The sequence below is a fragment of the Phascolarctos cinereus genome, unplaced genomic scaffold (genome assembly GCF_003287225.1).
Source record: "Phascolarctos cinereus isolate Bilbo 61053 unplaced genomic scaffold, phaCin_HiC Scaffold_4;HRSCAF=312, whole genome shotgun sequence".
NCBI classification, from domain to species: Eukaryota; Metazoa; Chordata; class Mammalia; order Diprotodontia; family Phascolarctidae; genus Phascolarctos; species Phascolarctos cinereus.
Window position 1 is genome coordinate 464988314 of NW_027555847.1, and position 260604 is coordinate 465248917.

A 260604-nucleotide genomic window follows, 5' to 3' on the forward strand; every position below is an offset into this window, starting at 1 on the left:
ACATGGACCCACTCTGGTAAACATGTGGGAAGACACGAATAAGAATCTCATAGGATAGACAGGCTTGGGTGTGATATGCACTTTGGAGGATACATTTATGTTGATGAGATCACATCCATCTGAATATTCAATGTACCTAGTAATACTTTGATACTTCAGTAAACATTTTTGCTATAAATGCAATAAACACATTTGCTTCTTGCAAATAATGTGTTGCTATGTTTTCTCACACAGTAGCATATTCTTTTTATTATGCTTATATTTTCTACATCTCATAGTATATTTACTGTGCTGATTAATAAAATGGAATATTTAACTGCTATGTTGAACAAGTTTTTTATTGGTAGGAATAGTTTTTATCTACCCCAACACTTCATTTTTTTTATCTAACGAATATATATATGTATTACTAATTGATTATAAAAGTATAAGCAAAAAAACCCAATGCAACTAAAATGTGTTAGAATGAAATGCTAATGCACTGCTACAAAGTTGGTTTTCAAATATTATATTACTAGTTATTAGGACTGGGACACAGAAAAATCCAAACATAGAGTGCTTCACTTGGGCTTTATCTCCTACATACAAAAAACCGTAAAGTCTAACAGTCTGAAACGGCACATAGGGGACCATTTGATTGGGCTAATTTTTTTCCTGTAGATAAATTTTAATAAGGCATTAGTGGATAGAGGGTCAGCCTTAAAAATTACTTAATGTCTTGTTTTGCTCCAAGATTCCCTTAATTCTTTTTTATTCAAGGGGCATTTCATACCTTCTAGACCAATGTTATGTACTTAAAGTAGTTTTACTACTGAACTGATCTGTATATCTTACCAAGGAGGAATAAAGAATTATAAGGTTTGTTTACCAACTCTCTCACCTTCCAAAAGAGTGAGAATTCTGCTTTACAGCACGGTGCAAGAATTTTGGATTCTAAGAATATTGCTCTACATGTCATAGCTACTCCTAAATGGCATGTATGAAGAACTGAATGAGCAGATTTAAGAGTTGTATGACTTAACACCTTTGATCTAAGTAAGGTATTCATAGTAATAAATATAAACCAATCCTTACTTTGCTCTAATCTGAATTATCCTATTTTATATTACCTACAAAAGAATAATCTTAAAAATATTTTCATGTATGTAATTATGAAAAAATTTTCCAATTCAAAAAGTGTAAACCTTTCAAGAAACCATAAAAAACATATCAGGGTCCTAGGGCAAAAATGACTATCGCATATTTAAGAGATGTTTTTTCCTTAAAAACTTATGAAATTAATTGACTGTTAACAATCTAATAATTTATTTTCCTAAGAAAGCACATTTTGAAATTATGTAGGCATAATATTAGGCAGTTAGGTGGTGCAGTGAGTGGACAGAATTGCTGGGCCTCGAGTCAGGAAGACTCATCTTCAGGAGTTCAAATCTGGCCTCCCTTATTAGTTGTGTAAGCCTGGGCATGTCATTTAACTTTGTTTGTCTCAGCTCCTCATCAGTTAAATGAGTCTGAAAAGGAAATGACAAACCACTCATATCTCTTTGTCAAGAAAACTCCAAATGGGGTCATGAAGAGTCAGACACTACTGAACAACAACAAAAGGCGTAATATTTATATTTAATTTTAGTTTGAGTTAACAACAGGCCACAAGGTTAACAATAACTTTATTTTTTTTATATTGCATACTAATTGCATTACTTGTATTCTGAAAAACATTAGAATTCTACCTTCTATTACCTTCTCTTAAAAATACATAATATTGCACTTTCATTTTGGGCAGTTTAGTTTTCAAAGAGTGGCCAATCAAAACAAATTCTGCGAGATGTTGCAGTTTTCATTTTGATCTACAATAAACAAAAAGTTTCTGTGTAAAAGCAGAATTTACAGTAGTGCCAGACAAAACAAATATTTACAGACAGTGTAGTTACTAAATTATTACTTCTACAGGAAGATACAGTGTTTGAAAGCAATTAGTTTTAAGATACCATTACTTTGAATGAAACTTTTTTCTCCTTTTTATTCTGCAAAGCATCTTTTTAACAAATGTTAAGTATTTTTGATTACAGTTTCAAAAAAAAAATTCTGAAAAAAATGTTTACTCAAAAAATCTGAACTGGCATGCTAAGTCAGCCCTTTTATAAATTATGTTTCTCACATACTTTGAAGAACTGTTTGCAAGATTTTTAAAAAAGATTTCTCCCCAACTGATAATTAGGATTCTAAGCTTCTAAGCAGTATTTTCTAGTTCTTCTGGATTTGTAATCAGTTTGTGCTGGAATTATAAGGGATCAAAAGTCAACATGCCAGGGGATGGAGATTAAATTCCCTGTACTTTTCTAAAATAAATGAAGGCCAAATTAGCATGTGTTTTTCATAATTGTTAAATTACATACAATTATTTTACTCAAAATGCTTTTGTAATCAATCCAGCAATCTACAGAGAAAGTTTACATATTTGAGACAATTTTTGAAATTTCTAATTATATGAGTATTCTAACAAACTTAATACTTGTATGTAACTCCTAATTAATATAATGGCTTTGAAAAAAGTTATTTACATATTTTCAAAGCAAATGCTAACATTCAGAATGAATGCATACCATACTAAAGATGATGAAGACAAAAAACAATCTGAAAACAGAGAACATACAAATTTTAAATGCATGATACAGTGCATAGAAAAATGAATGTTTCAGTAACACATGCACAAAATCCACAATACTTGACTGTCCTTTAAATCTCTGGAACGCTAAAGAAATGCAAGCAGTTTATTTTCTGTTTCTTGCATGGAAAAAAAAATCATATGCTAACTTGAACTCCAATGTGTTAACGACAAGGTATTTTCTGTGTTTTTTAACCTTTAAAGATCTGTAGAATGAAAGAACATCAAAACTATAAACCAGTATGTTTTGTTAACTCTGCACTTTCATTTTAATACTGTCAAGTACTTCAGATTTCAAACAGTGATTTAACATGGCAATATGTTATTTCTTTTCCAACCACAACAAATACAAAGGATAATTGCATAGTTATGACATAACACTAAATATCACTAGAGATGATGGAATGAATTCAAAAGCAATATACTGAGCTGTTGTAGGTGTTGAAAACAGCTAATCCTGGACAGATACTAGTGTAAACCAATAAGGAAAAACAACAGTAAACAGCAAACATTTTTTTGCTTAAAAACAGTTCAATGTAAAGAATAGCCTGTAAAGTATTTCTTTAAAAATAATCTCAATAAGCAGGAGTAACAAAGTTTAAATTCAACTTTCTGAAATGCCCTATTTTTTTTTTCATGTACAGCAGAAAAAAGTTTTCAAAGATTCTAACTTTACATATAAAAATGAGGCACTAGTTAAGACACATTTTGGAATACTTTCCCATATAGAAAAACTTCACTTTGATTCTTAGGGTTTGTACTTCCTTGGTGTTTTCTGAATGTTGTATCTTACAAAAACAAATCTTCAGAAGGAGGTGCATAAGAGAAACCAACAAATGCATCATCTGCCTCCAAAACACTGGCATTCACTATGGAATAGTCAGAAGATATACAAACAGAATATGGAACCATTTCTTCTGTAAAGGCTGCATCAAAGTTCCTGATGTCATCTGGTCCAACCTAAAATATTAAAAAGATATTATTATTTGTCTAATCTTCATTTACTTTAATCATTTCATTAGACATCTAACATGTATTTGTAAATTTCTTCTTTATAAAGAAATCCTTCTGAAAGTTGCCATGCCTTTCTCTTCTTTCAGTTGCCATACTTTCTTCTTTTCCTGTATTATCTTTTCCCTAGTCTACTTTTTTGCATTTTATTTTGAAAACCTTATCTGCTTTGAATAACAACACTTATAGTAGAATTCAGGATCCTGATAGGAGCAACAAGCATAGTAGGATAGTTTTCTGTACTAATTTAACTAGGTGTTGGCCATAATATTTAATGTATGAGATACGACAAAGTGCACTGATGAAACGGAAACCCCTATTTTTATTAATGAAATTGGATATTTCCATCCTTAGGTAGCTGAAAAAGTAGCTGGGGAGGAAGAAATCCTATTGATGCTATGCAAAGAAATAATAATGAAAGCAATGGGGGATAAAAAATATACCATCAATGCATTCTTTGGAGCTACAATGAGGGGCTAAACTAGAGTAGAAAAAAAGAAAGATTCTTCATTAAGATTGTGATAAGAAGGTATAGGAGGTCATGATTATCAAGTTTAATCCTACAGGTACAAACACACAGATTAAAACAGTTACACTGACAATTTTCACAACTGACAATAGATGGCAATGTGTTACTTCTTTCTCATAAAATAATAGTGCTCGCCTATCTAGATGATGATAAAAACATTTATATACTGTCTACTATGTGCCAGGCAATTGGCTAAGTGAATATGATCTTATTTGATCTTCACAACAATTCTGGGATAGATCCTGAATTCTTACCTAAATTATCTCCAAGCCAACCTAGACTTGCAGTGACAGTAAGAATCTAACATCTACCCCCCGTTTTTCTTGAAGGCAGCTAGGTAGCAAAATGAGTAGAGCACTGGAAATGGAATCAGGAAGACCTGATTCCAAATCTGGACTGAGACACTTACTAGCTGTGTGATTATGGGCATATCACTTAATCTGTTTGCTTTGTTTTTCTCAACTGTTAAATGAAGCCAATAATAGTACCTACCTTGCAGGATTGTTGTGAGGATCAAGTAAGATAATATTTGTAAAGTACTTAGCACAGTGCGTGGCGTATAGTAGGCATTACACAAACACTTATTCCCTTTGGTCCCCTTACCCCTCCTTTTTCTACCTCTCTCCACATTGCATTCCCCCTCCATCATCACACTCAATTCTCCATCACTCAATCTCAGGCAAATAAAAGCTAGCTCTAAGATTTAAATATGGCTTTCTAATAGAAGTGAAACATGAATTTCAAGATTTTCCAAACCTGGCAATAAGAGTTTTTACGGATCAAAAAATATGAAAAGAGATTTCTAAAACTAGTTGGTTTTTTATTCTCTAGATCTCTTCATGAACAATAAAACCATGTTTTTATTACACAAACTTTTACTCACTTTAAGGGTTGTTTTTTAGGGGGTGGTATAAATTAATGATTTGCTTTTCATTTCCTCTCTGCTGAACTAGCTGATTCTTTATTCTGGTTTTTGCTTATTCTGATTTTTATATTAGAATGTTCCCATTTCCAGACTCCCAATTCCATGGTGACCACTACCTTCCAGACCTGTCTCCATCCTAAGCCTATATCCATGCCTCTATATCTACATCTTTCCCGGATGATATAAAATTCTATCCAATGCCACTCCCATTCCTGAGTGACCATGCAATATTTTTGTTTTACCCGTTACAAGAAAAGAATCTAGCTCTTCTAATATAGGTTCCAAAAGGTCAATGATATTTTTGTTTGGGGATTTATCAGACTTTTTTTTTGGGGGGGAGAGGCTCAACTTATAATTTCAACAAGTCTCCTAAGATCAGGTTATTTTGTCATTTTGTCAATCTTCCTTCTTCCTTGTCTATTAAATTTCACCTAGTTTGTTTTGGTTCATTGGTCTAAGCCAGTCAAGACTTTCTTGAATCTTTTCCAGCATACAGTGCCTTCCCAGAACTGGGTCATCTACAAATCTGCTACGTTTGCTAGCTATATACAAGATACTCCAATTCCTGACTCCAGGCATTTTTACTGGCTGTCTCATGCCCAGAATTTTCTTTCTCATCTCTTATTTCCTTCCCTGCCTGGTTTCCTTCAAATCCCAGCTAAAATCCCTTCTTTTACAAAGAAACCTTTCCTGATCCCCCTTAACACTAAGGTGCCTTCCCTTTCTTGATTATTTCCAATTCAGCATACATATATACATATATGTATATGTATACATACATATATACATCCATATTGTTGCATGTTGTTTCTCCTACTAGACTATGAACACTTCGAGAGCTGGCCTTTCTTTTGTACTTTCTTTGTATCCCCACTATTTAGCACAATGCCTGGCACACAGCAGGTGCTTGATAAATACTTGGCTGACATAGTTATGCCCTTAATCAAAATAACCGATAAAAATGCTAAACAGCATACGGCAAGGCACAGACCTCTAGGGAACTCTTTTCAAGTTGACATAAAAACAATTAATGACTGCCTTTTGGATCTGGCCATTAAACTTCCACTTATTCTGTGTACTAACATAACCCACATCTATTTTGTTCATAAGATTGCCATAAAAGACTTAAATGCTTTGCTAAAATCTAAGTAAACCCTCTATCTACGGAATTCCTTTGATTGATCAGTCTACCAAATTTGTTAAAAAAAAAATGAGGTTAATTTGGTATGAGCTGTTCTTGTTGAAGCCATGTTGGGGTCTTTGTAATCCTTGCTTCCTTTTCTGGTGTTAACCAAGAAGTTCTTTAATGATACATGAGAGAATTTTTGCCAGGAATCCAAATCAAGCTCACTGGCCTATAATTTGCACACTCCATTCTTTTCTGTTTTGAAAATCAGGACATTTTTTCATCCCTAAAGTAATTTTACTTTTCCTCTATAATTTTTTGATCATAGCTCATGGATTTGGAACTGGCTAGGATCTTTAGAGATTCTGTAGTCTAAATTCCCCATTTTACCAATGTGGAAAATGACTTCCGTAAAGATGAAGTAACTTGTCCAATGTCACATACGTAACAAATCTGACTCCAGATCTAATAGCCTTTCTACTTTGAAATACTACAGAAAAGGCATCTAAAGGCATTCTTATTATATATTTATGCTTTTCTTGGTTATCATCTTCCTATATGCCATTTTTTCCTGTTCTTTCCAGTCTAAAAACATTTTCCTTAAAGACGAGAAGCAAAAGTAAGAAAATCAATTATGCCTCCTTCTATAGTCTGGTATAGTTATTCCATTAAGATATCCCATATCTTAGCTACATAAATGTAGTTTACTTGAAGGGACTTAGTTTTCTTTCTTGTTCTAGAGTAACACTAATAATACTTAAAATATACAGAACACAATATACAGAAACATGTTTTAGTGTAAAAGGGTTAAAAGGGGGAAAGGCAATGATAGAACTAGCTTCAGAATCCAAAGCCTCAGGTTCAGGTCCTGCCTCTGATACACCCTAGCTTTATAACTCTAAACCAAATCCCTCTTAGTGCAGCAGGAAACTGCCTAAGACCATCAGTTACATAGAAGGTACTGATCTGCATCAGTGGAGGAAGTTCCTCACTGGGAGTGCTAACATAACAAGGAAATCAAAGGTCTAGTTTAAGAACAAAATAAACCAGGAGGGGTTCAGGGTTAATTAAAACAGTGACTCACTGACTCACTGATAAGTTAAACATGGAAAGCAAATTTTGGAAAATGTATTTAAAGCAGAGAGGTCCAACAGGATTTTCATGTGTGCTAGTCTTTTATGGTTTGGTTACCATATTAACTATAATCACATGCTTGGAGCTAGGAACACAGGCATTCTTTTAAACAGAATAATGAATAAAGGAGAGGGGAAGAGAGAAGCCAGGGGCTTAAATTCCAGACAGACATATTTATTTAGGAAATACTTATGTTTGTCCAGCAAACTCCCTCTTTGTTAAAGAGCTAATTTCTGTCAATAGCTAAACACTAACTTCCTGAACAACAATTATTCCTTTTGCTGAATGTTAAGGAAAGTAACTAGGGCAGCTAGGTGGTGCAGTGGAGAGAGAGCGATGGGCCTGGAGTCAGGAAGATCTGAGTTCTAATCTGATCTCAGATGCTTACTAGGTGACTCTAGGCAAGTCATTCAACCCTGTTTGCCTCAGTTGCCTCATCTATAAAATGAGCTGGAGAAGGAAATGACAAACCATTCCAATATCTGTGCCAAGAAAACCCCAATGGGGTCACAGAGAGTAGGACATGCCTGAAACAACTGAAGAACAAAAAGAAAATAAGCAAATATAAGAGAGTCAGGGAGACCTGAGCTCAAGTTCCAACTTGGGCACTTAACAGACTGACTGAGGAACTCTGGGCAAGTCATTTAACTCTTAATACCCACAACAACTTTTTAAGACTCTACATAGTAGAAAGGGTGTTGATCTGTGCTGGTAGAGGAAGTTCCTCACCAGGCATTGATGAAATCTGGTCAAAATAAAAGAGAAAGAGAAATAGTCCCTTGTTAGCTGCTTCCTTTCTGATCCATGAGATATAAAATTAATTATATACTGCCTTGCCAATTCTACAGGATCATTTTATATTGTTATTTACACTTATATCTGTAAACATCTTGCCTGTAGAAGATAATGAAATACTTGCTAAATTACAGCTTCTTCGCACAGCCCCTACAATGCAGCAGGATCTAGATGTAGCGATGGAGAGGTACTTAAACTTAGCAAAGTTACTTTGGTCTCTTTTTTCTCTATAATGTTACAAAAGAAGGTATAGGTTCCCAGCTACATTCTGACAGCTGATTAATGGGCATTATGAATGGGCCCATAAGCTTACCTATCAGACATTTTTAGCTGTGCCAATCTAAAAGAACAGTTTTATAAATAGCAAGATTCACAGAGGTACTCAGGAATGAAACTTGAAAAGCATGAGTAAAATGACTTGTGCTAGAGGAACACTTGACACAATTGTTCAGTCATTTTTCAGCTGTGTCTGACTTCATGACTCCATTTGGCGTTTTCTTGGCAAAGATACATGAGTGGTTTGCCATTTCCTTCTCTCGCTCATTTCACAAATGAGGAAACTGAGGCAAACATGCTTAAATGACTTGCCCAGGGTCACACTGCTAGTAAGTGTCTGAAGTCAGACTTGAACTTAGGGAGATGAGTCTTCCTGACTCCAGGCCCAGTACACTATCCACTTTGCCACCTAGCTGCTGAAAGAGACTCTCTTTAACTGAAAAAATTGCTGTGGTCTGACTGACTATGGTAAGTAGCTGAATTATATATATATATATTTCCCCCCCTCACAAATTTAGTTACTAACTCCATCTCACTACACACAGACTTAGAGATCTGATGGGATGAAAGTAGCAATACAATAAAGCTCTGCTCCTATATTGATATAAGAAGGTATGTGAATATATTAAACTTACCACATTAGGATTAAAAGGTGGTGGAATCTTTTTTTGTGCAAGGTCAGTCCAGTTGAGTGATTCAAAGAAAGGATGATTTTGAATTTCAAGCTGGAATAAAAAGAAAATTTTGTTAATGTTTGTATATAATATAAGCAATCACTGAACTAATTCTGGGCAACCCAACTATTTACTCCCAAATTTACCAGATTATCCATTTCCTTTTTCCAAACTTCTTCTAGACAAGAGCTAAGGGAAAAATATACAGAGGGGTGGAAGTATAAACACGCTATCATCAAACTCTGATTATAAAGAAACATTTCAGGATTACTTACACCAGTATATCAAAAGTTGAGGCAGTGAGGATGCCTAGAGACTTTGGTCTTCAGCTGATTGTTACAGAGTTAGAATTATTTTGTGGTACTGGGAAGAAAAACTAAACTAAAACTGAAGTGAGAAAAAAAAATCTTTGCCTCAAATATCACTGATAAAAGTTAGATATGCAAGATACAGAGGAAGCTGACGCATATATTTGGCAATAAATACAGAAAGATAGGAAGAGAGTTCAAAAGAAGAATTGCAAACTGTCAATGATCACTAGAAAACAAACTCCAAATAATAGGAAAAAAATGTAAGTTTAAATAGCAATGGTGATTTCACTTTATATCAAGAAACTGGCAAAGATAATATTAAAAATTTAAATAGCCAATGTTGGAAAGGCTTTGGAAAGAAAAGAACATTAATTGTATCAGTGGCAGAGCTATAAACTGGTCCAAATGTTCTGAAATGACTAAACTGTTTAAATATTCCAACCCTGTAATTCTACTCCTGGGCATACACCTTCCGAGGAGGGCAAAGAAAGAAAAGGTCTATTATATACAAACATATTTATAGGAAAAATGAAAAAAATATTCACCCTAAAGACCATGGGTCTTTCCCATCTCTACCTTCCATATGTGTTTTCTTCCCCATTAGAATGTGAACTCCTGGAGAGCAGGGGCAATTTTTCTTCTTTATTTGTGTTCCTACCACTCAGCACTGTGCTTTCACATGGTAAGCACTTAATGCTTCATTAGTTCATTAATTCACGGGATCATTTATTTAGAACTTGAAGAGACCCTGAAGATCAAAGAATACAAACCTTCATTTTACAGATAAGGAAACCAGGGTTGACAAGTTAGGTGACTTTCTTAGAGTCAAACAGCTAGTAAGTGTCAGAGGCCACATTTGCCTCCAAGCTCTGTCCACTATGCCTCTAGTTGTATTTTTATTGTAGTAAAGACCTGGAAACAAAGTGTGTAGCCATCAACTGGAAGAAGGGTTGAACAAATTGTAGTCATTTGATATAAAGGAATATTATTGCAGAGTAAGAAATGATGAATATTTAGGAAAATGGAAAATTTCTACCAATTGATGCATACTGAAATAAGAAGAACCAGAAAAATAATATACACAGTGACTATCACAATGTCAATGAAAAGAATTAAAAGCAAGCTGAACTTGGATAAATATTTATAAACCAATCTTGGCTGCAGAGAACAGATCATGAAAAATATCTTCCTCCACCCTCTCCACAGAGGGGGAGGGACCTATGAAGGAAGAATTTTGAATAAACTGTCAGTTTATTCATTATCAGTTATTTTTTATTCAACTGTTCTTCCTTATAAGGGAGGTTTTAATGTGGGGTGAGGAGAAGATGGTGTATCTAGAAATGACTGTGGTATGAAAACAAATGGCATCAATAAAACAAACAAAAGCACAAAACTACTACTTTTCTGCACTTAAGCAAAGGCACTGTTTGCAGGGCAGTATGTACAAGGAATGGAGTCGGAAATTCTAATGTCTCTAGTTTCCAAATGGCATGAAATAGCCTAGAGGCTGTATCTCTATCTTTTTGTCTAAGCATCAGACCAAGCATTAAAAAAAAATTTATGTACCCATGGCCTAATTCCAGACTGGTTAATGATTTCCTACAAGTTACTGTAAAAGTAACTAACAAGAGCACATTTCTAATTAGTTTGTGAATTTATTAACAGCACTGTAATATAACATGTTTGCTATATTAGTTATTCCCGACCCTGGTTTTTAAAATAGAATTTATTTTATTTAAAGCCCGAATTATTAAAACAGTTCTAGGCACTTAACAAAACATTGGGTGAATAATTTTAATAAAAATGTAAAGTGTTGAAATAGAAAAGAGAGGGAGGGTGAATTAGTGGGTAGTGATGAGCACTAGTGATATATTTTTAGAAAAGAGAAAAAGAAGAAAAGAGAAAAAAGTTCAGAAGGTGAAAAAAGGGCAATTTTACTGCTATTATGCAAAATTTAATACATACTTTGAAAACCCAAACTATGTAAGAGAAAACTATGTTTTCAACTTTCTTTTCTGTTCTTTGTATACTGAAATATTGATGTTTGTTGCTGAATGTTAAGTCATAATAAAAAAAATTTAAAGAGGGGCACTAAAAAAAAAAAAGAAATAAGGGGCCAATTTCAATGATCTTTTCCTCCATCTGGGTTTAAGTCAAAGTCCAAAGGACATAGAATGGTAAAATGAATGGAAAACATGTTAGTCAGTGAACTACTTCCTAACAAACTTTCCAAAACAGAGAACAACCTATCCTGGATAAATGATAGAAGCTTTACACAATGTTTCTGTCCCAACTACATAACAAGTGAAGCTTGCTGTTATAAGCATTTTCCCAAGTGGAATGGCTATAAGAAAGTATGGGTTAAGAAGTTTCAAAAGTTGCCTCCTCATTACAGAAGCTATACAACTATTACTTTTTTTTTTTAGTAGTCACTAACCTTTGATGTGAGGCATGACTAAATCAAAACACTGGGAAACAGACTTTAAATTCTTTAATACAACCATTATCCTGTGGTTAGTATAATTACCTGTAATGTGTTTACTGATAGAATTTTAATCCGTTGCTAGTAATTTAACAGTTGCTAAATGTTTCAAGTATCTACTGGCCCTCTCATATATTTAAAAAAATTACATTTAAGTGGGCTTTTCTTAGTGTATATTGTGGCTTTATCATATTATACTTTCCTTCAATGAAACAAAATTAGTTCATTTAATAATAATGGTAATAACTGACAATTACATAGAGCTTTTAAGGTTTGTAAAGTGCAATAGATAGTTTTTATTTGATTTTCACAAGAATCCTAGGAGGTAATACACTACAGATACTAACATTCCTCTTTTACATATGAGAAAACTGAGGCTCAGTGACTTCAGCAAGATCACACAATTAGTAGGATTTGTCCACTAGAGAAGGAAATGGTAAACCATTCCACTATCTTTACCAAGAAAACCCCATGGAAAGTATTAAAATTATAAAAGATATGACATTGAAAGATGAGCCCCTCAGGTCAGAAGGTGTCAACATGTTACTAGGGAAGAGCGGAGGACAAGTAAGAACAAGTAGTTCCAGAAAGAATGAGGCAGCTGGGCCAAAGCCAAAAGGAAGCTTAACTGTAGATGTGTTTGGTGACAAAAGGAAAGTCTGATGCTACAAAGATCAATATTGCATGGGAACCTGGAACGTTCCAATGGATCTATGAACCAAGGTAAGCTAGATGTGGTCAAACAGGAGATGGAAAATTCAAACATCAACATTTTGGGTGTTAGTGAACTTAAATGGATGGGAATGGGATAAATTTAATTTAGGTGATTATTATATATACTACTATGGGCAAAAATCTCTCAGAACAGACCTGCACAACTCTGCAGTAAGTAGGGGCTAAAATTAAAATAGGTTAAACTTCAGGCCACAGACAGATTATAATAGAGACAGACTGATGGTTGCTGTGGGTCGCCTAACAAATAGGACAGTGTGCAGTGGCAACTCTACATTTTTCGTGGGCCTCCTGAAATCTTTTGGCAGGCTGCAAGTGGCCTGTGGGCTGTATGTTGTGCAGGCCTGCCTTAGAAAAAAGGGAACAGCCCTCATGATCAACAAAAGGGTGAAAAAAGCAGTACTGGGGTACAATCTCAAAAATGACAGAATGATATCTGTTCAAATCCAAAGTTCAAATCCAAACTATTTAACATCACAGTAATACAAGTCTATTCTCTAACCACTGGTGCTAAAGAGGCCAAAGTCGCTCAGTTCTATGAAGAACTACAACACCTGTTTTAGAAATAACACCAAAAAAAGATGTCACATTCATTATAGGATACTGGAATGCTAAAGTAGGAAATCAAAAGATAATTAGAACAACAGGCAAGTTTGGCTTTGGAGTACAAAATAAAACAGGGCAGAGACTAACAGAGTTTTGTCAAGATAACTCACTGGTCATAGCAAACACTCTTTTTCAACAACCCAAAAAGTGACTTTACACATGGACATCACCTGATGGTCAATACAGAAATCAGATTGCTTATATACTTTGCAACTAAATGTGGAGAACTTCTACACAGTTGGTTAAAATAGAACCTGGAGCTGACTGTGGCTCAGATGATGTGCTTCTTATTGCAAAATTAATACTTAAATTGAAGAAAGTAGGGAAAACTATTGGGCCTATCACATAGGTATGACCTAACTAACATCCCTTATGAATATGAAGTAGAAGTGATGAATAGATTTAAGGGATTAGATCTGGTAGAGTGTCTGAAGAACAATGGACAGAGGTTTGAAATATTGTACAGGAGGCAGCAACAAAAAACATCCCAAAGCAAGAGAGCAAAAAGGTTATCTGACAAGGCTTTACTAAATAGTTAAGGAAAGAAGGAAAACATGTAAAAGAGAAAGGGAAAGATATGCTCAACTGAATGCAGAATTCTAGAGAATAGCAAGGAGAGATGAGAAAATTTTCTTAAATGAGCAATGCAAAGAAATAGAAAATAACAGAATGGGAAAGACAACAGATTTCAAGAAACTTAGAGGTAACAAGGGAATGTTTTGTCCAAAAATGGGCATGATAAAAGACAAAAATGTATAGATTTAAGCAGAAGAGATTAAGAAGAGGTGGCAACAATATACTGAAGAACTATATAAGAAATATCTTAACATCACCAATAATCATGATGGTGTGGTTACTGATCTAGAGTCACACATCTTGGAGAATGAAGTCAAGTGGGCCTTAGGAAGCATTGCTAACAATAAGGCTAGTGGAGGTGACAGAATTCCAGTTGAGTTATTTAAAATCCTAAAAGATGATGCCGTTAAAATGTTGCACTCAACCAGCAAATTTGGAAAACTCAACAGTGGCCACTAGATTGGAAACGGTCAACTTATGTTCCAGTCCTAAAGAAGCAATGCCAAAGAATGTTCAAATTTCCAACAACTGCACTCCTTTCATATGCCAAGCAAGGACAAACCTAAGATTCTGGAAGCTAGGCTTCAGCAATATGTGAATTGAAAATTACCACAAGTGCAGGCTGGTTTTTGAAAACACAGAGGAACTAGAGACCAAATTGCCAACATTTGCTGGATTTTGGAAAAAGCAACAGAGTTCCAGAAAAACATCTACTACTGTTTCATCAGTTACACTGAAGCCCTTGACTGTGTGGATCACAACAAAATGTAGCAAGTTCTCAAAGAAATGGCAGTTCAAGATCCTCTTACTTGTCTCCTGAGGAACCTGTATGTGGGTTAATGGCAAACCACTCCAGGAGAACAGAATATGGAACAGCTGACTGGTTTAAGAGTAGAAAAGGAGGATGACAAAATCATCACATAAAAACACTGGAGAGATTTCCTGAGACTTTCTTTTTTATATGACCAATGTGAGAATTTGTTTTTCTTAAGTTTGTAGTGTGGGATTTTTCTTTCTCAATGGTTAGGAGAAGGTGGGGTGAGGGGGACATAGAGGTGAGAGGGAAACAGTGTTTTTTTTTGTCTGGAAAAACAAAAAACAAAATTTAATTTAAAAAAAGTTGGGAGAGGACATATGACTTGTAAGAAACTTCTGCTTTCTGGCTATGATTCTTTAATAGATTATTTCAAGATACCAATTTTTTTTTTTGCAATTTCAAGGGTATGTTTCCATATAGTCATTATCTGCATACATATAAATATATTATGTCTATATACATATTGTGTGTGTATATTTTAAATATATATGTATATATACAAAAATGTGAATCCTGGATATCACAAATAATAAAATAGAAAAACTAGAAGACATCTTCCTTAGCCATTAATAAATATGCATCTAAGTTCTTTTAATAATCTTCTTAAAAAAAACAAAATTATTATTGAAAATATTACATACAAAGTCTTCTTTGGCACCGAGTCGATTTTGCCTGTCTTTTTCAAGAAGTTCTTCTAGGATGGACCAGGCTGTGAGGCTCACTCCTGGCCTCAAATTTAGGGGTTTATGGAGTATATTTTCATACATCTCAGCAACATCTCGACAATAAAATGGAGGCTACACAAAGGCAAAAGGAAAAACATTTAAGTAATAGCTGAGGTTACCAAAAGTAGGCTAAAATTCTGCAGCTAAAAATACCTGGGCCCCAACTATCTCATTTCTAGTTAAGCCTAAAACCTCTATCTGAGTTCTCACCCGTCCCTCCAGAGTGGTCACTATAAGAAATTTGGGGAGTGGCCTGGTCATTCACAAAACACAGAGCTTTCTGGGTATCTGTAAATTCAACCACAAAATTGAAGTAAAGACTCTCATAACACAGCTAATCACTTATTTATTCCTGTCTGGCTGACTGGTGTTAAATTCTAGAATAAAAATAACAAGAACAGATTTCACAACAAATTTCAGCTTCATTGCTCTTTAAATACAATAGTCTCTCTGATAATACTCATTCAAAAGGACTGTAAGGTGATTTTCAAGATTTTAGTGTTGTAGTAGTTCAGTTTTCAATGTACAGCTGCCAGCATTAAACATCTTGATATATGAAATGTAACATTATAAAAAGGAAGAAATGTAAAGAGTTACAAATTGCACTCATTTCATATGTGTAAAAACATTGTTTTTACATAGGTAACTTTAACACTACTATCTCATAAATTACATGAAACAATGTCAAAAGATTTGATTACTAACATTTTGAGGAGATCAACAGGAAGAAGAATAAATACTACCTCATTTTGGCTCTGGCTAAGTGTTTCCTGATATTGAACCATGTCTTCTTCTGGTTAGTTGTATGGATAAGACTATTGAGATTGAAAATTAAACCAAGTGCTGACCATTTCTACCAAACATGGGACTTAGTTAAAGAAAAGTTTAAAGAGTTAGAAAAGTCAAGAAATTTCCAGTGGAAGTGAAGTGAAGATAGAATTTCTGACCAGTTCTGATAGCAATGATAAAGATGCCTTAAAAAATGTGAATACAATTCAGATACAGGAATTAATTTAAGTTTATCAGTAAAAAAAAACAATGTTGAATGCTAAAATTTCCTTTAACATTTAGCATTTAGGGAATTAATCAGTGGAAAAAGGAAAAGAGTTAAAGTTATGAGAATTTCTTTGAGTTTTACCTTTTAACTAAAATGAATTTCCAAGTGTGATTTCTTGGTATTTTATGTAAATTATTTTAACAAGCTTGCCTATATATTTTCATTTGGGCAATTATATTATGTGTTCAAAAGACATATAATGGCTTCTACTGTATATTTCTTACTTCACAGTCAACATTATTATTTTACATTTCTCATCTTTTTCCTTCAAAGGGCTTAAAATATTTCATATTGTGAACTACTAGTAATGGGGAAACTAAAGTGGAGAATTAAGTTGTTTATCAATGTATGTAAATTATTGGTACAACTAAAGAACTGTAACTGGTGGGCAGGGTCACCCCTTCAAGCAGAAGAAAGTCAGAGCAAGACTGTCTTCCTTATTATTATATCTTCTTATATTAAAAACTTGTTATTTTTAAGTGTGTACTTGGAGCCACTGGGAAGTAACAATGTAATGTATTATAAAAGACAAATATGTATCAACAAAACATTAAAAGAAAAAAATCTGTGTGTAGCAGAAACCAGTATTATCAATTGACAACAGATATGGTAGCATTGCTCCTGGAAGAGGAAGTTCTTCCTCCCGGTGGCATCCAATGAGTGCCTTTACTCATCACAAAAGCATTTATTAAGTGTCTACTGTATATTCAACATTGTAGTTAAGAGAAACAGCAGCAGTATCAGAAGCAGTCGTTCCAAAAGACTCTAGTTGACATCTTTTTTGTCCCCTTTGGGGACCACTACTGCAAGCTGCCTATAGGGGATATCTGGGAAAGAGAAGATTAAGGAGAAACTCCTTCACAACCAACTTCCAAGTATCCTTTTTGAGGATAAGCTAACTTTTTTTTTTAAAGGGAGAAAATCCTGGGGAAATCTAGGAAAGATAAAAATGTAAAGCCTACTGCCATCTTTTGGCAATATAGGTAAAATTCTATTGAACTTTTAATTTCAGGATATATATTCAGGGACAGAAGTTAAAAAAAAAGATGCTGAAGCTATTTATAAGAAGTCTAAAGAGTATCCTTAGTTATTGGAGATCTCTTAGAATCTAAGTCTTTGTGTTATCCCACCCCTTCTGGTATCTCCCAATTTCCTTCTTATGGAAAAGACTTCCATATTCTTGCAATAAGTAGGGCTATCTAGGCTGAGTACACAAGATTACAGCCCTTCTGCTATTCTGCTGGTACTAGGTCCCAAGCACATCTGATAATCCTGTGACATACATACTGAATACTTAGATTACTTATGTTTTTATTTTCAAGATCTTAAATCTGACAAATCCTCAGGTGCTAGGGAGGCTGGGAAACCATGGAGTTAAATGTGTTTTAAAATAACAAAAATTAGAATTTACATATGAAATTAGAAGGTATTCTCTAATAGAAGAATCTGATAAGGGATGATCTAGGTAAAGGGTATGACTCTTCCAAATTTCATAATAAGTTAATCAAATGAGTATGCTGTATTTTAATATCCATTTCCATTAAAAACAGTAATGGGAATAACCAAGATGACTGTGAAATAAACATAATCAAAAAAGTAGAATTAGACTTGATGACTAAAACAAAAAACTAAACTTCCGTTTTCGTTTGTTGTTAATTTGTCATTCAGTCTGGCTGCCTTTCTCTATCTGCCAACCCCCATTCCAACCCCCTAAAAACCCACTTGCCAAAAATACTGGCAGTTCACAACAAAAAATCAGCCACAATTATTTAAAATTGATATAGGAGAATAAATAATACATACCAACCCATACAGCATTTCATACAGAACGGCACCAAGGCACCACCAATCTACAGTATTGTCATAGGGCTGTTTTCTGATCACTTCTGGTGCAAGGTACTACATAGAAGATTAAACATTAAAGATTAATTACTCAAGCAAGTATCATTAATGCAAAGTCAGTAAAACTACTTTAGAAATGAAAATGAGTATGGCTCAATTATTCTATCATTAAAAAAATAGGCTTTTCTACTCTACCATAACCAATCTACTACTTTCATTTTTTGGATATGTATACTATTATAGAAGAATATGCAAACTTTTGCTGGAATATAAGCACTTTTCAATTTTTAGAAGCCCAGCAATTATCAGAGTGTATATATATTGGGAAACAAATAGTGGTAATGATTGTTTAAAAGCAGCTGATATTTAGCAGTAAGAAGGAATCTGGTGTGGAGGTTGAGTTGAGAAAATATGATACCACAAGTCTCTGGAGGAGAAGCATGAGAATGATGAAGAAGGTTGGTCCTGGTACCCTTCTTCCCCATGGAAATGTCCTTGAGCTTCAGGGAGGAAGGCTGTTGTCCTGAAGGTCTACCGGTCTTCAAAACCCACTAGCCCACATAATTCAACAGTTGGGAAAGCCTTATATTAGATCTTTAGGCTCATCACCTAATGAATTTTAAGCTTAAGGCCATCTGATCATTTTAGTAAACTTAATAGGACCATAATCAATTATTAGATAATAGACCCAGAAGAAGACAGCACACCATTAAATAAATTTGCTTATCCATGTTTATTTGTTACAGTATGTGCATTTTTAAAAATTTTGTGTGTGTAGTGTGTGTGTGTGTGTGTATGTGTGTAGGGAAGACATACATAAACAGGAAAACTGTGAAACAAACACACGTTGAATTTATTACATAAGTTTTAAAATTAAGGGACCTGAGACCTGTGGTATCATATGTAATCTTCTTTTTCTGTTCTTTGTATGAAGAAATGCTCCTGCTTTTAAAGTTCAGAACAAATACAAAAATTACATTAAAAAAGACTAAGTAAGCAGTGAAAAAACATTTTGGGCAAAAGTCTTAGAGGACATTTTTTCCTGTTTTACTTAGATCTAGAAACTCAGAATTAATCATATTCTTCTTACTTGCTGAAAGCCTGGATTTCATTCAGCAACTACACATCAAGGATCTATGATTTATTCAGCATGAATACTCTCTTCATCACTAAAGCAGACCGCATCCTTTTTAAGCCTCAGTAGTTGATGCATTGATTGTTTTTGTTTAAAAAAAATGCATCACCAAATTTTTGGTAAAGATTCCCTAAATGTATGATGACTAGTCCTCTGGACAACATAGCATTAGGCTAAGTTTATATATGTGCATCAGTCAGGGCTTGTGGTCAGCTAGCATAGTTATTTTCCCACAGGGCATTAAAAGACTTTAGTTGGAAACTACAATACTTTTCAAAGAAGAGGAAAAGTCAACCAAATTTACAGTGTTTAATTCTTACTTAGTAATTAATAGTAGCTATTTTCCAAAAATATTTAGAGATCAATTACTCATTATAGTAACCATTATTTACATTTAAAGTATCAAAATAATGAAACAAAGTTTAGTTTCTTAGGGATCATATGGTAGAACTGGCTTTTTTAGTACAAAGCACAGTCTCCTTCCATGTTAAATATACATTTTTTTGGGGGGGGGTAAAACTCAAAACACTTCCACTTGCGAGTGCTGTGTGATACAGAAAATAGTATTTAGTAATTTCAGATCACAAAATTACTATCAGTTTCCAAGGAAAAAATGTTTTACCCTTTCAAAAAAAAAAAGGTTTTAAGAAAAACATTGTTATTCTGGGAAACTACAAATAAATTATTCTCTCATGGATAAACCCAGCAAGGATGGCTGAAAACAGACTTAAGAATTAGGTGAAAGATTAGAAGTTTAATTGAACTCAAATATTTATTAAGTACTGACTATGAGTAAAATGGGATAGTATATAGAGAGCCAGCCTTTAAAGCAAGTAAGACCTGAGTTCAAGTCCTGGGAGTTTTCATTTTGGGATTTATTTCAAGAGGTGATTGGTGGTGAATTCTTTCAATTTCTACTTTACTCTCTTGTTCTAAGATATCTGGGCAGTTTTCCTTTATAATTTCTTGAAATATGATGTCTAAGATCTTTTTTTATCACAGCTTTTAGATAGTCCAATAATTCTTAAATTATCTAGCTCTTTTTTTCTAGGAGATAGTGCACATTTTCTTCTATTTTTTCAGTTGTTTGACTTTGTTTTATTGTTTCTTTTTTTTTTCTCATGGAGTCATTTGTTTCCACTTTTAAGTATTTAAGTATATGTTAAAATAGTGAAAAAGACTCTACTCTGGACTATGGACTTGCAGATTCTATTTCATTCACCACATGTTTTCAACATTTTATCTACAGTAATTCTGGAAGGCACTATTAATTGGGATTATAATTATCTATATAAAGAGTCACCATTAGCTTTTCTCTTTATTCCTCAAATTCAACTGGTTGCCAAATCCTGTTGACGCTATCACCTCAAATCTTTTTTTTTTACTTCCATCAACCTCCTTTTCAATGTTACTGCAATCAATAGATCTCTCTCATGTATCTTCTGTCTCTCTTTTCTACAGCCTCCTTTATTTCAGCCTAAAATACCCACAACCACATGCCCACTCCCTTAACCAACCCAGTTACTGAAGCTACTGGCCTACATAATGGACCCTGCCTATGGCCCTAACTATTTTCTATTCCTCTAACCCTTGGATTTTGGTTTATAATTCTATATTTCTAACCACTTTACTGACAACCTTTTCTCCAAGGTAAGAATAGTAAGAATGAATAAATTAATAGGCACTATTAAGCTGACTACGTGCCAGGACTGTGTTACTATAATAGTTTCAATTGAGGAATACCTGAATAAGTTGTGGTACATGAATGTGATGGAATATTTATGAGGAAATAGATGATTTCAAAGAAACATACAAAACAAAGACATGGAAAGATCTGTATGAACTGAAGCAGAGTGAAACAAGTAATTATAAAAACAATTTTTAAGACTTAAAAACTTACGAAAAATGAAATGGCAAAGATACTGAAGTCTCCAACTCTTTTTACAAATGAACAAATTGAGGCAAATAGGGTTAAGTGACTTGCCCAGGGTCACACAGCTAGTAAGTGCCTGAGGCCAGATTTGAACTCAGAAGATGAGTCTGGCTGCCTAAATTTATTGTTGTTCAATTGTTTTAGTTGTGCCCGATTCTTCATGACCCCATTTGGAGTTTTCTTGGCAAAAACACTGGAATGGTTTGCCATTTCCTTTTCCAGCTCATTTTCCAGATGAAGAAACTGAAAATAAGTGACCAGGGCCACATAGCCATTAAAAGCCTGAAGCTGGATTTGAACTCAAGTCTTCTAACTCCAGGCCTGGTACTCTATCCACTGTGCCACCTAGCTGCCCTACTAAGCACACACATATGTATAAACATGTGGTCTCTTCTGATAGAATATAAGCTTGTATTCATATTACAGCTCTCACCTTAGTTCAGGCCCTCATCACCTCTCACCTTTATTATCGCAGTAGCTTCCTAACTGGGATTCCTGCCTGCAGCTTGCCCCCTCTCTGATTCATCCCTCATAAAGCTGCCAAACTGATATTCCTGAAGCAGTTTTGGCCAGGTCACTATCCTGCTCATAGCATTCCAGAGGCTTCTTCTGGACAATACGTTGTTTGCTAATTATAGCTCCAGGCTATGTTTTCAGGATATTACACCTTACTTTTCTTTATGTAATTCCCGTGCTTTCCCTCTTTTAATTATTTCCTATTTATCCAGCACATAGACTGCTTTTTGCATGCAGTCAATCTTCAACATTCATGTGTTTAACTTTCTCAACTTCAAATATTCATGTGATTTTATTAGTAACCTCATCTTTACTTTCATGTCAGCAACCTCACACATTCATGGCTATGTGCAGTAGAAAAAAAAAGAGGCACGATGCATGCGAGTTTGTGGCCAATATCCCATTAGGCACTTCAATGGTCTTCATTCTATATAGGAAAGAGCTCCCCATGCATTCACTATATATTTACATTGTTTGCTTTTAAAACTCAAGTTCTGTGTTACAATTATGCCATCAAAGAATAGTGCAAGTCCTTTGGGCTCTAAGGTGATGTTGAGACCTTGCCATCCCTTAGCAAAGACTAAAATCCCAGCAATTTCTTCCTTGGGTTTCAAGAGGGTAGACAAGGTAGAGAGGTGTACAGCAGCATAGCATACAGTACAACATCCTCACATTACCATCTAATATAGCAGTAGGTAAGATTCAGGTTAAAAATGTTTTAGTTCTAAATTTGCTGTACAGTATTTATGGTACCATAGATTTCATGTTATAAAAAGTGAATATTATCTGAAATCAGTGTTTTCTTTTTCAATTGAGATGTTGGCACAAAAAGTCATAGAATTCTAGGGAATTACTAGCAAGAAAAATAGTATTGTCACCAATTTTATTCTGTGTGTTGCATGTCATAGGTTATTTCATGGTTAATGAATTAGGAAGAGTTCATATTATCAGGATTAATTTTTTGTCATAAAGAACTGTACGCAGAAAAGTGTATTTTCAGCAATCTTTGCAAAAGATTAAAATTTTTGGTGATCGTGGGAACCTAACCTCCCATTTCCTATAGGTTCAACACATCAACATTCCTGTTTTTTTACTTTTGTATTTTCTAGGAACGTTTGCTCCACCACCCCAATCCCCCTGGGAAAGTTGAGCACTGATTGTATTTGTATGTTGTCTCCCCCATTACATTGTAAGCTTCTTGAAGGCAGGGACTGTCTTTTGCCTCTTTTTTTGTATCCCCAGTGCTTAGCATAGTGCCTGACACATAGTAGGCACTTAGTAAATGTTTATTGAATGAATGAATATATCCTATGTTCCAAGAAAATCTATCAACTTGCTATGCTGTGTACATGATAAATATAAAGGAGAGATCCACGCAAAGCATCCCTATTTCCAATTCCTGTGCCTTTGAAAAACATCTGGAATGCACTTCCTCCTCACTTCTGCCTTGCAGAATCTCTCAGCTTTCTATAAACTCACTTGACACTAGAATCTTAGATCTCTGAGCTGCTACTGTTCTTCTTCCATCACTCCGCATTTACTTTGTGTATATTTTGCAATTACTTATCTGTGATTATGCTATTTCCCCCAATTAGGCAGCCAGATGGCACAGCACACAGATCACTGGGCCTGGAGGCTGGAAGATCTGAGTTCAAATCTAGTCTTACTAGCTCTGTGACCCAGGGCAAGTCACTTAAGCTCTGTTTGTCTCAGTTTCCTCAACTGTAAAATGTGGATAATAATAGCACCTGTTTCCCATGGTTGTTGTGAGGATAAAAAAAAAATGATATATTTGTAAAATGATTATTAGCACAGTGCTAGACAGGCACTACATTCATTCACATTTCCTTCCTCCATGCCCACCCCAGCCCCCAACTCCCACCCCAATAGAATGTAGCTCAGCACCTAGCATAGTGCTTATCATTTAATAGGAGCTTACTCTGTAATGCAGAGAGCACAACTCTGATGGGCTGGCCATGTTGTTCCAATGTAAAACGTATGCTGGTGAGAAGGACTATTTTATGGAAAACTCAGACAAGGCAAGTGCTCACATGGTGGTCAGAAGAAGAGCTACAAGGACACTCTCAAGGTCTCTCTTAAGAATTCTGAATCGATTGTGTGACATGGGAAACACTGGCGCAGGACCACTCAGCATGGAGTGCCTTCATCAGAGAAGGTACTGTGCTCTATGAGCAAAGCAGAACTGAAGTAGCTCAAAAGAAACACGAGATGCACAAATTTAGAGAATCCACCCCAAATGTTCACGTAGACTAATTTACGTCTGACCTGTGATAGAACATTCTGAGCTCATACTGGTCTGTTTGGCCACGGTCAGACACACTGCAACTTGACTCTAGCACAGTGATGTCATTTTGGTCTTCTAGAACCAAGGACAACCAACCAACAGGAGCTTAATAGTTGTGTTTCTGTTCTACCTACCTTTTGCCCCTAATGAAAGCAATCAATCCATTCCATCAAATTTTTCACATTGCTTTGCATGGATCTCTTTTTTATGTTTATCAAATTCTGTCTTGAATTTATAGTAAATTGTATATAGGTAATTACCCCCTGAACCAGCCTATAAACTCCATGAAGTCAAAGATTATCTTTATATTCCCAGAACAGCACACCGCACAAAACAAGATCTAGATAAGTGTTTGTTGAATTGAATCCTAGACAGTGTATTTTAACTGCATTTTATTTTTATCTCAAAGGAGGAAAAACTATAAAGATTTTGTTTAAAAAAAAAAAGATCCATCCTTCTAGGGCAGCTAGGTGGCTCAGTGGATAGAGCGCTGGCCCTGGAGTCAGGAGGACCTGAATTCAAATCTGGTCTCAGACATATAACACTCACTAGCTGTGTGACTCTTGGCAAGTCACTTAACCCCAATTGCCTCACCATAAAAAAAAGAAAGCCATCCCTTTAAACAGTATAATCAATTGTTAAGTATTCCTCTGACTAGTAATCTAGTTAATTATATGTTCTAGTTAATGGAAAAATGAATTAGTTTTCAAAGAAAAACAATACAATCAAATATGCTTACAAAAATGTAAAACATACCTTAATACTGTTCATACTGAACACAATTAAACATTTTTGATATTCCAAAGACACCCTAGGATCACTTCATGGCCACCATTTCCAAACCATGGTATCTGAACTTTGGTACTCTGCACCATCCTCATCCTCTTTATCCTCTTCCCACATTGGACTTTGTCCCTAGAACCACCCTGGGCTCTGATAGGTAAATACGGTAAAGCTTTCCTTGCTTGAAACCAGGCATTGATTTCCAGCTCCCATTTCCAAACCATGGCTCCTTGAATTACCCCTCCCATTTCCAAGGTCCCTTTAGGTATTGTTTTCATTAGAACATGGGCTCCTGGATGGCAGGGACTGTTTTGCTTGTTTGTATTTGTATCCCCTGTATTTAAGGTTTTGCAAATGTTGATCATATGCACCTCACAACAGCCTTAGCACATAATTAACAGCTGACTACAACAATGTAAATATAAAGTGTAGCAATAACAAAACAATTGACTATGGGGACTATGACTATGGAACACCATAGATTTTTCTGATATATTGGTCAGTTTTGCTAAGTTTTTTCCCCCTCTATTTTATTCTTTGTTACAAGGGATGGTTCAATGGGAGGGAGAAAGGGTATAATAGGAAATACAGTTGATACTACAACAAAGGAATCAATTAAAATTAAAAAAAGGTTTCTAGTCAGATCAACAGCTTTTATAATTTTTATATTTTATATATATTTTATACATATTATATATAAATATATATGATAAATATATATTTATATATAATATATATAAATATTTAATTTTTATATTTTTTATACATATATATTTTTTATATTTTATTTCCTTGACTTGGGGATTTTCATATGCAATTTGTGATTTCATATTATTAGAGAGCACTGAAAAAGGCCAAGTGAAACATCCTTCTTACCTCTGGTGTCCCACAAAACGTTGTAGTTGTGTCAGATATAGCAATCCCTTCTTTACATAACCCAAAATCTGTTAAAACGACATGTCCCTGTCAAGTACAGAATATCAGTAGAATGATGCATACACAAAAACCACAAATACATTTTAATAGAATTTTGGAATTTACCTATGAGAAAAAAAAACATACTTACTATTGAATCCAAAAGAATGTTTTCTGGTTTCAAGTCCCTGTCCCCAAGAAAAAAAACAGACCTCTACATTAATTAAGATATTAGAGGAAAAAGGAATACTAATTATGAGAGAACATTTATGTAATTTACCTGTATACTATTTTTATAGAATGCAAGTAGCCCAAAGCACTGGCAATTTCTGCAGCATAAAATCTGGCTCTGTGTTCTGGAAAGGACCGTTCTCTTTGTAAGTGAAAGAAAAGCTGTCAACAAAAAGAATTCATGCTAAGATCAAAGTGGAAAGTAATACACATATATTTTATAACTCCAAGGACTGAATTTATTGGTATTATTTTTACAATAAAGTTATCCTGGCCAAGTTTGGCCCCAGAAAGAAGACATGAGAAAATGTTCCTGCTCCTCCCCTCTCTTTTTAGATATGATATGTTGTTTGGTTTTTCTGAACTATTTTTCTCATTTTTTTTTAAAGTTCAATAATAATTGATAAAGATAACCTAGAAACAAGATTGTAAATGAGATTCAGAAAAACAGACTTTTTATTTATAGCATAGTATTTAGAAATGCTAACAAACACAATAAGATTACATGCAAAACTTACTTCCCCTCCATTAACAAAATCCAAAACAAAATAAAGCTTTTCAGTTGTCTGGAATGAATAATGTAATCCAACCAAAAATGGATGCTTCACATTTTTCAAGAGCACATTACGTTCAGCCATAATATGTTTTTGCTGGAAAAAACGGAAAAGAATCAACTTGTAACATACACTAAGAACAACATTTTGGTTAGTTGCGAATGACAATACACAAGTCTTTTAATTTACCTCTTTCCTTTTCAGAACAATTTTTTTCTGCAACACTTTGACAGCATAAAATTTTCCATCTAGTTTCCTTTTTGCAAGAAGAACCTGTCACATTTCAAGATAAAGGAATAATTATAATTAACATTCTGTTAATAACAACTTAATTTGTTGGTAGAAACAACATTAAAATACAAGGCATTAACATCTGTTTTGCCACTGTACCCTAGGGTTCATGGGACTTTTTCATTTGACATGCAGCTGAAGTCTTCCATGCGTTGTTTCCCCCATTAGAATGTGAGCTCCCTGAGAGCAGGGGCTATATGACTTTTCTATTTCTAAATCCAGCACTTAATACAGTCCTTTGTACACAGTAAGTGCTTAATATATGCTTTGTTCATTAATCCATTCATTCACCAATAAATGAAAATTTTTAACTGGAAAAAAAGATACAAAATGACTGAGATAACTGCTTACTTGTGTTCTGAAAAGTGAAACTTCTGATTTTACTTGCCTGATTTCCTTCCTTTTCCCTTTAGACTAGATGGGAAGATTATGAGAAGAATGAGGTTCTGATCCACTTCTACTTAGTAAACTTTTATTAGTTTTTAATAATCTTGTCTTCACTTACTAAAGATAAATGAGAAAGTTAAATGGAACTTGAGATAACTAAAATTTCTCTTTCTTTTAGCAAATTCCTAAAAAGCACCTTTTAGGTTTTATGTTGGGATTTGTATTTGAGAAAGACAAAGAAAGGGAAATGATAAACACGTAATAGAAATAAACATATCTTTCATAATTAGGTTTTTCTTTCCACCTTCGGTTTGAGGTTTAAGCATCTTATTCCAGAAGCAGCCCCCTGCTGCAGGTAGTGGCACTGCAGTACTTATGCATATTGCACACCCTTAGCTTAGTGGAAGGTTTAGAGGGACAAGTATAACAAAGAGAAAAGGCAGGGGGAGTAGAGGTGGGTGAGCTCCAGAGAAGGCTCTGGTTGTAAATTAGGAGAGGCAGCACTCAAGGGGAGAGTGCTGGGCTTGGAGCATGAGAGAATGGAGCTCTAGCCTCGATTTTGTCTTGATGCCTAGCTACATGAAGTTGGCTGGGTAAGTCACTTCCAATCTTTCCAGGTTATAGTTTCCTCTTCTGTAAAGTAAGAATGTTCAGACTAGATCAGAGGCCACCACACCTAACATAAAGACTTAAACCTAACATACTGACTTAAAAAGTCACACATTAACACTATCACTGTTCTGCAGTACTTAAAAAAAATTATTAGATATTTTCCAATTACAATAGTGTTATGGCTGCATATAGTCTGGACTGGATGTTTCTAAGGCCTCCCCTAAGAAGGAAGCACCCTATGCTTGCTTTACAAAGACCGTCTGAAGTACAGCCAGAACTAGAACCTACATTTCCAAATTCCCAGTCCACTGGTGCTATTTCACAATGAGGAATGTGACTTGTAAATATTAAAATGCTACTGAAATGTGATCTTTTTATTCCAGGTAAGCAACTATACCATGCTGACTTCCTCCATGGCAAGGATTAATCAGAAAAGCCTCTTCTGGTAAGTACAGTTTAGAATCACTCACACAGAAAAAATCCACAGAACATTAACTAAAATGAACGTTGGAGTTGATTTAATTGAAACTTCAAATTTCAGATGAACAAACTGAGATTATTCTTAAAAAAAAAAGCCAAGAGGGAAGGTAATTATGTGAGAAAATTTTTAACATAATTTAGTTTGAATTATCAACAATCACTTCCATAAGCTTTTAAGTTTTAAATTTTTCTCCCCTTCCCTCCCCACCTTCCTCCCTAAGATGCACACAATCTGATATAGGCTACACATATACATTCCTATTAAACATATTTTCACATTAGTGTTGTTGTAAGTAAGAATTAGAATCAATAGGAGGAACCACCAGAAAGAGGAAACAAAACACAACAGAAGAAAAAAAAATAGCAAATAGCATGCTTCAATCTGCACTCAAACTCCATAGTTCTTTCTTCTTTATGGATAGCATTTTCCATCATGAGGCCTTTGGAGATGTTTTAGATCCTTGTATTGCTGAGAAGGGTAAAACAGTTTTATTGGCATCTAATTTTTTTTTTGTCTAGATAATGGGGTTAAGTGACTTGCCCAGGGTCAGACAGCTAGTTAAGTGTTGTGCCTGAGGCCGCCTTTGAACTCAGGTCTTCCTGAATCCAGGGTGGGTGCTCTATCCACTGCACCACCTAGCTGCCCCCAAGAAATTCTTTTCCTCCTATGAATGTACAAAAATATATTAAATGCCCTCTTTTATAATTCATTATTCTCAACATCATAACTAGGCTCCTTTTCATTAGTCTTCTATCATTTCACCTCTTCCTTCCTTCTTTTCACCCATTCAACCCTACTGTCTTTTACTAGAAAATGTTCTTATCAATTGCTTGAAATAAGTTTCCACTTTATTTGTACTTTATAGAGTTCCTTACCTCTAACAGCCTCCAATCTGCTGGGATCACATCATTAACTCTTCTAAATATACCTGAACCTCAGTTTTCTCCAGTTATATGAAGATATGTGACCCCCCTCCAAAAAAAGGGTTAAACATATTCTTGGATGACTTTCCTTCTCTTACTTTCTGAGACTGAAGCTATTCTGCTCTGTACTCCCTCTACTCAAAACCAATTTGTTTTTCTTCAATGTGACAAGAGCAATGGCTACTCCACAAAGGTTAGGCTAGTCAGGCAACATCTACTAAGGTCCCTGCCACATAAGTGAGGCTATTTTTTTCCCCTAAAAAGGCAACGAAATTATTCTTGGTATTTAACTGGTCCAGGGGACTGTGGCTCAAACTACTGATATAAGTTTATCAATTAAAGTATAAAAAGGTTGGCACAGGAGTATAACTGGGCTGACTTGGAGCTGGGCTGCTTTCAACTGAAACAATGCTATCTTTGCAGAACATCCTTCACAAGCTATTGCTAAATAAACTTCCATTTATAAAATATGGTCTACAAGCCAGTCAGTCAACAAGCATTTATTAAAAATTTACTATGTATTTAGTGCCAGCCACTGTGCTAAGCAGAGTATGGTAATAAAGATGCTGGACTTGGGGTTGAGTGACCTGGGTTTCAATCTAACCTCCAACATATCTGCAGCTGTGGGACCTTGATAAGTAACTAATCTTTGGGTATCAGTTCCTCCTTTGTAGTAACAGGACAATAATATCCATAGTATTTACCTGCTATACAAATCAAATGAAATAATGTACATACAAATATTTAAATGCTATCTAAAACTCAACTGTTATTATTTTTCAGATTTTTATTCACCTTTATGTGAGCTCCTTGAGGACAAAGGCTGTTTTCAGTTTTGTCTTTCTATCTCTTGGAGACTAAGTTATAAGGCTAATAAGTGGCAAAGAGACCAGTGATCCTTCTTCTACAAGCATTACTAGAATATTTCAAAATCTCATTTATAAGGACCAAGATCAGAGCAATGACCAAACATGACCAGAAGAGATTGATGATGAAAGTACACTTCTCACTTCTTGGCAGAGAGGTGATAGACTAAAGGTGCAGAATGAAATAAACATTTTCAGATGCAGCCGATGTGTGAATTGGTTTTGCTTGATTATACCTGTTTATTTTAGATAAAGGAGGGCTTTTATTTTGGAGGAAGGAGAGTTGTCATAGTGGGGGATACAGTGAAATATAGTAAAAGGAAAAAAAGGAATCAACGAAACTGCAAAAATCTTGAAGGGGTCAGAAGAAGTTCAGAGAGAGTTATTATAAGCAAGCAGGGCAGTATTGGTAACACATGCTGGAAAAAACAAAAACAAGCCCAAGCCCAAGCCCAAAATAATAAAGAATCAGTTTTATAGGCAATTTTATTTTCTGTTCTTGTATATGAAAAAGTTTGTTAAGTTCAAAATAAAAAGGGAAGTATTTTAAAAGCTAATGTGCATGTTGGCTATTTGGAACTTGGAACTCATTTCCCCATAAAAACAAAGCTGGAAATAATGGCTATGTTCCCAGGCTGTGTCATAAAAAACTTGTAGTTCATTATTACCTTTCATCTTATTCAATTTGGTCCAATATTCTAGCCTGTCAAGATAATTTTGAGTTCTGACTCTGTCTTCTAGGGCATTCAGTTTTGTGTCATCTGAAAATTTAATCCTTTATCAAAGTCTTTGATCAGAATATTAAAAAAGCAAAGTGCCAACCTCATTTTTTTGATGCACTCTAATGGAGACCTCCTTCCAAGTTAACATTAAATCATTAATAACTACTCAGAACCTGGCCTTTCAACCACTTCTAAATCCATCTAACTTACTAACAGTTAGCCTGAATCTCTCCTTCTTTTCCATAAGAATAGCATGAGTTTATCAATGCTTGACTAAAATTTAGGCAAATCTTATTACCAACCTTGTGAATAGAGTAAGTGTTGATATAGCGTACTTTGTTGTTCAGTCACGTCTGACTATTTGTTACACCATTTTAGGGTTCTCTTGGCAAAGACACTGGAGTGGTTTGCAATTTCCTTCTCCAGTTCATTTTACAGATGAGGAACTGAGGCAAACAGGTTAAGTGACTTGCCCAGGGTCACACAGCTAGTAAGTGTCTGGGGTCACATTTGAACTCAAGAGGATGAGTCTTTTGACTCTAGGCCCAGTGCTTTATCTACTGGACCACCTAGCTGCTCATAGCATACCTGGTCGTGATGAAACCAAGTCAACTTTTTGTGATTACAACCTAACCATTCTGTTTAGAATGTGGTCAGGAATTTAAGTCAGACTCATTGATCTAGAATTTGCAGATTATATTCTCTTAATTTATTTTTTTAATCAGCAGGAGCCCATGAAGGAAACACTGGAAAAGTATAGAGGAACCAAGACAGTATTTGTGATGAAAGTCAAAAAAGAAGAAAGGGTAATAAATGGCAATATCAGATGTGTCAAAAAGAACATAAATGAAGACAGAGAAAATTTCACTGGATTTGGCAATGAGACTGCTAAAACTTCGGAGAACAGATTCAATAGGATTGAAGGCAGAAAGCAGGATGTATCTCATTACAAAAGCAATATGCGGTTAGGAAGCTGAGGCAGGTTGACAAATTGAGCTATGGAAGAAAATTCAGAATCAATACTATATTACTTATTCATATTCAGTTGATAATGACTGACATTTTTATTTTATGTTTTTTAACCAAATTATCTTATTTTTGTGCGCTTTTAAAATAGTTTTCCTTTTAACCACTTTTGATGGTTCTCCCCGCCCATGATCATTAGTTTCTAGTCACTCCTCAATTTAAATTTCATCCAAATCCCCAAGATAAATATAGTTAACTGTGTCTAACTATATATGCAGAGCTGTTGGTAGTGTGATTTAGTATGTAAGCTCCTTAAATGCCAGGAACCCAGAACCATTTATCTAATTTCAAATACAACTAAGTAGAATACTACATATATGTATAATATTTTATTTTGATACTGACAAGTGGAATGAAAATTCAAGCATTCCAATGCCTTTCATTTTCTTTTTGTTTGAATTTAACTAAATTCAATTCTATTTTATTTTATTTTCAGGTCCACATTCTCTTCTTTCCACCTTTCCCTATCCCCTCCCTACTTGAGAAAGCAAGAAAAATAAAACCTTTTTTACAACCACATAGATCTAAGCAAAACAAACTCCTGTACTAGCCATACTTCTGGCTCTCCCATCTACCCTGCCCCAAAGCCTCTATCTGTACTCTGAGTCCATCACTTCTCTGAGGTGCGTAGCATATTTCATTACGAGTCCTCTGGAATTGTGAGTGAGCATTATGTTGATCAGCATTCCCAAGTCTTTCAAGGCTATTTGTCCTTACAATATTGTTGTTATTGTATAAATTGTCCTCTTGGTTCCTTTCCCTTCACTCTGCATCAGTTAATACATGTCTTCCCAAATTTCTCTGAGATATCTCCTTCACCACTTCCTACAGCACAAGACTATGCCATCATATTACTATACTATAGCTTGCTCAGTCATTACCTGGCAGGCACCATTTCAGTTTCCAATTCTTTGCCACTATAAAAAGAACTGCTATAATATTTTTGTTCACATGGTTCCTTTCTGTCTTTCTTTGATCTCTTTGGGAGGACAGAACTAGTAGTAATATTGCTGGATCAAAGGGTATGCACAGTTTGATAGTCTTTTGGACATATTTCCAAACTGCTTTTCAGAATAACTGGACCAGTTAATGCACTAACAATGCATTAATGTACCTATTTTCTCACAGTCCCTCTAGCATTTGTCATTTTCCTTTTCTATCAACTCTGCAATGATGGGTGTGAAGTGGTACCAAAGAGCTGTCTTAATTTGCATTTTTCTAATAACTGGTCATTTAGGGCATTTTATATGGTTTTTAATAACTTGGGTTTCATCTTCTGTAAACGCCCCACTGGCATTCTTTGACCATTTGTCCACCAGGGAATGGCTCTTATTTGTATAAATTTGACTTCAGTTCCCTATGTCTTAAAAATGAGAACTTTATCAGAGAAACTTACTGCAAAGATTCTCCCCCTCCACAATTTCCTGTTTCTCTTCCAATATTTGCTGAATTTGTTTTGCTTGTATGTACAGACTTTTAAAATTTTATGTAATCAAAACAGTACATTTTACTTCCTGTCAACCTCTCTATTTCCTGTTTGGTTATGTATTCTTCCCCTAATCCACAAATCCGACAGGTAATTTCTTCCGTGCTTTCCTGATTTGTTTATATGTTCGTGTTTAAATCATGTACTCATCTAAAGCCTGTCTTAATCACTTTTCTTTTTTAAGGAGTATCTCTTCAACCCTAGAAGTATTTCCTTCCTTCTTTCCTTCCTATCTCTATACTACTCTACGGCCCTTGTGAAATAGTGCCTTATACTAGTGATATCTGCATGTATCTTATCTTTCCTATTAAACTGTAAGTGTCTTGCAGGAAAAAACCGTCTTATAAAACTTTGAATCCCACACGGTTCTAAACACAAGAAGATGCTCACTGAAGTTCTTGTTCAATAAATTTACTGAATAAGAAAATAGAGATACTTTACCTTGCCAAAGCTGCCTTTTCCAATAACTTTTAGGAAATCAAAATCTGTTGGTTTGGCACTGAAACAAATTAAGAAAGACACAAAAATAAACCAGGTTATTAATCTAAGTGAGAAAAAAGCTGACTGTCCTAGTTGTAAGTAGCATATTAGCACTGAACTTTATGGCATAATGGCTTGAGCTATTTATAAAATACCTAAGAATGTCTTTAACCAATAAAACCAAGTAAGTTTTAGGATTGTTAATCTAAAAAAATTTAAATTTCTGTTTATTACATAATGATTATAATAATGTAAATGGAAAGGACAACCACAAAACAATAAAAAACAAATATAAAGTTATAAAGAATAAGCTTGGCCCCAAAGAAGAAATATGAGGAAATACTCCCACCCCTTGTTTTTACAGAGATATGAGATTCCACAAGTGTGAAACACTGCACATAATATCAGATTTTTAAAATACACTTATTGGTTGTCCAGAATTTTTCTCTCTCTCCTAAAAAAAATTTCCTTATTATACGGAATGGCTCTTTGGGTTGGGGGGAAAGGGATCCAGAGGGAAATTCAGGCAATATAAAAACAAAATCAATAAAAATATATTTTAAAACTTATGTTTTACATATATTTTAAAATATATTATGATGAGCAAAAAGATATCAATCAATCCATTAATCAAGTATTTATTACCACATGTAAGACCCTGCAGTAAGTGGTGGGGATGGATGCACATACAAAGAATGAAACAATCTTTATGTGTAAGGAGCTTATATTCTCATAGAGAAGACAAGAGGCACATTAAAAATACATACATGTATATATGTAAATATAGCACGAATATAAAATTAATAAAGTCATACATGAAGTAATTAAATACAAAGTAGTTAGGAGGGAAGAGAGATAGGGCATCATGTAGAAGATGGTGCCTGAGCTGCATAATAAAGGGAGAGAGGGATGCTATTAAGAAAGAAGTGCATCAGGACACACAGAATGGCCAGGAGACAGGCACTTACTCACACAGAGCTGGAGTGTGGTTTGTGAGTGTAGGATGAAGAATAATGTCCAGTGAGGCTGGAAAGACAAGCTATGAGCAGGCTATGTAGGGCTCTAAAAACTAAACAGCAGTTTGTATTTTATCCAGGAAACACTAAGGAGACACCATAGTTGGATGAGTAGGGGAGTCTGCCAGCAGTGTGTAGGAGGGTCAGAGCAACTAGAGGTCAGAAGACCAATTAGGAAGCTGTTGCGGTAACCTAGGAGAGGTGAGGAGAGCCTGAACTACGGTAGTATTTGGGTAACTGGAAAGAAGAGTGCAGATTCCACAAATGTTGTGAAGGTAGGAATAGCAAGATCTGGCAACTGATTGAACATGTAGGATGAAGAAGAGAGAGGAGTCCAGAATAACCCCGAGATTACGAACCTAAGCGACTGGAAAGATGATGGTAGTTCTGATAGAAACTGGGAAACTTGGACAAGGGAAGGATTAGGGAGAAAACATAATGAGTTCAGTGTGGAAAGCAATATACATCCTAACTAAATTCGTGAGTTGGCATTACAGGATATAATACTTACAGCTGGTAATATCTGTTGAAGGAGAAATCTTGGAATAGATAGTAAAGCTACGAATAAACCTTTTTTTCTAGTTGTAGGAAAAGACAATCACAATTTCACAAAGACTTATCGAATGGCTATGTAACTTATTTTGTTTCTGCCTTTGAATGGAGAGAGAAGGCAGTGAGGAACAAAGGAATCAGAGAGAAAGCTAAGGCCATCCCTTTATTTGGAACAACCTGGCAGATGAATATTCTGTTAGTGGGTGGAAAAGAGAAAAGCTGTGGGCAAAGTTGAGAAAAAACTGCTACAAAGTTTGATGTCACCTCTGGTCTGAAGCTGTACTAGGAAGATGCTCACTCCAAGATAAAAATGCAATCAGTCAACAAGAATTTACTCAGTGCGTATCATATACCAGGCTCTGTTAAGTGCTCAGGATACAAAGGAAGGCAAAAAAACAGTTCTTGCTCTCAAGGAACTCACAGTTTAATAGGGGAGACTGTGCAAAGAACTATGTACAAATAAGATCTATATCATAAAAATGGGAAAAGACCCACACGTACAAAAATATTTATAGCAGCTCTTTTGTGGGGGCCAAGAATTGGAAATTGAGGGGATGCCCATCAATTGGGGAATGGCTGAACAAGTTGTGGTGTATGAATGTAATGGAATACTACTGCACTATAAAAATGATGAGCAGGAAGACTTTAGAAAAGCCTGGAAAGTCTTACATAAACTGATGCTGACTGAAGTGAGTAGAACCAGGAGAACAACGTACACAGTAGCAGCCACACTGTATGATGATTAACTTCCATAGACTTGGCTCTTCTCAGCAATACAAGGATCCAAGACAACTCCAAAAGACTCATAATAGAAAATGCTGTCCATTTCCAGAGAAAGAACTATGGAGTCTGAATGCAGATCGAAGCATACTGTTTGCTTTCTTTTTTTGTTGTTATTGTTTTTTCTTTCTTGTGGTTCCTCCCATTGGTTCTAATTCTCCTTTACAACATGACTAATGTGAAAGCATTTAATATGAATGTATATGTACAGACTATATCAGATTGCACGCCATCTTGGGGAGGGATGGAGAAGGGGAGGGAGAGGAAGAAAATTTAAAACTCAAGAGCTTATGGAAGTGAATGTTGAAAACTAAAAATAAATTAATTAATTAAAAAAATAAGATCTATACAAGATAAATTGAAGATTGTCTCAAACAGAACGCACTAGGATTAAGGACGATTGGGAAACACTTCTTACAAAACACGGGATTTCACTGAAACCTGAGGAGGGCCAAGAAAGCTAGAAGGTGGAGCTCAGGAGGGAGGAAGTCCCAGACAGTGAAAATGCTCAGTCAGAAGACAGAGTGTCTTGTCTAAGGAACAGCAAGATGTCCAGTGTTCCTGGTAAGTAAGAAGACTAGAAAATGGGGTAGAGGCTAGGTTATGAAGGGCTTTAAAAGCCAAATAGAGAATTTTATTTTTGATCATGAAGGTACAGGGAGCTACTGAAGTCTACTAAATAGGGAGTGACACAGTGCTTATAGATCAATTTTACAGCTGAGTGGAAGATGGATTACAGTGAGATAAAATTTAACTACGTCTTCCAAGCAAGAGATGGGGAACACATTTTTAATGGCTTATTTAAAAAAATTAAACAATGTTTTTTAATTTGGCTCATAATCCTTTGGGAGGAGGCAGAATTGTGATTTTGTCTGTGCAGGAAACCCCCAGAGTGGAAATTTCCTCCATTTATATAACCATTAATTCTTCAAATACACAATTACGGACATGCAGTTAAAAAGGACTATTCAGAACCACATTTTTCTTTTAAATCTCTTGGGATAACCCACCCTCCAACCAATTTTCAGATCGATATGATGGAAAAAGTGATACAGATAGAATTATGGATAACATAGGAAAGATTCGAGAGGCCTACCACTATAATGCTGGAATTCACTGAACTCATTATCAAGCGTCTTTTCATATGCTGCTGGTGATGCTGTACATTAATCCATCCATTCAAGAAATAATTTGGAATCTATGCTAAAAAACCAGCTAAGTAGTCCATATTCTTTGACTCTGGGGACCCAATACTAGGCATATACTTCAAGGAGGTCAAAATCGTCATGGCAGCACATTTTGTGGTAGCAAAAAAATCAGACACCATGTAGGTGCTCACTGACAGTGGTACAGAACAGAACAGACCACTAATGAGCTGTACTATAAAAAATAAGAATGAGAATTAAAATGGAATACTTATATGAACTGAAGAAGAATGAAGTAAGCAGAACCATGAAAAGGCACACAATGACTACAACGCAATGTAAATCGAAAGAATAATAAAACAAAACTCATTACTATATAATTACAATGGATCAAGGTGAGAACTGAGAAAATGCATCTTTTCCCCTTCACTGCAGAGCTAGGGGATGGATACTGGATACATTGTGAGACATAGCTGATGTGCTGGTTGGTTTTGCTGGTTTGCTTTTTTCCCATCTTTCTTCTGAAATCTTTATTACAAAAGACATCTCACTAGGAAAGGGAGGAGGTATATAATCAGAAATAAATGCGTTGTCATGGTAGCTAGGTGGCGCCACAGTCCATAGAGCGCTGGGCCTGGAATAAGGAAGACAGGTCAAATATAACCTAAGACACTTAACAAGCTGTATGAACCTAGGCCAGTCACTTAAGCTGTTTGTCCCATTGTAAAATGGGAATAACAGCACCTCTCTCCCAAGGTTGTTCTGAGGATCAAATGAGATATATGTAAATTGCTTAGTATCGTGCCTGACACAGAGTAAAGGCTTATTCCCTTTCTCCCTAATGTAAAAAAAGTCATCAATAAAAATAAGTAAAAGAAATTAACACATCTTTTTTTCTTTAAAACAAATACTCCAAAATAACCAGCCAATTATTTTAGCATAAGCCTGTTACTTTTTCTGATAAAAAGGGAAGACTGTCTCCTAGGACAAAAAGCATTTTTTATTAAGCCTGCATGTATAATTATAGTCTAAGCTATTTTATCCCCATTCCAAATAGAGAAACAAGAACGTTGCCAATCACATTCTGTTTTAACTCCAATTTGTTAAGGCTATAAAACTGCTATGAGGATTAAAACTTGGCATGACATACTAAATAATTTATGGAGTACAAAAACAATATATTTCTAAATATTCACTCTTACTCAAGTATTATTTCTGAGGTTCCCAGCTAAACTACTAGTTATAAAAATGTGTAATACTATATTATTTTTAAATTAAAATGTTTCCCCCCCCAATTAACAATAAAAAGATAGTTTGAAAAAAATTAAACCTACTGAGGATTTCCAGATGGTCCCAGGTTGATGTTCTGTGAGGTAGAGTGTAGCTGTTTGGGGGAAGGAACGATAATATTTTCAATTAGAAAGGTTGAAGAAGTCAATAAATAGTTACTTAAAGAATATGTTTTAAGTGCCTTTTGAGGGGGGGTATAAATCTGGCATTACTAAGACTTAGCAAGTCAGAAAAATCCCAAGGCTTTATTACCAACTTAAAGGTCAGTGAGTGATACTCTCTGTGTGAAAGGCAGAGGTACAAGTCCATGGGGTAAACTAAATACCTGGTAATAACTTAGGATATTTTTTCAGATCATACATCTTTGAAAAGATTCACTAACATTGTACAGATTTGTTTATGAAACTGGCAATTCTGGTTCACCAAATATCATCTAGCAAACCACCACACGGCCAGAATGGGGCCTTGGGAAAAGGAACTCTTAAAGAAGCCAAAAAAGGTCAGTACTGCTTCAAATATACTCACTTCACAAATTCTTCACACATTAAATAGATAAAAACAGTAATTCAGTTGGTGTACCTAGATTTTTCAAACGTGTGTGTATTTTGCTACAGACGGGAAAAAAAAATTAAAGCCTAAGAAAGCATTTTGAACTTCAAAGACTCCCATCTCTTTTAATTGTTAGCTCCTAGAAATGTTTAGCCAAACAATCAGTAGGTATTTGAGTAATGTACAATGTGTTCAAGTTCTAATGAAAGCTACAGGATTGTAATTTTTTAAGAAAAAAGAGAAGTATCCTTTTTTACTCACAGTTAAATAAATTCCCTTTGAAGAAAGAACAAGTTCTAATATAGTTCAATTTCCATTCCAATAAATATCTTTAAATTCCAAATCCCCAGAATTTGTTGTGGTACAATACAGTTTTGTGATACATCACAATTTTTTTTGTGATGCCACAAAATTCCAGGTAAAAAAATAATTGGACAAATGTATTCATCTTCATCTTGGTATCTCATAGCCCAGTACCATTCACATAATAGATTAAAATAAATGTTGTTGAATGTGATTAACACTATAATACTACGATTCTATGGAATACCCAGAGAAATGGTATATAGCCTTTTATGCTTAAACATTCAAGTCCCACAGCGTGGAATACACATTGGCCTCATGAAAATCATGTTTGAGTCTCAGTTCTCTTAGACCTTTGGGCAAGTCACTTTACTCATTCATAAAATGGAGATAAGAAAACCTGTACAATACAGAAGGAAGCATTTTCTAAACCCAGAAGTTACAGATATTGAGCTATGAACATTAACTGTATATACTGTACATTTTATAAGCGTGTTATTTTGTTTTCATTCTAAATAGTATTTTATTTTTCCTAGTACATGTAAAGACAGCTTTTTTAAAAAAACTTTTTAGGCAATTGGGGTTAAGTGACTTGCCCAGGGTCACACAGCTAGTAAATGTTTGGTCAGAGGCCGAATTTGAACTCCGGTCCTCCTGACTTCAGGGCCGATGCTCTATCCACTGCCCCACCTAGCTGCCCCAAGACAGCTTTTAAGATTCACTTTTTTATATAAATTTTGAGTTCCAAATTTTCTTCCTTCTGCCCTTCCTGCCCCACCCAAGACAGTAAACAATTTGATCTAGGTTACATATGTGCAATCATGTAAAACATACATCCATATTAGTTACATTATGAAAGAAGAAACAGAATAAAAGGGGGAAAAAACCATGAAAAAAAAGGGAAAATAATATGTTCTGATCTGTATTCAGACTCCATCAGTTCTTTTTCTGGATGTAGATAGCATTTTCCATCCTGAGTCTTTTGGACTTGTCTTGTATCACTGTATTGCTGAGAACTGCTAAGTCAATCATTAGTTGATCATCACACAATGTTGTTGATACTATGTACAATGTTCTCCTGGTTCTACTCATTTCACTTTGTATTAGTACATGTAGGTCTTTCCAGGTTTTTCTGAAATCCACCTGCTCTTCATTTCTTATAATACAATACTATTCCATTATATTAACAGACCACAACTTACTTAGGCATTCCCCAACTGATGGGAATCCCCTCAATTTCCATAGAATTGTGTTTTTAATGATAAAGGAGAGATACAATAACTGAACTGTTCCTTTATCTAACTTTTCTCCAATGGGTTACATAGGAGAATTAAGTGTACCTAGACTATGAAGCAGTCAACAAAAGTTAAGTACCTGTTATTTGGCAGTCACAGTGTGCTGGATACTGAATATGCAAATACAATGAATTAAACAATGCCTATGCATAAAGAGCTCTAAAGAAGAAGAGTACACACATAAACATATACAAAATCTATATAGGGAGATAAATACAAAGTGTTTTGGAAAGCAGGACATTAACAGTCGGGGTGGTGGTGGTTGGAATCAAGAGAAAGCCTCCTCTGTAGGTGTTACAGCATGTAAGCTATGTATATGGAAGATAATTTATTCATTCAACATATTAAGTACCTACTATGTGCTAAGGATGCAGAAAAAAAAAATTAATACTCCCTGCCCTCAAGGAGTTTTACATTCTATTACAATAACAAAGGCAACATATCTTTATAATTTAGGATTAAGTGTAATTTATTATTATTGCTATTTGTGAATTTTGTTCCAAAGGAAGACATCTCTGTAATTGTTAAGAGTTACAATGGAAACCAATTAGAAAATAAAATCAGATATATCATCTTTTGCCTATACTCCTGGCATACCAGAAAGAACACTGAAGTTGGAAGTCAGAAAATTTCAGCGTGGCTATACTATCTGAACTTGGTTATGTCGACTAACCTTGAGCAAGTCACAATTTCTCTGAGTCTTAATGGCTTCACCTGTAAAATAGGGATGATAATACTTATACGACCCACCTCAAGGGACATTGTGAGGACCTAATAAATACCTGTGAAAGCCCTTTGCAGCCATAAAGAGCTATATAGAGTAAGCTATTGTAACTTTTCAGGAATGTGTCTAATTAATAAAGTTAGGTCAAGCTGTAACTTATTAAAAGAATGAATAACATGACATTGCATCATTTAACCTCTCTGGTTAAAGTTTTCTCACCTGTTTAAACAAAAAGGTAGATCTGGCCAGCTGACTGCTAAAGTTTCTTCAGTGTTACTGTAAGAATCAGTGGAGTTTGTAATTATAACAGCCACACTTGGCTTCACAGAAGAGCTGAGCTGTGGGGAACTATGGATGTGAATTGTTTTATTTACATATATATTTGTATGTTCAGACATATCAGACTTGGTTGATGTGTTAGATAGCTCTTCCTTTTACAATCCTTATTACAAGGAATAATTTGTTGGGTGGGAATAATATGTGTAGAAATAAATGTGTAAAAACAAGATATCAATAAAGTTCTTTACAGAAAAATTGCATAACTTCATTTAATAAGGTAATTCTTATTTAGAATATATGAAAACTTTAAAATGAGTATAGAATTACAGAATTTTAGGGAAAAATGATTGTAAAATTGAAGGAGCAGGCTTCTCTTGTTTGAGACTAGGCAACTTTCTCATGGTTGTAGAGTTAGTGGCAAAGCTGGGTTGGGAGCAGCCAGGATTCTAAAGACTCTGTGTTCTACTTCACCCTATGACCACATGGGACATCCAGGTGACCTATTACTACAAGCCATCTCTATGTGCTTTCCCTTTTCCCCATCCTGAGGAAGGGTTGGATTTTTTTTTTTTCTGGTGGAGAAGTCAGAAGAGACTAGACCTGTGACTGTGTGAACTCTTCTAGGTAAGTAAAATCCTCTATCACAGCCTGAGAGATCAAATGATTTGCCCACAGTCATAAAGCCCCATATGTGTCATAGGAAGAACTAGAGTCCAGTTCTTTCCAAATCTGGGTGTGATGGTCTTTCCACTATGCCACACAGACTCTCACATCAGAGCTTTATAAAAACTAAATGAATAAGTCGCCCCAGCACCAAACAATACCAAATCAATAAACTAGTAAAGCATATATCTAAATAGTATTCTTGATGTTTACTGATACTTGTAGAAATAATACTTTAAACAAGCTTATTCAGTTAACTTGCTAAAGTCTTATTCATGTAAAATAATATAATCTATATTTGCCTGGAAGATTAATATTACCAGAGTAGCAGGCATCTTTGTGACATTTTAGCACAACTTGTTCAACAGCAAAGATATAAGGCTGAATAAGAAAGTGATGTGTTACTTCTAAACCAGAGGTTCTCCACCACCTCTGTCATTTGCATCTTCCTTGATAAGGAAGAGGAAGAAATAATGAAGTATTTTTATTTAAAGGGCTTTTCCTGGTAGCAGGGCTGTGGTCGTAGTTCAAAATAACATTTCAAAGTTTAGCATGGGTTGGTGATTGAGATGAGCAAGAGCTATCAACAAAAACTTTAACGTTTTCCCTATATAATCCATAAAGCAGGAAATTTATTCATGGACTAAGGTTTAACTTATTTCATTTTAAGTTACTATTCCCTTAAAGCTGGCATTTAATTTAAATTTTTGCCATAATATCCTCCCACTAATTCAATTCAGCAAGTGTGTGGGAAGGATGGTGGAGGGAGGGATGGAGTGGAATAACACATACACTTATAGAAATATTTACAATATATACATTACATCTAATATAAAAGCAAGGTACACATACATACATACATACATATATATATATGAATGATATGTTGTTGTTCAGTCATGTTCGAATCTTCATGACCTCATTTGGCAAAGATACTGGAATAGTTTGCCATTTCCTACTCCAGCTCATCTTACAGATACAGAAACAGAGCTATTACAAACTGGTAAGTGACTTGCCTAGGATCACATAGCTAGTAAGTGTTTGAGGCCAGACTTGAACTCAGGTCTTCCTGACTCCAGCCCAGCACTCTATTCACAGCACCACCTAGCTGCCCCCAATACATGACATACACATAACAATAACATAGACATAATAACACATATATGTAAATACCAGGTAATTTGAGGAGGGAGGGATCATTTACAACCTGGGAATAAGAGAAGGCTTCAATGAAGAAGTCTTATCTAAATTCAGTTCTTGAGAAGTAGAAATCAGGGAAGGGTCACATTCAAGGCATAAGGAATGTATATGTCAATGCATTAAGGCAGAAGATAGAAAGTGGAGCCTGGAAAATATCTAGTAGTCCATTTTGGTTCATGCATAAGATGAATGAAGGAGAGTGACAGAAGTTAAGACTGGAAAAATAGAACCGTATCATGGAGGGTTTTAAAAGCTAAGCTGAGAGTTTTGTATTTTAACCCTGAGGTAGGTCATAGTGAGCCACTGGAAACTCTTGAGTAGGGAAGTACATGATCAGATTTGTGCCTTAGGAAGATTATTTTAGCAGCTATATTGGAGAGGGGTGAAAAACAGGAAAAAGAGGGAGACTAATTGGGAAGAGCTTTTACTAGTCAATAAGAGGTGATAAGGGTCTGGATTGGGGAGGGGGTGGTCATGAAAACAGAGGAATGGAGAATGATGGGAAAGATGCTGTAGAGGTAGAATCAGTAAGACCTGGCAAATGATTAAATATGAAGGGGGTGAAGGAGAGGGGAGAAGCAATGGATGACTTCTAAGAGGTCTCAACCTGAATGACTGAGAGTCCCCTCAACAGAAATAGGGAACTTTGGAGCAGCAGTTTTAGGAGGGAAGTTAGCCATTTTTTTAAAAAAATTGCTGACTTTAAGTTGCTAACATGTGGGACTGAAGTTCAGAAGAAAGATTAGGGCCAGACTATAAAGTTACGGTAGTCATTGGTGTGTAAATGACAATTAAATCCATAGGAGCTAATAAATCTCCAAGGGAAAGGGTATACAGAAGAAAAGAGGGGCCATCACAGATCCCTGAGGAATACTCACATCAAAGGAGAAGAAAGCGTATAATACTGATATGAAAGAGCAGTTAGGTTAAGAAAAAGTCAAGAGAGAATGGCACCAGAGAAATCTGAGAAACAAGTGTTCCTAAGAGGAAGGTACATGACCAATGGTGTCAAGAACATTAGAGAGATCAAGGTGAGTTAAGGTCTGGATTCATTGGATTTAACACGTAAGAGATGACTATTAATTGGTCAGAGAGCAGTTTCAATAGAGCAGCAGGGCTTTTAAGACATTGCATATGGCTGAGCAAAAAGGAGATGGGAAAAGGAAGTACTCATTCTAGCAGGCTGGTAGTAAGAGAAATGAAGCTGGAATAATTAAGGCAACAAGCACTGATTAAGCACCTATTACATACCAGAACTAAGCTAAGTGCTAGGGATACAAAGAAAGGGAAAAAAACCAATTCCAGCCTCAAGGAACTTATTGTAATCTAAGGGGAGAGGACACCAGTAATAAGATTAATACAACAAAGTAGAGCTAATCAAAGTCCTAGAGGGGAAGGAGCTAAGCGCTAAGATTAAGGAACCTGGGAAAGGCTTCTCGCAGAAGATGGTGCTTGACTCATATTTTAAAGGAAGAAAGGGACTCTGAAGCAAGGGTTAAGGAAGGAGTGCCTACCAGACATGTGAAAAAGCCAGCACAAAGCTACAAAAAGGGAGCAGGGTGTCATGTGTGAGGAAGACAGAGAAGGCTAGTTTGGATAAGGAGTTCAGTTTTGGGTAGGTTGAGCTGAAGATGTCTCTAGGAAATATAATTTGAAATGTCCAAATGGGAGAACAGTGAAGCAGGATGAAGCTCAGGGGAGAGGCTGGGAGTCATCTGCATAAGATCATAGTTAAATTGAGGGGAACAGATAAGGTTGCCAATGGAAAGAGTACTGGGAAAAGAGAAGAGAAATGGGAAAGAACCTTGGGGAATACCCATATGGAAAAGAACATTTTGTTCTGAACACGTTGAGTTTGCTGGCGGAGTAAAGATCCAGACTGAAATGTCCAACTGTCAGTCAGTGAAACTGAAGTGACACCTCAGGAAAGAAATGAGGACTTGCTATGTAAGATCTGGAAGTTATCTCCATAAAGATGCTAACTAAACTCATGGGATTTTATGAGGTCACCAAGAGAGACTGGAGAGAAAGAAAGGTCCAACATAAAGAAATACGATATGCCCTTCATATCCAGTAAAAGAGACTAAGGAACAGTAAAAAGTGTGGGAGAACTGAAAGATAAACCTCAAGAGAGAGTATCCAGGAGTCAACAGTGTCAGATACTATAGAGATTAAAACTGATGAGAAATAAGAGGAGGCCGTTAGATATCTCAATGAAGGTCATGCCCAGTAACAGGTTTGTCTGAAAGAACTATGGTGACCTGGGCATGTTTGTAGGTGGTAGAGAAGAAGCCGGTAAATAAAGAGTCATCAAAGATAGGGATTGGGGACAAAGAAGAATGTTCAATGGGGCAAGATAACAGAGGAAATAGAATACAGAAACAAAGGAAAAGATGGGTGGAGATGATGAGAGTTTCTAAGACAAAGGGGAGAGCAGGCTGCTCAAGGCAGATCTTGACTTTTACAGTTAACTAAGAAGCACAGGCATATGCTGGGTGTATTTCAGGGATGAATATATGGCAGCTTTAACAAATATTAACCCATTTTATTACCTTCTGAATACTTCTTTCATCCTCATCTTCAGAAGGATCTGACTGATGTCGTGGACTATCCATTTGAAGAAATGCTCTGACATCTGGACTAGAAACAAAATTAGCTTTGTTATGATGCTTTGTTCTTTTTAAATATTTTTTTCTAACACATATAAAAATAATTTTTAACATTAAAAAAGATTTTTGAGTTTTAATTTCTCTTGCTCCCTCTCCTCTCTCCTCATTGAGAGGGCAAGCAATTTTATATAGGGTTATACATGTGCAGTCATGCAAAATATATTTGCATGCTGTGAAAGAAAACACAGAACCCTCCCTTCCCCTAAAAAAAAACACCACAAGAAAAATACAGTTTAAAAAAGCACGCTATGATCTCCATCAATTCTTCCTCTGGAGATGGACAGCATTTTTCATTGTAAGTCCATCGGAATTGTCTTGGATCATTGTTTTCCTGAGAATAGCTAAGTCACTCGGAGTTGATTATTATACAGTACTGGTATTACAGTGTACAATGTTTTCCTGGTTCTGCTTACTTCACTTTGTATCAATTCATATAAGTCTTCCTAGGTTTTTCTGAAAGATGCTTTATTCTAATACCACCAACTTCCAACATTCCTATATTTCTTTTTCTACCATTAGTACACTAGTCAGATTATCTAAAATAAAATTTATGATATTATAAAGCTGAATAAGACAATTTTGTTTTCATTTTTGTGAGGCAATTGGGGTTAAGTGACTTGCCCAGGGTCACAGAGCTAATGAGTATCATATGTCTGAAGTCGGATTTGAACTCAGGTCCTCCTGACTCCAGGGTCCGTACTCTATCCACTGCACCACCGGGTTGCCCCTTGAATAAGACAATTTTTAAAAGTAAATTTTTCCAAAAACTATTTCCCCTGTTTCTAGGATACTTCTTAGCACATGTATGTACTGTATAAATATTTGTTGATTTTTTGTTGTTCCTCTAATCTTAACTAATTACTAGTTTGCTTTAACATGGTAACTCTTGGCACTAAATAATCTAAATGATCAGATAAAACTTGTGGTTCAAATGTGTGAGAATCATCTTATTTTCTAATTGAAAAATTATTTGAAATAATTTTATGGAAAAAAATGTGGTGATTTAGTACCATAATTAAGCTACACTTGCATTTAAATTTTTAAAAATACATTATTAGTAAGAATAAGAACTCAGTCTCCTCATCTGTAAAATGGGGACAATAACAGCACCTAACTTAGGTTTATCCAGAGGACCCAATAAGATAATTGTAAAGAGTTTAACATAGCACCTGGCACATGGTAAGCATCATGTAAATGTTAACTATTGCAACTTTTTAAATTTGGGCAATAGGGAACACTCAAATAAGGCAACTCCTGCTAGTACAGGTTGGTACTTTCTCTGTAACTTAACAGTCTCTGGGAGCTGCACAGAACACTGGGAAGTTAAGTGACTTGCTAGGGGTCACACCCTGCTGCTCTATGTCAGAGGAGGCACTTGAACCCAGGTCTTCCCAACTCCATGACTGGCTCTCTACCCACTATGTCATGCTGCCTTTCATGTTATTGGTAGAAAGCTTTAAAAGAGCACATCTTTTTAGAACGCAGTATCTTTATAAAATATAATACCTTGACTTAAAAGTTTCAAGGGTTATGAACTGCACATTGAAAATGTCATGTTTAAATAAAACGAAAAGCAGCAAAATTACAGGAGCTAAGTGACAGACAAACTGAGAAGGTTCAAGTTTAATAGAAGAGCTGGCAACATGCTAAAAATAGTTCTGTTTGTTTTTACCTAGACTGAGGTCAAAGTGTTTAAAGTCATGACACTATTCCCCTAAAATATCGACCATGTTATAGAAAAGATCAAAGATTCCTACTATCAGAGAGAACTTCGTATTTCAATAGTTCTACAGGGTTCTGACTTGTGAAAGATATATATACAGATCTCAACACTGAAAGAGTGCTTAGGGATCCCATAATCCCAACAATTCAACCTCGATGCAGGATCTACAAGCTTGATTTGAACATTTCCAGTGACAGAGGACAAGCAGCCTTCTCTGACATTTGTAGTCTTTGCCCAGAGAATCATAGCCACTATGTCAGAGATGAAACTTAATCCCTGGTCCTTTTGACTCTGAGAACCAGCTAACTATCTTCTCTGCCACTGAAGGACAACACTAATGGTTATTTCTAAACTTTTCTTCTTTGTAGTTTTCACCAATTGATATGAATTCTGCCCTCTGGAGCTACATATAACACAATTAATCCTTACTCTACATGAAACTTCTTTAAATATTTAAAAACAACTACACAATTCCCTAGAAATCTTTTTATTTTCTAGGCTAAATATTCCCTGTTCCTTCAACAATAATTCATATGACAGTTGCTATCTACTTCATTATCCTGATTATACTCCTATGAATTCACCAACAGCTCTCATAAAATGTGAGATCGAACATGACGTTCTAGATACTCTGTATGTATGGACACTGAAGAGTATAGGTGGGACTACTACTTTACTTACTTATGTATTTTATTTCTATTACTGTAGCCTGAGATTCCATTAGGTTTGCTTTTTTTTTTTTCCAGCTGCACTGTAGTGGCTTATGTTGTATGGGTGGGCAGTCAGTCAGTTGATACCTCCATCTCTCACTGCTGTCCCACTCTAGGTCTTTTTGTAGGTCAACTTTGCTTTTTGGGCAAAGTTGAGTTCCCCTGTGCCAGTATACCTGATTTTCTAAAATGTAAGTTTATCTATGTCTACGGAATTTCACTCTTTTAGTTTTGGCCCACTGTTTTTATCTTGTTAGCTAACACATTTACTGTCTCTTTGCCTTGTGTCTAACATGTACACAAATGGTAACAAGTCTCTTATGTTTTCATGAAAGTAGCTGATAAAAAGCCAAGGTGAAATAAATGCATTAATCAACAGACTTTGTGTATTTTCAGTCAGGTATCAATTTATCCAAGTCAACTACCATCCAGACTGTATTTTCCCATCTCATTCACATGGAAATCAGGAGACAAATTTTAAATTTAAAAAAAAAATTCTAAGTCTTACAAAAACCAAATAAAAACAGTATTTCTATATATGTAGAATAGAAAAAGAAGATAATACAAAAAACTATATGTATAACTTGCTTTTATTTAAAAACATATAATACATTTAAACACACATAACTTTCAAAGATGTCCTGCTTGTCAGTGATTCCTTCTGGTCTCTTTTGTGCATTTTAAAAATGCTTCAACAACTCTTTTTTCTTTTTTGGCCAAATATCCTTAGACCTATTCTCCCTTCTACCTCCCCCTTCTCCAACAGAAAAAAGAGAAAAATAAAACCCCTTTATTGACTATGTACAATTAAGAAAAAAATCTCCAAATGCCTTATTCTGCATCTTGAGTTCAGCAAGTGATGCTTCATCATTGGTCCTATGGAATCAAGGTTGGCCACTGCATTAATCAGAGTTTTTAAGGCTTTCAAAGTTGTTTGTCTTCACAATGTTATTGTTAATATATAAATTGTTCTCAGGAGACAACTTGTCAAATAATTACTAAGAATATGACAATATTTTTTAGCATTCCTTTGACTTTCTGATCTTTAAATGATAGATTGCTTGAGTAAATGGAAAGGAATGAGATATTGAACCTCTACAACGGATCCTAGTGATGATTCCCTGCCTTTCTTCCTCAGGGACTTGCAAACTTTCTGTTTAATAATAAAGTATTACTGTCATCTACATTGGGCTTAATAGTATCTCTTGCTTGGGCTTGCGGGACATACCATGTCATGCTTGTCTGTGTAATGGAATGCTTGCACTAGTTGCAGCATATCATTCACTGAGAATCTCACAGACAAGTCATTGACAATGATTTAACAAGGACAAGGTCCTTGGTATCAGTGATGAACAGGCCCTGTAGAAAATACTGTTGTCATCCTTTAGTAACTCATAATCTCATAATTGATTGCATGGCATGGGAGACACTGGCACAAGGCCACCCGGCCTGGTGTGCCCTCATCAAAGAAGGTGCTGTGCTCTAGGAATAAAACAGACCTGGAGCAGCTCAAAAGAAACGTGAAATGTACATGTTTAGAGAATCCACTCCAAATGTTCACACAGATTATTTGTGTCCTGCCTGTGGTAAAGCATTCTGAGTTTACATTTGTTTGATGAGCCACCGGTGGACACACTGTAACTTGACTCTAACTTACTGATATCATTTCGGTCCTCTTCAGGAATGAAGGACAACAACCGATTTCAAGGCAGGCTTCTAGTCAGGTCTGCCAACAAGAGATTTTCAAATGGCCCAGGACACTCCTTTAAAGGATGTCCTTGAAATTCAGGCCAAGTGAGTAACCAGGGAATCTACACACACTAAGGACTTTGTAGATCCACTGGCCAAAATTAAGAAACCTGGCCACTGAATGCAATGATCTCTGTAAGGCATACAAAGCTGAAATCAAGGACATAGATACTTCCCGACATTTCCCTTTATAGTCTATACCTAGATGGTACAGTGGACAGAGCACTGGACCTGGAGTAAGGAAGATGAGTTCAAATCCAGGCTCAGTCACTCACTAGCTATATGACCATGGGCAAGCCACTTCATTGTCTGCCTCAGTTTCCTCAACTGTAAAATGGGGATAATAATAGCACTTACCTCCCAGAACAGCTGTGAGTCTCAAATGAGAAAATATTTGCAAAGCACTAGCACCATGGCTCATATAGGCACTTAAATCCTTATTGTTTTCTTTCTAACCCTACCCCCATGAAAGCCCCATCAACCACAACAGTGGCATGGAAGTTAGGGATCAGTTTCCCAATGTGAACACCTCCAGAGGACATGGCTGCAAGGGGTGGTTTCAAGCCTAGAATGACAAATAGTCCCAGACTGCAGTTAGGGCAACTGGCTATAATGATATATGATAATATATAATAATGTATTACCATAATATATAATATGATAATAATAAGTAGCACTTATATGGCACTTCAAGGTTTGCAAAGTGCTTTTCCTATATTGTCATTTGATCCTCATATCAGATGAGAGAAGTAAGGCTCAGAGAGGTTAAATGATTTGCCCCAGATTACATAGCTAGTAGGTGTCAGAGGCAGAATTCAGACTCAGATCTTCCTGACTTCAAGTCTACTACTCCATCCACCAAGTCATCTGGAAGCCCCATTTAATAACCCACTGTAGAGATCTGTTGGGCATCATTAATACCAGTGCAAATGTCATAGTTTTATAGTTTTCAGATTCCACCTTTCTTCCCTTTTTGAAAAATGGAGCATCTGCCCACCTCCAGTCTTTTGGTTCCTTTCTCCTAGCCCATGGTTTTTCAGGACTAACCAAAGTGGTTCAGAAACCATACCTGTAAATTCTTACAACACTTTGGCATGAAACTAAAGTCTGAAGAACTTAACTCTCTTAAAGTAGCTAAGTGCTCTCTTATATCTTCAATTAATGTCAGATTGAAGTGGTGAACCATATTTATCCTACCCTTTCCAGTTTTAACATCATTCTCTTTGGAAAAGGAGGAATGGGTGGTTATTGTCTGTTGAACATTATACCATCTGTGAAAACCAATGGACATCAGATTCTTGTTTATCTTCTATTTCTGAACATACCTCAAAAATGTCCTTTAAAAATTATCCTAAGCATTTGTCACAAACAATAGCTCACTTTGGGCCTTAATCTTCCTGATGTTTTTCTTACAGGCTTGTGGTCATGATGCAATATTCATTTTTGTTATATTTCTTTTAGCATTCTGCATAATACACTTTAAAAATGAGACTGCCAGAAGGCTCACTAGGCAGAATGGTTTTTTTAAAAAGATTTCTTCCCACCCTTTTCTTCCTCACTGGGATTTATGGGATTGTAATATAAAAACTTCAAATTTTAAAACCTGAGATTTTTCTTGAATAACCTTCCCTTTTAGAATCTTTGGTGATGGTATCTTACCTATTTTTTCTCTGAATTTTTAAAATTCTTCCCTAAAGACTAGGGTACATGTCAAACTATGCCTGGAATTCCTTTCCTCGGCTATTATTACAAACTCTAAAATGACAAGGTCATTTTATCCCAAGGTGTCAGTCATTTCAACACCAATCAGTTCTCTGAAAAAAACAGAAACAATATCTACCCTACTTAACTTCTTTCTATCATAAAGATAATAAAAAAATAAAAGACGTGAAAGTGCTTTGACATCATCAAGTGCCATGCAAGTATAAGCCGCATCTATGTTTACACTTACATGTTCAGTATACAGTTGAAAAAACACTGGATTTTAAAGCATATGGATTGGTTTTGAGTTCTAGCTTTGCTACCTGGTAGCTATGTAACCTTGAACAAATCACTTGAGCTCTCTAAGCCTTAGATGTCTCCATCAGTACAAGAAGGTGGAGGCATGGCTAGACAAGCAATTCATCTGAAGGTAATTTGGTGGTTTTACTAGACTACAAACAATGTAACACAACACTGCAATATGGCAGCCAGAGGGGTTTATATATGATCTTAGGCTGCATTAAGAAAAGTAGAGTGTCCAGTAGTGTCCCAAATGAGGAATGTGAGAATGCCATTCTATTTTGCCCTGGTCGGTCCATACATGGCATAGAAGGTTCAGCTCTTGGAAGGGGGGACTGAGATTGTGTCTGGGGCAGGGTGAAGTGGACAGGGGTACAAGTAAAATGATGAAGAGCCTTGAGGTCAAACCATGAGGATATTTAGCTTGAGGCAGAGAAGACTGACAAAGATCATGATATTGGTCTTTTAAGTATGTGAAGGGCAGTCACATGGAAATGGGATTAGACTTATTCTGCTTAGACCAAGAAGGAAGAACTAGGAGATACAAATGGAAGCTGCAGAGAAGAATTGGGCTTTCCTGAGTATGAGTCCATGCTTATGTCTTTCTATGTTATGCTCAGTGCTTATCACAGTGCCTGGCACATAGTAAGCCCTTAGTAAATGCTTGTTGATTTACTATCAATTAGAGCTTTCCAAAAGTGGAACAGGCTCCCGAAGAAGGTAGTTGGACAGAGGTCTTCAAGCAACTTTGTTATCAGGAGTGGAGTTATGGGGTATTCTCATTGAGATTGGAGTTAGACTAGCTGATCTCTGTGGTCCCAACAATGCAAATGAAATAATAAACAAAGTATCCTGTACTGTAAGCGATCTCATTTTTGTGTCTATTCCCTTCTTTAAAAGAAGAGACGTCTGCCCTGTGTACTCCTTGTTCATATCCTTGTATAAATCCTTCATAGAGGAAGCAGCCAAGAACTTGCTTAGCTCCTTTAGCTCCTTGTTAGGGCACTTATGGCGTACCATTTTTCATAAAAAATTTCATCAGGAGAATACTGGTGGTAAAAGCATGGTTGTGGAGAAGGGAGTAGGTTATGGAGCTGTTTGGGACCACTGGGAGTGCTCTGCAACTTCCTAACTACAGTGCAGTCCGCTCTTTTCCTACTGATTTTTTTTAGGCCCAACTCACTGTACCTCAGTAGCTATCCAATATAAACTTACTGACAGACTAACTCAATGGTACCCATCCAACTATATAGTATAATCTGAAAAATATACATTCCTCATCCCGTAAGTTCATCCTTTCTGGATATCTTTTAATAGTCATGACTATTACTTAAGAAGCCTTGATGAAGATACACTACTCAGGAGTTTTGCACAATCAGTAAATTAGCCAGCATTTATATAATGTTTACTATGTGCTAGGTACTGTGTTAAGCATTTTACAAATATTATCTCATTTGATCCTCACAATAACCTTGGGAGGTAGGTGCTATTATTATTCCCAGTTTACAGTTAAAGTAACTAAGACAGAGATTAAGTGACTTGCCCAAGGTCACACAGTTAGTATATGTCTGATGCTGGATTTGAACTCTGGTCTTCCTGATTTCTAATTCCAGTGCTCTATCCACTGTACCACCTAGCAGCACAATATAATTTAAGAACAGGAGCATCTAGAGGCCCTCACCATCTACAGACAATCTGTGTAGGATACTTTCCATGACAGTGATGGATATTTTTACTAAAAACTCAGCTCCCTATTTTTATAGTTGCATGATCTTAATATATGCATAGATTCCTAAGTGTGATAATTGTCTTCTATCAGCTAAATGTCTGTAGGAAATAAGCAATATACTTATATATATGGTGATGATCATAACCAGTGCCTTTACCTTTATACACTTTCCACTGGTAAGTGTCAAAGTTTGTTTTCATAGGTTGAGCTGAGAGCTGTTAAGTACTCTGTTATTAGATAGTTGTTGCATAGGAGTCATTTTCTGAAGAAGAGAGCTGGGCTCTATTCTATGGAGTCAAATATATATATTGTTGATATACATGTATACATATGTGTACATGTATACATATGTATACAACCGTATACATAAACTATATATATATAAACAATCAAGCATAGTAATATTTTCCATTTTCTCTATTCCTTTTTTTCCTCAAGGGCACCTTCAACATGTCAATCATTCTCAATTATTTTATAGAGATATTAAAAGTTGAGACTCAGTAGTTAATGAGTCACTTCTTGTGTTTTGGGACTATGATTTTTTCAAATTGTTTTGGATCTTATCCTCTTTAAGATATTTTAAGACTCATTCTCATAAAGCTTTAAAATTTTTGTTGTATCCAGCACAGATTTCATCTGCGCATAGTTGATTGAATTCAGGTGTTCTTTTTAATGTCATTTTTTGGAGTCCTTTTTCTGTTTCATTCGATGTCTCCTTGTTGTGGCTCCAACATCAATTATGATGAATACTGAGAAATGCTAGCAAATCTGCTCCACTTTTTAACTGTTTTCCTTCTAGTGTCTTCTATAAATGTGTAATTGGGATAAGTGGGCTTTAGCTAGGTATCACACCAATCTGTAGATTTGTTTGCCCCTCAACCAATATTTGTTATTTTCTTAGGCAACAATGCTCCTGAGGTTCTGCTATCTTTCCTTTATAATATTTTAAAAACTTTTAAATATTTATTTTTTGTTACGTTTGAATTCCAAGCTGTTTCCCTTCTTCCCTACCACCCTTGTACTAGAGAAGGCCAACATTTGACACAGATGCATCTCTATGAAACTATACAGTACATAGTTCCATACATCAGTTCTTTCTCTGGAGGTGGACACCAACTTCCTTCATAAGTCCTTTGTAGTTGATCTGAACATTCATATAACTGAGCATAGTTTAGTCATTCACATCTACTCTTCAAACAATATTGCTGTTATTGTATAAATTGTTCTCTTGGTTCTTCTCCTTTCACTCTTATTTCATGCATATCTTTCCTCGTTTTCCGAAAATCAACCTGCTCATCAATTCATACAGTACAGTAGTATTCCATCACAATCATAAACCACAATTTATTCAGACATTCCCCAGCTGATGGCTAGGCCCTCAATTTCCAGCTTTTTGCTGCCATAAAGAGAGCTGGTACAAATATTTAGAACATATAGGTCCCTTTCCTTTTTTTCTGATCACCTTGAGTAGCAGATCTAATAGTATTGCTGGGTCAAAGGATATACACAGTTTTATAATTCTTTGAGCATAATTCCATATTGCTCTCCAAAATGGTTGGATCAGTTCAAGTTTCCACCAATAGTGTATTAATGTCCCAATTTTTCCACACCCTCTATAACATTTTGCAAATTCATTTTAATTCTAAAATGGTGTTACCCCTATGGGCAATGTCTTTCCATTCACCAAAGAGATCAAGTGCTTCCTGCTCAAGACATTTTCTAAGGCTTTTTGGAATTCCTTATTGGGACAATCGCCTTAGATCAGCTGAGTGTCTGTAGGAAATGGTGATGATCATAACCATTGTCTTTTCCTTTATCCATTTCCCATTTTTAAGTGGAACAGTTTGTTTTCATACATTGAGTTGGGGCTGTTAAGAACGCTGTTCCTAGATAGTTATTAACTATACTTTATCCTTTCTTTTCATTTGGTGTTTATTCTCAACTTTGTTTTTAACAAGTCAGAAGTGTGACTGCACACATACAGCAGATTCAGAAATGACTCTGATATAGCTAGCTATTTATTTCCTATTATGAAGATAAAATCAATTTCACTTTTATGTTATTTAGAGCTTTTATGTCCAGTGCTTTTTAATTTTCTTCTTGAACATCTTTTCTTGGATGTATTCATCATGTCACTGCTTTGTGGTTTACACATGAGTCTTTGAACTCATTTCTAACCATATTTTCCAATACTTTTTGTGTTGCCATCTTCCTCTTGTATCCAACTTTGCAATAAAGTAACTGAATATCAACACATATGTTGACTTGATTTTGAGCATTTTGTCAAGTTCTTGGTAAAAATTTCTCTACCTCTTCATTCTCTGTAACAGATGTTGTTGCATACTTCAAGGGAAATGCAGTTTCATCCGAGAGAATACATCCTCTAGTAACGTAGATCATGACCCATCTATACGTGTCCAACCTTTGTGATTCCTGTCTGTGTCCTACAGTACCCCAACATGCTGAGATGGGTTCACTCAACATGCTATGGACATTCCTCTACATCTCTTAATACTGTGGAGACAACAATGGAATACACAAGCAGTGTACACACTGGTTATCCCTAATTCTCATTATATTACAGATTCACAATTTTTTTAATGTGCTTTACACTGCTTTTCTTACGCAATTCTTCATTTGTAACTTTTTTCAGACTGCTCATACCCTACTATGCACCTCTCTACCACCTTTTAGGTGAACCTTAACTTTAAATATTTGGGGACTATGGTTATTTCATGACTTATAAGAAATCTGGGGTTATTAAAATAACTCTTTAATTTCCTAAATACAATCCATACTCTTTCCCTCTACTAGTTAAATTCCATGTCAAGCTCACTGGTCGTTTTCAGGGTCTGTTCAAGATATATGCATTTGTGGACAAGTTCTATGGCTTATCTATGCCAATGGTGTCAAACTCAAATAAAAATGGGTCACTAAACCGAATATAAGGATCCTTGCTGCCTATATGCTCACAGAGAAAACCATGTATGTGTGTGTGTGTATTTTTACATACAGGTATGCGTGTAGATACACACGTATACATACACATATATAATGTATGTGTACATATATATCATAGTAACATTTGTTAACAGGAATATATCTGGACAATCTCACTATTTGTAGGGAATTCCCTTTTTGATTTCAAAGCCTTGTAGGACATCTTGGCAAACACCTTTGGCATAAAATACCCTGTTTTACCTTGAGGTAGAAATTATCTTGTTTTACATCTAACATTTCCTCTTAACCACAAATCCTCAGTTATCTTTTATTAGAAGGAAAGTTGTATTGATTTTGATATATGCATGGGAGATATCTTCATGGAGGAGAGCCTTACACTTGAGCTAATATCTTCATTGTGCCCTGCACTGCAAAGTTGAGATGACGGAAGTGCTTCATGAATGGTTCCAGTTATCTTTGTTTGCAAAATAAAACCAACTCCTTTATTTGCTTCAAAAAGGAGAACTTGTGAACTATCTTTCCATTTAGCTATAATTCCCTTATGTGCTCTGGTTTTATTTCTACCTTTATGTCACTACTGATATGATTCAGTGACTCCACTAGTATGTTGACTCAATTTTCACTAAACAAAGAGTTCACATTTAGAGATACATATAGCTTAAAAGCTGGGATAATTAGCACCTTTTGCCCCCTCTTTCTGGCCACTCTTCTACTGTTACTGAAGAGAAAAAAAGGAGGCTGCACAGGACTGAGGATTCAAAAAACATTTATTAATATTTTTCATTTTCACATCAACTGAAACTGCCATGATTTACAGCACTCCACACTCATAGCATTACACCACTGCAAAGAATGATCTGAGATGCATTCTCATATCCCTTCTTGGGCCCAAATTTGGTTATTACAATTTCATAGATTCAGTTTCAAATGTTGTGCTACTGTTCTTTCTGTTTACATTGTTGTAAACATTGTATATAACAAATTCGTGGTTCTACTTACTTCACATATATTCATCTTCCTTACAAAACAGTAATATTCTACTACATCACAACATTAATGCACCACAGTTTGTTTAGCTATTTTCCAAGTTAGTGGTCACTTGCTCTGTTTCTAGTTCTTTGTTACTACAAAAAGTTCTAACATAAATATATTCGTATACATGGGACTAAAGGTGATTTAAAATTTTTCATCTAGGTGCTAACTCACTAGTGAGGAGTCTTTCTGTACTTAGCTAGACTGATCTTTAGAAGAGAGATAACAGTGTGAGGCCACATCCACATTCAAAACCCTGACTCCAGCAGAGTTTATGCTCCATTTGCATAGCTTTTGATAACCCAGGGTCACTTCAATGTCATAATGAAGTAGACAGCGTAAGAGGAAAGGGACGGAGACTAGACCTATTTGTCACTGATATAGGTAACTTTCAAATGAGGAAATTCTCCCTATCAATTCAGAACCCTCTCTGAAAACTACAGTCTTATAGAACTACTCAGAGAACAGAGAGGCTACTCCTGACTTGCGCCCAGGCCACTATGCTTAAGAGACAGGACATGAATCTAGGCCTTCCTAGCTTTGAGACTAAGCTTTCTGGGTGATTACATTATACTGCCTCTTGCAGCCTTTACATGTTTTATAAATACAAGCTATTATTATTCTTTCCTGAGAAGAATTAAGACTACAACAAGAGTTCCTCTCATTAACATACGATAATTAAGAAAATACACATTTGCAGTTAAGTATACCTATCTAAAGATGGACGATTTTTTTACTTATGGGTTTAAATATCACATTTCTTTTTGTAGTGTATTTTTTAAGATGTGTTATTTATATTGCTTCCTAAAAGGATAAGTGCAATTCATGTAAAAAAGAAGAAAAAAGATCATATTCTTCAGTTAATGGAAGAAAAAAGAAGTCAATTAGAATCAACAGAAGAACCTTTTTTAAAAAGTAACATCATACAAAACATGTCTTCCAGAGAGAAGTTCTGTTGCTATTGTTATTTGTTGTTGTTGTTCGGTTGTTTCAGTCGTATCTGACTTTTCAAGACCCTATCTGGGGTTTTCTTGGCAAAGATACTTTGCCATTTCCTTCTCCAGCTCATTTTATAGAGGAGGAAACTGAATCAAACAGATGACTTCCCCAGAATCACATAGCTCCCCAGATTCACGCAGCTAGTAAGTATCTGAGGCTGGATTTGAACTCATGAACGTGAGTCATCCTGATTCCAAGACTAGTGCTCTATCCACTGTGCTTTCCAACTGTCCCAGACACATTATTATTAAACATAAACATATTTAGGCAAAGTGTCATCAATTCCTCCAGTTATGCTATCCTAGTTACATTGTTAAGGGAAACAATAGTGCACTGCTTTTGAATAACTTTAATGCTTCATGCAGTTCTGAACAACAGTGTCTTAAAAAGACAGCTTATTAACTTTTACTTCAACTGGTAATTTAAGCACAATCTCTTTAGGAAGATGCTATAGCAATGAAGAAGGACAGGCTAAACTGTCATTAAGCATGGTAAAGGTAATAAAATAAGTCGGGTATAAGAAGCAGCAGCACACATGCAGAAGATCATAATTAAGAATCTTCCTAATTATGAGATCAGCTGTAATGGACTTGGAAGGATGCAGCCCTGTGAAGGAAAAGATTCCCTAATTTTAAAACAGAATTATTAAGACAAAGTAGCATAATGAAAATAGGCCCAGATCTTCCACAGCCCTATCAAGTGTGCTTACATGTATACGCAGAGGTATCAAACCCTATTTCTTTGCCTAAGCATGGAGGAAGCAGCTTAGCTAAGAGTGAAACACATTGCTGACTCATCGCTTCTCTGACCAAAGAACCTCCATTCACCACCATTTAGCAGCAGGGTAAACTTCAAGTCTGTCTCCATAATATTTTGTCAGTGGCTCTAAAGTGGGGTCAGCACTCTTCCTGTCCCTCCAGGACCTGGCAAGTTAAATGTGGCAGCACAAAAGAGGGTGAAGAACATGGTACCATTTTAGTGCCAGCCTTGCCACTTACCATCTGTATCACCTTTGGGCAAGTCAATCACCTTGATGAGCTTCAGTTTACACACCCATAAAATGGAAATTATATTAACTGCACTATCTACTTTGAACAGCTATTGTGAGGATCAAATGAAATATAGTGAAAGTATTCTAAAAATGTAACTTGTTCTTACTACTACTTCATTAGAAAAAAATTTTAGGAACATGAAATAAAAATTAAAAGCTTCAGACAAAAGTTTCTATGTATTTACTAGTAACGTTGAATGTACAACTTAAATAATGCCGATCTTCAGTTAAGTAAAACAAAATAACTAGAAAATAAATACTATGTATGGATAGGACATAGCCACAACTAAGTAGCAAATACAACTACTAACTCACACCTGAACAGGAGCTTATCCAGTTTAGGTAGCTTACTTGATCCTCAAGATGAAAGTAGAATTATTCCCATTTTACAGGTGCATAAACAGAGGCTAAGCATAGTTATCTTTACCAAAAGTCACAACCAAAGAGTGACTTGTATCATTAATAACCACTACGCCCAAAACTGAAGTAAAAAGTAGGACATATTTAATTTTTATAAACATTGGGACAGAGTAAATTTTCTTTCAAATAATTAGCATAGCCTCTGACCTAAGTTTGGGTTTGTTATATTTTTGCATAACAGCAATAAACAGACATCAGTATAGTGTTTTAAAGGCTACAAAGCACTTTTCATAGATTTTTTTCACTGAAGCCTCCTAACAACCCTAGGAGGTAGGTATTGTTAACTCCTTTCCATTGACAAAGAAAGCAAAGCTCACTGAGTCTGTGATTTGCCCCAGTCCACTCAACCAAGAAGTACCAGCAAAGGAATCTGAGCCCAGATCTCCCTGACTCTAAGCTCAGTCAGGCCCTGTGTCCATTTTGCTAGGCTGCCTATTTGTTCAACAAGCAAAAGCATATATTGATTTCATTTACTGATTTGCCTAAAAGTTAACTAACTGAAGAAGACCATATGCAAAGCATTTGTTGTTGGATAAAATTCTAGATGTGTGAAAATTCAACCTTCAAATATAATGGTTAAAGTGATAAAAATGAATTAAGTTGAAAATGCATGCTGTAAAGTCATTCTCTAATTTAATTTTAAAGGTTAAAACAGATCTACAATTTCTATATTTAAGGACAGTTACATTCCTTGAGCAAAGGAAAACGGCTAAAGAAGTGTTAATACTGTTTTTAAAGGCTTTGAGAGCTGCAGATGGAGCAATAAATTTTGGGGATGTTTTCCTCTAAATAAAATAAGATCTTTTTAAATGACTTTTCAAAAAGTGGCTGATATATTTTACTCTTCAGTCAATTCAAATTGTCTGAAAGATAACTCTAAGAACTTTTTTTTTTTACTGGAAGAATGACTAGCAAATTTTCCTCTTACTTAACTCTCACATTAGAAATTTTTTTTTCAAAATTAGTTAAGAAAAAATTATACCTAGAATTTGTAATGGTTACTGTTTGAAAAAATACTGGAAAAAAACCAAGATTATAATTCTACTGTGTTATTTAAGCAAAAATAAAATCCAGATACCATAAATACCATATGCAATATCTTTATTTTAATAGAGGAGAAAATATCTCCTTGAATAGACTACTCTGAGGTATATATACATATATGTATATACACACACACACACACACACATATATATATATATATATATATATATATCTCATGATAGAGTGATACTAAAGTGATATACTTAACTAAATTTGGTCCTACAAATGTATATAAAATGCAGTATGTCTTAATAAAGTCCCTTTTAGAACACAAGTGAAAATTACTTACTGGTTGCATAGCTCTGGATGTCTAACTAAATTCTGAATGAATTCATTCAGTCCTGTTCTTCTCTGTTTAATAAAATCTGTTAAAAAAGAGACATATGCTAGTAGGATTATTCGTGTCAGATCATAGATATATTACTTGGAGTTATTAAAACAAAGACATAGACAATAAATATTGTTTAGGAAGTTACGACAGATAACTCTTGTTGCTATGTATGTCAGGTTATTTTGCATTGAAGTAGAGCTCCAGTACACACACACACACACACACACACACACACACACACACACACAAATGAATGTATATATATATATATATATATATATATATTATATGCTTTTAAATAGTGAAATACAAATTTTAAAACTATTAACATGATACAAACATATTCCTCAAAACTCATTTCCACAAAATCACCATTTAAAGGTCTAAACTATTCTGCTACCAAAGCAGACTTTCTACATCCTGTTTCCCAACCTCTGACGCTGCTGATCACATCAACAACAACTGGCCTTATGCTAATGGTGTTCAAATATGAGAGTAAAACCTCAATGAATAAAAATACTCAAAGAATTGATTATTGTAGTTAACTGAAATTTTTAGTTAACTAAAGATTAACAAGAAAAAACTCGTTTCATTCCTTCTTGCTAATTATCTTTCTAAAAGGTACTGGTATACTTTCTTGCTTTAGGAAGTGTTGTTTGTTCCTGGCCTGGACTTACGATGTCACAAGGGGAATTAACTGCTTGGTCTTAAGAGCGTTACCTGGGACAATGAGAGGTTAAGTGAAGTGTCTGTGATCAAATAGCCAGTATGTGTCAGAAGGCCTGGAACCAAGTTCTTCTTGACGCCAAGGCTGCCCCCCTCTGTTATTGCCCCATCTCTCATAGCAAGAACTAGATAAACTTATTCTTTGATAGCAGGATAGTACAGATGCTGTGGTACATCATTCTGAACATCAAGTTTTGTTGTACAGAACTGCAAATACGGTTTGTGTACAAGGAGATGGAGCTGAATGTATACTGAGTGTAAGTTATATTTTGGTAGCATACATGTATGTATGTGTGTGTGTATGTGTATAAACATTCCTGATATTAGCCAGTTTCTCAATGATTTCCCTCCTTAGAAATACTATCCAAAACCAAAACCCAAAAGCCCAAACTTCAAACCCACAAAAAAGCATCCCAATGAACTACTAAACAATGTTTTTACAACAGACACTGGGCTTTCATACCTTACAAAATCTATGGATACAGTCTCTTGAGTCTTTTAACAAAGATCCTCTTCAGATTTGGAGCATACTTTTTCTCATTCAGCAATCACTTTCTCAGGGAATTGGAGGGAAAATTTTGTTGTTGTTTGCATCACAGGACATTAAAAAGTTTATGTGAAAATTGTACCCAGAGACAGTCTTGATTTTTATAACTTGATTTAAAGGATGTGTAGTTTTTCCTTTTCTTTTCATATCCCCAGTGCTTTACACAGTGCTTGGCACACAACAGACGCTTCATAAACAGATTAATTAACGAAATGCACTACTGCTCCCACATTTAGCCACTTTTATAGGGGACAGGCAGGATAGGGCAAATGAAAATTTGGGATATTGTGGAAAAAGTCCAGATTGTTAGTCAGGAGCAGCCAGAGTGAAACTGGGCTTTGTGGATACTTACTGGAAGTATATTTTGGTTTTTGAGGCCAGCTGTGAAAAGACAGGAATTTCCTTTCTTCAATAAGCATGTAGCCTATACTACATTAAATGCTACTAGACTTTCCATCTCATTACTAACTTTATTTCTACCATTTCAACCACTCAAGCTTATTAAATGACTAAACAGGAATAACCGATTATTCTAACAAAATTAATTATAGCAACAGAGAAAAACTGGGCTTCAGGAGAAACAGAATAAAAAAATCCAGAAATGAAAGGGACCTTAGATATCAACTAGATACCACCTATATTTATCAATTGCTTCATTGCACAGATGAGAAAATTGGGCCAGAGAGAGTTTAAGTGATTCACCCAACGTTCCAAACCAGTAACTGTCAGAGTTAGGATCCTACCGCCAGTCTTCTGTCTCTAATTCTCCTGTTCTTTCCACCATGTCATTGCTGCCTTATTTGTCTCAGCAGTATTTCTTTCAATAGAGAAGTTCTAATTTTACCTCCTCCAAAATCACTGCCTTTACTGTGCCAATTATTAACTGTGAAATTATATAATAAAGTACTCAGTAATAGTAGCTAGCATTTATATAGTGCTTTAAGATATGCAAAACACTTTACATAGATTATCTTGACATTCACAACAACTCTGGAAGGTAGGTGTTATTACTGTTCCTATTTTACAGATGGGAAAACTGAGGCTGAAAGAGGTTAACTATCTATCTTAACTAGTCACACAGTCGGTAAATATCCGAAGCAGCATTCAAACTCCAAATCATCACTCTCTACTACATCAACTGACTTATACCTGTTTAGAGATTACCTCTTCCAAATCCCTTAGTATTCACTGGTAAAGAAAGGAATGAAGGAAACAAGCATTTATTAAGTGCCTACTATGAGCCAGGTTCCCTGCTAAGCACTCTACAAATAATTATCTCATTTGTTCTACATGGCAATCTTGCAGAGATAGGTGCTGTTATTACCATCATCATCATCATCATCACCACAATTATCTCCACTTAACAGATGGGGGAACCCAGCCAAAAAGAGGTTAAGTGACCTGCCCAGAGTCATGAAGCTAGTAAATGTCTGAGGTCACATTTGAATTCAGGTCTTTCCATCTCCAAGCCTACAGCTCTATCTACTGTGTCTCCTACTTGCTTCTAATTGAGAAAAACTGCTGATTTTACGCAGCATCAAAGATTCAAAACTAAGAAAGTAAAACATAGGTGCCAGAGAGTTAGCTTGACAGAGTGGAAAGGACGATGGTGCTGGTCTCAGAAGACACCGAGCTCATACCTGGGCTCAATGGGGAGGATGCTGTGTCATCTCAAGCAAGTCATTTGAGCTGTGAGCCTCTGTTTCCACCTACCCACACCCTACCTGTCCGAGTTCTTGTGACAATCAAATAAGAACAGATATCATATGTCCTGTAACACTGGGTAAACATTAGCCATTATTACTCTGTTCCACTGAAACTGTTCTCCAACAGTTCGGGGCACCAGGTAACAACCCGTGCCAGCAGATCACATGCTCTTCTAAGTCCCATTAAATTGGACAGGTTTCTAGTGGAGGCCTGGTGATGGACTCTTCCATGTCTGCCATCCAAGAACTAAGGCTGGCCCTTAAATGATAAAAATAATCCGTAGCCTCAGAAATTCCCAGAAACAATTTATCATCATGGAATAGCTGCAATCTATCTGTGGAAGGAGGTAGTCATGATGAAGAAATAACACTAAGGTACTGTGTCACACACAGATGGAGGAACAGAATTGCTACAAAGTGTAAAAGGATTTTTTGGGTTTTATTTCTGAATGTGAACCCTTCCCCAGGTGTATTAATCTCTTGCCTTGTAGGAAAGGAGCAGCACCTGCAGCTGGCAGGACTAGGCTCAGCCACCAAAGAGTACCCTCTACTGGCACCCTGCTCCATGATCTGTCCCCTCTGCTAGTCACCTTCAGGAAGAGAGCAAGGGCACCTGTGCCTGGGAAGTCCCAAGTGGGCCCCAGACCCACCCCTGGCTGCTGACCAGTGAGTGTCCTCTGCCAAATGACCATATCTCCTTCCCCACCCCCAATATCCCACTCTCTTCCAGGCGAGGGGCCACCCAGAGGAAGGAGCAAACACGGGCCCAGCCAGGTCCTTCTGCAATCCTTCTGCAATCCAACTTGAAGTCTGAGCTGCCCTGCCCATTCCCCAACCTTCTATTCTTCCTATAGCTTTTTTTCTGTTGTTGTTTTTTTTCTCCTTACCCTTGCAATAATTAATCACTGACTATTTAGGAGAAAACCGTCCCCAACCTCCCTGTTCATGTTCTTTTATGTTCATACTCTTCACTCCATTTCACCCAAGTCCCAATCTCAACCCTTCTGCTAGGTCCTCTGGAATGCCCATTCCATTCTAAACAGACTCCCCTTCGTCCTGGACCTTTTTCCCTCATGTTCTTTCCTTCTATTAGCCCTCACTGAGGTCTGGCACCCCTTACAGATCTCTGCATACTGGATCATGCTCTCTAGCACTGACCACCTTCTCTCATACCCCTTCCACTTTTCTCCTGGAGAGGAAAACAGAATACTCCTTGCTCTTCACTGTCACTTCCAGATTCTCTCTTTACCGCTTTTACTAAGTATAGTAATCTTTCTTCCTTTTACGTATATTCAATCCTTATGGTAGATACAGGAAAATGACCGTGACTTTGGTCACACTCCCTCTTCTTCTCATCAATCTTAGCACCTGGCTCACCATCTTCCTCTCTTCTCCAACTTCTGCCTTTATATTAGCAGACTTTATATATATATATATATATATATTATATATATATATATATATATATATATATATATATATATATATATATATATATATATATATGTATATATATATATATATGTAGATGCTTCCACACGAGCTCCCCAAACTTCCTTTTTCTCCAGCTCCTTAAAGCTCATGATTTACTACTTTGCTGTACCTCAGCCACACAAAAAGATGGTCACACACTGTATCTCACCATTACCCACAAGCATTCTGCTCCCCTAAATAGAAACTTTCCCCTCTCGGACAATCACCTATCACTCTACCTCTCCCTATATTGCAGTCCTCCTGAACTGTAATTTTTCAACCTCAGTATGTTCTCAAGCCAACACACCTGCTCACTTTACTTTTCTCTCTTCCCCAAGTCAACCCAATAGCCGTTTCAACCCTACACTGACCTCTGCTCTTGAATCCCTTGTCTCGTTCTCCCATCACTGGCTCTTCTCTTGCCAAACCTCAGCCTTAGATTATTCCTACCATCTATCTTCATCCATTCCACTAGATGAAGTTGGAGAAGATCTCATAACCATGATGACTGGTTACAAATTCATTGCAAAGTGGTCCTTTTATTCCTCCCTTGTTAATGTCAATCTCACTCCTCAAAGAAGCTATTCCAAAGCTTCTATTTCCTCAGACCTACCACAAGTCCTACCCCAACCCCTCCCCAGCAAAGGATTTGTCTCTTACTTTACTGAAATTAAAGTTGTTCAACATCTTTTGACATCACTTCCCATTCCTGATTTCCCCCACTCTCTAACAAAGAGATGGCCTTTTTCCTTGCTAAGGCCAACCCTTTTACCTATGCACCTGATATCATCCCTTCCTGTCTTTTATAGAAGACTGCATACTCAACTACCCCTTACCCTTTCTCCAACCTGTTCAATCTTTAACCTCTCACTATCAATTGGTTCCTTACCCATAGCTTTCAAACGTACTCAGGTATACCTCATCCTTTACAAACCTTTGCTAGATTCCACCATTCCCTGAAGCTATCATCCTACATCTTTTCCCTCTTTCTCAGCCAAATCCCTGAAAAAGCTGACTATACTTTTTACTCCTCAATCCCTGGTAATCTTCGCTTTTGATCTAATCACTCATTTGAAACTGTTCTCTCCAAGGTTACCAATGATTCCATTAAAAAAAGTTTTATTGATATCTTTTGTTTTTATATTGCCTAAAATTTCCCCATTATCTCCCCTCCCCCCTTCCAAGACAGTAATTCCATATAACAAAGAATTTTTTTTAAAGATTAAAAAAATCAGCAAACTCATCAACATACTGAAAAACTCTGAAGAATATATGCAATGTTCCACACCTGTGGATCTTCTGCTAAGGAGTAGGTGGAAGTGTCTTCTTATCGCTCTTCTTTGGGGCCATGGTTCTTTTGTTTCTTTGTGATTCTACAACATTCACTTTCTTTTTCATATAATTTGTATTGGTATGTTTTGCTTTTTGCATCAGAATTTCTCCTAGTATTGCCTACCCTGTCCCTTCCCAGAAAGCCAATGATATTCTTACAGGAAAAAAAAGGGAGGGGGCAGCTGGGTGACTCAGTGGATAGAGCACCGGCCCTGGATTCAGGAGGACCTGAATTCAAATCCAGCCTCAAACACGTAACACTTACCAGCTGTGTGACCCTGGGCAAGTCACTTACCCCCACTGCCTAGCCAAAAACAACCAAAACCAAAACCAAAAAATAAAGAAAAAAGAAAAAGAAAAAAACGGAGAACAAAAAAATGAGCAAAACAGTGTTAATGAACGTAGGAAAAATACATTGATATATAGAAAAATGGTAATACATCAAAAAAGTTGGGAAACTTATACAATGTTCTACATCCATGGGCTTTTCACCACTGCAAAGGAGGATGGGATTATCTCTTTATATCTCTTCACTGGTGTCATGTTCATTCTTTGTAATTTTGCAACATTCACTTTTGATTGTTTTGTTGGTGGGCTTTCCATCTGCTTTTTTTTTTTTTAGCTATCTATGCTTACTTCACTTTGCATGAATTCATATTAAGTCTTTCCTTGCTTCTCTATGTTTATACTATTCATCAATTCTTCGAGCTCAGTAATATCCTATTACATACACGTACCACAGTATGTTTAGCCTTTCCCCAATCAATGGACCCTACTTTTTTTTTTCAGTTCTTTGCCACCACAGAAAACACTGCAATAAATATTTTGGTGTATGCGGGGACATACTCATTGGGAAACATGCCTAGTAGTGGAATCTCTATCATATTACAGTCACTTACATAATTCCAAATTGTTTTCCAAAATGGTTGTACTGATTGATAGCTCCAACAATGCCCTAATGTGCCTATCTTCCCACCATCCTTCCAATAATAACTGTTCATATCTTTTGTCATCTTTGCAATTTGCTGGGTGTGAGATGAGACCTCATGATTATTTTGATTTGCATTTCTCTTATTATTAGTGATCTGGAGCACTCTTTCATATGGTTGTTAAAACTTCACAATTCTTTTTTAAAAAATTATTTGTTCCTATCCTTTGATGCTTTATCTACTGGATAATGATTTTTGTTATTATATATCTGTTAGTTACCTAAATATTTTGGATACCAAACCCTTATTTGATAAATTTGATATAAAGATTTTCCCCATTTAATCATTTTCCTTCTTAACCTAGATGCATTAATTTAATTTGTGAAGAAGCCTTTCAATTTTAAGTAATCAAAATTATCTATTTTATCTGCTGTTTAAGAAAACATCTACTACCCATAACTGCAAAAGGTATATGATTTTTATCTCTTCTAATTTTTAAAAAATGTGATCATATAACAGTCAGGTAATATATCCATTTTGAACTTTTTGTGGAACACAGTATAAAATGTTAAACCTCCAGACTGCTTCCCAATTGTCCCAGTAGATTTTTTTAAAAATCAAATTGGGAGTTCTTCCTACATAGATTATGTTTTCAGGTTTAACAAACACTAGATTATTGAGGTTCACTATTTCTATTTTGTTAACTCTGTAAGCCTGTTCCATTAATCTACTTCTCTATTTTTAACTACTACTTTATAATATATTTCGAGGTCTGAAAGTGCTATTGTCCCTTCTACTTTTTTTCCCATTATTTTCTTTGATATTATAGATCTTTTTGTTTTTCTAATTTTTAACATCTCTTCTCTTGTGTTTATTTAGTTAAGCTAGTTTATTCCTTGACTTGTGATGTTATTTTATCCCAGTCTACTGGTATTTTATCCTTCCTTTCTTAAGACATAAGGACTATATTAGTCTCATAAAAGGAATTTTTTTTAGAATAATTTGTATAGTATGAGAACTAATTATTCATTAAAAGCAAGACAGAATTCTACTGTGAATCCATCAGGAGCAGGCCTTCATTTTCCCTTTGGTAGTTCCTTTACAAGTTGAGGAAATTGAGGCAAAAAGTTAAGTGATTTGCTCAAAGTCACATAGCTAGTGTCTGTGGCCAAATCTGCAGGTCTTCCCAACTCTAGGCCCAGAGCTTGAGCACAGTGCCACCTAGCTTCCTGGCTGGATTAGCCTTCTCTACTGTTAATTCATCAGAATATTCTCTCATTAGGGTTCTTGGTGTCTTTTCCTGAGGAGACAGCTGCAACTACGTTAGCCCTAGTGCATAATTCTTATTTTAGGGAGTTTTAAAAGCTCCTAAGGACTAGAAAAAAGGTCTAGTCCTCTTTCTTGTTCATCACATGACCCAGAAGTCATAATGATAGTTTACTTATCAAATCTGGTGGGGGTTTTTTTTTTTCCAGTTCCGTGGCATTTGACGTTGGTGTTCCCCAAGGTACTATCCCAGGCCTCTTCTCTCCTCTCCCCCTACACTCTCCCTAGTTGTCATCTTATCAACTCCCACATGTTTCACTATCATCTCTATGAACATACCTCAAATATACAGGTCCAGCCCCACCCATTCACTCCCTTGACCTTCTGTCCCATATTACCAACTGCCTATTAGACATTTCAAGCTATATTTTCCTGGAGACATCTTAAATTCAGCATGTCCCAAACTGAACATTATCTTTATTCGCAAACCTTCTCTTTTCTAAACTTATCTAGTTCTATAGAAAGCACCACCATTTTCTCCATTCTCTGATTTATAAACCTTGCTATTATCCTGACCTCCTGTCTTTCCCTCACCCCACATGTCTAGTAAGTTGCCTTCAGCTTTCACAACATCTATCAAATCTAACTTCCACTCTCTACTTACAATTACCCCTTTAGTTCAGGTCCTCATCACATTTTGCCAACATTACTGCACCAGCCTCCTAAGTGGTATCTCAGCTATAAGATTCTCATCACTCCAGCCCATGCAACACACTGCTTATCAAAGTCATTTTCCTTAAGCATAGAATTGACCATGTCAGTCACCTACTCATTCCACCCCAAAGGCTTCTTATCGCCTCTGTTTAACTTCAAAAAGCTCTGTACAACCTGTCTTTTTAACCTCATTCAACATGACTTCCCCCCCTCCTCCGCCCTACTATCAGACCCAACCAAACTGATCTCTTTTTTGTTTTTCACACACTCCAGCTCCCCCATCTCTAGAAATTTGTACTGGCCATCTCACGTGCCTGGAGTACTTATTTTTGCCTCAGAATTTCTCTCTTCAAGATACAGCTCAAGCACCATCTTCTACATGAAGCCTTCCCTGATCCTTCCTCACTCCCAAACTACCTTGTAATTAACTTCTTTATATATATTTTTATAAGTACTTGTCATTCTCCCTATTAAAATGTAAGCTTCTTTTAAGTAAGGATTGTTCAATCTTTTGAATGTATATCTTCAGTGCCTGGCACACAGTAGGTGTTATACTTTTTAGTTGACTGACCAAGAATTGAGTATTTATTTTACTGGGACTGTAAAAATGAAAGATGCTGTATTTGCCACGATTCATTCCTTAATACAAAATCAGTGAGCGTGCTCAAGGAAATTTAATGCTACAAATGAAAAATATGCTCCATTCTTGTTTTGATGTGTATGCTACTTTCTAGTAGCAGTTAACAATACTGAATTTAATTATTGACTCAATGTCTTAGGAAAGAGAGGGAACTTTAGTATACAAAATGGCTATTTTGACTGAATATAGGTTGATATCCTCAAATTTACCCCCAAAATGAGATCTTTTCAATAGGAAACATAAGTAGGTATATACAATAAAAATACAATTACACATAAGCTTTAATAACTTAGAACTGCACAAAGACTTTTGGGACTGTATTTTTAGATCTGCACTTTAAGAAAATCATTTTGGCAACTCTGTTGAGAATGGATTAGATGAGCCTTGAGGCAAGGAGATCAATTAGAAGGCTACTGCTATAATCCAGGCAAGAGGTGATGAGAGCTTGAAGCAAAGAGGTGTTTTGAATGAAAAGAAGAAATGCATTCAAGAGATGCCATGGAGACAGAAATGATAAGACTTGGTAATGTTTTAAAGACAGAGGAATTGAAGAAGACACCAAAATTTCAACCCGAAGTGAATGGAAGGCTAGTAGTACTACTCTCGACCATATGGAAATTCAGAAGAAAAATGGATTTTAAGGAAAAATAATAAGTTCTGCTTTAATATACTGAGTTTGAAATGTCAATGGGACATCCAGTTCAAAATGTTCAACAGGCATCTTTCCTTTATTCGATCTCACAGCACTTACTTCCCTTCTGCCCTTATAATATTCTAATTTTTATTTTCTGTGTACATCTATCATCCTTGCTAGACTGTGAGCTCCCTGAGGAGAAGCATTGTTTTATATCTTCTCCAGCACCCAATACAATGCTTTGCACACGGTAAATATGTGATATAATTAATTCATGAATGGAAGAGAACGGTTGGTTGCCAGTGATTTCTCTTCTGCACTGACTTTCTGGCATAGCTTGAACACCTTAGTACTATGGCCTATCAAATCTATCTTTAGCCCAGACCTTAGAATTTCTGTATTTCTAACTTCTTATAGGGCATTTATCTTGGATGTCCTACTTTCGAACTTGGTATTCTAAAATTATATTCATCAACCTTTCTCTACTCAAAATAACTTTCCTATTTCTGTCAACAGACAGTCTTGAAACCTCAAAATTATCTTTGACTCTTTTCTCTCCATCACCTATACTCAGTCACCAAGTTCTGTTGATTCTTCTTTGAAAACTTTCAAATTGCTCCCTTTTGCTTTATTCCCACTGGAACCACCCTAGTAAAGGCCTTTATCACACAATTGTTGCATTTTGTTCTTATCGAGACTCTGCTCCAATCCAACCTACACACCACCTCCAGACTAATCTTTCTCAAATCCAGATTTTGTCATGACACTCCCTGCTTAAACATTCTAATGCTTACAGAATAAAATCCAAACCCCTCAAACAAACATTCAAGGCTTTTTATGATATAGCATCACCCAGTCTATGGAATTTTATCCTTTCCTGCTCTTCATATAAACCTTGCCTTCTGGTCAGACTAATTCCCTTTTTGTTCCCTTCACATTGTTCATTCCCAACTCCAGGCCTTTGCTCAAACTATCACCCACCACTCTTCAAAACTTTTCCTTCCCTCTTCTCTCCATCTCAATCCTATTGACTCAACAACACCTAGCTCAAACCTAACTCCCTCTATTAAATCTTCACCACAGTGCCCACCCAGATCTCTCCTTTCCCTGAGTTCCTATGGTGCTGATTTCTGTTACTCTTTCTGACATACTTAATAATATTCTGCCTTGCATTGTCATCTAACAGCTTGGAAACGTGCATGTGTTTGTATACAGAAGCAGGCACACACACATATACAAGCAACTCTCTAAGGCCATAAGTTGAAGAAAAGTTGCTGGCAGAGGTAATTTCCTACACCAATAAAATCCTAGGTCTGGACAAAAAAATACACACATATATCTTTTCTTTATGTCTTATCTTTCTAGAAGATGTTAGGCTTCCAGAGAACAGTGACCATGGTTTATTTTTTAAATTTCCTTCAGGACCTAAGGGAGTTCTATGAGGTAAGGAAACACAAGGGACCCTACTGAGTCCTTGGCTCCTAGGAGGCACAGATTACAACCAGACCTACCCCACTATCCATCTTTAATTCTATTCATCTGACCAAATTACCAAGCAGCCGGATGCCTCCACCTCCGCTTAGAGCCTTAACATTTGTTGCTGTTGGTGAGTCGTTTCAGTCATGTCCGATTCTTCGTGACCCCATCTGGGGTTTTCTTGGCAAAGATACTGGAGTGGTTTGCCATTTCCTTCTCCAGTTCATTTTACAGATGAGGAACTGAGGCAAACAGGGTTAAGTGACTTGCCCAGGGTCATATAGCTAGTAAGTAGCTGAAGGCAAATTTCAGCTCAGGTCTTCCTGACTCCACTGTGCCACCTAGCTGCCCAAATCCTTAATATAACCACCCAGTTTTCAGGGCCACCCTGGAAGGCTTCAGTTCCTAGACACTTAACCTGTAGCTAGGGTGAACTTAACATTCCATACAAAATGTACAAGTAAACATAGGGTTCGAAGTAACTAAATAGGGCTAAATTTCCTAACCTAATCTAGTTTAATCTTGAATTCCAACTAAGGACAGAACTAGCCCCATAAAGCTACAGATCACCATCTTTGGCTGGGAGGAAAACACCACACATTTCTTCTCTTCTCCTTCCTATCTAATTACTGTCTCTCTTCTAGATGCTCCCTCCAACTCTTGGCTCCAAAGTTTTATGTAATTAATATTGCAATAATTACTTTACTGTATATTTTCCCCAACACTACAAACATCACCAGATAAATATGACCATAATACATAGGTTAATACTCAGAATGTCTATCCCTAAACTGCCCAACAGTTTACAAAGAAAACTTGATTATTTACAGAAATGTATATGTGTGTATATAAGTATGTGTGTACATATACGCATATGTATATATAAACAATAAACGTAAATAAAATAAGCATCTCAATAAATACTTTGTGTTTCTCAACATGTCTATCCAAAAAGGTAAAGAGTGCACATAAAAATATCTAGTATATTTCAGAAATATAGCTAAATCCGTCTATTTTCACAAGTCATGTGATTAGGTTAAAACATTATTATGCTGTACAATTATGTTAATTGTTACTTGAACATGATTGTTAGTTAACAGCCAAGCTAGTTTCTGGCAAAGTATTTTCCATTAAGTTATTGCTTACCTGGATCAAAATTATCACCAAATATTCTTTTGGCAGGAATCTTCATTGTCATAGTTGGAAACTGTTTCTTTAGCTAAAATTTTAAAAATAAAATTACATGCACTAACAATTTTACAAATCAAATATTAATTCATAGAAACTAAATACAGTCATCTGATTTTTTAAAAACTTCACCCTAAAATGTCCTTTCTTATAAACATGATCGCATATGATCAGTCAGCATACAACATTAACTTATACTAATACTGAAGTCTAACTCTGATGCCTCATCCTAGCATGGAGGTGACTCTGGGTTCTTGAGGGCTATGCCAGCAAAATGTAAGCTCTGGCAGATTCTACCTAAGTGGAAAGGCTTCTGGTAGACCCCTGGCAACAGACAAAGGCAGCTTTCTGAGGCTGACTAGGACAGCTGAACTCACAAGTGCAATTCCCAGCAGGCTTGCTACTTGTTGAGGAATTCTTTGGCCAAGCCAGCCCATAAAACAAACATAAAATGGTGCTAAAGTTTTATCTGGTGCCTTCCCTCTTTTGCAGTGACTGAATGGGAGATAAGAGGACCAGACTAGTGTTAAGAATCACATAGTTTTTAGATTGTCTATAAACTTTAATAAGTAATAAAAATTATTAACTTTAATCCACTGAGAAAAGATGTCACCTGTGTTTTCTTCACATAAATAACAATAGTTTTCCATTGATGATTTCCCAGTGTTTATAGTACAGTAGCCTGGCACACAGTAGGTATGTAATAAATGTTTACTGATTGAATGATCATAATGTCTTTTATCTTGGTTGCCTCCTTATCTAGCTTTCACCCATTAGACGTTAATATAAATTAGTGCATCAGATTATACACGTTTTACCTTACCAAGGCACGGAGAAGCTGGAGAGCAACACACATTTAGTCTCCATTTCCTCATCTATAAAGCAGGGATAATACTACTTGTACTAGCTATCTTGTACAATTGTTGAAAAGATAAAGTATCATGAATGTTAACTGTTTGGCAGACTCTAAAGCTCTGTGTTAATATGAGCTGTTATAAAGATACAAGTTTCAGGAATCCAAAGGAGACCAAACATATATTTCAACTGGTAAATAAAATGTGAATATGGCATTTTTACTTTTATTTTTTGTTTCATGTCTGAAGTGAACATTATTTTCTGATTTATGGTCAGATCTGGCCTGCTTTTTTCCACTAATTGCTACCACTTTGATATCATTTCTCATTTCTTCCTCATCTTAAAACAGGCCTGCACAACCTATGGCCCACAGGCACGCCAAAGGATTTTGGGCAGCCCAAGAAAAATGTAGAGGATTTTTTCCTCTACATTCTTCGAGGGCCACCTGAAATCCTGCAGGTTAAAGACTGAAAAAAATCCAAAGGGTAAAGAGGAAGGGAGAGAAATGCAGAAGAAGAAGGGGCAGAAAAAAATATAAAGGAGAGAGCAAAAACATACACAAATGAAGCAGAAAAGAGGGGTAGGGAGAAGAATGATGAAAATAGCAATGAACCTACCTCTTACAAATGAAAATATGGAAAATAAGATTTTTAATAGGATTTTTTTTATCTTCAAATGAAAAAAGAGGAGCCAAGGAAACTATCTACTTCACTATTTTGCCTAACACACTATGGTCAGACACCATATCCAAGAACTGTCACACAAAGGGATCAAAAAGCCACTATCAAAGACCTCAACGTTAGCATTTTTTAAACCTGATACCATATATGAAATCTGCACTGGTGGACTGCTTCCACACCAAGAATTACCTACACTAAAGAACTCGTAGATCCAACATATATGTGCATCTATGTATGTACACAGATAGATACTATGTGTGTATAAATACAGAATGCTTAATTGTTATAGATTTTTAAATGTTAATATCTTGGACTCCATCTCTTAGTATCTCTCCTACCTAAAAAAGCTAGAGACATTTATCCCTTCCTAATCTGTTTCATATCCAATAGAAAAGATAAAATTTTTTTAAAAAATCTTTAGAGGTTCTATGAATACCTGCAATCACATGATCTCTAGCAAACATATACACGTATACTCCAAATTTAACTAAAAATTACAGAAAACAAGCCCATTTGCTTCAGCCTTACATTATGTTTCAAGAGAGTGGCTTAAACCACACGTTAAACTTCTCTGAAGTGTATTAAATTTAGTCAAAATTAGGCAAGACCCAACTTTCAACATTTATTAGAACCTCTTTAAGCAATGACACATTGTTTAAACCCGTGGACTCTTGTACATAGTAATACATTTCTGAAGGAAGTGACACATGACAATCACAGAGCATATTTTGTAAATTTAAATCACTGCATAGTTACTTTTATTCCCCAATTTATATATTATTATTGATAGTCTAAGTAACAGGAAAAATATCTTTGTTTCTGTTATTTATTTTCATCAAATCAAACTGTTCCATATTACTTACAAATCTAACAATTAATTTCTCATCAGAATTTTTTTTTTTGGCAAGGCAATTGGGGTTAAGTGACTTGCCCAGGGTCACACAGCTAGTAAATGTCAATGTCAACTGTCTGGTCTGACACCGCATTTGAACTCAGGTCTTCCTGACTCCAGGGTCAGTGCTCTATCCACTGTACCACCTAGCTGCCCCTCATAAGAATTCTCTAACAGATAACTTAGGTAGACTGGAATTTTTTACCAGACAAACATGGCCCAGCTGGTATGAGAGGCTGTTGGTATTGACCCTTTGGGCAACCACCTGTCAAGGAGGAAGCTATCAGAGAGGGAGCCCTTAGGGGCTGTCCTGCTTGCTGTGCCCATGGGGTGCCTTAGACTTGATGTGGGCCACTCTCACCTGAGATTACCGAGTAGTAGGAAAATTATATTCATTAAAAACAAATGCCTTTCGTTTATATGTAATCCAGAGCTTTGCATCAGGAAGAACCACTCTTCCCACAATACCATTTAATACATTTTAGACATAACTACCCTAAAACTTCCATTACAAAAGATGGGCAAAAAAAGTAGAAAAGGATGAAATTGTATTTTCTCTATAAACCAAGCTTAGCTGCTCCATAAAAGAGTGTTATTTCCCATATAATTAAGTGCCAACTATTAGGTGATGTTTACTTTGATACTTTTGAGTTTTTCCATAAGTCCACAATAAAGGATCAACCCAAAGCAAAGAAGTCCCTGCTGGTCCTTTTTAATATTCTTGGGAATACCAGCGTGGTGCTCTGACTGTCCATCTCCTCTCTCTCATTCTAACTACATGTCTAGCTCCCTTCCTTTTGCAGTTATGTTGTCTTTATTATCTTTTATGCCACTAACACAAACCATCATTATTACCATGATGCAATGTTATGCATGCCATGCATCAGTCTTTGGGTTATTTGAATTTTGATTCTTCTAAGATTATCATGGTATTCCAAAACTGACAGTCACATAGCACCCTTAAAAGAATATTATTTTTAAAGCTGTGAGCTTTTAAAATACTGACCAGTTTGGGATCGCCGAAAACATGTTGCAATTTCCTAAATATAATCCTAACTTATTTCCTCCAATTACTACCTAATTCTGGGCCTAGCTCACTGCCTACCTATCCAAAATACACATAATGATGAGCTAATTCAATAAGTTAGCTACCAGTTATAGCCTAAGCATTAACATACTTTTTCATCCACACTGTTTTTCCAATGAGGACGGTTAGGATATTCCTTTCTCATTTCTGTTGGGTTTCACTTTCTAGTATTCTATGCAAAGAGTACAATGTAACACTCAAGTTAATAGGGAATCTTTCTTTTGATCTGACTCTGCACAAGATACCTTACTAACAAACCACTAAGACGAGCCTTTTTCTCCTTATTTTATACCTGATTTGTGTATCACTGAACAAAAGGACTCCTTATAGCCCTGTTAGATTCTTGTATAGTTTTGATGAATGTCTGAGATGTTTTGTTTGAAGAAAGCCTTTTCAAGTTCTACCAAGTCATGTTTGGAAACAAAACATCAACAAACTAGATGGCAAGATGATAGAAAAATTGGCAGCAAAAGCCTATTCTCTTCTCATGCTGTCATCAAGGACACCACTGATACACAGACAGACCATCCTTATAAAGCTTTTTTATAATTCCAGAGGCCTTCTTGGACACTATTTTTTTGGAGGGTGGCTAAATCACTGCAATAATTTCCATGATTTTGGCATCCTCCCTTGATGTATCTTTCAATGTGAATCCTGAGTACTTTGAACATTGTGTTGTGTCCATTAGCATGGATTATTTCTGTAAATTTCTGTATTGGTCAGGTTCAGCTGCTCTAACTTCTACCTTTTTAAAAGTTGCAGCAATTGGGGTTAATGACTTGCCCAGGGTCACACAGCTATAACTGTGAATGTCTGAGCAACTCAGGCTGCTCTATCTACTGCGCCACCTAGCTGCCTCTAACTTCCACCTTTTAAAGTACTGTCTTCACTTTTGTAGTAAGTTAGGTATTAAAAGTGTTGGAGTCCAAATACTATATAGTTCTATTTTCACTGCCATTAAAAGTAAACCACTGTTAAAAAATACCAAGAAATCTGTTTCATTTTGCATCTGCTTGTTGTCCTGCTTTCTAATTTCACCTACAAATTTTCTCAACGTTCTAGCTTAATTAGATCTTATAATTACTCTTCAACTGCTTTAAGTTCTGTAAGACAATTTTGCTTAGATCTTCAGTCATCTTCTATGACATTTGGCAAATGAGCTCATACTTGAAATAGCGGCAAGAGTAGCAACCTCAGAATCAGGTATCCATTGTTCAGTCAGATCACTGACTGGACAGCAAAGGACGAAATAAATTCTCAATTACAATAACTGAACATAGTGCTGTATTCTTTACATTTGGCAAAGAGATTAAGGGCTTGCTGGCTGAGCCAGCTTTTGGACTCTGAGCTTCTTCCTCTGTGACAACTATTCTAGATCAATCAACAAGAATATTTTACTATGTGCCAGGCACTGTGCTAAGTACTGATGACATAAATGCCTAAGTGTCCCTGTCCTAAAGGAGCTCTCATTATAATAAGGCAGAGAATGCACATAAATAGGTACATACAAGATGCATACAGAATAGACGGAAGGTAACCTGAAAAGAAAAGGAAAGTTCTGGAAGCTGAAGTTCCAGGAGAGGCTCCTATAGAACGTGGCACTGGAGCTACTGAAGGACGCCAGGAATTCTAAGAAGGGCTGAAAAGCATTTATTAAATGCTTATTATGTGCCAGGAATACAAACAGAAAAACAAGACTGCTCTTTCTCTAAAGGAGCTAACATTCTAAGAAAGACACCACGTATAGGAAGTTTCAGCTGCCAAGGTAGATGGTACTGTATCATCTTTAATGTTATTTCCAACATACTGATGCTGAACCATTTGAATGTGTGCAAAGCACTTTCATGATGCGTACTCTCTTATATTCAGTAACTGTGGGCTTAATCTATGGGATACTAAGGAGGCAGAGGCTGCAGCAGCTGAAGAAACAATTACCAGGTTACATCTACACAATGGTTGATTCCCTGGATGAAGCTGCACGGGCTGGGCTGGAAGCAGGACTGCTGGTATGGTAAGCACTGCTATTCTTGAAGCTCCTGGACCTCAGGTTCTGAAACGTCTCCATCTGGGTCAGATGGAAAGTGATCATCACGATGGTAACAATGGTTTTATCTGCTTGGCACATATTCCTCCCTGTCTCTTTCTCAAGATGCCTCTCTGCTTCATCTAGGCTGGCCTGCCTACCCTGTGGGTGGCAATTGGTGTGGATGGCTGACTCCTTCTCCACAGAAGCACTGCATGCAAAGTCAGCGACTAACCTAGTATGGCTGGATTGAACATGCTTAAGGAAGAAAACCAGAAAAATAGGAACGAACAAGGTTGTGAAGAATTTGAAATATCAAATAAAGGGTTCTAGGTTTGATTACCAAAGTAACAGAGAGCCTCTAGTTTACTGCAGGGGCTTGGAAGGATGTGGTATGGTTAAAATTATACTTTAGAAAGCTGTGTGGAAGACAGAATAGAATTCAGTGAAACTTGAGGCAAGGAGACCAATTAGAAGGCTATTAGAATAATCCAAGTAAAAAGTGAAAAAGGCTTGTATTCAGGTGGTGGCTATATGATTGGAAAGAAAGGAACTACAAGAGATATGAAAGACAAAGCAACAAGACTGGGCAACAGACTGAATGTGGGTTCAGTGATATGACAGTAAGGAATTGAAGAGGAGACCAAGGCTGCAAACCTAGGTGAACTGAGAGGATGGTGGTGTCCTTGACATATGGAAGTTCCTAAGACAGGCAGGTTTGAAAGGAGAGAGATATAAGTTCTGTTTTGGACGTGATGAGTTTGAGATGTCTATGGGATATCCAGCATGAACTGACTAGTAAGAAGTCAGGGATAAGTGACAGAAGCACAAGAGAGGGACTACAACTGGGGACTGCACAGACACATACACCAGTGAAATCATTTAGATATTGATAACTGAACCCATGGGAAAGCATAAGATCACCAAGTGAGATGGTATTGAGAGAAAAGAGAAGAGGGCCCAAGATCCAAGAAAAGTCCTTGTGGGACCACCACAGTTAGTGAGCATGGCATCAGATGAATTGTCCATTTCTAAGTTTTTGCAGTTGACAACTTTAAAGAAGTAGAAATGGATCTGCTCATAACTGGACTTACCATATTCACCTTTTATTCTAATTTGGTATTTATCATGACCTTTCCTGCACTGCGTTTCCTCATCTAATTCTGAAGTGATGACTAGGTCAGTAACCAGTTACTTCCTGTCTTTTTAAGGCATGCAGTACTCAAGTTTCTCCCCTCTCTTTCTTCTCCTGCCTCTCCTCCCTCTCTCTTTACCCTCACCCTTTATCTCTCACAACCTTCACTCCTCTCCCCCCCACTTCTCTGTTGTGTATCAGTACCTTCTAACTCTACTTGAAAAATTTATGATGTACAAGCATGAGTCACCCAAGCAGTCCTAAAGTCTTCTGGATCCTTTATTTTCTTGATAATGAACTGTATTGTTCAGCATTGTTGATGTTCCCCAGCACCTACCCATGCTGTGCTTGGATAACTGGGTACCAAGTAATTTACTGCCTTAGTCTAGAGTATCTTATTAAGTTCTGCAACAGATGATAACATATGAGCTGTAACTATCTTCAGGGTAGTCCATTTGTTCAGAACATTGCATGTATGGTGAAACGAGCAAATGATCTGTAAAACTGTTTTAGGGAGCACAGAACCAAAGCCAGCAAATTACTTATTCACCTCTCCAACGAGAATCTGGGAGCTATCTTACCATTTAGCTCCAAAATCTCTTCCAACTTTATTTATATCAAGATTATTAGTATAGATATGGCTTAGGGTCTCCATCAGGGTATCAATTCATTAGTCATCAAGCAAAGATTGCACACTCAGAGTATCACCTGTTAATGTTAAATTAATGTTTGCAGTCTAAAAACTGTGATTCTTGGTACCTTCTTTTTTCTTCTTAGCTATTCCACCACTATCATGGAAGAGTAAACAATCAATCAATAAACTACGTGCCAAGTACTGTGCTAAGCACCAGGGATTCAAGTGAGGAAAAAGACAGTCCCTGCCCTTGATAATTTTAAATTCTAATAAGAAAGGGGCTACATTAGACTAAGAGCATTTTGCATTTTATGTCAATTCCAGGACTTTACTATTTAGAAAAAGGAATTAAACTATTCAATGGCCAACTTTCTGATTTTAAGTCTGTCTACACTTAGCTTGGCTATAATTGCTATCATGTGTAGATAGCAGTCTTTCACCAGGCCAATACTCGAAGCCTTTCCATCCCAAGGTGTCAGAAAAAAATAATACTAGCTGGCACTGATGTTGCACTTCTGAAATGTACAAAGTGCTTTACAAACATTACTATCTTATTTGTTCCTTTCTCCTGGGAGACAGATACTAAAGGTATTATCATTCTCCCTATTTTACAGAGGAGCACAGAAGTTAAGTCACTTGCTGGTGGTCACACAGTTAGTAAATGCATTGCAGCTTTAAAGCCTAGATATCTCCTGAGGGCAAAGGCATTGGTCTTTCCACTATACCCCTCAGCATTTTAATTACAGTGAAATAAAATTTAGGATAGAGACATGACAACTATTGTCTTGCCCCAAAGTGAAATAGTTTTAAATGCCAAGAACACCTACTTGTAAGAGAAATCATAGTACTAATTTAATTACTTATTCCAGCTCTCAATTTAAAAGAAAAAATGGTTATAACATGTTTGGACTATTGTTTTACATATTAGTAAGGGACAGTTTATGCTGGCCCCCCATTTTTAGAAGATATTTGTTAACAATCCCTGGGCTATGAGTAACATTGAATAAAAATGAAAACACATTTCCTGAATTTAAATAGCAAAAGTCCTAGCCCTCAGAGAACTTCTGAGAATCAGTTACTTATTTCAGTTGTGTCAAGCCCTTTATGTCTAGGGAAAGTAAAAGATCTCTAAGTGTTAATCAAAGTGGTCTCACAGAAGAAAACCTGGGCTCACCAGGATGGTTGGGCTCATGAGATAGGCTTTAAAAACTAATCAATTTGTTGGATTTACCAAGCAATATTATTATTAACAATTACCAGGGAGATAGAATGGCGTCCCCCTTACAGTCTCTGATGTATATTTTAAGTACATTTTAAGCTTCTCAGATGTACTTCAAATGATCTTGTGACGAATTTAGGATAATTCATTTTTTTTTAAATTATCAAGAGGCTATTTTTTATGAAGCACCTGACTTTTTGTTAATCAGAATAATGAGCATTACAATGTAAATTGAACTCAAATATTTCGTTGTTGGATCTTTCTAGGATGATTTTTGTTTTAATTGAATTTTGTAGACAGAATCTTACTCACTGTGTTATAAAGCTTATCAAATTCAGCATATCTCCTGAAGACAAACCATTCATTCCTTCCAACTGAAACTAATACTTTATAAACCTGTAAAAATAAAGGGAAAATCAATTTAACTACAAACAAAAAGTGCCAAGTATATCTGATTTACCAGGATGCAAAATCATGCCCATTGAACCAGTTTAATTTTCTTTTATCATGCACAAGTTCAAATGAAATTATTACATAAGAAAACTTTCATTGTTTTATAATGCAAAGGTCATAGGTTTGTAGAAATACAAAGTTTTAAATACAATAACGTTATTCATTTAAAAAATTAAGATAGTTATGATTCAAGAGAAAAGTATTCTCAAGAAAACTACAATTGTGCACAGAACAAAATTAGCTTCTAAACAGAAGGTTTAAAAACTTTTTTAAAAGCATAAATACTTTTCCCTTCTCCAGAGTTTTGGTTGAGACTAGGTTTCAGGTTTGGGAGGGGAAGGACAAAAGTGGTTCTAATATTATGCTTTAATTCCTAAGCAAGTAGAGGTCAACACCACTCCTTTAGTGAGTAATCAGTAAAGTTTCAGAGTGGGCAGTTAGAGGTATCATGTCCTCTCTCACATTAGAATCCCAGAAAACCAAGAAAGGTAGAGAACCGACTTGGACATTTTCCAGGTAAGTCTTTATTTACCATCAATGAAAGTTCTATACGAGTTCAGAAAAAATACCTTGTCTGCTGAGTTTTCCAGTGAACTTATTTGAAATATCCTAGTCCTTTCCAGCTCAAAGACTTATTTTTCCTAAAAATTCCTATCACTCAATTCGCCATACTGGCACTCCTATACCCAAACATTCACAGAATAGGATAAAGACATTTGAGTATAGTATGATGATATAGATATGGAGCAATTATTTATATTATGGAAAACTTCTTTAGAGCTGAAGTTGAAATAAATACCCCACATCCTTTAGAATAACAGTGTCTTCTATCTGCATAATGCATTACAATCTACAAAGTATATCTGCAAGCATTAATTATCTCACTTCATCCTCACAACTACCCGGTGAGGTAAGCAGGAAAGGTATTTTGTATCTATTTTACAAATAAGAAATAATTCAACAATTCAACTCAACAAATATTAATTATGTGCACACTAAGTAAAAAGAACTGTAACTAAAGAAATATAAAACCATTCCCACCCACAAAGGGCTTACATTTTACTAGGTTATATCCCCAGTACATAAAACTAGGTTCAGAAAGGTTAAGTGCCCCAGATCAGATGTGAATTAATTAGAAGCCCTGGAATCCAGGTCTCTTGATTTTCTCCATGCACCAGTATCATCAACTTCGCTTTAAAAAAATCAGCAACAGGGAGGGGGAGAAAATGTAAAACTCAAAATCTTATGGAAGTGAATGTTGAAAACTAAAAATAAATAAATTAATTATTTAAAAGAAAAAATCAACACCACCACATCCTTCAGGGAACCATGCTGTCTCAACATATAGAAGACATGGCCTTCAAAGAATTTACATTCAGAAATACTTTTAAACATAAATTCATTGTAGGACATGTAATGTGTAGAAAAAATTACAACATACTCATTAAATATTTTGGGAGGTGATAAAATCTCCACAAAAGATAAAATCCAAAACTCTTCAGGTTTTTTTTTCCAGAAATGCTTTATACAACAAAGCAAGGTGACACAGGAAGAGTTCTACTAAAAATTACATATAATTACATTTTAATACTAATAATTATTATTATTATAATGATAATAACTATTATTTACATAGTGCCTTTTATGTGCCAGGCACTGTGCTAAGCACTTTACAAATATTATCTCAAGTAATTCTCACAACAACCCTGTGAAGTAGGTGGTATTATACCCATTTAATAGTTGAGGAAACTGAGGCAAACAGAGGTTAGCAACTTGCCCCGCCTCACACAGCTAGAAAGTGTCTAAGCCAAATTTGAACTCAGGTCTTCCTGAATCCAGAACCAGTGCTCTATCCACTGTGCCACCTAGCTGACTCTAATAATATACTGTAATACATAATATAACGTATGCTTACGTAACATAAAATAATATACCATAATATATACAATAACATACTACTAGCCTCGAGGCCACATGTGGCCCTCCAGGTCCTCAAGTGCAGCCCTATTCAGCCAAAGGGCCACACTTGAGGACCTAGAGGGCCACATGTGGCCTCAAGGCTGCAGGTTCCCCACCCCTATAATCCAGGCACTGTAGTAGGTTCTGGGGATAGAAAGACAAAAGTGAAACATTTCCTGCTTTCAAAGAGCAGACAATCTAGCAAGCAGAGACAGAGGCAAGAGCTGCGGTTGACACAGGATTAACAAGACTTGGCAACTAATTAACAAACTGATTAAGTGATGAAGAAGAGTTGAGAAGGACACAGAAGGTGTAAACCTAAGTGACTGGAAGGGCCAGAAAGAAACAGGAAGTTGGGGAAACAAGTAGCTCCGGAGGAAAAGATAGTTGAGTTCTCTTTCGGACATGCTGAGTTTGAGATTTGTACAGGACAGTTCAAAAAGTCCAGTGGGCAGCTGGTGACACACAAGTCGAGTTCAGGAAAGACAGGAGAGCTAGATATATACATCCAAGAGTCAAAGGCATAGAGATGATCATTAAAACCCTTGGGAGGGGTCACCAAGAAACTGTAGAGGGAGAAGAAAGCCAAGAACAGAGCCGGGGGGGGGGGGGGCGGGGATACCCACAATAAGAGAGAAAGGGTTGGTGAAATGTCAAATGTGCCATAAAACACAAAATACATGTCTGAGAACAGTGAGGGCTCTAGGGTCCTGAAATATAACAACTATTATTCCATGTATATAACATTTCAATGCTCACAGATTGTTTTCCTTAGAATCTTGTGAGGTAGGTATCTCAAATATTAGCATCCTTATTAACTGGATGAGTAAATAAAGGCTCAGAGACGTTAAAAAAATTTTGGCCAAAGTCGCACAACTGCTGTAAGAGCTGAAATTCAAGCCATGATCTCTCCTGAATCCAATTTCATCATTCTTTCCACAACACTGAACTACCTCAATGAGGAAAAAACGTACTCCAAAACATGGGCGGGAAGGCCTCTGGACTTGCACAAGCTACCCTAGGGAGAAAACTGCCCCACCTGTTCATGCCTGAAATTCCTTTAACTGTGAGCAAAGCATTTCATGAATTCAAGTGAAAATACCCTTACTCAGTACCTACTATACCAAGCTAATAAGCACTGGGGATACAACGATGAAGTATAACATTTCTGGCTCTCAAAAAATTTATAATCTAGTGAGGAAGGTGAAATATACACAAATAATTATTATGCAAGTTAAAACATGATTAAATGCCTGGACAAAGTAGCAAGAGAGATTCCAAGAGGTAAAAAGATCACTTCTACCTGGAGGATAAAGAGGAAAGATGTACAAAAGGCATCACAAAGTAGAGTGTGCCTCACGGTCTTGAAAGAGAAGGATTTCAATGGGTAAAGATGTGCAGGATGCTATGCACAAATGAGCTGTGACAGAAGAAAAGCAAGCCAATCACCTGGCTAGGGCAACATCCAAGCTCACCAGAGATGGCCCCTGGATGGCCTCCCAATTAGTCTCCTTCCTCCCATTCTCTCCTCTATCTGGTCCATCCTTCAGAGACAACAGAATCACAGAATTTGGCTGGTATGTGGAAATGGAGGAAGAGAATGAAAGTACAGATTCTAACTGTGGAGACCATGAAAACTGTCACGGCCACAAGAAAATACCAGTTTTTGGTTACTTCTGTTACCATACTGATGATTCCACCTTCCTCCCCTTCAGAGGCTTTTATGTACCAGTCTAATTCTGTCATTCTGCATCTGTGTCAAGAATGGGCTAGAGAAGGAAGGAATGGAAACCAATTAGAAGACCACAAAGACAAACTGACTTCTGATCTTTCTGAGCTGATAGACAACCTATACCTAGTAGGTATTTTCTTGGTTATCTCTTGCAGCAGGGAGGAGAAAATTAGTTAGCTACATATTAAGTCATACGGATGGAGTACCACAGCGAGCCATCCATGCCATCAGTATATTTCTTGATTGTCTGAGAGTGAGTTGAGGATAGGAAGAATGAATCAATGAACTCGATTCAAAGAAATAGAATAGGAAAAACGAAAAGTCAGAAGAGAAAATGACATTCCCCTCTGTGGGCAATAAGGCAGCAGATGCAAAGGTATCTGGTTCTCTATGTAAACAGAATCATAAACTATAAATCACAGCCCCAAGAGGCTAGGCCTGGGGTGCTTGAGTTGAGGATTAAGCTAACATAAGTTTAGGCGCCACTCAGTTTGAGAGAGGTAGGCAAGCACTTCTAAATAGCTCATCTTTTTGTCTTCTTCTGAATTCTTATATTCTCTTCTCCCTTGTAACCTTAGTTCTTCACAATTACCTCTGTAGTCTTCCTAGCTCCACTGGCCTATCTTTGGCTCCCTCACAAACAGCCCCTTCTCTCCCTACATCTCCCACTCCCTGCCTTTGCCCGGGCATCTCCCTCTGCCTGGGATGCACCCTCTCCCCACCTCTGACCATGCTTCTTTGCTTCTTCTTTCAAGACTCAGCTCAAAGGCCACCTCCCTTACGGCTTTCCTGGTCCCTTCAGCTGCTAGAGCCTTACCTTCTAAGGTTACTGCCCATGTATCTTTTCTCCCTACTTATTGACACATTGTCTCCCCATTGAAGTATAAGTTCTTTGAGGGTGGAACTACTTTTTGCATCTCTTTGTATCCCCAGAACTTAGCACAGTACCTGGTACACAGTAAGCACCTGTACAATGAAGTAGTTAAAGATAAGGCAGAATGGAAAGAGGAAATAAGAAAGCCAAAAAGAGGCAGGGGAAGAAAATAAAGAAAGATTTTAGGGATCTGGCATAACTTGTCTCGGAATCCACAAGCAAGATTCAGGAAGCTCCATTGGGACTTAGTAACCAGGTTATTTTAATAGGAAGTAATAAGGTAAAAGTACCAGACAGGTTCCAAAACAGAGCTATGAGCCCAGAAAGCTGACTGGGTCGGTGAGGTTTGGATCCCACATCCTTGGGAAAAATTATTATGACACTAGTATGAATGAAAGAAAGGATGACAGGTATAATGCTAAGAAAGAAACAAAAAAGATCTGACAGCTAAGGACAAGCTGCAGATGACACCACATTTTTAGGGGTTGGTGACTAAAAGAATGAAGGCGTCAACAGTAGAAACAGATGCCACAAACAAATATTAGTCACAAAATAAAATGTAAACTGTCCCACCACAAATAAGTAAATGACCGCCCACAGATCCTCTCTCATTTTTAACAGAGAAGATGAGAATGTCTATTTCAAGTAGGAGGAAAGATTACCAACAAAGTTTAAAAGATAGGCCAGAAGCCCCTGTTGACTCTACACTTTTGCTTAGCAAAGTCCTTGTTTAACTTCGAGTAAAGGAGAACAAAACAGGTTCCATTTGTATTATTATCAAGGGAGCCACAAATATATGCAATTGAGCTCTGAATGATTTCTAAAGCCTTCGTTCTTTAGCTTATGCTAGCAAAGTACTACTGCATATTCTAAGAACAATGTTGTATGTTCCATTAGACAAATTTTTAAAAGATCGTTTTCTTGTAATAAGACAATACTTGGACTATAAAATATAGTTTTCCAAACTTTTGTCTATTCAATTATTTTCCATACACTTCAAGTTAATATACATACTTACAGTGAACCTCTTTTTTTTCTCCCTGTGTTCATCAGAGCTTGGGATGCTAACACTTGGGCAGCTCTCTTTGTAGTCCATGGTACAGCCTCTTTGGGTTAAATGTCTCAAAAGGACACCACAAAAAAGAGTCTGAAGTAGTTTCCAATATTACACAAATTCAATAATACTGATCCAAAACATAAAGTTTCTTGGGAAAACATTCAAATTCCATCATGCAACCTTTAACAAAAAGAAAAAAAAATAGAATTTAGCAACATCAAAAAAAAAACCCTTTTATATTCTGTCTTCTAGAGATTAGACTGAGGTCATATTAAAAAAAACCTTGACTTCCAGATGGAGAAATGATAGAACATCTGTAGCAGTTACAGATTTCTGAAAAAGGAATTAACATGATGAAACTGGTATTGCTTTGTTTGCTCTGCAGAATGATCTTCAGGGGGAAGAGAATAAAAGTTGGAAAAGTAGTTTAAGAGACAACTGAAATAGTCCAGGCATGAAGGATGTGATGGAAAGTAAGGGACAGGTAAACAAGAAAGCTATTTTAAACAAATTTCCACAGGACTTGGCAACTGGTTAAACAGAGAGGTTTGAGGAAGGAGCCAAAGAATGTTTCTACTATTCCCAAATTTGAATGGACTAGAAGTGTATCAATGACAATAGCCAACTTGGGGAGAAGACGTTTTACAGCTTTTTGTTGGGCAAGGAAGGCACTGTGGATGAACTCAGGTTTGCTTACACTGAGTTGGATATGATATTAGATCATTCATTTATATGCGTGCTCTGTGCTGAAAAACACAGGAGCAAAGACTTGATAAAATATCTAGATTTTAATTATCAATATAGAACATTAATTGTTAAAACCTAGCTAGAGGAGATTTATTGAACCAAAGGGAACAAATACGAAGTGAGAAGAACAGAGGGCTAAGGACTGAGCTTTGGGGGAATACGTGGTTAGGAGACAGAGGAGAAAAAAGAGTCAAAGTATCAAGCTGATATGAAATGGTTACAGATGCAGATTAAGTACAAAGTACAGCATCAAGAAAATGAAATCTAGAGAGTTACAAAAAAGGATCAAGTGATCACAACCGTGCCAAATAACACAGACAACAAGGAAATTAAAATCAAGTAAGACACCACTCTTAGATTTGTCATAAGCATAGTATTAGATCTTTTAAACTGCAATTCAATAGAGGTACTGGAAACCAGATTGCCAGAGGTTAAAAATGGAATAGATAATAAGGATATGTAAGTAGCAGGTGCCATTCTGCAGCGAAGAGAAATAAGACAATATCTAGTGGTCAGCAGAATCAACACAAAGTTTTCCAAAATGGAGAAAAATCTGGACATGTATGAATACTAAAGGAATAAGTCAGTAGGGAGGGAGAGACAGAGGAAGAGGAGTAAGTAAGGGAACAAAATCCCTCAGGAGTCTGAAAGAAATGCAATCAGGATGGAGGTCGACTGGTAAATGAATGTATTTGGCTTGAAGAGTCAGTATGAAACTGAAGTTAATTGTGACAGCTGTCAATGTAATTGGGAAAGGTGCTGCACCTACATCCCCAATTGTAGGGCTCTGTAGCTGGGACACTCTCCAAGGTGGCAGGACAAAGTTGCGTTTTATGGGACCCAAACTAGAACCGGCTTAGGAACAAAGAGATTCATCTATCTTTGAGTCAAGAAATCTTCAGACTAATCAAATCCCTAAGGAGTGCTAGTTCTGACCTACAAAACAGAAGCAGGAAGAAAAAACTCTTGGCCAACACAACTAATTCTGCCTCTGCACCAACTCAAAACAATCAGGTTCTCAAAGCATGAATGCCTCACAAGTATATGCTGATGAATCAATTAATACCCGTGTTATTGATAACTGTTGGACATTTCATGTGGTTTTGACATTCCTACTTGGACTTTATGCAGCCCTCTGATTTGTTAAGGCATTCATCGTGTCATGAGGTATATTACAGTTATCTCTGTCTTATCATAGTAGCTCCATGAAAACAAGGATGATTTCTTATCTAAACTTTGTCCCCTATCTAACATGTTATTCTGTCCATAGCAGGAATTTCACAAATGTTTGATAAATTTGTTCTGATAAGATACAAAGCAAACAAACAAAAACAAAAACAAAAAAATAGACCAATATCTTTAATGAATACAGACACAAAAATGTTTAATAAAATATTAGCAAATTGCAAATGCAGAAACATATTAGAAAGATTATACATGATGACCAGGTTAGGTTTATTACTAGGCATGGAGGACTGATTCAATAGTATAAACATAATAAACTATATTAATGACACAAATAGTTAAAATAACATGAAGACAGAAATGCTAAAGAGGCTTTTCACAAAACCCAACTTCCATTTCTCTTAAAAACACAAAAGCATAGAAATAAATGGACTTTTCCTTAAGATAGTAAATAATGTTTATTTAAGACCAAGAGCCAATATCTATGTAACAGAAAAGTTTTCTAATGGATCAACCAAGGATGTCCGTTATCACCACAACTATTTAACACAGTGCTAGAAATGCTAGCTATACCAATAAGACAAGAAAGAGAAATCCAGGGAATAACAAAGCAAAGAAGTAAAAAAATTATGATTTTTTTTCTAATATGATGACTTACACAGAAAACTCTAGAGTCAAATAAAAAAATTAATTGAAACTATAAGTTGTGAGATATAAAATAAATACACACAAATCATTAGCATTCCAGCATATTACTAATGCAACCCAGGAGAAAGTGGGGTACAAAGATACAAAGAGAAACTCCATCCAAAATAACTACAGAAAGCATAAAATATTTGGGAGTCTGCCTTCTAAGACACACCTAGAAATATACAACTAAAAACAGTCTTTATAGAAATAGAGACCTAAATAATGAGGGGAAACATTAATTGTTCATGGCTAGGTCAAGTCAATAAAGTTAAAAATGTGAATTGTTAACTATAATAAGTAAAATAAGCTACCATACCAATATGCAATCAATCTACCAAAGGATTATTTTATAGAGCTAGAATAAACAACAAAGAAATTCATCTGGAAGGATTAAAGGTTTAAGAATTTCAAGGGAAGCAATGAAAAACAATGGGAAAGAAGGAGGGCTAGCAGTACCAGATCTCAAACTATACTACAAAGTGGTAATCATCAAAATGATTTGTTACTAGTTTTTTTAAAAATAGAGATTAAATCAGTAGAACTAGTTAAGGTATACAACATTCAGAATAGTATTTGATAAATACAAAGATGCCAGTTACTGGGGTTAAGAACTCATTTTTATGTGGCAAAGAATGCTAGGAAAACTTAAGAGTAATCCGGCAGAAATTACGTCTATGCCAAAATCTTATAGTGCATGCCAAAGTAAACTCCAAATGGATCTGTGATTTAGACATAAAAGATATCATCATAAGCAAATTATAGAGGAACCAGAAGAAAATACCTAGCTGATGTATGAATAGAGGAAGAGTTCATGACCAAACAAAGGATAGTGAGGATCACAGAAGATAAAATGGACAATTTTGTTTGCATAAAATTTAAGTCTTTGAAAAAAAAACAGTGTGTTTAAATCCAGAAGGGTAACCAGTAACTGGGAAAAAGTATTTGCAACAAATTTTTCTGATACAGAAAAACTTCCGAGATATGTAAGGAACCGATTCAAATTTATAAGAATTGATAGAGCTAAGGATATGAATAGGCCGTTTTCAAAGGAAGAAATCCAAGCTATCAACAACTACATGAAAAAACGCTCCAAATCACTAATAATTTAAGAAATGCAGATTACAGACATTCAAATTCTATCTCACACCCATCAGATGAAAATGATAAATGTTGGAGGGGATGCTGGAAAACAGGCACACTGATGTGTCTGAGACAGTCAATTTGGAAAGCAATTTGGAATTATGCCTTCAAAGGTCTAACTATGGCAAACAGCCCTTTGATTCAGCAATACTACTACTTGATATATACCCCAAAGAGATCAAAGAAAGAGAAAAGGTACCCATATATATGAAATATTCTTTTTACAGAAGAGAAAACCTGAAAACTAAAGAAGTGACCCAGTTATTGGAGAATAGCTGAACAAATGTAGTATATGAATATAATGGAATATTATTAAACCATAAGAATGAAAAAATGGGCAGTTTCTGAGTAAACTGGGAAGACCTCTATGAACTGATGCAAAGTGTAATAAGCAGAATTAGAAAAATATATAATTACATTATAAAGAAAAACAACTTTGAAAGTCTTTAGAACTCTAATCAATGCAATGACAAACTGCAATTTCAGAGAACTGATGATGAACCATGCCACCTACTAATCTAACAGAAATGTGATGGAATTAAAATGTAGAATGAGACAATTTTTGGAGACGATGAATATGTTATCTAAGCATATTTCTTATGAAGGTTTTCTTTTTCTTAATGAGTCAATTGTGGAGAGGTTGGTGGGGTGAAAAGAAAAGCTGAAAAAAAAGACAAATAAAAATAAGAACTTGACCAGTTCTTCTCTCCAGGTACAGAGATTCTTTTGATGCCAGGGCCTCCATCGAAGGGCACACTGAGATTCACTCAATCTTAAGACTTGGACTTGGGGCTGAGTGATCTTGGCTAGTATCTGAGTTAAGATACCCCCTTCCAAGACAGACAGACAGACAGACAGACACACACACACACACACACACACACACACACACACACTCACTCACACTCTCTCTCTCTCTGTCTCTCTCTCTCTCCCTCTCCAGTACAAGATCGACCATGATTCACATCCTAACCAGTCATCCACCAGGACATCAGGACTTACCTAGAATGCTATTCTTTATTGACTGCTCTGTCACTACATATTACCACCAGTCCTGCCCCACCCCCACCCCTGGCTTTGACAATAATCACCAAATTAATTGCTACTGGAAAAGATGACAATCTATTGCCCTATGACTCTACTTATAATTCCTCTGACAGCCTAGACCAAAACTACCTCCCCTGGCCACTGTTCTATGTGGCATGTTCTAGCTCCCTATTAGAAATATGAACTACTTTCAAGGCAGGAACTGTCTCATTTTTCTCTTTAAATTCCTCAGGCCTGGTATATAAGAGGTGTTTTATAAATGCTTGTTGTTTGATTGATGTCAACTACAATGCTACTGGACAATTATTCTGTAAATCTGCAATAAAAATCATTTAATACACAGAACCACAGAATATTAGAGCTGAAAAAGACCTTCAAGATCATCAAATCAGGATATTGGTGGTATACTGACTTACCCAAGGTCATACAACTTGTTAGTGGCAGAGTCAAGATCTGAATCCCATCCCTTAAATTCTGAAACTGATTCTGAAGTTCTTTTCATGGTTCTATTGAGCCAATTGTGGGGGAAATGAGAAAGGGGAGAGAAATATGGATAGGGCACAGTTTGACCCTACTACCTCTCTTATCTCCCCCTCTAAGAGTCCCTAGTTTCCTTTGACAAAAGCTTGGGTCAAATAATTCCTCCCACTTAAGGCCTTTCCTGATCTGCCCTGTTACTGTCTCACTCCATGAAGTTACCCAGTGTGTATTTTTATGGGTTCATGCTCTCTCCCCCTATTAGAATGTAATGGACTTTTATTTTTCCCCCAGTACCTGACATATAGTAGATACTTAATAAATGTTGGATGATTAGTTAACAGGATCCTTTTTCTTTGACTAAAAATACCAATTATTTTATGCAATGATTGTAACTGCATAAAAAAAACCTAACTACATTTTCCTGTGTTCTTTTAAAAAATTCTCAGCTTAACATTTATTCCCTCTCCCTCAATCAATTATTAGGAGTATATCAATTTCTTGCTAATCCTACTCACCTGGATTAAGTTTCAGCCTCCTACAGCAACATTCAAGGACAATTTACACCAGCATCAGTACATTTTAATTATGTAACTGCAAAATTCTTTCCATTGTCACAGTAACTACTTCAGTCCAGGCCCTAATCACCTTGCTCAGTCTACAATAAAGTGAGGTAACCAAGCCTCTCTAAGCTCTCCTTTACTAACAAATTCCCCAAGTCATTCTCCTTTAAAAATTCCGTGGCTGTTCCCAGCTCAATAAAGCTGAATTTCTTAGCACTTATTTATAGGCAATCTACCATTCATCACTAATTTTCCATTTATAGTTAAAATTAGCAAATATTTGCTAAGTACTAATTATATACAAGAAATTATGTAGAAAGGAAGAGTTAAAAAGATGGATCATTTTCCATCTTTGAATTCAAGGAGTTTCCAATCTGATAAGGGAAAGACAACATACATAAATAACTATAACACAAAGAAAAAAGTAAGGCAAGTTGCCTGAAGCCCAACTCTAATCCTGATAGTGAGCTTTCATGGTATCCTGCCCAGAACCAGGCCATTACTACCTTCCAGCTGTTTTCAACCATGCTACTATGTTGACATTCAGCCAACTCTAGCTCCTCTTCATGTAAACTGTCTTCTTCTAATACAATGTAAACTCCTTGAAATCAGGGATCGTATTGCTTGCTTATATTCCCATCCCAAGCACTGTAGTGTCTGGAACACACGTACTTATTATGGATTTTTTCATTCAGTCAAGTGCTACAGAGGTTTCAAAGTCGGGAGAGACCACAACAGTCAGGAAAAGCAGGAAAGGTTTCATGGAACAGCTGACACTTCAAAGATAATACTTGTAGAATGCACAGGTTTTCAAAAAGCACAAACATATGGCAGAGGAAGGAACACAAGACTAAGACGCCTGGGAAAGTATCTACACCAGCAGGGAGTATAAGGCATCAATCAATCCATAAACATTTATTAAGTGCCTACTATCTATGTCTCACAGTAAAATTAGTAGAAAAGGTCCCCTTTCATTTCATGCCAATGAAAAGATGTCAATATTCTTTCCAGCATTATATATACTATAGTCTTTACAGCAAGGGACTGTTTGTTCTAATAAGTCTTAACAGTCATTATGTGCATCTTGGGACACCTCCTACGGCTGTTTTCTCTGTCAGACTACTATGCCTTTGAAAAGCAGGGACATGGGGAGTTTTAATCGTTGTGGAGAAAGATGGGAGGCCGAGTCTGAGAAGGGAAGCTTGCTCAGACAAATAGAAAAGGGCTGTCGTCACCCTAGGAAAGGGGGCAGGGAATCATCTGACATTTGTACCTCTCTCTGAAGTTTACAAAACACTTTCTTTATAACACCTCCCACGAGGCACAAGTATGATTCTAGTTTTAAAGGGGGGAAACTGAGCTGAGGGAGATGAAGTGGATCGAGTCATGGCTGTGCAGTCAACAAAGGCTTTCTGACTTCAAGACCAGTGGTCTCTCCAAGCTGCCAGGATATTAACTGTATATCTACAGAGATAGGGTTCATTTAATCAAGGCAAGAGGGCCCTCTTTGAATACTTCTGATTTCCAATAAATCTGCATGATTTTCCACTGAAACTGCTTTATGTTTGTATTATTATATGTTTTGCTGAATTCTTATATATGTACACATGTTAAGTGCTCCAAGAAACATCTTAAGTTAGGAAAACATTTTCAAAGGAAATAAAGCACACCCTGTCATATCTATAAATTAGTTCCATTGTAAAATGAGCCAAGAAAATCTCACTGGGCCTGCCAGTGCAGGATACACATAATGAACTCTGATGTGTGTGTGTTTTTCCTGGATATCACATGGTGAATCAGTAACAACTTTTCCTGTTTTTCCTTTCTCTCTATCATCTTCCTCTTAAATTCCTTCCCCTGCCCTTCCCCCCCAATACATACTGTATTCTGATCTCTCAAAGTCAATTTAATCCCAGAATATTCCTAGAATCTGTTACCATTTTCCCCAACTTAATCTCAATAGAGTGCATATGGGCTCCAGGTAAAATACTCCTTCTACCACTGCAGGCCAGCACACGTTCTGCAACTTATCTTGGAGACTTGTTTGAAACACAGAGATTAAGGGTCTGACTGCCAGAACATGTCAGAAGCAGGACCTGAACCTAAGCTTCTATCCACTCTATCAAGCTGCCTAGGAAGGAAGGAGGTGGTGGTGGGGAGAAGATATTAGAATTATAGATATTATACAAAGAAGAGAGTGGGGTAGAAAGAGTGTGAATATGGAGCCAGAAAACCTGGAATTAAATCCTGGCTCTGTCACTATATTGGGCAAGTTACTTAATCTCTCTGGGCCTCAGTTACAAGTCTGTAAAATAAAGGGTTCAAACTAGATGACTTCTAAATTATCTTTTAGCTCCAAATCTATCATTCTACAAAAATAAATTATACAACAAATGTCCAAAATTACAGTAAGACTAATAATATACATATTTCATGTCCCAGAGTTTAGGAGTCTCTATAAAATTGCACCAAAACTTTCTAATGAGTTAAATGACTTCCCTGCACCTATTTGCATCCTGGTATGGATTATATGGGTATTGGGTTAGGGAGGAAGAGATAATAGTAGCTCTTTCTCTACCACTTCAGGGTTTAAACTTCCTGGAATGCAGAGGATAGCTTCACAAAACTTACCCCAACTAATTATAGGCTTTTTCCCACCAAGATCCAAAATTCATAGGCAGGAACAGTAGGAATGGCAACGCTAATTAAGTCCTTACCCTGATTCTGTCATGTGAACATGCCCCTCTGACTACTCAGCAAGGTGCCCTTCACCCAACACTGACTTCTCTGTCTACAGTGGAATCCAGATGTTCCAGTCCAGACTCTTTAGCTTCAGCCATGAAGCTAATTCTCCATGCTTTTGCTAGGAAATCCAGGGGACGTAGACATAATGGAGAGAAAAGCAGGCCTACGGCAGTGTTCTTCAAGCTTTCTTCTTCCCTGGCATGCCTGAAATTCAAGGTACACTCTCCAAGGAATCAGGGAGAAAATGCAGAAGCAAGAAGTTGTCCCATTCTTGCCAATGAAAATTAAAGTTGCGACAGTATGGTTAGTTCTTGATCTAAAGAACAGTGGGAAAGGCCTTTGGAAAAATTACTGTTGATTATAATAAGAGGGGGAGAGGAGACACATCCCCACAGGGAACCCAAGAATGATAGTAACTACGGAGCCACAGGTGGCGTGATGAAACAACCCTTCTCTTATTCTGAGTGGGAACCACATGCTATGATATCTTTTAAGCATTGAATAAGCTGTAAGACAGTGTTATAACAGGTCACTGGCTCTGTGAGAGTCGTGGTGAGACCAGAGAAGAGCAGGTGGAGTCAGCAGTGGGGCCAGTAAACGTATGGGAGCTTTACCGTCTGTTGTCCTCCTGGCCATGCAAGCGGGAGAGCAGCTGCAGCAGAGGTCTACAACTCTGAAGCAGGAGGGGCAGTGGGTCTTTTACACAGGAATGAGAAGCACAGAGGCATGAACTGGTGCATTTAGAGTCACGTGGACTAAACCGAGGTTAGGCAAACATATTAGCCCCACTTTACAGTTAAGGAAACTGAGGCAGACAGCGGTTGAGTGACTTTCCCAGGGTCACACAACTAGTAAGTATATGGAGCTAAATTTGAACTCAGATCTTTTTACTCTAGGTTCAGCTGTAAGCTGCCTCTCCAGTGAATTAGATCAACAAAGATTTTTGTCTATGCCTCGGTCATTTTTCTGTAGAATGCCAAGTGTCTCAGAGGCTGGGTTAGGGCTGACAGCAGCAAGGAAATAAAAAGTAAAAGAAAGAAGCCTTTGGGGAAGGGGCTCTGAGGCTCCACAGGAGCACCAAATCTCGCCTCCTTTTACAGGAGGGATCAGAAAGGACTGCTTCTGATCCAGAAGGATGGAGGGGAAGGTATGAGTACAGGTAGGAAGGGCAGTTCACCCAAGAGAAGAGTGGGGCAAAGAAAGCTCCCTTTGCAACACAGCAGGGAGATCTGTCACCATCACTAGAACCTCGGGGGCCTCACCCCAGCCTCTAACTCTTTCCAAGACCGTCTCACAAGCCATGCACAGGCACACAGAGAGCTCTATTTACATATTTAAAGGGGTGTGCCCTTGAGCACAGAACAAGGGCCTGAGAAAGTGAGAAAATGACAAGAGAAGGCTGCATAGAGAACCAGGGGAAGTTTAGGAGAGTGCTGGGGGAACCCCTCGACCTTTGTCCTGGACGTCATGGTTTCCTACCTTCATCCAGGGTCTGGAAACCTTAAAAAAAAAAAACCCAAACCCTGGCAATAAACCCAGGATCTTATGTACCAGGGGAAGTCATATATGGAAGAAGGTATTGTTCTCTGGATTTCAGGGCCTATTGAGTCTTCTCAGTTTTTCTATAAAGCAATTCTTTCCTTTGTTTTCCCAACTATGACAGAACACCAAACAAGGAAATGACATTTGACATCTATAATTGAATTTATATCCTCACATAGCAGACATTCATGGTGTCTTGAGGTTTATAAAACCCTTCCTCACATACGTTACTGCATTTGATCCTCACATCAATTGTAACGCAGGTACCTTTTACAGATAAAGAAATTTCATGCCCATTTATGCCTTACAGATAAGGAAACTGAAGTTTAAAGAGGTTAAGTGACTTGCCCAAAGGTGACAAAATGAATGTCAGAGGTAGATTCAAACACGGTCTCTCCTTCTAAGTACTCTTTCCACTTTATCAAGCTGACAGATTCTAACTATATTTATTAAGTTAGGATAATTAAAATCTCAAGAGGCAACATGACATAGCAGATAGAAAGCCAGACTTGAAGTCTAGAAGACCTGGATTTCAAGGCCCATTTCAGACATACACAGGTTGTATCACCCTTATGCTCTGGATTATCTAAGAGTGTAAGTTGCAGAAAAGCTGATGACCTGCATTTTTGATGGAGGAAATTTTCTCACCTGGGATTTCCCTAAACCAATGGTATCATAGGTCTAATCACCATCCATATGATAGTACAAATATCCAAAGGGTGTTGTGTATTATTGACAACAGACTGCATACACGGAGGCTGGCTCAATGTTTCAAGTAGAGTCAAGGATCTGGGTTCAAATTCCAGCTTGGCCATTTACTACTTGGGACCTTGAGCAAGACGTGTACTCTCTCTGGGCCTCAATTTCCTCATACGCAAATGTAGAAGTTGGACTAGCTGAACTCTTCAGTTCTCCTTTAACTCTAAAGCCATAACGAATGTTTAGGGGCATAGAAGATAACACTGAAGATACCCATCACTAAAAAAGAGTAACTTGTCAAGTCACTATACTGAGAAGGAACACCAATGCGTCTGTTTATGGACAGCCATGGAGCAAACTGGCACATCTAAGACACCAAAATAAAAAGAAGAAAAGACTCCAGGGCATCGAAGAATTGATAAGAAGCCACGGACAAAGAGTTCTACATGGCAAAAAGCAGAAGATGGGGTTTGCTATTTGCACAGGTGAAGAGAAGAGCTACCCTACACCACTGAAATCACAGAACTACTAAAAAACCAATAAATGAGAGGTTTTAAATTTACTTATCACTCACAAATATAACGAGAAAGAAAAAGTGCAATTTTAGTCAAAGGTTAAATTTTTTTAAAAAGGAATGTGTAAGAGATATAGTTCCTTATTTGTAACAATGAAGGAATTAGATGGGCAGGATTTTTAGTCATGTGATGGTTTCTAGCTACCACTGGAAAGTACATTTTCAAAGACAGCATATGAAAATTCTGTATAAATGCTATTATAGGGAAGCTTGTCACTCAAACATAGAAAACTATTCCTCTTAGATAAGGCATATTGTTTTCCAAGTCACTTTTATCCGTGGAGAAATGGCAGACTCTTTGTCCTCCAAAAGCTTTTACACTATGATTGCTCACAAAAACACAAATGGATTGCTTAGAATTATGTGTACATATGTGTGTGTGTATACACACACACACACACCACACACACACACACACACACACACACACACACACACACACACATATATATTCAATTGTCTTCCTTATTTTGATACTTACAAAGATCTGAGATTTCATCAGTGGGAATATACAATCGCTAAGAGTCGAAAAAGCAAAGTCAGGATTGCCTTCATTTCCAGTCGTACAACAATATATGCAAGAGGCAAATGCCATGATAAACTTCAATATTGCTAAATATTACCTACAAATAACATCTTTCTTTTTAAATACCAAGTCTGAAAAATGGTTGTCAAAAATGAGTCTTTCCCATATATATTTAAAAGTTCTAGTAACCATCTCATTTTCAGAAACATTTACAAAGAGAGTGTTTCAGATGTTTCCGAGTCATAATTTCTGCCAGGTAGGGAGCACTCTATTAAAATAAGCTGGTAAAGCCGGAAAGCATACATGTGTTGGGAACTCCAGAAGGTTAAACATACATATACACAGTTTCTGCTCTTCTGTAATATGTAATTATCAAAATACAAAGGTCATAAACGCAGAGAAGCATCATTCCAAAACAAATATTTTCTTACAAGACCTTTTTTTTCTGGCAGTAAAACATATTCATTGCCACATTATCATAAAAGGTTTTTCAAAGTACAGACAAGAGAATTACATATTTAAACTGAAATACACTTTAAAACAACTTAACAGAGCATCTTAAGATATACAAAGTTCTTTCCGCCTCAACCCTGTGAGAAAGCAAATACCATCTATAATTTAAAAGATAAAGGCGGGGCAGCTAGGTGGCACAGTGGATAGAGCACTGGCTCTGGAGTCAGGAGGACCTGATTGAAATCCAGACTCAGACACATAACCCTCAGGGCAAGTCATTTAACCCCAACTGCCTCACAAAAAAAAAAGAAAGAAAGAAAGACAGGCACTGAATGAAACTCACAGAAATCAAGACACATCCATACTCTGACAACCTGGGTTTGAACCCACGTTCCTGACTCACAAAACCATAGCATTTCAGAGTAAGAAGGTATCTCAAAAACAACTTACTCTAATCCATTGCTGAACAAGGATTCCTTCTAAAATACACTGGACAACTGGTCAGGGAGCTTTTGGTTGAACACTTCCAACAGGGTGGAGGAGACTTTCAGAGAGCCTGGACCTGCCTCTTCACCACTCCCACTCACTCCTCTTCCTCTTCTCCTTCTCCTCTCAGGGACCAAAGAAAACAAATCCAATCCCTCCTCCACATGATGGCCCTTCAGATTCTTGACAAGTCTTCAAACTAAACATACTTAGTTCTTCAAATGATGCTCAAATAATCTCAAAGCCCTCTGTCAGCCCCCTCCTGCTGTCAGTTTTATCAATGTCCTTCCTCCAATATGGCATCCAGAACTGAACACAATATTCCAAATGAGTTCTGACCCAGGCACAGCATACTCTGTATCAGCACAAGTATCACTGCTATTCCCAAAAGCTATACTCCTTAATGCAGCCCAAAAATCACATTTCCTAGGGCAGCTATGTGGCGCAGTGGATAGAACATCAGCTCTGGAGTCAGGAGGACCTGAGTTCAAATCCAATCTCAGACACTTGACACTTACTAGCTATGTGAACCTGGGAAAGTCACTTAACCCCACTGCCTAGCTGGAAAAAAAATCACATTTCCTTTTTGGATTTCTATATTACACTATGAACTCATTAGGTCTGCAGTTCATTAAAACCCCCATTTTTCTGACCAATTTTTGTGTAGTCAAGCCTTTTCCCCATCTCATACCTTATAAAGTTGATTTCGTGAACCTAAACATAAGTCTAAACGTATCACTCTTAAATTTCGCCCTCTCATATTCAGCCCAGCATTCTAGCCTGTTGAGATCTTTTTTTGATTGTTATTCAAAGCATTAGCTGCACCTAGTAGCTTCGTGCCATCTGCAAATCTGATGAATGTCTCAATGCCACTGGCTGTGTCTATATCCAAATGCTGCTAAAAAAAATATGTATGGTATAGGACAAGGCCAAGAACAGATGGACAGGACATTCCAATAGAGACCAGGTCCTCCTTCCAAGCTGACAATGAAATATTAATGGCTATTCTGGGAGTCTGACTATTCGATCAGTTATGACTAAACTCAGGTTCACTTATCTCCAACTTTTCCACAGGAATAAAATGAGAAACTTTTTGTCAAATGCTTGGCTAAAACCTAGGTGGAACACTGCTGAACTATCAGTCTAGTGACCCTGTCAAGAAAAGAAATGAGCTAAGTCTGTCAATGAAGCCATGATCTTTATGATCACTATTTCCTTTGCTAGATAGTCTCTAGTTGTTGGTGTTATTAGTTCAGTTGTTTTCAGTCATGTTCAACTCTTTGTGAGCTGAACTCCATTTGGGGTTTTCTTGGCAAAGATACTGGAGTGGTTTCCTTTTCCACCTCATTTCACAGATGAGGAAACTGAGGCAAACAGGGTTAAATGACTTGCCCAAGGTCACACAGCGTCTGTGTCTGAGGCCTAGCTGCTCCTAAGGATAGTCTCTAACCATCCTTTAATTTTACACACTAGAATTTTACCAGGAACTGAAGTCAAATTCACTAACCCATACTTTGACAACGCTTCCCTTTGAAAACCAAGAAAACTGTTTTGTGCCAGTTCTACAGTACCCTTCTCCTGTCTTAAATTTACAAATATCGCTGATAACTCTAACAATCACACACACTAGTTCTTTGAGTACTCTGGGATGTACATCTAGGCTTTATAACTTGAACCCATCAGGAGTAAGGTGCTCTCTCTTTTTTATTTTTTTTTTTGCTTTTAGGCAATTGCAGTTAAGTGACTTGCCCAGGGTCACACAGCTAGTAAGTGTCAAGTGTTTGGTCTGAGGCCGTATTTGAACTCAGGTCCTCCTGACTTCAGGGCCGGCGCTCTATCCACTGCACCACCTAGCTGCCCCAAGGTGCTCTCTTAAATCTCCCAGTTTATCTTAGATGTTCGTTTCTAATTTGCCTTTCTTGTTCTGTCCTTTTCATCACAAAAATCAAAGATCATTCTTGGCAGGAAAAAAAAGTCCGGACACAAAGAGTTGGGCAGTTTTGCCTTCTTTCTGTCATCTATTATTACAGTCATCATCTCCAAGCAATGGTCCTATCCCTTTTGCTCTAATTGTTTTTTTAAAGTCTTCTTTGCTATCGTTAACTTTCCTTAGAAGCTTCATTCTGAGTTCTAGTACTCCTAACACTATTCATACAGGACTATATGCCCTTGCTTCCCAATTCAGTACAAGTCTAAAAAGCAAAGCTGCTTAGTGAGTTTTCTCTGTATCTGCACAGATCTCTTTAGATCTCTTTCTTTTCTTTATCAGAATTGTTGATTTCCCTTTGGGCCCTAAGGAATTCACTCAAGAGCCTACCAGCTTTTCTGAGATGATGTTCTCTGTACAATTATGGTCCACAAAATTCTACTTATTCTTCAGCTGAACCAATCGAAACTTGTTCTTCTTAAATCTAAGATGCATACCAGACAACAGCCAGCTTTTCACTCCTTGATCATCCGCAACCAGGTCATCCTCAATGGTGACAACTAGAGCCAGAACAGAATGTCCTCTTATTTTATCCACATTTTACGGATGAATTTATCATTAAGGAATCTGTGAGCATGGAAATGTCAAACTGCTTCATTGCAAAATGAGGATATTTGTAGATCTCTGCATCAGAGAGTTGTTGTAAAAATCAAACTGGGTAATGTATTAAAACATTTTATAAACTTCAGCATACTATAAAAATATCATCTTCTGTTAGTAAGGTTACCAAAATGTCCCCAAAATCAAGAAGAACGGAATGATGATATTCAAAATTTTCTGCCGAATGGAAGTCACAGAAAATTCCCTTTTGCTAGTTGTTTTGGCACTGCACATGGTAAATACTATGCACAGGGGAAAAAGACTCCTGCTGAAAAGCTGTTCTGTTGACTGACTTATTACTTAATTGTTGTGCCTATCTAAAGTAAGAGAAATTCACCTGCTTGACTAGCTGCGTGGACCAAATTAACTGAGTGATTAATCACTAACTAGGATCACTGCTTGGAGAGAATGAAACTATGATAATGAATGACAGAAACAAAGCAGAGCTGCCCATCTCTACCCAGCTGTTATAAGAGTCTGCCCTATTCCCCCAAGACATGCACACGGATTTTTAAGCTTTTAAAATTTAAATAAGCATACTCAATCTTGTTGCTCAAGAACAAAAATATATCAAATCAAATAAAAATATTTTTAAAATACTATTTTACTCTTATTTCATCCTTTTCCTTCCTATTTTATGTATATTTTATAATGTACATAATATAGTAGTACAATAGAACATGTATCTACTTTATAAATATACACATGTTGAAGGTGCGTACTCAAAAAAGTTTTACTGATAAGGCTGCAGGATCAAAAACTTTGGAGACCAGGGTGCTTTGCTATCTATGAATGAAAATTCTAGGTTCTCTTAATTATTTTGAAAATAAAAACAACCCATAAAAACATTATTTGTTGTCTCTTCCCTGACAGAAGAAATTGCATCCCCATCCTGATATCTGTATGATGTTATCAAATATATACCACTAAGTAGTCAAAAAATCAAAATCTGCTTCGGATATTTATGTTACCTATGTAGTGACATCACTCACCTCTCCCAGCCTGCCTCAGTTTCTTCACCTGTAAAAGGAGAGAGTTGGGCTAGTTGGCCCCTTGAGGGTCCCTAAATCTACTATCCTTCAAACAAGTACTTATTAAATCTTTACTATCCTTACTATGTGCTGAGCTTTATCTTAGGCACTAGGGATACGAAGACAAAATCTATACACCTAGCACAGTGCTTGGCCCATAGTTGGCATTTAATAAATACTTACTGATTGATTAATTAAATAGTCCTTGACCTCCAAAAGCTTACATCTGACCAACTGGGAAACTACACAAATAGGCAGATATGTACTGGGCTGAGGGGGAGAGGAGTTCTAAGGGGTTGGAAAAGACATCCTTTAAGAGGAAGGGCTTGAGCTGATTATTAAGAGGCCAGACAATCCAAGAGGTGAAGATGAGGAAAGGAGATCATACAAACATGGAGGATAGCTACTACAAAAGAACAGAGGTGGGAAATGGAATGCTACATCTGCTGAACATCCAGTAGGCCAATCTGGCTGGAACAGAAAGTTCATGGATGGAATATGAAATCAGTATTCAAAGATAAATCAGAGCCAGACGGTAAAGGACTTTTAGTGCCAAACAAAGGAGTTTGTGTTTTATACTAAAGGCAATACGGAGACAAGTAAGCTCCTTGAACTGAGGAATGACCTGCACCTGAGAAATATCCATTTGGCAGCTGGGTAGACAAAGGATGGGGTGGGCAGCATAAGATCAATTAAAGGGGAGTTGAGAGACAGTTTTTATGAGTAAAGAGAAGGGGATAGTTTAAAGAGATGTTGCTGAGGAAGAACCGGGCAACTGATTCCATATGATAGAGAGAGCCTCTGAGAATAAGAGTTGAGGATGACTTTAAAGTTGAGGACCTGGGTGATTAGGAGGATGGTGCCTGGCCCATAGTAAGTGCTTAACAAATGCCTGTTAACTTGAATCAACAAAAATAGAGAAGTTAGGAGACAGAGAGGGCTTTGTGGGGGGGGACCCATGATTTCATTTTGGGGCATGCTGAGTTTAAGATGCAGGTGGATGCTCAATAGGCAAGTGGTAATCAGCAGAGAGGCAGAGGGGAAAAAATGTAGATTTGAGAATCATCTGCATAGAGATGATAACTGAACCCATGGAAAGTTGATGAGACAGAGTAGGAGAAAATAAAGCAAAGTACTGGAGTAAGCCTTAGGGTATACCCAAATGTAAGAGGCAGGACATGAATCATGCTCCAGAAAAAAAAAACCAAAACTGGGGAACACTCAAGACCTATAAGGAGTAAATGAGAAGAAAGCAATGTCAGGAAAATCCAAGAAGAAAAGAGAATCCAGGAATAATAAATGGTTAGTTTCAAAAGTTACTGAAAGGTCAAGAAGGATGACTGGGCAAAGGCCACTGGTTAAAGCAATTAAGAATGGTGACTTAAATTGGGGTCACCAGTGGCAAAGGGAGGACCTGGTTTCTGGGATTCAAGGGCTTGGGAATACAACAGGATGTGAAGAAGTAGAGGCATCAAGGATGGAAATTTTTTCTAGGAGTTTGGCCTTGAAGGGATGCTACCTTGATGGGAAGGCAGACTCAAGCGAAAGATTTTTAAGAAAGGGGAAGCCTGGGCACCTTTGTAAGCAACAAGGAAGGAGAGTGAATGAAAGGAAATTGAAAATTACAGAGGTGAGGGGTGAGATTAAGGGCACTTGGCTGGAAAAAACTATCTTCTTTTACAAACCAGGGCAAAGGAAGGGAAAATTGGGAGATGATATTGAAGAGCTCTGAGGTTGTGGAACCAGGGTAAAATTCATAATGGATGGTCTCAATGTTCTCAGTAAAGTATGAGTCGAGGAACCCTGCTGAAGTCAGGAAAGAGAGAGTATGGGTGTTTTGAACAGACACAGTGGGGAGTTTTGATAGGAAGTCAATCCGCAATTGACAAACAGGATTGCCATACGTTATTGAGGGCTCCATTGAGATTCGATGACAAGTCTGTAGTGGCCCCAGTCAACAAAGTTGTGGGACTTCTTTCAGTAGCACCCAGAAGGCAAATGTTGAATGCAATTCATTGGGGAAAGTTTGGAAGGAAATAAGCAGTGATGGAGCAAGGGGAGCAAGGAATTTGAGGGTGGATACCGTTGAAATGGATAACTATAATATCAAGACTGTAAAAAACAGTAAGGGGCAAGAGGGAATACAATGGTTTGGGAAAGCAAAGAGGAGCAGAATGAGTACAAGAATGAATATGAAGGTTCATCAATTTGGAGCTGGGAGGGACATTTAGTTCAACAAACTCATTTTTACAGATAGGGAAAGTGATCTGTCTAAGCTCCCACAACTACTGAGTAGCAAGGCCAGGATCTGAACTCAGGCGTTCCAAATCTTATTTTAACAAGTTTCAGATCACACATACCATGCTTTTGAAGTTGGTGGCAACTTAAGAAAACTATTTCCTCTAACTTTGTCACTACAACAATATTACTTCAGCTAGAATCCAAGGTCCTTCTGCCAAATGTCAAAGAACAAAAACTTAACATAGATAACCAGTGACAACCAAATACAGTCGAACAGATCATTTAATTTGTCAGGTGCTCATAATTCTCTATAAGGTATGAAAGGTTGTAATCTGATAATGGCATAACCAAAGTACTGTAAGAACATGGTTCTATAAAACTAGAAAAAAGACTTATCTTGTTCTCAAAGTAATTAGTTATGTGGCAATTTTTTAGTGTTGTGATTTAAATCATAGGTGTTGGTGAGTAATTACAAATCATATAATTAAGTTACCAAGCAGGATGTGGCAAGAAGAAAATCATTCACAGCACTCTAATAGCATCGGTAATTAAATACAGTATTATCTTTAAAATTAAGGGTAGATCAGTATCTTCTTTTGCAAAATATTTACTTCGCAAGACCAAGTTCTAGTCCAGTTTCTACAACTGTTTAGTGAGTTAATTAAAGTCACATTTCTTGGGCATTCAGTTTCCTCTTGGAAAATTAGCAAATTGGTCTAAATTACTAAGGTTGTAGCTACTAGATAGAGCAGATAGGTGGTGCAGTGGATAGAACACTGGCTCTGAAGTCAGGAAGATTCATCTTTCTGAGTTCAAATTCCATCTCAGACACTAGTTGTGTGACCCTGGGCAAGTCACTTCACCCTGTTTGCCTCAGTTTCCTCATCTGTAAAATGAACTGAAGAAGTAAATGGCGAAGGATTGCAATATCTTTGCCAAGAAAGGCCAGAATGGGGTCACAAGGAGTAAGATATGACTGAAAAACAACAGCTACCAAATATGATTGGTTTTCCATATATCAGAAATTATTCAAGGGAAAAGAATAGAGGGAAAACTTTTAAATAGAATTACATTAAACTGAGAGCCCATGAGAGCAGGGACTGAGATTTGCTTCTGTTTGTTTGGCCTTTCTCTGTACCCCCAGCACTTAAGACACAGTGCCAGTAACATAGTAGGTGCTTAATAAATGCTAGTTGAGGGGACAGCTAGATGGCACAGTAGATAGAGCACCAGCCCTGGATTCAGGAGGACCTGAATTCAAATCCAGCCTCAGACACATAATACTTACTGGCTGTGTGACCCTGGGCAAGTCACTTAACCCCATTACCTAGTCAAAAAAAATGCTAGTTGACTGACAAATCATCTCTATGCTTCTGTAAATAAGGATGTCATACTGTCTTATTTTATTTTACTTTTCTCTTTAATTCTCTAGTAAAAAATTTTAAGCCAGCCATCTCTCTGCTAAGGGAAGGAGAATCAAAAGGGAAACTCCAAATAGGTTTGGATTTTGAAGATCCAGGTTTATTCAGAAGCCTGTTTGAAGAGAGAGAAGGAAGGTAGATTGCTGTTTCCAGTCATCCCGTGAGGTTTCTTCACAACTCAAACTGGATCTAAAGGCAATTCTAATAGAGAAATTTCCTGTTTTAAGTAAATAGAAACATTTTTGAAATAGTGTAGCCTCTATATGTTACTGATTTCTCATGATTTAATACTATAAATCAATCTTTACTTATCCATTAAACAATCTGTTCTTGATTTACAATTTTAACATAAAAAGTGTAATTGGAGTGAACTGTTTACAATCTGCGCAATAAGGGCTCTTAGCCTGGGCTTAACGAACTTGTAAATATTTTGACAATGGTACTTCAATATAATTGGTTTCCTTTGTAATCCTATGTATTTCACATATTTAAAAATATTGCTCAGAGCAGGGATCCAACTGCTTCCCCAGACTACCAGAGGTCCAATGATACACAAAAAAGCTTTCAAACCTTCTGCTCCAGAAGCCCAAGAGAAAGGTTTATAAAACCTCAGCCTTCTCTTATAAGTTGGATTCCGGGCTAATAAATAGGACTTCATGCCAGTCTACAAGACTCTTAGGAACTGTCAGAAATAATCCCATCCAGTAAACACTTAAGCAACTACGATATGCCAGGCACTGTGGTAAGTGCTGGAATATAAATCAGTCTGTTTCCATTAGATCTGATTGTTTGGGCCGGGTTTGTTTGTTTTTTGCCTTTTTCTGTATCCCAGGCACATTCCTTGGCACACAATAGGCACTTAATAAATGCTTGCTGATCTTTTTGTGGTGGCAAAAATTGGAAACTAAGAGGGTGCCCATCAAATGGGTTAAGGCTAAACAAGTTATGGTATACGAATGTGATGGAATATAATATACTGTACTGTAAAAAATGATGAAGGGGATGGTTTCAGGGGAGCAGAACCAAGAGAACAGTTTATATAATAGCAACATAAAGTAAAGACAAACAACTCTGAAAAATATAGGAACTTTAAATAACTTTTTTTTCTTTTCGGGGAGGCAGCTGGGATTAAGTAACTTGCCCAGGGTCACACCTGAGGCCAGATTTGAATCCGAGTTCAAATCAGTCAGGTCCTCCTGACTCCAGAGACAGTGCTCTATCCATTGTGCCACCCAGCTGCCCCCAAAATGTAGGCACTTTGATCAACACAATGACCAACCACAATTCCTGAGGCCTTATGATGAAACATGCTACCCATCTCCTGATAGAGAAGTGATAAGACTCAAGAATGCTGATTCAGGCATTTTTCTGCAGGGGACATGGCAGGTGAAGGAATTTGCTTTGCTTATCTATACAAGTGTGTAATAGGTTTTGTTTTCCTTGCTTTTTTTGTCAATGGTAACAAGGAAGAGGAAGGTTCGAAGTAAATGAGGTAGACCTTGGTGAAAATAAATATTTTTAAAATGCTTGCTCACACACACAATAAATGTCTATAAAGTCTGCCAAGGTGGCCCTTCCAAAATGAGGTTTCTTTCATATATATATATATATGTATATATACATATATATATACACACACATACAATTGTGTTTTAAAAAAATAAAACAAAGCAAAAATAAATCTTTTTAATAGCCTAGGAATAACAGAATGAACTGAAGTTTGTCTAGAGATAAGGTATTGCAAATTCTGCACAGGTGTTTTTCCGCATTCCTGAATCACAAACTAAGTAAAATATCTTTTTCAAGGACTGGAACGGGCTAAGTCCACAGTGTGAGAACCAGTTACTATTATCATTAAGGTTCCTTCTCCCCTGGATCTGGGAAGCAGAGAAGCCTTATTTTCTCAAGTTCTTTTAAGTATACATACATACATACACATATATATACAGACATGTACATATATAAACATATAAATATTTGTCTGCAACATGCATGACTATATATAGATGTTACAGATATAAATGTAACCATATACAAATTTATATAATTTAATGTAACAGAAAATGATATATTACACAATATATAATAATGTTCCAAAGTGCTTTACAAATATCTTCTCATTTTATCCTCACAACCACCCTGGGAGATACGTGGTATTATTACCTTCATTTTACAGATGAGGAAACTGAGGCACATAAAGGTAAAATGACTTGCCCAAGGTCATACAACTTTTATGTGTCTGAGGTCAAGCTTGAATTCAGGACTTCCTGACTCCAAGTCCTCAAGCTTTACCACTCTGCCACCTGGGCAGGCTCGGGGATGAACGGCGGGGCATGAGAGTGGGCAGTGACTTACTTGGAAATCAATGCGACATGAAAATAAACGATAGCAAAGAGATACGTTTTACGAAGAACGCTCTAAAGGAAAGATTTTTGGATCAAACCCATTTTCCATCAACCACAAGGGTCTCTTGCATGTGAATTGACGGCAGAATGTGTGCTACCGAGAAGCCTCCTTTGCAGTGCCCGGGACACGCGCGCGGGGAGCGGCTGCTCGCGCCCCGACACGCGGGATCCCCAACCCCACGGAAACGGCTCCCCTTCCCCCCGCACCCCGACGGGGGACGTGGGGAGCCTGAAGACCCCGCCCAGAGGGCGCCCTCCACTCCGCAGCCGGCGGCGGCGCCCAAGCTCGCGGGCAGCCGGACGGGACGGGGCGGACGAGCTGCCCGGCTCCCCCTCGGGTCCGTCCGCAGCGCAGCACTCGGGCGGCGGGGCCTCGACCACCTGTAGCCCCGTCCCTCCTCGCCTCTCCGCGGGATTCCCCCCAGCCCCGCTGCTCGGAGGCTCCGCGGCGGCCCGGCCCTCTCCCGACGGGCTCCCGACACGTACCTGCGGGCGCCCGCGGCAGCAGCGGCGGTTCCCGGCCCCGTCCCGGCCAAGCCAAAGAGCGGTTCCCAAGCAGCTCCAGCCCCGCACCGGCAGCGCTCCCGCCGAGCGCCCTCCGCCTCACGCCGCGCCCCCCGCCGGCCTCCCCATCCGGGAGGGGCGGGGCCCAAAGCGGGACACGCCCTCCAGAGCGCCGCCCGCAGCCAATCACCAGGGCCTTGCGACCTGCCCCGCCCCTCCCCTGTAGTTGGGGCTTCATCTCCCCGCCCCCTCCTCCCTTCCCCTCTCCCCAGCTTGCCACTTCCCCACAGCCCAGCCCCAGAGAGGGGCCCCGGGCAGGGTACAACCTGGAGTGCAACGGAGTAAATAAAGGGGCGGGGGAGGGGGGCAAGCGCAGGGTAAAGGGGAAGGGGTAGACGACTAACTAAGAGAAAAAACCATCCTTCCAAAACAAAGCTGTCCTCGGGGTGCAAACACTTTTTAAGCGCCTACTACGTGGCCAAGCACCATGCTAAGCGCTTGGGGGAGGGGAGATAAAAAAAAAGGCTAAAGACGGTCCCTGCCCTCAAGGAGCCGACAATCTAAGGAAAGAAGAGGACGCAAGAACAGAAGCTAAAAAACCAAAGGCTTTGGAGTCACCCAGTGCTTCAAGGTTCCGTGTGAAGTGGTCTACCTGTAGAAAAAGGGATAATTATTAACAATTATATTCAATAAACATTAAGTGCCTACTATGTGCTAGGCAGTGTGCTAAGAGCTGGGCATACAAAAAGAAGCACAAGACATTCCCTGTCTTCAAGGAGCTCACGATCTAATGGGGGGGGAATAAACTAACATGCAAATATATACAAAGCCAAGCTATATACAGAATAAATAAGACATAATTAACAGGGAGAAGCCATTGGAATTAAGAAGAGTTGGAGAAGACTTCCTGTAGTTGGGACTTGAAGCCATATACAATCGTTAATAATAACAGTAGCTATCATTTATATAGCGCTTTAAGGTTTGCAAAAGGCTTGGAAAAGGAGCGTGCAGACTTTTTGCCATCACTGGTCTTCATTTTCAACTTTTAGAAAATATCTTTCCTCTTCACTTCATTCAAAAAAATGGGCTTTTTCATGCTTAATAGAGTAATATAAATGAGGTAGTGGGACTTTCCCCTATCTAACTCAGGTAAGTTTTCAGTAAACTGAACCAGGCCACAAACCAGAAAGTTAAAAAAAAAAAAGAGTAAATAATTGATTCTGAGTCTCATCACTTTAAAAGAGATCCTGTAATATCACTAATACTGTAAGGCAATTTTAGGACATTCTTACCATTAACTATACCTAGATATAGCTGGTCGAAGATGTAAATAGCAGAATTCCACTTAACAGAACCACCAATGAATTCTCCCTTTTACTTGAGAGGAGCTCCTACTTCTTTGAGGGACAGCTAAGTGGGGTAGTAGATGGGATATTGGACCTGGATTCAGGAAGACTTATTATCTTCCTGAGTTCAAATCCAGCCTCAGATACTTGCTAACTGTGTGACCCTAGGCAAGTCACTTAACCCTGTTTGCCTCAGTTTCCTCATCTGGAACATGAGCTGGAGAAGGAAATGGCAAAAGACTCCAGTATCTTTGCCAAGAAAACCCCAAAGTGGGTAAGGAAGAGTCAAGAACAACTGAACTACTTTGAAGTTTTGGGTGAAACCATCTCTCAAAACACTAACCACAAAAATCTAAAGAAGATAGTGGTGAGGAAGACCATAGAAATAATCACAGTACACTGGAAAGGGTGATGAACTGAGACCTGGGACTGAAGAAAAAAAAACAATAGAAAGTGATTTCAGAGGCCATTTAGTCTAACCCTTTCTTGAACAAAATTCTCTTCTGAAGTGGCCATTCAGCCTTTGCTTTGAAGACCGCTAATAATAATTTTAAAAAAGACCTTAAGTGGAGCGGTGGGGTGGGGCCTCAGGGAGAAGGAATCTGCTACCTCTTAAGGCAGCCCATGTTGCATATAGACAGCTCTAATTTTTAGAAAGCTTTCTCTGATATCAGACCTAAAAATGACTCTTTGCAACTTCCATCCATTACTCAGTTCTGTTCTCTATTGCCAGTCAAAACAAATGTCAAATCTCTCTTTCACATGGCTGCCCTTCAAAAATCTGAAGAGAGAGAAAGAGAGAGTGAAAGAGAGAGAGAGAGAGAGAGAGGAAGCTACCTAAATTTGGCCTCTCGTTCTGACCTTGCCACTAACTAGAATGCTCTTGGGCACAATGTTTAACCACCTGGGCCTCAGCTTCCTCCCATCTGAAATGAGGACTTTGTTTAAATCGGAGATATCAAGCAGGAAGACCACGCAGGTCCCAAAGCACTTTCTGAGTGCTCCTGAACCATATTAAAATGTAAATGGGAAATATTCAGCAAAATAAATAAAAATACAATAAAACAGATAATACTACATTTCAAAACTGGCCTATAGAGATCTTTATGTATGGTTAGGTGGCCTCATTTCTATCTGATACCAACGGTTTAGATTACAAGGTCCCTTTCAGATAAAGTCTTCTAACTCTACCACTTAGCAGCTGAGTGACCTTGGACAAATAAGTCACTTAATGTCTGGACTTCCAGGCTCCTCCTCTGCAAAACAACAGCAGCAGCAGCAGCAGCAGCAAAACAACAACAAATACCTGCCTGCCTTACCTATCTTACAGGGTTGTTGTAAGGTTCAAATTATATTGTATGTAAAAACACTTTATAAACTATCAAATGCTACACAAAGGTAAAGTATTATTTTTATTAAATGGACATGGGCATCTGTCATTTTATAGAATAGATGCCCTGAAAATGTGCACATAGATGTAAAGTGAATTTCTAGATCATAAATTGATGTCATTTCCTCCTCCCCCAACTGCTTCTCATTGAAAAATTGAAATCATGGTTAGTTTTTCTAGAAGGGTTTTTTTTTTGTTTATTTCCTTGGGGGAAGGAAATTTGGAGAAGCTAGGTGGCACTGGACTTGAAATCAGGAAGATTCACTTTCATGAGTTCAAATCCAGCGTCAGACACTTATTAGCTATGTGACCCTGGGCAAGTCATTTAACCCTTTTGCCTCAGTTCCTCATCTGCAAAATCAGCTGGAGAAGGAAATGGCAAGCCACTTCAGTACCTTGTCAAGAAAACCCCAGATAGGTTCATGAAGAGTTGGATACAGCTGAAACACTGAACAAGGAAATTTGACCCTAGTATGCAATAAAAAAAGACTTTAATTTGTATAATACTTATCAGTTTGCAAAACACTTTCACCTACCTTATCTCATTTGAGCCTCACAACACTGTAAAATTTTTAAAAAATCTTGATCTTGATCTTGCAGAGCTTAAATGATTTATACATGATTACAGGAATGATAAATGACAGCTAGGATGACTTCTAAGTTCTAATTTATTTTAAAAACATATGAAAAGAAAATGACAACGTTCTAGTAGTGAATCAACTCACAAATATTTATTAAGCATTTAAAATGACCAGATTCTGTGCTAAGCATTGGAGATTCAAAGAAAAAGTGAAAAACAGTTTGGTGCCTTCAAGGACCTTACATTCTAATACTAAAATATTAACACTGAAAAGAAGCATGTTCAGATATAAATGCAAAATAACAAAACATTTCTGTGTTTGAATTTCTAAGAGACAGATGACAGCTTATTAAATAGATCACAGATATGGAATCTGACACTAGCTCTGTGACCCAAAAAAGGGTCAATAAGCATGTATTAAGCACCTACCATGTGCCAGGGCCTGTGCTAATAGCTGCGGATACAAATAAAGACAAGAGTCAGAGGCATTTAGAAGTAAATCTGGTTGAAGAAGGGTGCAGATGAAGCAGCAACAAAGTGAATGCAACTTCTTATAATTAATGATTAAATTACATAGAGGAGAATGGGAAGCATTAATGACACAAATTACAGTTATTAAGTATTAGAGTTATTTGTGTGTGTATATATATATGTATGTATGTATGTATGTATGTATGTATGTATGTATGTATGTATATAGTCTCCCCTACTAGACTGTAAGCTACCCAAGGGCAAGAACTCTAGTTATTTCACCTGTGTTTATCAATAGTTTCTTAAACATAATAGGCGCTTAAAAAATATTTGTTGAATTGAAAGATGTCCAAAGGGACCTAAAAATGTTGTAATCAGGTTTTTGGGTATACATTATCTATATACATACATACATACATACATACACATATACATATACATACACACACACACACATATATATATACATATATATATATATATAACTTATTAATTCTAAAGGATTCTTAAGAGTGTTACTAGGTAGATAGTGCAAAGTGGATAGAGCCCTAGAGTGGGGAGGACCTGAGTTCAAATTTGATCTCAGACACTAATTAGCTGTGTGACCCTGGACGAGTCACTTAAGCCTAATTACCTCAAAACAAACAAACAACAACAACTGAAAAACAAAACAAAAACCAAAACCAAAAAACCAGTGTAGCTGTTCTTAAGGATAAGGACAGAGTCTGGACCAGTGAGTTCATTAAGATAATGTTAGGAAACTCCCTCTGCCTTCTAAGAAGTTTATGGGGACTAGGCTCTAGTCTCTAGAGCTTTAAAAGCTTAAATGACATGCTCCAGGTCACATTTCCAAGATTAGTCAGAGGCAGGACTTGAGCTCAAGTCGTCCTGGCTTCAAGGCTGGCTCAGTAGCAACAATGATACTAATTATTATAATTAATAATGATTTTTCTGAATCCCAAATTTTATTTCATAATGAGATTCTAGGGCAGTGGTGTCTCAGTGGATAGAACACTGGTATCTGGAAGAACCAAGTTCAAATCCTGCCATACACAAATATTAATATACATATATGACTCTAGACAGGGTAGCTAAGTGGTCCTGGGTATAAGGTACCCACCTGGAGTCAGCAAGATTCATCTACTTGAGTTCAAATCTGGCCTCTGTGATTGAATATCATCTCTATATAATTATTACTCTGTGGAAGGAAAGAACCTCATGAGTTTCAAATTCTACTGGAATAAATAGTATTATAAATCATTCCTGCTGTCCTGATTACAAAGGAGGGGAGCTTGAATGTTTAAAATTTAGTAACAACTGAACTGAAAGTCAAATATTGAGAAAGGCACTGTTGTGATCCAAGGTATTAATCTTGAACCCTGTGACCCAAAGTAAAAGGGATTGTACATATCTATGATGTAGTACACAAAGGGGAAGTGAAGGAAGAGAAAGAAAAGCAATCCAGACCTTTTTACTTTAAATTACTTAATTTAAGCATATGTAAATACTTAACTTCCAATCTTGATGATTCAGGTCAGGGATTTTTAACCATTCTGTGTCATGGACCACTTTGGCAATCTGACCAAACCTATGGACCCTTTCTCAGAATAATGATTTTACAAACATAAAGTAAAATACATAGGATTACAAAAGAAACCAGTCATACTAAAATAGTTATCCAAATATTTTTTGAAAATTCATAGGTGCCAGGTTAAGACCCTCTGATTTGGATAATTTGTCTTCTATGGTGCTTTTTAAGTTTACAAAGTTCTTAACTCCCAAAAACCCTGTGAGAGTATTGTTCTGTTGTTTTCTAGGCCTGTCTGACTCTTCATGACTCCATTTGGGGTTATCTTAGCAAAGACACTGGAGTGTATGCCATTTCCTTATCTAGTTCATTTTCCAGAGGAGGAAACTGAGGCAAACAGAGTTGAGTGACTTCCCCAGCATCACATAGCTAGTGTCTGTGGCTGCATTTAAACTCACAAAGATGAGTTTTCCTGACTCTAGGACCAGGACTCTATCCAACGCACCACCTACCTATGAGGGTAACTAGTGCAAATATCATCACCCCTATTTTACAGATGAAGAAACAGGCCCAGAAAAGTTGTGACTTGCTCATAGTTACACAGCTAGTATGTGTAAAAACTAAGATTTGTACCTAGGTCTCCTGACTAAATTCATGGCATTTTCTCTATATCATATTGCCTATTAGTTCAGCACAGATCAAATGAGATAACATACATAAAGCACTTTGTAAAGTGTTTGTAAAGCCTATAAAATTGCTAACTTGTTCTTACCAATATATGACTTCCTGCACTAGGCACTTTGGGAGATAAAAGAGAAGTAAGACAAGGTCCCTGCACTCAAGGAATTTACAATTCACTTGGCAAGATAATAAACATACACATAAAAATTAGATAATAATTCAAAATGTTTATAATTGTGCCCAAATGATAGTGATATATTACATACAGTGTTACAGGAATTAGTGAAAGGAGGGAGTTGAATGAATGAATGAAAAAATATTTATTAAAAACTTTGAGCCTGACAGTATTGGAAGTGCCCTGGAATAGTTGAGCTCCCCTCAAGAAATTTATATTCTATTAGCTGAAGACAATGCATACAGGGTATTAGTGGCTAGGGAGTTTTGGTCTGGAAAGGACATGCTAATTGGTAGCCCTATGCCTCCACTCACTAGGAGTGCCCTTGATTATGTGGGTTCAAGAAGTCAGAGGAGTCATGGGGGACATGAGACTTCATTTGAACTTTCAATTTCAATAGGCAGTCAGGTGTGGAGAGCATTTTGGGTGACAGGGAACAAAGATTCAGAAGCTAGAATGAGCATGCAGTGTTTTTTGAAAACATAAGAAGAATGAGCATGGAATGTTTTTTAGAAATATAAGAAGAATGGCTTACTGTTACTACAATATATCATTGTGTATCAGCAGTACAGGTGGCCTTTGTACAACTGCTTCCCTTGCAGTCTCCTCCTTTTTGGTTTGTACCTATATGGAAATGGCACAGCCTGGAGTTACTTGGAGAGAGAAGTTATGAGTTACAGACTACACTCAGAACTAGTCTTTGGCTCTGGGACCATCCAGGAGTATCCTAGCTAGACGTTCACTACTGAGGTCATGAGTTTGGAAGAGCTTCAGTTCCAAACTACTCTGGGAGGAAGTGAAAGGGCACTGTACTCATTCAGGAATGTAGCCATTATTCTTTGTGTTACTTTAATGTACATTTTGTCCCAACCCTGTTTTGTTGTTTTTGCTTAAGTCTGCTAGCATGATGAGCAATGGAAAACCTACATTTAAATTAAATTCATAAGTATCCAGTTTTCAGACTGGCAGATGAGGCAAAGAATTCAAATTACTATGCAAAGTTCCAATAATTCAAACCCAAATCTGTGTAGGTCCAAAGAAAGAGGACACATGACCCACATCAGTTTATTCAAATCTGTCATATCTCAGCAAATAGGAAATTAGAGAAAGTTCAAAGGGATGTCTTGGGAGTTTCTCTTTGTCTGGGTCTTGAAAATTAGAGTCATTTAGTTGAATGAGATATTAATTAGAAAACTCTATGATTAATTTTGAATAATTTTATTAAATTAGAGGTCCTGTCCTTCCTAGCTTTATAATTCTGTAATTTCAAATGGAACCTCTTCTTTTATCTCAGCTTCTTGTCTATCTGAAAACCCACAACTTAAGTGTTTGCTGGACTCTGACATAGGCATTACATGTAAATGTCATATTAGGCATAGTAAATGAATTCTTAGAGACCTGATCTGTCTCTGAAAGAAACATGCTATCTAGCATATAAAGAGTTCTGAGCTATCCTCAGTCTTTTCTGTGTAATCCAAGAGACCCTATAGAATCCCTTTTCCATTTATTACTGGAGCCTTCTGAGTATATCTCTATGAAATGTGGGTCTCCAGATTATCTTCCCTTCAGCACTTTTTTCTTTCCTCAGGGCTCTGAAGAAAAGAGTCTAAGAAACTGAGGTCCAGAGAGTGATTTGCCTGGTTATAGATCTGGATACACAATGTTATGACTACTAATGTCCATAGCAGGAAAGTTTCCTTGATGTACTCTGAAAATGCTCAGCTCATTTTATACCACGAGTGGTAGAAAAATCATGTTTAAGTAAAAAATTTTAAATGCAAAATCAGATTTTAAGTGCATTGGAGGAGTTAAGTGTTTTAATTCTGCATTAATCATTTTATCAAAATTTATTGCTGTAATTCAATTAATAATGCTTTCCTAAATTATAGCTTTCAGAAGTTTGGATTTTTATAAACAGTATTTGCTTCATAAGACGAACTATTGAAAACAATTTCTCAGTTTTTATCATTTCCAAACAAGAATACTGTCTCTTTATTTTCTTGGTTACTTTCTGGCTTTGTCAGAGGAGACACATCAGTTTATAAATAAATATTCAGGCAACGAGGGATTACTGGTGTTTGTTTTGGGGCTAGACCTGTAATTCCATCGTATAGTGAGCTCCTCGTGGGGAAACTGTCCCACCAACTGAGCAGGAGCAGGCCATTTCCTCTGGAACTTGGTCTTAGAGAGTTGCATGGGTATCCCAAAGAGGTCAAAAAAGGAGGAGAGAGCCTATTTTTACAACAATATTTATAGTTGCTCTTTAGTGGTGACAAAGAATTGGAAACTGAGGTGATGTCCATCAATTGGGGAATGGCTGAATAAGTTGTGGTATATGATTGTAATAGAATTACTATCATGCAATAAGAAATGAAAAGCAGGATGATTTCAGAAAAACCTGGAAAAACATACATGAACTGGAACAAAGTGAAGTGAGCAGAACCAGGAGAACACTGTACACAGTAACAGCAATATTGTTATGATGATCAACTGTGAATGACTTAGCTATTCTCAGCAACACTAAGATCCAAGATAATTCCAAAAGACTCATGATTAAAAGTGCTATCCACCTCCAAACTGATGGACTCTAAATGCAGATCAAAACGTACTATTTTTCACTTTATTTTTTTCATGATATATTTTTTGTCTGTGTTCTCTTTCACAATATGACTAATATGGAAATGTTTTGCATGATTGCACATGTATAACCTATATCAGATTGCTTCTCGTTTCAGGGAGTGGGAAAGGAAAGAAAGAAGGGAGAGAATTTGAACTCAAAATTTTAAAATATGAATGTTAAAAATTGTTTTTATGTGTAATTGAGAAAAAAAATATTAGTTTAAAAAAAGTTTCCTGGGAGCACTGAGAGGTTAAATAACTTGCCTGTGGTCACACAGCACATACGGGTTGTCAGAGGCAAGAATTAAATTCTACACTACCCTTGTTTCCATCGTACCATATAGCATCTCCAGAAGAAAGAAAAAAAGGAGGGAAAAAAGTAGTTTGGTTTTTTGTATTTAAAAAATAATGATAACAACAACAGTAATATGTTGAATGCTTTGTAAGGTTTTTAAGCATTCAAAGGGGCCTAAAACATTATTGATGAAACATGTGATTATTACTTTATTTTCTATATAGCTATTTTTTTTGTTGTTTTTGAGAGAAACAGAATGAGAATAGTAACAGGAACATGGAACTGAGAGTCAGGAGATGTGAGTTCTAGTCCCAATCGTGCTGCTGAATAGCAGTTTACTTAATTTTCTGAGCCTTAGTCTCTTCACCTTTGGGAGGAGGAGAATGAATTAGATCAGTAATTCCCAATGATTTTTTGTTTGGCAAACCCCCCACCCCCCCACCCCCCGCCCTGTAAGAACAACAAAAATGTGTTATGAACCCTCATAATAATTAAATATACTCCTCATAATATTCTGTAATTATTTATTGCTTAAAGTGTCATTAAAGAACTTTTTAGCATGAATCTCCTGCAGCATCATTGAGAAATCATAGAGATATACTCAGAAGGCTCCAGTAATATTGATAGTTGCCCTGAGGAAAGAAAAAAGTGCTGAAGGAAAGATAATCTGGGGACCCACATTTCATAGAGATATACTCAGAAGCCTCCAGTAATATTGATAGTTGCCCTGACCATCCAAAAGATACTAGCATTATTTGACTAAACTTAGATGTTAACTTCTCTGGTCACCTGGCATTGTGATATTGTAAGGTTGTTTTTTTTTAATTAGCTAGATCTATAACTTACTTTTAATAATAACTAATATTTATATAGTACTTACTAAGTGCTAGGCATTGTGCTAAGCTAATAAATAACAACCATCATTTCATTTGATCCTCACAACAACCCTGGTAGGTACCCTGGAGTCACTTGTTTCATTTTGGTGTTTACTAGCAATCTTAGAAAATATATGAAAAATGCTATGCTGTCAGAAAGTCTTGGGAACAGATTTAGAGTTAAAAAGTGAGCTCCGAGGCCATCTAGTCACACAGGCAGAGATGGAATTTGAATCCAGGTTCTCTGATGGCAGAACCAATGTTTTTTCTGTTGTATGACACTAGCTTTATCACATCATCTTGAATATGATTGATTCATTATTTCTTTAGTACAAATTTGACCACAATTGTTTCTTCTTTCACAACATGACTAATATGAAAATATGTTTTATCAAATTGTTTACTGTCTCACAGGGAGGGGAGAGAAGAGAGAGGGAGAGAAAATTTGGAACTCAAAATTTTATAAACAATGAATGTTAAAAATTGTCTTTACATGTAATTGGAAAAAAATACTATTTAAAATAAATTTGACCACAAGACTGTTCAATCTGGGATTTAGTTCCAGTTTTTTCCAATACCATTAACCTCATAACTTATGAAGCACTAGCCTTTCTCTTCTGAGACATCTTTTCTTTGCGTCAATGACTTGTGGGCTACCCGTTGCTCTCAGCAACAGAGTTGTCATGTAGTGGAAAGAAGCTTGGACTTGGAATCAAAAGAAATTAGGGTCTGAATCATGCTTTTGGGAAGGAGGAGAAGCGAATAAACATTTATGTAGCTCTTGCTACGGGTGAGGCACTGTGCTAAGTGCTTTACAAATATTATCTCCTTTGATCCTCATAACAACCCTGGAAGATGAGGGCTGTTATTATCTGCAATTTATAGTTGAGGAAACTGAGGCAAACAGATGTTAAGTGACTTGCCCAGGGTCAACCAATAAGTATCCCTGAGCCTCAGTTTCTGCATATGTAAAATGGGCTTAAATTCCAGTTATTATTATTTGCTTTTCACTTCCTAAATTTCTCCACTTACATATGTACACTGGAAAGATGTGTTCCTATCCTGTGTTTCTAGTCCACAGGAATGTGGACCTTATTTTATTTTAAGGAAATTCTGATGTGGAAGACCATATATTGGTATCAATTGATAAGTCAGTACTACAAAAAGGCACAAAACAGAATGAGCTCTAGATTGGGAATTATCCTTTACTCTTAACCATTTCAAAAAAGTAATCCTTCTAACTGAAAGGGATTTTAGAAATCATCCAGTCTAATGTTCCATTTAGGGGTTTCTCAATCAGGAAAGACTCATTTTTCTGAGTACAAATTTGGCCTCAGACACTTACTAGCTGTGTGACCCAGGGCTTAAGCTCGTTTGCTTCAGTTCCTCATCTGTAAAATGAGCTGGAGAAGGAAATGGCAAACCATTCCAGTGTCTTTGCCAAGGAAACCCCAAATGGGTTCACAAAGAGTCAGACACACTGAAACAACACAACAACAAATTTATTAACCACCTACTATGAATAAAGAGATATGTAAGGTATTGAAGAAGCTACAGAGGGGTATCAGGCAGGGATCTCTACCCTGGAAAGTTACAATCTTGGCAGCTAAGTGGCATAGGGGAGAATGAAAGGTCTGGAGTCCTGAAGACCTGAGTTCAAATCCAGCCTTGTTAGCATGGTGACCCTGGATAAGTTATTTCACCTCTATTTGACTCAGTTTCCTCATCTGTAAAATGGGGATAAAAATAGCAACTACCTCCCAGAATTGTCTTAAGGATCAAATGAGATAACAATTGTGAAGCATTTAGCACAGTGCCTAGCAGATAGTTAAATGCTATATAAATGTTATCTACTATTATTATCTAGAGTGCATATAAATGGAGAAAATAAAGTATCAGTAAAGACAATAAATGCAAATAGATTTCAAAGGAAGGAAATTGTGTTGGGTTGGGATGATCAGAGAAGGCTTCGTGAAGAAAGCAGGATCTTAACTTGACCTTGAACAACGAGCATGATTTTGACGGATTTGAGGTCGGCAGGGGATTATTTCAGAGCTCGGACTTTAGAAATCATTTAGTACAATCATGCATTTAAAAAAATAACACTTTTTGCTGACATATTTTGTTTTTCTATACTTTCATTTCTAAATATATTCCTCCCTCCTCCATCTAGAAAGCCATCTTCTGTAAGAAAGAAAATCCCTAAAAGGAGAGGGGGAAAAAATGTTCACCAAACTAACCAATGCCTCAGACTAGTTTGAGAGGACATAACAATGGTTCTGGTTACTTCACATGGCATCAGTTCACATATGTCTCCCCACTTCTCTCTGGAACTTTCATTTTTGTCTTTGTGTCTTCACCATCTAGCACAGGACCTGGCACCCAGTAGGAACTTAATAAATCCTTGTTGAATGACTGATTGATTTGCATTCATTCTTTATTCCTTTTTTTTTTTTTTTGAGGAGGTGGTGGGACTGCACCTGTGATTTTTTTGAACTCCCAATGAGAAAACTCCTTTTACCAATGAAGATCAGCAACTACTCTGAAACTTATAGTTTGATGTCTTTTGGCACAATAATATTCTATTACATCCACGTGCCAGAGTTTGTTAAGTCATTCTCCATTTGATGAACATCTACTTTGTTTCCAGTTCCTTCTGTTGCTATAAATATTTTGCTGTATTTATGGGACCTTTTTTTTCTTCTATCTTTGCCTGCCTTGGAGTAATTGTCTAGCAGTGGAATCTTTAGATCAAAGAATAGGGGAAATTTTAGTCACTTCCTTAGTATAATTCCAAATTGCTTTCCAGAATGATTAGACCAGCTCACAACTCCAACACTGCATCAGTGACTAATCTTTGTATACCCCTTTAACAAAAGCCATTTCCATCTTTTGTCTTTGCAAATTTGCTGGGAGTGAGGTGAAACCTCAAGTTTGCTTTAATTTGCATGTCTTTTATTATTAGTCATTTGGGAGCAATTTTTCATATGATTGTTTATGATTTTCAATCCTTTTGAAAACTGCTTGATCACCTCTTTTGACCAGTTATTCATTGGGGAATAGCTCTTGGTTTTATATATCTTTGTTAATTCCTTACATTTGTTGGCTATCAGACACTTATCAGAGATACTTCCAGTTTTCTCATCTTACAGGTGGGAAAACATAATTCTCAATTTAACACTGCACCTATCTCTTCCTAACATTAATACTTTAATGTTAATATCTTAGAGAATTGTAGCACTCTCTCTGTTGACTCAATTTGATTGGGTTATATCCTAGGTTTGCTTTTGGCTTCACAAAATTAAATCCCATAAATCAAAATAAAACGGGATATGATAAAATATAAAGCCAAGTGAATCAGTGGAGGGACATTTTACTCATACTAATTTTTCCTCCTAGAACTACATGAAGGCCAGATATAACTTGACTTGAGCAGCTTAAACATATTTAAATTCATACTCCCAACTGCCAGCATAAGAGTTCAGTGCTGAGATCATGGTATGAATCCACCTATACTATATTAAATCTCAGAGAAGGAGAAAGGAGGTGGGAAAGTCTAGCACATACAACAACTAGTTTAGATTCAGACAAAGGAACAATTCTATCATTTGTGGGGAGATAGAACTTACCTTTAGTTTTGTCCTGTTCAGCTGTAATTCATTTAGCTAATTTTTAAAAAAATATAGCAACATTTACTTTCATTTAATGACAAAGAAAAAAATCCGTACTGTAGTGTTCAACTCTAGAATTATAATGATAAAATCTATTCCAGGTAAGTCCCCAGTCAAGCAATAAGTATTTGTTGAACTTCTATGTTTAGGGACTATGTGCAGACATAAAATCAAGAATACCATTGCTGTCTGGAAAATGCTTACAATCTAATCGATAAAATAAGATAAAGAACTGTATGAATTAGAGGACCTGGGTTCAAACCCTATTTCTTATTCTACTTGTATTACCTTGGGCAAGTCACTCAAAATTCCCTAGGGCATCAGTTTCTTCTTCTATATTATGAAGGGTTGGACTAGATGGTCACTAAAATCTCTCTCTATATGATGATCCTATTGTAGTACCCCTTGATGTTGCCAAAGAGATGCGGATACCTACTGGTCAGGAAAGAAATCACTCCGTGATTCTATCCTGGTGTTCCAGGATGAGCTTAATTTAGGCTAGTCTCCTATTAGTTTAGGTCTGAAACTGGAACAAAATGAGACAGTCCATGTTATTAAACAGTTAACAAAAATAAATCTACTTAGACATAGCAGGAGAAGGCTATTCAACAGGGAAAGGCATTTAAACACTCTTGAGTTAGTTCAGCTTGAGCAAATCTCCTATCCCAGTGCACCAGCCAAGCAACTGATAGCCTTCTAGCTTCTCCTAGCTAATACATAATCAGATGATGAGGGGATGATGTCAATGGTCTGAGCCCTTGTCCTCTGAGTCAGCAAAGTTTAGGGGAATATCTCAATACCTTTTAAGGAGAAACAAGCCTAACCCACATGAGGGGAAGCGTTAAGATACTGCTCCTACCATATCTGCATACTTCAGGGAGCAACCCTGAAACCCCTTAACACATAACTTACAGAAGCAGGACTGATAAGCTGGCCCCTCCTATCCTAAAGGATGGTGGGAGTAGTTGAAGCCTTTCAAGAGAGAAGCAAACATGCTGGTTCTAGGGCAGAGAGTGGAGGGGTCACTAGTTTCACTGGGATCTATACCATCAACCAGGAGAGAGGAAGCCACAAGGATGCTGCAAGTAGACCTCTAATGGTCTCCATCCTCATTTCCACCTCCTAGATTCCCTGGCTTCCTTCAAGACTCAGTAAAATTTTTACCTTCACCCTTTCCTGGGTCCTCAACCCCACTCTGCACTGCTAGTGCTTTCCCTCTGGAAATTACCTTGAATTTTCACTGTATATATTTTATATGTAATTATTTGCATGTTGTCTCCCACATTAGAATGTGAGCTTAAAGACAAGAATCATGTTTTTACCTTTCTTTGTATCCTTGAACAAATACAGCAAAGAGAGGCCATGAGGTCCAAGGAAACAGAGACAGATTTACAGTTGCAGTACTTAGCCAGATTAATTTCCTCTGGCTGGGGGGCTTAAGCTGTAGAAATAGAATTAGTGGTTCATTTTTACAACTCCTAAGAGCAAAGAGAAAAACAGACCTGTGTCTTTCTAGACAAATGGGATGGCAGTTTGGCTAGGGGTTGCTGTGACTACCTGGCTAGCACTAGGACACAGGAGGCTCAGCTACTATCTTGGCCAGTTTGAAAGGAAAGTCTCTCTCCAGGAGGAGAGGAACCAAGGGAGTGATTGGAGAGAAAGGCATGCCTAAACAAAGGAGCTGAAAGCATGGCCAGAGTTGAAGCAAATGAAGAGTGACAACCCTGCTCACTTAGCACAGCATAATACCACTCCTCCAGAGTTAGTCTATGATGTTATGAATGTAGGTATGTTGGGTCATACCTTACATAACCTAGTGATTCTGACCCCCTGTAGGTCATCATCCAAACCCCATTCCCAGCATCTGATTCCTTAGTCGCATCCCCTTCAACCTTCTACCCCAAAGTTCAAATGAAACACATCCTCCCCTTTCCACTATTCCCTCTGGAATGTCTAAACAAACTTCTCTTTATTCCAAATTTTTTCTTCTCCTATTCTTTCATTTACTAGCTATCACTTTGGCTTCCCTCTGATGACATGTTCTCTCTGACTACCCTTCCTGTACTAGTTGTACTTTCATTCATTCCTCTCAGCTCACTGATTGAGGCAGGAGAGTTGGAATACTCCTTGCTCTCCCTTACCACATTCAGGCTCTACCTCCATCACTCAGTAACCTCTCCTTTGAGATTCATCTCTACCACCCAATCAAAATCCTGGTAGTTGTTATCTACAGACCTCCAGGTCACTTCCCTTTCTTCTTCAATGAGTTTGGAACAACTCTTACAATTTTTCTCTCTTCTCTAACTCCTGCAACTGATACTAAGAGACTTAACACACATATTGACTTTCCACCAAACTAACTACTCAGTTCCTTAACCTACTCTTTTCCCATGAATTACTCTCCCATCCCACCTAAGCCACACACAAAGATGGTCATACTCTTTATCTTGTTGTCACCTGCAATGTACCATTTCCATATTCAAGAATTCAGAAAAATCCTTATCCAACCATAATCTACTGGCTTTCTGCCATTCCCTCTGTCTTCCCTTCAACCACACCATCACCTCCAATTCCTTGACCCCCTCAATTCTCTCCCTGGCCATCTCCCCTGCACAAGCTACTTTCTCCTCTTTTCCCCATATTGACCCAGTGCTGAATGAATTCAACTCTACTTTGTCCTCTTATTTTGAGTCCCTAACCCCCTTATCATTGTGCCCTGCCAATGATCAACTTTTGATCATTCCTACCATCTAATGCCTGTATTCCTATACATGTGCTGCTGAACAAAGGTGGAGAATATTAGACAGCTGTTCCAACTGGATTCACTACAAATTTATGCTATATAATTTGATACTTGCTGTTTTTCTTTCTTTATTCTCCATTCTGATATTTGTTGCTCTGTACTTTTAAAACACAAATATAGTAGTAGTAGTAGTAGTAGTAGTAAGAAGAAGAAGAAGAAGAAGAACTAGTGTTTATGTGACTTGTGGGATTTGGCAGTAGAGGGAGGGAAAAGTAGAGTAGACCAGACCTTTGATCCCAGACCTTGATGGGAAACTCCTTCAGCCAATGCAGACTATCGCCTGCTCTGCAGTTTTCAGTCTTGGAGAACTGCCAAGGGCACAGAAATATTAAGTATTTTTTGCCTGGAATTACACAACTTCTGGATGTGTCAGAGGCTAGATTTGAACCCAATGAGGTCTTTAGGACTTCATCGCCACATCATACTACTAATACATCATACTTCCACTCCTTAGGAGAGCAGGAAATGACTGATCACCAGCTATTCTGGTTAAGTAAAAGTTAACTGGCTTGCTTAAGAGGAAAGTTTCAAGGGTAAAGCATAAGTGATGAAATGACTTTTTTTTTTAATTATGGAAGGAAACTGTCTTTGTGATTACTTCATGTGTAAAGTACTGAAGTTCAGCAGGCAACACCGTTTCCAACCTCCCAAGGGCATTTCATCATAAGTTGCCACTATGGGAATTGCAGCAACTAGTGCTGAAAGCTAAATTGTGCCCACATTTCCAGCGACTTCTCATTCAGCTCCAAAACACTGGACTAGGACTTCAGCTCACCAAAGATCTGAGCAAGCCCTTTCTTTAAGAACTTAGGCTTCAGGGCCTTCTGAATTTTCCTAGTTGATGAACTTGCTATTTCTCCAAGAGGATGTTCACATCCTTTCCCCAGGCTGTATCCCATGCTTGGAACATACTCTCCTAAGCCTTGACCTCTTAGAATCACTAGTTTCTTTCAAAGCTCGGCTCTAATCATCTTCTACATAAGGCCTTTTCTGATCACCCACAAGCTAGTGTCTTCCCTCCAAATTACCTTGAATTTATTTTGGATATTAAGAGGCAGTATGGTATATGGGAGAGAGATAAGGCCTCAAAATCAGGAGGACATGGGTTCAAGTCATGCCCCTAACATATACTGACTACATGACCGCAGGCAAGTTTAGTCCTAGGCAATTGTAGGCGACTGTAGAGAAGGTGTATCCCTGTATCAGTAGAGGAAATTTCCTCACCTGGGAGTTCCCTATACCGATGAAATCACAGGTCCAGTCCCTATCCCCTAAGTATTTATATTTGTACAGTACCTAGCACATAGTGGGAAGCAGGTAATATACATTAAGTGTCTACTACAAGACAGGCATTGTGCTAAACACTTTGTAAATATTTTGTCCTCACAGCAATCTTGGGAGATAGCTGTTATTATTATCCCCATTTTATAGTTGAGAAAACTGAGGCAAATAGAGGTTAAGTGACTTGCCCAAGGTCACACTGCTAGTAAATGTCTGAGGTTGTATTTGTCTTTCTGACTCCAGGGCCAGTGTTCTATCCATTAAATCACCTGTTTATTGACTAATTAGTCTGACTACATATTGTCTCTCTGTATGGAATGTAAGCTCCATACTCTTTGGGAGTAGGGATTATTTCGTTTTTTTGTCCTTGTGTCCCTAGCATCTGGTATGTAGTAGGCACTTGGTAAAATGCCTGTTGATTGGCTGATTATTCTCTAATGCTAAAATGAAGATGACAATACAATGAATAAATATATTTAACATTTAAATAGTCAAATTTCTAGTGAAGATATCTGAAATGCTGGTTCTTAAACTGTCTAGTAAGGTGCTAGATAACATGGATTGTAACCAACTATGTCATACATTTACCAGCTAGCTATTTTACGTGTGTACATTTTGTCTCAACTAAATTGCCCACCCTCCTTAAGTGCTACTGACTTTCATATGATAGCCTTTACAGTTCTAAAAAGATGTGTCAGTCTCATCTATTTGATGACATCCCAGTATGGACTCTGAAGGTAACATTTAATGTGTCCTATAGATATATATCAAAATTTAGGTCTATTTGGAACACAATCCTCATGGTACTTATCTATGAGGAACATTCCCATTTATTATATGAAGGCTTGGAAGGTAGAGGGTGAAAGAAGAGAAGATGGAAATGTTTGAGGAAAATACATTTGTTTCAAGGATTTTTAAAGTTTTTTTCCCCAGCAAATAAGTCAAGCAAACAAGGGAAAAAAACCAAACCTTTTTTTTTTCTTTGTTCCATAGTTTTCTTGACCTTCACATCTTTAGGCAAGAGTTTGACATGAATGACTAATACCATTTACATTCATTAACACTTTTATCCACACATAAATTATATATAGTGTGCTGTATTTCAGAAGTGCCTAAAAGTAATTAATCTATGTAAAAGTCTTTTAAAATAGGTCATCAGACTGGAAAAGAGAAAGGGGGAAGGCCATTAAACACATCAGCTGAGAACATGTTATTTCCTAAACTTGAATTAGATCTCAGAAGTGAGCTCTACCTCCCATATCTTCACTTACAGTGCCTCTCAACGACCTTTACACAAGCAATGACTTGTTCTTGGAACCTTTGAAATCTTCATTTTAAAGCATATGTCACAATTTTAAGAGAATATAATATCCTACTGTAACCAATTTTAGATAGTGGTTCCAGATAAACATTACAAACTGAGGAATTATTTTGACATAATCAGAACAATCTAGAATGTAATTACATGTTTATGAGCTGAGTTGGACTTTCAGGTTCAAACCTAAGATGTACCTATAGCTAACAGCACTGAATATGTGAATGGGACCTAGTTTCTTGGTATTTCCCCACACCAATGTCCCAAAGCAGAGGTCTTAACTATTGCTCCATTATCCCACTGACAATCTCTAAAGTTAAACAAGTCCTAGAAATCAGAGAGGGGATTGAGTGAAGTAGGTAATGATACAGCAGTAAATACTGTGCCTAGACTAGCACTGACTAATGGTGCCTCCCCAGTACTGACAATGGTGCTTTAAGACTACTATCTTTTTTTGGCAAAGCCTTCACAATGTGACCACATGGTCAGGATGAGTATTTCAAGAGAATGCCAATCACATCTGTCAACAATCTACTAAAGTGGGCTGCTGGTAAATAAATAACTGAACCTGGAAGAAGGTGGATATGCATTCCATTTCATGGAATTCCAATTGTGGAAGAGACATCTGAGGTCTCCTAGTCCATTCCTTTCCTAACCAAGGATCCCCTCTATGGCATACCCAATAAGAGATCATCCAGCCTCTGCTTAAACACTTTCAGGGAAGGGGAATCTATTAACCTCCCAAGGCAGCTGATTATACTTTTAGATTTTAGGAAGCTTGTCCTTAAACCTAAATCTGCCACTCTTCAACTTCTATCCATTTCTCCTAACTTGGCCACCAAGCTGAAAAAGTCTCTTCCAAAGTCAGACCTTGAACTATTTGCAAACTGCTATCATCTCCCTTCCCCCAACCTCATCCTCAAAGGCTTTTTCTTCTCTGGGTCTCCCTAATTCCTTCAACTGATCTTCATATGAAATGTCTGTAGTCCACAAGGACCATCCTGGTGGTCCTCTTCTGCACAAACTTGGTTCTTCTAAATGACTCCATTTCACTGCCTACAAAACAAAAGATTTTCTGTATTTCCCTTTACTTAAAATTAAGATTTTTTAAAAAAGCATGGTTAAAAAAAGACAAGTCATTTGAAATTTAAGACTAGCAAATCAATGGGAAATGATAAGATTTTGATAATTAGAAAGTATAGGTGAAGACCTCACAGTACAGAGATTTTTTTTTTTTGCTGAGGCAATTGGGGTTAAGTGACTTCCCCAGAGTCACACAGCTAGTGAGTGTTATGTGTCTGAGGCTGGATTTGAACTCAGGTCCTCCTGGCTCCAGGGCTGGAACTCTATCCACTGTACTACCTAGCTGCTCCCAGAGATTTTTTTCATTGAGGATTTGGGGAATCTGTCATTTTTGAGAAGTGCACAGGCTTGAGTATCACTTCTACTTAGTGACTCATAGACATCACCTATTACCTAAAGTGGTGTTTCGCAACATAATTTCCACTTTTCTCTCCTTCTAAAACTGAAATTTAATAAGACCTACACAGAACTGTGCTAAAAGGACATTAATAGTGTGGTTCAAAATGATGCGAGGGAAGAGGAAATTTAGACTTCCCTCTTGATCTCAGAAAACTTTAAGTAAATGTGTAAGTTACCTAACAGAGAAGGGAAGGAGATAAGCACTTATTAAGTCCCTCCTATGTGCCAGGAGAATGGCTCATTGTTGGTCTTCTAGAATTGTGATTGATCAGAGTTCTTAAGTCTTACAAAGTTGTTTGTCTTTCTAGTGTTGTTATTGAATAAATAGTTCCTCTAGTTCTGCTCACTTAACTCTGCATCACTTTCCTTGATTTTTAGGCAGTTAAGTGGCACAGTGTTGGCCTAGAGTCAGGAAGACCTGAGTTTAAATCCAGTCTCAGACACCTGCTAGCTATGAGACCTTGGGCAAGTCACTTAATTTCAGTTTACCTGAGTTTCCTCTACTGGAAAATAAAATGGCTTTAAAAATATTATCTCATTTGATCCTCACAACAACCCTGGGAAATAGCTACTATTATAATCTTCATTTTATAGTTGAGGAAACTGAGGCAGATAGCGGAAGTGATTTGCCCAGGGTCACATAGCTAGTATCTGTTTGAGGCTAAATTTGAACTCAAGTCTTCCTGGACTCAAGTCCGGGCTCAGTGCTCTATACACTATGCCACCTAGTTAAGATATGATTGGCCAATTAAACAGTTTATCCGTTCCTTTGACATTCAGACCTCCCACCAGAATGTTAGTGATGTTACAATACACAAAACACATAAGTGAATATAGTAATACTTTCACATAGTGGATACTTAATAAATACTTGAGTTAAATTGAAACTACAAGGCATAATTTAAATTTTATATTAACTTTCAACTCAGAATCAGTGGATGCAGATATGGAAGCCCATACTTCAAAAATCAACTTATATTTCTATAACAGCTTGGCATCCTCTAGATCATATTTCACATCTACTTTTCACATTGATTCCAGTAAGGAAAAGCCTCAGAAAGCTTTGGAGCTTTTGTGCGTTAAATTAGAAGTACTTCTTACCCTAGATTGAATCTCGGGTGAAAAGCTTATTTGGGGCTCTAAATGTAGGCACAACTGCATTACTGTTCTCTAATTAATGTAGAATAATTCTTGGATTCATGGCATTGCCAGGCTAAACTACACTCAAAAGAAACCCTTTGTTTCCAAATAAATCAATGCTCGGCTTTAGATAATTCTATAAAGAATCCTATTCATGAAGCCTACTTGAAATGATGAAATTTTTAAAAAATCCACATCCCTGTTGAAAGGATAATCTTTATTTAAAAGACTTTTTTCCTATTTGTTTCATAATATTAGAGAATTTTAGAGTTCATGATATCTGCCACAACCTTTTTATTTTTCATACGAGGAAACTGAAACCCAAGAAGATAAGTGACTTACTCAAGGTAACTCAGAAATACTCAAATGGATCTTTGATTTCATCCCTTTGGGAGTTCATGGCTATGATTCAGGTCACAATCTACTGATTTCTGTCTATCAGGTGTAATTTTTGTCCATGTCCTCTCATAAGAGCACCACAGAGAATCACCCAACATCCTAGAGACTTTCCTTTCTTTTTTTTGTTACTTTTTTTTTCAATTCACAAACATTTTTTCTTTCTTTGCTACCTCTTTCTACCCAATTGGGGGAAAAATAAATAAACAGCTAAATCTTTGGAACAAATATGGATAGACAAGCAAAACAAATTCCCATACTGGCTACCTCCAAAAAAGTTTATTTGCCCATTTATTAAGCCCCTACTATGTACCAAGAACTGTGCTAAGTGCTTTACAAATACTATCTCATTTGATCCTCAAAACAACCCCAGGAAGGAGCTGCTATTATGATCTTCATTTTATATTTTAAATCAATCACCCTTCTGTCAGGAGATGGGGAGCATGGTTCATCGCTGATCTTCTAGAATTGTGATTGATTAGAGTTCTTAAATCTTTCAAAGTTGTTTGTATTTCCGATGTTGTTATTGAATAAATAGTTCTTCTAGTTCTGCTCGCTTAACTCTGCATCACTTTCCTTGATTTTTAGGCAGCTAAGTGGCACAGTTTTGGGCCTGGAGTCAGGAAATTCAAATACAGTCTCAGACACTTACTAGCTATTCGACCTAGCTATGTCACTTAATTTCAGTTTACCTGAGTTTCCTTTACTGGAAAATAAGCATAGTAATAGTGCCTATATCCTAGGGTTGTTGTGAGGATCAAATGAGATACTTTTTGTAAAGTGTTTAACACAGTGGTTGGCACATTAGTAACTGCTTAATAAATGCTTGTTCCCTCTCCTTTCTCTTGGCCTTTCAAAGATATCATTGGAAGACTATGGGTATCCTACACTATTCTCCTTCATCCTTTCTACATGACTAGCCCATCTTCTGTTTCTTCGATTATGAAATATTTTGATGACATCTTTTACTCCTGTTCGTTGAAGTTCCTCATTAATTATATGTTGCAGCCTGCTCACACCACCATCTGCCTTGACATTGCCTTTTGGGTGATATTCATTTTTAATTCTTCAGAGACAATTATATTTCATGTTTTCCTGATTTGTGGCAACAGCAATTAGAATGCTGGCATTAAATGGATGGGCTTTTCTTTTATGGGAAACTTGTAAAGTGGGGAACTTTGCCCTATCCCAAAGGTGATTCCACCCACTCTGCTTTTCTTGCTCATTCTGGACCCTACTGTTTGTATTCCACTTGTCCCATCTGTCCCAAATATACATTCTGATGGACACATTCTATAGGTTGCCCATTTCAAATGCATGCTGCATGGTAACACAAGTAAAGAGGGAAAGCCTGGACTGAATCTGACCTCAATCCAGTACTCTTCGGTATTTGCATTAAACATGGGAAAACCATAGCTTATGTGAAAACTAAAAATTAAGTCACAGAGGTGAAACAGACTTTGAGATCAACTAGTCCCACCCCTGGTCCAATGTTCGAATCCTCTCTACAACATCCCTCACAAAAAGGACCATTCAACATCTGCTTGAGCACTTCTGATAATGAAAAACTCACTACTTCAAACTGGTGACAACTTAGATCTTACTTTATATCCGTCAGAAATCTGACAAGCAGGCTCTCTATGCCTTTATCAAAATCTTTGATCACGAATCAATTATGATTTAGCAATCAGCATTTGTTAAGCACTTACCAGTACCAGGCACAGTGCTGAGTGCTGAAGACAAAACAGCAAGACCTGCCCTTAAGGAACTTATATTCTAATGGGAGAAGAACAAATATATACAGGAGTGGTAGCCAGGGAAAAAAGACTTTTAATCTGGGGAGTCACAAAGATGGGCAGTAGAACATTAGGGTAGTCACACTGACATGCCCTTTTTATTGGTATGATAGCGTGTATTTGAATATGGTTCTCTCAGCAAGAGATGGAAAGAGAAGAGTGACCTGAAATGATGTGAGGGAGCAAGGCAAAAAAAAAAAATAGCCTGGTGAAGATGTGGAATTACGGGAGTGAAGAGCCCAGTCAATGGCCTATAGTTGTTCATTTGTTTCAGTTGTGCCCCACTCTTTGTGACCCCATTTGGGGTTTTCCTGGCAAAGATACTAGAGTGGTTTGCTATTTCATTCTCCAGCTCATTTTTCAGATGAGGAAACTGAGGCAAACAGGGTTAAGTGACTTGCCCAGGGTCACACAGCTAGTAGGTGTCTCAGGCCACATTTGAACTCAGGTCTTCCTGACTCCAGGCCTGGCACTCTATCTACAATACCACTTAGCTGCCCAATTAATGGAGTTCCTCCCAAGTATGGCTCCTACAGCTCCAGTTGATAATGATAGAAAAGATTTGAATGCAGAAGGCATTAGAAAGTCACATAACAGTACTGTTCCACACTGAAAATGTTTCAAGATAAAAATACTCAAATGACAATAAGACATTAGCTAATTCTCTGGTGAAATTACATAACTCACATGATGCTGCCACAGTACAGATAGCAATCAACACTTTAGCAATTTGGTTATTTTTTTTAACCACTCATTATTTTAACACACTCAACTTTATATTCAAGATACTTCTTTACATACTTTGAATTTCCTGATCATTTGAGCTTACCGGGTCCTTTCCAGAAATTTCTGTCCAATCATATTTGTACCTACTCTTGTCATTAGTTCATGTTGCACTTAAGTGGTTTACAAAGCCTTTTACTCATATAACAATCCTTTTGGCACTGCATGGTCTGGATACAGGGCCCAAGCTGACAAAGACACTTAGGGTTGTATTTCTTCCCAGATCAGGAAAAGAGTAAATGGTTTCCATGGGAGTGGCAATTTTAAGTCTCCCTGGAAAGGGACAGGAGGGAAGAATGTTGTAGAGACAAAGTTGGAAAGAGAACAGCAGCAGTAGCAGATGGAGAATACTTCTCAGGAGATTGACTCTCAGACTAGTAGCTGTTAAAGCCTTTTCCTTTCTATCAGGGAGTGACTGAATTAGGCTCCCTAGAGGAAGAGCTGGAACAATGATGAATCTACTCTACTCTGTTTTACTGGCTGCAGGCAAGGGTGGCATGGCTCATTGCTAAGTTTCTTTGCTATTTTGAATTTTGCTTACTGGTTCTTTATTTTTTTTTCAAAATAATGGTTTACTAAATAAAGATAATTTAAATTGCATCCCAAGTTTATGTTTTAGCTATAGGGAGTGTGATAAGAATAGAGGTGGTGAACCCTAAGGAAAACTGATTAAACCAACCAAATTCGGTTGGCTGAAAGACCGCTTTCTCAGTGAAAGATGTCACAGTAATCAAAAGACTGACTGAGGGCTTGGAGCATTTTGTGAATTTTATTTACAATCTTATTTTTAAACTTTTTTAGCTTTGCAGAGAAGGAAAGGCATGTGGAACTAGGACCTTTGCCCTAGACCCAAACCCTCTAGAGCTAACAAATCTGATCTCTAAGAACACAGGTTACTTTGCAGTAGGGGAGGAAAGGAGAGTTATGGATTTTCTTTCTCAGTTCCATCCGTCTGCCTCCACTAGCCCTCACCTGTCCTGACAGGGAGAAGGTCACAGGCCACCCAAGGGGTGAAGATAGGTGTGGTCATTTAGGAACACTTCCCCAGAGGGAGGGTGAAAAATACTCATCCGAACTGCTCTCCACAGTGACCTCTGCTGGTCAGTACTCACAGTAACCTTATGGAATAATGCAATTCCATTTTTAGAGATGAGGAAAGTAGCGCCCTAAAGGAGAAATAATGAACCTAAGGTTACACATGTAGCAAGTGTTAGAGGCAGAATTTGAACCCAGATCTTATGGGTTCAAATTGCTACATATAACTCCTACATGAGAGATTACAGCATCAAATAAACTTAAGGTCCAAGGTATCTTCCTGTTTTTTTCTCATTAGTAGAGAGAGGTTCATCCCACCACCTGTTAGGATGTATATTAATGAGCCACCAGCTAACATTTGACAATAAATACCTAAATGTTATAAAGTTTGCTCGTTCTATCAGCTCTGTACCTAATTTAGTCTATTTAGATGATGTTTTCCTTGAGGTGGTGCAGCGGATAGAGCACCAGACCTGGAGTCAAGGAAGACTCATCTTCTTGAATTCAAATCTGGCCTTGGACACTTACTAGCTGTGTGACCCCGGGAAAGTCATTTAACCCTGTTTGCCTCAGTTTCCTCATCTGGAAAATGAGCTGGAGAAGGAAATGGCAAACCACTCTAGTATCTTTGTTAAGAAAACCCTAGGGGCAGCTAAGTAGTGCAGTGGATACAGCACCTGCCCTGGATTCAAGAGGACCTGAGTTCAAATCCAGCCTGACACATAACACTTACTAGCTGTGTGACCCTGGGCAAGTCACTTAACCCTCATTGCCCAAACAAAAAACAAAACAAAAAACAAGAAAACCCTAAATGTGATCACAAAGAATCAGATACAACTGAAACCACTCAACAACAACTAGAACATCAAAACAGTATCTGTTAAGATTAGAGTGCTACAGTAACAACATTGTGCCATGCCAACTTTGGTAGACTTAACTCTTCTGAGCAATGCAATGATCTAAGACAACTCCAAAAGACTCATGATGGAAAATGCTATCCACATCCAGGGAAAGAACTACAGAGTGTGAATGCAGATCGAAGCATACTATTTTCTCTTTTTTTGTTGTTTTTGTGTTTTCTTTCTCACAGTTTTACTCTTTGGTTCTGATTCTTCTTTACAACATGAATAATATCATCATACATTAGATTATATTATTATTATATATTAGATATTAGATTGCATGCCATTTTGGGGAGAGGGAGTGGAGGAAGGGGAGAAATTCAGAACTCAAAATCTTATAAAAGGAATGTTGAAAACTAAAAGTCAATTAATTAATTAATTAATTAAAAGATAAAAATTTAAAAAAGACTAGAGTGCCAGTCTTTGTTGTACATTTGTTATTGTAGAAGAAACTGGGCATTCCATATGAGGGAAAGTTAAAGGAAAAAGATAGTAGGACAGGACTCTCAAATTCCATATGTTCCTGGTTTACTGCTTCATACAGTGAACTGACACTTCATTATAGTTAACAGAATATCTAACATTTATATAATGCCTACATGCAATTCAATCCTCATAACAATTGTGGAAGGTAGGTGCTATTATTATCTCTATTTTGCAGATGAGGAAACTGAGGCAAACAGGTTAAGTGACTTGGCCAGAGTCACACAGCTAGTCAGTTTGTGAGTCTAGATTTGAACTCAGTCTTCCTGACTTCAGGCCTGTGCTCTCTTCATTGTGCCACTTAGCTGTCCAATTCATCAGTTTCAAATTCTGTTAAATCAATTTCTATTAAGCAAAAGATACCAACAAAGGACATAAACTAACAACCCAAAATACTCTTTCATTTTGAAGTCATAATAATCTATTTTTTAGATTAGCATACTTGCTTCATTAAACTTTCTTGTACAAAATAAGGATATAAAATCTTAGCCAGCCTCTTTCCAAACGCAACTAATACTACTCACCCACAGGCAGACAGAATGTTAGTACTTTTGCAGTTTTAAAATGGCTTAATATCTTTAACAAAGTAGCTTTGATATTGGTCAACTTTTCCCCTAGGCCCCACACAAGATAACACACTTCACAAGTTAAATAATAAACTACAGTAGGAGGCCAAGAAGAGAAAATGTGTCTGAAACATGCTGAAACAGGGCCGACAGACCTAAAAATAAATTTTCAGAAATCCTCATTTCTTAAATTGCCTTTATGTAATCAAAATGTCTGCTGAAGTCAATTATTTGTATAAAGACTAAGAAAATTACTCTTTAAACATAATAAAGCTAACAGAAGAGTAAATTATAAACTTATGGATTTAAGACATTAGGAGTCGAAGGGGGAAAAAAACAACTACAGACAAAAATAACTTAGCATTAGCAGGGTTTTGCAAGCAGTGAAAAGAAAGCTTTAATTAGGCATCAAGTGACCTAGGTTTGAATTGTGACAATGTCACTTACTAGCTATGAGGGCCTTGGGCAAGTTATTTAAGCCTCAGTTTTATCATCATCATCATCATTACTAACACCACACCTGCAGAATTACAAAGTGTTTACATACAGCATGTTCAAAAGTTTAAATGCAGTTTTCAGCTTCAGTAAGAACTGGATATGCAAGCTAAACCCATCTGTCCAGCCTCCAAGTCTAGTGCCTTTCCCACTACATCAGAGTGTTAGTCAATTAATAAGAATTTGTTAAGTACCTACTATGTGCCAGGCACGTGCTCAGTGCTGGGGCTACTAAGTGTTAGGCACTGTGGTGGTAAGCATCAGAGATACAAATAAGAAAAAGAAACAGTCCCTGCCCTCAAGGAATTTATAATCTAATGGGGAGATAACAAGCCAAAAAAAATATACAAAAGTAAGCTACATATAAGATATATAGGAAATAATTTACAGAGGGAAGGTACTAGAATTAAGAGGGGTTAAGAGGGGTTGGGGATGACTTTTTGTTTGTGGACAATCCAGGAGGCCAATATCATAGGATTGAAGAGTACTTGTCTGGGAATAAGAAGAATAAAAAGGTAGGAGGGGGCTAGGTTATAAGGGCTTTGAATGTCAAACACAGCAATTTGTATTTGATCCTTGGAGGCAACATGAAGGCACTGGAGTTTATTGACTGGGAGACGTTCAGATGAATCAGACCTGAATTTTAGGAAGATCACTTCAATGGCTGAATGGAGGACAGACTGGAAGGAGGTAGACCCATCAGCAATCTATTTCAATAATCCAGGTGTGAGGAGATGAGGGCCTGTGGTGGAGTGGTAGAGGTATCAGTGGAGAAAAGGGGGTGTATTGGAAAGATGTTGCAAAGGTGAAATAGACAGGCCTTGTCATCAGATTGGACATGGGGGTGAGACATACTGAGGAGTCCAGCATGCCTCCTAGGTTGAAAACCTAAGGTACTAGGAGGATAGTGTTGCCCTCTATAGTAATAAAGAAGGAGGGAACTGGGTTTAAGGGGAAAGATAATAAGTTTGATTTTGGACGTGTTGAGTTTAAGATGTCTACTGGATATCCAGTTCAAGAGTGAAGCAAGGATGCCCATTCTCTCTACTATTATTTCAAATAGTTCTGGAAATGCTAGCAACAGCAATAAGATGAGAAAGTAACTAAAGGCATAAAGATAGGTAAAGAAGAGATAAAAATATCCCTCTTTACTGATGATGTGATATTATATTCAGAAATTCCTAGGGAATCAGCAAAGATACTAATTGAGACAATAGCTTCAGCAAAGTTGCAGGCTACAAATAAACTTTCAAAAATCAACATCATTTCTACATAATAATATCGAAACCCATATATATATAATGTCTGGGGATTGACTTACCAAAGCACACAAAAGAACAACTTAAATATCTGAAGGAATATTCACTGTTCATGCCTAGGTTGTGCTAAAATAATAAAAACAATACTTCCAAAGTTAATTTATGTTTTTAATGCTATGCCAATGAAATTACCAAGGGGATACAGTATAGCAATTGATAAAATAGTAACAAAATTCACCTGGGGGAAAAACACTAAAATATCAAGGGAAATGATGAAAAGAAGTAGAGATGAAGGGGGTATAGAACTTCTAGATCTTAAACAATTTCATGAAGCAGCAGTCATCAAAACTATCTTCAATTAGTTAAAAAATAGGAGCTAGCTCAATGGAACAGACTGGACAAGGGAGAATCCAAAATAATAGAACTCAATCTCGTGTTAGGTAAAGTAGAAGACAGAAAATTATTTAGGAAAAAACTCCCTATTTGATAAAGCTGCTTGAAAAGCAGTCTGGCAGAAATTAGGCTTAGACTAACACCTTAAATCTTCGCATCAAATTTCTCTGATAAGGGCTTGGTATACAAAATATGTAAATAATTAATAAATACATATATGACTAATAGCCATTCCCCAATAGATAAATGGTCATAAGATATGAGTAACTTTCAAATGAGGAATTATAAAGTATTCACAACCACATGAAAGTATGAACCAAATACTAATAATAAGAGAATTGCAAAACAACTTTGAGGTTTCACCTCACACTCTGCAAATTGGCAAATATGACAAAAAATGTCAATACTCAGTGTTGGAAGGATTGTGGAATTATAAGCACACTAATATATTTTTGATGAAACCATGAAATGGTACAACCATTTTGGAAAACAATTTGGAATTATGCAAATAAAGTGACTAAGATGTTCATACCCTTTGAGCCACAGACATTATTACTGGGCTTATTTCTCAAGGAAACTATTGATAAGAGGAAATTTCATATATATAATATTTATAGCAGCACTGTTTTTGATAGCAATGAATTAGAAACAAAGCCAAAGCCAGTCTACTGGGAAATGGCCAAACATATTGCAGTACATAAATGTAATGAAATATTACTGTGCTGTAAGAAAAGAAGTATATGATTAATACAGAAAAGCATGGAAAGATTTACATGAATTGATCCAGATTAAAGAAAGCAGAACCAAGAAAACAACATACACAATAACTACAGCAAAAATGGGAAGAACAACCACACCACATACCAAAAATTAAAAGTGAATGTAACAAAATTATAAAGATAAACCATGACTTGAATGAACAAATACGAGAAGACAGCTCCAACCCACCCCTCTGTGGAGATGGGAGGTCCACAAGTGCTGCACATTGCACATGTTTTTGGACTTTTTCAATGTATTGATCAGTTCTACTGATTTTTTTTTCACTTTAAAAAGGCACTATTTGCCATATGGGATTTTTTTGGGGAAGATCAGGGAAAAGGATACTAGGGATAACTATGACAATGTAAGAAACAAAACATCAATAAAATTTATTGTTTTTAAAGATACTTCCTGAATTAAAAAAAAGAACAAAACACTGGAGATTCTGAAGAATATTTTCAAATGTTTTCAAGAGCTTTAGAGGAGGCCAGTACCAGACATATTATGTCCACTAGAATATAAGCCCTTCGATGATATGTATTGTTTTCAGGTTTTTGTTAGTAATTTCAACAGTAACAGAATTATCCCATTCCCTCTAATCTTCTCCAGCAGATTGCTTCCACCATCATCTCCTCTCTCGCTAATCTTTAATCTCTCCCAATGTAGTTTTTTTTGTTGTTAAGCTATTTTTCAGTTGTGTTGGACTCTCCAGGACCCCATTTGAGGTTTTGTTGTCAAAGACACTGGAGTGGTTTGCCATTTCCCTCTCCAGCTCATTTTCCAAATGAGGAAACTGAGGCAAACCAGGTTAAGTGACTTGTCCAGAGTCACATAGCTAGTAAATGTCTGAGGCTGGACTGGCACTCAGATCTTCCTGAATCCAGGCCTGGCACTCTATCCACAGTACCACCTAGCAGCCCTATATACTTGTTCTTTGATGCTTAAAAATATGCCCAAGTCTCCCCTATCCTTTAGAAAAAATCTAAGTTGACTTTACCATACCTTCAAGGTATCATCTTGTTAATTCTTCCCCAATTTCTTAGCTAAATGCCAAAAAAAAAAAAAAACTGTGGACATTTATTGCCTCCCCTTGCTTTCCTCTCACTCACTTCTCAATCCTTTGCAATCTGGCTTTCAACCTCATCATTTAACTGAAATTCCTCTCTCAAAGGTCACTAATGATTTTTTATGTGTCAAATCTAAGAGCCTTTTCTAATTCCTGATCCTTTTTGACCTCTCTGCAGCATTTAAGGCTGTTGATCACCTGAGTCTCCTGGCCAATCTTTCCTCTCTGGGTTTTGGTGACACCGTTTTCTTTTGACATACTAGTCCATCTTAGTCTTATTTGCTGGATCATTATCCATGTCATGTCCTTTAATAAGTAGAGTGCCCCAAGGCTCTGTCCTGGCTGCTTTCTCTTCTCTCTCTCAGCTATTTCATGACCTCCCATAATTGTAATGATCATCTCTAGGCTAGTGAATACCAAATCTATATATCAACACATCTCCTGAACTCCAATCCTGCATCTCAAACTGCCTGCTGGTCATCTGATACCGAAAATACCATAGAAATCTCAAACTCATTATATCTAAAAACAGAAGTCAGTCAAATTAGTTCAGGGAGGACTAGCACCTCTGATATGAGGGCTTGCTGAGCCCTTTCCAGGGTTGCTCATCCACCTTTGGTGTCCACCTGTCACCCAACTTTCACCTGTGGCTCTGAGAAGATGTAGCATGCCCAGTGACCACACCTCAGTAAAACCATCTTGGCAGATGGGCTAAACCAGACTGAGGGTAACCTACAGACCTCAAACTCATTGGTGAGTTACAGGTATATCTACCTTAAGCATGTGAAGACTTTCCCTGGCAGAATGCGCAGATGAGAATAATTTGTTCCAATGGCCATGAAAGTGGCTGAAGCAGGCACTCAGGTGCTTGGAGCATGGTCGGGCATCAAAGATGCCAAGGTCATCCACTGCATCCAGGGCCTGACTTGTTTTGCCACTGGACTTCTATGACTCTGAAAGAGCGAGGCTGACCACTTTGTGCAACTGTGCCTTACTAAAATCCAATTCATGAGCAAGTCAAGACATCACCCAATGATGTCATTGGCCCTTTCCAAAAAAAAAAAAAAACGAAGGATGAGTAGCAACAAGAAGTACCTATTATGCTTTAAGCACACTGCACTAAGGCATTGGGGATACCAAGAAAGGCAAAAAAAAGTCCCTGTTCTCCAAGAACTCCCAGTTTAATGGGAGAGACAAAATGTAAACAATTACATACAAACAAGATACTTACAGGATAAACTGGGGACAATTTTAGACAGAAGGCATTAAAATTAAGGAGGACAGGGAAAGGCTTCTTGCAGAAAGTGGGACTTTAGCTAAGACTTAAAGGAAACCAGAGAAACTAGGAGACAGAGAAGAGGAGGAAGAGAATTCAAAGCTCTAGAGACTGCCAGTGAAAATGTTCAGTCAGAAGATGGATTGTCATGTTTGAGGAACAGCAAGGAGGCCGGCACCACTGTATCATAGAGTACTTGAAGAGAATAAGACATAAGAGATTGGGAAGGTAGGTTACGAAGGGCTTTGGATGCCAGAAGATTTCTTATTTGATTCTGGAGGTGATAGGGAACTACTGAAGTTTATTGAATAGAGGAAAGACAGGGTCAGACCTGCATTTTAGGAAGTTCAATTTGACAGCTAAGTGGAGGATGAATTGGAGTGGGGAGAGACTTGAGGTAGGCAAACCCACCAGTACATTGCAGTAATTCAGGCATGATGTGATGAGGGCCTCCACCATCATGGTGGCAATGCCAGAGGAGAGATAGAGGATAAAAGCTAGTGGGAATGGGCAAAAAACCAAACCCCAGAACTCATTATCTTTCTCCCTAAACCCACTTTCTGTTGATGGTGCTGCCATTCCCCTTTAGTCATTCAGGTTTGCAACCCCATATATCCAAGACTCTTGATTCTACCTCCACAATATCTCTTTCATTCGTTCCTTTCTGTCCATTCACAAGGCCACCACCCTACTAAGGATCTCAGCACCTCTTGCCTAGACTATTGCAGCATCCTCCTAATTGGTCTGCCTGCCTCAAGTCTCTCCCAATCCCAATCCTTCCTCCATAAAATTGTCAAAGTTATTTTCCTAAAGCACAAGTGTGACTACATCACTACCTTCCTCAATAAACCACAAGCTCACTATTACATCTAAGATCAAATATAAACTCTTTTATTTTTTTGAAGAGGCAAAGGGGGTTAAGTGACTTGCCCAGGGTCACACAACTGGTAAGTATCTGAGGCCAGATTTGAACTTAGATCCTCCTGATTCCAATGCTCTAACCACTGTGCCACCTAGCTGCTCCTCTTTATTTGGCATTTAAAGACTTTTACAACCTGGCCCCTGTCCACCTTTCCAGTCTTATTATTTATCCATTACTCTGCTTCATGGACATTATTGTTTAGACAAACTGGCCTTCTTACTATATATTCTTTACACATTACCTCTATCCCCGTCTTTGCACTGGCCTGGAATTCGCTGCTTCCTTCCTTCCACTTTCTAGAGTTTCTTGTTTATTTCCAGGCTCAGCTCAAGCACCGCCTTGTATTATTTGAAACCTTTCTTGATTCCCATCTCCCCCAGCTGCTAGTGCTTTCCTACCCAAACTACTTGGTGCCTCTTTTGCATATTCCTTTATGTGTGCAAATGTATCTCCCAGGTTGATTTCACTTTTTAAAAATCCTTTTATATCTAGCACAGTACATAGCACATAGTAGGTACTTAATAAGTGCTTTCTGATTGATTGAAAACTTAAGCCTTTACTTTTCATCAATACCAGTCTATGATTAGATTTACTATGCTTATCAACTGTGAATAGGATTTGTGTACACACACACACACACACACACACACACACACACACACAACACACACACACGCAGTCACACAAGTGGAAATATTAATGAAAGTTAAAAATACAAAATGTAAGGGAAAAGGGAGAGAGATATCCCTCAGTTAACTGGGCAAGAAGAAGGGGGTTAAAGACTTCTGGGTACGTCAGAGAAGTTAATTGCCTGAGACAGAATTGACTAAGCCAGGAGTTGTGAAAGAGGGAAAAAGTGTGGGTTGAGGAGTTTGGGGTGATGCAATGACATAGTATACACACAGTCTTTCTCAGAGAAAAGAAAATTTTCAGTGTGGAAAAGTGGGGGGTAAAGTATTGGCTGTGGAGTCAGAGAACCTGAGTTCAAATGCCACTTCTACCATTTATTACCTGTGAGACCTTGGGGCAAGTCTCATAGGGCCTCAGTTTCCTCATATACAAAATGAGTTGGGGTTGGAATAGATGGCTTCTGAGGCTTCCCTCAGACCTAGATCTATGATTCTTAGAAAACACTGTGTTAAGAGAGGCTTACTTCAGAGACAGGAAGACCTAGATTTAGGTCCTGTCTCTGACAAATGTGATCCTCTGATCCTAGGCAAGAAACTTAACCTCTTAACGCTTCAGGCTACTCTCTAAGATGAAAGGGTACAGGTCTCCAAGGATAGAACAATTTTCTTACATCAATGAAATCACAGAGCTGGTCCAAAAAGAAAAAATGAAAATGAAAACTCTGAGTTAGGAAGCTCTTGTGTCAGTTTGGTTACTGTCTGGTAAATTAATGGAAGTCAAGGCAAGTGACCCCAAAATTTGAAGAAAGGTATGTGATGGCTATTTTTAGGTATAGAATATTTGTAAATTGGGTGCTTCTCATTAGGGAACTGCTTATACTAGATTATTAGGACCAGAAGGTATTTCAGAGGTACTTGTACCTCTCATTTGATAGTAGCTACTTTAAACCAATCTCAAACCATTTACCCTATCTAGTCACTACCCTAGCCATCCTCCTATCTGGTCCTTCCCCTTTGTGGAAAGGGCATGTCAGCTGATCTTCCCTGTGATTTCCCACACCAAAACACCTTCCCAGAGCCATTCCCTTTTATGTGTTGTTTCCTCCTTTTAGAATGTAAACTCCTCAAAGGCAGGGACTGTTTCATTATTTTTTTTTCTATTTGTATCCCTAGTGCTTAGCACAATACCTAGCACTTAGTAAGCACTCTTCCTGATACATTCCAGCCCCCTAAGCGTCTACTAGCACCATCATCTCCACCACTGAGTCCTTCAGTTCTAATTAATCAGCTTTTGCTTTACCTTGTGGAGTGGGGAGCATTTCTCCATGTCACTTTTCTGTCTACTCTGAACTATGATGCACTGCATGTGTAACCCTGCCCCTTTTCCATTCCTCGTTATGAGCTGTTATTCTGCACTAGAATGTAAGCCTCTGGAGGGCTAGTGCTGTCTGGCTTGCTTTTATTTTGTATTCTCAGCACTAAGCACAGTGCCTGACACACAGTAAGTAATTAATAAATGCTTTATTACCAATCTAATAAGTGCATTTTCATTTATTCAAAATTATTTCAATTTGAATGAACTTCATAAAATATACATATTTGTAAAACAGGCATCATGGCATAATGATGTGAATGAAAATAAGGAGTGTAAGAAAAGGAGAAAGCAAGGAGACAGAGGATTCAAAATCTTCTTCTGATCCTTACTAGCTGGGTGACCATTGAAAAGTCACTTAACCTCTCCAAGTCTCAGCTTTCTTATCTATAAAATGAGGGTATGGAAGTTGTTTCTTCCGAAGTCTCTAAAAGGTTTTTTCCCTAGGGGATGTCCCAGAAGCAAAGGAAGCCAAATTATGCCAGGAGTTCTCCAGTTACTTACCTCACAAGGTTGTTGCAAGGCTCAAGTAAGCTTACATATATATATATATATAGATATATATATAGATATATCTATATATATATATATGTGTGTGTGTATATATATACATATATATGTGTATATATATATGTGTATATATATATACACACACACATATATACACATATATATACACATATATATGATATATATACATATATACACATATATACACATATAGACACACATATATATGATATATATATAATATATCATATATATATAAAGAATTTTGCAAATGCCACATACAACTCATTATTATTATTACTATCATTATTATTATTATTGTACAAAGAATCTTTGACCTACTATTAGTAGAGCATACACTTTAAGGAGATGGTATTTTTTTTTTAGTGACAGTCATAGATTTTTAAGGGTCCATCCACTCTGTATCATCCAATTCTCTTCATGACTACTGACATGTATTTACTAAACAGTTTGCTAGGAAGTTAGGGTAAAAACCAACTGATCAAGGAAATGGAATGCCTGAAATTGATCTCATTAGCACAATGCTCTTAGTCTTTGGTGATATATAAAGATTTTAATATCAAAATCCATATGATAGCAATTGTACTACTAGTATATATGGATTGAGAAAAATACATGACGACAAAGAGCTCCTATGAATACTCTAATATTTAAATGAATTTATATTTTGTTCATCACAACAGCATCTACATACACTTGAAAAATAGTAATGCATAGATATGTGAGGTCTGTTATTCATTTAGTTGATATAGATTTTCAAATATCTCACAATAACTGCAGAACCCCCTATAAGTCCTACACTCACACATATTTAGGACCACTGCTCTGAAGAACAGAGCTAGTCAGTGTTGGAGAAATTCAAAGTCATTTAAGCATAAGGTGAGACCTTACGAAAACTAGGTGATGCTCTTGGCTCTCTGTTTGACTGACTAGCTGTGTGACTTGGAGCAAGCCACTTTAACCTCTATACATCTGTTTCCTCATCTGCAAAATGAATGGGCTCAACTATGTGGTCTTTCAGGTCACTGGGCCCATTAATTCATTCGACAATCAATTATAAAGCACATAATGGGAAGATTGGCTGGATTGGCCCTTTATAAGACAGAATCTCAATACTGGAAGAGATTAAGTAACCTTTTAGTTCAAATTATCTCAAACAGGGAATCTCCTCTATAGCATCCCCAATAAAAGGTCAATCAGCCTCTCCTTGACCTCAAGGAAAGGGGAGCCCTTTACCTTCCAAAGCACCCTGTTTCTCTTTGGGGCAGTTTTATTTACTATGAAGATTTTCTTTATATAGAACCAAAATCTGTCTCTGCAATTTCTAGCTATTTCTTCTGGTTCTATTATCTGGGGCCAGTCAAAATAAGTTTAATTGTCTTCCTTGACAACCTTTAAGTACATAATGACAGTTATGTCACCCCCAAATCTTCTCTTCTAAAGTCTAACCATTCCTATCTTCTGAATAATAATAATAGCTAGCATTTATATGGTGCTTTAACATTCGCAAAATACTTATGTTAACTCATTTGATCATTAGAAACTTATTTTTGGCACAGACTTACAAGCCCTTCTGGGTATACTCCTCCACCTTGCATTGTCACTGGGTCCTTAGAGGAGCAGCTAGTACTATTTTCAGAGTTATAAGGATAACCCTGTGTATAAATATCCCCCTAATACTACTAGCTCGGGAGCCCCAATTGGTACAATTCCACTTAACAATCATTCAGTAGACACAGTTCTTCAGTAAAGACATTTATTCAAGTGGAATAGCAAGAATAGTACTGATAAAGAATTTTCCCCAAAATGAAGGGCTCACTTTCCCACAAATTAGGAGTCCACGTGTAGAGAATGGGCACAAACTTCAAGCACAATGGTTCCCCACATACATGGGAAACACTCATGGCCAAGGCAATTCAGGACTCCTAAAATGTAGGGCCTTAATGTCCTTTCTTTCTCCAGACAGTCCCCCAGTAGAGCTCAGCTGGGTTTGCTCCTTGTAGAGCGTGGTGTCTCATGGAAGGATCAGTTAGCTGCTGGGCTGGGTCAAGCAGATTTCTTAGCTGCTGTTCTGGCTGCCACTGGGCCTAGCTGCTTCTTAGCTAGATTGGGAAGGCTACTCTATCACTGGTTTGGTTGCTTCAAGGATGAATTGGGCAGTCACTCAGGTGCTGGAGGCTGCTGTTGGGTTGTACCAGGCAGATTACTCTTTCTCTGGGAAACTGCTACAGGCTGGGTCAAGCAGGCTGCTTTGCTGCTGGGTAGCTGCAGATGGACAGTTGCTCTGCTTCATCTTTACATTTTACAGATGAGGAAACTGAGATTCAAAGAAGTTAAGTTATTTGCCCATTGTCAAAGAGGAAGCATTAGAGAGAGGGCTAGAATCCAGGTCTTCTAACACCAAAATCCAGTGTTCTTTCTACCAACCCAGGCTTCAATGTCGATTTTTCCAATATGGATTCCTCAAAAATTCATGTGTTTTCTTTAAAGCCATCATATTAACAAGAAAAGGGGGAGACAAACTCCATTTGCAATTCTCTATGTTACTAGACACAGCCTTTTCCCATTTTTTAATTGTTTGCAAGCAATGTACTTTCCAATATGGATTAAAGAAAGAGCTGTTTACAATACTCCCCTACTTGCGCAGCATAGAGGAAATCTGCCCAATCTAATACCATAACAGCATCCTAGATGTTTTTTATCTTCCTCTAGAAGTTATTTTTTCACTTGAGCTCAGCCCTGTGGGTAGGAAAGGAAGCATTTTTGCATTCAACCCATCAGATAAAGGCTTTGACATATGATAATCAGATTTTCATCCTCAAAAATGAAACTTAATAAAGTTACACAAGTATTTGCTATTTATTTTTTATAGCGAAAGATGCATCATTGCCTATCCTTGGTATTTACCTTTATCATAAGAAAAGAGTCAAAACTTAGCTCTTCTGAGCAATGCAATGATCTAAGACAATCCCAAAAGAATCATGATGGAAAATGCTATCTATATCCACAGAAAGAACTATGGCATCTGAATGCCTATCAAAGCATACTGTTTTCTCTTTTTGGGGTTTTTTTGTGTGTTTTCTTTCTCATGGTTTTCCCCTTTTGTTCTGATTCTTTTTTCACAATATGACTAATTTGGGAATATGTTTAATATGATCATACATGTATATCCTATATCAGATTGTGTGCCGTCTTGGGGAGGGGGAGTGAAGGGAGGAGGGAAATTTAGATCTCAAAATCTTATAAAAGTAAATGTTGAAAACTAAAAATAAATAAATAAAATAAAGAGTCAAAAGTAGAAGAATATAGTCCTCAACAAGAAGGAATGGTCTGGTTGGGAAAAGTCAGGTGAGTGTGTGTGTGTGTGTGTGTGTGTGTGTGTGTGTGTGTAGGGGGGATAATTTCTGGCAGAAACAATATGTTATATAACTTGTATTTCATGAATCAGCAGTTTCAACAGCAATATTCATGAATTTTTTTTTAGACACATGTAGATTGGATGGAACAAAGGTAAAATGTTTCCTGAAACAAAGCAAGTTTCAAAAGCATTTTATTCCACCCCCTCAAAGTAGAACTTTGACAAGGAGATGATTCATATTCAGGCTTCATTAACACTTTTATACCATATAATACATTTCATGGGAAATGCCTCCCAACCCTGATACTCTGTCCTCTCCCTTTCCCCACAATAACCATCTACCAGTTAATTTTCCTGTCTAATCACAGGTTACCTATCCAAAGATCATACATTTGGGGACACAGAGGGTCACACTGGAACTATTCAGGTTGTTGTTCTTTCTTTGTGTAAAACTATCCCCTGTACTAGGGAGACTGACTGGCACATTATAAGCACATAGTAATCACTGGATTTTTTTTAAAATTAAAAGTGCTTGTGGCAATTATATTTGTATGAACTTGATCAGTTAATATAAGTGCTTGGGTGAAGTCACTCTCACAGAACACCCGTAGCATATCTTCAGGTTTTAAAGCTGAATTGATGAGAAAGTCAAAGAGGGTAGAGAGACAGGTAAGCTATGAATATAGATGCCAAACGAATGTGTCAAACCAAAACATTCTTAGGACTAGGAGAAAGGGGTGGATTTGAGCAGTAGGAACACCCCTTAAAAAGTCCTTACCAGTACTTTTTGGGTCAAATCCTATCACAAAAAGCTCCAAAGTCCAAATTTTGTTACAACAAATATTGTTTGAAAACACTGGTTTTCCAATTAAGCTTGTTTAAATCTTCTACAGTGATTCTGGTTATAATATTTTTGGTATTGGGATTTGCCCTGTATTGAAATGTCTCCCTTTGTTGTGCTGGCTTTTCGAACAAATTTGGAGAAGGATGGTTGGCGTGGAGGAAGGGAAAGAAGATGGATGGCTCTTCCTATATATACAATGGATAGCCTCTAGCCATGTGAAGAGTCACAAGCAGGAAAACATTCCCTAACCAATGATGAGAGTTACAGCAGACTATCTCTTCTCAAAACTTACAGCTTGTAAGCCATGGCAGAGTATGACATAAGACAGTTTAATATTTCACTTCTCTACAAATCAGGCTAAGGCCCTAAGCTGCATGTTGGAAGAAGATCCTTTAATCTTGAAAAGGACTTTCTAAATGTGCATTAAAATTTTAATATGGACAACTTGAAATGAACACAGAAACAGTAGGAGTGACTTACCTACAGATTATATGGATATAAATATGTGTGCTATTTTACATATTTTTATTTCAGTGCTTCCCTCAACTCTATACAGTAACTCCTTAATTAACTAATGCTCATCCTTGTGGCAAAATTAGCCCAGGCAGTGGTTGAGGTCATAAGACTGTCTTTTATCTTTCTTTGTTTTCTCTGCATTTAGCACAGTGCCTGGTATCTGCCTGGCACTTAGTAAGTGCTTGATAAATACTTATTGAGTGACTATTTTCAGCATTAGGTCAATGGGTGGAATGCTTAGGGAGACAATGCTCAGGTATAGGCCAGATAGGTGGTATAGGGTCCCCACCAAGGCTGCATTCCTGTAGCTCCTCACACCTGATCACTTGGGAAAGGGGCAAGGGAGTACTGCCTAGGTTAATTCACTGGTGAGGAGACTATTATTAGAGAAGCAGGAGTTTAGGGGTTCTCTCCTAGGCCTTCTTTTCTCTTGGTATTAGAATAAAGCTCATTATGAGTATGGATCATTTCATTCTTTGTACTTGTATCCCGCACACCTAGCACAATGTCTGACACATAATAGATGCTTAATAAATACTAGCTGATTGATAGTTTAATTATCAACATACAGTTATATATAATTATCAATAGTTTAATTATTAATAGTTTGATAATTGAGATATATAGTTTAATTTATCAATAGTTTGATAATTGAGGTATATAGTTTAATTATCATTAGATTAATATATCAATATAGTTTACTTATTGATAGAATAATTATTTTCAAGTTTAATTATCATTTTTATGCAAATGATTCACAGATATATATTCCAGTCTAGATTTCTCACCTAAGTTTCAATTCAGCGTCATCACCAATTGCCTGTTAAACATTTTGAACTGGATGTCCAGGAGACATCTCAACCTCATCATGTCCAAAACTGAATCCATTATCTTTTCCCCAAAATTCTTTATATTTGTATCCCTAGCAAAATATCTGGCACAGAGTAGCTGATTAATAAATGCTTGTTGATTAACTGATTGGGAAAGAAAGGAAAAAGAATGGAAATATCCTGCTTAGGTCAACAATCTGAGAGGAAATTCACATCCTGAAGCATTCACACCCTAATACTTGTTCCTATACCTGCAAGATTATCTTAGAATGTAAACTCTTTGACTGTAGGAAGCATCTCCCTCTGGTATTGGTATCCTCAGTACTCTGCATAGTGCTTGGCACATAGGAGATGCTTAATAAATGACTGTTGATTGATTTCTTCCTCTGGTGATGAAGTTTCTGATAATGAAGGATGACATTAGAATGGAACTGCTTTGTGAACTGTTGTATTAACGTAGCTTAAAAACATTGTTCAGACTTGTCAAAGTGAATTTAAACCAGGATTGAATACATAGAAAGGACTAAATATGTAGCAGTTGAATATATTTAACATCTGCTTTACATATCTATGCATATATATATATCTGCACGCACACACACACGCATGCATATACAGGCATACATTTTTATAAAATATACATACATTTTATGTATTATGTGTATGTATACATACATATGAATGTCACCCTCCAATCACAAACTGTTGATGATAATTACAGCAATTTAATTTCAGTTGCGCTTTACAGTTTCCTCTTTAGGAATGAAATTATATTTCTAGTCTAGAACAGCTAACCAAAGAAACAGGAAAAGCAGGAAGAATCATCCAGATGACAATATTCTGTTCTAGTTCATTTTCCTTCGGATCACCATGGCCAAAATGGACAGAAACAGAACTTTCTCCTAAAGCACACACGTCTCTAACCAAAAATAAAACCAAGTATACAATCCAAAGTTACTCAAGAAGAGTTGTGCTATCACTGTTTAAACTCCCCCAAACTTGGTTAATACTGTACATTTCTTTGTATATAAACAGAACTATTCCAATCTCCTTACTTCGAAGGCTCTTTCCCTTATTCCTGGTTCTCCTGCAGGTGTCCAGCTGAATCCTTTCTCAGATTCCCTGCCTCGGTATCTATCCCCATATCCTTTCCCAACTAACTCTCCACTCTCAATACTTAAGCATTTCCAAAATTCCAACCCCCATTAATAATCTCTAGCCATCGAGGCTTTTAGGAATCCCTAAACGGGGCTGAATCTGAAGTAACCTTCTTGGGCGCAAAACCCACCAACTTAGGTGGGTTTCTCTAAAAGTTCCCGGGTAGGAAATAACCTGCCAGTGGCTCTTGGAAAGTTGCTTTTTACGGCCTCAGGTACTGGCCAAATGGAGAGAAGGGGGGGAGGGGTGAGAAGGTAGAGTAACCGTGGAACCCAGAAAAGAGGAGGAGAAGGAGAGTACATAGCTGTCCCAGGAGTTAGAGGAATGGAAGTAGCCATCAGAGGCCCGGTTCAGCTTTCCCCACGCTCGGCTCTTTCCTGCTCCGAGGCCCGAGTGGGGCAGGGTTACACGGCGCTCTGAGCAGCCCAGGTCTGCAGCAGCAGGACCTAGGGCGTGTGCTGCGGGAGAGGTGCAGGAAAGGAAGCCCCCTGCAAGTACCTACCCGGGCTCCAGCTGCGCGTCTCTGTCCGCTCCCGCCTGGCCGCGCGGCCCGCAGCGTGGAAGCGGGAGAACTTTGTCTTCCTCTTTCCTGGCCGCGGCTGCCGGCTTCACAGTTTCCTCCCTGACGTGTCCCTCCCAGCGGCGGCTCCGCCTGTACAGACCGCGAGGCGCTGCTGCAGAGTAAGCGCCGGGCGGACAGAGCGGTGGACCGACAGACAGATGGGCAGGCAGACACTGGGCTGACCGACGGGCTGACAGACAGAGACAAGCAGGCAGGCAGGCAGAAAGACAGACGGGTCGGCAGGTAGGCAAGCAGACAGACAGGCAGACCTACTGATGGAAGGAAGGATAGACAGGCAGGCAGACCCGGACCGCAGCAGCGCGTGGGAGGGGGAGGAAGAGACTGGGACGAAGTGGGTGTGGGGTGTCACTTTAGCCACAGTCCCGCTCCACGCCCCCGCTCCTTCCAGCAAGGGGCCGCACCCCGGGGCTGCTGCCTCCAAGCCAGGGCCGAGGGGGCGGGCACGAGTGCTAAGTAAAGCGAGTGAGCTCTCTTTCTCCCCCCCGTCTCCCCGCTCGGTTCCTGTCCCTAGGAAGCCTGTCCCGAAGCTCCCCAAAGCCTGGCCCTAGACTGCACAGGGCAGCCGTCCTGGGCTGAGGGGCTCGGGACGTGAGTTTGTCCTGTACCTGCAAGAGGTACAAGTCCATGAAGCCTTCAGAGGATGGTCCGAGATCCTGGACGGCCGCCTCCCCTGCCTTCTTCCTTCTGCGACCCAGGGCAGAGGTCAGAAGTAACCACGATTCCTCCACCCCCAGCAGGCTCGCAGCCTTGAGTGGCCTGGGGTCATCTGAGGACGGTTAGAAAGCTGGAGGGCGGGGGTGCTGAGGCCCCTCTGCAACCCCCGGAGGATTTGGGGGGAACTGCAGGGTGGGTGGCCTCCCCTCTTTTCCCTCCAGCCTCAGAAGCTAACTACTGCAGTTCGACAGCCGGGTAGTAAAGTCCGGCACTCTTATTGTATTACATTCCCTCCCAGTATCCCCCCAAACACACACAAACACACATACGCACAACACAGAAGGTCCAAGCACATCTTTGGCAATCCACATAAATCTTCTTTTCCCGCCCCTGCCCTCGTTGTGAACAAGGTTCCCACTCATCAATTAAAGAGGACCAGACGCCCATTATTTGTTCCAAGAAGGGGCTAAAATAAAAGAACCGACAGAAATACAAACTTGCTTTAAGGGGGATGCCGAACCAGTAAGCAAATGTTGCTTAAAACTAGGAGAGAGGTGGGGGCGAACATTTGCTTTTACGACTGAAAGCTTAACTTCACCCTCCAGGTGACGTATTCGTTGTTTTGTTGTTTTTTGGTTTTTTTAGAAAAGTCATGGCAAAGAGGGATTACAAAAATTTATCTGGATCATAGATTTAGAACTAAAAGGAATCTTAGAAATCAACTGCTGTAGCTCTCTGAGGAAACTGAGGCCCAGAGAAGTGAAAGAACTTACAACGAATTAAACAGCTAGTTCAGCCTCTTTATTTTACAGGACCATGAGACTAAAACGACTTGCCTATGGATCACACAACTATTAAGGGTGTGGAATTTGAACCCAGGTCCCTTTGACTCCAAATCCCACACCCCAAGCCTTTTAGATCTCTTAAACTCTAGCTCTAGGTTAGAGGTATACAAACTTTTTTTGCCTTACCTATAGATAAAGATATTTTAATTTGCACCCCACCAATATTTGTATATTGACTTACTTAAAAATTACATATATATACATACAAAAATAGAAATGTTAAAAGGACGAGGTAAAGATGAAATAACACACAATCTTAGAGTAAGTGGGGAGCCATTAGAGCTTTTGGAGTAGGAGAGTGACATAGTCAGACCCTCACTTGAAGAAAATTACCTTGGCAGCTGTGTGGAGGATGGACAGGAATAGAAATACTTGAGGCAGGGACAACAATTAGAGAGTTATTGGAAAGATTTATATGAACTTATGCTGAGTGAAATGAGCAGATTCAGGAGAACATTATACGCAGTAACAGCAACAGTGTTTGATGATTGACTATGAATGACTTAGCTATTCTCAGCAATACAATGATCCAAGACAATTCCAAAGAATTCATGTTAAAAAATACTAGCTGCCTCCAAAGAAAGAACTGATGGAGTTTGAATGCAGATTGAACATACTATTTTCACTTTTTTTTGTTTTTTGTGGCTTTCCCCTTTTGTTCTGTTTCTTCTTTCACAACATGACTAATGTGGAAATATTGTTTACATGATTGCACATGTATAACCTATATCAGATTGCTTCCCATATCAGAGAGGTGGGAAGAAAGAGAAGAAAGGGGAGAATTTGGAACTCAAATTTTTTAAAAAAATTAATGTTAAAAATTGTCTTTATGTGTAATTGGAAAAAAATACTATTTTAAAAAATAAAAGAGAGGATAGAACAGAAGGTGGGAGTGTGAGGGCCAAGGATTACACCACTCAGTGGCACAATTTTGACTAGAGTGGTGGAGACTTTGTCCTACTGTGCCACTGTAATCTAGACATTATCAGAAGCTACCTGATGATGGTATCAAACAAGAATTCAGAGATTCCCATGTACGTGTTGCTCTTCAGATTCCTGTATTTTAATTCAGATTACTTGAATTTTAAATCATAGGATCATAGGTTAAGAGGTAGGAGGGAGCTTAGAAACCACCTCTCTAGGGGAGGGAAGGGAATAAGCATTAGTACAGTGTTTACTTTGGGCCAAGTACTTTACAAATGTTATCCATTTGATCCTTCCAACAACCCTGATGAAATAGGTGCTCTTTTTATCCCTATTTTACAGTTGAGGAAACTGAGGCCAACAGAAGTTAAGTGACTTGTCCAGGGTCACACAGCTAATATGTGTCTGAGGCAGAATTTGAACTCAGGTCTTCTTGACTCCAGTCCTAGCACTCTGACCACTGGACCATTAGCTGGTTAGACAATATGATGCTAATAATAGCTATCATTTATATATCACTTCAAAATTTGCAAAGCACTTGATAGATGTTATTTCATTTGATCCTCACAACAACCTGCATGGTTGCAGTTAAGTGATTTGCTCGCACACAAATAAGTGTCAGGGGCAGGATTTGAACTTAGGACCTCCTACTCTAAGACTAGCTATCTAGCCATTATACCACACTGCCTTTCTTTCTAGTATTTTCCCTCAGTGGCACTTCTCTGTAGGACCTGGGGTTTGTACATATAACTTCCTTAACTTGAATTGTCTCTTAGTTTGAATTATCTTGCAACTAAAAATGCATACAATTTTTTTCCCTGTATGCTCAGCTCTTAAAAGTGTATGGAAAGGAGGAATTAGATTCATTTTCAAATGAATTCATATTTATTATCAAGGGAAATATTATAAGTAAAGCAATTTGCAAACCTTAACATGGTACATAAATGTCTTCTGTTATTAGAAATATCCCTTTTCTAATAAAATAAATTGTTTAATGTAGATTACTGTTTTTCATTAAAACACAGCAGTCCTTCACATGTAGTTAAATATACATTTATAGTTATGTACTGGAAAAAAAAGGGATGAACTTGATTGAGGTCAACAAATTATGTTAGTACTTCTTAAGAATAATCTATACCAAAGTACTTGGACTATTGTAATAGTCTGCTGATGGGTCTGCCTGGAGTGAGGAGAGACTTTAAGCAGGCAGATCAACCAGTTCAGCCACCAAAATGATTTTCCTAAAGAGCAGGTCCAATCACGTTACCCCACTACTGAACAAACTCCAGGGAGTGGTTCTCTATTGCCTCCAGGATCAAATATAAATGCTCTGTTTGGCATTCAAAGCCCTTTGTAACTTACCCCTCCCCTCACCTATCTAGTGTTCTGACACCTTACTTTGATCCAGTAACATTGACCTCCTTACTGTTCTACCAAGAAAACACCCCATTTCTTAGCTCTGGGTATTTTCTCTGGTTGTCCTCCATACTTGGGATGCTCTCCCTCATCTCTGCCTACTGCCTTCTCTGGTTTCCTTCAAGCCACAATTAAAATCCTATCTTCTACAGGAAGTCTTTCCCAACCCCTCTTAATGCCTTCCCTCTCTTAATTATTTCTGTTTATCTTATGTATTGCTTATTTGTACATATTTGTTTGCATGTTCTCTCCCCCATTGGACTGTGAGCTCTTTAAGGCTAGGACTGTCTTTTGTCTCTTTTGCTATCCAAAGGACTTAGCATGGTACCTGGAACATAGTAGGCACTTAATAAATATTAATTGATTACTGTCTGACCAAAATACAAAGTGAAAACAAGGGAGCATTGGTTGTTACTTCTAGTGTTACCACACTAATGCCTTGTGAATAATAGCTAGCATCATGTAGCTCTTGCTATGTTCCAGGCACTGTGCTAAGCACTTTACAATGATAACCCTGTGAAGTAACTACTATTATGATTCTCTTTTTATAGTTGAAAAAACTGAGGCAAACAGAGGTTAAATGACTTGTCCAGGTCACACAGCTAATGAGGCCAGATTTGGACTCAGGTCTTCCTGATTTCAGGTCTAATGATCTTTCTGGGGATACCCCTAAAAAAATTTGTGTGAGCTGCATTGGGGAGTATTTCAGATGAGGTGCTATATACTTTGGGGTTCATTTAAATGTCTAGATGCTCTTTAATTCCACCAAAGAAAAGTGTTCAGACTTTTAAAAGGGATCACTAGGTGTTAACATTTTGTTACCATATTAAAATCTCTTCATCTGTGATTATATTAACTGAGCTGGGGCAGGGGGATGGGCAGCAAATCTTCGTTCTTCCCCCTCCCCCCACTTACATAAGTATAAAGAACAGTCTTATTTTAGAGTCCTTATGTAGATCACCATGGTAAAGGAGGAAAAAATGTAATCAAAGGAGAAAATTAATTCTGCTCAGAATTTTAGAAAACTTTACTTATGACAACATCAATTCAAGAAAATTCACATACTTGCCTGACTTAATCTTTCACCTTTATTTGAGAGTTCTAACCCTTGGCAACATTCTTTGGACTACTTAAGCAGGCAGTACAGTAGTATTTTCTAAAAATGACAGAATGTAGACTCTGATTTTTATCCTTTATTTTTCTGAGAGAGAAATATTCCTTCTACAACAGTGATGTGCAATTACAGTCTTAGCCTTTTCCCTCATAGTCATTGTCCCCTTGTATTATAATTCTGAAGAGTTGAGGATTATACAACACAAACAATATTATTTATCATCTTGTGGACAAATACTAGGTAATCACAAGACCCAAAAGAAACTAGGTAGATATTAACATATCTCACAACATATACCAAGATAAGCTCTAAATAGGTACATGACTTAGACATAAAAGGTGACATCATAAACAAATTAATGGAAAAAAGAAGAAATTACCTTTCAGATCTATGGATTGAGGAAGAGTTCATAGCAAACAAGAAATAGAAAGCATCAAAGAAGGTAAAACAAGCAATTTTGGTTACATAAAATTATTACACTGTTGATGGATCTGTGAATTGGTTCAGCTATTCTGGAAAGCAATTTAGACTATGGCCAAAAAGTTATTAAAATGTGCATAACCAGCAATACCACTACAAGGGCTATACCCCCAAAAGACAGAAGAAACAGGACAAGGAATCATGTATATAAAAATATTTCTAGCAGATCTGTTTGTGGTGGCCAAGAATTGGAAACTAAGGGGGTACTCATCAACTGTAGAATGACTGAACAGGTTATAGTGTATGAAGGTGATGAAAAGCTATTGCATTATGACAAATGATGAAGGGGTCAATTTCAGAGAAACCTTGAGGGAAAAGTATAAACTGATGCAGAGTGAAATTAGCAGAACCAGGAGAATAATTTATATAACAACAACATCATTTTAAAGACATCTCTGTCCCTCCCATTGGTTCATAGGTATGTGTTTCCTGTTTAAGAATGCAACCAATAGTAGGGGGGTAAATCTGCTTTTCCATTGGTGGCTTCTCTTCATTTACATTTCGGTTTTTACAAGGATGTCATATGTTGTTCAGCAGATGTAGAAACAATGTAGATACTGTATACAGGTACTATTTTATTATGTGTATTCGTTATGTGTATTTATTATGTGCCTAAATCTTCTATGAGAGCTGGGTTGAGGGAGAAATAAAACTTAAAACTGCATTATAGACTCTTGTAGTTTTCTGCTTTTAGTTGGATAGACATGTCCTTAATAAATGTATTTGCACTATGAAAAAAAAAATAAAGACAACTCTGAAAGATATAAGAACTTCGAAGAATACAATGACCAACCATAATTCCAGAGGACTCAGGGTGAAACATACGATTCACACCTGATAGAGAAGTGATGGACGCAGGGTGCAAACTGACACACATATTTTTTTTAACATAGCCAGTGGGCGAAATTATTTTGCTTGGCTATTTGCATATTTGTTGCAAGGGTTTTTTCTTTCTTTTTCAGTCAGAAGGGGATGGGGTGAAGAAGAGAAGGTAGATTTTCATTAATTGAAAAAAAAAGGAAGATTTGGGATCAAATTTAGACTATTTTTTGTCAGGCAGAAAATAATGTAAATACTAGAGAAGAAAATAACACTTCAAAACTTTTACAAAGGTTTTTAATTGTCTTTGCATTCTTCTTGGGGTGTTTTCCTCTTTGTTCTGTAGCATAAGTTAATCTGCTTTACCAAGTGGGTCAAATATCACAGCTTGCTACTCTTATTTTCTGCTGTAGACATCATTAAAGAATCCTAATCCTAAACTGCCTCAATTAAAAAAAATAAATATAAACATTTATTGGAAGTCTGTGGTCGAACTCATAATCCCAGTCCCAATCCTCCTGTACCCTATTTGTTGGAGACCAAGAAGCCCTGTTTGCACACTGATCCACAAAATGACTAAAAATGAAAGCCTGGTGGGGAAATTGATGACATTATGGAGAAAAGCACAGTATACTAGTAATTAATAGCTGGATGTTCTGGAGAAAAAAACTTAATGGAGGTTAGTAAAGCAACACAAGAGGTAATTTTTCCAAACTTGAGACATCCAGAGGAACTGAAACTGGTTTTAACTGACATAGTGCAGAGGAGAAGTAATTTGTTTTTCTGAGAGTCTCTCCAAGTGAATTAATTTTGTGCGACAAATTAGCAATCTTGCTTGGTCTAGATTTCAAGCCTACTGCTTGAAAGTTGAGAGTACACTGGGGTCATATGTAAGTCTTTGAAGACTGTTATCCATAGATTAGTGAGGAAAAAATCCAGAGGAAGTTAAAACATCAAAAATTTTAAATTCTGACATACTACTTTTGTGGAAAAAGCAACCAGAAATTAATTATATTACTTATTTTAAGTTAGTTGAAGTGAAACTATTATGCTTCCCTATTAGAGAAATTTCAGGCTCTTATGCATGTATTCTCATTTTCAAGCATACATGATAAAAAGTATACATTAACTTTTAAAATTTATGCAGTCAGTATAAATTTACTGATTGCACACTATATTTGGAGAACTATGTTAGAATACTAAGCCAAATTGTGTTCTTTGTACTTAAATTTTTTTTTTCTTGACATGCCAGCTGATCAAGATGACCAGATTACTTGTTGGTTTGTTGTTGTTGTTGTTGTTGTTTTTTGCTAGGCAGTGGGGTTAAGTGACTTGCCCAGAGTCACACAGCTAGTAAGTGTTAAGTGTCTGAGGCTGGATTTGAACTCAGGTCCTCCTGACTCCAAGACCAGAGCTCTATTCACTGTGCCACCTAGCTGCCCCCAAAAATAATTTCTAAAAGGAAATAATATTAGAGATTTCTGTACCAGGAGTACTGCACAGAATATTAGCTTTTCTTAAATATTCAATATTAATAATAGTCTACTTTTATAATGCTTTATAAGCACTTTCACATACATTCATTTCAAAATATCTCACAATAACTCTGAGGCAGGTCAGTTGGTCAGTTAACAAGCATTTCTCAAACACTTAGAATGTGCCAGGCACTGTACTAAAAGCTGAGAATTCAAATACAAGCAAAAACACAGTCCCTACTCTCAAGGGGCTTACTTTCTAATGGGGAAGACAGTATATAAAAAGAAACAGAAAAACAGGGTCAGGGGGATTACAGCCCAGTGAGAAATGAAGGGATGTCTGGCCCTGGTGTCCTCCTTCAATGGAGGTTCTAGGAGGTTCTATGTACCATCATAGGAAGGAAGTCCTGCTTAATGGAGGTTCTAGGTCACTTTAAATGGAGGTTCTAAGAGAAGCTGTCCAATCAGAGGGAAGGCTACAGGGGCTGAAAATGTGAATTAAAGTATATGAATTCCAGGCCAAAATGATCTTCCTGGATGAAGAGCTGTCCAAAGCATGATAGAGGACTCCTATTTGCAGTCTAGTGAGACATGAAGAGGGAAATAGTTCCAATATCATCATCTGTGTTTCATAAATGAAGAAACTAAGGTTCAAAAACATTAAGAGATTCGCCCAAGGTCACATAGAAAGTGGTCTTCTGTTTCCATATCCAGTACTCTTTCCACTTTTCCATCTACTTCCATTAGGTGGTTCTCTTATTTTTTTTTTGTCAATTAATAAGCATTTCATGAGTGAACCCATTATAAAAGTAGGGGTTTTCAAAATAGACTCACACTTGGAGGGCATGTTGCCTTTACTTCCTGAGCTAATTATCTAAGGATATTACAGCTGGCTCCAACAGGTATATGAAAGACGTAAAAGGGCCTTCAAGCACATCACATGATGGAAGATCATCATTAAATTGCCCTTTACTTTCTTTTTTCATAATACATATTTCTAGTTCGTGTATCTTGACCTCATATGTTTTATTTTTCAACTAGTTATGACTCTAATTAATCTTTTCCAAATCCCCTACATTCCTTTAATTTTAATTGTAGAGCCCAGAAGTAGATATAGTACTAAAAAGGATCTGATAAATTATTAATTATACTCAGAATTTATCTCAAAATTCTTCCATTTCATTCTCATATTTATATGCACCCTAGAATTATGCTTGCTTTTCAAATTATATCTCTTATTCAATTGTTTCAGTCATGTCCAACTCTTTGTAACCCCATTTGGGGTTTTCTTGGCAAAGATATTGGAGTGGTTTGCCATTTCCTTCTCCAACTCACTTTGCAGATGAGAAAACTGAGGCAAATAAGGTTATGTGACTTGCCCAGGGTCACACAGCTCTATCCTCTATCCATTATGCCACCTAACTTAAGATAAGATCCATTAAAACATTAATGAATTAATGACAAACAGTAGGGAGGGTTTTGATGGAGTACTCCTAGGATCCGTGTTTGGCTCTATTCTATTTGGTATTTTCATCAATGACTTGGATAAAAGCAGTCTGAGATGAAGAATATAGATGGCATGCTTATTAAATAAGACTCCAAAAGAGCACCATACACTGTGATGATTTCCAAAATTCCAAACCCCAGATGTGGAAGGACAATTCTTGCTAGCTTTCTACTAGGCTGAAAATTTACATAGATGCATATCTATGTACATGCATTATCAGCCTTTACATGTGATAAACTGGACTACCATTCTTTCTTTAGCTCAACTCCAGCTCGACATTGACTCATTAATGCATATTCTTTGGAGTCAGGAAGATCCAAATTCAAATCTGCCCTCAGACGCTTACTTGCTGTGTGACCCTGGGCAAGTCACACAACCTGTGTTAGCCTATCAATTTGCACCAAAGTTTCACAGCCTAAAACCTACAACCCAGGCCTTGTCTCTAGTTAGTCTCTTTCTTGGACCTCTTTGAAGATGTCTAGTTTCCTGAGCTTCTCAGAAGCATTTCTTGCCTCCAGAGTTGTAAGTAAGAACTCTGGGTCTTGGGACAAATTCCTCTCAGCTATTCAAGATACCTCCTAATTTCATGGTAGCCTTTTGGTTATTCTGCCTATGTAATAATTCAATGCAACAAATATTTATAAAGCACCTAATATGCATAAAACACTCTATATCCCTGTATGAGGGATAAAAAAACAAAAATGAAACAGTCTCTATGCTCAAGAAATTTATAATCTATTAAAGGAGGAATAGCACAATGTGTACCAAAGGAAGTCTGATCAAGGGAAACTGAGAAGGGGAAAGGCACCAACCACCTTGGGAGGGATGGTGGTGGAGGGGAATTGTGGTCAGGAAAGGCTTTGTGAAAAGGTGACAACTGAGCTAGCTTGGCTAAATGCCTTGAATTGTTTTTTTAGTCAGCAAAAATCTGCCTTTTCTCTCCCAATTCTTCCTTCTCAATGAAAAAAGAAAGAAAAACAAAAGTCCTGTCACAACTATGTATAGTCAAGCAAAACAAATTCCCCTATTTATCACGTCCAAAAGAATATTTTGTCATGAGAAACATTACAATTTCTTCTTTTTTTTTCAAAGTCAAAAGACTTTGATTTTTAGTATTTCTTGTTCTATGGAATCATTAGCTTCTATTTGGTCCACTTTAATTTTTAGGGAATTTGTGGCTTGGGTAAGGTTCTGTACCTTTTATGCCAAGCTATTAATTCCCTTTCTGGTTCTTTCTTCCATAACTCTTATTTCTTTTCTAATGTTTTTCTTATAGTGCTCTCATTTATCATATAAGAACATTTTTAACTCTTCAGAAACAAAAGGAAAACAAAAACAAAAACAAAAAACCTCTTGCTTTATCTCTTCCAGGAATTCTTGCTCAAGCTGTGTTTTTCTTTGACGCTTTGCTTATAAATGTTTTGGAGTTGTTCCCTTTTTCTGTTTTTGTGTCTTGATTATTTTTTTGTTTCCTTGTTCTTTCAGCCTATTTCCTGACTTTAACACTTTATTTTAGGGCAAGGCTGTGAACACTTCTGGAGAGAATGTCTTGATTTGTCCTGTTTTCTTGGTAGTATTAAGGATCTCTGGGAAAGCTCAGACTGAGGATCTGAAAGCTTTCAATGCTCCCAAAGTGATCTGATTCAGAGCAGTTTGATTACTGCCCCATTTGAGTTATGCAAGTTTTGACCTGAATTTGATCTGAGCAGCACACCTAAGGACTTGCTCCTACATAGAATTCTAGTAGACTATTGTTGGACACAGCTGCTATCAGATAGTTGGAAAGTTCTGCTGGTTCAGAGAGACAGAACTGTAAGATCCCTTTGGATCTGGGGTTCCAGTGCTAGTTATTCCAGTGCATGCTCTAGACCCTGCTCTGTTCATAGGGTCCATGTCACACCACTGCTTCTTGCTTTTGGACTTGTTCCTCTCTTGCTACACAGCCTAAGGCCTTCAGCCACTTCTTGCTCTGCACCTTTAGGTGCAGGTCCCCTCCTCAGTCTGCCCTGAATGTGACTCTGACCTGAGTAATAAGAGACAGAGCTGCCAGCAGGCACCTGCACTAGGCAGGAACTTTGTGCTGGATCTGAGACTTTTCTTGCTCTGATATACAGCCTCTCCCTCCATAGAATGTTTCTCAATGTGCTCCTTTCCAGACCCTGTCCCCAGTGTCTTCAGATCTCTCTGCCTATATCCCTATACTGACTTAGGCTAGAAAAAAATGACTCTGTGATTTTTTTTCTTTGGATTCCTCCATCAGGATTTGGTCTGGTACATTTTCTAGATCTTTCTGGGAAATTATTTTTTGGCAGGAAGCATGCTGTATTTCTTTCTACTACTCTGCCATATTGGCTCCATCCTCTCTTCTAATTTTAAAATTTTTTATAGTTTAAAAATTATAAGTAATTTTAAAAAATAAAATTAAAAATAATTTTAAACATCATACATTTCTTATGTTTCAGCATTTTTGCAATACAATTCCAAACTTTTAAAAATATAAAGATTTTATATCTTGACAAGATTGAAAAAACTAACACCATAAATGCAACCATTTGCAATCTGTAATTCTCCAGAGGTTAACACCCTCTATTTAAAGCATATTAATCTTCTAGTTCTAGGAGGTAATGTGGCATAATGGAAAGAGCATTTAGACCCAAAGACTTACATTTGAATTTAGGCTGGTTTTTCTCATTTCCTTAATCAATTGTTAATCACTTGTCAATCTGGAATATGGAATGTATAAGTTGTGCCAAATTTGCCAATGGGCTTTATTACTAAAGTCAATTTGACACATTGTCTTATATATAATCATGTTATAAATGGGTTTCCAAGTCAGTTCAGAAAAGCCTATTTAGTAACTAACAATACATATCAAGAAGAACAATGTATTTGCAATAGCATGGAACCCAACTATTATGTGTAACAATGGGAAAAATCTTCTCATTCCAACTTAGGACACAGGAAATATATATCATGTCAACCCTTCAGTGACTCTCATTTCTCCCTTCTCTATCTGCTAAGCCCTAGGAATGGGGATTCCCCCATCTTCAAGTCATAAGTAGTGATTTCTTCAGTCCTATCTAGGTTGCACTCCCAACTTTCTCGATAGTGTCCAAGAAATCTCTTCATCCTGGAAGCTCGCTCCAACTCTGGAGTGGAAGTTTCCAGTTTCACACATTGGAAATACCTTCTACTCCTATGGCCTCTCCCTCAGATTAGATAACTCCCCCTACAACTTCCATTTAAAGAGGGTCCATTCCCAAGGCCAAAGAACCAGAGAGAATCCGTAGCTCCCTGTGGCTTGTAATCACATCACCAGGGAATGATGTCAACAGACTTGAACCTTTAGTCCCCAATCAAATATCAATGACAGATCCAATACCTATTGAAGAAAAACAAGCCTAACTTGTATGGGGGGTCAGGGTTAGGATGGGTGGGGAACCTGTGGCCTTGAGGCCACATGTGGCCCTCTAGGTCCTCAAGTGCAGCCCTTTGACTGAATCCAAATTTCACACAACAGATCCCCTTAATAAAAGGATTTGTTCTGTAAAACTTGGACTTAGTCAAAAGGCTGTACCCAAGAACTTAGAAGGCCACAAGTGGCCTCAAGGCCACAGGTTTCCCACCCCTGGGTTAGGATGTGGCTGCCACCACACCTGTTGAATCATTCCAAGCCCACAAGAAGCCTGGAAGGGTTTCTTCCCTGGATGAGTACTTCAGAGGGGAGGCCAGAAGCAGGGCTGGAGATATAGAAGCTACTGCTATTTCTGGGACATTTGGGCTTATCTGTCCATTGGCGGGAGTTGGTTGGTGGTTGCTATTAGTGATGGCAGGGATGGCAGGCCCATTCTCCACAAGAGTTGCTCCCCTCGATGATGCTTGGGGAAGGATGAGGAATGAAGTGAGAAAGGCTGGGATGGAAAAAAGGGTTAATGGTCTAATGTTATTCCCAGAGTTCATGATGGTCTTACCAACTCATTGCTGGCAATTGGTCCACATATTATTTGTGAATAAAATGTCCTTTCAAATTTCATTTCACCCCTTGGACTCTCAGGCCTTTGCTGGTGATGAATAATGTGTTACACCTGGTGACTGGCACCATCCTATTCCACTGCAACTTGTCTGTTTGTGTTACCATGTTAGAAGAATAACTATAAGAAAACAAGAGAAAGAAAAATAGATCTTTGGAGCTATAATCCTAGAAACAAAAAATGTCTGATCTCCTATGAAATGAGCTATTGCTGCAGGAAACTGTGAGGGCACTGGGGGTGTGAACTTTCCAGATGAGAGGATTTAAAAAGAAGCTAGAGGGTGGGGCCTCCCACACAGTCAGGTATAAAAATATAGATCCACAACCACAAACAAAATGGAGTGTGATAAATCAAGATAACCTGTTGTCTAGCTCTACAACATGTCGTTTACCCAGTACTGCAGCCTTAGCACTACACTTCACCTCTCTCCATCCTCTTATCATTGTGTTTCTTGGTTTTGACCATATAGTCTATGCATGCTTTAACACACCCTGTCACTATCCCTTTTTACCTCCACAACTAAATAGCTCCACAGTATCCAGTCCTTGATATTGACTTATTCACACCATGATTCTTACCCTCTTCTGTCCAGGATATTGTAAGCTTTACCCAAAGCCAACAACCCTTCCATCCCTACCTCCCTACACCAATACTTCTTAAGCTTAGAAAGGTTCAGTCAATACAATGGACCTCACATGGGCTGGGGAGACCAGTGCAAAAATATTACTAGACCTACAATAGAGTCCTTTATTTCTATACAACTGAGAATGCAGTCAGGAAATCTAGCTTCAAATCCTTTCTATGACACTTGTATGACATTAGGCAAGTCATTTCACTTCCTGGGCCCCAGTTTCCTTATTTGTAAAATGAAGTGATTGGACTAGAGGTCCTTTCTGACTCAGATAAATGATCCCTTGACCTGAGTTTGAGTTCCACATTAGTGATCTATGTGGCTTTACCATTGGTTCTATACATATGACCTCATTTGTTCCCATTGGCTCAACTATTACTTCTCTACTTAGAATAACCCCCACATCTACATATCCATCCATCACCTCTCTCTTGAACTCCAGTCTCACATTTTCAACTGCTTACTTGACATCTTTGCCTGGATGTCTCCTGGGTATCTCAAATTTAACACATCCAAAACAAAACTCATTGCCTTTTCCCCAAAACCCACAGCTCTTTTGAACTTCCCTTTTCCTATTGAGAGCACCACCATTTTGTGTTGTGTAACATAAAACATCAGTTTTTATTGGCTCACAATACCATATTCAAAAAACCAGAATAGTTTACTCTGTGTGTGTGTGTGTGGAGGAGAAGCATTGCATATTAAGAAGGTAGTGAAGAGAATAAATATGTAGGATGTCATGAACTTAAAAACCATAGGGAAGTCAACTGAGGAGAATTAGGAGAAGCATAATAATGAAATTCTAATGACACAAAGGAAAACAATTCCAATGAGGAAGAAAAATAGAATTTGTCTGGAGATCAAGGTGGATGCAGCCAGCTTAGGTTGGATCAATCAACTTAGATTTTAGAGGGAAATGTACAGAAGATAGAAGCAAGGCCAGGTCACAGACTAAATAAAAATGTGGCATGGTCCTATAAAATTGTCAGTAATGCTAAAGCCCAGAACAAGCTAAGGCTGAGGAAGAAAGCTGAGGATAACTAAAAAGTTTTTATTTTTAGTCTATTTATTTATTTATTTTTAGTTTCCAACATTCATTTTTATAAGATTTTGAGTTCTAAATTTCCCCCTTCCCCAAGATGGCATGCAATCTGATATAGCCTATACATGTACAATCATATTAAACATATTTCCACATTAATCATATTATGAAAGAAGAATCAGAACAAAAGGGGAAAACCACAAGAAAAGGGGAAAAAAAGAGAAAATAGTATGTTTCCATCTGCATTCAGACTCCATAGTTCTTTCTCTGGATGTGGATAGCATTTTCCATCACGAGTCTAACTAAAAAGACTTTTGTTGAAGGATTTGACATGTTCTATGTGGAATTCGACTTGTTTTCTTTGATGCTAGAGGGAAGAGCTGGGGGGCAATGGATGGGAGTTGCAGAGCACAATTTAGGCTTAATGTCAGGAAAACTTCCTAACGATTAGAGCTCTTCAAGAGTAGAATAGGCTCCCTCAAGAGCTGATGGATTCCTCTTTCTCCTCTGGTTTCAAGCACAGGCTGTCTATGATCATTTGTCAGATACATTATAAAGGGGATTGTATTAAATGATTCCAACTCTCCAACTCTGTGACTGTGGCTCTGTGAATAGAATGCTGGACCTGGTGTCAGGAAGACCTGAGTTCATATCTAGCCTCAGACACTTCCTAGCTATGTGACCCTGGGCAAATCACTGAACCATTGTCTGCCTCACTTACCTCACAGAATTATTGTGAGGCACTTTGTAAAGCACTTAGCACAGTTCTTGGGTATATAGTAGGTGCTTAACAAATGCTTGTTAACTTCTCTTTTCATCTTTCTTCCAATCACAATGGTCTGAAAGCTAGGAGTTATCTTCAAGTCTTCATGTTCCCTTAACCCATGTATCTAATCAGTTCCCAAGTCTTGTTGACATTATCTTCCCTACACATCTGTCCCATATCACAACCCCCTCACTCCATACCCTCTTCACCTCTCAGCTGAACTAGTAGAATATCATCTACTTAAAACTTGTGATGATCTTTGGTTTTCAGTTTCTTCATCTGGAAAATGACAGTATTCTAAAGCCTCTTCTACCTCTAGTTCTGAGTCTAATTTTAGAGAAAAAAGTGTAAAAGAAATTTTCAGTGATTTTTTTAACACGTGCTTTGGGGGAAGCAGCATTTTTTTTTATCGGAGTAATATTTTTTGACATAGTTAAAATGGCCTTGAACTAGTAATCAAAATATCCTGGGATTTAGTCCCATGCAACTAGACCTCCTATATGACCTTGGGTGAATCACTTGACTTTTCTAATCTATAAAATGAAAGGTTTGGATTAGATGATATTAAAGGTACTTTCCAACTTTAAAAACTACAATTCTTTGAGTTTCTCATTATCGCAATTCTCTCTGGTCCAATAATTTTCAATAGAATAATCTGTGATTTTTTTAATCCTAGAAGGTTATTAAAAGAAATTAATTCATTTTTCTTTTGGCATTGAGAAGTCGTTTACAAGATGCTCACAAGTTCAGGCATGTAGTAATTTGGCATTTAGATGTTTTTGGAAACCATATTAACCCATGATTTTTTTCGTGTTTCAATCCCTTTTGCATAAGATGACTTGTCAGAATCTGAGTTACCACAACCAGGAGATGTGTTAATCATCAAACCAATAGAATCCACCATGGCACCTTGACAAAGATACTTAACAATTTCGGTAAATAAGTATTGATTCCAATGTAAAAAGTCACATCATTTTAAAAAAAATTTTGTGGTAGCATAAAGTGGGTAATTACTGATTGGTAAATGTCTAAACAAATTGTAATATATGAATGTAATGAAATATTGTGTCACAAGAAGGAACAAACATGAGGAATTTAGAGAAACATGGAAAAATTTGTGTGAACTGACACAGGGTAAGGCAATTTAGTTGCAGTTTACCTCTACTGGCTACAGTAGCTGAGAGATCTAGCAAATACACAGGTATATAGCTTAGCTCTGTACCTCATTTATGCAGTCATTAATCATTCATGCAACCTCACTCCAACTTTGTTACATTTACCCACTATTTCACCCCTTATTATAAATAGATCACTCTTCCTTGATAATAGTACAAGGGGAAGTTCTATGAATCTTACTCTTGGAAGCTCATAGCAATATTTCCTTCAGTGCCCCAGGGATCCAAACAACAAACTACTGTATTAACAAGCATTCTTGACAATGCTCTTTACATGCGAATTCTAGAGGTCCCAGGAGATCCTGATTTTTATTTTGATTGTTTGGGAGCTACATCCTGGAGGGAGAAGGGGTTCCTCAACAAAGGACCTCCTTGTAGTTAAAGGATTAAAGATATATCATGGGAAGGGACAGGAGAGAAGGATCCTTGCCTCTTTGCCAACCCTGCTATGACAGTGAGTTGCTTAGATTGGACCAGGGTCCATGTAAGTCCAGAGTCCCTTAGTGGGAAACGGGGGTAGGGAAGATGTCTGTGCCACAGGAAATAGTAGAAAAACTATCTAGAGCAAGTATATAATTGACCTAGTATGTAAGGGAACTCTTTCAGGTATATATATAACTAAATTCAATAGATATATACTACCCATTGTACTTAAGGCAATGGTAAATCCAAGAGAAATCTCTCTCTTTCTTTCATTATGGAGTTTTCAGTCTATCCCACTCTATACAGAAGTTGTTCCTATAAGTTAATGTTTTTGCATGTAAAATAACTAGGGAACAGAAGAATTTGTTCCTACTATTGTTCCTGGTTTTTCTCCAGATCCCAGCTATACCACTTCAGTTTCATCAAATACATGGCACAGCAGTCCCTTCCACATAGGAGAAGCTCTTGATGGAACATAATCCAGAGGTGGGGAACCTGTGGCCTAGAGGCCACATGTGGCCCTCTAGGTCCTTAAGTATGGCCTTTTGACTGAGTCTAAGTTTTTTAAAACAAATCCTTTTATTAAGGGGATTTATTCTGTGAAGTTTGGATTCAGTCAAAGGGCCGCACTTGAGGACCTTGAAGGCCATATGTGGCCTTGAGGCCACAGGTTTGCCATCCTGTGTCCATACCAGTGGAAAACCTGATCATTTGGGACATGAAGTCATAGATCAGGCATTGGAGTTCACCTTATGGAATTTAACCAAACTGTAAATCATAGGAAAACTATAGTCCAAAAACTCTTGTTCTGTTCTGGTACATGTATAAGGACTTAATTGACTAACTCAATGTACTGCAGATTGGATAGATCCTACAGATAATCATTTAATTGTATCCAGGTTAAGAAGGAGGAAAAGGTCAAGTTGAAATGCATTTGGAAAATCGTGCAATGTGTTCTATGATCTTAAGTTTCTTCCTGCTTGAAATGACCACATCTTTAATACCAACTTTTTGTGGTGCTATATAGTTGTGAATCAAGGATTACAAAAGAATCAAAATTGCAAGTGACCCAAAGGCAATGGGTAGATTTTTAGTGAGTATAAGGCTTATATTGCTAAAGATGACTTTTAAATAAAATGTGACATTAAATATGTCATTAAAGATATATTTGACTAGAGAGGGAGGTGGGTCAATCATGTAAGAAGAATGAGAAACAGTAGATGAATTGCCCAAATGTTATACTGGTATCTCAGGGAAATTAGAAGAAGAAGACTTCCAGTGTGGGTGGATCCATTATGGAGGATGTACATAAGGAGATAGAGGAGAATCACATTGGGTAAAAAGATATTGGAGGGCTGCATTCTGCATTGGCAGATATAATAACAACACTGATGAGACCACAGATATTCTAGCTTATGCTTTCAAAAATAAGTAATGCCATTGGTGGGAGAGATGATTGATTGATTGATTGATTGATTGATAGATAGATAGATAGACAAAGATATAAATGAATAAAGTAGTTTATTACTATGTGACCAGCATTGTATTAAGTGCTAGGCTTACAAATATAAGCAAAAAGACAGTCCCTACACTCAAGTAGCTTATATTCTAATAGAGGAAGATAATGCATAAAGGGGAAGCTAGAAAGTGGAAGAAAGGGGATTTGTGTGGAGACAAAGTGGTTGGAGAAGAGTGAGTTAAGCCAGCAAGGAAATGAACATGGCTGAAACCCCTCCTCAAATGGTGATCCTTGTGAGAGAATCACCAATCATGAAAATGGGTTCTCGGGGCAGAGGTATCACAAGTGCTGGAAGGCAGTGGATAAGGACAAAGAGAATAAGTCTAGTCCAGAGAGTGAGTTGGTGGGAGCAATAGCCCAAGGCCAAGCTAATTTTTTCATTAAAAAGGTACTGATATCCTTAATTAGCTCAGACAGACTAACAACTAGAGTTGTCAATATGGCTGCCTAATAGCCTATGTATAAAAAATTTAGTGTAAGAGTAGTCATTTGGCTTCTCCCTCAGTCTAACCAGCAGACAGACTCTCAAAGGCAACACAGAAAACAGCGAAGCTGTGCCCAAATGAATCAATGCTGCACCCTTGCTCAACAAGTAGAGTCAACCAGCACTTATTAGGTGCTTCCTATAGGTCAGGCACTGTGCTAAGCACTGGGAATACAAGTACAAATAGAGAAGGACAGGCCCTGCCTTTAGGAAGCTAACATTCTTTTTTTTCTTTTTTCTTTTTCAGACAATTGGGGTTAAGTGACTTGCCCAGGGTCACACAGCTAGTAAGTGTCAAGTGTTTGGTCTGAGGCCAGATTTGAACTCAGGTACTCCTGACTTCAGGGCTGGTGCTCTATCCACTTCGCCACCTAGCTGCCCCAGAAGGTTACATTCTAATGGAGGAAGATGACACACAAAAGGAGTCTGAAGAGTCAAGAGCAGAGCTAGGAGAAGAATAAAGGAGTGGCCATGGCTGCCCTGGGCACTTCCTCAAAATGGCAGTTCCAGAAGGAAGTCTCTAGTGGGAAGATAGGGAGCCACAGGGAAGGAAGTATCTTCCAGAATAAGAAACCTCCAGGGGAATGGTGGAGAAGTCTAGAGAGTCAGGAAAGGAGAGAAGTGTGCATCGCTGGCCTGGGAACTTCTTCATATTCCTTGCTGAATATACTTTCTCTGCTCTGAATATCCTTCCCCTGCTACAGATAAACAAACCTACTTTTGTTCATTGTCAGATGTTCTAGGAGTTTCTCATTTCATTCCAATTCAGAGAAGCATGGAAAAACCCCTATGAGCTGATGCAGAGTGAAGGAAGTAGAACAATACACTCAATGTCTGTAATATTGTAAAAAGAAACAAAAAAAAGGCAACTGAGCACTGATTACTTGTAATAACCAGAACAGATGAGGAAACTTACTTCCTGCTGGCAATAGAGAAGTGGATTGCAATAGATACAGAAAGTTATATATGTTCTTAAGTGAGGTCTGTTTTTTTTTTATTACAAAGGAGAGTTAATGAGGTGGGATATATCACCAAAATATGGGTTCTCACATAGAACCCATAAAGGTAGAAAGAATTGGTGAAAATGTGTCAGAGTTAAGTGGGATTAAGTTGATTTCAACCCTACCCTTACACCTTCAAATTCTTAGTCTACCCAAGTCTTCCCTTCCTCACCCTAAATATTCCTAGTTCCTTTAATCAACCCTCAAATGGCTTGATCTCAAGGTTCTTCACTGTTCTGATTGTCCTTCTCTTGACATTATCCAGCTTATGAATGTACTTTCCAAAATGTGACACAAACATAATACTTCAGATATGGCATGGCCATAGCAAAATACAGTAGGTGTAGACATTATTTCTCTACATGTACTCTAAGATCACATTAGCATTTCTGCTAGCCATATCACTCTACTGACTCATTTTAAGCTTGTTTCCATTAGAAATCCTAGATCTTTTCCAGAGAAACTACCAGCTTGTCTTGTACATAAGTACAAAAAAAATGTAGGGTAAAGTTTTATATTAAATCAAATTCCCATTAAATTCCATTTTATTAGATTTGGTACAATGCTCTAGACAGTCAAGAACTTTTTGAATTCTGTCTCTGTCACTCAGTGTGGTGCTAATCCACCAAAAGGGCCACTACTGCCCTCTGTGTATTGCCTCCCTGATTAGAATATAAGCTCTTCAAAGGGGCTGGGACTACTTGCCTTTGCATTTGTATCCATAGTACTTAGCAAAGTGCTTGGAACATAGTAAGCACTCAGTAAATTCTTTTTTTCATTCTTTCAATCAATTATTCTGTTCTTGAAATTTGATAAATACCTAGCCTTACTTCCATCTTCTGTGCATATCTTTTTAAAACCTTAAAACTTTTCAAAACTGATCCCAAAGACACCAGAATTCAGGAAAATATGATGACCAACATTCCAGGGGACTGATACTAAAACACACTTCCTCTCTACTGAGAAAATATTAACTATAAGTACAAAATATTGTATTTTCTATCACTTGTCATTGCTCTGATGATTTTGTTGAACTCTCTTATAAGAGAAGGTACTAGAGGAAAGGGGTTTATTGGCAAGTAATTGTTGTGTTAAAACAAAATGCAGCCATAAAATATTTTGTAAAAATTAAATCTAAGTTGTTTAAGTTGCCTGTATATTCACAGTAGTCTATTTAAACAACTTCTTTGTTTTTTCCTCATCAATTAATCAATACGCATTTAGTTAAGTACCTACAACATCCAGGTGCTGAGGATACAAAGGAGCTTACATTCTATCATAAGGTGTGTGCAAAGTATATACAAGACATATGTATGTATGTGTGTGTATGTATATATATATATATATATATATATATATAGATAGATAGATAGATAGATAGATAGATAGATCACTTTTTTCTTATTTTTTCAGAATTTCATATCTGAAAGCTTCCCAGACCCCCTTGACTGACATCTCCTAAAGAACGGTAGCACAGGATATCCTACTAATCTCTCTTTCAACCCCTTAAAATCTGCTCTCCCAAAGTCTAGGTCACACGTCAGACTACATCTAACTGACTTTCATCTCCTTCTATATCACACATTCTAAGATGAAGTGATCACTCCCCAAAATGTCCTCATTGGCAACAAGCTGCAGAATCAAAGCTCCCATTGTTAATTTTGCTTCTTTGGAAGGGTAAAATTATCATTAAGGCAAGTCAAGAAAATACCAACTTCACTTTGGGTAGAAGCATTGAAGCCAGGATAGGCTCAAGTTATCCAGTGGTGAAATGAATAAGGAGCACATGAAATACGAAACGGACAAATATGAGAATCTTCCATGTTAAAAGAAAAGCCAAATGGATAAGCTAAAAGATTAAGTTCTACAGAAGGACTGAACCACAAAGCAGGTCCCTTTCTCTTTTCTCATTAAACCATCCCCTCCTCTCCTTTGCTTTTATAAACAAACCATCTCTGGATGCAAATAGTGGAAAACACCAAGTCTAGAACTATGTTTGCCTAGATTTCCTTCTTGTAAGCTCTCTTAACGATTGTCTCGAGCAACCTGTATACTTTATCAACTAAAGCAGATTAAAGGCATGCCTTTCTTAAAAAAATTGTACAGCAACCAAAAGCTTCAAGTAATCCATACTTAAAGAAGGAAGAAGGCAATAGGAATATTGTCCTGTAAAAACAAGCTGTCTTAAACCTTAAAATGATTTGTGTTCCATGCACATCAATACAGGACCTTGGGCTTAAAGGTAATCAGGGTGAAGGCAAGTCAGAATATTTCTAAAAAGAAAGATAAGGGCATACATTGAAGAATGTTAGTCCTATACTTCTTTCAGCTTTGGTGCTATGAATCATTAGTTGTACCATCCATCATTGTGAACCTGGGAAAAATAGAAAGAGTTGTTGAAAATATTTGTAACTTAAAGGGTTTTTAAAATAAATAATATGTGTAAGACTAGACCAAATATTCCTAATAATGTCTTTTCTTAGGCAAAGCAGGTAGCCATCTATGTTATATAATTTATAGTATTTTTTAAGCTTCCCACTGTTCCAAAATATCTTTCCCACAAGCCTGCCATGATGCTCCTTTATGGTCTGAAATTTCCATGGTTAGTTACTCTTTCGGTTAGTTAAAAAGGTGGAAGCATGTCTTTAGAAAAACACTTAAAGTAGGCATAGTACAGAACACAGGATCATAGGATTTAGGACAGTATTTGGAGTCCATCTAATCCAGTTCTCTTCTTTGTAAGAAAATGGATTTCCAGAGAAATTTAGTGACTTTTCCAATTCCAATTCCAAACCAGGTTCTCTGACTCCAAATCTTTCTAGCACATAGATAGCTGGTTCTGAAGAGATGAGTTACAGGAGATATATAAGAAAAATTTTTCTGGGATAGTGTGAGAAGCAGTTGGAGAAAAGTATAATGCCATCAACCTAATACTAGAACCTGGACAATGGAACATCAGGTACCTTGTTAACATGAGCTTACATGGGAGTTGAATACTCATTTTGTTGTGGAGACTAATAGATGAATCAAATTCTGATGTTTCCAGTGTGGGGAGCAACCTCTAAGAATGAAACAGGCATATTCAAACTCAGAGTTTTGCTCCTTGGCCATATGTTACACAATTCGTGGCATCATGGAATTCTTTGATTCATAGCTTACAAGTGCTAGAAGGGACCTATGGATCATCTAGGCTGTTGCACTAGATCATCTAGTGCAAAATGAACAGCCTTCATTTTCATTTAGTGTTTCATTTCAGGAAGTGATTTGCTTTTCTCTTTTTCTTTCCACTTTGCTGTCTGGTTCTATGAAATCTGGGCAGTTTTAATTTATAATTTCTTGAAACATGATATCTAGCCGAGATGGTGGAGTAGCAGGAAGAAGTATAACAAACTCCCCTCACAAAACTTCTTCAAACAGATCTAGAAAACACACCAGACTGAACCCTGATGGAGAAATCCAAAAAAAAAAAAGTCACAATGAGTCATTTTTCCAGCCAGTGTTTGCATAGGGAGAAAGACAGAGAAGCCTGTGGATTCATGGGACTGAGGTCTGGCCAGGAAAACAGGCCACATGGAGTAATCCAACAAGCAGGGACTGAAAGAGGACAAAAGGTTAGGTAAGGACTCAGACTCATACCAAGACATTGTTGTTGTACAGGTACAGGTGCTACCTGGAAGCTTTGCTGTCCATTACCCATTTCAGGATCACAGATCCAGGGGAAGATGAGGAGCTAATCTGTGCCAGGCCAGGGAGAGGAGTGGTTGTGGGCCCTACTTTCTGTACTGAGAAAGGAGGAAATTCAGCAGCAAAAGCAGCGCTGTGAGTCTGACCCTCAGGACTAGAGGTCTCTGTTCCAGTTCAATCTGAAGCCCACAGAGAAATAACCAGGACAAGAATCCCAGACTAAAGGGGGAAAAATCCCTTCTGTTCTTACTCTGAACCATCAGAACTTCCCAGCAGGCTGGGAGTGGCTAAGTTCAGCAGCAGTTAAGTCCTGTTGCTCAGATCCAACTCAGGTCAGGAACTTGCAGAGCTCAGACCAGAGTGTCAGTTATCAGAGCCCTTGATCAGACCCCTTTGGGAGTACTGAAAAATTATAGGTCCCCTGCCTGAGCTGTCTCTGAAATCCTAGAATAACATAACATTCAGTATTCCCAGAAATCAGCAACAGGACCAGCTCAGACAATCCCTCTAGAAGTATGTAGATCCTGGCCTTAACATCAAGTCTGAAGTCGAGAAGTAGACTAGAAAGAAGAGCAAACAAAAAAAATATATAATTTTACAATGAAAAGCTCTTATGATGACAGAAATACTCAAGACAAAAACCCAAAAGAGAATGACTCCCAAACATCTACAAGCAGACCCAAAGAAAAACACAGCTTGTTCACAAATTCAAGTAGAATTCCTGGAGACACGAAGGAAGAGTTGTTGGATTTTTTTAAGAATTAATTTTTTTAAATAAATGAAATACAAACACTAGAGAATGTGGAAAAATGAGAGTTATGGAAGAAATAATTGGAAAGGGAATTAATAATTTGGTACAAGAAGTACCCAAGCAACAACTCCCCTGAAAATCAGAGTGGACCAAACAGAAACTAATGTCTCTAGGAAGCAACAAGAAATAATAAAACAAGGTCAAAGACCTAAAAAAAGACACAAGAAGATGTAAGGTACCTTATAGCAAAAACAAAAAACTGAGAAACAGATTGAGGGAAAAAGTTAAGAATCATTGGACCACCTACCTGAAAGCCATGACCTAGGTCTCTTATTTCAAGAAGTTCTAAAACAAAACTGACTAGATCTTTTTAAAACTAGAGTCAAATTAGAAATCGAAAGAATTCACTGGTTATCTCCTGAAAGAAATCTCAAAATAAAAACTCCCAGGAACACAGCAAAATCCAGAGCTTCTAGGTCAAAGAAAAAATAATGAAAGCTGCCAGAAAGAATTCATCTAAAGAAGAGCCAAAGTCAAGATCACTTACAATTTAGCAGCCATTACTATAAAGGAATAGAGAAAGTAGGGCCCACAACCACTCCTCATCCCAGTCTGACACAGGTTCTCTTCTCATTTTCCCCTGGTGAAAATTGAAAAGTGAAAGCTGAAAAAAAAGTGATTTCATAATTAGTGAGGAACAAATAAAAAAATATTTTGCCCAATTATATATAAATAAAACTGACAACCTAAATGAAATGGATGAATATTTATACAATACAAAATGCCTAAATTAACAGATCTAGAAATAGAGGACTTAAGTAAACCAATCTCAGAAAAATAAATTGAAAAAGCTATAAATGAGCTCCCAAAGAAAAAATAAAACTCAAGGATTTGCAAGGAAATTCTTTAAACAACTATTAGTTCCAATACTACAAAAGGGTTTAAAAAAATAAAAGAAGTGGTCCCACCAACTTCCTTCTATGATATAGATATGATTTTGTTACCTTAGCCCAGTAGAGTCAAAATAGAGAAAGAAAACTATAGACCAATATCCCTAATGAAAAGCAATCCAAAAATTTAAAATAAAATGTTAGCAACAATATTATAGAAACATATTGCAAAGATTATACTCTATGACTAGATTGATTTTACATTAGGAATGCAGAGCTGCTTCATTAGAAAAGCTACAAATGTACTTGACCACATTAATATTAATAACAAGAATATAATAACATGTTAATAACAAGAACAACAAGATTTTATATATATATATAATATATATACATATATATATATATATAGGTATAGAAAAACTTTCGACAAGATACTGTATTTCACCAAATAATCATTGCAGACTTTATGCCAATTTTTTTTTTCAAAAAAGTGGGATGTGATCATTATGTGAAATTTTAAAAATTGTCCTGGTATTACTTAGAAATCATTTATTACTAAGCCGTTTTTGGTGCAAGATTAGGATTCATGGAATACTTGCCAATATGCATTAAAATTGAATACTGCCACTGCACATGCACTGAGAATTCTAGGCTCATGGCTCTCAGTGAGTAAAAGATAAATGTGTATCCATATACCACTGGTGATTACACTGCTGCTCTGTTTGCCTTTTAATTGGCATGATGAACAGAATTATACCATGTGATGATTATGTGATGAAAGGTTATAAACCAATTTTTGGACTGAAAAATCAGGGTGCAATGATTATGCAGTGGCAATGATTATGTGGTAAAATACAGTACATCTCTTCCTGTTAAAAACATTAGAAAGCATAGTAATAAATTGATATTTTCTTACTATAATAAATAGTTCCTATCTAAAGCTAAGAGCCAGAATTATCTTTAATGGAGATAGAGACCTTTCTAATAAGATCAAGGGTAAAGCAAGGAGGTCCATTACCATCATTACTATTTGATATAGTGCCAGAAATGCTATACAAATAAGAAAAGAAAAAGAAATTGAGGACATAAGCATAGGCAAAGAGGAAACAAAATTATTGATTTTTTTTATAGATGACATGATATTTTACTTAGAAAACCCTACTGAGTCAACTAAAAAACTAATCAAAATAATTAACAGCTTTGGCCGAGTTGTAGGATATAAAATAAACCCACAGAAATCTCTATATTATCAACAAAATTTCTCTATATTATCAACAAAAGCCAGCAGGAAGAAATTGAAATAAAAAATCTATTAAAATAACTATGGAAAGTATGGTACATACAAAATTACATAATAATATATAGATAATATATATTCTGTTTTATTTATATATTTATATGTATACTGACATTATAGCTATTGATTAGATCACCAACTGCACTGTGCTAAGCTCCGCAGATACAAAGAAAGGCAAAAGACAGTCTTTAGTCTCTAAGAGCTGACAGTCTAATGGGAGCGACAACATGAAAACAATTATGTACAAATGAGAGATATATACAGGATAAATTGGAGACAATAATAGAGGGAAAGTATTAACATTAAGGGAATCAGGAATGGCTTCTTGTGGAAGGTGGGATTTTTTGCTGGGACTTGAAGGAAGCCAGGGAAACCACAAGGCAGAAATGAAGAGGGAGAGAATTCCAGGCATGGGGAATAAACAGTGAAAATGCCCACATTCTGGAGATAGAGGGTCTTGTACAAGGAGTAGCAAGGTTACCAGTGTCACTGTATCAAAGAGTATGTGGGGGAGGAGGAAGGTATAAGAAGACTAGAAAGGTGGGAAGCAGTCAGCTTGCAAAGGATTTTGAATGCCAAACAAAGGATTTTACATTTGATCTTGGAAGTGATAGGAAGCCACTTGGGCTGATTAAATAAAGCAGTGACCTGTGCTTAAGACAGATCAGTTGGACAGCTGGCTGGAGGTTAGATTGGAGCTAAGAGACCTAAGGTGGGGTGACCAATCAGGAGGCTATTACAATAGGCCAGGCATGAGGTGATGTGGGCCTTTCCCAGCGAGTGCCAATGTAAGAGGAGAGAAGGGGGCATACATGAGAGATATAGTGAAGGTAAATTCTACAGGATCTGGAAACAGATGGGGTGAGAGAGTAAGGAGTCGAATGGGTTGTGAGTTTGTGTGACTGGGAACATGGTGGTGCCCTTGACAGCACTAGGAAAGGCTGGAATGGGGAAAGACTTGTGGAAAAGATAGTGAGTTCAGTTTTGGACGTTGTTGAATTTCATATGTATACAGGACATCCAACTTGAGAGGCAGTTGTGATGTGATACTGGAGGTCAGGAGAGAGGTTGAGGCTGGACAAGTTGATCTAAGAGTCATATGCATAGAGATGATAATTGAAATCATGGGAGCTGATGAGATCACTAAGTGGAATATTATAGAAGGAGAGGAGAAGAGGGCCTAAGATAGACAGAATGCTGGGGGACACTCAAGGGGTGGGCACAACCTGGAGGAAGATCCAATAAAGGAGACTGAGAAGGAGTGGTTAAACAGGTTAGAGGAGAACCAGGATAGAGATGTGAGGGTATCAGGGAGAAAAGCATAATTGACAGTGTCAAAGACGTCAGAGACATCAGAAGGATGAAGATCGAAGAAAGGTCATTAGATTTGGCAACTTTGGAGGGAAGTTTTGGTTGAATGATGAGGTTAGAAGCCAGATTGTACAGAGTTAAGAAGAGAATGACAGCAAAAATGGAGATGAGCCAAGCCTGAGATGGGGGATGATCCATACTACCTTTGGGGCATCCACCCTGAACTGTGAAAAACATTCCATAAATTCCTCAAATTCTTTCATTTTCTAAAAAGTGAAGGGGAGAGGCTGCACCTAGAGTTGGAAACCTAACCTTGTTTTTCCCTGCCCTCATCCTTGGCGAGGGGTACACCCCTTAAAGGAGGAAGCTAAGCGGCCATTGCATAATGCTGAGCTTGGAGTCAGGAAGATGTGAATTCAGATCCTGTCTCAGACATTTACTTAGTATGATCCTAGGCATATCACTTAACCCCTCATAGCCTCACTTTTGTCATCTATAAAATACACATGGTACCTCTATGACAAAGTTATTCTGGAGATCAAAGGAAATAACATACTCCTTGTTGTAATCGTTGAGCCGTTTCAGTTAAGTCAAGTTCTCCTTGACTCCATTTTGGGTTTTCTTGGCAAAGATACCGGAGTGGTTTCCCATTTCCTTCTCCAGCTCATTTTACAGATGAGGAAACTGAGATAAACAAGGTCAAGTGACTTTCACAGAGTCACACAGCAAATGTCTGAGGCTGGATTTGAGCTCAGAAGATGAGTCTTCCTGACTCCAAGCCCAGTGCTCTATCCACCAGATAACATATGTCAAGTTCTACATTTTAGGGATGGAGAGTGGACCTGTGATTTCATTCTCATCATTTCACATGTGGAACTCCTGGGTGAGGAAACTCCCTCTACTCTTCTGCAACTTACAAGTCTTAGAGAGCTGCCTAGAGTACTGAAAGGTTAATAACAATAACAAAAACAATAGCTAACATTTATATAGCACTATGTGCCAGGCATTGTGCTAAGTGCTTCACGATTATTATTTCATTTGATTCTCATAACAACAACCTGGGATGTAGGTGGTATTATCATCCCCATTTTACAGATGAGGGAACTGAGGCAAACAGAGGTTAAGTGACTTGCCCAGAGTGAGTATCTGAATTTGAACACAGGTCTTCCTGAGTGCAGGTCCAGTACTTTATCCATTGTGCTATCCACTGTGCCCCAGGTTAAGTGATTTTCCCAGGGTCACCTTGCCTCTAATTAAAACCTCCATTTTATGAAGAAGCTCAGCCAGACATCTCATTTCTCTCAACTGGCTGAAGTATTCTGAGACTTCGCCAACCTTTCCACCGTACCGCAGGAAGCTCATCATTGGGAAAACCTCATCATCCTGGAAGTTCCCATCATTGTTGGTACTCTACCTCCTTGTTACCCCCTGTCCCTGTTATTCCAGGGTAGAGCCAGGAACTCCCAAACCTCCATTTAAGGAGGAAGTTCAGCACAGACATTTCTTTATTTCCTACCTGGTTGCACTACTTTGGGACTTTTCTGACTTTTCTATCATTTCTCTTCCCCCCTCCTCCATTTAGGCTACCTTCCCTAACCTCCTTTTCAACTTCCTTCTGTGTGTGTCTTCTCTCATTAGACTGTAAGCTCCTTGAGAGCAGGATCTTTCTTTCTTTCTTTCTCTCTTTCTTTCTTTCTTTCTCTCTTTCTTTCTTTCTTTCTTTCTTTCTCTCTTTCTCTCTCTCTCTTTCTTTCTTTCTTTCTTCCTTCCTTCCTTCCTTCCTTCCTTCCTTTCTTCCTTCCTTTCTTTCTTTCTTTCTTTCTTTCTTTCTTTCTTTCTTTCTTTCTTTCTTTCTTTCTTTCTTTCTTTCTTTCTTCTTTCTTCTTTCTTCCTTCCTTCCTTCCTTCCTCCTTTCTCTTCTTTCTTTTCTTTCTTTCTTTCTTTCTTTCTTTCTTTCTTTCTTTCTTTCTTCTTTCTTCCTTCCTTCCTTCCTTCCTTTCTCTTTCTTTCCTTTCTTTCTTTCTTTCTTTCTTTCTTTCTTTCTTTCTTTCTTTCTTTCTTTCTTTCTTTCTTTCTTTCTTTCTTTCTTTCTTCCTTCCTTCCTTCCTTCCTTCCTTCCTTTCTCCCTTCATCTCTTTCTCCCTCCCTTCCCTCCTTCTTCCCTTCCTTCCTTCCCTCCTTCTTCCCTTCCTTCCTTCCCTCATTCTTCCCTTCCTTCCTTTCCTCCCTTCTTCCCTTCCTTCCTTTCCTTCCTTCTTCCCTTCCTTCCTTCCTTCCTTCCTTCTTTCCTTCCTTCCTTCCTCACTCCCTCCCTCCCTTCTTACCTTCCTTTTTTGGTATTTGTATCCCCAGCAGTTAGCACAGTGCCTGCTACATAGTAGGTGACTAATAAATGTTAACTGACTATTGACAGCCAGTGTAGATGAGCGGTAGGACTTGAATTCCTATTTGTCAGAGGCAGGACCTTTATGTCTTATTTTCCTTAGTAAATGGTTTTTAAGAGCTACTGTGGCTAAAATATCTATCAAGTTGGCAACCAACCTGGTAATGAGCTCTTTCCAAATTTAGGCTAATCCTCAGAAAACAGGCATACATAGTCCTTCAATGGGCCTATCTGCAACATCTCACCAGCTTTCTGATTGGTCTCCCTTCTTCAAGTCTTTCCCCACTCCAGTCCATCCTCCACTCAGTGTAATCTTCCCAAAGTTCAGGTCTGACACTCCCCTAATCAATAAAGTCCAGTGGTCTATCTATTATCTATCTATCTATTATCTCCTCCATTTGGGTTTCAAAGCCTTTCATAACCTGGCCCCTGGGGGCCGCTAGGTGGTGCAGTGGATAAAGCACCAGGCCTGGAGTCAGAAGGGCCTGAGTTCAAACCCAGTCTCAGACCAGACACTTTACACTTATTAGCTGTGTGGCCCTGGGCAAGTCACTTAACCCCCAATTGACTCACCAAAAAACAAAACAAAACAAAACCCCAAACATAACCTGGCCCCTGTCTACCTATTCAGTCTTCTTACACCTTATCCCCAGTCACCAGTACTCTGCAACCCAGTATCACTGCCTCCTTCCTGTTCCTCACACAGGATGCTCCATTCCCCCACTAGGGAATCTTCACTGGCTGTCCTCCAAGCCTGGAATTCTCTGTCTCCTGCATACCTTGGCTTCTTTCAAGAGTTACCTAAAATCACATCTTCTGCAAGAAGTTCTGGTTAATGCTAATATCACCATTTTATTCTGTAAGTATCTTGCTTCTATTTAGCTGTTTGCATGTTTTCTCACAAATTAGACTGTGAGCTCCTTGAAAACAGGGACTGGTTTTGGTTTTTTGTTTTTTGCTTTTTGGTTTTTTTGGTCTCTCTTTGTATTCCCAGGGCTTAGAACAGGTACTGGCACATAGTAGGCACTTAATAAATGTCTGTTGACTTGCCTTTGTAGGAGCTGCTAGATCTTGTGCTTCTAAGGCATAACCTTTGAGAGTCCTTGGGATAGTCAGTATCACACCACAATGAAGGTCTGGAAGAAGACTTCAGTGAGAGTAATAATGAAAACAAAAGCAAATTAGGAGTTGAGTTCTGCTTTTTTTTTTGTCATCTGCTAACATACCATCTGTCCCATGGAGTGGGCCTAATCCTTCCTTGTTTTTCTTGCTTTGAACATACTTTAAAAAAAAACAAAGCACCCTTTTGATTGCCCTAAGCATTTTTCTTGTTTAGTTTCATAACAGATAATGCATTCAGTTGTTCACTTATGCAACAAAAGACAAATTATCAGAAAGACTTACAAAAAACCCCATCTGTTTCTTGAATAATTTAAGGAAACATTCTATTTTTTGAAGAAAAAATTGTAAATGAAGAGGAGAAAACATTGTTCTTTGCTTTATGAATTTTTGTACCTAATGACTGTGGCCATGAAATTTTTAAGATTACTGCGATTACATATAGAGGCACCATGATCAAGGAGACAGAAAGTTGGCTTCAGGGTTATAAAGTCTTGGGTTTGAATCCAGCCTCTGACATCTATTGGCTGTATGACCCTGAGCAAGTCACAGAGCCCCAGACAACTCTCTAAAGCTATACATTGAGGAGAGAGTGCTGATCTGCATTGGGAGAGGAAATTCTTCACCTGGAGCTTCCTATAACCAATGAAATCACAGACCTGGTTAAAAAAAAATTACCTATAATCTCACAAACTAGATCATATGAGTTTTTTTCTCCCCCTCTCCCCCAAGCTTGGCTCTTTCACTTTTTCTATCTCACTGCTAAGAAATCAAACCAAACTAGAATGACTCAAAAATCATAAATATTTGATGGCAATTCATGCTTATTACTGATCATCTCTGAAGTAATGAAACCAAAATGAATGAATGAAGTAATGAAATTATAAAACTATCATGACGTTCCTCTTAAATAATGAGTAGTTTCAACAAAGTGGGCAAAGCAGTCCCCCCTTAGTGAATACTGAGGGGTCAGCATTAGTTTTATCTGGATTTCTTCTACAGAAAAACAGAAAGTTGGAGTCTTTGAAGTCAAAGCAGCTTTGGCCTTCTTTGACTCACTCTACTTCCAGTAAAATGTGGAGGTAGGGAGAAGTTTCGAATTTCTGAAATGAGATCTGGAATCAGCAGACTGAAGGAATTAATTGCTTTAAAAATGTTTGAGGCTCTCTGGGCTATTTTCAGATCTTGATAATAGTTGATGAATGACATTGAATGAACAGGTCAGGAACCTGAGAAGAGAAGATGATAAAATTAAAAAGTCAGACTCAAATACTTTTACCAAATAGCTTTTATATACAAGCCAAGTGCTAGGAGTTGCCTTAATTCTTCATTCAAATGTACTGAACTCCAAAGTATACTAGGCACCAAATTTGGAATATTCAAGAAAGGTAGTCTTTGACTCTGAGGAGCAAGGCAAGGGAACCCACATATAGTTCTATTTTCTTTTCATTTAGTTTTTTTTTAAAATAGAGAATCCTAGGAATTCGAGGTCAGCTAGATGGTGAAGTGAATAGACTGCGAGGCCTGGAGTCAAGAAGACTCATCTTCCTGAGCTCCAAATCAGTTTCGGACACTTACTCCCTGTGTGACCCTGAGCAAGTCACTTAATCCTGCTTGCCTCAGTCTCCTCATCTGGAAAATGAGCTGGAGAAGGAAACGGCAAACTATTCCAGTTTCTTTGCCAAGAAACCCCCAAATGGGGTCATGAAGAGTTGGGCACAACTGAAAAAACAGCTGAGCAACAGGAATTCTAGAGTGGTCTGACAAGACACAACTCCATCTTTTGATTGGACAGCACCTATATATATATTATTCTATGTAGAAGAAGTTGATTTAAACATGTGTTTGTCATGGTGAACTGACTCTTAGGAACTAGTGAACTGAGTAGAAAGAGGAAGATCACACAAGGATATATCTCACTAAGGTTAGCTTTCCAACACAAAAATGGGAAATTTTGCACCAAATTTTGCAAGGGAGGTGAGAAATAACTTGGAAAATATCTAATAATTGCTAAGTTCATAATAAAAGGAAAAAATTTTAAGTTACTCAAGAAATTAATTGAAAAAAAGCCTGGGGTAGGATTAGGGTAAGGGGGAGAAAGGTTGACAAGCTTTCTTGACTGGAACAAAAGGAATAGGCTAGAAAGAGTCCTTACTATTCAAACCATATGAAGGAAATGTTGCAGGCTAGGACTTTGACACAAGGTAAAAATTTTAGCTGTTGATTTCTAGTATACTGTGTGCTATCTTTCCCTGATCACTGAACACATATTAATAACAAGTTTGCTTTCTCACTTTGGTACTCAGGTTAGGCTGTAAGGACACATTTAAGGCTCTTTGAAGTCACTCCATAAAATAAAGTGGAGTATTAAACTTTGAAACCTTTTTGTTAACTTTTTACTGAACAAATAAAACTACTTCTTTCATATATTGACATTCTGCATAATTTTACTCTAGATTATTTTTCTTGGCAACAGGTCTTTGTTGTCATTCAGTCATTTCCATCATGTCCAACTTTTCAAGACCCCATTTGGGGTTTTCTTGGCAAAGATACTGGAGTGGCTTACCATTTCCTTCTCCAGCTCATTTTCCAGATGAGGAAACTGAGGCAAACAGGGTTAAGTGACTTGCCCAGGGTCACACAACTTAGAAGTGTCAGGCTGGATTGGAACTCAGGAAGATGAGTCTTCCTGACTCCAGGCCTGGCACTCTATCTACTGTGCCACCTAGGTGCCCACAGAAAAGATCTAAAGAAATAGCCATAGAGTGTTTTGCTTTGTTTTGTTTTGTTTTTTGCTTGTTGGTGAGGCAATCGGGGTTAAGTGACTTGCCCAGGGTCACATAGCTAGTGTCACTTGTCTGAGGCTGGATTTGAACTTAAGTCCTCATGACTCTAAGGCCCGAGCTCTATCCACTGCACCACCTAGCTGCCCCCAGCCATAGTTTTTGATCTGCATTTCATTTAATCATTAATTCACTGAATCGACAGTTACTTAAGTATATTCTAGGTGCAAGCCACTGAACAAGGCCTGTGGTATAGATATGAAAAGTTCCTGCTCTTCTGGAATTTGTCACATAAACAAGCCATTAAAATTCTCTCTCTTTTAAATATGTCTCTGAGACTATAATTCCCTATCTCTTCCCAGCACAAAGATGCATATGCCAGAAGGAGCTTTTTCTAGATGACCCAGGAAATGTCCCCAAATAATCTGAATAAAGTTGGGGGGGAGAGAGGAAGTTGTAGACAGAAGGATAATTGAAGAAAACAGGTTAATCTCCTAAACTCCGAGGTAGATCAGGAAGGACTGATGTGAGCAGGGAGCATGATGACTAGATTTTAAAAGAAGGAGAAGGCAAATAGTAATGAATCACCATTAGCCTACATGGGGCTGAAGACAGAAATCTATCTGCAAGATGCAAGAAAAAGGAATTAACTTTAGTACTCCAGAGGTTTCTTGTGTGAGATTCCGTGCTCTGGGGATCATGTATAAAATTAAGAATATTGGAAATAGGGCTCTTTTGAGCAGGAAAACAAACAAACAAACAAACAAACAAGCACTCAGAGCTTCCTCCACATATGAGGCAGTGTTAGAGAGCTGGACCTGGAAAAGAAGACTTGCATCATCTGTAGAAATTGAGAACCACCAAACTGCAACGGGCGCTCTGAATGGAGAGCCAGTTATCAGGAAGCAGAAGGTGATGACTGCCATCTGGTGGTCAAGAACATAATTTCTAAACTTCTGGTAGAGTTGCGGCACTGGGAGTCTGCCTGGAACTAGGAGCCCAGTAGACAGTAATAGAATAGTTGAGTGGGAGACAGAAAGGACTGTGATAAGAGGCACTGGAGATAGGAGAGTCCCTAATAAGCCCAAGAGGGCTGAATTGAAGCTGTAGAGGACAGCAGCCACAGTGAAAAATGTGGAGAATGAAAACTGCTAAGAATTAACAAAGCAGCCAAAGGATTTGAGGAGGGGAGCAATGACAGAATTCTGACCAGATGGAATCCTGTGTGGGACAGTACTATTAGTCAGTTAGGACCTGGGGGGTTTGCGAGCTCATTTTTTATGGGCTCAGACGATTGTCCCATCTATTTCCATGAGTTTGTAAATAAAACTTAGCTTTGTTCTCCTGTGTGTTTGTGAGGGGAGTTAATGACCACCCAAATGGACACGTAGTTCCCAGATCACAGAATCGCAGAACCTCAAAACTGTAAAGATTCTAACAGACCATTTAGTTCAACTATTACGTAAATGAGTCATAAAACATGCTTTATTAATGTTTACTCTTTGCCTTAAGACCCCTAGTAAGGATTCTATTACCTGTTGAGGGAATCTATTTAATTTTTGAATGTCTCTAATTCTTAGGAAATATTGCTTGCATCAAACCTGAATTTGTAGCTTCTACCTATTACTCCTGGGCAGCTAGGTGATACAGTGGATAGAGCACTGGGTCTGGAGACAGGAAGCCTTATCTTCCTGAGTTCAAATCAGGCCTCAGAAACTTATCAGTTGTGTGATCCTGGGCAAGTCACGTAAGCCCATTTGCCTCAGTTCCTCATCTGTACAATGAGCTGGAGAAGAAAATGGCAGACCACTTCAGTATTTTTGCTGAAAAAAAAATATTGTATTTTTAAAAAATTTTTTTTAAAATGGGGTCATGAAGAATTGGACACAAATACCTATTCCTCTTAGTTCTTCCAGCAGAGCCAGTCAATCCCTCATCTATATGACAATGCGTCAGACACTTCAAGACAGCTATTATTTCTTCCCAACTCAGCTTCACCAGGATAAACATCCCCAACTCCTTTAATGGATCTTCTGATAGCATGGTCCTCAAGGGGCTTCACCATCTTCATTGTTATATTTGGGACATCACATCAATATCTTTACTGAAATGTAGCACCCAGAGACAAGCGCAGTACCCCAGAGGTGGTCTGACGAGGGCAAAGACTACTCAAAGTTTTGTTGAGAGTTATGATTCAAATGCCGATGTTCATAGTAGTTACAATATATAATTCATGGAGAAAGTCATCACTCTTCAAGAGGAAATGAAGTAATTAGAGTTTAGGTTCATGCTGGAACTTTGGAGCTGTTATATGCCAACTGGCAGTCCAAAGACCCAACAGGAGTGATTCCTATAGCTAAGGACCTTCTTCTCCCCAACCCCAGCTGGGCTGCTACTGACAGTCATTCAATCAATCAACAAACATTTATTAAGTTCTTACCAGGTGCCAGGCACTGTGCTAAGCTCTGGGAATACAAATACAAGAAATAAGAAAGACAGTTCCTGCCCCCCAAGGATTTTATATACTAATGCAGATGGGGAGAAAGGAGAGGAAGGTACCCAGTACCACTGAATGGCAGAGGATTCTTGATTTCAGTCTTTAGAGAAATGAAGAGATTGTTGAGTTGGGCATCTGCCTTAAATCTGCCTTCTAGGAGGAGACACTAGGGCAGAGAAAAGATGAATAAGAGGTGTGATATTGGACACAGTAAATGAGAAATTGTTATTCTTGTTTGTCCTTCGTTCTTGAAAAGGACCAATGACATGAGGAAGGTGATGTCTTGACTTGCAAGTGAGTTGGATCTAAGTGAGGCAGAACTATGCAAAGTCATCAACTTCTCTTTTCTTCTCCAGGGTTATTTGAGTCCAGTGGCAAGACATAGGTCAGGATGACTGGAGATGCAGTGGGAGATGTTGGCCTTTTTAAGCTAGTCTTTCCGGGGTTCAATTTGTCTGAAACAACACCCATTCAGTGATTTAAGGCTAGGTAAGAAATGAGGCAAAAGATGGCCTGGTTTGCCTACTTAAAAAAAAGAAAAACCAAACTGGGAGGGGAAGACATTCAGTGTGTCTGGTCAGAACAGAAACAATTGCTCCCTCTGAGCCATCAAAACCCAAACAATGACCAAGTGAGGCTTTGAGCTGGGACAAGGCCTGACCAAGTAGCTCCGTTTGAATCCCAAGGGGCTTTATCATAAGTATAGAGCTGGAGAGGAGATGCATCACACAACACAGAGACTCAGACCTGATTCCTTGGAGAACAATCCAATGGAGTAGCAATGGTAGATCAATGGAGTTTTCAAATCAAGACTCCTATACTTAGCAGAGTAACACTTGGGACATGCCAAGTTCCTGGACCAAGCAAATGCATGCTTGAACCTAGCAGGACCTAGAGTCAGGGAGCAGAGACAGAATCAAGATGTGGGAGAGCAAACCCAGACTGTGATCTTTGTTGGTACTCTGAGTTATTTGGGTTTTGCAGACAGGGGAGAAGGGTCAACTCTCTTGTTATCTTCAGTATCACCCCTAAGCATGGGTCCTTGTGAACCAGGGCTTACCAGGGAAGGAAGGAGAGTCGTTTTGGCTGTTCACTCAAGCATGAGTCTTTTGTGATTTTTGTTTAGCATACAGTCTTTACTATAGTCACAGTTTTGTTAACTTGAGGGTAGTTTGTTTGTTTTTGGAAGCTGAAGGTCCTTTTCCCTTTGGTTAGAAGCAAATTCTGATGTTCCCAAGGGAAACACTAGGTGGGGGCAGGAGTTTAAGAGATTCATATTAAGAAGTCCCCAGTTTTGAGCCTAGCCCACCGAAGCCCATAATCAAGGGTTATGAGGCTGGCCCATATTTGGGATTATAGGTTATATCCTCAACTGTAAAATGGAAATAACAACACCTATAGCATTTGCCTCACAGAGTCACTGTGAAGATTAGATAATTTAAAAGCATTTTATAAACTTTAAAGCACTTTATAAATGCCACTAATTATTTAGTTTGGCTAATTATTGGTTAGACAAACAGCATGTCAAGTTAATAAATATTTATAGAGTGTTTATTATATGTCAGGCACAAGTGCTGGGAATATAAATACAAGCAGAGAAAAAAAAATTCCCTGTCCTCATGGAGTTTATATTCTAATGAGGGAAGACAACTCATAAAGTGGAGCTGAAAAGCAGTAGGGGAAAAGGGGGAGAGGGAAAAAGATGGAGGCACCCAGTGTAGGGGCCTCATGGAAAAAGTCTGGGAGAATCAGGAGAGCATCCTGGAGAGGAATATATACCACTAGCATACAGATGTCAAACCAACCAATTTGTGTCAACATTCACTATGTAGCATGTGAATGTGTGGGAGTGAAGAGACGAGAGCTCCAAGGAGCTTTCAGAGACTCTTCTGTGACTTGGTGACTCATCTGTTTTTCTTTCAGGTTTCCCTCTATATTGGTTCTGAGTATCCTGGCTTCCAGAATTCTGTGATAAGCAGTCAGAAGTTTACGTGAAATGTCTATGTGTGTTGGCTATGTGTGGGTCCAAAGTTGGGTCCTTCATTGCTTTGGGACCCTCGTCCAGAGGAAATTGTTCTAGACTTGTTTTCAAATCCCTGCTCTGCCACTCACCACATGTGCAAGTCATTCAACATCTTTGAAACTCAGTTTACAGCTCTAAATCTATCATCCTATATATCAAAAAGTGGAATAATAATATGTATAACGCTTGCATAAAACTTTATTCGTTGGTGGAGACTAATTTACTGCCAGGGTTGTTGACAGCTTGAGGGAGAAGAGACATCTTGGTATCCTGACTTCCAGTTTCAGGAGAGAAGACTAAGAGTCCCAGATTCTCTTCAAGAAGAGGTCCCTGAAGGAGAGAAAGATTCCAGAAAGAAGGTGACATGTAGAGGAGCTGGCACCTTGATCATGTCCCTACCCCCAGCCTGCCACATTAGAAACTTCAGAGAACTTTCCTTTGGGTAAGATCTGAAACTCTCTTTCTTTCAATTGAGCTAAGATATCTTCCTCTCAGGAGGAAAGCTCATTCACTATATATATATATATTATCTGGTGTACACTCATCTGTATACCTTCTCTGATTTCTGTTTGCTATTGGCTTGGATAATAAACGGGTTTATTTGCTAGACGTGTTCATTGTGGAACTGGCATTTCTGGGGAAAGTCAATCTTTGATATGTAGCTTGGAAAACTCCTTTCTCGTTAAAGGATAGTGATCAGGAGCTGAACTTGCACCTTAAAAGTAACTCCCTTAAAATTAATGAAGAAAAATGTGAAGGAAGATGGCCTAACTATATCAGATCTCAAACTGTATTATCAAAATGTAATCATCAAAACAATCTGGGGGCAGCTAGGTGGTGCAGTGGATAAAGCACTGGCCCTGGAGTCAGGAAGACCTAAGTTCAAATCCAGTCTCACACACTTGATGCTTAATAGCTGTATGACTCTGGGCAAGTCACTTAACCCCAATTGCCTCACAAAAAAAGAAAAAGAAAAAAACCCAACCAAACAAAGAAACAAAAAATAATCCAGCACTGGCTGGGATAAGAACTCACTACTTGACAAAAACTGCTGGAAAAATTGGAAAACAGTTTGGCAGAAACTAGGTATAGACCAACATCTTACACCATACGTCAAGATAAGGTCAAAATGGCTACATTGTTTAAATATAAAGGATGATACCATAAACAAATTAGGAGAGCAAGGAATAATTCACCTATCAATCTATGGAGAAGGTAAAAATTTATGACCAAACAAGAGATAGAGAGCATTACGAGATATAAAATGGATAATTTTGATTATATTAAAACGTTTTTGCAGAAACAAAACCAATGCAGCCAAGATTAGAAGGAAAGCAGAAAACTGGGGAAAAAATTATAGTAAGTATCTTATAAAGGCCTCATTTCTTAAATATATAGACAATGGAGTCAAATTTATAAGAATACAATTGATAAATGGCCAAAGGATATGAACAGGCAGTTTTCAGACGAAGAAATCAAAGCTATCTACAGTCATGTGAAAAATGCTGTAAATCACTATTGATTTGAGAAATGCAAATTGAAACAACTCTGAGGTATCACCTATCAGACTGACTAATATGACAGAAAAGGAAAATGATAAATGTTGGAGGGGATATGGGAAAATTGGGACACTAATGCACTGTTGGTGGAATTGTGAACTGATCGAACCATTTTGGAGAGCAATTTGGAACCACGCCCAAAGGGCTATAAAATGTGCATACCCTTTGATCTAGCATTACCCCTACTAGGTCTGTATCCCAAAGAGATTTTTTTAAAAGGGAAAAAGAACCTAATTGTACAAAAATGTTTATAGCAGCTCTTTTTGCTGTGGCAAAGAATTGGAAATTAAGGGGATGTCCATTAATTGGGGAATGGCTGAACAAGTGGTATATGATTATAATGTAATATGATGAGCAGGATGACTTTAGAAAAACCTAAGAAGACTTACATGAACTGATGCAAAGTGAAGTGACCAGAACCAGGAGAATATTGTACATAGTAACAGCAATATTGCATGATGATCAACTGTGAATGACTTTATTTTCAGCAATACAGTGATTCAAAACAATTCCAAAGGAGTCATGACGAAAAATGCTATCCACCTCCAGAGAATGGTGTCTGAATGCAGATTGAAGCATACTATTTTTCACGTGTGTGTGTGTGTATGTGTGTTGTCTGTTTCTTCCTTCACAACATGACTGATATGGAAATATGTTTTGCATGATTGCACATGCATAACTAACATCAAATTGCCTCCCATCCAAGGTAGGGGGAAAGAGAAAGGGAGAGAATTTGGAACTCAAAATGTTAATAAATGAATGTTAAAATGTTTTTAAATGTAATGGAGGGAAAATAAAATAGTATTAAAAATGTCTCCCTAAGGCTAACAATATTTAGGGAAGCAGACAGATATAATTCTAGCTTGGTATCCCTTCTCTGAGGAGAGCAGAGTGGCTCACCTCTGGCCCCAACCTCCTACTTCCTCTCCTGGCAGGAACCCTTGGAGAAAGATAAATGGAGAAGACTCTAGAGGTATCTCTAATCATACCTCCCTGAGAGTCACATCTAGACAAATCCATATGGACATAACCAACATGGGCAAAACATAGAACATCCTCCCTACCTGCAACTACCCACACCCACATAGGTATCACAGATTCAGCTTACATGATCCTCAGAGACCAAGCTCAACATCTTTATCCCTAGGAAAGGAGTGCTCAGTCACAGGTACTGGGACATGATTTATTACACCAAATCATAAATAGAAAATGGGACAGCCATAGTTCAGTTCCTCCTTGAATTGGGAACACTTCAACTGTGAACTTCCTGTATAGATAAACAGATGGTTTCATACTACTTTGCCCCTATCCACTTAACCTAGTTGCTTTGGGCCAATAGTTCCACTTGGTATCTCTTTTCTTTTTTAATGAGTATTTCAAAAGCATTGTTTTGTGATTATTTTAATTATAGCTACAGCACCTTTCTCACTCTGTCACCATTCCCCTAGCTGTACATGAGGGCGGTGGGGAATGAGGCTGGGAATGGGCGCAGAAATAAAGCAGTAGGGTGATACCACACTCAGAGTAAAATGGATATTGCAGGCTCACCACACATATCTGTAAAGGATTTATTTTACTTGCTTTCTCAGTGAGTGAGGAGAGAAGGAGGGAATTTGAAACTGAAAATAAAACTGAATTTTTAAAAATGAAGGATACAGGCATTGATACTTGCCTGGGCTGAGTGCTGATTCTATTCATTCTGCTCCAGGATAGATTAACTTTGGCCAGAAAAAAGTAGTAGGTCCCAGCAGTGACTAGACAAACCCCTTCTGAATTCTTTTTCATTCCAGATCTCACATTCAAACTCCCATGAGCTGACCTTGATTCCATTGTTTCTGTGCCAGAATCTCCTGGCCAGTCCTTTGGGGAGTGTGAATCAAATAGCCTTTGAGAACTGTTATCATAGTTCTTTTGCCTGTTCAAGGGAGACTTGAAGTGTACATTGCCTAGAACTCCTGGATTCAGGTCAAACTTATGTCCGTGCAGGGGGAGGCAGGCTAGCTTCTGAGGTAGTTTGGAGGAGTAATGCTCATTTTAAGATTTCATGTTCATTACACATTAACATCACCTTGATGTTAAGTGTGGTTTATTCTTATCCATTTTATGTTAAGGGTAAAAAATGTCGTATACAGTATGTGAGTTTATTACCCTAGGGGGATCAATTCCACTATGCCAATGTAAAGTGACTGGCAATCACTGAACACAGAGCATAGTTAAAAGGCAGTGGGGTTAGTTGGTGTATGGGAGCTCAGTGTTAAGTTCTCTTAACCCAGAATGCCTCACATTACTCTCCACTTCGGGGATGGGGAACATGCTTCCAAAAGTCACGATGTTGAGTGATGAAAGTGCCACTTGTAGACATTCTGTACCTGGTCCCAATCTGCTAACTAAATGACAAAGATGAGCCCTTTCAACTGGCTATGTACCCAGAAGTGGAGGTGTCTTCAGAAGGAACCAGCTGACCAGAGCCTCAGTCATTTTCTGCTCAGCCAATCAGAGTCATTGCCCCAAGGGGAGAGGCCTTAGGCCTTGCCTTCTCCCCTCTTATCCTCACTTATTCTAAGAAAATGAACCTTGGTCTTTTGCCTTGCTGTTTGTTCTTTCTTTTTAGGTGAAGAAGGCTCAGACCTTGTTTCAGAAGGTCAAGGGAGAGCAAATCTCTAGTATCTGGGAGCAAGTAAGGCTGAGATTCTGGGAGGATTCCAATTCAATGCTGGGTTTTGCCACATGTCCACCATAGATGCCCTGAGAAGTAAGGAGTGACCCTAGGGAATGAGCTTCAGGACCCAGCCCTTCAGGAGTGGAGAACAAGGATTTATCTAGCAGTCATGCTAAATGTGGGCATAAACTTGGTAGGATCAAGCTATGTAGAAATTATTAAATCTGAGTCCACTCTCCCCAGAGACTGAAGTAGTATAGGGGAAACTGTACCCCCCCCCCAAGGGCATTAGGGAGGAGAATGTTATTGTATACTTTTGCTATTGTATATCTTTGAAATAAACATCTTTGTAAAAGCTGGTTGAGATTAAGTGGATAAATGGAACAGGAACACTATTTACTGCAGTTAACAGTAAGGGGAAACAGAATCAAGGGGCATTTGAGCTGGTCACATTAGACACTTCTCCTTGCCCCAGTCCTCAGAGTGCCCCCTAGAGTGATGAAACTCCAAAGTTGGAATAAAGCCATTTTTGCTCTGAGAATGAGGTTAGAGAGATACTCACCTTGTTAGACGCACAAATCCACACACTCCTAGACAAGGAGTGTTGCTGCCCTATAGAGAGAGGCAAAGCTGAGGGATAGAAGATACATGACTCCCTAGTAACTACAGAGAGCATGGCACTTACTCATCAGGGGAAGGCAGGTACTCTGAAGGAAGCGTCTAATGGTGCCATCTGGTGTTTAAACAGATATCTTTGATATCTATTTAAATAAAGTTGAAACTTTTATTTCAGTTTTGTTATGGGTTAAATAGACTTTACAAACAAATTTTGTTGAGAACAACTCTTTCATTATTCTACCTGCTCAAAAGTCTTTAGTGGCTTCCTACTGCCTATAATATAAGATGTTTATGTTGGTATTCAAGATCCTCTAGGGTGGCAGTGTTGAAAGGAACTTCAGAAATCACCTAGTTCAACCCATTAATTAAAACACAAATCCCTTTCATTGACAATTGAGCCTCCACCTGAAGAGACCTCCAATGCAGGGGAATGCCCTGTTTCCTAGGACAACCCATTCTATGCATGTCTTCCAGTCCATTCGTTCAATTCAGTTCTCTCTATTTATAGTAATGCTTTAATGAGATGGAGGTTTGCTACTGACAGAGTAGCAATTTCTCTCTAACTTATTAGATGTTTCCTGAGAGCTGGTGTAAGCTGGAATTTCATTACCCTGTGGCCAACCTGGTAATGCACCTTTCTGACAGCAGGCTGACCTTCAGGAATATGTATAGAGCCCATCACCAAAAGCATACTTAAAGGGAGGGGCAGGGCCAAGATGGCAGAGTAAAGGGATCTTTATTAGCATTCCTCTCTAAACAACTTTTTTAAAAGTATCAAAATGAATTCTAAGTGGCACAACCAACAAAAAGTCAAAGTGAATCATTTTTCCAGCCAAGGACAACTTAAGAGGTCAGAAAGAGAGACATGTAGACACTGGGGTTGAGGCTGGTCAGGAACACAGTGAGCTAGAAACAACACCAGCTATGGGTCTTAGAGGCAGAGACAGAAGCAGCAGCTCTACTGAGCAGCACCTAGACATGGTGAGGGATTGAATATCTGGTCACAAAGACAACACTGTGCTGGCACAGGACTGGATGTCATTTTGCAACCCTATTGCCCATAACCTAGTTCTGGGCCCAGGGTGGTGAGGAGCACTTGTGGTCAGAAGAAAGTAGGGGTTCTACTTGAGTATGGGTTGCAATATCAGGGCAGGGAGGAGTTGTTTAAGAGGGAGCAGGGGCCCTACCTTTGGTACTTTGGGTAAGTACCAAAGCATAGACCAGGACAGCAGTGACCATACCTCTCCCTGAATACACTACCTTGAAAGCACCAAAAACTAACAGGCTATGAAAACAGCAGGGCAAAAAGTCTTAAGCTTGGGACAATCATCAAACCTTAGAGGTAAGCAGAGTCTAACTCTAATATAAAGTCCAAAGTCAAGAAATAGGCTGGGAAAATAGGCAAACAACAACAACAACAACAACAACAAAGAATCTGACTATAAAAAGCTACTATGGTGACATGGAAGTTCCAGACACAAACTCAGAAGAAGACCATGAGTTAAAAACATCTACAAGCAAAACCTCAAAGAAAAATGTAGATTGAACACAAGCCCAATAAAAATTCCCAGAAGAGCTAAAGAAAAAAATATAAAAAGGGCAAAAAATAAAAGATTTTAAACATCAAGTAAGAATAGTAGTGGGAAAGTTTGGAAAATAAATAAGAGCAATACAAGAAAATTATGAAAAAAGAATTAGGAGCTTGGTAAAGAAAAAAAAGAAAATAACTTCTCAAAAATCATAATTGGCTAAATGGTAAAAGAGGTACACAATTTTGTTGAAGAAAATAACTCCTTAAAAATTAGAATTGGTCAAGTGGAAGCTAATGACTTCATGAAACAATAAAACAAAGTCCAAAAGATGAAAAAAATAGAAGAAAATGTGAAATATCTCATAGGAAAAACAACTGACCTGAAAAATAGATCAAGGAGAGGTAATTTAAGAATTATCAAACTACCTGGAAGCTATGATCAAAAAAAGAACCTAAGCATTATATTTCAAGAAGTTATCAAGGAAAACTGCCCTGATATTCTAGAACCAGAGGTAAAAATAGAAATGGAAAGTATTCACTACTCACCTCCTGAAAGAAATCCCAAAATGAAAACTGTCAGTTATATTATAGCCAAATTCCAGAGTTCCCAGGTCAAAAAGAAAATATCGAAAGCAACTAGAAACAAACAATTCAAATATCATGGAGCCACAATAAGGATTACACAAAATTTAGCAGCTACTACTCAAAGGAATGAGGGACTTGGAATATAACATTTTGGAAGGCAAAGAAGCTAAGATTACAACAAAGAATAACCTACCCAGCAAAACTGAGTGTAATCCTACAGGGGGAAAAATGGAAATTTAAGGAAACAGAGTCTTCCAAGCATTCTTGATTTAAAAGACCAGGGCTGTAAAAAAAAATTTGACATTCAAACACAAGACTCAAGAGAGGAATAAAAAGGTAAACATGAAGGAGAAATCATAAAGACCTTAATAAAATTAAACTGCTTACATTCTTGAATGGGAAGATGATACATGTGAATCCTAAGAACTTTATCACAATTAGGGCAGTTAGAAGGAGTCTACTTAGACAGAGACGGTGGGCATGAGTCTATTATGTTAAGATGATCTCAAAAGAAAAATGGAAAGGTGAGAAAGAGGGATGCACTGGGAGATGAGAATAGGGAAAGGAAGAATAGGAAAAATTATCTCACATAGGTCAGTTGGTTGGTTGGTTGTTGTCCTTTGTTCTTGAAGAGGTCCAAAATGACATCCCTATGTTGGGGTCAAGGAACAATGTGTCTGACTGTGGCTGATCAGACCAATGCGAGCTTAGAAGACTCAACCACAGGTCAGGCACTAATAGTGCGTATGAACATTTAGAGTTCAGACATCTCTAAATTTGTGCATCTCATATCTTTTGAACTACTGCAGTTCTGCTTTGCTCAGAGAGAGCAACACCTTCTTTGATGTGGGTACACCATGCTGGGTTCTCCTGTGCCAGTGTCTCCCATGTCTCATAACTGATAAAGTTCTTCCAAGAGACCTTGAGAGTGTCTTTATAGGCTTCTTCTGTCCTCCATGTGAGCACTTGTCTTGTGTGAGTTCCCTTTAGGGAAATGTACTTTTGGTATTTGAACAATGTGGCCAGCCCATCTGAGTTGCACTCTCTTGTGGTAGAGTTTGAATGCTTGGCAGTTCAGCTCAAGAAAGGACTTCAGTGTCCTGTACCTTATCTTGACAGGTGATCTTCAGACTCTTCCTAAGACAATTCAAATGGAAGCAATTAAGTTTCCTGGAATGGTTCTGGTATACTGTCCATATTTCACAGGCATAAACAATGAGGTCAGTACAACAGGTTGGTAGACCTTCAGTTTGGTAGACAGTCTAATACCCTTTCTCTTCCACACTTTCCTTCAGTAAATTATTTAACTTGAAAAGGCTACAAGCAAAGACTAAAGTGGAGGGAAAATGGGTGTGTGACTTTTTGTTCACAGGTGATTGTGCACTCAATGCAGCCTCTGAGACTGAGATGCAACAAAGTATGGATCGATTCTCCACTGCTTGTGCCAATTTTGGCTTAACAATTAACACCTAGAAAACAGGGGTTCTCCAATAGCCAGTGCCACATCATCCATAGGTGAAAACATCAGTTACAGCAAATGGAGACATTTTGACTCCTGTGGATAAAGTTCACTTACTTTGGCAGTATATTTTCCAGGCACATACACATAGATGATGAGATTGATGCACACATTGCCAGAACTTTCTCAGTATCTCACATAAAGAAGTACCCAAGGAAAAATTTTTATAATGGAGAGGAAAATAGTGGGGGTGGGTAATGTCTGAACCTCATTTTCCTTTGTACTGGTTTAAAGAGGAAAGAAAAAATACATACACACATAGACACACACATATACAGTTGGGTATAGAAATTCATCTTACTCAAAGTAGGAGGGGAAGGGGACAAAAGAAAGGGGAAATGGTAAGAGGGAAGGCAGATTAAGGGAAGTAGTGGTCAGAAGCAAAACAGACTTTTGAGGAGGGGTCAGGGTGAAAACAAAGGGAAGGAAGAAAATAGGATGAAGAGAAATACACAACTAGCAAATCAATAACTGTGAATACAAATGGAGTAAATTTACTCACAAAAAAAGTGTATAGCAGGATGGATTAGAAATCAGGTAGAAATATGTTGCTTACAAGAGACACACTTGAAATAGAAAGCCACATGTAGAGTTAAAATAAATGTCTGGAGCAGAATCTATTATGCTTCAGTTCAAGTAAAAAAGGCAGGGGTAGCAATCATGATCTCAAAGAAAAAGCAAAAACAGGCCAAGTTAAAAGAGAAAATTAGGGAAACTACATTTTGCCAAAAGGTACCATAGACAATGAAGTAATATAATATTAAACATATATGAACTAAATGGCATTTCTTGAAGGAAATGTTAAGTTAATTGGAGAAGGAAACAGATAGTACAACTATACTAGTGGGGGACTTCAATTTATCCCTCTCAGATCTAGATAAATCTGACCATAAAATAAATAACAAAGAAGTTAAGGAATTAAATAGAATTTTAGAAAAGTTAGATATGATAGATCTCTGAAGTTTACTGAATAAGAAAAGAAAGGAATATACCTTCCTCTCAAATGTATATGGCACCTTCACAAAAATTAGCCATGTATTAGGTCATAAAAACCTCACAACCAAATGCAGAAAAGCAGAAATATAAAATGAACTCTTTTCAGACCATAATGCAATGAAAATTACATTCAATGAAGGTACATGGAAGCATAGATTAAAAAAAATAATTGGAAGCTGAATAATCTAATGATAAAGAATGAGCAGGTCAAAAAACAAATAATAGAAATAATCAATAATTTCATTAAAGATAATGACAAAAATGAGACAACATGCCAAAATTTGTGGGATGCAGCCAAAGTAGTACTTAGGGGAAGTTTATATCTCTAAACACTGAAATCAATAAAAGAAAGAAAGCAGATAAATGAATTGGCCATGTAACTAAAAAAAAAAAGAAAAAGAACAAATTAACCTCCTCCCCAATTAAATACCAACATAGAAATCCAGAAAATCAAAGGAGAGATTAATAAAATTTTAAGTAAAGAAAAATTGAACTAATAAGTGAAACTAGAAGCTGATTTTATGAAAAAAAATAAATAGACAAACCATTGGTTAACTTCACTAATAAAAAAAGAAAAAGTATAAACCAAATTACCAGTATCAAAAATGAAAAGGGTAAATGTGCCACCTATGAAGATGAAGTTAAAGCAATTTTTAGGAGTTATTTTGTCCAATTATGTACCAGTAACACAGGCAATCTAAGTGAAATGAATGAATATTTACAAAAATATAAATTGCCCAAATTAACAGAAGAGGAAATAGAATAGTTAAATAAACTTCTTAGAAAAAAAAAATGATTAAGTCATAAATTAGCTCCCTAAGAAAAAAATCCCTAGGGCTAGATGGATTAACAAGCAAATTCCAAATATTCAAAGAACAATTAATTCCAACTATTCCAACATTTAAACTATTTTCAAAAATAGGTGAAGGAATGTTACCAAATTCCTTCTATGACACAAATACGGTTTTGACACTTATACTAGGAAGAGAAAAAACAGAGAAAGAAAACTATAGACCAATTTCCCTAATTAATATTGATGCAAAATTTTTTAAAAATACTAGCAAAGGGACTATAGCGATATATTATGAGATCATACAATATATTGGATTTATACTAGAAATGCATGGCTCAATATGAAGAAAACTATAAGCATAACAGACCTCGTCAACAACTATTACAACAAAAATCATATAATTATATAATAGATGCAGAAAAAACTTTTGATTAAGATAACACACCCATTCCTCTTAAAAACACTAGAAATCAGAGGAATAGGTGGAGCTTTTCTTGAAATGAAAAGTAGTATCTGTCTAAAACCAAGAGTAAGCATTATCTATAATGGGGATAAACTAGAAGCTTTCCCAATAAGATCAGGAGTGAAGCAAAGATGACCATTATCACTACTATTATTCAATATTGTACTAGAAATGTTAGCAGTAGCAATGAAAGAAGAAATTGAAGGAATCAGAATAGGCAATGAGGTAATAAAACTATCACTTTTTGCTGATGATGTCATGGTATATTTAGAGAACCCAACAGAACTGAATAAAAACTAATTAAAACAATTAACTTTAACAGAGTTGCAGGATATAAAATAAATCCATATAAATCATCAGCATTTCTATATAGCATCAACAAAACCCAGCAGTAAGAGATAGAAAGATATAATCCATTTAAAATAACTGTAGACAGTATAAAATACTTGGGAATCTATCTGCGAAGACACCCAATAGAACACAATTACAAAACATTTTTCACAGAAATACAAATCTGAACAGTTGGAAAAATATTAATTGCTAATGGATAGGCCAAGACTATATAACAAAAATTACAACATTCTCTAAATTAATGTGCCTATTCAGTGCCATAGCAAATAAAATACCATGGATAGTTTTGATTACATGAAGTTAAAAATTTTTAGTACAAACAAAACTAATGCAGACAAAATTAGAAAGAAAGCAGGAAACTGGGAAATACATTTTACAGCAAGTTTCTTCAATAAAGGTCTCATTTGACAAATATATAGGAAATAGGTCTTTTTTTTTAATGAATGGCTAAATTTCAGTCACCTCATATTTATACAACTGATTTTAAAAATCTAAGTGTAGAACTTTACATTTATTCCTATGAAATTTCATTTTTTTCATCTACTAAAACATGGAGGTGATATGTCGCTGGAAAGTATGCCCACATGAAAACATGGATCTTTCCAAGTATTGAAGAAGTAAATTTTACCTTTTCAGAAGTCTTGATTGAAATTACTTAGGGTTGTTGAGTACAGGTACTTGAGGCATTATGTGAAAAAAGAAGAGCCACAATTAATAACACACCCTCCAAAGAAAGGCAAAACACTTAATGATTTGGTCAAATTGCTTTCATTTATTTCAATCAACATATGCACTATAATCCTGTTATTTTACATAATTTGTTTAATCACGTGATTCCTTAACAGAGAAATGAAAGCTTTACTCTGATTCCCACATCATACAATGGAAATGATCCAAGTTCCTTGAGATATACAATAGAGAATGCCTAGCCTAACATCTTAAACTACTCAGAATAATATTACCATCCTTAGGATGGTGTCTCACGATATAGCTTCTTCTCAAGTCTCTGATCATTACTGTTTGAGGCTTTGCTTTTGCTCAGACTCAATTGATATTAAAGCACTGACCATTCTGTCACAATCAAAATGGCATCTTGAGCTTGGTATGGTCTACTTTCAAGAGGAACTTAACCAATAAACTCTTTGCTGATGTGACAGAGGCCAAGTTTATGTAAATATATGAATATACTGAAGTCACACTTTAGTGTTTAAGTTTCAGTATATCTTAGCCTTAGTCCACTTTTCCATCCCCCAAACAGTCCTCCTCTCCCCGCCCCAGCCATCCCTCACTCCAGTAGAACATAAGCTCTTGGAGAGAAACTGACTATATTGGTTTTTATTTTGCATCTGATGTGAGCAAACTTAGACCTCTGACAATAAGCATACAATCTAAAGGCCTAGCACATAGTAGATATTAAAATAATAATAAATAACATTAACAAAGCACTTTAAAGGTTTTCATTGTGTGAGATAACATTGAAAATATATTATTCCCATATTAGAAATGAGAAAACTGAAGCCAAGAGGAATTAAGTAACCATCTCAAGGTCACAAAGGTGGTAAATGTCCTGACTCCAAGTCCTGAACTTTCCCCTCCTATACCTAAACAAGGGCCAATTATATAAGATCATAGACCCAGACACAGAAGGAACCTCAGAAGTCATCTATCTAACCTTCCATTTTATAGATAGGAAACCAAGTCCTAGGAGGCAAAATCACTTTCCTGAAGTTACATAGACAGGAAGCAGAAGAGCCTGGATTGGAGTCCAGGTCCTCTCAGTACTCTTGCCCCAATACCAGCAACCATTGGTATCTATTCTTATGGCTGAGCTTACAAAATAGAATAAACTATACCCTTTAAAGAATATGAATGTTTTATTTATAATTATGTCAAACACTGACTGAGCTGTTTGGAAACATTAAGATTTCTCCTAGCATTTCAGATCCCTTCTAGCTATATTTAATATATTTTCTACCTTATTTTTGAATGGGGAAAGGTTAGAAGATAAATTTCCCTTTTTTTGAAGCTATAACGTTAACCAATTATTTGGAGCCTGCCACTTTTGTTCCCCCACCCCAGCCTGAACCTATGATTTCATTGGTGGAGGGAATTTTCAACAAGGAACATGCCTCCACCAACTGGTAGTCTTGGAGAATTACCTCAGGCATTATGTGGTAAAATGACATGTACAGGGTCATATTTGTTAACATTTTTTATACCCAAGTCTTCCCTGTATCTGAAGCTGGCTCTCTATCTACTATGTCAGGTTGCCCATCCAGTCTGTTAATAACAGACTTTTCTTACAGATAAATCCTTTGAGGCACTAATTCTTGAGTAGTTGTGGTCTGCTGACACCTAGTGCCAGTTCACCAACACAGCACTGATGAAAACCAGGGTGCCTATTCTGTAGCCTACAAAATACTGGCTTGCAGAAATTGGTTTCAAAAGGATTATTTTTCATTACTTTTAGATACTCATTCACTAACTGGAAGGATGTAGAAAAGTAAGTTTTTCCTTATCATTCTAGGATTAACATATGAAACCTATATAAGCCATGAAATGATGGTAATTTTTACATATTGCTGGTTTATTTAAATGTATTACTTATGCATTCATTAATAAATTATGAAAATACATGATGTTTGCTCATGAATATATTGAGCTTCAGGGCTGAAATGAAAGGTATGTTGTTGATTAAAATAAGCTGTGGCAAATATAGCCAGAGATAAAAACATGTTACATTTCACATAAAATTAAACTCCAAGAGTTGGGGTTTTAAGACTTTCCAATAATTGCTAATACAGTAGATAGAACATTGAATTTGAAGCCTGGAGACCTAGATTCCCATCCTGGCTCTTCCCACCCATGAGGCCTTGGAAAAGTCACTTAACCTGTTAGATATGGTGAAAGACCTTTGATTTTACTGGTAGAGGGAAGCCCCAAGCAAAGAAACTCCCTCTACAAGTGCAGGTTGGCAAATTCTCTGCAACTTATAGTCTTAGAGCAGTGAGAGGTTAAATGATTGCCCAGGGTCACATAGTCAGTAGGTATCAGAAGCAAGGCTTGAACCCAGGCTTTGAGGATTGCTCATTTACCATACCAGCTCCCTCTCATTTCCTTTTTTCCCCCCTTCTAATCATGTCTAAGTATGTGTCATCATGTCACAATGGCAACACCAACAATAAATATCTAGAGGCAGCATGGTGCAATAGAAAAATGCTAGCAGAAATTTAAATTTGTATCCTGGCTCTGACTACTTAATTTACTAAGTTGTGTAATTCTGGCAAATCATTTAACCAGAGTCTTGGTTTTCTCATTTAGAAAATGTGGGGAATGCTACTTAAAATTCCCCTCCCATGTACTACATATTCTAAAGTAACACAAGTTATTTTTTATGAAGGGTGAGCTAGGGCTCCTTATACTATGCTGCTTAAGAGCCAAAGTCAACCTAGCTAACTTCAGATACAAAGATGAAAATTGTCATAGTCTCTGCGCTCTGAAAACTTGTTTTCTACTGGAGTGCTAAGGCTAGGACATTGAAACTTAAACACTGGAGAACATATGCATTCCCTATAGAACACTGCCCTGACCAACATATCTTCACAATAGTTATTAATATACTGTTTGTTGTTATTATCAATAAATTAGAGCCAAACCTTACCGCAAAGTCATGAAACATAGTTATAACATTGAGGCCATTCCTACCCCTCACTGCAACATTCTTTCATCTAATATCATGTTGTTTCAAGCCTAATCAATGTAATTAGTTGGGGTAACCATATGTTTCTTTCAACAGTACAATCATTCATTCATCAGAGAGTAAATTATGCTTGCACAAGAACCCAATTAGTGGTTAGTCCCACATGCATCTTAAACTCAACACGTTCAAAACAGAAATTGTTCTCCCCACCCCACCCCCACCTGCCTCTGCTCTAGACTTCCTGTTTCTTTTGGAGGGATCACTAATCTTACAGTCACCGAGGTTCACTTTGAAGTGTCTTTGACCTTTCCTCTCCTTATTCACTCACCCAATGCCAAGAATTATCAATTCTACTTCCACTCCATTTCTTCCATCTATCCCCTCCTCTCTATTCACATAGCCACCACCCTAATTTAGACACTCTTACCTCTCACCCAGACTATTACTTCTTCTTCTTCTTGTTCTGCAGTTGTTGTCTGACTCTTCATGACCCTGTGGACCATAGCATGCCAATGCTGTCCATAGGGTTTTCTTGGCAAAAATACTGGAGTGGTTTGCCATTTCCTTCTCCAGTGGGTTTGCAACAGCCTACTAACTAGACTTCTAGCTTCTCCTCTTTCCACTATATCCTCTACGCTGCTGCCAAAACAATTTTCCTAAAACACAGCTCTTATTACATCACCTCCTCACTCTACCTCCCCCCACACCCCCCAGAATGTTCAGTGACTTTCAATTGCCTGTAGGATATAACACAACCTCCTCATCTTGGTATTACACTCACTACAATTTAACTCTAACCTTTGTAGACTTATTTCCCATTAATCCCTTTCCCACACTCTAAATACCTTCAAATTGGACTACTTGTACCACACTCCCCATGTAACATATCATAACCACCGCTGTGCCTTTGTATGACAATATACAGTACTTTCTTCTCATCTCTGCCATGCAGAATCTCTAGCTTCCTTCATTATCGAGCTCATGCATCCCTTCATATGAGAAATTTTTCCTGAGCTTCCTATGTTAAAGCTCTTTTCTTTCAAAAATGTTCTTGTATTTACTTATTTGTTATTTATTTGTACTCCTTAGAACAGGAGTTCTTAACCTGTGGTCCATGAACTTTGTATGTATGCATATGTGTGTGTGTGTGTGTATACACATACACACAATGTTTCTTTTGTAATCCTATACATCTTATTTTATGCATTTAAAAATATTATTCTGAGAAGCGGTACTTTGGTTTCACCTGATTAAGGAGTGAATGACATGAAACTGGTTATAATTCCCTGACCTAGAAGGATGTAAGTTCCTTGAAGGCAGAGACATTTAACTTCTGTCTTTGTATTCCAAGTACCTAACACAATGATATCCTTAATAAATTCATGATTGGGTAGCATTTTTGAATATACCATCTGTGATGAGTAAAATCCTTTTTGGAGTACAGGCTCTGATGTTTGGAGTAGAGAAAACCAGGTGAGCCCACCTCAGTGCATTCCCTTATATCTATCCCTTCGCCTTGTCCTAGGTCCCTCACTCAAATATTAAATACATACACATATGTGTATGCATATGTATACAGATGCATACGCATATACATATATGACATCTAGGGAGTGACTGCTCAGATTGAGATTATAAATGTCTCTTTTCCTTTTCATTTCTCTTGTTTAATCACCTTGCGCTGACTTAGAAGGTAGTTGCAGATAGCAGCACCTGTTTTGGATGTTCTTGGGGTGCTTGCCTCCACAATGGATTCTGGACATTTTTCCAGACTCTGTTGGTTGTCAATTTCCATCACCTACAGAACAATATACAAAAAAATGTCAGTGGTCACTAATATATGTTAATGCTAATATATATATTTGCTACAACACTAAAAGAAACAATGGCAAAGAAATGGACAGAAATTGCAGTGGGGAAATGGGGAACACTTGTGGATACCTGCTGACTGGATTCAACCAGTTGCCATTTAAACCAGATATTTTTCTGTGTTAATTCCTTTCACTTGCAGAGAAGAAAACACAACTCCTGAGGAATGATACAATTAAAAGCAACTGGCTTCTCTTGAATGGTGGGAGCAACACACTCTGTCTTTGGTCAGCAAGGATCATCCCACCTAGCCTGGTCACTAGGCTCAGTAGTCTCTGGTCATTCTTTTCTAGCAGCAGCTGAATTGTTAACCTGGGTGGTGGCGCAAGCTTTAGCAACTGCCTCTTCTTGCAGGCTTTGAAGAAAAGATCAGAAAAGCATGAATTTCTTGCTGAGTAACTACAAATTCCTAATGAATACAAGATAGAGACGACCCAACTTTTTACCCCCTAGTGTACACTGTCTCCACTTTATTTCCATGGACTTTCTCTCAGAACTCTATATATAGTCCTAGAAGCCTACACAAATTTCATTGACCCAATGGCCTTGAATCCTGAGAAAAGGTCTCTATCTCTCAGGTTACCTTGATGCAGGGCCAGATTCTGATACAGGTTTAAAACTGATTGATTGATAGAATAGTATTTTGTATCCATAGAGGCCAGTCCTATCTAAACTTTGTCCTGTGGATTGTAGGCACTCAGGAAATGTTTGTTGAAGGGAACTGAACTAAGATAATGGCAATGACAAAGATGACAATTACCCATGTTTCAATGTTACTGAAGCTTGTTTTTTTTAATTAATTTTTTTCAACTAAAAAGTGTTCTTTTTTTCCTTTCCGCCTCCATGCTACCATTCCCCCCGCCACCTCAACACACACTGAAAAACAAGGAAAAGAAAACCCTTGTAACAAATAGGCACAGCTAAGCAAAACAAATTCCCACACTGGTTATGTCCAAAAAAATCTGTTTCATTCTGTATCACCTCTATATGGAAGTAGGTAGTATATATTCATCCTGGCTCCTGTGGAATCATGGTTGTATTGATTATAGTTCTTAAGTTTTCTAAAGTTGTTCATTTTTACAATGTCTTGTTATTGTACAGATTGTTCTTCAGGCTCTTTCCCCTACACCCTGAATCAATTCATACAAACTTTCTCTGAAACTCTATCTTTCATTCTTAGAGCATAATAGTATTTTATTACATTCACATATCATAATTTGTGTAACAATTCCCTAATAAAACACCCCTTTGGTCTCCAATTTTTACCTACTATGAAAAGAATTGCTATTACTTTTGTACATATGGCTCTTTTTTCTCTTTCTTCGGTCTCTGTGGGGTATAGGACCAGTAGTGGTATATCTAGGTCAAAGGGTATGCACAGTTTAGTAACTTTTTTGGAACAGTTCCCAACTGCTGTCCAAAATGACTGTACTAATTCACCAGGAAGGGAATAAGCATTTACATAGTGCCTACTATGTGTCAGGCACTGTGCTAAGCACATTAAAATATCTTGAGACTTACAACAACCCTTCAAGGTCAGTGCTGTTATTATCCCTATTTTACAGTTGAGGAAATTGAGGCAAACAGAGGTTAAGGGACTTGCCCAGGATCACATAGCTAAGTGTCTGAGACTGGATTTGAACTTGGGTCTTTCTGACTCCAGGTCCCAGCACACCATCGGCTGCCACAGATTTATCAGTAATGTAGCAAAGTGACTGTTTTTCCTCAGCCCTAAAACAATTAACATTTACCGTTTCCCCTCGATTTTGTCAATGTAATAGACATGAGGCAGAACTTCAGAGTCGCTTTAAACTGCATTTCTCCAGTTATTAGTGATTTGGAGTATTTCCCCATATAGCTATAGATAGCTTGGATTTTTTTCCCTTTAAAAATAACTGTTCATATCCTTTTAACATTTCTCAGTTGCAAAATGGTTATTATTCTTATAAATTTGAACCGTTTCCTTATATGCCTTGGAAACGTGACCTTTACCAGAGAAAGTTGCTCTAAAGATTCTTTTTCATTTCTATTAACTGTTTCCTTTTTATTCTTAGCTACCTTGGTTTTGTTTGTACAAAACTTTTAAAATTCTATGTAATCAAAATTGTCCATTTTATCTTCTGTGATCCTTTCTATCCCTTGTTTGATTATGAACTCTTCCCCCATCCACAAATCCAAAAGGTAATTTCTTTTTTTAACTCTAATTTGTTTATTACGTGACCTTTTATATCCAAGTCATGTATTCATTTGAAGCATATAGTCTGAGGTGTTGTTCTAAGCATAACTTCTGCCAGACTGTTTTTCACTTTTCTCAGTAATTTTTGTCAACTAATGAGTTTTACCCCAGTAACAGAGTCTTCGGATTTATTGAAGACTAGATGACTAGTTTTGTTTGCTGAAACTTGAGTTTTGTATAGTGAGAGGGTAGTCCTTCCAGGACAACTTCCTTCTGCTTAGAATTTTCCTAGGTGGTCCCCAAATCAGGGACCACTGATTAGAATGTAAGTTGGAAGGGACCTAAAAGGTCACCTACTCTAATACCTAAACAGGAACCATTTCTATGACATCCCTGACAAGGCGATGAACACAGAAATGCCTGTTTCTTCTTGGAAACTTCCAATGAGGGAGAACTCACTACCTCCTTAGATGGTCCGTTTCACTTGTAGATAATTCTGTTACAAAGTTTTTCACTTGAAGCACAGCCAAGATGGTAGAGTGGTAGGAAGCAATGTAATGAGCTCCTCTCCACAAAGTCTTCCTAACAGTTCTAGAAAATGGACAAGACCAATCTTGATAGGGAAATCCAGAAAAAAGTCACGTGAGACCTTTGTCCAGCCCAGCTCAGCATAGGGAGATAGGCAGGGAGATTTGTGGATGCTGGAGATGAGCTCAGGCGAGGAGCATGCTATATTGTGATACACTCAGAGCACTCTAGCATCCAGTGAGAGACTGTACTCCAGCACTGTACTCCATATCCTAGGCCCACACTAGGGGTCTGTGATTAGGAAAACTGCCACTTGGAAGCTTTGTCTCTTACTACTCAGTCCCAGGTCACAGATCCTGGTCAGAGTAAAAGGGAATGTGCACATGGCAGTGATGTTCTAGGGTAAGGAGGCCCTGGACAGTGTTTCGAGAAAGGAAGAAGTTCAGAAGCTAGCTGAAGAGCAGCAGTGGTGTGGCTCAGACCTCAGGTGCAAAGCAAAGTTTCACTTCTAACTTCTAGCCCTATTTGCAGAAGAATAACCAAAGAGGACATCCAAGACTGAAGAAGAACCTACAATTCTACCGCCCTGAGCCAACAGAGCTTTTAGTTGGCTGATAACGGCAAAGTCCAGCAGCAGTCTACTCTTGCTCAGACCCAAACCCAGGTCAGAAACTTACAGAGCACAGAACATGGGGGCAGCACCAACTTTGCTCTAAATCAGTTCACTAGAGGAACACTGAAAGCTTGTAGATCCCCAGCCTGTCACTGAGACCCTGGAATAACACAACATTCAATACTTCAAGAAAGCAGCAACAGCACCTTCCCCTTAGGAGTGCTGTAGAACCTAGCCCTAACGTTAAGTTCAAAATCTGGAAGAATGGGCAAACAAAAAAGTGAGCCATTATGGTAGCAGAGACACTCAAGACATAAATGCAGGAGAGAATGAATCTAAAACACTTATAAGCATTACTTCAGAGAAAAATACAGCTTGGGCATGAACTCAACTATAATCCTCAGAAGAGATGAAACAAGAGTTTAAAAATGTTTTTATGAATGGAGTGAAGAGGAAAAATGGAAAAGAAATGAAAGCTATGGAAGAAAAATTTGGAAAGGGAAGATAAGCAATGAAATCAGCTGGCCAATTCAACTCAATTCTAAAAACTAAGTCAACATTTATTAAGTTTTATTAAGTATTTATTAAGTATTATTCTGGTCAAGCACTATGTTAGTTGCAAACTGTTCAATGGGTTGAAGTTCTCCTCAGAAGATACATTTTTAAAGATAAGTATAATCTTGGTGTGGGGTATTCTGAGAACAATGATACTGTGGGGTTCAGGAAGATTCACTGAGAAGCCCAAGCTAAGTCTTGAAGGAATAAAAGGATTCTGAGAGGCAGAGATAAGGAATACCAGGTATAGGAGATAATATATGCAAATGTTTGGAGTCAGGAAATGGAGTATTGAGAGAACATCTAGTATTCTGGTTTGGAGGGAACAGAACTTTTGAAGATTAGTATGAAATAAGGCTATAAAGTCAGCACAGATAGATTGTGAAGGATCTTAAACTGGAAGGGACTAGAATTTGTATTTTATCCTAGAATCATTCTGTGGAGAACCCTGGAAGGTTTCTAAACATGGGAATATTATGGTCAGATCTCCAAGGTCATCCAACAGGAGTTGCATAGTAAACATTAAGTGATATTGAACTGGAGTTTAGAAGAAAGAAATTAGACATATGTGTGTATGTACCTACATATTATATGTGTGTGTGTGTGTGTGTGTGTGTAGAGAGAGAGGGAGACCTGGGAATCTCATATGCAAAAAAATGATGGTTGTCTTCAATAGAAATAGGGAACTGTGAAGGAGATAGGGGAGAATGTGATGAGTTTTGTTTGGACACATTGTTTGAGATGATAGGACATAAAGAGCAGGTTTAGGAGGAGACAAAGGAGGTTATAATAACAGAAATTTCAGAGTTCAAAATCATGGAGGTGGCACAGGTATGAACAGGGTGAGCAAGAGAGTCAACATATGGCCATTTCTGTGGGTAGTTGTGAAGATATAACACTATGCAAATTGAGGAGGATGATGAACTGAGTGTCAGGAGTATTTGAGGAAATATCAACATGTATACAGAAGTCTCCAAGTATGAGGGCAAGGGTTGGGATGGAAAGACTGTGAACTAGATATTCAACACCTTAGAAAATGAAGTAAAATGACCTGAAGGCTGGTAAGAAGACTGATTAGAACCAGACTGTATAAAGGTTTGTAGACAAATGGAGTGAATCCCAAAGGACCAATTGTTGAATGATGGTAATGGAGAATCTGGAAGAGGTGATAGGGAGCAAGAAACATGCATCCTTCATCTACCTGTCTAATAAGTCTAGGGATACTAGAAGAGTAACTAACACTGACAAGGATGACCAGGAGAGAGCTAGATTTATGAGAACACAAAAAGATGGAAAGAACTTAAGAAGAGATCTAGAATGGAGCCAAGTTTTATACTAATGGAACTGGAGTTCCAGCGGGCAGTGGAATAAAGTGACTGCAGCATGGAAGGATTTAGCTGGATGAGGATGAGGTACTGGGAGAAGTAGGTATGAATCTGCTAAACATGAAACCAGGTACCTGTTCTTCCAGAGTCCTGTGATTATAGAGGACAGCATTAGTATGGCTCTTCTCTCTATGAATACCAGGTCAAAAGATAGAGTTGTTCAGCAGGTTTGTATGCAATGAGTGTTTAGCCTTGCAGGACTACCAAACTTTATGCTTTACTAACATAGCCTTCAATAACTGAGAGCTGCCTTCGTGTTGTCATGTGACAGTGGAGTAGAACTTTAGTGAATGACTTAGCATAGCTTACCCAGGTATTATAGATATATAATGAACCAGGCCCAGAATTGAATAGGATGAGATAAAGGTTGAGTGCATTTGGGATCCTATGTGACACCTTTTAATGGCACCTGGCCTCCCATTTCTGAAAAAGCCCAACTTTTTAATACCAATATTCTTCTGGTGATCCAACGTGGCTGCCTGTCACAGGATCTCAGAAAAATCAGAATTGCAAGTGAACCTAAGGATAACGGAAAGAGGGAGAGATGTTGTGAAATGTGGGCTGTAGCATATGTCTGACAAAGATTTGCATGAGAAAAGTAGAATGAAAGATGTTGTTCATGTGAGTTACAATTGGGTTTAAGGCCTGGTCTTTCAGAAAGAAATCTACCCAGCACACCCCAAGATAACTAGGTAGGATTCAGCCATCAAAATTTCCCTTCCTTTGGGCAGAACACCCTCAGGTAAGGGCATGATACCCCATGTAGAGGGGAGAGGAGAGGTGTTGTGAAAAAAGTGCTTTGAAAACAATAAAGTGCTATATCAATGTAAACTATTTCTTTAAAAAAAATTGTTGTGTATTCTGTGTGGAAGGTATATTGCTAGGGGAAGGACACCTACTGGCCTCAAGGACCTAACAATCCAGTCGGAAGGTAAAACATGTAGATACTTAATTTTTAAAAATAAAGAATTACAAAGTGGGATGAGATTTATGTAGATAACCTCAATGGGGATGAGGTTTGGGGTGGAGGGGAGGAGAGTATATAGCATTAAACTTCACAAAGTGGAGTTAGAGGATTCCTAGTGCTGGGGTTATAGGACCTGGAGCCCTAAAATGAAAAGACCATGTCTTGGAAAGCAATCCAGTCCCTGAATTTTCCCATACTTTTCAGCAGCCCAGATCACAGGTGCTTCCATCAGAGGCAAGTGGCCCACACCAGGACACTTAGATCACCTAATCAGCCTACTTGATAGTCCTTTCACTGTTGCATCTGGCCCACCCTAGACTACTTACCACTCTGTCCCTTTTGTAGGTAAGCATCAGTCTCATCTCCATTAAGTTGCAGATTCCTTAAGAAGCAGTGCAATAAACCTAGTCATTTGACTGGAAGAAGGTTTGAGTGTGTGAATTCATCCCAGGCAGACACTGCCCTGACATTTTGAGATTCCCAGCAACCCCAAACTACACCACCAGAACAGACATTTCCTCAGATATATCCCTCTCCCCCACCTCCTTACCTCATCACTAGTAGGGAGAGAACATTTCCTCTGATTTTGAGATTCAAAAATGCATCTTGTTGGAATCCTTTCTCCCTCTCTTCTTCCTTTCACCAAATAGCTGTATAGCTCAGGGGTCAAGGTGACCGGGCAGTGCTCTGGCCTGAGCCTGGCAGCTAGACTGGCTGACTGGATCATCCTTTAGACCAGGGGAGCAAACCAAGACCAGCTCTCCCCAAACTCCATTTAATATATGGGAGGGGAGAGGCAAAAAGAAAGAGGGTTGCTTACCCTTAGGGCCCAATCTGTTCTTAATTGGCCTGTTTTGCATGGCATCTCTTCATTTCAGAACATACTATACGATTCATTTCCATTAAGATCTCTCTTTTTTTTTTTCAGAACACTTCCTCCAAGAAGCATTTTTGGATTTGATTCCAGATTAGACCTTACCTGGCTCATTACTTTTATTATTTCTAGGTTTATCTTCCTGATTATACATATGTATGCTAAAAATTAAGAAAATGTGGTGTTGTGCTGGATGACCGAGGGATTGCTGGAAACACAGAACTGTTTTAGCTCAGTTTTCCTGTTTACAGAACAGGGATGATCACTTCTGAGAGCCTAACTCTGAGGTTCCTGGATGACGTGAGTAAGATATGACATTATCTACCCTACTAGGATGCTGTGAAGGTTTTTGATAATTCTGTAATGGAACTTAGGAAAAAGTACTAAATAAAGTCTGATATTCTTAGTGCTTTAAGGAGTTAGGCAAGCAGTAAATCTGATTAAATAGTGGGAAAGGGGGCTGCAATAATAAGTATTCTTTCAAGAGTAATATGATGATTTATTTTTGTTTAGAAAGGACCTCAAACTTCTGTTATTTTTTTAAAAAAGATAAAATATGATTATCTAAAAATTACATTTTCCAAGCTTATATGTTGTATGCATACATATTATGTATGTACATATAGACTATTGCATATTATACATTGTATATGTGCATATATGATATAGCATATTGTATGCACATATAATATATAAGCCTGAAAAAGTCAGTTTTAGACAATCATATTTTATCTTATTTTTATAATATTCAGAAATTCCAAGTCCTCTCTACACAAAAGTAAATAAATAATCAAATTGCTCTTGAAAGAATATTTATTATTAGAGCACCCTTTCCCACTTTTAATCAGCTTTACTACTTGCCTGAGGTTTGATCAAATACTATATGCAAAGTGCTGTTAGAGACTTAAAATGCTATGTTAGCATTCGACTACATATGAGCAATCATATTACTGTATATACTATTGTGGTGCTTTTTAAAAAATACATATGAACTCCACAACTGCTTAGAAACAGGATTTCTCTAAATTGAACCATTTATTTAACAAGCATTTAGTAAATGCCTACTATATGCCAGGCATTGTGAGAGAGACATCCTTACTCTGCAGAAAACACAGAGTTGAATTAATTCTCAGCAATCAGTTTTGGAAGAATTTATTTAAGTTGGCAAGGTTTGGCTATGGAGCCATTACATTATCACTCCAAATGCTTGCATTTGAAAATGAATTCTATGACAGTAAATGAAATAGTATAACTGTATTAAAAAACAAACAAAGATAACTTCGGCTTTAAAAAAAAGAGGAAGAATTAAGAGACAACAGGGATCGTTTTGCTTTTGTGATCTACAAGCCACTTTTCTTTTTTGGCTAAATTAGTTGACAACTATTGGAAGTGAATCAACACCAAGATCCTGGTGGGGGGGGGGGAACAACTAACTGCCTTCCAGAGCACTCATTTCATAACATTCATGTGATTAGCGTCAAAGCTGCTAATAGGACGGGCAGCTTCCTTGGCGGCCTCTGAAGCTCACATGACCTCAAGCTCAGTACTTTCTGTCTACATTTTGTGCCAAGTCTTACAGAAATGTTCAGGCAGTTTATCTAAGTCTCCAGAAAGCAACATCAGCATTTCCATGAAGATAAACTTTGTTCCAGAAAAGTGAAGAGTGCTGATGACAGCATAGTTTGTATGCCATATAGATATATATGTGTACACACCCACACCGGGGGCGGGGAGGGGGAGAGAGAAAATGAGAGAGAGAGAGAGAGAGAGAGAGAGAGAGAGAGAGAGAGAGAGAGAGAGAGAGAGAGAGAGAGAGAGAGAGAGAGAGAGAGAGAGAGAGAGAGATTGTGATTTATCAAGGTCCATCAGGAGGTAGGTGCACCGAGGGGAACGTGGTAGGATTAAGTGTGACAGTCCAGGTTAATGGCAGGCCACAAAAAATAACCCTTGAAAGGTAAACAAACACTTCACCTGGAGAGAGAGGCCTGACTGGCTGATTGTAGTCAGTCGGATTCTCTTCCCAGGAGCAGGTGGTGGCCCGGGCTGCCCCCCTTCCCCTGGCAGCCCACGCCTTCCCTGGTCCCAGATGACTCAGCTCTCTTGACCTTTATGTTGTGAGCTGCAAAGATGAATCGGAAAAGAGAAACTGAACTCATTTCCCGGAGTGATAGTTCCTAGCTAGAGAGGCTGCCTTCAGAGTCTCCGCCCTGGCTGGGAGGAGGGGCGAGGAAGGAAAAGCACAGAGGCTGAAAAGGCCAGGGAGGAATCCCCTGAGGCCACATGGGGAATCCCAAACCTTTCCTTTCTTCCCCATCCCCTGCAAACACCTATTGCTCCTCACCTCCTGCCAACCTCCCCACCCAATGCTTCCGTGGATGCTCATTTCCCAAAAGCTCTCTCTACTTCCATCAACCCACCCATGCCACCTGCTTTCTGTTCCCCAGCATATAACACCGGGTGCTCACCGGCACCCTTCCTTCTCCCAATCCTGCGAAGCGGTGGGGAAGTGCAACAGGTACCACCGTAGGGCAACCTAGGAAATGTGGTCCCTCGCTGGCTCAAGGTTGCGCCTTCAGGCGGGCCAGGGAGCGGCTCGAGACTACAACTCCCGGTAGGCAAAGCGAACCATCTTGTTTTTCCCCCGCAATTCTATAGTTCTTTACTTTCCCCTTCCTCTTCTTCCTTCGCTGGGGCCCTGAGCCGCACTGCCTCACGGCACTCGTAGTCCTGACCCGGCCCAAGCCTTCATTATCCCGAGGTCAGACGCACAAGCTGGTAGACTCTAATTCCCAGGGGGCAGAGCGAAGGCGGCGCCTGCGCGTTCTCCTCGGGAGGGCGTGTGTGTATGTCTGCGTGTGAGAGAGGGGTAGGGAGAGAGTGAGAGAGAGAGAGAGAGAGAGAGAGAGTGAGAGAGTGCGGGGTAGGGTGTAGGCCGTTACGTTCGGGGCAACGGCTACGACAGTGAAGAAGCAATTAGAGAAGCGGCGTCCAGTGCTTCCGCCTTCACTTCGGTGTCGGTGGGGGGGGCTGATAAGGAGAGGAAAGCGAATCTCCAGTCAGGCGAGCCGGGGCCTGGGCCGAACTGATCGGGGCCGGTGCGGGTCAGGGCTATGAGCCTTTGAGGGGTCGCCCGGGGCGCGGAGCGAGACCCGAGAGCGGAGAGCGATGTCTCAGCCGCCGCCGCCACCGCCTCCCCCTCCTCCACCTCCTCCCCCCGAGGCGCCGGCGGCGGCTCAGGGGGGGCTCGCGAAGCGGAAGGACCGACGCATCCTGTCCGGGAACTGCCCGGACCCCAAGTGCCAGGCGCGTTTGTTCTTCCCGGCCTCCGGCTCGGCCAGCATCGAGTGCACGGAGTGCGGGCAGCGGCACGAGCAGCACCAGCTGCTGGGGGTGGAGGAGGTGACCGACCCGGACGTGGTCCTGCACAACCTGCTGCGGAACGCGCTGCTCGGGGTGACGGGGGCCCCCAAGAAGAACACGGAGCTGGTGAAAGTGCTGGGCCTCTCCAACTACCACTGCAAACTGCTGTCGCCCATCCTGGCCCGATATGGGATGGACAAACAGACGGGCAGGGCCAAGCTGCTCCGAGACATGAATCAGGGCGAGCTGTTTGACTGCGCCCTGTTGGGCGACCGCGCCTTTCTTATTGAGCCCGAGCATGTCAACACTGTGGGTTACGGCAAGGACCGATCTGGAAGTCTGCTCTACTTGCATGACACCCTGGAGGACATTAAGAGGGCCAATCGGAGTCAGGAGTGCTTGATTCCAGTGCATGTAGATGGGGATGGGCACTGCTTGGTGCATGCTGTGTCCCGGGCCCTTGTGGGCCGGGAGCTATTCTGGCATGCCTTGAGAGAGAATCTTAAACAGCACTTTCAGCAGCATCTGGCTCGATATCAAGCCCTCTTTCACGACTTCATTGATGCTGCTGAGTGGGAGGACATTATCAACGAATGTGACCCCCTTTTTGTGCCACCTGAAGGTGTTCCCTTGGGGTTGAGGAACATCCACATTTTTGGCCTTGCCAATGTCTTACACCGGCCTATTATTCTCCTGGATTCCCTCAGTGGCATGAGAAGCTCTGGGGGACTATTCTGCCACTTTTCTTCCGGGGCTTATCCCTGCAGAGAAGTGCACTGGTAGAGATGGCCATTTGAACAAACCAATCTGCATCGCCTGGAGTAGCTCTGGCAGAAACCACTATATTCCTTTGGTTGGCATAAAAGGGGCTGCTTTACCCAAACTGCCCATGAAGCTACTTCCTAAAGCATGGGGAGTGCCTCAGGACCTCATTAAAAAGTATATTAAACTTGAGGAGGATGGTGGGTGTGTGATTGGAGGAGATAGGAGTTTGCAGGACAAATACTTACTGAGGCTTGTGGCTGCTATGGAGGAAGTCTTCATGGACAAACATGGTATTCATCCTAGTTTAGTTGCAGATGTTCATCAATATTTCTATAGAAGAACTGGGGTAATAGGAGTTCAACCTGAAGAAGTAACAGCAGCTGCAAAAAAAAGCAGTGATGGATAATCGCCTTCACAAGTGTTTGATCTGTGGTGCCCTTTCTGAACTTCATGTCCCCCCTGAGTGGTTGGCTCCAGGAGGGAAATTGTACAACCTGGCCAAAAGTACCCATGGACAGCTGAGGCCTGACAAAAATTATAGCTTCCCTTTGAACAATCTGGTGTGCTCATATGATTCAGTGAAGGATGTTCTGATACCAGACTACAGTCTGAGTAATCTAACAGCTTGTAATTGGTGCCATGGCACATCAGTGCGAAGAGTTAGAGGTGATGGTTCTGTTGTGTATTTGGATGGGGACAGAACTAATACCAGATCCACCGGAGGTAAATGTGGCTGTGGATTCAAACATTATTGGGAAGGTAAAGAATATGACAATCTGCCTGAAGCTTTTCCTATTACTTTGGAATGGAGTGGAAGAGTGGTCAGAGAAACAGTATATTGGTTCCAGTATGAAAGTGATGTGTCTTTGAATAGCAATGTTTATGACGTTGCAATGAAACTTGTCACCAAACATTTCCCTGGTGAATTTGGGAGTGAAATCCTAGTGCAGAAAGTTGTCCACACTATATTGCATCAGACAGCCAAAAAGAATCCTGATGACTACACTCCTGTAAATATTGATGGTGCTCATGCCCAGAGAGTTGAGGATGTGCAACATGGGCAAGATTTGGAGTCCCAACTTCCAACTAAAATTATTCTTACTGGGCAGAAAACAAAAACTTTGCACAAGGAGGAATTAAATATGAGTAAAACTGAAAGAACTATTCAACAGAACATTACGGAACAAGCTTCTGTGATGCAGAAACGGAAAACTGAGAAGTTAAAACAAGAACAAAAAGCCCAACCTAGAACTGTTTCCCCAAGCATCATTCGTGATGGGCCTTCATCTGCTCCTGCTACTCCTACCAAGGCCCCTTATTCACCAGTATCTACTAAGGAGAAGAAGATCCGTATAACAACAAATGATGGGCGACAGTCAATGCTTACACTCAAACCCTCAACAACCTATTTTGAACTTCAGGAAAGCATAGCTAGAGAATTTGATATTCCTCCATATTTACAATGTATTCGGTATGGTTTTCCTCCTAAAGAGCTAATGCCTCCCAAAGCTGGAATGGAAAAGGAGCCTGTGCCCTTACAACATGGTGACAGAATAACAATAGAAATCCTAAAAGGTAAAGAGGAAGGTGCTCAGCCCAGTGCAGCACACTCAGCACACACTGTGAAACATGAAGATATTGCTGTTACTAGCAAAATATCTTCTAAGGAATTTCAGGAGCAGACTGACAAGGAAATGTACTCCTTGTGCCTTCTGGCAACATTAATGGGTAAGATCAATTTATATTATGTAGCATATAGCTTCTCTGTAAAATGAAGAAAGTGTTTCCCCCCTTCTGTTCTTGAGAATTGTGAGTCTGTGAAAATCAGACCACGTATGCTAGAAAAAAATGGCTTGCTTTAGGTTTTTGACATGTCTGGGTAAATATGCCAGATTGCGAAGACGTGCTTTTGCTGTCGTTTGATTCCTTAGAACAACATAATTTATACTTGCAGCGTTTTTTAAATACCATGTCTGGCCTTTCATTTTCTTCGAAGGCTTAGGTGGCAGTTGAGTCTACCCACCTTTCCTCCTTTGATTTTTGTTTAAATTTATTGTGTTCCTGTGTTTAGGTCAGGTGATTCAGGACTTCCTGTCTGATGAATTGCAGTTTCTGGTGTTGATATTTCCACCCCACCCCCACCTAATTCAATGCTGATGTTGTCTTAATTCCTTTTCCTGTTCTTACCTCCTGACGTACTCCGGTTCACATCTTTTTTTAGTAGCTGTAAGTGCCTTCATTGGCCTCAGTGAATCTGTCTTGGATTGTAATAGAGTGCCATAGAAAGAGGTGGTAGTGATGGGATTGTTTTTGAAATATATTAGAGAGAATGGGTGTGACTTTTCCCTTCCATAGATGCAGCTGAAATTCATGAAAAAACCTCTTGTTACCAGTGAAATGTAATTTAAAGTTTTAGACAGTTTTGTATTCTAGCCAGTTTGAATAGGAATATTTATGACATTGCAATGAAATGTTGCCAAACAAATTTAGACTTTTCTTATATTTTTATTAAAATTAGTAATTTGACCAGAATACATGGTGATATGATATGAAAAAAAAACAGATGTAGACACCAGTAGTTCCTGATTTTTTTTTTTTTGAAAGATTTCTGATTTCCACATGGATAGTGTCATAAGTGGTTGCATTCATCAAAATGCTACTAAATGGCAGTGTTTCTTTACTTTCTTAGGTAAAGACTCAGTTTTCTTTCTGAACTACTAATTTTGGTGTTTTAGTAGTTATGGGAACTAAAATCTTTTTAATGTATTGATTTAGTGGACAATATTAATTCAGAAATTTCATTTACAATGCAAACTCCTCTATAAACCAACTCATGATCTTATAAAATTACCTAGGCAATCACTTTGTCTTAGTTTGTCCCTGCCCTGCAAATTTGTGGTGATATTACAGAAAGAATTTTATTTGAATGAATGTAGGGAATGTAAATTTTTGAGTTAGAGCTAAACCTCTTTAAATCAGTTATTTTGTTTACATAAAACAAATGTTAGTTAAATGTGGTATTATTGTTTATAAACATCCTCTTCTGTGAATGCTTTATTTTCATAAATATAGACACTTAAGTTTGTAGATTTGTAACTGAAAGGGATTTTAAACATTATCTACTCCAAACTTCCTAATTTTATGTATGAGGAAACTGAGGCTCAGACAGGGTAAGTGATTTTCTCAAAATTGTAGTTACAAGTGGCAGAGACAGAATTTGAACCCGGATCTAGTATTCCTTCTGCTGACCTTTGCTTAAGAGGCCATTTATTATAACTGTGTTTAAACACAATGTAAGATATTAATAAAATGTGACATTTTTTGAAGTGTGTTGTTTATAATTTTGAGTTCCTTTTTTTTTGTTTTAGAGAGGCAATTGGAGTTAAGTGACTTGCCCAGAATCACACAGCTAGTGTTATGTGTCTGAGGCCACATTTGAACTCAGGTCCTCCTGACTCCAGAACCGGTGCTCTCTGCACTGCACCACCTAGCTGCCCATGTAATTTTGAGTTCTGATCCTAACTTTGTCATTAGCTGTAGCTTTGAACTTGTGTCTCAAATTTTCTTACCTGTAAAATGAAGCATTTGGACTAGGTGATATCTAAGGTCCCTTCCAGTTCTAACATTCTGTGTTTATCTTGAGTATCTATTCGGCAAAGGATGGAGAACACTTGGTACCTGGACTGAAGAGACTATTAAATGATGGAGCTCAGGATGGAGACAGAGTATGAAGGATGTTTTGTTTCTTAAAGGACCATAACTAAGTAAAGCTGGTGATAATTAAGAAAAATACCTTATGGTGCTTCTGGCACTTTACTACTTCATTTTATTTCCATCCTGAGTTGAAGGATTCCTGTGGCTTTACAGCTTTTACCAGTTAGAGACTAACACGCTTTTACCGTGTAGCAAATATCAGCAATATATAATTTTGAAAAAACATACCTTTAAAAAAAAGAATAATGGATGACGTACACACATTAAAACAGGTGACTTTTAGTATCTTCCATTAAAAAATGTTGACAACTAATAGAGACTTGTGGCATTATTTTATAGGGCTTTTTGGTTCAGAATATCAATATATCAAATTCATTTTATCTACATCAGAAAAGCATTCGTATCTCAGGTTCATCTACCCTATGACTAATATTGGTGATTGGCCACAGTGTAGAGCTGATTTAGGTGAGAGAGAGAATAACTTATTTTAGAGTTTTGTAAGCAGCGGTATGATACCTTTTGTGTTTATCTATTTTCATACCAATGATTATTCACTTTTTAGGAATGGAGTGATGTTTTTGTTGTTTGATTTTGAAACCTCTTCCTAATTCCACAACAGCCCATAAAGAGCAGTATGGATTTTAAGTGATTTTGTTAATTTACTATATATTTTTAAAATCTTAAAACTCCTTGAAATTGGATACACTCAGGCAAGTTACAAAGCCAATGTTGGGAATACTTGTAGATGTAGTTGGACCTGAATATGATCACTATATCTCTGAATTTTTCTTTAAAATGTTGGATAAAAGGCAGTTTTATAAAATTGAAATGACACTTTAGTACCTCACTGTACTTCACCTTCTTTCCCTAGGTCTTCATGGACTGTTACGTACTGTATACTTCTAACAGGGAAGCATTCATAGCTTTGTATAAACCATCATTAACAGTGTTTGTATCTGCTTTTGCACAGTGCTGTATTGTTTATGTTTTACATGAAAACATGTTTTCTGAAGTCATAAGCTTTAACATTGATTGCATAGAGTGGATGCTCTTGAGAAGTTGGGTATACTAATAAGAGAGGCAAGCAGATGATTCCTGAGAGCTGTTTTAGCTAAATAATCTGTGTTATTAAAGAATGGGAATGAGAGAATAGATGATGATAGCCCCTTCATTTAATTCATCTTTGAAATCTTTTGTAGTGGAAACATTTTCCTCATTTGCAGTAGAAATTTGTATTTTGACAATACATTTCTTTAACAGTTGCAGATTCTTTAGTTCATAGCCGTGTTCATTTTTTGGTGAGTTTTAGAGTGTGTTGAATTATGAATTTTCATTATTAAATTGTACAAAATATGTAAAATTTTTATTTTGTGTTAATTTTAGGTTTCAAACTTTATAGTCAGATCTCAATTATAGTATTCACTGTATGAATTAGCAGCCAGTTTTAAATCCTTGACCATTTTACCATTAGTATTCAGAATACAAACCTCTTCTGAGGAAGGGTTAGAACTTGACATGCCACTGCTGTGGGTTGTGCTGTTTCTTGAATTAAAAAAAATGTGGCATCATAGGATGGTAGATTTAGAGCTGAAAGGGACCTTAGACATCATCTGATACAACTCTCTTATTTTATAGATGAGGAAAATGCAGCCCAGGAAAGGTATAGTGCCTTAACGAGGTCACTTAGACAGTAGTAAGAAGCAATTCTGCGATTAGAAGCTATCATTTGACTTCAAATCCAGTATTATTTCAGCTGTGCCATTCTGCTTTATCATTAAAATGACAAGGTGGTTGTTGGGAATTGATTGAAAAATCCAGTTGCTAATTTTCCAACCATAGATGTGAGAAGTTAAAGTTGAGATAGGTAAACTAAGTAAGAATGGACAGGGAAAGAGGGTTTATAATTCCAACTGTGGTACTGCAGGGGCTGGAGTCAAGAGCCAGTGAGAGCATGGGAATATTGGAAATGGGAACTAATTGCAAAGTATGGGTCCCTTGAGATTGGTAATAAGTTTTAGCCAAGTGCCACCATCCCTGTTTTCCTGACCTCAGTTCTCACTTTTTCACCAATGTTGCTTATATTTGGCAAACTTATAAGAGGAGTTAGAGAATTTGTCCTGAATGTGGGATTTTCTGTAGGAAGAGGAAAAAAAATTTGGTGAGTTGGAAAAGAGAGAGTATTGAACATAAAAGGCCTATGGAAGGCCTTCAGTGAAGGTTGAAGTGGTCATTCAGTCATTAAATATTTGTTAAGTGCCTACTGTGTGTCAGGCTTTGCGAAGCGTTGAAGACATACAAAGGCAGAAGATAGTCCCTGCCCTTGAGGAGCTCCAAATCTAATAGGGGAGACTATGTGAAAATAAACTATGTTAATCAATCAATAAAATTTATTAAGCATTTACTATGTGCCAGTCACTGTGCTAAGTGCTGTTTCAGGAAATTATCAAATGAGGGAAGGCACTAAAATTAAGAGGAATCAGGCAAGTCTTCCTGTAGAAGGTAGGATTTTTGCTGGGTCTTGAAGAAAACCCAGAGGTAGAGATGAGGAAAGAGAACAGTACATGCATGGAATGGAAATGGGGAAAAAATAGTCAGAAAAGGAACAGAAATAGAATCATGAATGCTTTGTGTAGCAGTAGGCAAGTTTTGCTGGGGGAGGTTATAAAAGAAATAATTGTCTTTATTTTTTGGCCCATTTATTTCAAGCAATAGTTGATAGTGGTAGCTCACATTTAAATGGTGCTTTATAGTCTATTAGTTTTCACATTTTTTTAGTGGGCAAATCACGGATCTCTGAACCTCAGTTTCCTTATGGGTAAAATGAGGATAATAATTTTTGCATTTTATACCTTGTAGGACTATTGTAAGGACAATCCTTCATTATGAATATTAGAGTTGTAAGGGACCTTAGGGGTCATCTAGTCTTAAACCCATCATTTTCCTTAGCTGTGAATGGATAAAATGGTTTCATCACAACGCCCCCTTCTAAAACCATTGTTTTTTGCTCTAGATCAGATAATAAAATGAATTCTATCAGGTATTGTGGGCTGTGGTACCAATATTGACTCTGGATCTGTTTTTGTTCTACAGGAGAAGATATCTGGTCTCATGCGAAGGGACTTCCTCACTTGTTCCAACAGGGTGGGGTGTTCTACAACATAATGAAGAAAACCATGGGTACAATTTATTTCTAACTTTATTCTTGAATAATATATCTACTCAAGTCATTTTTACATTAGGGAAGTTTGCATTTAAGTGAGTGTACCTTAAAAAAAAATCTGGATGGTAGCTATCATCAGTATATAGTAGCCAAATCAGTTAATATGTTATTACACTGACATCTGTTGGACAAATATTTTTCTTGCCACATCATCACTAAAAATGTTCAAATAATTTGATCTTTCTTACTTTCTCCTTATCTAAAAATTGCCAAGTGCTAGGAGTAAAACAGTTGAGTAGTTTTTTATAGCTCTTATCAGAAAAAATCCATGGGTTATATAATAGCTGTACCCCACGATTAGCAAGTTATGGTTGTAGAGTAAAAAGCAGATTGACTAGCAAAGTCAGTGAGATAATCAGAACCAGAAAATATGCGAATTTTTTTTTATTGAGTATTATAATAAGCAATTGTATTTGAGATTTTCTGGCCCAACTCTATTAACCACTAATTAACTTTTCCCTCCCCTTATGCCTTATATTCTTGGTCTTATAGACAGTAATGTATATGTATACATATATACACATGTGTGTATGTGATATATGAATGTATTTGTTATATATACATATACAGATATGCTTAGAGTCATAGGCCACACATCTTTTTCTCCTTTGCTCACTAACATATAAATCCTTTTCCTAAGTTCTAGGGATATTGTCCAGGCTTCTATTTCCTGTTCACTGGTCTTATGAATTAACATTTACTTTTTGGCTTATCTGGGTCCCACTAAACTTTACATTATAGTTTCATTCTACTTAAAGTAATATTTTCCTTGCTTTTGTTAGTATTTTCTTGATTATGTTCCTGGTTGAAATACCTACTTAATATTTACCCTTATGAGAGTTCTTAGCTATATGGGGAAGAAAAGTAAATTACTGAAGTTTTGTTGCATTAAAATCCAGCCATTTGTAATTGAATCTTCCTGTTAGATTGTCTTCTAATCTGTTTCTTGTAGAATTGCCATTGAAACAATGGCAACCATGCATATTGTAGATAAGTCAGGTTTAATTGCATATAGGACAGTTTTACCTGGCAAATATTATTTGGTGTTCCAAAGGATCATTGTATGCTACATTTTTCACTCACATAACTCCTCTTCTCCTTCCTCTCCCACCCCAGGAAAACCCCCAAACCTACTACTAGACATACAATCAGCATATAGTATAACTAGATTGTTCAAATCCATAGTAACAAGTATCCTGAGATCTTTGTGCTTTGCATCATAGTGGGTACAGAAGAAATTTAGTGTTACTTTTGGAATTTGGGGAAATATTCAAAATAAATGACTTTAAAAAAACCCCTCTAGATTTTATATTATATTAAACAGAAGTTATATTTTATGTTATATATTAATCAGAGGTTAGGGTAGCTATGTATAGAAGTGGATAGAGTGCTGAGTCAGGAAGACTTATCTTCCTATGTTCAAATCTGGCCTCAGCAGCTAGTAAAGCTGTGTGACTCTGGGCAAGTTGTTTAACCCTGTTTGCCTCAGTTTCTTCATCTGTAAAATGAGCTGGAGAAGAAGATGGCAAACCATTCCAGTGTCTTTGCCAAGAAAACCCCAAATTGGGATCACAAAGAGTAGGATACCACTGAAATGACTGAAGAACAAGAACAAAAGAGACTAACTATAAAAGTGTAGTTCCACAATTTTTAAGCTGAGATATATTAATCAAATTTATAAGGATATGTAAGTTATAACATCAGATAACTTGAATGACCATGAATGAAGGTGGTTATGTGGGAATGATAAGATTTTTAATGTGCAGTAACTTAAGTCTAGTTTTTATAATATGGGGAGGTTAAATATTTTAGTTAAGTGAGTAATTTTAATAAAACTTTGTTAAACTGATATCTGTACTCAAAGTGGTATGAAGTTTGAAGCAGCTGCCTGTTGGCTGCCCCATTGTTTGATAGAGTGATTGAAGAAACTACCTGGGCTTATTTGCTCTCATTTTTCTTGGTTCCTAAGCTTTGAATGGGAGAGACTTAAAAGTTACATTTAGTTTTGATGGAAAACATTATCAGTTCTTGAAAATCACACCAACCTACTGAAAAAAAGTTATTTTTCTTACCTGGTAGAAATTAGTTTTAATTCTCTTGCCATAGAAAAACTTGAAAAGTGAAATGTGTTTTCTGGACAAAGTATATTCTAGATAGGACAGCAATTCTCCTTCATTTTCTTTCTTTTTTTTCCCCCTCCTTCATTTTCAGAAAGAAGGGGGCCAAATATGTTTTAGATTATTCTTCCAGTGGTAAAAGATTTAACTCTAAAAGACAAAAAGATTTATAAATTAAAAGTATTCATAAAGCTAAAATAGCTTTGTGTGCTTTGAAAACATTAAAAGCCCCTGTTCTTTTTAAAAATCTATGAGATTATACAGGATGAAGAATTATGTTAAATTATGCTTATTTTTTGCTATTAAAATATTGTGAATTCAGACTTAGAATTGTAAATAAACATTAAATTTTGTGTTGTGCAGAGACTAAAACAGGTTGGCAGTAAGTATATTAAAATGCAAGTTTGAATTATTTCAATATTCAGAATTTGTGATAATTATTAGGAAGGGTTTACAAATTTTACTGTTTTTTTTTTACAAATTTTACTTTTATCATCTTGACAAAGGATATTGACAAATATTGTAAAGAAAATTGCAAGGGAGAATTTAACTTTCCTTGTTTTTAAGTACTTCTGCTCTCTTTTATATATGAATATCATTCATATTTTTACATTTAAAATGGATTTTTATTCATATCTTTTGTTTTTATATTTCCTGTTTTCCCCTTAGATTTTTCCCCTCTTTACTATCCAGAGAACCATCCCTTATATAATTTTTTCTTAAAAAGAAGAAAAAAATATCAGCGAAGTGATCAATTTATCAAAAAATTGTGACATCATATACAAGGTTACAAACTCTATCTAGCCTCTTCAGAGTAGTGGGTGGGGGGTATGTTCTTATAGGTCTTCTTCAGAGCTTTATAATTTCACAACTTTTTGTTTTAATTGTTTTGTAGTTCTTTCCATTTACATTATTGTAATCATTGTGTATACTGTTTTCCTGGCTCTACTTAGTTTCTTTGCAGTTCATGTCTTTCCAATCTTCTCTTTGTTCATCATATTTATTGTTTCTTAGAGCTTAGTAATATTCCATTATATTCTACAATTTGTCTAAGCCCTTCCAAATAATAGGCATTTATCTATAGTTTTTTGCAACTACAAAAAAAGTGCTAGTAAAAATTTTTGATGTATTATTGATATTGTTCTTATCTGTAGAGGCATTCTTATCTGTCTAGAAAGTCTTCCTGCAAGCCTGTGGGTCTTGGGTTAAAGTCCTTCATCTGACACCTACTGGCTGTGTGAATCTGAGGAAATAATTTAGTTGCCTAGTACTATAGGCAACTCTCTAAGACCACAAGTTACAGAAAAGGGACTGAGGCAGTAGATGTAGTAGCAGATGATTATAATCCCTGCTGCCAGGGAGGCTGAGGCCAATGGATTGCTCATTTCTAAGTTGGAGTGGGCTAAAGTCATTGGGTGTCTCATGGAGTCTGGTACCAGTATGGTGAGCGTCCAGGGAGAGATCATCACCTGTAATTTCAATATTTGAAATATGCATCCTAAAAATACAGAGTTAAAGTTGTCTGTTATTTTAGTTAAGCAGAGCAAACCTAAAAGAGAAAATAAAGTGTTTTCATAAAACCATATAGAGTGGAAGTTTTAGAAGGCCACAAAAATGTTTCAAAAATGTATCATCTGATCTTAGATATAGAATCCTAAGGGATCTCAGACACCAGCCAGTCTATTTTACTCCATCATGTTATAATTAAGGAAATTTTGGCCTGGGAAGGCTAAAGTAATTTGCAGCAGAGGTTGAATTTCAGTCCAAGTCCTCTGACTGTAGAGCCAGTGCTTTTACCAGTGTACCCTCTCTCCCTCTCCTACATCGGCTGAATTAGAAATAAAATTAACCAACAAATATTTATTGTGTCAACTATGTCTGACTTAGGCCCTAGGGATACAAAAACAAAAATGAAACAGTTTGTATCTTTAAGGAAGTTATTTTCTATTGAGAGAAAACACATATAATGGTTGATTGGTGACTGCTTATAGAAACCAGCCTACTATGTGTACTGATTGGCCCCAGACAAAGATTGTGTTTCAACTTCACATCCCATTAAGCCTGTCAAGCCATTTTACCTTCTTCTTGCTGCCTTGTGCCCCATCCCTCCTTTCTTTCTGCTCCCTAAAACCTCTTCTTTTCCCAGTCCCTCTGTATATGTTGCTTTCTATTGTTAGAATGTAAGCTCTTTAAGGGTAGAGGATTTCTGGTTTTTTTGAATTTGTGTGCTCACTGTTTTGCACAGTGCTTGGCCATCTGTAAGTACTTAATACATATTTTTTCATTAATTCAGAGGTGAGGAGAGGGAAATGCATTATAGGCATGGGTACAACAAAATCATGTTGCAAAATCATGGAAATTGGAGATAATGTGTCAAGTGAGAAACAGGAAGAACGACAGTTTGCTGGACCATCGAATTCATGAAAGAGTATAATCTATAGTGCTGGAAAGGTAGGTTGGAGCCAGGCTGTGAAGGCTTTAAATGTCAAGCAGATGAATTTGCATATGATGACAGAGGTAATAAGGGGCCACAGGAGGTTATTGAGCAGGGAAGTGACATGTTCAGACTTGTGCTTGAGGACTATCACTTTGGCAGATGTGTGGAGATTTGGAAATTGGAGGCGGCCAATTAGAAAGCTGTTGTGAGGCCAGATGAGATGAGAAGTGATGAGGCCTCCATAAATTAATGCATATAGGTCATTTTTCATTGTTACTTTCAAAGCTTTTTTTTTTCACTGCAGGCCTCAGAGGGTTCAATTCTTTTGTGTGATAGTAAACAAAGGTATAATAGTTTGTATGCTTGTTAGTAAACTGCGTTTTAAAAATATTTAGAATTTGGACCACAAATGCAGACTGGTTTTCTCTTTAATTGTAGTGATTTTGCGGAGTTTTGTGTACATATGTGAAAAGAGAATGTTAACTTTTTTTTTATTGTGAGCATAGAAGGCCTGGGTTCAAGTCCTGCTTCTTATATGAACAATGTGACTATGGGCAAGGCATCTCAGTTCCCTGGGCAACTAAGACTCCAAGTTACAGATGAGTCATTGACATACATTGAGGAGTTACCACATTGGGTATGAAATCACAGGTCCAGACTCACCTCTGTTCTCCCTCCAAAAAAGGGGGAAGGTTATGTATAGTTAACTTGTATATGTAGTGTTATAAATTATTTTAAAAATGGAAAGAAAAGAGTTTTTTAAAATATGTCTTTAAAAAAGATAAAAGATGTTTATCAGATATAAAAGCTTGATATAATTGAGTTAACTTGGATGTAAAAACTGATAGAGGTACTTTATTTTGTGTAATAAATAGTCAGACTTCTGAAACATGTCTGACAGCATATCTAGCATTCCATAGTCATAGTTCCACATGCCTCCAAGGAAAGGTGATGTGGTACATTTCCTCATTTCTTCTTCCTTTAAGACACTTTTAATGTTAAAGAAACTTTAATATATATTAGAGCAGCTCTTATTGTTACTTTATTTGTAGTAATTATAACTTAAACTTTTGTGATGCTTTGTGTTTTGTCAGCATTGTCATTTGGGTCTCATTCATTTTGGGGCAAATCAGGTCAGTGGTACAGGTAGGACTATCCCCATCTCCAGTTACCACAGATCCTTTCCTTTCTTAACATAGCCCACTTGTGACCTGTGTGACGTTAGGCAAGTTATTTCACCTCTATGTGCCTGTCTGTCCTCAACTGTAAAATAGAATTTGGACTAGATGATCTGTTAAGTTCCTTCCAGCTTTAAATCTGTGATGTTTTTTCCTTGCATTTCTGACTTTAAATTATACTTATGCCTATCACATGTTTTCATGTATTTTAACTTAGTTTTTCATGTAAGTCTTCCTCATTATGATTGCAAAGTTTTTAAGGATAAGGATTATATATTGGCCAATTTGCATTTTATTAAGTGGCTACTATGTGCCAGATACTGTGCTAAACACTGAGAATACAAGGACAAAATTGAAATCGTCTCTGCCCTCAAAAAGCTTATGTTTTAATGAGGGAGGCAACACGTACATATTTAGGTCTTTCCAAGGCACCTACAAAGCAAACAGGCAGTGACTTTTAAAGGGAAGTCATTAGCAGCTAGGGAGACCAGGAGAAGCTTCAGACAGAAAGTGATGTTGAGTTGAGTCCTGAAAGAAACCAAAGGGGCAGTTAGGTGGTGCAGTGCACAGAGCACTGGCCCTGGAGTCAGGAGGACCTGAGTTCAAATTTGACCTCGGACACTTACTAGCTGTGTGACCCTGGGCAAGTCACTTAACCCAGATTGTCTCCAAGAGAGGAAGGAAGGAAGGAAGAAAGGAAGGGTGGACTGAGGTGAAGAGGAATATTGTATGTTCTTTTCAGGCATATGGAGTACAGACAGACGGAAGATAAATATTGTGAGTGAAGAATGGCAAGTAGATCAGTATGGCTGGACCATAGAGAGCATGGAGGGGAGCAAGAGTAAACATAAGAGACTGCAAAGTTTGGAAGGAGCCAGGTTGAGAAGAGCTTTAAATGACAGACAGGAGTAGAATTATATTTGTCCTAGAGGCAGTAGGGAGCTCTGGAGTTTGAGTAGAAGGGTGACATGGTCAGACCCATGCTCCTGCACTTAAGTAAAACTCTGTCTATACCCAACAACAGCAACAACGTATGTATGTATATGTATGTATATGTATATATAGTATATATTATATAGATATATAATTATATATTATACAGATGTGTGTGTGTGTGTTAAGTGCTGAGTTAGTAAGATGATGAAGTTTATAAAGAAGATTCAACATACCATAGGATTTTGAACTGCTTTTCTGAATCATAAAAAAATTATGTCTATTATTTAGCATTAAGGTAATTTTATGCTAATTATATGAATTTGGATAATCCACATGTGATATTTATTTCATAATTCTCTGCAGCAGGACACTCAATCAAAATGACCCCTTTCCTGTGTATGTCAGATAATAGACATTCACTGTATTAGGTACTGTAATAGCTGGGAGTTACAAGGATGTTAGAAACTACTAAACCAAGAATGATTTTTATTCTTTAATAGCCACAGTTGGTTTGTAGAGAGGAGAAGTTATCTTACTATCATCTAGCAGAAAGTTATGAAGGTAACTGTACAAACAGAAACTCAGCAGTTATATTCTGTTTCCTGCACTAAGGAAGTCCAGATTCATTTAGAATGCTAAGAAATAGATTCATTATTCAGGGAGGACAATAAGTTTAGGTTGTTGTTCTGTAAACTTTTTTACCTGGTTGATACTATGGAAAAAAATCATTCCATATTAGGGTATATTGAATCTTCCAAAGTATTTGTAGACTTTGAATTTTATTCTTGAATAAATTCCTTTCTCATATTTGATAGCTAATCTGTAAAGCATCATATAAATGTCAGCTGCTAGTATATAGATGTGATGGTCTTGAAGATAGGAAAGGAGATAAGGTATGACTATTAGTCACAGTTTATCCTTAGAAAAAACCCCATGTTATGAGAACTTGGCAATTTGGCTTTAAAGCTAAAAGGTTACAGATGAATTACCACTTAACCCTTTTTGATGATCAAAATAAGTGGATGAGAAAAGAAGAGAAACTATTTTATGTTATTAGGTTAGTTAGATGTTTGAAGCCATTTGTTTTAATTCAATAAGCATTTATGAAGCGCTAGTACTGTGCTGTGTGCTAGGGAATGCAAAGACAAAAAATGAAACATTCCCTGTCCTCAAATAATTTACATTCTGTGGAATTCTAATTACTCTTGGGATACAGGGTAGAGATGAAAACTTAAGCATTGATATGTCAAAATATCCCCTCTCCAAATGTTAGAGAATTGAAGGAACTCCCAAGGGAAGGATGCACGTGATGCATTTGTACTCAAATGCAAACATGGGAATATAGTAAAGGAAATCACAGAACCTGAATCCAAGGCACATGGAGATTGGGAATGGAGTATAGGAGCTGGAGAGAACCTTAATCTGATTTATCAAGGAATCCAAGTGTCTTGCTGTAAGAGAGGCATAACCCAAAACTGAAAGGGGCTTTGAGAGAAAACAAAGGCAGACAGCAGTGGGGAAAAAAAAGAATATCCTGGTTGCTAATCAAATTAGATGGGCTAGGAAACACCAAGGTCCTGGAGACAAAGGGCAAACAAGAAGATCAAGTCTCCAGGCTGTAATATTAGAAGAATGTTAGAGAATAGCTATGGCCCAGTGACAGGAAAAAGAAAAAAAGGATTCCCAGGGAGAGAGCCAGAAAGATGACAGCTGAGTAGATGAAGAAGTATCCTTGGAAAGTCATCTCTTTTTTAACCAGAGGAAAATATTAGTTGTAACTTGGGGCTCATCTGTTTCCCTCCTGAATATCAGAGCAGTAAGTCATCTAGTCTGATCTAGTCTCATTACATCTAGTCTCATCTGCAAATGATGTTAATTATGGCTCATGGACCTTAAGTAACTTACCCAAGGTCACAGAATAATAAAGTAGTAGATTGGGCTCTAATCCAAATATTTTAAATTCATGTCCAGTCATTTTTCTAATATACCTTACACTAACCACCCACAGGGGTGGGAAGGAAGAAAGTAGGGCAGACACATCAAGGCCTAGAAGAATGGCCTTTGTTCCCAAAATTGGAATAGCGTATGTTAAGAACTCTTAGGTTCTTTAAACTGGCTCTAAGATAGCCTTTCAAAAACTACATTCAGATGTTTTTGCATCCTGTAATTTCCTCACACTACTATAGTTTGGTTATTTATCTGAACAGAGTGTGTCTTAATCTGTCGGTAGGCAAGGTGGTGGTGGGGAAGAGTAAAGCAAGAGAAGTGGGGAGGGCTGGAACCCAGAGTCTGTAATAGACTCTTATTTATTACCCTTGGGTAGGTAAGAATAAACTATATAGACAAAACATGGTTGTCATACTCCATTCTGGAACAACTGGTGATGGATACTTTAAATATTTTCATAGAATAGAATAGATGACTGTGGACCAAGAGTATATTCTTTTAAAATAGAACATTTACCTTTTTCCCTTAATGAACACTACTGTGAACTTTCCCTTTACAGAATCTTAGTTGTACAGAAAACTGAATTAGCTGGCAAAGGACATGGGTTCTAGTCTTAAGCTCTTGGGTTTTTTTTTTGTTTGTTTTTTTTATAAGCTATATAACCTTGAACAAATTATTAAACTCTCTCAGCCTGAGTTTTCTTATTTATAAAATGAGGGCTTGAACTAGAAGATTTCTGTGTTTAAATAAAAAGCCTAAGGTAGTATAGTAGAAGCCTCAGTTAACTGAGATGTAGTTTACTTAAGAAGTATTTTTGAGTGTATGTTGTGTATATAGGTTGGTTGAGGAATGAGATACAGAAGTATTAGACATTCACTACCTCTGAGGATCTTAAGAGTCTAGTTGATGAAATCAGACATATACCAGTTTTTAAAAAAATTTTAAATAGATAAAATAAACAAAAATTTCCAAGAGTAAACTGAACCAAAAAAAGACGTGTTTACTATAAACATTTCATTTTGTTGGTTTTTGAGGTATGATATACATATAAATCATAAGCAGCACTACCATATTTACCAGCTTGGTATCTCTTCATGGTGCTAGAGTCAGTCCCAATATCCCCCAAATGCTCAATGCAGTATGCTATACTGAGTATAGTCTCCCTTCTCTTCCTTTTGTCTTCCCCTCCCTTTCCCCAACAATAACATTTCTCAGAGCTGGCATCCACGAACAAAACTTCTTTTTCAGGGGAAAAAAGGACCAGGGATTGTTTCTCGAGATAGGTAGATAGAAAGCACACAGCTTTTATAGGCCACAGATCAGAGGATCATACATTTAGAGCTGGAAGGGTCCTTAGAGACCATTGAGTTAAACTCTTCTCCAACTCTAACCCCCTCCCCCTAAGTTCACTGAGGGGTGTGAAAAGACAGACCCTCTACTTATACTATTAGTCAAAATGTGATTGGTTCACTTTTCTAGAAAGCAATATCAAATTGTTAAGGAAATGACTAAAAAGTTCCATAATTGTAACTCAGAGATCCCATTGTCAGGTATGTATCCCAAGGAAGTCAGCTACAGAAAGAAAGGTTCCATATATACCAAAATATTTATAGTAGTCCCTCCCTATTATTATTATTTTTTTTGGTCATAGCAAAGAACTAGAAATAAAGTTATTTAGACTGGCTTTAAGATAGCCTTACAAAAACTACATTCAAATGTTTTTGCATCCTGAAGTTTTTTCACACTACTGTAATTTGGTTATTTACCTGAACAGATTGTGTCTTAATCTGTTGGTAGATCCCGTTGATTGGGAATGCTTGCTATGGTACATAAATGTAATGAAATACTGGTGCTATAAGAAACTATGAACATGAAGAATATAGAGAAACATGCAAATGGATGCAAAGTAAAGTTCAGCAGAACCAGGAAAATAATATCAACTATGACTTTTAAGAATTAAATAGAATAAAAAACTTAAATTGAATACTGCATAATTATCATGATGCTTGACACTGAAGATGAGATTAGAAAATGTATTCTCCTTTGTAGAAATAAAGCGCATTTAGGTGTAAAATATGGCATATGTTGTCATATTTTGGTGATGTGTTGGGTTAGGTTTGATGAACGTTTTTTTCTTTGAAAAATGCTTTTTGTTCTAAGAGATGGCTCTGAGAAGGTGAGAGGGAAGGGATGTATTTGGAAATGAAAGTAATGTAAACTCTATGTAGTACTTAACCACCACAAGAACTGTTCTAGTGCCTTCCTATTTACCCCTGGGATAAAAGTCAAACTGTGCTGAGATTAAGGAGTGTTCGGTATATGCAGATAGTCTGGGGTGGGCCAAGATTAACTGTGAAAGGAATGTCATGTAAGCCAAGTCTAGGTGGGCTGAGGTGGGCCTAGTGCCTTGGGCAGAGGTGCTAGTGATCTGGGCTGCTGAAATGTATGGAAAATTCAGGGATTGGGTTGCTTTCAAAGACATGGTCTTTTCCTTTTAGAAGTCCAGGTTCCATCACCCCATCACTAGCATCTAGTTCAGTGCCTGATATACAGTAGGTACTTAAATGATTTTTTATTGATTGCCTGGAGTATTGAGTGTGTGGAGGGGAATATAATAAATGGTGGCACTAATAGAAATAGTTATCCCTTCCACATTGAGACTTTCCCCATAGTAGTTTTGATATATCTCAGGTCAGTGTGAGATGTTAAATGGGAATTTTGGAGGAGTTTTGCAGAAGCCACAGATGACACAGAAAAAGTTTAGAAACTCACAAATACATAAATATACATATAATATTATATAATATCAACATATTTTAACTTTTGATACTGTAATAATTCAGACTTCTCTGGCCAAAAAATTTTACATGGATTTTCCAGATCGCTGGGGTGGGGTGGGAAGGAGGTACCAGTGCTGTGCTTCACTCCTAACCCACTTGATGTGGAAGGGATAAATTGTAGTGAAGTCAGAAAAAAGGAGCAGATTTGGAGAGAATATAATAAGCTCAGGCTGGAGCATGTTGAGTACATGGTGCCAGGAGGACATCTAGTGAAGATATCTTTAAGCATTTAGGACTGTCCATGTGGGACCTAAGTCAGTGGTAGTTGAAGCCATGAAAGTCAGTATCCTAAGGGAGACTCTAGAGAGGAAAGCATCAGGGACCTACCCTTTGGTAATGCTTCAAGTAAGGAGATGGGAAGTCAGTAAAGCAGAAAGAAAGCTAGGAGAACTAGGAAGGTGGAGCTTTAGAATTTAAAGAGCGAAAAGTGGTGGGAGGGGTTGATAGTATCAATATTGTCTTGAGGTCTAGGAGGATGAAGAGGCCTTTCTGGTTGAAAGTAGGCCACCATATTTGGCAAATAGCAGATGACTTTTGAGACAGCAGTGTTAATAGAGTAATTGGGAGATAGGCACCAGATTGCAAAGGAGTTTAGGACAGAGTAGGAAGTGCAGCTAGGTAGTAAAGTGGAGAGAGTGCCAGGCCTGGAGTCAGGAAGACTCCTCTTTGTGATTTCAAATCCGGCCTCAGACACTCACTAGCTGTGTGATCCTGGGCAAGTTCTCAGTTCCTCTTCTGTAAAATGGGCCGGAGAAGGAAATGGTAAACCACTCCAGGTATCCTTGCCAAGAAAACCCAAGTGGGGTCACAAAGGTCAGACCCAACTGAAAAAAAGTCTGAACAAGGAGGTGAATAAGTGGAGGCCTAGGGTCAAGACCACATTTTTCAGAAGTTTGGCAAGGAAAGGGAAAGAGTGGTTGATAGCTGAAAGAAGTTGAAGGATTGAGGAAATTTTTTTTAGGATTAGAGAAATTTGAGCATGTTTATTATAAGGAGATGACATGGTGACTGTAGCAAGCAAGAGGAAAATGACGTTTGTAGCAAGCTGTTGGGTCTAGGAGTTGAAAAGGAATGGTATTGAGGGGGCAAATAAAGGAATTAGTTTGAGCAAGGGGAGAGGATACCTTTACTTTTGTGACTATAGGGAAGAAAAAGAGGTTGAGTGATGCTCCTGAGAAGTTTAGCAGAACTGAAATGAAGGGAGCTTCTGTCTTATGGATGAAATCTTAATGAAGTGGGAGGCTAAGTGATGTACTGCAAATGTTAGGGGTGTGAGTCTAGTTAAGGGTTTCAGTTCAGTATTTAACAGTCCATCTTAAAGGGGAAGCAGTCTGAGATAATAGTGATACTTTTTATCTGTAAGGAAGTTTATAGTTTTCAAAGCATTTCAGAATAATTGGGATGGATTCATTGGTTCTTAATACTATAAAATGGTTATTATAAAACAATTATGTCAATTTTTCACCACCACCCTGGTTTACTTCATATGTCTTTTTTATGTTTCTCTGAAATCTTCATATTCATTGTTTCTTTCAATGCAGTGATATTCTATTATAGTGCAGGAGTTCTTAACCTGGCATCTGTAGATTCCCAAAGAGTCCATGGAAAGATTTCAGGGGGATTTGTGAACATGGATGGGAGAAAAAATTCATCTTTTCAGCATTTCAGTATAAATTTCAATATAAATAGTTTCCTTTAAAATCCTATGTATTTTAAAATGTTGTTATGAAAAAAAAGATCTGTAAGCTTCACTAACTGCCCAAGGGCTTCATGATACAAAAAAGGTTAAGAACCCTTCTTCTTTGTGTTTAGCCATTCCCCAGCTGATGGGCATCTAGTTTGTTTCCAGTTCTTTGCTATCACCAAAGTTCTACTATGAATATTTTGGGTGTACAGAATCCACTGCTTCCTATGGAAGTCCACTCCACTTTTGGACATCTCTAACAGGAGGTTTTCCCTATGTATATCTGACAGTGTGGCAGAGGAGGTTGGGCTTATAGCCAGGAAGCTTTGGGTGCAAGTTCTGCCTCTGACATAGTGACTGTGTGACCCTGAGGACATCTCTCAGTGCCCCAGGCAACTTTCTGAGACTGTGTTGCACAACAGTTATTGATCTGCCTTGGTAGAACTGGGAGTTCACAGGCCCAGACCCCTTCCCTCTTCTCTTCAGGAACCTAATTGAAATGTGCCTCTTTGCAGCTTTTACGCATTGCTCTTTAAAATATATATATTTCCCCCCAATTACATGTAAAAACAATTAACTTTCTTTTTTCAAATTTTGAATTCCAGATTCTCTCCCTCCCTCCTTCCTCTTCCCATGTAATTGAGAAGGCAAGCAATTTGACATGTTATACATGTGCAGTTACGTAAAACATATTTCCATGTAGGTCATGCTGTGAAAGAAAATACAGACAAAATAACCCAAGAAAAATAAAGTAAAGAAAAGTTATGCTTCAATCTGCATTCAGACTCCATCAGTTTTTTTCTCTGGAGATGGATAGCATTTTTTGAAAGATATTTGATTATTTGGATGTGTGTAGTATATGTGTGTTCAAAGAGAAATATGATGTTTATTTAAGCCTAGTTATTTGAACTCAGTTGAGGTCAACTAGATACTATTTCCATCTTTTTACCTTCTAGTTAGCCCTTTTTGTTCTAGTCTACCCCTGATTGTTGGGGTTTTTTTGGTAGAAAAAAGTAGAAGTAAAAAAAGAGTCTATTGCCATCTGTTATCATCAGTTTCCTCTGAATAGCAGTCCCTTCCTTTCATTGATACTACTCTTGCCTCCAACATAGCTTTTCTATTTAAACCTTTTTTGTTATTCTTAGCTTTCATTACTAGCTTCAGCTTCTTCTGAGGTTTAGACCTCCAGACACTATTATCATTTTCAGTTATTGCCTTTGCTTCCGTTTTCTTGTCCTTTAAAAATCTAAATTGATCAATGAATTCCTTGGATATTCAAATTGGTCTGTTTATACTGCTCTTACTTAACTGAAATTGTTATTACAATAGCATTCTTTGGAGCATCCAGTCCTTTTCAGGCCAGCTTTCTCTTAGGAATTTTAGGTTCTGGGATCCTATTCATCTGAATTCTTTGAAGTTGACTGTACTGAAAGCTTAGGTATGTTTCAGATTGTGCCTGGTGTCCCCCTCCTTGTCTGACATGAACTTAATAGGATAGTTTGGTCTTTCCCTCCTAAAGTTCCTATCATTTCTACTTTGGCAGTCAATTTTTCCTTATTAATCAGAATCCATTCCAGAACAGTTCCTGTTATATACTTTCTCGACCTTTTGAAGAATGAAATGATCATAAGGCAAGTCAAGAATTAATCAGATGCTCTACTGTTAGAAAAGGGAGTGTTTCAGAAGATGTTTGGATAAGTGAAATACCCTATCTTTACTCTTTCATGCCTCCATGCCATGATGTGATCAGTTTCCTGGACTCATCCATTTTCTTCTTTTGTTTAGATGATCCCACCATAATAACACTTAGTATTCCTTCCATTGATCCTCATCCAAATGGTCTTTACTGTGCTTTCCCTCTCTTGTTTGTGGATTTTCCCATGAAGGTGTTATCTTGATATTTTATGCAATTATTCTACCACTTCCCTTTTGCATAAGGCATACTGTAACATAGTCATATTCTAGTCATATGCCATCAGATTTGTAAGATCAAATTTACCTTGTGTTAACATAGTTTACTTTGTTTATTATTAGTATAGATATCTAATACTATGAGATTTATTCCTGTCCCTCTTTTTGCTATTCTGTGTTATCTGGCTTAATGGATTTCTGTGAATTATCTCTTCCTTCCCCTCCTCATCATTTTCAGTTTGAATTCTTTTTGGTCAGTTTCTCATGTCTGCAGGCAGTTTAAAAAATATGTATTAAAAAAATAGATTTTTACTCTCCTAAAAGGAGTAATAGAAGAAAAAAAATGAGTAAAACAGATCAATTCTTAGGGAAAAAAATCTCATGTTATATTCACTGTTTTACACCTGTGGACCAGAACCTCCACAAAGCAGGGGGATATATCTTCTTATATCTCTTTGTTGGGGACAAACTTGCTCTTTATAATTTCATAATATTCAGTGTTGTTTTGTGGTTCTTTCCACCTATATTGCTGTAATTGTGTAATATTGGGTTTTTTTGGCTCTGCTTATTTCATATTGTATGAGTTCATAGTCTTTCCATTCTTTTCTGTATTCACCATTACATTCATTTGCCACAGTTTGTTTACTTGTTTAATTGATGGACATCTACATTACTTCCAGTTTTTTGCTACCACTAAAAAGTACTGCTGTTCCTATATGGATCCTTTGTCTCAGTGACCTCATTAGAACACATGTCTTATGGTGAAATCTTTGGGTCAAAGGGTATGAACATTTTAGTCTATTACATATTTCCACATTGCTTTCCAGAATGAATAGATTTCTAGTTCTATCCGCAGTGCATTGGTGTTTCTGTCTAGAGAGGCAGCTAGGTGGCAGAGTGGGCCTGGAATCAGGAAGACCTGAGTTCAGATGTAACCTTAGATGCTAGCTGTGTGTCCTATGCTATTTTGTCTCTTTGCCTTTTGCCTTTGGTAATACTGTCCTTTATAATTAAACTGCTCTTCCTTTCTCTTTCTGCTTTCTTTGAATTCTTGCCCATTTTTTAAAGTCCAATTTAGATGTCACTTTTTCCATGAAACCTTTGCTTATTCTTCTGTTGGTAACATCTTTTCTTTCTTAAGCTTATCTAAACTTGCTGTTTCCTCCAGGATCTACTGAAGGGCTTAGTGTACTAAGTATATAGTAACCCTGCCAGAAAAGAAAACAGGGTTAGTTTGTCATGACATTTTTAATGAAGGCATGTTGGCCTCTAGGAATTACTTCTTCTCTAAATGATCACAAACCAATGAACCATTCTAGAACAATTCTAGAATCTTTCCAGGGATTGACTTCATGTTCATTGGCCAGTAGTTTGATAGGCTCATAGATGGAGCTGGAAGGGGACCCCTGAGGCCATCAGTTCCAACTCTTATTTTACAGGTGAGGAAATGGGGTTAAAGGACTTGCTCAAGGTCACTTAAGTGTGGGATTGAACCCAGGGTCTTTTGACACCAGACCTAGTTCTCAACAAATATTACAACACATTTTTTTGTTTTTGCTGTTGTGATTCATGAAAGATTACTAACTTGTAAGTGATTTCATTACCCTGATTTGTACTTTCACTGGACCACAAAATCTTATACTCATTAATGGTAATTAGACACTTTTATTATCTCTTTATGTTTTTTTAATTCTAATTCCCTATTAACCACTTTCAAAATAATTTCTAGACTGAAGATCATTCTCCTTTGTGGAAAAAGAAGCAGCAAAAAGGGAATTCACCAATTCTTCCCTCATTCTTATCTTACTATAGCAAGTATAAGTTCTCTCTTTCACATTCTTCTTGACCCAGTATAGCCAAAGAAATCCTTTTTTGTTGTTATCTGGAGCGCTTACTGCAAGCCTTGACTCTTTCTGGCTTCCTGGAATAATGTAGCCTTTCCTATATAATTCTTAGAGGATCTTGCCAATTTTTAATATTCATCTTTGTGCCTTTTCCCATGCTTTATGCTGTCCTTCAAAAGTCTGAGTACCTTTGATAACAGTCAAAGAGAGAACAGTCACATTGTTCTCTTTAGACATCTTTTCTTTGTAATCAGAATTTTGGAGAATTGTTTCATCGGTCAACAAACCTCTGTTATGTGCTTATTATATGCCACACACTGTAAGTGCTAAATGCTGGGGATACAAAGAACATTAAATATACAAAAAGGTCCCTGGCCCTAAGGAGTTTACGTGCTAATTTGGAAACAGCACGTAAATAAATAAGTACACATATATGATGTAACCTTAAAATAGAACGTTCAAGTGGCTTGGGGGCTCCTATAGAAGATGCCATTTGAGCTGACTCTTGGAAGAAGCCAGGGATGTCAAGAGGCGGAAGTGAAAAGAGAGAACATTCCAGGTGTGGAGGCCAGTACAAAGTCATAGAGATGGGAAATGCAGTTTTGCATGGAACAGTAAATAGAGCTTTGTTCTTGGGAGTCTCCCATTTCTTTTGAGTCATCTTACCTTTTTAGAGTCTTGGACCTTATTCCATTAATGAACTTTGACTTTTAATTTTTTTTTAATTTAAAGCGATTAAAAATTTTTTAGATGTTATTTATTATTTTCAATTAACAAAAATTTCTCTCCCTAATTGGGAGGAAAATCCTTATAACAAATATACATTAAAAAGCCAAACAGATTTTAATTAGGCTATGTCCATTGCTCCTATTGTTATCTCTTAGGAACTCTTTAACCTTTCTCCAAGTACTGTTATGAGCTGCATCATCCATTTCTTCTATCTTGCCTTGTGGCAGGGGTCCCCCTATATATTCCCACTACTATATTGCCTCATTTTTTTTCTGTCTTGATCTTCACTCAGGTGTTTTCTCTCTTCATCCCCAATTCCATGCTTCCATGAGGTTTGTGGATTTTCACAAATTAAATATTTCCGTGATGTGCAATGTTACTCTGTCTCCCAAACTAGTCCCTTTGAATGGGGAATAAGTACCCTTTTCATTGTTATATTTCAGGTATAACTCATCTTAGCAAAACTGTGATGTGCTTCTGGGTTTCCATTTTCTTTCTTATTTTGTGAACTTAAACATCCTCTTTATTATAACACAATTCACATGTTGGTATATTGGCACCTGGCATATTGGATCTGAGTATTGTTTTTGCCTCTCTTTCCTATTGTTTTGCCTGTGGACTACAGAGCACCTCCTGCTAGTCTTCCTAATTTATGCCTTTTTAATTAAAAGTCTTTATAATCAGACCAACTATCTCTAGGCAAATACATTGTTTCTGGCTCTTTTTGGGCATAAGTCTCTGGTCAGGAATCTATCATTCTGATAGGCCAGAAGACCAAATCTCATTCTCCATTATGGTCTTATTAGGCAATTCTCCATTAAATATATTAGATGTGTTTGTAAAAATTGTAGAATTTGAATTTTGGAAAACTGAATCACATTTCCCTTGAATTACATAATATACTTTCTGAGATGTTTCATCTTCATTTTAAGTTGTTCTTTAGCTAGTGCTTTCTCCCAATGATAATTTGTCTTTTGCAGTTTTCTATCAAGTAGGTGAAGACTTATAAACAAATACTTTAAGTTCATTTTCTATATGGTGGGATATCCTTATTACTTTTAATTCTTTGGTTTCTCAACTGCTAAGTGTGGAAAAGCTGCATAAAGCTGCTGACCACTCACTGAGTTAATGTAGTTAAGCTTCACTGTATTTCAGAGGTAACAATGCTTTTTCAGTAATCTTTTAAATAAGAATTGAAGAAGTTAAATTTCTGACTTTCTTCCTTCTTCACAGGTATGACTGATGGCAAGCATTGCACTTTCCCACATCTTCCTGGTAAAACTTTTGTCTACAATGCTTCAGAAGATAGATTGGAATTGTGTGTGGATGCTGCAGGGCACTTCCCTATTGGTCCTAATGTTGAAGATTTAGTGAAAGAGGCTGTAAGTCAGGTTCGAGCAGAGACTACTTCAAGAAGTCGAGAATCAAGTCCTTCACATGGTCTCTTGAAATTAGGTAGTGGTGGAGTAGTGAAAAAGAAATCAGAACAGCTGCATAATGTAACTGCCTTCCAGGGAAAAGGGCATTCTCTTGGAACTGCTTCCAGTAGCCCCCACCTGGATCAGAGAGCTAGAGAAGGTCCAGTTGTCAGAAAACATAGTACAGGGACAGGGACAGATTTTGCTGCTAGTTCTGCAAAACCAGATCCTTCTGTATTCACAGCGCCTTCTAGTAACAGTGAGCTTATTCGGATAGCTCCTGGAGTAGTAACAATGAGAGACAGCAGGCAGCTGGATCCTAACTTGATTGAAGCACAGCGGAAAAAGTTGCAGGAAATGGTTTCATCTATCCAGGCTTCAATGGACAGGCACTTGCGGGATCAGAACACAGAGCAGTCACCAGCTGATTTTCCTCAAAGGAAAGTAGAAGTTGTAAGCTCATCTGCAAAATCTGGGAGTTTTCAGGCTGGCTTACCTGAATCTTTTCCCGTAACTGGTGGTACTGAGCATTTGAATGTGGAAACAACTGATGGAAATGTGACAAGTGCAGTGGGAACAACATTTGCCACAAGATCAAAAGCACAAAAAGGAAATTCTGTGGAGGAACCTGAAGAGATGGATAGTCAAGATGCTGACATGACTAATGCAACTGAGCCAATGGATCATTCTTGATTAGTGAGGGGCTAATAAGGGCAGAATGTTTATGTGAATATGTAATGTTGTTGGCTGGACCACATACATGATTAGTCATTTAAAAGAAAAAATCTTGTATGTATACTTCAAAGATTATATCTTGTTATTCAGTGCATGATAGCAAGTGTGTGATTGGCAATAGCTTTTAATATACTCCTGCCCAGGCTGGCTCTGAATTACCTGTAAATTAGTTATTAGAAAATGCACTGAGAATGAGTTTCTGCTGTAGATGTGGGTAATTGAAAGTTCTTTGTAATTTTAATTCCATGAGAGTCTTAATTCTTCAAACATGTGAAAGTTCTCTTGCTAAAAGTATGTTTAAGATTATTGAAAAAGCTAGAACTGGGCAAAAATTAAATTTGTTGGAGTTAGTTATTCCAAATAACCATCCCAGACATTTATTATAGTGTAAAAATATGTTTATGTAAATCTGAGAACAACCAGAACTGAACTGTATATTAAAATTCATAATACAGTATATTAGACACTTTATATGAACCTGACATTTCCTTAGATTTAAACACATTCATAGAGCTATGTATTCTTGATTAAAATAACTTGGAAATAGAGTGTAATGATAACACAGTTTTTACCAGTTGAGCAAGGTTAAAACAAAAAAAACCTGTTCTAGAATGATAAAGTGAATTTGATTCCGTTATGTTACTGTCTGAATCAACACAGCCTGTAGGATGCTCTGTTAGTAAACAGTAGCATGTTAATATTATCTCCTGAATCCTAAGCAAGGCAAATGCCATCTAATTTTTCAAACTCACAGAAAGGTAGGTTAAAGAGTGTTGTGGTAGGAAGTACAATAGATAATGGTAGATATAGTTACATGATCTCCAATTTTCAAAGTTTGTCAGTCACAGAGAACTTATCAACTGAGAATTATTCTTTATTAATGAGTTGCTTTGTTCTAAAATTTTGATCAATGGTATATAACTTGTATATGCTAAGTGTCTTTGTTGAAATTTCTTGGAAACAGATAATGTTTCCTTGTTTTATTTTGGTGCCCATAGGATCATTTGTTGGCTTCACTTGAATTTGTGGTGCAAATTTTGCTGCATCATACCCTGAGCAACTTGGCATTCACTTAGTGTATTCATGAAATCTTTAGTGCCAGCTTCCTTGAGAAGCAGCTGTCATGCTTATTCCATAAGACAAAGAATGTTTATCCTCACATCGGTATTGCACTATTTTACCTCTTACCCTGCAGATCTGTATTCTGTAATGTGCATTTTATTTTACATTCTTCCTCTGTTCACAGAAATTAAGTTGTATTTGCATGGATGGAAAGACAAAATGTATGTTAATGGTCTCTTCTCTAGAGCATTGAAGGCCTGGCCTTTTCTGTTTGCACATATAAAACAGGTCCATGAAAAATATATTTTAATTTGGAAAATATCCGCAGGTTATCTTATCAGATATTTTAAAACCTCTTTTTGTCACAAGGAATTTAGCCACTTTAATTAATGCTTCTCTGTTTAAAAAGAAAAAGGTTCTCTTTGTGAAAGTACATCAATTGAAGTCACTTAGTTTTGGAGAATCTGAACACTTTAAACTGAATGAGGCATGTTTGGGTTAATTTTATCAAGTTTTTTTTTTAAATTTGGAAACTTTCAGGTGTTTTTGGTTTCCAGATTTTACTTAGAAGAATCTGTCTTTCTGCAGATCAGAGAGTAGGTTGAAGGAGATTTGTAACTAATTATTTTATAGTGTGTACTATTTTTGCATAAGGTGTGAAATATAACCACCAAATAACATTTCACATTTGGCTATAAGAACTCTTATGTATAAATCTACAGACTACAGTATCTAACCACAATAATTATTTTGGCTTTCTTGGTCACTAAAATGTACATTTCCTCTTCTTTTACCACAGGGAAACTGTCTAACAAGGTAATTCCTTGCTTCCAGGTAAATCACAGAATCACCTTTTAACACAAAAATAGTTTCTTCACTTGTGACTTTATGTGTTGGGTTGATGACTTCCAAATCTTATTTGAGTAAAGCAAAACAAACACAAAGTTAAACCTCTCATATTAAGTTTTCATGCTTATCTAATGTGAATCAGAATGTACATGCCAAAGCAGTAATTTGGTCATAACCTCAGACATTTTATTAATTTCTGTTGCTACAGCATGGCTGCTTACATTACACTGATGTATGGACATTAGATTGGTAGTTTGGGCTCTCTTGTGTTTAAAGAATAAAAAGCTTGGCTCTGAAGTGATCAGATTCCTAGAAATGATTTTACCTCAGCTGAGGTCTCGAATGGTGTAGGTGCTGCCTGTTAGAGATAAGCAAAATGACAGATCTTCACTAAGTCTAACACTAGAAGTTCGGTATAATTATTTTGTCTCATTCTCTTTAATTATAGCCATCCCTTTTCTTTTACGTGTACAATAATCAAATAGGTTGCTATAGAATTAAATATTGTTATCTTAGTCCTGCCCTTTGTGACAGCATGGGAATCACTGTAAATGATCACCAAACTTTTACTCTGTGAACCAGAAAGTCTTGCAGTAGTCATTGCATTTTTATTTCCTCTTAGAAGTTATGCATTAACTTTAGGTTAACTTTTCAAACTAAGCTTTATTTTACAGTCTTTAGTCTGGTTGAACATTTTAAATTAATTTCTGCATATTTTTCCCTTCAATTATCTTTCTTATAGGTAAACTTATCATGTTTGTTGTTAATGGTCCAAGTTCAGGTATATCTAAAAACAACCATAATATTAGTAAAGAGTGTGGAGAAAGCAGTTGAAAATTTAAAACTCATATATAATACTGCACAATACCATGTATGAAAATATCTGTTATTAACTATGAATTACAAACCATGAAGAGATGATACATTTAGAAATAAGTTTAAAAGCCTAAAATTTATTGTTTTTCCCATCACTATTCTCATAATATTCCTTGGGAAACTGCTATGTAGCCAAGTTTAGCAGCTATTGGCTATGGACGATATGAAGATAACTTCTTGCTTTGTAGCAGTATTGGGGTTGGTTGGTTTTTTTTTCTTCTTTCTTTCCCCAGTCAAGCTTACTGCTTATCATTGAGATATGACTGAAAAACAGCTGTGGTTCTTAGATTTTCTGGAAATGTCTAAAGTACCCAATTTAATGGAAAGTGAGCAATAGTTTTGTGCAGGGGTTTTTGCCTCAGGGAATATCATTTGCTAAAGTTCCACATACCAGTCAGTATTGACATTTGTTGAGAATCACTGATGTATCATTTGTTAGCTACAAGATGGAAAAATTTATAACAGTATTATTTTACATGGTTAACTACTAATATAAGCTGCTTGCTAACATTTTCCTATAAATTAACACTTAGGAATGTCTGAATATTTAGGCACAGCATTAATATGCCACTTCTCTTATTAATCACACAAGAACTTGACATTATGTTAACTTGAACTTTTTATGCAATCATAAAATCTTTATTTTTCAAGTCATTATGTCATTTTGTTTTTAAAGCCATTCAAGAGTACTTTGATTTGGCTCATTATTAAAATACTGCAGAGAAGAATTGGAGATTTTAAAAAATTCTCATAAGACTCAATTTGCATTTGGGCTATTTTTCTCATCAAACAACTGTACCATAGGCCAAATTCTAACCATTTTACAATTGAATTTTAGATGTCCTTTTAGAGTTAGTAACAAAATAGGTATTCTGAATAAGATTGGTAGATAAGATTTGCAAGAGGATTATTAGATTAGTTTTACAAAATTATCCTGTTCTAATGCCCATCATTACTAATTTTGTAAGAAATGTATTATTTTGAGGACCAGAAGACCCAGAATTGTTTATTTTTTTTTTAAATCATAATATTTAAATGTATGCTTAGTAAACAAAATAACAAAGGATACTAATAACGTGAAATTTGCCAGGTAACTTAGCAAGTTCTGCTATTTTTGACAATACATAGAAATGCTAAATGTTTTAATTCATGTTAGTATTATTAAATCGTGGGAGTTTTAGCTTTGTTCCAAAACAGCAGGAATCATACAAAATGTGAATTAATGAAGAAAATGCCATTACTTGTATATTTAACATTAAATATTTTTAATTATGGAATCTCTATGCTTTTATATTACAATATTAACATGATTATTGTCATGTAAAAGAAAAGGAAAACTAGTTGAACTTTTTAGTTGATGTTATTTTTCCTTGTCAATATCAACTACTTAATATTTTACATTTTAAGATCTTGCATCCTTTCTAAAATGCAGAATCCCATTTCTGAGCCTTTATGCCTGTGGTAGAGCAATAAAAGACTGAAAAAGTTATTAGTATTTTCAGGTTTATTTGACTTTGAGGATTATTGCCAAGAACTAATGAGTGCACTTTTTGGAGGAAAATGTTATTTAAAATATATAAATAAGAAGTAATAGTGTATATATTTAGAAGACAGCAAGTGCTTTAAATGTTGACTAAAAGAAATTAGCATAGAAGTTACACCATCCCTACAGCACTGATTGTTATTTAGCACGTTTTGATTTGTTTTATTTGTGATTGCTGTATTAATTACATTTGGGTTTTTTAAATCTGTAATGTAATGATAGTGTATTATAACAGTATATAGTGTACGATATTACACTTCACTGTACAGTATTTGGAGTCTTCTTTGGTTGCTGTATTAAAATTATAAGTTAAAACATGCTGCTTTTTTCCCCAACTTCTCCATATCTCACAAATTTTGGTAATCATTTTTAATAAGTTTCCTTGGAATTATGCCTTAACATGTTGTAGATGAAAAAAATTTGAATAATTTGAAATAATGCATCAAAGGTTGTTAGTTAAGTATTATAAAGAGACAAAAGTATTTAAAATATTTTCTCCCTCTAAATGCAGATTTAGTTATTGAATTTTAAAAACTCAAATTTTAAATCAGGAGCAAAAAAAATTTAGTAACGTTACCCATAAAGTATTGGTAACACTGACTCTGAAATACCACACAAAACCAAAGACAATATGTTATAAAGCAGGGAATTCTTAACAGTTTTTATGTCATGAACTCCTTTGGTATTATGATGAAGCCTTTAGATTTCATCTCAGAATAATGTTTTTAAATGCATAAAATGAATAGCATTACAAAGGAAACCAATTAAATTGGAATAGTTATCAAAATATTTTTTAAAAGTTGATAGACCCCAGGGTTAATAATCCCTGCTTTTGTGTTATTGTGATTTTGTGTTAATTTTTATAAAATTCAATTAGACATAAGAATTTTTTAGAAAAGGTATGCCATGGCTACAATGTTTTTCCCAGCTAATCAGCTAAACTGAATCCTGCATTTTTCTATTTAAACAATAACTTCATTTCCAAAGTACATTATAGTAATAACTTTTGATAAGTTAATCTGCTGCCTCAGGTTTGTTTTGTATGCCCATCAGAATAAACAGTGTAATAGTATTGAGTTAGCATGTTTGATAAAGTAGCAGTCATAGGGAAATAACTTATTTAAATCTCTTGATATTTTATTTAGTCATTTATGGGCAATAATTATTAGAATAAAACTGATATTTGAGCTATCTTCAGATCTTTATATAATGGTTTTATGACTGTAATCCTTTACCTTTTTCTACTGAGTAGATAATCCCATGACTGGTTAAGCTCACCTAATGAGAACACAGTGATAAATGTCAGAAGCATGAGTTAGATCATCAAGTGGATCTGTTAGCTTTTGTTTGTTTTATGGCCCTTGTAACCTAGGCCAGCTGCCCTACCAGTGGTCATTTGGTGTCCTATTCAAAATCAGTCTGTGCCAGTTAACCAGGCTTTAAAAACCTGCTACTTGTCTCAAAAGGAGAAAAGGCCAACAAGACAGTGTAGTTGAAACGTATCATTGGCTCAGAAGGCACATATATATAAGGATAGTATTATTCTTTGTGACTGGATATTTCAGATCTAGTTAAGCATCACCTCAGGAACCCCATTCATTAAAAACAAAAAACAAAAACCCAGTGGCATCTGGAAGAATTGTTTTCAAGTTAGTTTACAGATCAGTAGTATGAGGATGCTTAAACTTTGTGTTAAAGTTTTTTACCCATTAGGTCCAGGGCCTCACCTACATGAGTCTTTTATATAATCATTAGCCTGAGGTCAAATAAATGTGTGAAACTCTCAGGATTTATGTCAGGTTCACATATTGATCAGTTCTGCTTCTAGGGAAAGAAAAGAAACAAATACTATAGGATGAAGCTGTAAAGTAATAAGACTTCCTTGTGGACTCTCATTTATAGTCACCTTGTTAAGTGAACAGGAAGCTTGGTAACATCACTGAGACTGAAACAGTTCCAAGGAACATGATATAAAATTTCTCCTTGGTGATTTTTATGGCTAGTTTGCATAATATAAATGATAACATGTTGCAGTGGTGGGAGAGAAATGAAATAGGTGGTATAAATCCTGTGTAGTTTAATTTTACCTGTATTCACATACTGACTCTCTTGAATAAGATGCTTATATGAATAATTTACAGATTCATTGAGCAATAGTATATATTAATTAGTTTGTCCCAATTTTCAGCAGATAATTAGGCTTCAAATATAAAAAAGGAAAACTGATGCTAATTGTTGTATATTCATAGGCCATTGAGTGCACGAATCATGCACATTAATTCTTAGAGATTTTTGTGTAGGTTCAGGTTTACAAAATAAGCCCCTTTGTCTATGTGGTACCTTATACAGCTCTTATCTTCGTACTTGTTTTGCAAATAAATAGAAAGCTGCAGCAGGTCATTTTTCTGTTAGCACGTGCCACGTAGATACGAATTTACTATTAAGACACATAGATTTAGACACAGCTGTGAACTCTCTATATTGGTAATGTAGTTCAAGATTCTGTATCTAGTCAACTCCTTGTCCTGAGGACACTTCCCTAGGAGTGTCCTTGAAAATCACTTAAACACTTTCAGTTATACAGTTCCATATATTTTAAATTTATTTTAATCTGCATAAATTTGGTGGCAATTTCTTATTGCAGATCTAGGGAAAATTATTTTTTATAGCTCTTGTCCAGCTTCCCTCCACCTCCTAGCAGCTTGTAGCCTTCTCTTCTTGGCCCATTCTTTTTCCTTCCTAGAAAGGCCAGCTTCATTTTCTCTTTTTTTCCCTTCCTTCTAGGAGAGGTTGTAAGACATTTCAGAAAGGGGTAGAATACAAATTTGAGAGTTACTGTTTAAGTTCACCTGCATTAATATTCCAGAATTTGGAGATTTTAAAAACTACTTTTTTTCCCCCTAGATTAAATAGATCTATTGATTTTTCCCCCAGTAGAACTTGATTCTGTTTTCTGCATAATTATCCATTCATGTTTACAAATATTGTTCAGAAGTGGTGATGGAAAAATCTTATTTGACTGATGTGCTGTGCTATACACTGCCTCTATAACAAGTGTAAGAAAAGGAAAAATATTGACAATTTACATAGAGTTTGGTCATATTTAATGTTTTACTTGCCTTGTAAATGTATTCACTTGTGCTTCTGACTTTAGTTGAGACACATAACCCTTATGTTAAAAATCTAGGAGGTAATATGAGCTAAGATTTTTAGTCTCTCTGAGCACAGTCCACTAAACTTTTTAGGAAGGGACCCTTGAGAGTTTTTATTCACAAGTAACATTCATCTCTTTTGAATGATTTTGGTATTGTGAAGAGTAGTTTCACACAGTTATATTTTAAAAAATGTGCAAAAAATGAAATCTGATGGACCACCTTAACCATTTTAACTCTGAAGTTTCTCTTAAATGAAAATAATCTGTCCTCAAATTTTCCTTTAACAAATTTACCCATTTGTTACTCCATAGCCCTCATCATTCCCTGACATGTTTTGTACTTATCTGTGTACATGTCATATGCCTAGCAAGAGGTAACATTTGTCATCTTTGTATCCTTAACAGCTAGCATAGTGCTTTACAGAGACCCGGTACTTAATAATGTTTATTGGATGAATGAATCACTTTTTTCTTGGGCTTTTGATACTTGTATTCTTTTCATAGCAAAAGCATACACAATTTCCTTGTGATAAACCTTAAATAAAAAGGAAGGTTTGACTGGACTAGCACAAGGATTACTGGCCTTTGGTTTTGGTCACTTAAGAGTTTTAAAATTCTCATACTCAAAACTGATTTTTCATTTTAAAAATCAAACTATAAAAATTTCAGTTTTAATCTGGCAAACATTTGTTAAACGTCTATTATGCACAAGGCACTGTGGTAGGTGCTGGAGATTAAAAGATAACTACATAAATGGGGAGAAGGATAAGAAACATATTAAAAATATGTATGATATAAGGTAGTGTGAAGGCAAAAAAGAGATCCAAAATGGTAAGAAAACTGAGGTAGGATAGGTCATTCTGAATGGGAGTGAAAGATTCTTGGAGGTGGTACTTCAGCTGGGCCTTGAAGAATTTCACTAGATGGCAGTATGGAGGGAACGTTGCAGGTATTGGCAATAATTTGGATAAATGCAGAGGACAAAACAACAGCGGGTAATCCAGTTTGGCTAGAAGGTGGATTATATGAAATATGTCTAGAAAAGTAGGTTAGAAGCATATTCTAGAAGACATTAAATAGCAGTCCTATGGAATTTGCATTTTCTGCAGGCTATAGGGGATCAGGAACCATTCAAAAGTTTTGAGCAGAAAGTAAACTAATGAGATATATGGATGTGTATCCAAAAAAATAAAAATAATTTTTTTTAAAAGAGGGTTTTTCAGGGCAGCTAGGTGGCACAGTGGATAGTGCACCGGGCTTGGAGTCGGGAGGAACTGAGTTCAAAATTAGCCTCAGACCAGACACTTGACACTTACTAGCCGTGTGACCCAAGGCAAGTCATTTAACCCCAACTGCCTCACCAAAAACAACAAAAAAAGGTTTTTCAACTCCAAATAGATTGATAATCAAGTGTCCTAGCCCATTGGGCAAAACCTAGGTAGGCTTATGTGTTGAGCTTCAAGCTTTAGATGTTATACCTATCTTTAAGAGTATGGTGACTTCAATCTTCCACTTTATAGATGTAGCTCCAAATTTTCTCTAGTGATTCCTACTATCTGGAATCTCTTATTCATTCTTTAACTAGCAGGCAACACTGAGTAAATCCGAGAACAGGTTGGTGTATTGTAGTTAATGGAGAAAAGGAAAGAAGTTGGGATAAAGACAGCAAAAGTTGACAATTCTGCCCTCATGTTTTTACATTAACTTGCAAAAACATGTTCCAAATACTATGTCCTGAGAACTGCAGAACATGCAAAGCTTAAATAAAACTGGGACTCTTGTCATCTTGCCATCTTCCTCACAAATTAAAATCTTTCCCTAACATGCCCATTGCAACCAGGAGCATTACAATAGAGTTAATTTATTTTGGGCTTACAGATGACTGGAAAGGGAAAGGAATAGCAGAGAAGGTGGTAGAGTATATTCCAACTATTTATTTAGGAGGTATTGCTCAGAAAATTGAGGGGTAATAGCAAGATGTTTCTTTCCTTTTCCCTATACCCAATCCCATTTCCTCTTCTGCCAAAAGAACTCTTACTATCCACAATCATTCTGCCTTTCAACAGTTATTAGCGCTTATTCCTCATCTCTCCTCATTTGGAATCATGCTAGACATTTGTAAGGGGGAGGAGGGGGGGGACGAGGGACGGAAACATATGGTTAACATCTAATTTGTACCCTATCCCAAAGGTAATATAAAGAAACAAAAAGTTATTGTGGTTAGTGTCTGTATTCTAGAGGAATTGAATGTCATAGGGATGGGGGAGAAAGTAAAGGTCAAGGCAATTGATTATAGTGGAAAGAAAATCAAGAAGAGGAGGAACAATAAATTACAGAAAACTTTTTTTTTTGTAGAACCAGAGGTGTCTTGAGTCCTTAGTGATCTTCTAGAGAAGAGAGAACTGAAGCTGAGTGTGTTTAAGTACAAGATCATAAAGCAAGTTTCTTTTAGAACCTGACCCAAATCCTGATTTCCAATCCAGGGCTCTTTCTACTACACCACACTGCCTCTTAAATAATAGAAAGCTCCCTAATGTGCTTTTGATGCTGCTAATAGTGTTTTTTGATTACTCAGAATCATGGAATTTAGATCTGGAAAGGACTTTGAAGATCATGTAGTTCAATCTCTTTGTGGAACAAAACAGATGAGCAAAATAAGGCCCCAAATGAGGAGAGTTAATGCCTCAAATCACACAGGCCTGACTCCTGGTCTGGTATTCTTTTTCACTATATTACTATTGTGACCATATATGGGAACTAAATATATTGTAACTATAAAAACAGCTGTTAAAACTGGTAATAATGATAACAGTATAGGAGTCAGGAGATAAGAAAAACTGTGCAGTTCTGATTTTAAGAAACTGCATAGCTCTATCGCTGCTTCTCAGTTGTCCTAGTCCAACACAAGTATTTAATTGAACATGTATTAAGGTCCTACTATACGCAAGGCACTGTACCTTCTTTGCACAGTAACTCTCATTGCTAGCTTTATTTCCCAATTCCATCTGGCCTAGAAGACTAGTATAGCAGTGGCTTTCTTGGTTAGTAGGTGAAATGAATAACAGATTAAGTGCAGATGCATCTGAGCAGGTTTAGTAGGAGAAAAATGTATGTATTCAAGTTATGTTTCTTTAATGAAAATTCATGTGTGTGTGTGTATGTCTGGATGGTCAATTTGACCATGTCTGTAGTATAGAGTATGATCATAATGAATTTATTTTGTTACAACTAGATTACACATTTAAACCAGAATATGTTAAAATGTATATTTTATAAAATTATATATTGAACTAAATCTAGATTCTTAATTGTTTGCACTGACTAATACTAGGTGTGTGTGTGTTTGGTTTTTTGCTACATACAGGCGAAATCAAATACTCATAAACAGAACTTGATTCCATTTTAAAGAGGATTTTTGGCATGTCACAGAGCAGTTTGAAAAATCGTAGACAAAAA

General features: G+C 37.4%; 2 protein-coding genes and 1 long non-coding RNA gene across 15 annotated transcripts; 1 reads left to right on the forward strand and 2 right to left on the reverse strand.

Annotated features, from left to right (window-relative positions):
• Positions 1-1598: 1598 nt before the first annotated feature.
• Positions 1599-156810, reverse strand: SGK3 (serum/glucocorticoid regulated kinase family member 3). 12 transcript variants are annotated; one of them, XM_078153380.1, is made up of 18 exons: positions 155961-156469; positions 105828-105855; positions 89336-89554; positions 83612-83695; positions 74733-74805; positions 62102-62177; positions 46275-46362; positions 38754-38803; positions 33888-33945; positions 26842-26925; positions 26617-26748; positions 26148-26260; positions 26019-26055; positions 25829-25915; positions 18242-18337; positions 15298-15453; positions 9094-9183; positions 1599-3622 (listed from the first exon to the last, which is right to left on the reverse strand). In XM_078153380.1, the coding sequence occupies exons 3-18, from the start codon at positions 89411-89413 to the stop codon at positions 3452-3454; spliced, it is 1473 nt and encodes a 490-aa protein (XP_078009506.1). In that variant the 5' UTR covers positions 89414-89554; positions 105828-105855; positions 155961-156469; the 3' UTR covers positions 1599-3451. The 12 variants fall into 12 exon arrangements, with proteins under 12 accessions (XP_078009506.1, XP_020857830.1, XP_078009507.1 ...); XM_021002171.2 differs by lacking the exon at positions 105828-105855 and adding an exon at positions 117345-117422; XM_078153381.1 differs by lacking the exons at positions 105828-105855; positions 155961-156469 and adding exons at positions 117345-117422; positions 119144-119164.
• A 37947-nt stretch (positions 156811-194757) lies between these two features.
• LOC110219009 (uncharacterized) lies at positions 194758-217972 on the reverse strand. 2 transcript variants are annotated; one of them, XR_002327484.2, is made up of 5 exons: positions 217437-217972; positions 211804-212086; positions 211538-211660; positions 206791-206839; positions 194758-195418 (listed from the first exon to the last, which is right to left on the reverse strand). It is a non-coding gene; the product is annotated as an uncharacterized LOC110219009 (long non-coding RNA). The 2 variants fall into 2 exon arrangements; XR_002327483.2 differs by lacking the exon at positions 194758-195418 and adding an exon at positions 202129-203177.
• Positions 217973-221606: 3634 nt separating this feature from the next.
• On the forward strand, positions 221607-254313 carry VCPIP1 (valosin containing protein interacting protein 1). The gene is given in 5 exon segments (XM_021002075.2): positions 221607-222912; positions 222914-223339; positions 223341-224682; positions 229759-229845; positions 248745-254313. Coding segments are annotated over 5 exon segments (3651 nt in total). The 5' UTR covers positions 221607-221994; the 3' UTR covers positions 249623-254313.
• Positions 254314-260604: the final 6291 nt, after the last annotated feature.

Excerpts from the sequence above, each read along its gene's own strand:
- SGK3 (XM_021002178.2), bottom strand. The coding sequence starts at position 156,667 with ATGGACTTGTACCTCTTGCAG. Across the intron at positions 62,178-74,732 it reads TGGTGATAATTTTGATCCAG|ATTTTATTAAACAGAGAAGA; the intron begins GTAAGCAATAAC and ends CTTTTTTAACAG. Across the intron at positions 9,184-15,297 it reads TCGGTGCCAAAGAAGACTTT|CTTGAAATTCAAAATCATCC; the intron begins GTATGTAATATT and ends TTTTTATTCCAG.